This window comes from Leptodactylus fuscus, chromosome 9, assembly GCF_031893055.1.
Source record: "Leptodactylus fuscus isolate aLepFus1 chromosome 9, aLepFus1.hap2, whole genome shotgun sequence".
NCBI lineage: Eukaryota > Metazoa > Chordata > Amphibia > Anura > Leptodactylidae > Leptodactylus > Leptodactylus fuscus.
Window position 1 is genome coordinate 84584184 of NC_134273.1, and position 260404 is coordinate 84844587.

The following is a 260404-nucleotide window of genomic DNA, read 5'->3' on the forward strand; positions in this document are numbered from 1 at the left end:
GTCGAATGAGGTCGGGTCTCCCACTTTTGGCTAGTTTATCTGTATTTAAGCATGCACATAGTGATAAATGGTGTTTGTAGGTGCAGTGATGGCGATAGGATTGGCCAGAACACCTGACACAGTTTGTGAGGTCCTCCTCTGGGTATTATAAGAACTACACAGTCCGTTCCGCTTGTCTCATAATTTAAGGTTTTCGTTCTACAACTACAAGGGCACGTCCTTTTGGAATTCTTCACAATCTGGAGTTGATTTGTGAGAACCCTTAACCTGATTCAATATTTTATATGCAGGATCACTTTTTCTTTTGCAGTTTGACTAGTAAATGAAAACACAGGAATGATACAAAGATCTTAAAGCCTTTCTAATACAGTGTAAAGCAAAGTAACGAAGTGATTGCTGAGGGTACAAAAGTACTCAATAGCTATAGTTAGGAAACATGTTCAACCTATCACAACTACTAGCATTAATCTATATACTATACTATACTATAGGATAAAATCTGTATAAAGAGAGATCAGGATACAGCTGATGAATACAGAAATGTTGGCTGCAGCCTCTAGTAAGTGTTTTATCTCACTCCAGTGCTGGATTCACAACTACACATGCTAGTACTGCTTTACAGTGGCCTCTGATGGTGCTGCAGACAGATACGGGAGCAGGGTGTATGCCATGCATAGTGGACATCCTAACAGCTAGTCTACAACCCCCCCCCCCCCCAGCTCAGACCTAACAAACAGACAAAGCCTGCAGAAAAGGAAAACGATTAAGGCCAGGGACCTGCGTTGTGAATATGCAGCACTTTGGCTGTCAAAAAACGCTGCGTAATTACAGCACCTGCAAAGTGGATGAGATTTTGGCTATACCACATGGCAGAAAAAAATCTGCAGCTGAAATGGTTTCATGCCATCGCAATTTTGTAACTTGAATTATGTCAATTATATCTATGGTAACGCTGGTGGTTTCCATATAGGTATAATAGAGACAGAAAGTCCACAGAAGAAAACTGCGGAAATAAAAACACGATTTGTTTCTGACGCGGTCATTTCTGCAGCGATATGTGGGGCTTTAGTCTAAAAAACTGCAAGTCCTATAACAGTCTGAAATCGTGTTACTCCTCATGTACACTCACATGATAACCTATTCCGAAAAGTCATCCAAAAGTTTAGTTATGCTTTAAGGCTTTATTCACAGACTTCTTTTGTGCCATTTTTGGGCTTCTAAAAAAACACCATCATTTCAAAAGATTTTTGTAAAGGCAGTTTTAAAAATACATTTATGTCATACATTTCGTTACAAGATGACTTTGAACAAACTAGTAAAGTCTAGGTAAAATAGCTTAAAAACAGGGCCCCCCCAAAAAACACACAAAAAGGAAAGGGATCCAAACAACCAAACATTGTATGACACTTGTGGGACACTTACATATGGCGGCATTTGGTCAATATTTTGCTTTATAGTAGTATTTGTTAGCCCTAACTACAAGTGGGTCAAATACAAGGAGAAGGTACGAATCGTATGCCGGCTCCCATAGAAATGAATGGAACTGCTTTATACGCTGCTGATTCTGAACGTGTTTTACGTTCAGAATAAGCTGGCGTTTACTCCGTGTGAATGAGCCCTAAGGGTGGCTTACATAGTGCGGCATACAGAGCAGCCTGAATCAAACACTCCAAAGCTGCTGCTACAGAGATCCAGGTCTCAGACCCCCACAGATCAGACCCTGATGAACTATCATAAGGATAGATAATCAGTATGAAACATGTATTAGAGGCTGGACAATACATATTAAGTACGCCAATAAAATAAACTTAAAAAAACGTAACATTTCTGCTATGTCATCAGGACATCTCTGCCTTGTAAGTTATAGGTACAAAAGATCATGTGAACTTAAAAAAACTCCAATAAATGTAGAAAGTATCGGAGGCTTTACATAACTCTCTGCAATGTGAATGCCTGAACGCGATGAGCACTCAGTCCAAACAAAATCTCAAAGGGTTTGACCGACATGAAACACTATCTCCTGCAATTGGCTTGTTTTCTCTGTCGTCCTCTACAAATATTGGATAAATGACTCAAAACAAACAGAAAATTATCCCGGTAATCCACTCAGTATATTCTTTAGTTCTTCACTATATAAACAATATTATCTGTCGCTGTAACAAACCTCTAATGACTTGAATAAGTGCTCACGAAATACACTTTTCCATAACCGCACGGCCATTAAGGCCCCACATGGTTCTCCGTGTCGCAGAGCTGATGCCGTCTTTATTGAATTTACGGCCAGGGCTATGGTGGGAAATGTAAAGGACGGCTGACATTTATGATGAATCATCACTATTCCTTTCCCCAAGGTCCTTACAATGCGCGGCAGTGATTCCAGTCACTTCTCTGTAAGTTACACCCGTATAATTTTATCAATCAGTGTCAAGTTTCTGCGATGCCAAACAATTAGGTTTAAGTGGCAGAATTCACGAGACTTCCAAGTGGATAATGCAGTCGGGGTTATTTGTCACTGGTTAATGTAGAGTTAAATGCTTGTTCTGCTCACGAACAAGGTCAGGGGTGAGCGTGCTATTGACCTGTCGGGAGATACTTTGAACTCCCAATTGGTCCAGCCTTGGATGTGTGATGTCATAATAGTTTCCTGTCATTATCAGCGGACTATGCTGAGACTCGGCGTGATTTATGGATCGGGCACAATTCTTCCCATAGAACACCTGCAGAATACGAGGCCGCCCGTCACATCAGGGGTCAGGCTAAAGCTGTTTGATGCAATTGGCAAGTTTGTCTACAGCTTTTCCTGTAGTCTGAAAAGTTCTGTCTATAGAAGCGGATTGTGTCACCGGCAATTAGACTGAAAGCCGTTACTGATGGGCGGGCAATGCCGGACACTATTCTGTCATTTTATGCTCATATTCTGTAGCACTTTACCAATCAGAACAGATAATATTACACGTTACAATGTGACAAATGAATAGGAGTGAGGGGCCTGCTCATGAGATTACAATAGGGGGACATGAGAGGTCAGAGAGACTCCATACACTATGGAAATATACAGATACTGTACTATAGCACTATACTATTGGTGGTATCATCGCTGCCAGTATCCCATCCCTCACCTCCATCCTCCATGGGAAGACTTGTATTTGCAATTTGCCACTTCAGACCGTGAGATTTTCAGTGCAATAGATTTTCGGCACATTGGACAGTGAGGCAGGATTTTGGCAGATGGAAAAGCTATGACATGTCTGAATCTACTGATGGGATTTATAGTTTTAGACGGAATTGATGAATCTGTCGCTTTGTTCTCCTGATATCAGTGGAGAATGGTGACACCCCATATACATTAGGGGGTCACCCAAAGTGTATAGATGACCTAGGGTGGGTTCACATCTGCGCCCCGGTCTCTGCTTTCAGATTTCCGTCTTCTGGCGACAGGAGACGGAAACCCGGCAGAGAGTGTCCGCCTGTGAGCGTTTTGTGGTCTCCGCGGCTCTTTATTAACCGGACACAAAGTCCTGCATGTCCGATTTTGTGTCATGTTTCGCCGCGGAGAGCACAAAACGCTCACAGGTGGACACTATGCAAACCCATTCAAATGAATGGCTCTGGACGGTGACTGCCGCTTTCCGTCTCCTGTCCAGTTTCTCAGGCAGAAGACGGAAACCTGAAATCGGAGACTGGGCGCAGGTGTGAACCCCCCCTTAACCGCATGGATTATAATGGGGATTATTAGGTTCTGTCTAGAGTCTGTTCTTCATACTGGAAAAATAGCACAGCGTATATTTTTATGCCGAAAACAGTGACATGGCCTGCTAGAAGACCGATCAGTCCCATTCAAGTGAAAAGGGCTGAGCTGCGACACCAAGCACAGCCGCGGCAGCAACACGTACGAGGGAGGACCCCCAAACACTACAATCTCTTCAAACAGCTGATCCTTGGGGAGCCCGAGTGCAGGACCCCCACCAATTTTTAATCAATGACCCATCCTAAGGATAGGTCAGCAATTGGTAAGCCCAGAATAGCTCTCTAATATGGATGCTGGGATGTATCCTACTATAATAACAGGTACAGCCCCATACTATGATGGTGGTCAGTGCCCCAAATCTACACAAAAACAGTAATGTTTGGTGCAGTGTTGATGCTTGTGCAGATACAGACACACACAGCAGCAGATCTTTCTTGATCATCTGTTCTGTTACAATGGACAAGCCTGGAATATGTGTCTTGAGGAATGCTGCCCAGGGGAGAGCAAAGCCCTCCGGAGAAATTACCCATTTATTTTTGCAATGCAAAGTGCCCGTCCAGGAGAAGAGAGCAGTTTTGTTATCGCAGCGGTGCAGATAATCAGATTATTATCTATTGTATCAGCCATATTATCTGTGTGTCTGCAGAGATCCTAATACTCATTGATATTATTCATGTATTAATCTAACAGAGAAGGGAACGAGGGACCATGAGGGAAATGACACGACAGCGCCAAAGATTTCAGATTTATTCACCATTTAAATTTGACTTTTGTTCACACGTATCACACATATAAAATCTGAAATGGCCGTTTCTTTTCATAATCCATTTCCCCCATATAGTTCTGGCTTTGTCATAAATCTAGGCAGGGCAATTGTACAAAGCAAAGACTTCTTCTCCATAGGTTCTGAGCACAGCCTTGCAGGGTTTGTGCAGATTATAATACATACCGTAGGTGTTTTCTTCTGCAGGAAGTCTTACAGCTCAGTCCCTTTAAAATGATTGAGACTGAGCTGCAGCATGGCCATGTGACCACTAGACATGATGTCACTTCAGCCATGTTTCCTGACTCTGTAAGCTGACTGTATACACATAAGATAGCTATCAGTCGAAGGCTTGGTCCACCAATAGCTATCTCACCAGATCCCCAATAAACAGGCACACTGCCATCCTGTATGTATAACGGTCAATTTCACTAGCCACACCTTGCCTGAGCAAAAGTTCCTAGGTTGTGTAATGTCCTGCAAAGGTGTACTTGATGGCTGCTGCCTTATTTACCATGTATGACCTTAGATTGTGTTCCTGATCTGAATACCTACTGCTACTGACCATTGCTCTTGTGCTGCCAGTCCTGATATTGGTCTATAGCCATATTCTGAGGCATGCTGCACCATAGTCCTTGACATCAGCTGTTGCCAACGCCCTAAGCCAAACCAGTCCACAGCCCACTGTCCGATCATTATCTTCCCCAGCATCTGATATTGTGTGGGAGAGGGATGCCCCTATACTTATTGGTCCTGCTAATATTGGCCAGTTCACCCTGTGGCCACAAGAAAAATGGCCACTTACACAGTAAGTAAGTGGCCATTTTCTTGTGGCCTGTGGGCATGCGCAGTCGGTTCTGCCCGAGGCCTACAAGTTTCAAAGCCTAAGAAGACACAGGAAGATGATGTTCCTGAAGAAGATGGAGACGGCACTGGAGAGTTCTCTTGCAGCACTGGGGACGCCCCTGGTGCTGTTTGAGCGCAGAGGACCGCCCCCAGTGCTGCAAGAGAACTCATTTACATTCCAGCGAAAACTGTGATTTCTATGGAACGGCGGCGCGGAGAAGACATCTAAAGGTAGGAGAAGAATAGCCTTTCTTAAGGCTATTCCAACGTGTTAGGGACAAAAAATTGCTTCTGAATGATAGGATCCCTTTAAGGCTAGGTTCACATCTGCATTGGAGTCTCCATAAGAGACTCTGTCCTCCATGCAGGACCTTTCTCTCCGCTGGTTTCAGTATAAAACTGGCAGACACCGGACGGATCCCATTATAGTCTATGAGGTCCACCGGTGTACACTTTTTAAGCAGACAGGCTCTCTGCCCCCAAACGACTTAGACCCGATCACTAGTATGACCCTAGTATTAGACTTTGCCGGAATCTTCATCCTTACAGACACCTTTGGCAGCAGAATCAGTATTTACATCCCTAATAAGGGCTGTTGGTGGGCGCCTATATCCCAGAAAGGTCAGGCTTTACCCCCAGTAACAATCCAGTCCAGCAATTCTCTGACAGACTGGTGAGTTACACAGGATGAATACCGAGTCAAACACAAACTGCTAGAAAAGCATTATGTGATGCACAAGCCAAATAACACAACAATATTCCAATATAAGTGCTTTCCTGGCAGATACTCAAAGGAACCGAGAGTTCATATCATTATTCAGTCACATTTATAAGATAACACCAGCAAGAGCAAAATATACATAACATGCTCCAGGGATAAACATTACCCAGTGAATTAAAGGGGGTGTCTGACTTTGCAACCTCTCAGCACTGCTTCAAATTAACAAAGTGATCAAGGCGAAGCTTTGTTGTTTGTGCTGAAAATCACAACTGCTATGTAGGAAAAAAAAAAGAAGAAAGTACTAAAAACTTGGGTGGATGAAACTGGAATGTGATGACATCACGTAATGTGTAATATCTGTGCTCGAGCTGCCAAATAAATCACTGATCTCAGGGAAAGACCAGAGGAGGAGGAAGGCTCATTTCCTGTCAAAATGTTTCTGAACCTGCATCAGACCTTTGTAATATCACCAGAAAATACCTTCTAAATAGGTTACACATTTATTAATAAGAAAATAAAAAACCCTTGAAGAGATTCCAAGGCCCGCGCGCCATGAAAGCTGAGCTACAACAGTGTGCCTGCGACTCCGACCTATGAAGTCACCACTGCTGAAACGTAATGACATCACCGAAGCAGCCGGTGATGTCACGACACACGGGTGGACGCATGTATTCCCATGGACGTACACATGTAGAATTGGTGTTAGAGCTGAACGGAGGTGACTACAGGATTAGCAGCCAATCATAAAGGAATCATAGAGGAAAAATAGAGGAGTCGGAGTCAGTGATTTGGCCTACCCCAACCCTGTCAGGGGGGTGCAAACCTGCGCCTATTGTCCAGTTTGTGCAATGTGGCCAGTTTCCGTCTTCTGACTGCGAAACTGGACAGGAGACGGAAACCCGGCCGTCAGTTTTAAAACCCATTCACTTGAATAGGTTTGCAAAGGTAACTGCCTGTGTGCGTCTTCTGCCTGTGCGCGGGGAATCCGATTTTTTAAACGGACACAAAGTCCTGCATGTCCGACTTTGTGTCCAGCAAAGTGGTCAATGGACTGTCCAATACTTTACAGCATTGTCTGGGAATATAGGAATAGATAAGCAATGAATCAGAACCAGGAATGGAAAAGGAAGGTCAAGTCTTGCACCGGGCGCACACGGTCACATTGTGTAACTTATAAAGGACTGCAATAAAATGATGGCAATGAGTCATTGAGGGTCTCACAACTAAAACTTCCAGGGTCAGGCACAAATGTCTCATGAAGTTCCTCCATGTCATTTCTGGTTGCATCATGGGGTCCATCATAGAGGGGTGAAGCTCAGAACAGATCCTATACCTGTCCATTTTGCAGCCTGGGCTCACCAAAGGATAATAAATGAATCTGTGCAGGTAAAGGCGATATACAGATATCCTCCATGTGCGATGTGTGCTGTCCAACCACTGATCTAGCACCCGGCAGCGTTCATGTCACCTCAGAATATCGAGGTTGACCAGAGTTTCCATCTGGCACTGAGCAGAATACGATTACACTTCCAAATATTGTGAGATACTTACAGTATAGGAAGATACAACATATTTAGCAGTACCCCACTATTACACATTGCACACCACACGATGCATAAATCCTTACCTAATATTAATTGGTCGGGATTAATTAGATGCAAAGAAAACAAGAAGAACCAATACAGACTGTGTGTTACAAGAAGCTTACACTCTAGACATGCTTGCTGCAGATTAGCGGTAACACATGATAAATAGTGTAGACAGGTCTTACATGGTGCAGCCGCTCATTAGTTCTGTGTGATTAGTATTCTATCTGAATACTTAATGGGGATGGCTTTATTTTCAGAGTGTTTATCAGCGTGTAACAGATGCCAAGTTTTCTTTTGCACAAACAGAATGTTTTGAGGCATATGACCCTGTTTCGAGGGTCTTACTACGCACATACATACATACACAACGTTCTTCTAGTCTATACCCGGCACAAACAGTTGAATGTCAAGAAATTTACCTATGTGAAGTATGAAGATGTATTTAAAGTGGCCGAGCTGTATGGTACGGTATAGATCCATACGATGCCGTTTAATACAGTGAGACTCTGACCTCCTGACACCCTTTTGCCATATCTGGTACAGGATTAGAAACACATAGCTTTTTTTTTTTTTTTTTTTTCAAAAACAGCACCACACCAATCAACAGGTTGTGTGCGGTATTACAGCCAGGCTACATTTACTTTAATGCAACTAGAGATGAGCGAACACTATTTGAAACTGCCGTTTCGAATAGCACGCACCCATAGGAATGAATGGATGCAGCCGGCACGCAGAGGGTTAAGTGGCTGGCCGCCGGCAAAGTCTGCGTGCCGGCCGCTTCCATTCATTCCTATGGGAGCGTCCTATTCGAAATGGCAGTTTCGAATAGTGTTCACTCATCTCTAGACCCAACCCATAGACAGATGTGGTGATGTTTCTAGAAGAAAGCAGTCATTTTCCTAATACTGTACAACCCCGTTACATTTTTCCAGTCATGTGCAACACGACCAAGTGGTGCGAATTTAGCTAAAATGCAACAGAATCATTATATCACTAACGTACTACAAAGCAATGTACCAAAATAGATTCAATCCTGAATTCTCAAAGCTAAAGTCATAAGACTAGGCTTACCTCTGTTTTGTCTGAAGTATAGGGTATTGGAGAGGAGAACAGGGACTAGTGGGCTGGAACGATCAGGGATGATGGAAATGATTTAAAAAAAAATGTATTGAATAGCTTGGCCACATATTTCAACAAGGAACAATAATCTGGCTTGAGGAAGACAACGTTTCGGTGTCAGAATGTGTAGCTGAACTATTCGATAAAGTTTCTGAGCCTCTTCTCTGGCCTCAGCCATCCCTGACAGTCCCGGTAGTCCCTATAGTATATAGCCTATACTTACCTCTAGATGCCAGACAGGTGTCTCCAGCCTAGAGAAGGAGCAGCAGCAGCCGTGGACCTTCATCATCCTCCAAAGATCCCACCATCACCAGTGTTGTGTCTGTTTGCATAGTCTCCTAAGGGCTAGTTGGCAGCGGATTTTGACGTGGAATCAGCCTCAAAATCCGGTGACTTCAATGGGAGCGCTCGCTTCTTATGTCCGCTAGCTAGTAGTAGAAAAAAGAAGCGAGCTGCCCTATCTTGCCACGGATTCTGTGGCTGAATCAGCAGCGGCATCCGTGGTGCAAGGCTCCAGCCAATTTATTTGGAATGCCACGATGGGATGCCAGTGCACTGCACCGCGATGGAATGTGTACACGCGGAGCCCTAAGGTGAGCACACTTACCTACGACCTCCTGGGGTCTACGCACTTTACCCTAACCTGTTTTGGGCCTACTGCTCCATTGATTTTTTTTTTCTCTTTCTACAAATTTTGTGTCTAAAAAATTAGTGCTGCATGTTGCATTATTTTTTCCTGCAAAAATGACAGACAGCATAAGGGAAAATGGTGAGGAATTTGGTGTGGAACTTCAACGCTGAAATAAAGCCTCCCATTGACTTCAATGCTAGCAGAAAAAGGAACCCATTGAAGTCAATGGGAGGCTTTTTTTTCAGTGTTGAAATTCCACACCAAATTCCTCATCATTGACCCTTAGGTTCCAGACCAAAAACCGGGTATCCACGACTGAAAGCCAATGCAGTGCACCAACATCCAGTCACGCACTCTGCTCCGGATTAGGCAAAATTAATTGGCCTAGTCGGGAGTGTTTTCAGGCCGAATCGCGAGGAGACTTGACCTGAAGAATGAGCATCTCGTTTCTTTTTTCAGGAGCTGGAACAAACGGCTCCCGGAAAAAAGACCTGAGAGGCTCCCATTGATTTCAATGGGAGTTGTCTCTTTGGTCAGGATTTTGAGACCGCATCCACCTGAATCCCCGTCTGCACTTAACCTAAGGAAATCCAATGGACCCTGCTATAAGACACTGGTGTTAGTCGGGCTCTTGTGGTGATGCTTATGTAATGAATCCAGCACTGCCATCACTTTCACATTGGTGACCTCAGACTTGGCTGCACCACAACATACAGACCCCCTGCAGCGCTATATACTGTACCACGTGTCTCTCCAAGAAGCAACGCCATATGTAAACAGAAGACATAACCTTCAGATGATCTGGTTGGACAAACTCATTGTCGAGGTGACAGTTTTAGCCACCAAGTGGCAATCATCATGGCGAGAATAATTCCGCAACCAAGTATCAATTCTAACACTTGACCTTCTTTACTAAGGAGAAGTTTATATCGCGTGCGTTGCGTCTGGAGTTGCTTGCATCCCTTTGAAATCCTCTCTCTCCTATCTCCCGTACAGTCTGCTACGGCTTACACAATTCTCCTCCAGACTCCGAACCTACCCAATCCCTTTGACGCCCAAAGGGTTACTCTTCAAACTGATAATACCGAGCAGATAAACCCCGCAAATGAGGAAAAGGTAGCATAACATTAAATGCAAGTGACACATTACCACACTTGTCTTAAATTGATATTTAATTAAAAAGTTAATTATTAATTAAGTTTATCAATTTCGGAAATCAGTTGTTCAATAGAAAAGAGCTCATTCATTTAATTATCTGTGTGCGGCTGATAGGATATGCTTTTTAGCCAGGAAAGGTTATCCCTGAATCTCTGTCAATTTAAATCAGTTTAGCGTCTAATTTATCCGGAGTGCTTCCTCCGCCAGCCTTTTGATTTGATCTATAAATGTTTGCTTACAGAGCTGCTAAGTATTAAAGCCTGATCAAATAAAGAGATGGCCTGAATTACATTACATTTACTTAACAAGTCCTTGATGTTTATGTTTCTTCTCTGCGTTTCCTCCCTAATGTCTGAGCTTCGGATTTGCTAATTAAAGCAGCATTTCATGTTTAGCAGAGAGGAATAAATGCTCCTTTTTCATCCTCTTTACCATAGTTCAATATGGACGACATTTGTATGCTATGTATTTGCTATGGTGCAGGAATCACATCATGTGGACGTGGTTCAGAATCAGGACTCGTGAAGGCCTCCGAGCTGTAGAGAGCCATCATACGGCACCTATAAAAGTCTATGCATGCCTATTGTGCCTCTCTATCGGCACGACCCCTCTAATATACACTGGCACTCAGGAAGTATCCTACTAATCCTGGGTTTGGATGTTTGTTCCTCAATCACGCAAAAACGGCTGTACGGATTTGCATGAAATTTGCCACATACATAGATAGGAACCCCGATTAAAACATAGGCTACTTTTTATCCCGGTATATGATGTCACTACACAACCGCAGTGAAGGAATTTAGGTTCACACAACACTAAGGACCTGTGGTGACATCATCACAGGTCCTTGATCCATTCTAGGATAGGATCATGCTAGGCAGTGGGCGGAGCTACACGCTATATTGTGGGCAGAGCTATATAGGATGAAGCTGTACAGTGTGAAAGCTGAAGAAAATGGAGTCTTATGGAAGATCAGGAGACTACAGAACATGCAGGCTGTGTGTGGGCAAGAGGAGTATATCGGGTGTAGAGTTTCAGTGAGTACTACAGGGAATGTGTTGTTCTGCCTCTGATGGGGGAAGGGGGAGAACTTTGGCACATTTTAGAAACATCCATTCAGCCCTTTGTAACACAGAAGCTGCTCAGACAGTGACATAACCAAACCCCTGTAATCACAATTGCCCGATGTAGCAGAGCTTACGCAGTGCTGTAACACACCTCTATAGGCTCTCCATATGCAAACATGTACATACAGCTGGGTATCCTACACATATGCAGCGATGTAGCAGAGTCGAGACGTGGGAGCAGGCTGATCGAACTGTGGCAAATTTCTTCAACATCCATTCAGCATTTTGTAACACAGAAGCTGCTCAGACACTGACATAAGAACACCCCTATAATTCAAGTGGCCAGATGTAGCAGAGCTTAAGCAGCGCAGTAGCATAGCTGAGTACGCTCTGCATACACAGAGATGTACATACAACTGAGTATGCTGCGCATATGCTGCGATGTAGCAGAGCCGAGATGCGGGAGCAGGCGGATCATCCACAACAGCAATTGGCTAAATATAAGCGGCTCCGCGCCAGACGAAGTCGCGGGCAGATGCTAGTTCTGTATAAAAATACATGGCATGCCCCACTACAAGGAATGCCTACGACTCCTTACAGTGTGCCACCATGCAGGGCCTGGCAGGACTTGATGTCGTCCTTGTCAAGCACACATTTGCTCAGCCTTAATCTATCACTATCTAGAAGGTATCCCATTCTTTAGAAGAAAGTTTAGGTTCATCCCGTATAATAAAACTGTTGCATTGAGTCATTTGTGGGTGATTTGAAGGAAAACAGAGCATGTAATCAGGCGCGGGGAGGGGACCTATGATGCCAATAGACTCTTGTGCTGTCAGCTATAGAAATAATTACAATGTCATCCCCCTGGCAAAGAAAATGTAAATACATCTAAAATACGACATAATGACATTCTGTGTTGTGAGCCAGGAGGATCTGCTTCAAATAAAGGCAGCATTAGAGGAACAATTACATCTCAGGGACAGGTTGGGAGAGACACAGACCTCACTGGAGCCAGCAGGCTGAAGGAGGGGAGCGGCATAAATCTTCTTCCATCATAGGCAAGAATGTTATTAGCAGCTGCATTGTAAAGCCTCAGGCTGCCAGCGATATCTCTGCCATGGATCACAAGCACTTTCTTCCTACTTTCATTGACTAAGTAGACCGGCTAGAACATTTTAAGACGAGTCTAAAGAATGTATATCTATAGAAAGGTAGGTGTGATGGGGATCATCAATCCCTACCAATTGTGTCCACATACTAAGTGCTCACTCATGCCAATGGATATTAATGGACCAATTCACACCACACAGCCCATGTGACCAATGTGGGAAAAAACAGAACATGCTATTTCCTGAGACAATTTCCTTCAAGTCTATGAGGAATCAATGAAAATGGGTAACCCCGGGGTGCACACTTGGTAGTGAAGTAAGTACTTTTTCGCCACCAAACATGGCACGTTTGTCTGAAAATATACTAAGGCCTCGTTCACAGCCAAACTGTACGGTGTGACCAAGGACTGAAGGAAGGACTTTACAATTTTTTGGAACCAAACCTGGTTTTGGAGCAGGACAAGGCAAGAATCAAAGCTGTTCTATAAAAGATACAGGACTAATGCAAACCTGTTCACTGTACAATGTCTGCTGTAAAGGGCCTGAAAGGGATTGTCTTTTATAAGAGACAAAAAGAGTCCAATCGCCCCTGGTCATACTCCGGACATCCCGGTGTAAATGGGTGACATCACTGTCAGAAGCCGCACTTTCCATGCAGCAGGTGCAATATAACATTTCATGAATGTCTGCCCTCCTAGTGTGAGGAAAGAAGGCCTAGTGAGCAGGAGCAACTCATACAGATCAGGAGTCTGAGGAGGAGACCCCTCTATGTGGGCACTCACAAGACACATGGTCAGGGGCTGTCTTCATGAGATAATGCTTTAAAGGGATTCTACCATTAAAATCAAATTTTTTGTAGATCACACGTAGGAATAGACTTAAGAAAGGCTATTCTTCTCCTACCTTTAGATGGCTTCTCCGCGCCGCGTTTCGGTAGAAATCCCGGTTTTGATCTGTATGCAAATGAGTTCTCTCGCAGCACTGGGGGCGGTCCCCAGCGCTCAAACAGCATTGGGGGTGTCCCCAACGCTGAGAGAGAACTCTCCAGCACCGCCTCCATCTTCTTCAGGAACAGCCTCTTCATGCATCTTCTTCCAGAGCTGGGTTTAAACTTCTAGGCTTTGGGCAGAGCCGACTACACATGCCCACAGGCCACAAGAAAATGGCCGCTTATTTACTGTGTAAGCAGCCATTTTTCTTGTGGCTGTGGGCATGCGCAGTCGGCTCTGCCCCAGACCTACAAGTTTCACTGCCTGCACCGGAAGAAGACGCGTGAGCACCATGAACACCCCGTTAATGAAGAAGATGGAGGTGCGCTGGAGAGAGTTCTCTCGCAGCATTGGGGACACCCCCAGTGCTGTTTGAGCGCTGGGGACCGCCCCCAGTGCTGTGAGAGAACTCATTTGCATACAGATGAAAACCGGGATTTCTACCAAAAGGCGGCACGGAAAAGACATCTAAAGGTAGGAGAAGAACCTTTCTTAAGTCTATTCCTACATGTGATCTACAAAAAATTTGATTTTAATGGTAGAATCCCTTTAACATAGCACCTCTGTAGTCCATACTGTATCAGTAGTAGTCCATACTGTACCTCTGTAGTCCATACTGCACCTCTGTAGTCCATACTGTACCTCTAGTAGTCCATACTGTACCAGTAGTAGTCCATACTGTACCTCTGGTAGTCCATACTGTACCTCTGTAGTCCATATTGTACCTCTGTAGTCCATACTGTACCTCTAGTAGTCCATACTGTACCTCTAGTAGTCCATACTGTACCTCTGTAGTCCATACTGTACCTCTGTAGGCTTCCTCAAGGCTTTGTATCATACAGAATCCAAAATGTCACACATGACAGATTTCTGTTGCAGATATTTCTGATGCACAAATCTGTTCCCTCCGTCTGAATAATGTTTGTATTAAGTCATATAGTAGGAACAGCCCAATTGAAATGTATGGGACACATATAGGAAACCTATGACCATACCCGTATGGATAAATGAATAAAAATTACATTTTGCTTCCAGTTTCTGTCAACAAAAATAGCACAACACTTACCAGATGTAATGTAGAAGATCTAGTTGAGATATAGTTCTAAATATAAGACACAACTTTCCACACCTTGGGTGCTTACCCTGCTCATTTTATTTTCTTTCCAAAAACTCCGAAATCTTTGATATTTTTTTTTAATATTAATAATGATAATAATCATGTCCATTAGCTTGGAGACTGCGGTTCTGCTCTTTGTCATATCCTTCTGTTCACCGTTACTCCATTTCTCTAAACTTTTTACAGACTGGGAACGAAGATTGAAATATATCGCTTTTCAATAATCCCTCCTTCTACATCTATGATGGAGTTAAATTGGTATTTTCAGCAGTCAGTAAATCACCTGTTCACCTCTGTCAGTAATTTGATTACAATGTAACCTCTATAATGGAAAGAGGCTGACAAATGACAATTGAACAGTGCTAATCGGATTATAGAAAAGCCAGGATTCCCCCAGGTACAATGCATCACGACTTGTCACAGAACCCACAAACTCACTTGTTCTGCAACCAGTTCCAGAAAATTAAAATGTAATTTAGGCAACAGTTTCCACTACTAAGTATGTTAGTATGTAAAACCTGAGGCTGCTCCTCCATCGCTGCCCCCCTCATGTATTTACTGCAATCAATGTCAACCAGTCAGCAAAGAAGATACATAGAAACCATCTGCCAATGTGAAAAAGCCGAAAAAAGCCCCAAAACTACAGAACCCAGAGCACATTACAGCAGGGATACTGCAAGATAGAAAATACTGCACAATAAACAGGAATGGACCATGAAATATAAACCATAGACACCAAATGCAAAGTTTAAAATACACTACCGGACCATAGCTTGGCTCTTGAGATGCAGCGGGACATGTATCAGTCACGTTGTAGGATACAGGTATCAGTCACGTTGTAGGATACAGGTATCAGTCATGTTGTAGGATACAGGTATCAGTCACGTTGTAGGATACAGGTATCAGTCCTGTTGTAGGATACAGGTATCAGTCACGTTGTAGGATACAGGTATCAGTCACGTTGTAGGATACAGGTATCAGTCATGTTGTAGGATACAGGTATCAGTCACGTTGTAGGATACAGGTATCAGTCCTGTTGTAGGATACAGGTATCAGTCACGTTGTAGGATACAGGTATCAGTCACGTTGTAGGATACAGGTATCAGTCACGTTGTAGGATACAGGTATCAGTCACGTTGTAGGATACAGGTATCAGTCACGTTGTAGGATACAGGTATCAGTCATGTAGGATACAGGTATCAATAACGTTGTAGGATGCATGTATCAGTCACGTTGTAGGATACAGGTATCAGTCACGTTGTAGGATACAGGTATCATTCACGTTGTAGGATACAGGTATCAGTCATGTTGTAGGATACAGGTATCAGTCATGTTGTAGGATACATGCATCAGTCACGTTGTAGGATACAGGTATCAGTCATGTAGGATACAGGTATCAATAACGTTGTAGGATGCATGTATCAGTCACGTTGTAGGATACAGGTATCAGTCACGTTGTAGGATACATGTATCAGTCACGTTGTAGGATACAGGTATCAGTCATGTTGTAGGATACAGGTATCAGTCATGTTGTAGGATACAGGTATCAGTCATGTTGTAGGATACAGGTATCAATAACGTTGTAGGATGCATGTATCAGTCACGTTGTCGGATACAGGTATCAGTCACGTTGTAGGATACAAGTATCAGTCACGTTGTAGTATATAGGTATCAGTCATGTTGTAGGATACATGTATCAGTCACGTTGTAGGATACAGGTATCAGTCATGTTGTAGGATACAGGTATCAGTCATGTTGTAGGATACAGGTATCAGTCACGTTGTAGGATACAGGTATCAGTCCTGTTGTAGGATACAGGTATCAGTCACGTTGTAGGATACAGGTATCAGTCACGTTGTAGGATACAGGTATCAGTCATGTTGTAGGATACAGGTATCAGTCACGTTGTAGGATACAGGTATCAGTCACGTTGTAGGATACAGGTATCAGTCACGTTGTAGGATACAGGTATCAGTCATGTTGTAGGATACAGGTATCAGTCACGTTGTAGGATACAGGTATCAGTCACGTTGTAGGATACAGGTATCAGTTACGTTGTAGGATACAGGTATCAGTCACGTTGTAGGATACATGCATCAGTCACGTTGTAGGATACAGGTATCAGTCATGTTGTAGGATACAGGTATCAATAACGTTGTAGGATGCATGTATCAGTCACGTTGTAGGATACAGGTATCAGTCACGTTGTAGGATACATGTATCAGTCACGTTGTAGGATACAGGTATCAGTCACGTTGTAGGATACAGGTATCAGTCATGTTGTAGGATACAGGTATCAGTCATGTTGTAGGATACAGGTATCAATAACGTTGTAGGATGCATGTATCAGTCACGTTGTAGGATACAGGTATCAGTCACGTTGTAGGATACAAGTATCAGTCACGTTGTAGTATATAGGTATCAGTCATGTTGTAGGATACATGTATCAGTCACGTTGTAGGATACAGGTATCAGTCATGTTGTAGGATACAGGTATCAGTCACGTTGTAGGATACAGGTATCAGTCACATTGTAGGATACAGGTATCAGTCACATTGTAGGATACAGGTATCAGTCACGTTGTAGGATACAGGTATCAGTCATATTGTAGGATACAGGTATCAGTCATGTTGTAGGATACATGTATCAGTCATGTTGTAGGATACATGTATCAGTCACGTTGTAGGATACAGGTATCAGTCATGTTGTAGGATACAGGTATCAGTCATATTGTAGGATACAGGTATCAGTCACGTTGTAGGATACAGGTATCAGTCAATTCACATTATACTGTAAGGGCTGGTGACTACTCTATTTTCTCACAGGTCAACCTCTAATTCACAAAAAAGCCTAAGTTCTTATGAAAGTAAATACGTAACAAACTATACATCTCATTAATTAGACAACAATGATATTATATAATTAATTGATATAATTATTTTATTTTGATGCTTTTGATCATCCCAAATCCAGCCCTCCTTTCTGTACAGAACTTTGTCTTGTGTTCATCAGAGCTTAGAGGTCAGAAAAGTTCATATAGGGGCAAACTACAATAAATGTGAATGGTCCAGTGACCACGGGGCTTTCTGAGAGCTCAGGACAGGCGGCTCTCGTCCTTCATAGGTGTAATGGATGCAAATGAACTGTATGTACCTACTGGCAAGAAGTTGCCCAAATGCCCCAGACATGGCCATTATATCTGCTCATGGTCAGTCAGGCACAAATTCTAAATAACTTCACATTAGGATTAGAAAACCATTCCCTGCTGCAGCTTGTTTTATACTGGGCCAGACATTTCTTTATGTGCATAGAAAGAGCGGTCGCTTTAGGACTACACACTCAGTGATAATGGTGACCTCAGCAGTTGCGATCTCCAGGCTTCGGACAAGGATGGTACGAAGGTCAAGCACCTGGAAAACAAGCCGTTCCCTGCACAGTGAGATCAGACAAATCTTCAAAGGTTAACGCAGTAAACCGCAGCTATTTACATGAGCCTGAGAAGGTAAGTGGTGCTATACAGCAATGTATTTAACAAGCCATTTTTCAGAACTGTTTCACATAACAGTCAGGCCTTTCAGCAGAGGTCTGGCAGGGACCCAAAATGTTATTACGCTCCATATTATCACAATAAAGCACTCAGCCATGATTGATTGACACGCCGCAGATACGTCACCTCCCTCCCCGCGCTGGACAAACTGAAAACCTGCTGGCAGAAAACTTGTATTATGTCAGGAGACAAGTTCTTTATTACTTGTACATATATCAATACATATATATATATATATATATATATATATCAACAGCTCCAAGACTACAGGAAAACGTCATCATCAAAATACTTTGGTACATCAGACGACTGTGTTCACATTTATGGTTGGTAGCTACAAACTATCATATAGTATCTGTATTTCCAAGTCAAAATTTATTATCAAAAACTACAACTATATTAACCACATGACTTGTCAAGGCTCTGGATAAGCCGCAGCGTACATGGTGTAGTGGTCTTGAGCGGTTATTTACTTTAATATTGGTGGCCTATCCTTAGAATAGATCCTCATTATCAAGTCTGACTCCAAGATGCCCTCACCAATCCGCTAAAGTATTGTAAGGGGTTAAGATGCTCTGGAAGAAACCCACTTATTACACAAATTACATTGTGTAGCAGCCATGAACGATACGGCGGTTCTCACCTTTTGAATTAAAAGAGAGAAAGCTGCAATGCCACTGACTGACACTACACACTGGATGGCGCTCTGCCTGTTGTACTACGGCATCCCTTCAGTCAGTGGATTGGTGAGTTTTCTGGCACCCCCACAATCAGCTGACTTAAGGGTTCACAATTGTACAAACAGTGAAAGCGATTCAGTCTTGTCTGTCCATTGTGTAGTCGCCATGAAGGTCACTGTCCATGTGAATGGGAGGAAGCAGCGGCGCCATTCATGGCACCTACACAGTGATCAGCAGATCAATGGAGGTCGTAGGAGTCGGGACCCCTTCAATATAATATTTTTGCACTCTCCTAAGGATTCTGCACCTCATGTGCAACCAGTAAGTCATTATCTCCGTAAAATATCTCCGTCATATGGACCGTACATGGCAGAGGAGGATGAACCTCTTTGGATTTTATATATCACTGACTATATTTGGCCCCAGGTACGGTATAAGGTGATCCATCACACGCTCATTACTATACAAGGAGGCCAATAATAGAAAAGGTTCCCATGCGACTGACTTGGCCACGACAAGATTTCATTACTTTCCCTTTTCATTTTTCTCTGACCACCGGTAAAGTCCTTCGCTTGCTATTTCCCAGATATTTTCCCTTCTACATTAGCGAGCTCGGACGGACAGCCTACACTTTGCTTCCTGCCATTCTCAAAGTTTGTTTCACAGCTGAAAATACCTGAAGAAAAGCACAATGGCGTACCCCAGGGACTATGACCTACTGCATTAAGAATCCCACACAGCACTAAACAAATCCACGTCAATGTGACAGTAACAGCGCGGCCAGGGTTTTATACACAATTTTTTAACCCCGTCAAATTTAGGGATCATAGTTAACAATGCGGCATGCGGGCCCAATGGACGGATCTATACAATGGCAATACAGTATTGATGTGTATATATATATATATATATATATATATATATATATATATATATTTAAAATGGTAAATATTGGATTTGGCGTTCATTGTTGAGATATCACATCATTGCTTAGTCCCCATACATCACCCACATGGTAAACATTTAGTAACATATGAACTATAGGATTCCTACACTATGCGTGTTAGAAGAATCCCTTAATAAAGGATAATATATTTGCCCAAAAGACATTTTTTGCACCAAATGTGCACCGCCAACCCCCATTCTGCACCTCGCTCACTACATTGTCCACCATGGGTGGGCGAAGCAGGAGAGCGATTACTATAAAAACTAGATTTTTCTTACAATTTTGCACACTCCAGTGACATAGGTTGTTGGTGGCATCTTTACAACTATTTCCCTTTCCCCGACTCAGATCTAAAATTGATAATGAAAGGTAAAAAGGTCACAAAGGTCAGCTGCCCTATAAAACTTAAAGGAACCACTCAAGGAATCTACTGTCTCGGCTCAACCTTAGTCATTGGAGTAATTTCAGGTTTTGAAGGCAATCGTCAAAGCACGACGGCTCCTGGACCACAGTGAAGACGTCCATTATCTGTAATGAGAATCTGCTGGTGGCAAGCCCTGGGCTCGGCCACTCTAAAGCCCTTGTAGTCATTAAGATTAATTTCTGGGAATTCCTTTGATAAGGCAGGACGTGGGTGTCATCTCATCATAGTCTTCGCTGTCCCATGTATATAGGTAAACACAAAAAGGAAACCTCTTTATACAGTGGACAAAGGTTAGTCCTGTCATTAGACGGTCAACAGTCGTCTGCTGGTCATATGTGGTCCAAGGGTTAAGTCGGCCACACACATAAGATATCAGTGGGCCTCAATGCAGACGATCCATCATCTGTAGCGTCATTCGTGCAGACTCATCTCATCACCAACAAAACATAAAATACTACAATGGTGATCAGATCAAACTGTTCCAATTTGATAAAAAATAGTTGGTTATAATGGTAATTGACAAATGTCATTCACATAGGGTTGTACAAGAAAAAAAGAACTGACCGGCTCCCATTGATTTCAATGGCAGCCGTCTTTTTGGTCAGGATTTTGAAGCGGATACGGATTCAAAATCCTGACCAAAAACCCCCGCGTGAACTTACCCTACAGCCTACCATTGGCTGTAACAGTCACTCAGCACAAGCACATCGGGGCCTGGAAACAGAGGACCGGACCGGCCACTTCTAGAAACAGCGGAAAGAGGTAATAATTTTTTAATAAGTTAGACAACCCCTTTAAGGGATAGTCCCATCACAGGGCCTGCAGCTGCAACTGTTTCCCTTCCCAAGAACCAATTTTAGGAGATGCTTTTGGAAATGCAGAGAAAACCAGGCTAAACTGTCTTCTATAAAGAAAAAGCAGAGAACACGACCCGAGCTCAACCAATCCATGTCCACAAGGAGCAAGAACGGCCTAAATAATACAGACGCAGTCTCATGGATCTCCATCAGCCCCTGTGTACAAGACAGCACAGCAGAATGATAAAATTAGCCATGTGAGGAAACAACACACCCACGCACCAACTTTTGTTTAGTTGTGTTTTTTGGAGCAAAGAAACCACCTGTGTGACATGAAGTGGAAAATAGTCATGCGGCAAGGTAGTCATTTAGGAGGAAATTACAACCTTTTAAACTTTCATGGTGTGGTTCCAGGGCACATAACACACCTCACGCATCATTCCTGGAACTGATGGCCGTCCTATTTATTTCTCCCTGTCCCCTGGAGGAGACTGAACTAGGTCAGGAAGCAGCTAACACACTATAGAGACACATCAACCATCTCTAGCTTTAGGAAGTGTTCACTGTTGTGAGTGATGGGAGATGTGAGTCACTGTGCACACAGTAATACATCACCGTAATACAGGCTACTGCACACACTGAGAGCAAAATACAACCAAGGCCCAAAACTTTATGTAACGGGCTGTTTGTGGGTCCGGCTCCAATCATAACATGACCTAACTGCAGATTATCAGATATCAGGAGGATATTAATGTCACAACTGGATTTCCAGCTGGTTATTGGAGTCTAGTTTGTTATTGGGCTCGACCGAAGGGCTCAAGCACATGGGTGATTTATGTCTCTGTGCAGGGCCTAATATGTAGCACACTTGGGTTAATATCCTGACCCTGAGCTACAAAGCCTATCTTGTCTTTAATATGTCCATCTGCATGAAGCCCTGTGCGGTGACTTGTATGTACAACCTGCTGCATCACATCAGTATAGCAGTAAGTGTTGCATTGCAGCCATTAGTATAGCCAGGGGGCTAAACAAATTAGTTTTATGATATGTCAACCTTACATGCCATAAAAGTCCTGACCACTGCAGCCCTGTACAGTTGTCAAGAACAAATGGGCCCTACTTATAGGTTTCTGTAACCCCAATTGATTTAAATGGTTATTTCCATATTAATACATGTTATAGTAGCAGTTCAGGATCCGCAGGGGTCTGACCTCTAGGACTGCAATAAAGAAGCTGTGAGGTATCACTGTTTTCCCCTGCACAGTATTGCCTATTGTGGCCGCCGTGCAAGGAAACCTTAGAAGGAGATACAATATTCTTAGGATTAGTGGTTACTGAGAGGTCAGACCCCCACTAGTCATATCACAGGCAGATACCAGCCATATGTATTATCCTATAAGGCTAAAGCCCCGTGTAGTGAAACACAGCGAAAAAGAAAAAGCGGTGGAAACACATTGCGTTTTTTTCTGCAGTAATTTTCATTACGTTTTTCTCTATGGCTTTTTTGCCCCCGTCATACCTATAGGGAAAATACCTTTAAATGACATTGGAGATGGGGCACAAATAATTTATAGAAAGTGGGCTCAATGATAGTATTAATGGGTTTTGGATGGAGATGGAGCTCCTTATACTATACTGACTTCTCAGCGGATAAGTGACCATTACACAGGCCCATCCATGGTGATGGTGCCCACAATGTCGCTCTGTTTGGCAGGAGCGATAAATTGGGTGAATAATCCTCTTCAGTATTAATCCCCACGGACAGGGTCAGCTCTGGAATACCAAGTTGGCTGATCATATAGAAACCAGCCTTATAGTCACAGTATTGAAGGAACAACTTAGCTGTGATTGAGATATACAATCACTGGCACTGTTATAGGGGCGCTCTGGCTGCCATTTTTATTAGGATATTATTAGGGGGTACATTGACTGCCAATGCCAACCAGAGTCAAAATCAAACCACTGACTCTGACTTTTGTATTTTTCCACTGCCTGAATGTGAATCCTTAATAAATGGCGGACAGCTATGGTCAGCCAGAAGAAGTAAAGATCCTCTAATACACAGTAAGTAAGCGGCCATTTTCTTGTGGCCTGTGGGCATGCGCAGTTGGCTCTGCCCGAGGCCGACAAGTTTGACCCCCAGCGCCAGAAAAAGACACCTGAAGAGCCCATTCCTGAAGAAGATGGAGGCGGCGCTGGAGAGTTCTCTCGCAGCATTGGGGATGCCCCGAGTGCTGTTTGAGCGCTGAGGCCCGCCCCCAGTGCTGTGAGAGAACTCATTTGCATACTGACGAAAATCGGGATTTCTACTGAACGGCGGCGCGGAGAAGACCTCTAAAGGTAGGAGACGAATAGACTTTCTTAACGCTATTCCTACGTATGACCGACAAAAAATTCGATTTTAATGGTAGAATCTCTTTAAAACACTAGTGGTAGAATTTCTGTGAAAGTAAATGAGCAACAAACTATTCATCTAATTATACAATATTATTAATTGTATAATATGATTAAAATAATTAATTATTTTATTTTTGAGTTGGGGACTTTTTCCCGACTCCAACTTCACAGCCTGAATAACAACACTATGGCATCAAATCATGCACAGTCTGTTATGTCATGTGTGTATGTCATGTGTATATGTCACGTGCATATGTCACGTGTATACGTCATATGCATATGTCATGTGTTATGACACAGCTTGGACAGCCCAGAACAGGATATTCTACTCCAGTCCATAAAATAAAATGGACTTATCTGCGTTAAATGTCCGTGAATGTCCCCGACCCTGTAACAGTGACCTACCAAGCCTTTGCTGAAGGGATCTATAAACTCTAGGATCTACATTCCAGTTTTACAGATCAGATTCCTGTCACCCTACCTGACACATTACACAGGTTTTGACTTATTACTGTCCCCCTAAGGCTAGAACAGATTTTTGACCAAACCCAATGAAAACGTCTTGACAAAGACAAAAGCATTTCTTCTTTTCATATGGAGATTGAGGAGATTTCACCGGCTCCGCAAATTACCCAAAAAAAACCAAAAACAAAACAAAACAAACACTATTTTGTGCTTTGAAAATTAAGAACATAAGACAGAGGGTAAAAAGTCACGGCGTCCCCGTCAGCGCCGGACAGTCATCACCTTACAGCTCAATGCTTTTATTTGTAGTCTAATTTATTCGTTTGCAAACAATGATTAAATCCGAACATTATAATTGGAAAAATCTGAAAAAATTAGATTTTTTGTTTCACCTGTCAGAGAAGAAAAATGTGTAACACTAAATCCAACAGAATATTGTAAGGGAGAAATATACAGGTGATTATAGGAAGGAAGACAAAACCCGCAGATTTTTATAGGAAACATCTTTTTTACCTTAAAATGTAAATTTAAAAAAAATTGGCTTAGTAATATAAAGAAAAAAACATCTCATCTGACACTGGAGCCACTACTTTCTATATGGTCGTGTCATAGGGATTATTAGCTGATAGCCAACTCTATGTATAATTTATAAAATGCACAGATTTATTTTATCTGACAAATTATAGTGTCTCAGAGTGGTTATTTTTGTGCAGTATCTGATTTCAGACGTAATATAAAAATATAATATATGTAATATAATATGAAATATTAATAGGGTTATGCCATAAATAATATTAATCCTCTATCCATAGGAAAGAAAATATATTGCTGATCAGCGGGGGTCTGAGCATGGTGACTGCAGCTGCACTGGATGCAAGTGAACCCCTTATGGACCTAGATAGATAGATAGATAGATAGATAGATAGATAGATAGATAGATAGGAGATAGATAGATAGATAGATAGATAGATAGATAGATAGGAGATAGATAGATAGATAGGAGATAGATAGATAGATAGATAGATAGATAGATAGGAGATAGATAGATAGATAGATAGATAGGAGATAGATAAATAGATAGATAGATGATAGATAGATAGATAGATAGATAGATGATAGATAAATAGAAGATAGATAGATACATAGATAGATAGGAGATAGATAGATAGATAAATAGATAGATAGATGATAGATAGATAGATAGATAGATAGATGATAGATAAATAGAAGATAGATAGATACATAGATAGATAGGAGATAGATAGATAGATAAATAGATAGATAGATGATAGATAGATAGATAGATAGATAGATAGATAGAAGATAGATAAATAGAAGATAGATAGATACATAGATAGATAGGAGATAGATAGATAGATAGATAGATAGATAGGAGATAGATATGAGATAGTGAGATAGATAGATAGATAGATAGATAGATAGATAGATAGATAGGAGATAGATAGATAGATAGATAGATAGATAGATAGATAGATAGGAGATAGATAAATAGATAGATAGATGATAGATAGATAGATAGATAGATAGATAGATGATAGATAAATAGAAGATAGATAGATACATAGATAGATAGGAGATAGATAGATAGATAGATAGATAGATAGATAGATAGATAGGAGATAGATATGAGATGGTGAGATAGATAGATAGATAGATAGATAGATAGATAGGAGATAGATAGATAGATAGATAGATAGATAGATAGGAGATAGATAAATAGATAGATAGATGATAGATAGATAGATAGATAGATAGATAGATAGATAGATAGATAGGAGATAGATAGATAGATAGATAGATAGATGATAGATAAATAGAAGATAGATAGATACATAGATAGATAGGAGATAGATAGATAGATAGATAGATAGATAGATAGATAGATAGGAGATAGATATGAGATAGTGAGATAGATAGATAGATAGATAGATAGATAGATAGATAGATAGATAGGAGATAGATAGATAACTCTTCTGAACAGGTCTCTGCTATACTTGTCTGCACTATTCTGAGCTGCAGCCTTTATACACTTCAGCACTGACTGGATTAAAGGGTTAAAACATGCATTACTAGTAGAAGTATTAGTATGACAGGCCGCGGCCATCAGGCTGTACGTTGATCTTGGCTGAACCTCTCTATGTAAGGGCCTCACCTTGCTGACCGGACCTTCACAGAGAGGTCTTTGTTTCCTGGCCATTTTGGGTTGTCTCCTTGCTAAGTGCTGCTTTGTAGGTCCGGGGATCATGAGATAGGGGTATGACTAACCACAAAGCCGCCGCTGCTCGCAGCAGCTACACTCGGTATTCCTGGCATTAATGGATAAAACAACAGGCACCCTATACACTATAATACATCTATGACAACAATAGGACAGAATGCAGGGAACACAATGTCCACAATGTAGATGAATTCTGAGGGGGTTTATGTAAATCACTGACAGATTATACATGTGGATTATACATGTCAGTGAATCACGTATTGTCATATCTGTGCTCATATCCCTATAGATGCTTCATACATTAAATGGAAATCGGGATATGACTTCTTACTATAATATATCTTTATAGCTCCAAATCTCTCGCGCCCCTTCACTTAGCAATAAAGCAGCAAACTTTGAATTCGATCACTAGAACAAGAAGTCAAAAACTTTGTAATATATTTTACTCAAGAAAAATGTTTCTTTCCCCGTTTTCTTATTAAAGTGAAATTCTAAACTCTGTCACCCTGATACCCCATGCAGCGGGGAAAAGGCAGCGTTTTATAGTGGCAGCAAAGTAAATGAGTTTCTGGCTGATCCCATTCTCACATGGCAGGAAAAATAAAAGCTTTGACTTCAAGAACACACGCCTCTATGAAAAACGCAACACGTCAATTTTAGCTGCGGAAACGCGGCCATTTTCCCTATGGGTTTAATAAGGGAAGAAAATCAGCAGAGAAAAAACTGCAGGAAAAATGAGATGTTTCCACAACGTTTTTTAGCTGCGTTCCGTAACATGAGGCCTTAGTCACACTGAAGAACCCAGGGATGGACACTCACATAACTTGCAGCGTCAGGTCCCCGACTCCATTGCCTACCCACATTTCGGGCTGGAAGTGAAGCAGATCAGGAGACCACTGTGGCCAGTCACTGGTGTCAGCAGTCACATGTTGGGTATAGAGATGAGCAAACACTGTTCGGATCAGCCGATCCGAACAGCACGCACCCCTTAGAAATGAATGTAAGCACCTGCGACGCTGACTTTGCCGCCGGCTGGCGTCACAGGTGCTTCCATTAATTTCTATGGATGCATGCTGTTCGGATCGGCTGATCCGAACAGTGTTCGCTCATCTCTAGTTGGGTACTGATGATGTATTAGCAGTGATATCAGCGGTAACCAATATGTGACCACAGCTGTCACGGGAGCTGCTTCACTTCTGGCTCAGTCACTCTATGCCACAACCTCCCTGGATTTTCCTATTAAAACCCCATAAAATCCGTCTGACTCCCAAGATGGACTTTAGGGCATGGTAGTATGAGATTGCATGTGTTCATAGAAGTCTATGGGGAGGAAATGGGTGAAGGGACCGAGTGATCTAGAAGCCACCTAGAAACAGAGACTGCTGCAGCTAATAGTAAGTATTCTATGTCATATGTCATGCTTTTCTTACATCAGTGCTGGTTACTACTTCTCTATAATGTCCCGTATGGTGGTGGTGCTGCTACTTATTATTCATTTTTCATACTCGTATAGCACCAACATATTCCATAGCGTTTTTACAGATATTGTCAAGTGAGAGTTAAGGAGCAGACTCTTTTGTCATCAACCATGGACAGCACCTCATCCACACATGAGCAGGGTGAGCAGCGTGGACCTCACATGTCTGTGAATGAGGGTTTATATCTGATGTACACATGAAAAGTCATCTGAAATGTTAGGTATACTATAAATAATATAGTTTTGCAGGCCACAGACACCACTAGGGGGAGTTCAGATATGAATGTATACAGCTAGTGCCCCGAAGAGCTTGCAATCAAACCAGCAACAGTTACTACCACATACGTTTCTTTAAGCAACGCAGCCATCTTTTCTTCTCCGTCTTTATTACGGCATAAACCTCACTGAGATTAGAAGACGATTTACATTTCAGCCGCGCACATTTGATGATGAGGATCTAATTTGATTGTAAAATTCTGGCGGTATAATTTAAGGTTGCTGTAATGTTGGGGAGGATAGCTATTTAATCAACTAAAATCCAATCCTTCCAGCGACCATCTCTCACTAGCGCGGGAGAGAGAGGAAATTGATTTTTGTTTTTATGGTTGGAAACTTCTGTATTCAGCGTGCTGGCGCGGGCTCGCACCTCGCTCACAAATATACTTGCATATTGGTCAAAGAGTAAGAAAAAAATCTTCACATTGTTTAACAATAAGAATGTGACGGGTAAAAAGAGAAAGCACAAAATTTGCAAATTGTCTAGAAATGCTGCGCCTGGTTCAATAATGCAAGGGTTATAGAAGGCAACTCCTTTAGCAAAGCTTAAAGGAACCTTAAAGGGACTTTGGTTGCTAAACGTAGGGATTTCCTGTATATAGGTAATAAGTCGATGTAAAAAACTGTTGATCGGTTCTCGTCCTGCTCAAACATTGGCCTTTCTAATACGACCTTTACCCTCAGGCACATGTCCGAATGACAGAAAATGGATCCATAATACCAATGACAATTCTGATTTTATACAAATGCTCTAATGTGAGCCCTGTTTTGGATGTGTGTCTCCATTACAAGTGTTGCATTTGTCATATATATACTAGGACCAATGTCTCTGAATATCACTAAGAGCCAGAACCTTTAGTGATAAAAAATACGACCGCTTCATAGAAAATGGTTTTACAAAATGTGACTACACAACTAGGCAGCTGCAGGTACCCTGAGGATTAACACACACACTACAATAATGGCCACATACTCCGTAAAGCAGGGATTAAGATCTTATACAGATTCATTCCCAACAGAGTAATTTTCGATAAAGTGGATTGGACAACTGAGGCATTTTTGGCATATAGAATAGTGTAGCATGCGGCTCGCTTCTTTCATGTCCAAATGTGCATTTCCTATAAGTGTTAGCAAGATTTGTTAAAGGGGTTGTCCAGGATTAGTGACATCATGTACGTTGGTAACATGTCGATGTCCAGCATCACCATATGACCAAGTACATGATGTCACTGCCTAAGCGCCAAATCGAATTTTTATACAGATGACCTGTCCACATTCTGTAAATTGCTAATTCATTAACATGCAAATGAGGGGGAAAGTAGTTTTGGGGTGAGACTTAGATTGTCAGACCAAAATACATTTCTGCTAATTTGCATATGAATAAAACAGTAATTTACATGAAAATGGGGCCCCAAAGCCGAACGACACAGGTATATTTGGATACTGTAGAATCACCTTTACAAGGTACTGGGATTATATCCAATTCCTTGCTAACAGATTACCTTTAAGGCTAAGGTCCCATGTTTACAGTACCTACAAATCGGATGGGATTTTGGCTAAGCCCAGTCAAACACTGCAAAAAAATGTAAAAAATCTGCAGCAGAATTGCTGTGATATCAAAAAATGTCATATTTTCGTAAAACTGCAGCATGTCAATTATAATTATGGAAACGCTGCAGAAAAACAAAAAAAGAGATACGCTTCAGCGTTTGTTTTTTTACCACAGCGCGTTTTGGATGAGGCTTGCTACGTGGGGCCTTAGACTCAAGGGGTTGTCCGGGAACCCTGGACCCTGTCCTAATCATCTGCCAGAGGCCGTATACTATGTGTATATGGGTCAGAAACAACTCTACTCTTATTGAAGTGAATGAAAGGGAGCGGAACTGCAGTTTCTAAGCACCACCGCTGCAGTGTATACAGTGCACAGAGCTCCGTACACTGCAGTGATGGCGCCTGGAACTGCAGCCCCACTCCCATTCACTTGAGCTGCTTTCAGCTGTATACTCAGCTTCCTGCGGCTGAAACAGCTGATCAGGACAGGGTACGGGTGTCAGACTTTGACTGATCTGATATAGATGACCTATCCCGTGGATAAGACATCAGTATCAATTACCTTTAGGTCCTGGACAACCCCTTTAACCTCATAGTCCACTTTCAGGCATTACTGTGCACACCTTGATGGTAAATATCTAAAGTCTTGCAACAATAATTTGATGGTCTTTTCTCTTCCGGGAGATTTTCGCTGCACTCTTTGCTTCATTATGTGCCAAGCAGCATTTACATTTCTTCTGTTGCTGCCACAACTTGCTTCCTGTACATAGGAATGATAAATGAAGACTGCAGCTAGTTTTATCATTAAGGGCATGTTCACACTACTGTCTGTTTGTAGCATCCATCACTGGATATTAACGCTAGTAACAGACACAGATGGATCCCCTCCGCTGCTCCCACCCCATGTCGGACACTTTCTTCTGTCCTGCATGTGAGACTTCCACTTCTGTCAGAAAAGTTAAGAAAAAGTGACATAAGAAAGAAGATAGGAGATAACTTCCATCATGTTCTTTTTACATAGAGTGAATGCAGACGACACCTGACGAAGGGAGCTCCGCCTGCGTCTGTCATTTCATGTGATGGATTAGAGCAATGGCCATTCAATAACAATAGTGAGAACCCAACCTTATTTTTTTACTTTCATCTCTTTCCACGGCCATCCCTTGTTACAACTGTTTAGAGAATAATAAACTGCAGCGCAACGTCTGCCAGTGTAAACAAGCCTTAAGATCTGCCACATACATTTATTCTCCCCCAAAAACAAGTTGTTTTTTTACTAGCACTTTCCATGTTTGTTTAGATCCAACTCAAATCCCTGTAAATCATCTCAGGGCATCCTCACCAAACTTCACAGGCTAAAACTTAAGACTCCAGAATACTCTGCTTGTTTTATTTTCACGAACGTATCAATTAGAAATAAAGATGAATCTCCATCTAAGAGGCGTTTTGTATTTGCCTTCGGAGTTTAGCTCGCCGCAGATTTGAATACAAAATTGAGGTATGCATATCCTAAATTCAGCTGGCAGCAAGCAAAGGACCTGTCAGATTAAAATCTGAATGAATGAGATAACCAGCTTATCTTCATAAGAAAAGGCTCTCAGGGCAAAGTATTCAAGGCAAGTGTTTATGTTTGTTTTAACCTGGGGACTGCACAGTGCAATATTTCAGATGGCTGCTTTCTCATTATCCTTTGGAAGGAAACTGTGTGTCTATTTGCACTAGCAACAAAGGGAATAGCAGGAGAAATGTCAGCTTGGGTGAGCAGAGCTGGTTAGCACAAAATGAACAAGAGGGCGAGCCAGTCACCTCTCACCTTCCATGGGCTGCTCAGCTTGCAGCTGCAGCGAGTACACACACACATGGAGTAGGGAAAGAGTCAGGCCCATCCAGATTTATTCGTCCTGCACGTGAGCTGGGGAACGCAGACAGATCAGCTGTATTTGTACAGTGAAAAGAGAGCCCATCTGAAAAAAGGCAGCAGGTGCCTGTCACTGGCGAGAGGGCCCGGGTGTTAAGCAGTGCAGGGGGGGGGGGGGCAGTGTGTCTGATTAACATTCTACATTACTATAATTAGCATCTTTAGAACAGTGGATTTGGATGGTCTTAGATCACCCAACAAAGGGCTTTTATCAATGGCCCCTTTTATTACTTATAAGCAGGGTGGATACCGGGCGGACAGAACAGTTTGGAAATTGTCCTGCCATTAAACTTTACTAGAGTCGCCGGACGTCGCAGCAAAAACAGGATTCTTTTTCGAAAACCTTTTGAAGTTCATGTCCATTAGAAAAAGCTAGAGATATAAAAAAAATTATAGTTAAGTCGGTCAAGTGGCTGAAAGTGTAAGCGCAAAGTCAATGCAAAAAGTACAGACAACACAATAAGACTGCTGACAATGAAGCGGCAGCTCGAAGGGCTGATCCATCATGGAAAACCCAAAGCTTTATTGTATGGTTCCCCCAGGTCAGAATATAACCATAGAAAAATGTAGAAACAATTATAAAATGGTGCATAAAATGACTAAAGTTACACATATTTGCAAACATAAGCAATCAAAAATTTTGCAGATTTAAAAATTTTCCCTAAGGCTTTATTTACACATCTCTCGATCAATTCCGTTTTTGTCGGCCATGTCTTCCATTTTGCATCAATCTTTAAAGGGATCCTATGATTGAGAATTAATTTTTTGTCCCTAACATGTCGGAATAGCCTTAAGAAAGGCTATTCGTCTCTTACCTTTAGATGTCTTCTCTGCGCCGCCGTTCCGTAAAAATGAGTTCTCTCGCAGCACTGGAGGCGGTCCTCAGCGCTCAAACAGCACTGGGGCGATCCCAATGCTGCGAGAGAACTCTTCAGCGCTGCCTCCATCTTCGTCTCTTTCTGTGTCTTCATCTGGCGCAGGCTTTGAAACTTGTAGGCCTCGGGCAGAGCCGACTGCGCATGCCCACAGGCTACAAGAAAATGGCCGCTTACTTACTGTGTTTTCACACAAGTTCTAAACTGTAGAAAATTCCGGTACTGACGGTCGTCATTACTATGATGGTTACAGAACATCTTGAAAAATCCGAAAATCCTGTAATTATTTATATTTGGAAAAAGGTATAATTTTTAATTGTCGTCAAATGTAAATATGAAGCCGGAATTTTCTCTCCATATCTTTTGGGTATAAACCTAACAGACCCCATTATAGTCTATACAAACAGAGATTGGGTTTATGTTTTTTTGGATCCTCAAGCGGACCCGAAGAAGGTAAATCCGGGCACATGTGTGAACCTTGCATCTGGGGCTGTCCTTGTGAGCAGGTTCTATAAACCCATTACAAACCAAGAGACGGAATATGTAACATGATAAAGAAATGCAATACAATGAATTCGCTGACACAGAAAACATATAGAGTCGTGCAAAAGGCTTGGCTCTCTGACATTCATGGACATGGCCACTAACCTTTTTTGGTGAACACATTGACGAAAATGCAATGTTCAACCATCTGCAGAATTGTGGTCATACTGCGGAAAATTAAAACCTGAAAGTCCTACCAGATATTACTATGGAAACGTCTCCTTATGAACGTATATGTCTGTAGTTCCCTCCTAAATGACTGATTCATTTAGGGTCTTTCCTATAATGAATTTATCGAGCAGGCTATGAGAAACGTCCTCACTGTTATTGCATTCAGGAAGCCTAATTCTGAAATGCGTTTTCAGCCATAGTGGGACTGGTTGGAGCCGTCCTTATCAGATGTAATAAACAAAACAAAGCTGATACTACGGGGAATACATTTTTTTTTTGCACATTAATAAATGGTTTCCACTAAATTTAAACTGCGGGTCCTTGCTGTTATTGGAAAATTCCGCTTTGGAACAACAAATGAACTTATTCCAGTTAAATCTGCACGTTCAGTAGTTTAACAACTTTATAACCGGAGCTGCGGAGTCAGCCGGCCAAAAGACCGACTCCGATTCCTCTATTTCTCCACAGTCCGGCTCCGACTTCTTGATATATGGCTGACAGCCCTAGTCAATCAGAAGCAGTAAAGATCCTCTAATCCTCTAATTCCTATGAAACGAAATACGAAACAAACTACATCTCATTCATTGTAGAATATTAATATTTGTATAATATTGTATATATATATATATATATATATATATATATATATATATATATATATTTAACTTTTAAAGATGGAGTTGGTAACTTTTTTCTGACACCAACTCCAGCCATGACTCTGACTCCCATAATTCTGCTGGATTTACACTACCGGAGACCAATGCATTATGGAAACTCAGATTTGGAGTGGATGTCACCAAGAACAGGTCCTGTCCATATGCTCTTATTAGTGCACATGGACATCATAGAGGGGGTCACTTGCTTGGGACCCCCTCTATAAACCAGAACACCCAGCTCACTTGACATATCCATGCTTTGCATTGTTAGCTATTCATATGAATGTATAGTCTTCAATGTATGGATCATCTGATATCTGGATCAACTTATGAGAAGAGTCCCATGTAGTGTTGCAGGAAAAACGCGTTGGCCACTTTTCACAGGTTTCCTCTGCGGACTTTCTGCTTCAGTTACACCTATAGGGAAACCGCCAGCATTTCCGTAGGTATAATTGACATGTTGCAATTTCCAAAACCGTGACGGCTTTGGACATCGCGACATTTGCACTGCAGGTATTTTTCTGCAATGTGTGGATGGGATTTGTTAGAATCAGCTAACAGTCTCATGTCTATGGGAACATCTGTCCCTGTCATGGGTAAAAGGGACTGGATTTTCTCTGACATAAGTAGTGCTAGAGGTATCTGGCAGACATTTATCTTCCCCCATCCAAAGAATAACATCAACTACTGCTTGTTTTCAAAGGAAATAGGGACAATTGTGCATTTTTGTGTATAGAGAAAATATCTAGCTAGTTGCCATTATGGTGGCCATAGATCTTAGACAGCTATAAAACTGGTCCAGGGACCTACCAAGGACTGGTCCCAATTTATCTTGATGACTGTGAAGTGTTATCACTATCTGAGTGTAACAATAACAGGACAAGACACAAGTACACAGCACAAGAAAACCAAAGATACCAGAGCTGTGATCCTGTGGCTGGATTGTGTAGCCGTATCAGACTCCCAGTCTGTAAGCCAATTGAAGAGCACGGCAGGGGGCCTTTCACAGCCTGAAATATCAGATTATAGTTAGCAATAGCCTAGCAAGTTAAAAACATACTACAAATAATATCATCCCAAAAATGACATTTCTATCTGTCAATCTATCTAACTGGGATTATAATGGTGTCAACTAACAGAGAAATTTGGATAGTAAAAATATATAAAACCAGACGGCTTTCATAATCTAAAATATTTCAGATATGACATTCTGATTAAAGGGATCCTATCACTCAGACACAATTTTTTTCTAGCTACCACGTCGGAATAGCAAGAAAAAGAAAGGCTGTTCTTTTACCACCTTTCGTCGTCTTCTCCGTCCCGCCGTTCACCTACAATCCCGGTTCTTCTCGGTATGCAAATTAGCTCTCTCGCAGCACTGGGGATGGGCCCCAACGCTCAGACAGCCAGCACTGGGGGCGTCCCAATGCTGCGAGTGAGCTCTCTCCAGCGCCGCCTCCTCTTTGTCAGCAGCATCATCTTTAGCCTCTTCTTCCGGCAGTGGCTTGTTACTTCTAGACCTCGGACAGAGCAGACTGCGCATGCCCACAGGCCACGAGAAAATGGCCGCTTGCACAGTATTGTAAGCCGCCATTTTCTCGTGGCCTGTGGGCATGCACAGTCTGCTCTGCCCGAGGCCTAGAAGTTACAAGCCACTGCCGGAAGAAGAGGCTGAAGATGACGCTGCTGATGAAGATGGAGGCGGCGCTGGAGTGAGCTCTCTCACAGCATTGGGGACGTTCCCAGTGCTGTTTGAGCTCTGGGGCCTGCCCCCAGTGGTGCGAGAGAGCTAATTTGCATACCAAGAAGAACCGAGATTGTAGGTGAACGGTGGGACGGAGAAGACGACGAAAGGTGGGAGAAGAACAGCCTTTCTTAAGGCTATTCCGAAGTGGTAGCTAGAAAAAATTGTGTCTGAGTGATAGGATCCCTTTAACATAAACAACATTATGTAAAGTCCTCGGTTTGGCATCCTGATCACTCAGCCATAAAGAACAAACATTACAAAGAGCGCCTCTGACTTTGGAGGACTTGTCCTATCCTGCATCACATAGACAGCACATTGATTTGAATGGCTACTATGTAATACTTGTCATTTTCCCAGTGGTGGCGCTGTAGAGAACAGAAATCTTATTGTAAGGTTTCCACAAAGATTACATCTGATCTCTGAGGGGTCCCTGCAGGAGGACACTATATCATCAGATCATGTTAAAGGCCTACTCTAATAAGCAGACTTTTGTGCAAGCAGAGAAGCCATTTAAAGGAATTGTTTGGCCCTAAAAAGATGAATGATGAATGGATATGAGCAGTTACATGGGGACCCTGTTATCTTCTATAACCTCCGGCACCTGGCTGATCTGTCCATGGTCCTGTGTTGGACCCCACAGATCATATATTGATGACATCAGTATGAGAATCCTTTTGGGGCGGCACCACCCATGGAAACCAGCTTATACCTATTGAAATGTTGGCGTTTTAGGTGTAATAGTAGCAGAAAGTCCACAGAGGAAAACTCTGCAGACTTTCTGTGAAACATGCTGCTGAAAAAAACGCGCTGCAATCTTCTCTGAAGCATTTTTCAACTGTGTCTCGCTACATGGGGCCATAGCCTTATACCTAATTTCCTATGCATCTCCTAAGCTGTAGCCTCCATACTCTCCAAGCTACAATGGCACAAGTCTATTCTTGTCCATATTTGATCATGAAGAATTCCAAGCTAAAGTTCCAGACCTTAGGAATTTTACATATTCTGGGAGGACACCACATTTTTTTCCATTGTCTTCGCAGACTATGTGGATACGAGCCAGGTAGTTCATGTCACCTCAAGGTGTTTTAGGTATAGTAAAAAAAAAATAGCTCAATTTTTAGAGCCTGCTGCAAAGAATCAATGCAAAGAAAATCAGAAGATTTTGCAATTCGCTGCGGATTCTACCAAGTCTGTACATGCCCTAGAATTTATATGTGTTGTTGCACTGGAATATTTCCAAAATGGTATTCTTCTCCATTGTGGCCTCTTCTCTGTGCCGATGACATTACATTTATCACTATTTAGCGGTGGCGTTGCCCGGCGTTAACACAGCGCTATGTGCAAAAAGCACACAAAAAACGGCTGGCGTTACTCTGTGTGAATACAGCCTAACATGGTACTACAGCAGCTCAGTTACATACAAGTGAATGGGGCTGAGCTATAATACCAAGAACAGCTCCTAGATATGTACGGAATAGTGCATGGCATGCAATGAAGAGGACGAAGCGCTCAACTGAATGCTGCAGTCTCTTCAACCTGCTGGTTTGTGGGGTCGCAAGTGATGTCTGACCCACCAATCACATACTGATGATTGATCCTAAAGATAGGCCATTAATAAGTAAGTCCCAGCAAATCCCTTTAAAAACAGGTTGATCTTTAAAGGCGAGATACTTTAGTCGATATGACTCGTCTTATACACTGAGCTCTGATACATGAACATGACACATTCGTGTTTTCACACACTCAACCACATAACTGGTAAGAAGGTTTTCTTTGCCACAAGTGTCATCATTTATAGACATCACCAGAAGTATGTTGAACTTCGCTACGTTCACATTTGCGCTAAAAAGTTTGTTCTTCTGGTCCGTCCGGGGACGGAAGCCCACCAGAAGAACGAAAAAATAGACTACGAAAATAGCAGACAGGAACGGAGCCTGAGACACACCACTGACCATAATGGGGTCCACTTTATGTCTGTTTTTCTAACCAAAATCGCCAATGACAAGGCCGCACTTGCAGACTTTCTTCCAGTGATTTATGACGGACGCTGCAATGGAAACTCTGCACGGAGGTGAACATAGCCTGACATTTTGCTTCTTTCTGCATGAATTTTGCCATTCTGTCTCTCTAATCAATGTCTCCATCTTACATTGGGGACAGACATAATTGTAGTAGTCTGCGCCCTCACCCTAGGAGCCATTAGGGTCTTGGGGCATCATGAAACAGAATTAATTAGAAGTAAATGGTCAGCAAATAACAAACCCAGGGCAGTTTGCCGGTGTGAATAGGAGAGACTAACTGTCCTTTCTTTCAAGTAAAAACAAAGCAGCGTGTTATAGAGCGTAATTACACGGAATTATCTCAGGTAAGACCCCGCTGGTGTCTGGGCCGCCGGAATACCAGAGCTGGTCAGCAAAGAGAGATGGCTCGAGCAGGAGCCGGGTGGGATCAAGTCAGACCGGCCTTAGGCTCAGCCAGGGGTCAGAGTGGCCAAAGAAGGATAAACGCACAGGTCAGAAGGACAAGTGGCAACGTCCCAGAATTCCAGACCTTATTAATGTAAATCCAGGAAAATGTCCGCTCAGCTGCCCAGAAGGTGAAAAGATGAATACTGTTTGCAACTAAGAATAGTCAGACCTATACGATCCTATTAGGGAATTGCATATATGGCAAATTTGTACTTCTATCTCTCATTGGAATCAGTACATGTATGATAATAAAGCTGTAATCCCCTGCAGAGTCCTCGCAGCAAATCCGCAGACATAGGCAATATACAAAGATGTCTGTATAGCTTCACCAAACACATTGTATATTCCTTAATGGGGAAACCAAGCATAAAATAACCTCCTTACCTGCCAATGTGACAGGCCAGGCCATTGTATAGGTGGGAGTCAGTCAGCTTGCATCTTCAGCGTTTCTATAACTATATAACAGTTCTGAGCTATTGTACATGGTAAAACTGTGTTAGAAGTTTACACTCCTAAACATCTTCATGGCTGCCATGTATAACTGAGCTGTGACCACTATACTGGGTCCATTTAAAGCAAATCCCAGATGGACCCCATTGCCTTATATTCCCAGTATTTAGGCTAGACAGTACCCTTGCAGAATGAGCTCAAGCATAAAAGACCCCCTTTACAGACAGATGTGAATGCAGATGTGAAAAGAACCTAATGGAACGCATTTTATATGTATACAAAGAAAACAGTCTTCTTATTAGGGATACTCAGGTATTTCAATCTTACACATTTATAGCATTATCACAGGACCTGTCTTCTGATCTTTCTTATTTGTTTCCTATGGAAGAGAGCTGGGTACATGCAAGCCCACCACTCATTCCACGCCAGGATGGGACGGGAGACTGGGGCCGGAGTTGGGTACAAATCCCAGACGTAGAACCCGCACATTTCAGACATTTATGGCATATCCTGTGTCTAAAGGTGCCCATACATTGTCAATGGCTATTTGCACAACACTCAAGTGTATGGAATGGGTAGAGAATAGTAAGCAATGAGCAAACAACTCTGGTGGTGGCTTATCTCCTCTGAGAACAAAAGGAACAGCACACAACCATTCCTTCCCTTTTACATAATCTCTATGGGAGCCCCCTATAAGGCTCCAAAAAATGCCTCCCATTGACTTCAATGGGAGCCGTTCACTTCTTTTTTCCACTAGCGTTTTTTTGCCGCTCGCAGAAAAAAGGAGCGCACTGCCCTATATGGCCGCGGATTCTGCGGCTAAATCCACCACGGCGTCCATGGTGCGAGACTCCCTCCTGACTAGGCCCACTCATTTGGGCTTAATCTGGTGCGGAATGCCGCAACTGGATACCGATGCACTGCACCAAGATCCAGTCGCGGCCTCCTTGTCAAAATCCGGTCCAAAAACCTGGTTTTGCTGCAATTGGAAGGCTTAGACAACTTTCCCCATATCTAGGAGCTCCTTAAAGGGGTTGTCCAACAATACAAAATTATATAATCAGTGCGGGACTTCAAAAGTAAAGACCAAACAACTTCAGGACGAGTATGGTGGGGGGATTGATATGGGAGCGTATGCTTATGTTTTATTTTCCTATCTGTAATCACAATTTTACTTTGCTGGACAACCCCTTTAAGATCCCTTTAAGTCTGGTAGCAGATTACCCTTTGCAGACTACAGTATCAATCGCTGCAGGAACCTTCAGTAGCAAATAAATTCAATATGTTTTTTTTTTTTTCCCAAAGTCTTTTCCTACTTCTGCTCTTCCTACAGATCGACTGGGGTGTATTTATAAGGAAAGGAACTGATTTGTGGCAGGGGTATTACAACATGGCACATCTGGATGTTTCATTTGTATATCGCTGGCTCCATTAAGTAGGAATCAATGCCCTGGAGATAAGAGAGGCATAGATAAGCACAACAAGGTAACAAGCCCTCATGTCATGACTGAGCCAGAAAGGAATTAGTCTGCGCACACATTCTGAACAGAGGAGGTTCAGCTTCTGCTGTGATGCGGTCAATATATTTTAGAACTGGCTTCACGTCTAATCCATGTCCCTGATAAACACCTTATCAAACTACAAGCGTGATAAGAAAAGTATGTTCCTCAGTGCAGTCCCACTTGCATTAATGGCATCCTCATGATTAAGACCGCACTGGACCTCGCTATAACATGGGCATAACATGTTCTGAACCACTAGGCATTCTGGGTAACGGCATGCAAATGTGCTCTCTAAGCTGGCTAATTCATAGTCAATCACCCTTGGTGCTTTGTTTGGCAAATGACTCCGGTTTAATTAGTCTGGCAGATTACAGGGCACAACAAGAGCCTTAACATTATAGAGAATTTCACAAAGTCGCAAGAACAGATATTAGGACTATAATAAACACGGCTGTAAGGCATGTAGCGGGATGGCCGCTGCGGACTGTCTGGCGGAGGTTTGTATAGATCTCATCCATACATTGTATCAATCTCTCCATACAAGTTCTCAGGCCAAAGCCTCAGCCCGACGTATTTTCTTTTTTACGTTTCTGGCATGAGTTTGTGTTTTTTTTTTCTAACAAACTAAGTTTTTATTAAATTTTCAAAGTGAATAAGACATTACAAGTGGAAGTAAAAACTATCACCATACAAGGCGCTGATGAAACCGGGCATAAACAGGAGGAGGATACCAGGAAAATACATATCAGATCACAAATGTACAGTGAATGGTTGCACAAAGAATGTTCCAAGTTATAATGGAAATCTATGCCAGCTCCTAACTGGTGTAGATCTCCCTACTGATGGCAGAACGTGCACCTGATTTATGACAAGGCTGGATCTTCTTTATAAATCACTCACTTCCTATGTCAGTCGGGTCTCTTATAAGTCCGGTGATACACCAGTCTTAATAAATCTGCTCCATTGCCACTAAAATCCACAGTGTACTGCAGGTATTAAACCCACAGAGTGTGAATTATTGTTGTGGGATCCATGTGCGGCTTTCAACCTTTTCATTGCACAGCTGTGGAGATGGCAAGGTGCTCAGGGTAACCTGCAAAATAAAGGTTACACCTCCATTTAAGGTGTTTTTTGCTCAGGATAACACACCGCAGAGATTTGGTCTTGTGTGGTCCCGACCTTACACAAGTTAGCTGCAAAGTCACAGGTTGGCATGTAATGTATTGTGCTATGTACCAACTTAAAGGGATATTTATTAGATGGCCAAGCAGGGAACTGCTGCAAATGCCCAACTCTCAGTAGCCTGGACAGAACAACAAATATGCACCAATGGTAGAGTACAAGGGCAACTTTGACAACATGAAAAATATGCCAATCAGGTCACAGGGTGCACAGAAGGCAAGGTCAGGATGTAAATGTATTTGACACAATTCTTATATATTCATCATACTAGCTGCCATTTCTCAGTTGCAACTAGCTACCAGATATGGCTATTGCCTCAAAATGAAATGTTACCGAACAACACCTGTGTTAAGTCTGTATGTCCTCCGCAGCCTCCAACCACCCTCCAAAATACATACTGGAAGGTTCACTGGCTTCATATAAAACTGACAATACTGTTTGCGTTCGAGAGAGTTTGAGCCCAATTTGGGACAGGTAATAATGTTAACTCTTATTCACCAAGACGGAGATTGGCAATATATAATAATATAATACAGTAATGTAACAAATTCACCAATGGACCATATGCATAAAAAATATAATCACACAGCACACCCAGGATCAATGAGCAGACATCACACAATTTCTAGAATTAATGAATGCATTATTACACACATATATATATATATATATATATATATATATATATATATATATATATATATATATGCACAAACACAGTAAGAATATAAACGCATGTAAATAAATAAAAAAAATCCCTCCATCTTTATGTTCTTAGCTACACTAGCTTTTATCGCAGTATATTGCACAATACTGAAGTCATACACTATATTAATATACAAGTTTCATGTATTTATCCTTTGCATGTTGTAAAACAGTTCCCCGAGCTGTAACTTATCTTTCTTTTTCCTGGGGTAAAAGGTCTGAGTTACTTTTTGGGACCCCCTGGTACTGGGCACATGTCCAGATTGTTGAACTATTCCTGCTACCCCCTTTATTGTCCTATATCATCCTGTTCATTAAAAACATTACAACTCCCGTAGATAAAGTGTTAAATTCACAATTGGCTGCCGCAGATACGACATTTTTTTAATGATACGAGATTTTTAAAGTCTATTTTTTTTCTTTTATGGAGAACAGATTATTAGGAGTCCTTTTACTTCAGAAACAAACCTGGAGAGAGTGCTTAGTGGAGATTATAAATAAATATGAGTGGTAGTGAATTGTAACCCAGTGTCTTATCCCACTATACTTCCGTCTGTGCGAATACAGTCAGGGGATTATACAACAGCTTCTCTGGGAGTTCTGTCTGAAATCCTGCAGCAGGAAATCAGCAGATATTTTCTAACGCAAAAGAAACTTCTTATAATGCAAAACGCAGACCATTCTATAGACTGTAGAATTTCTCATGTTATTATGCAAGGCCTGGATGTGGATTTTCAGTCTGATGGAATTGGGATCATTTGATGTGTAACAAGATTTATTATGGTTTGGTAACTTGTATCAGACTGGGCTGCTGTGGAATTAGAGTCGGGCGTTGGGGCCTGGTTTGGGTGAAAAAAGTTATCGACTCCGACTTCAAGATAAAATAATTAATTATTGTAAATTATTTTATACGATTATCAATACGGTATAATTAATTAGATGCATAGTTTGCTGTATATTTACATTTATATGAAGCTAATCCCTAGATTTTTTCGTGAATTTGTGTTTTACTGCAGCTGTCAGCCATTTATGAAGGAGTTAGGCCGGGTTCACACGGAGTTACGTGCCGCGAGATTTGGCACGTAGACGCCGCGTGACCCTTTGCGTGCCGTACACGCTCCCATTCATTTCAATGGGAGCGGGGAGCGTATGCGCCGCGCTAGTTTGCGGCCGTGAATAAATGCACGGCCGCAAACTAGCGCGGCGCATACGCTCCCCGCTCCCATTGAAATGAATGGGAGCGTGTACGGCACGCAAAGGGTCACGCGGCGTCTACGTGCCAAATCTCGCGGCACGTAACTCCGTGTGAACCCGGCCTTACAGTCAGGATAGGGCTCTGGGAAAATAGAGGAGTCACAGTCGGTGCTTTGGCCTACCGACTAGAGATAAGCGAACACTATTCGAAACAGCCGTTTCGAATAGCACACACCCATAGGAATGAATGGAAACGGCCGGCACGCAGACTTTGCCGGCGGCCGGCCGCTTAACCCCCTGTGGGTCGGCTGCGTCCATTCATTCCTATGGGTGCGTGCTATTCGAAATGGGACTTTCGAATAGTGTTTGCTCATCTCTACGACTCCACAGCCCAGGTATCAATATTGAGACTGTGAACCCTACTTGGGACAGTGAGTGGTGACAATATCAGTAATGCGCTGCGGTACATGTTGCCGCCATATAAGCAAACAAATAAATAAAAATAAATATATCTGTTGGATTTACACCATGTCTGTATTGCACACAATGAGAATATTTTCCTAGAGAGTCCCATAATATATATGCCACGTGCCCATTGACGTGAATGACCAAATATATGTCAATGTAGTGTCATTTTGTATATGCCGTGAACTCACAGCCCCAACTATGCAGAACAACCATGTATAAAAAAACTTTGCATCAGTGGATATATACAACCGTATATGGTATATAGCCACAATGGGTGTATGAACACATTCACAGAAAACAGATATATATTTACTAACCTTACTACTTCAAGCCTATTTTGTAGCTTCACCTTCTTTCCATAAATTTTCATATGTTCTGCAAGAAAGAAAGAAAAAACACCTAATAAATATGTCAACCAATATATGGTTATATACGTGATGTCACTTTATAGGTTACGGTTCTTTAGTAATTCTGTATTTCCAGGTCTACAACAAATCTCGTTAAACTGCGGCGGCGGAAGAGTTAACCCGTAGAAAACATCTCTTGGTCAGGATGACATCACTGATTATTAACTCGGCCTTTTTCACTGTCGGTCTAGGGGTTAAAAAGATATTTGCGTCCTGATTATTCAGCTGCTCAATAAAAAGTGAGCATGTGTTAAATATTATTTCAGGGGGGAAAACAAAAGATTATCATCAGCTCCTATGTAATATGATCATACTTGTAATGTTTGAAGTGAAAGACATTAGTCGGGCAAGGGGAAGTGAACACCAGTATTGTCTAAGCGGTAATGCTAGGGGTACATATGGGGTTAATGTGATTATTAACCCAATCATGACCAGATGATTTGTGAACATTGCAGCATGTAATCGTACAAAACTATGCACCGGTGGCAATTGGTCTTAGATTTATGCCCATGTGTGCTTATATATCTACCTATTTCAATAGTGACTCCCTTTACAAAATCCTGTTACAAGCGAGGGCTCACGTGTATGCAGTCACAAGGCCGAGGCCACGCTGTAGTGCTAATGTCTGACCTCTCTATAGGGCGGCTGCACAACTCAGCAAATAGAAGCTGTCCTTCTTCTTCATCACTCTCTTTTCTAATGTGTAGTTTTACACCTGACTAGTTATGCTATGTAGTATAGGGTAGATCATCACAATCTTTAAAGCCAGTTCTGCCGAAGATTGCATTTCCATAATTTGCACCAAATTTATAAAATTTTGGCATTTTCTAAAGCTAACACTTCTGCACTCCACTTCTACTAAAGTAAGATTGTAACAACTTTATAAATTTATTTATTAATAAATCTGGTGACCTTGAGTGGGCCAGTCTCACAATGCCCACCTTCTTACCCACTGTGCAAAAGTGGAGTGAGCAGAATAAATAATGCAATTTCAATTAGCACGCTCCCATAGAAATAAATGGAAGCGGCTGGCACGCAGACTTTGCCGCTTAACTCCCCCCCCACATGCCGGTTACGTCCATTCATTTATATGGTAGCGTGCTATTCCAAACGGCTGTTTCGAATAGTGTTCGCTCATCTCTAGTCACAACTTTTCCCACAAACCCTATTTCAGAGTGCAAACCTTGATCATTTTTTTCCCCTGTGCTCGGTGTTGTTTTTCTGTCTACATCTACTTATTAGTATTAGGCCTTATGTTTGCATTTCCGTATTTCCGTTTGCAAATCCGGTTGGACCCCGATGGCTACTAATGGGGTGCATCAGGGATCTAATGTTTTTGACCCCAACAATAGCGCTATTGCAGAATTCGGCGTGAACAGAGCTTCAGGCTAAAGCCACATTTGCCTTCCCCATCCCAAACCAATCTGTGGGGAAAACACAACAAAAAAGATAAATTTAACATGCTGAATTTTTTTTAAAAAAATCCAGCATTTCTGTAAAGTTTTTTTCGGCAATGTGTGGATGAGATTAAACAAAATCAGATTCACTTTTCTGCTACTGTACAAGCCAGTATATTTTCCGCTGCCTTTCCTCAACCTGTGGCCTTAGCTTCAGAGTGTGTGTATATATGTATGATATACCAGACAGATTATATTATTGTCTTGTATCATCCAAGACTTCTTTTTTACCAACTTTTAACTTTGGCTGAAAGAATTACAAAACACCCACGTTAGATGATTATCTCATCCGTAACCTGAGGTCGCTCGACATTGCTGGAATAAATTAGGTTATGATTCAATTCTTGAATTATATTTATAAAGAACCATTATAACAAAAAACATAAGAGAACAAAGGATTATAGAGAAAAAAAGTTACCATGAAAAGAAAATATTGTTTTTGTAACCGATTTACATTCTAGTTTAACATTTTAATGTCAAAATATATAAAGAAAAATAAATATTACTACATATAGTCACAAACCAAGAAAGGGTAAGGGTATTTAGGTTGGTATATGCGTCCATATATAAAGAGTCATAAGACTGATGGGTATCCTGATACATGCTGTCAGTATAAAACAATCCACTCAATATCGATAAAATGATTCTCTCCTTCCTACCGGGCAAGATGGTCGCACCTAATGATGTCTTCTGCTCAATTTAACCAATTCAGGCTCCAAGGAAGACTCACAAAGGCTTGGTTAACACTATCGGCTGACTAACAAAAACAAAGCAGGCCATTGTTGTCTGACTATAAAGGGAGTAGTCACCAAAAATAGAAAGGTTAAGCAAATAAAAACAGCGACTTACATGCAGATGGTAACATTACCCAAAAAATAAAGACCAATTCTCCTATAAAACATCCGTGGTTAGTCGCTCTACACAAAGCGACCAGCTGTGGACACACAGCATTGTAAAATATGGTGAAGCGCACAGATGCCATCATACAGTGTGTACATTGTACGACCTGGTCATCTGACAAGTCAGCACAATGACTAACAAATAGGTTGCAGATATGGAAAGTCAGGGGCACATCTTCTTGGCTGGAGACATCTACAACATAGAGGTCCGAGCAGTATCCTCAAGCTTTAGCTTTTTAATAAATCTGTTCTTGGAAAGATAACCCAACTCTTGGGGCACCCTACTTGCTGACCTGACTACAATGAGGGTGAGCGAACAGGTGGATCGAATGTTGCAGTACACTATTCACAGAGGTAATGGGATGCACACATTATACAGACCTGTGGGAAAACAGAGAGATCACTAAAGCAAACTATACATGACAAACTGGAGTCAACAAGTCTATAAATTCATTCGGAAACTATATGGAGATCCTGTCTCTTGTGACATGTCATATTTGTGTACGGTGACAACAACAGAGAATGGGAAATATGAGATTTAGAATATTTAAGGTTGCTCAGATTCAGAAAAGGAAACAGGGACAGTGCAACAACCTGAATAGGAACTGGTACAGTAACATGTTGGGGTCATATGTAATATTGTCTGATCCTGAAGACCTATGCTATGTTGTAGGAACAAGTCAGCTAATATAAGCACAGCACACACCCTGCAAGCAGAAACAATCTGGACACAGAAACCACCATGGGACAAGGATCACTTTGACACGATCCTATTCAAATGCCGCTGAAATATGGACTGTAAATATATAAGCATTTACCCATGACATAATGTATTAAAGTCTATGTCAGCGTCAATGTTTACTTGGGAGGGGGGTTTCTTGCTTGTTTGTTTTCACCCAGAATAGGGGCACAAATAGAGAATTATAATATAATGCTGCAGATTATTTTTTCACATTGATTTCTATATGCAAAATAAAATCACAAATATAGAAAAATAAAGAATCGGAGTATTTGACACTCAGAACTAAAAATACATCCATGTACGTTGTACAATAACAAAACAGATCATTATGAGTGAATATTACTTACGACTTATGAATGAATATTACTTATGACTTATATCCCATCCTGAAGTGTCATGTGGTCTGTTATGTCATGCAGTATATTAGAGAATGCGTTATATTATCAAATTGACCGCTGAAACCCCACGTTGCGGAAACGCTGCTTTTTTGCTGCAGATTTTGCAGTGTTTTTTTTCAAGCCAAACCTAGGAGTGGATTGAGCAAAAGGTAAAAGTATGAGAGCTTCGTATGTATTTCCCATTCCTTTTATACATGGGTTTGGCTAAAAAAAAAAAACGCATCAAAATCTGCAACAAAAAAAAGCTGTGTTTCTGCAACGTGGAGCCTCAGCCTTACTTATTTGCAATGTAAATTTAAAAAAAAAAAAAAAAGCAAATTACAATTTTTACTAATTTATATATTTTTTCTACTTATTAGACAATGGATATTAAATTGCAGGCTAGTGGTTTTTACCTGGGAATCTGTGAATGTAAAGCTATAAATAGACAGAGTAGGGAAAAAAGGAAATAAAAAAGGTCCCTCTATTTCAGTCTTAGTATTTCAGTCTTAGTATTTCAGTCTTAGTATTTCAGTCTTAGTATTTCAGTCTTAGTATTTCAGTCTTAGTATTTCAGTCTTAGTATTTCAGTCTTAGTATTTCAGTCTTAGTATTTCAGTCTCAGTGCCTGCACTCTCCTTTGCTTTTTGTTACGTCTTCAGATATCCCTTTTTTTGTGCCTACAATATTTTCTAGTTTAAAAAATGTAGTCAGAGCTTATCTGCCGCGGCATCTCACTATAACGTCCTTGTTTGTTTCTCCTCCTTTGATGGAAGTTTATGGATTCTTGGAATTCTAATGCTTGTTTACATATAACCCTCATATAATAACACGAGTTCGCCACCGTAGTCACGGAATAAAAGAAGAAAAAAAAATGTAAAAAAAATTTCTAAATATATATGTCTAGACTGTTCTAGAAACTCCTCAGTTTATTGATAAAGAAGATTCATTCTCAATCAATAATCTACATTTATTAACCCTAATTGCATTTGTGCAAATCCTTAATTATTCAATTAACGAGCAACTAAATATACCAAGACTGACAAAGAAAAAAAATACCGTCCAATAGTTTTAAGAAAATGCATAATTTTTTATTTTTTTTCCCCCCTCCATATTTTAGCAGATGGCCAGGAAGCTTTTTGGGATCGCGTTTTGATTTGCCCACCTATCGCATTTCTGGCAGTAAAAGTGAAATCGTGGTCACTTTGTAGAATCATCATTCAGTCACAAAAGGAATTAGATCATAAAAGTGCACAGCTTTGTGGCGCTCATATTTATTCGCCTTGTTTAAATAGATGAATGCAGAGTTCTTGAGGAAAGTTTGTTATTCTGCCGGCTGAAAATTAGTATCTTTTATATTCCATTATAAATATCCAAACACAATTATTATAATATATGTCCAAAATTGATTTTCCAGTTATGTTGGGAACATTAAAATACCAAGAAGTGTTGTTACTCCATTAACTGCTTATATATCTGAAGCTGGCAAAAACGGACTATCCATATTGCTCCTGACACATTGTATCATCATTTTCAGCAGCACAATGCCATTTACTGTACAATCACAGCCTATAAAAAACTGTTTTCAGTTCTCTACTGCCCTCTATTGGGCAATGAAAGCAAATGGCAAAGGATATTTACAGAGGCCAGGTTAGACTGAGTTCACACTAGTGTTGTTTTAGACCGTAGGACTCTCCAAATACCTTTAAAACTACAACTTTCAGCACTTCAGGCTATCTGGACACGTTGGGAGTTGTAGTTTTGCAATATCTGAAGAGAGGAAGGTTTGACACAAATATACTGATATGACATTAGACAATTAATGGTCGCCAGAGCTGACCAATCAAAAGGCTGCTTATAAAGAACATAAGGACAGGTGGGTTAGAGAACAACTTACCAGGGTCTAAAAGAACGCCAGCGATATTCTTACATAAGTGATTTTATTAATGCAGAAAGTAATAGTAAAGAAAACATTGCTAGACATGACAAGATCCCTTAATACCACCTGATGGTTTTGAGAAGGGCAACAAAGCATCACCTGATAATTAATATTAAGTATTTATCATTTATTCTCCAATATTTTGGCTTGAATATGGATTGTGTATATCCCTTACACTAACCAAAGCCCTATTATTATACTACCGTATATGTAATGTGCACTGATGCAATGAGTTGTTACTATGAATATAATTCTATAAGTAAACACTGGAAGACAACTACCTTAGTACAACCAAAGTGACTTCAATCTAACTGGCATTTGGATACATGAGCTAGTTGTTTGTCAAACGCTTGGGAAAAATGCAGTGAGAAAAGGTTGCATTTTTTTTCTACAGCACTTGTCATTGAGTGTTTGCTGCATTTGTCTCTGCTTTGATTTTTTTTTCATCTCCTATTAAATATATTGAGAAAATGCTCACAATTCCACAGCGAAAATGAACCTGCTGCTTTTTCCACAATGTGTGGCTGAGATTACTTACTTTGCTGGTACTGCAAAATGCTGTGTTTTTTCCATTGCATTTCAACAGCAGCCAATACACTGTGTAGAGCCTTAGCCTTATTGGAAAGAGTAGAAAAAATACACAATAAAACTATGTCCTACAGACAATCCATTTGAGAGGACTTGTGTTATCAAGAGAGAAGTAATAACATATATATATATATATATATATATATATATATATATATATATATATATATATTTGTGTGTGTGTGTTCTTATATATATGTGTGTGTGTGTGTGTGTTCTTACACACACACATATATATATATATATATATATATATATAAATACAGTACAGCATGTTACATATATATATATATATATATATATATATATATATGTGTAATAAAAGCAAACAATTGTGTATTACACTACATTCATCCCATTGTCCACCTAAATCACTGAATATCCTGCACGCATCACTTTTTTGGCACTTTCAGTTAAAAAAAGTTATAAAGTTATAGGGATCCATCGTTCTCTATATGTGTCCATGTATCCGTTTTTCTGGTCCACCAATGGACCAGAACAACGGACGCCCCTATGAAGATATGCCCTATCTGTTATTCTTGTTATGCAGTAAATCCAAAGATGGTTACACCGAAAAAAGGAAGAGAGGAATCAGAGGCACCCAGGAAGTCCATTGGATTACAATGCTAAATTGATAGCTATCTTTTCCATCTAATCTATAAATATTGGGGACAGATAAGTGGCTTTCACTGCTGTCGCTGCTTAATCTGGGTGGGGACAACAGGATCGCGTGGCTCCAAATCTTACATGTCTGACAGGACAGTTAAAGTTGTATTCCAGGACCAGCGAATCACAAAATATCCATCTAGTTTGAGACAACAAGTACAAAAACAAGCTCAAACCTCACAATAAAGGTTGTTTTGAGACAACCCGGACTCTCAGAATACCAATCTAATAATCTGATAGATGCTTTACGCATTTGTGGTCCGTCGGAGGACTAGAAGAACAGACAAACAGACCACTAAAATAGCTCACACCAAAGAAACCCGAGGGACCCCATTACAGGCAATGCGTGTCTGTTCTTTTTAACTAAAACAGCTGGAGAAAAAAGTTGGGCTTGTAGGACAGACACCTTGTATAGATATGAACCCAACCTTAAAGGGGTGGCCTGAGATTCTCTAGGTTGTAAAAGAAAAGGTGCGTGATAGTGAAGAATAAAACTCTTTCCAATATATTATATAACACCCCTGAAGGACTATCAGACTTTATGTCAATAGGATTATTATTGTTTATAACAACATGGGCAAAATATTTTAGTGACTCCTTTTCTATTAGAATTTACAAGAAGTATTAGATGTAACTATTATTTGCATGTGCTGTTTTTCTACAAGAATTTCAATAACATCACATCATCAGTTATCTGACCTACTGGTGAGTGATCCTGAAAGAGAATAATGTATTACCACTGTAACATACGTATTACACAACTGTTGTGGTTTTGCCTCTTTCCAAGACATATGTAAACCAGTTTGTGATCCAATGCTCCAATCTGCTTGTAAATACACACACACACATCTATCTATCTATCTATCTATCTATCTATCTATCTATCTATCTATCTATCTGTATTTATGTGTGACATTCCCATCTCAGAGCTTTATGGCATGTCCACAGTATATCCATAAGATCAGGACACACATCACCATTCCCACAATTCACAGACAGCTAATCCAAAGAAACAGACATCTGCAGCATAGTGGATGGGAGATAAACAAATTCTATCCAAATTATATGTAGTACCACTAGAGATCAGCAAAGCAGATCAGATTGAACCAGATTTGGTTAGAATTTTCCAAAACTTTTGGGCTCAACCTGAACACAAAACTTTGAGGGCTTTGTCACCCGCGAACCAGAAGTGAAATTATTATACTCTGGTTTTCGGACTCTGGTGGAGGCCCTGGAGAGGTCTAATAAAATACAGATATATATTCACCTTCCCTCACCCCTTCTGAGCATCCAGCATACCCTCTGACCCTGCATGACATCAAGGACAAGACCAGCAAAGGGCCCAGAAGGAACACCGGACGCTGCAAGGATGTCCAGAAGAGATGAGGGAAGGTGAGTAGAATTGTTTCTTCTTTTTCCACACCTCCCGGGGTCTCCACCTATTATCCTCTGAAGAGACCCCGGAGTATAATCATTTCAGTGTCCGTTTGGGACAAACTTATAAAACCTGAAACCATTGGGCCAAACCATCTCAAAACAAAACAAATCTTCAGAAGTTTACTCATCTCTAATCACTACTGGATAAAAAATGACAAATTCTATTAACATAATATCACATTTTTACGTGCAGTTTTATATGTTGCATTTCTTTCTACTTGCTTTAATCAAAAGGGAGAACAGAAATGCTGACTAGTGACTCTGAAATAAAGACTGTCCTTTCCCCAGTCTTGCACTGTTTCCTGAACATCAAATATACAGTATATAAAATGCATTAGTATGTCTCTTTTATTTTTTTCTCCAAACAATATTTTTCGAACATTACAAGGCCAGACATTAAAGGACACTTAGTACTAAGTAAATAGGCCTGAAATAAACAGCTTTTATGTATATAAATGCTGGATGACTTTACACAGAGAGTAAGTGTACAATGCACACTTGGGGCTAGTTTATAGTAATAATGGCTGTTTGTTCCTGAATGTCTTTTTCAAGTACATAGTCAGTAAACTTTTCATTATGTGAACTGTTAAACTCTGTCTGCATGAATGGATCTTTGTGTTTATCTTTATGTAAAATATAAAAAGGGAGAGATAAATTCTGCATCGTCTGTTCAGTGTCAGAGTCAGACACATGGAAATTTGCCTGGGTAGATCCAGTGCGAACAGATCCCCTTCTTATCGTGAAGCTTCACATTTGATTAATATTGGCTTTAGAGTTAATACATAGTAAGCTCTTGTCATCTCTTCCGTAAACCGACATTACATATAGTGTTGGTTTCTTATATATTTTTTAGTTAGTTTTCACTTTGTGTAGAACAAAATCTTACTGTTGCTTCATGGAAAATGTTAATGAAGTGCTGTTGATGGATCCGTTATTCTGTGTGTTTCTGCTTAATACAGTGTCCTGCTCTGAATGAGCTGTGTGTCCGATATGCTCATTAACAACAGGCAGAACAAATGTGCAGCAAATCCTAAATGTATTGAAGCAGATTGGCCAATTTGATATGCTGCCCTGTGTAAGTGGCCCCCTGCCTGTGCCTGCACAGTAGCCTGTCTGAGGGGCAGAGAGATGGGAAAGCACTCCCCTTATGAATGCACCAGACTCCTAACTATGGGTCCCCTGTATTGGATATCAAGAGTACAGACCTGAAGCTGTAATAAGTTGCTCCTATAATAAAGGGGGTTTCCTGGAGTTAAATATTGATGACCTATTCCTAGGATAGGTCATAATAATAATAATAATAATAATAATAATAATAGTTTTTATTTCTACAATGCCAACAGATTCTGCAGGACTTTACAAATCATTGGGTACTTGTACAGACAAAATTAGACATTACAGAGTCTAAAATTCTGATTGTTGAGGTGTAATAACTGGGAACACCACAGATCAGCTGCTCAAGTCAGTACCAATTGTTCTTAATGGGCCAGTGACATCACAAGGGGTGTTTACAACTTAGTCCCATTCAAGTGAGTGCGCATGTACGGTGCTGTGTTTAGTATTTAGAAAAAATAAAACCGCAGCAATCACCTGCTGTCTCATCAATCAACTGAATAGTGGGGACCCGAGTGTCATCAGTACTACAATTCTGGAAAACCCCTTAAGGCTAAGGGCCCCAGGTAGTGTCCTGCAGAAAAAAAGCGTTGCGGCAAAAACCATGGCAGCAAGGCATGGCTTACCACAGATGTTTCCATTATACCTATAGTCAAACTGTCGGCGTTACCATAGGTATAATTGACATGCTGAGATTTCCAAAACCACAACAGTTTTGGAAATCACAGCATGTTTGCTGCACATATACTGCTGTAAAGTGGGGATGGGATTTGCCAGAAACTTTACTGTGACAGTAAAACGCTGCGTTTTTTTCAGTTTTTTTGTTGTGGATTTTGCTGCGTTTTTTTTGAGCCAAAGTCAGGAGTGGCTGTAACAGAAGGGAAACCTCTAAGTACTTTCTTTATATATCCCGTTCCTTTTCAAGCCACTCCTGACTTGGGCTATAAAAACTGCAGCAAAATCTGCAACAACAAAAAAGCTGTCGAAGGCTAAGGGGCACAGGACGACCCGCAGTTATAAAGCACTGCAGGAAAAACCACTGTAGGAACGCATCGCGTCTCTTCCCGCAACGCTTTAAGCAGAAAGTTTGCAGAGTTTTTCTCTCTTTCTGTTACAATTATATCTACAGGGAAGCCGCTGGCGTTTCCGTAGATATAATTGACATGCTGCAATTTTCAAAACTGCGCCGGTTTTGGAAATTGCAGCATGTCCGCGCTGCGGTTTTTACCACATAGTGGGCATGGGATTTGCAAGAATCCCATCCACTTTGCAGTTACTGTAAAACGCTGCAGTTTTTCCCACAGCGATTCCGCCGCTGAAAAATCGTTTCCGACCCGTGGGTCCCCGACCTAACGGTAACTGATCTGCTTTCACTCTATATTACAGAAAGAGCATTGCTGCAAATTTTAAAGGAAATCTTCACCTATTTTATGTCATGTCACTATGACATCATTTTCTGTCATTCCATTAAAATATAACTTTTTAGGGAGGGGGAGGGGTGTTATATTACTCTCAAATCTGTACACATGCATCAGATTGTCCAGACTCTGTGGGGCAAAACCTACATCCAGGCATAATTTTTGTTATAGGGCAGCATCAGGTATGTAAAATCCTCAGTGAAAACAAATATGCATCACACAGAATTTTGGAAACCTCTTCTGGATAACTTCAATTTCATATTATAGAACCTGACAACACAGAACTGGTACAGATATGTATTAGGGAGTGTTCACACTACCGTCTGTATCCGACAGGTAGTGTCCGCTCCTAGTGTCCGTTCAAAATCTCTCACAGACATTAGGAGCGGACACTACCTGTCGGACACAGACGGTAGTGTGAACGCCCCCTTAGGCTATGGCTACACAGCAACTTTGGCCCCCTTTGTGCGACTACATATTACATTGTTGCCCTGTGACTACTTCACTAATGTAACTGAATGGAGTTGCATTGCGACCCCAATGGTGCTGTGACGGCGACTTCTAGCCGCAAAAAGATCAAGCAATTCTGGGTTTCTTGCAACTAAAAGTCACAGTCTCAATATCCTCAGGATCATATCGCAACACCAGTTAGATTCATTAATGAAGGAGTCGTCGTGTGACATGACAATCTTTAGTCACACGACAGGAGTTGGATGCATCAGATTCCTACAATTCCATGTCTCACCTGATTTTGGATATCAATTGTTTACCACAAGTATCACAGAATGTTTTGTACACCATATGAAATTTCAGCAGATACATACCATTTGTAAACGCCTGGGATAGATGCAATTTGTGCATAGACACCAGATTTTCTTTTCTTTCAGGAATGTATCCTAAACAAATGAAAAGAAGCAAAAGAGAACAATTACACTGAAGTTAATGCAAATAATGCCATCATAACGTAACCGCCACAAATGTGAGATCTAAACTACTGAGGATGATGACACTCCTATACACAAACAACATCTGGATTAAAATTCTGTGCACACCTTGTACTGCGTGACAGATAAGGACGCAGTGTACGGAGAGGATTAACCAGAGACGCAGCAGTGTCTCATTAACCCACGAGAACCAATACAAATAAAACAATATTGTGCTAACACTCACTCCTACATTTACATGGACCTGATATGTAATGGTGACCGGGAATGTCGGCCACTCTGCAATTTTTAATGGTCGTCTGAGGTCCCTGGAGCACATGTGATATTGGTATATGAGTGAAAGCAAAAACGTTTCGAAATTGAGGACGACCCACCCAGATACCAAGAGGTTTTATGGAAACGCCAGGTATTATTTATCTATAGAGATCAGTAGAATGGGAGGAAATCGACGCAAACATGAGGAGAATATATAAACTCCTTGCAGATGTTGTTCCTGGCGGGATTCAAACCCAGGACTCCAGCGCTGCAAGGCTGCAGTGCTAACCACTGAGCCACCATGTTGCCCCCCTAAAATAACATATAGCAGCCCTCGTCTCCTCGCCGCTTCTTAGGAACCGTGGCAAGATCCAGAAAGATTATTTATTTCTGTGTCCTGCTGCGATCTCTGCCTCCTATTGAAAAACAATGGTAGAGAGAATCAGGGTGGAATCTGCCGCTGATTTGGAGTAAAAATCCGTCCCAATTTAACATCAATTCCTACATGTGAGCACTTCTTAGGCTAAGTTCAGATGGAGTTTTTTGGTCAGGATTTTGAGGCCGTATCCACCTCAAAATCTTGACCAAAAAAAACGCCTCCCATTGACATCAATGGGAGTTGGTCATTTCTTTTTTTCCGTGAGCGGTTTGTTCCTGCTCGCGGAAAAAAGAAGCGACATCCGCCTGAAAACACTCCCTCCCGACTAGGCCCATTCATTTGGGCCTAATTCGGAGCGGAGGGCCGCGACTGGATGCTGGTACACTACACCAGCATCCAGTGGCAGCTACCTGTTTTTTGGTCCGGAATCTGAGGTGGCTTCCGCGTCAAATTCCGGACCAGGAAACCCCGTCTGAACTGAGCCTAAGGCTAAGGCCCCATTGGCACTAAAGCGCTGTGGGAAGAACCGCTGCGTGAATGCATTGTGGTTCTTTCCGCAGCGCTTTTAAGAGAAAGTTCACAGAGTTTTCCTCTGCGGACTTTCTCTTAACATTATATCACCGGGAAAGCCGCCGGCGTTTCTGTAGATACAATTGACATGCTGCGATTTGCAAAGCCGTAACGGCTTTGCAAATCGCAGCGTGTCCGCGCTGCGATCTTTTCCGCAAAGTGGGGATGGGATTCACATGAATCCCATCCACTTTACCTGCACTGTACAACGCCATGATTTTTCCTGGCCTTAACACGGTTTACTTGTGGGTTAAACCCAGTGACGTGAATGGAGGCAGATGTGACCGCAGCGGCCATGACCGATCTGCAAGGAAAGGTGCACCTTGTAGAAAATTTCCTTTAAGATTCCAAACTATAATGAAATTATATAAATAATTATAAAAATAATAAATGAAAAATATAATAATTAAAAAAAAAAAGTATCACAAAATAGTAAAAAACCACAATGGAAACGCAACAAAGGTCACAAGTAAATGTAATACCTCATACTGTACATACCCGACATGGTGAGAAAAAATATTCCTTAGAAAATAATCAGAAGCGTTTCTCTATATGGGATTACGGCTGTAGTTTTCTGCAGCGATGTGTGAACACGGCCTAACGCTTACAATCTGTTGGTAATAAATATAATATTGCGTATATATATATATATATTATATTACACTGTGTGTATATATATATATATATATATATACACACATATATATATATACACATATATATATACACACAACCTTCTGTGTATCAGTAAATGTCGCTGGTCTGACTATACACAGCGTTACGGCTGAATCATACAATAATGGCACCTATAGACATGTCTATCACTCACTAAGGTCACTCACTGGCTCTTATGTACAGTAAATACAATCTTATTCTATCATACAACAAGATTACTGACTAAAATAGATAAAAATAAAAACCAACCATAACTGGCCCCATAAAGGTTTCCAGTCAGCCATGTCTGCTCTATGAGTTCACCTCAGCACAGCAAAAAAGGCGGGAAGTTGCAAGTCTGTCACACAGGTCTAGTGAGACCAAGCGCCAACTGCATCATGGGAAGTATAGTCCTACAGCCATAGGCAGCAGTGTAAGAGATGGAGACCGGAACTACAACTCCCAGAAGGCTGTGCTCTGGCACTTCATACACCCCGGAGGTTCGGTCTCTGTGTGGAGATGTAGTGTGTGGTAAAGTATACGGTCTATAATATATAGGTCTGTGAGGTAAAGCCAAGGACTAGGAGTGTGAGGTAAGGCTGCAGGCCGGGGTCTGACTGGATTCAGATGTTGTATTTCTGTCAAAGTCAGAAGATGGCGGCTTCATCCGCACCTCCATAGGGATGAAGAAGATTCTCAATGTCATCTCTGCTCCAGGGATATAGACACATATGTTTTGTGTGTGTGTGTATGTATATATATATATATATATATATATATATATATATATACAGACACACGATTGAGAGGTATATACACACACACAAGCATATATATATATATATATATATATATATATATATATACATACACGCACATATATACTGTATATATATTTTATACATATATTGGGACACTTCCCTCAACTTTTTAATATACCATATAGATTACTGACTAATAATATATAATTTATCTATAAATATATTGGCTAATATTTAGATAATATAATAATATGACTATAATAATATAATATAATCTTCTATAAAATAAAACTATCCCCACAAACCTGAACTTGGCCTTAGATCATGTTCACACTGAGTGTTATTCACATAGATTTTTGCCATTTTTTCACATTACACCCCCATCCATGGTAATGTGACGTGTTTCGGTATCAGCATCGAAAGAAAGAACATGGCGACCATAGAAAGACGAAGCCAAGCCGTTATAGGTGGCCATATCCATAAACCATGTTCAGACGAGGAGGATTTGCTGTAGATTTGTGGTGTACATTAAATTTCAAGTCCGCAGTATGCAAAAAAAATTTGCAGATTTTACCCAAAGGAGTCGTTCACCTGTAGGAGGTTGGCGCTGATTCTGGCACGATAACGCACGGCAGAGTCAGCGCTGAAAAAAAGACTTCCATTTTCCGCACGGAAGCCATTGAAATCAACGGGAGGCTTTTTTTCAGCGCCGACTCTGCCGCGTGTTATCGTGCCAGAATCAGCGCCAACCTCCTACATGTGTCCGTAAGCAGCCTCTCCACCATGAAAACTGGGGGTTTTTTTCTGTAGATTGTGAGCCCCATATAGAGATCACAATGTACATTTTTTCCCTATCAGTATGTCTTTGTAGAATGGGAGGAAATCCACACAAACACGGGGAGAACATACAAACTTCTTGCAGATGTTGTTTCTGGCAGGATTCGAACCCAGGACTCCAGCGCTGCAAGGCTGCAGTGCTAACCACTGAGCCATCGTGAAACTATTTTTCTTGTGCAAGGACGGAAGCATCATATGTGTAGTACGTTGGATCGACCATGGGTAAGTAGCTTCCACGCTAAGTTCACACTAGCATTCAGGTTTCCATTCTGCGCCCCGTGGATAGACTATAATGGGGTCCTCCAGGTTTCCGCTTGAAATTGGCAGGGAGAAAAGTCCTGCTTGCAGCCCCTCAACACTAGTATGACTGCAGCCTTAATCTAAAATTTACAATAATCTGGTTTTGCTGAAAGTCCGGAATACTTACTATACAGACATTATTTGCAGACACACTTCTTTAAAGGGATTTTCTGGAACTAAAATATTGATGACTTACCTGTAGGTTATGATTATCAGATTGGTGAAGGTCAGACATCCAACACCTTTACCAGTTAGCCGTTGGCATGCACACTGCAGCTTCTTCACCAATTACAAGTACAGCGACATACACTGTGTAGTGGTTGTGTTTGGTATTGCAACTTTGTCCCAGTCACCTGCTGTCTACGTACAACACACATTTCTGACTCTGCACTTGGATCCGTCATATTTCCATGCCTGCACAGATCAGTCTGTGTAAGGCCGGTTGCAGACCACCACGTGCATGGATGTGCACCGGCCGTGCTTCCCTGACTCCATTCATTGAATGAATGGGAGCCGTGGACACATGGCCTCAAAACTGGACCTGTCCTGAGTTTTGCAGCCCCAACTGTCGGCCTGTACACGCGACATGGTTGTGTATGTAGGCTTAAAAAAATGAATGGGTCAGTGTGCTATCTGGGAAATACCCAGCTAGCACACTGACCCACGCCACAGTCCTCTACAAGGACCCTAAGGGCTATAGGGTGACTTTGGACAGAACTCCCGTTGTGAGATCAACGATTATCGTGTCCCCCTGTGACTCCTTTGCTCATGTAAGTTCTGTGGTTGCAACATAGCAAAAAAAATACAATTGAGCTATGTTCCATGATTTTACAACTAGAAGTGACAGTGACTGCACCCTCGTGGTTGCAGTGTAACTGCATTCACTTACATTAGTGAAGTCGCAGGGCAATATTGTAAGCTTAGGTCAAGCGACATTGCTGTGTTTCCTAAGGCTGAGGCTTTTTTTGATGCAAGTTTTGCTGCAGGTTTTTTGAGCTAAAGTCAGGACTGGCTACAAAAGGAATGGGAAATCTATAGAAAGTTCTTATACTTCTCCTGTCTGCTCAATCCTCTCCTTTCTTTGGCACAAAAAACCCGCCAAAAAACAGCAAAAACTTCAACAAAAGAAGCAGCGCTTCCACCACGTAGGGCCTCAGCCATGAAGAGCTTTTAGCTTTGTGCACTTTTTTGTTTATAATGCAAGATAAACTTTACATTTTATTTCTCCATGAAAGGGTTAAACCACCCAGCAAATAATTTGAGATAAATTAGCAAATGTTACTGTAACTGAATGACCATAAGTCAAATAACATCTTACATTGCTTTCCCAAACACTCAAAGCCAAGAAAAACAGTTGTGAGCCATTAAGAAGATATAAAATAGACCGGCAATAAATGGCGTTTCTCAAAAAGAGTTTATTTTACAAAATGTATTAGTAGGGTGGCCTGTTCACCCCGGGGCCGGCACATCCGCCATAGTGTTGGTTTCCAAACTCTGCAGACGGCAGATAATTTGATGTTACACTGTTCTGCTTCTTTGAATGGCTCATGTTACATGTCACCTTTCCTTATAGCTTTGGGCAGAAGAACAGCAAATTACATAGGACTATAGTGATCATTTGTTTAACTAAACTACAGCCAAAGGCACATTTGCTAAGTGATACAAAATTCTGTATTAGTGAAGATAAAGTAGCGTCACACGGCTTCTAGTACGAGAAATATTGGAATTTTTTTTTTGTAAGTTTTTTTTTTGTCTGATTCCCATCTTGGGTGGAAGGAGAAGTTGTGGCATCACTTCTGGCCTCTGGGACACTTACGGATTCTGAGAATGAAAGGTCTAGCGCAGGGGTAGGGAACCTTGGCTCTCCAGCTGCTGTGAAACTACAACTCCCAGCATGCTCCATTCACTTTCATGGGAGTGCCCAAGAACAGCAGAGTAAGTATGCATGCTGGGAGTTGTAGTTTTGCCACAGCTGGAGAGCCGTACGTTCCCTACCCCTGGTCTAGCGAATTCCTTCCACACATTGCAGAAAAATACGCGCAGTGGAAATGCTTCCAAAACTGTCATGTATTTGGAAATCACAGCATGTCAATTATACCTATGGAAACACCATTGGTTTCCCTAGAAGATTAATTGAATCAGAAAGTCCCCTTTTCCGCTGCAGTTTTTCCCACAGTGCTTTTTTCGGTGGGGCCTTAACCTAAAGGTTTTCCTACGCCTGGGACCCCCACCAATCGGCTTGTTGTAAAGGCTGCAGCGTTTGGGTGAGTATTGCGGCCTCTTCACTGAATACCAAGCACATTGTTGTACACTGCAGGTCAGATGAATGGGGATGAACGGCTCTTATACCACGTGATTGAGGAATACAATGTCATTGGCTCAAGGAAGAAGCCATGGCTCTCACATGTGAGAGATACTTACCTGACGTGCTTTCAGCTACCTCCACACCAAGCTCCAGAATTTCTCCAAACATCTATAGATGTTCAATGAAAAAGGTCACAGGCCGAAATGTTCCGATATAAGACTTATATACGGTAACTTATATTATCTTGCTACATCCTCTTTGAGTAGCTGTTGTTACATATCAATAAAGTTATATTAATTGAATATGCAATACTGTGGCCTTAGCCTAAGAGTATCCACAACTTAGAGGTTATTAGTTTACCTGCTCCCGTATCTTTATGTTACAATTGCTGGATGCAGCGGTCTTAACATATCACTAAAAAGACCATACTTACTTGATAGAAGGATAAAATTAGTTCATTGCAAGATGCAGCAGGAATAGGACGGAGCTAGCACAGGTGCAAAAGTCTAATGAACATCCACTCACAGTCTTCTCGTCTGTGATGGGGAAGGTCGCTTAGTTTTCCAAATACAAGGGGTCCTGGCAGCAGTTATATTGTATCAAGTAAGTGTGGCCGTCTGCAATGATAACTTATATTGATTATGTAAACTTACCCTTAGGGTGTATTTACGCAACTAAAACTGAGAGGTTTATGAAAAGAAAAGTAGTCTCATATCTATCTGTTCTGTTAATTTCTCTTCTATGATCCACATCAGATTTTGGCTTCAAAGACCTCATCAAAAACCTGTGTGAATATACCCATGAGTATGTTGCTATAAGATTTGTGCGGTGAAGAGACCTGTGGTTGTCATACAGGTTAGAGATGAGCGAGTACTGTTCGGATCAGCCGATCCGAACAGCACGCTCGCATAGAAATGAATGGACGTAGCCGGCACGCGGGGGGTTAAGCGGCCGGCCGCCGTCAAAGCGGAAGTACCAGGTGCATCCATTCATTTCTATGGTGCGTGCTGTTCGGATCGGCTGATCCGAACAGTACTCGCTCATCTCTAATACAGATCATATAATAGTGACATCTGTCTGTTGTGCCTTTAATAATACTGACGTTGTCTTGTGTGGCAGAGGAAGCTTTAGATCCTCACAAGCACCAGGGTCCAGTTACAACTTATGCACTCCCTTAAAGCATGAAAAGTTTAATGATAGTAGTAACTGTACATCTTATTCACACATCAGTGTTTCTAAACCAAAAGTAGTGGTTAAAATTACACAGAGAGAGGGTTAATGCATCAAAAAAGAGTCAGGAAAAAAAAACTCAGGCAATTTCTTAAGTGTACAGGAGAAACGTCTTTAAGGTTTCTCTGGTAAAATTAAGAAACTACACCAAAAAGTGCATCAAAATTGTATGCTGTATTAACATCACCAAGCTGCACCATGTGCATGCACCCTTAAGGTATGTATTGGTTCACACTAGCATTTGTATTCCATCTGGAAGGAGTCTGCATGGACAACCCTTGGATGGAATACAATCGCAATTGTAAGCGATGTGCTGTCAAAGCACACTGACCCCATAGACTATAATGGACTCCGTGTGCCACCCGTGCACATCCCGTGTTTCCGAAGCTTCTTTCATTAGATGAATAGGAGCCACAGAAGCATGGCCTGCAAAATAGGACAGGAATAAGACCTGCCCTATGTGATGCGGCATGAACTGAAAATCACGGTTGTGTGTTCAGGCCCGTAGAAAAAAATTAGAAATACACGGATAGCACACTGACCCACACCGCGGTTGTCTGCAAGAGGCCCAAGGCTGGTTTCGCGTTGCTGTAGCTGAGACTAGGAAAAGAGTCCATGCAGTGACCAGATTTTCTGGGCCAAACGTGACTTGGGTGAATGTACAGACGGTCTTTTCCATCTCAGACCTGGCAATCTGAAACTACCTTTACATCAACCGTCTGAACCTAAACTTTACTGCAAACGTCATTGAACTTTCTGAGAGCCACATTGACTCTCCGTAGAGTAGTGCAGGAGACGGCTTGTCGTCTGTAGAAAACCTGAGAGCTGGCACCTCCACAAGCCTTGTGCCCATCGCTCATCTACACTGGAACCCCCATTCATGACTGTGACAGCCATAACCTCAGTCCGGGAGGGATAAAAGCTGCTCAGCCTAATGGAATGTACTAAACACAAGTTTATTTTCCAGCAACTTAATAGTAGCTCTCAACATACAGAGCCATGCAAAACCTGTCAGAAAGCAGGGACCACACGCTAAGCATGCTGCAGGCACAGTTTGTGAGTACATGAAATATAGGAGCAATGAGACATGACAGCCAGTGGGTCGATCGCAAGTAATGAAATGCCCTGGGTGACAAAACCGCAAATAGCAGCTTTTCTGTAACCCTCTCACTACTAGTGAAACAAACTCTAGTGATTGCTTTCAGATGTGTTGTGTCAGTGATAATACTGATAAAGTTGCTGCTGCTTTGAAGCTGACAGTAAAGTGAAGATTTCATCCTTCAAATCCTAATCTTTAAGCCGTGTCTCATGTGCAAACACGATGTCATCTACCATTTATGAGTGACAGATGTATCCGGTACTACACACTTTGACATCATCCTCTGGTCTTGGGTTTTAGCTTCTGTATTTGTTGTTTAATAAATGCAATGGATAAACAATATCAGCCGGGGAACTGTGGGGATTTATTAGTTCTGATGACTTCTATTTGCAGCCTATCTCTCTGCTTCATGGTCTCTGCACCATACAATAATGGATGCACGGTAATCTGTATACAGTATAACAACTCCCTGTTCCTGTTCAACCATATTACCTGAATATACAGAGGGGAATCTATAAAGACTGGAGGTCTGTACCGGCTGGAGCAAGAGACGCATGAATTATTAAGAGGCTCGTAAAAATTCGGGCAAACTCATCCGCGTCAGAATTGAAATCTATGCCAGTCATTAACTTTACACCAATCAGGAAATTTACCATGTGTCAGTCAGAAAACAATATAATTCACGCCAGTTTTCTGATGTGAGTTATAGTAAATCTATTGGATCTGCTCCAGGCCGCCTCGGCCTCTGCCCACTGTGATCAAAATGGGAGGATGGGACACAGAAGGAAAAATGTGGGGCATCTTTATGGCAAGAAAGTTCCATGTGCCACACTACTGAAAGAAAAACTGGCATTGATGGGATGGCAAATTCACCCCCCCCCCCCCTGTATACTAGGGAATTGCTATTAATATATTTCCATATATTCGTGTTTACTTAAACTTTTAGGGTTTGGCCACATGTTTGTTTTTTTTTCCAAAAGTTTTCTGGAAACAGTATTATAAGTTTATTTAAAGAGGACCTTTTACCGATTTGGGCACAGGCAGTTCTATATACTGCTTGAAAGCTGACAGTGTGCTGAATTCAGCGTATTGTCGGCTTTCCCGATCTGTGCCCCGGTTAAAGACCTTTCAGTCCCGGTACCGTACCGCTTTACAGTCAGAAGGGCGTTCGTGACAGTCAGTCAGGTACGTCCCTCTCCACAGCAGCGCCTATCGTGCTGTACAGTGTGAGCGGGGAGGAACGCCCCCTCCTCTCCTGATAATACTCGTCTATGGACGAGCACTGTGAGCAGAGGGAGGGGACGTTCCTCCCCGCTCACACTGTACAGCATGATAGGCGCTGCTGTGGAGAGGGACGTACCTGACTGACTGTCAGGACCGCCCTACTGACTGTAAAGCGCTACGGTATCGGGACCGATGGCTCTTTACCCAGGGTACAGATCGAGAAAGCCAACAATACGCTGAATTCAGTGCACTGTCGCTTTCCAGCAGTATATAGAACTGCCTGTGCCCAAATCGGTGAAAGGTCCTCTTTAAAGCGAAGGCCTCATGTAGTCAAAATGTGAATAACTACCACAGAAACACATCACGGATTTTCCACAGCGCTTTTCATGGAAAGTCTAAGGAATCTTTTTTCCGGGAGCTGTTTCTTCTGGGTCCCGGAAAAAAGAAGCGAGGTGCTAAAATATCCGCAACTGGGATAGTTTTCTCCAAGTAAGAAGACATGAAAGAGGAGATACAATAGCTGCAATATAGTCGGATAGAGCGATCAATAGGTGAGATATTCTGTGTACAAGATTAGTAGTTAAAACTAAATGGCACATTAGATTTTCACCTTGAAATTCCCTATTTGGCACCATAAATTCCTTCTCTTCTCGAGACGTGTTCTGTGTCTGAGGGGTTAATGTCAAGTTGTCTGCTTTATTCAGTAGCCTGAAGTTTGACTGAAACTGTATCCCACACTTAGCCGGCATGTCTCTCACACCTTGTCATTCCTTCCCGGGGTAGGAAACCTTCCCTGTGACCCATTTGCTGTTTGCTGCTCTGTGGCAATGTCATTCAAACCCTGAAAAAGCCTTTGTGTCTTTCACATTACAGGACCTTGTACTGCTACTAGTTGTAAGGTCTATGTGATGAGAGGCCGCTTGTTCTGATAGGTGACACGGAAAAGTTATCTGGATAGAAGATACAAAGTCTTAGCCGAGTATAAGGCTATTTATTGACCTGCTGGTTTGAGATTTTGGCTATATATATTTTTTATGCCATGATCGCACCATGGACTGACGTGAGCTCTCCCAGATTTATTTTTTGGTAGTGTTCATCCTGCAGACTCTAGTACTGTTATGTTGCTTGCCCAGCACTTGTTATTTGCTAAACCACCTCTGTCCGGGTCCTGGCTGCTGATCATGCCATATACTCTATTTTCCAAAAGTTGCAATGTGACGGATCAGTTCTTGGTCAGACAGAAGTTTGTTTTTAGCCGTCGTTTTTTGCAGTAATTTTTTTTTTTATCTGCAAGTAATTTATCTTGTGCATGCACTCTCTGATTTGAAGGATTTCATGAGGGGTATGCTTTAGGAGACTGACTGGATGTTGCTGAGAGTGAGGTATTGCAATAAGGCTGTATATACAGTATATTGCAATCCATGTGATCTTCTCTGATTCATACATTCATATGAACTGACCTATAATAAGTCTTTGTTTTTATTACTATAACCAAGAAATGTTATTATTCTGTGTTTTCTCTTATTATACTAGCGTTAGATTTATGTTTTGTCATTTATTAGAAAAGAATACAGGAGAAGAAAACTCCACATGTCGCAGTCAGAAGCAGCGAGCAGTGACGTAACCTCTGGAAGGAATCCATTAGATATAGGCACTATACCCGAACCCATTCCAGCGGCCGCACACGTCCCTTATCAGGATGTTTGTCACATTAGAGTGTAAGCTCTTGTGAGCCGGACACAGCCGGGCCCCTGTTGTTCCCCAGCCCAGCTGGTTTAATGTAAGAATGTCAGCGCCTTATCACTGATGCCACACTCCTGCACAATTCCAGTGGTAGCATTACATGAAACAGACATGCCGCAGGAAAAATCTTCTCATTAGAAGCGAGCTTCAAAAATGAAAATAATTACATCCTTTTTATGATGGCATTTGTGTGTAAAGTGCCGGCTTGGGAAGTAGGTGAAGAGTGTTAGCTTTCAGAAGGAGGCCGCCTGCTACCCGCAGCTAATTACAGACCTTTTGATCCGAAAATTCTTACCTTGGGCACATTTTACAATTGGAAGCACGACAGAGAGGTCTGGGTGTGAAGGAGGGACATTAATACCAAGCAGTCTGAGAGTTACTTGTCATTCCTGGCTTATTCCAGGTTTTCAGTACTAATGCCAAATGTAAAGGGGGAAAAAAAAAAGAATATCTGCATGTTTGTATGGCAGGCTGGTATAGTCAGAGCGACCGTGGGCTATTCTCAGCCGCCTTGCTCTGCCACTGCCAAGAGTTGTTGGCTTCTTCCCTTGGATTGTTGGATTATTCATTGTATGATGATAGTAGTAAAGTAAGTTTACAGGGACTGTCTTTACGGCTAAGGCCTCACATTGCAGAAAAGCAGCTTTTTTGTTGTTGTCGCTTCCTACATATTTCCCATTACTTTTGTAGACATTTTTTAAATTGGCTAAAAATAAATGCAAACTCTGCAACTAAAAAAACAAAATCTGCTTTTCCGCCTCATGAGGCCTGAATGGGAAATCTGGGATGAGAAAACATGGCTGCTTTCTTCCAAAAGTGTGAACAGGTTGGTGTGATATTACAGCTTATCCCTTTAAAGAAGACAAGCAGTGAACAGGTGTGGCAGCCATACTGTATCCATACTCTTGTAATATCAGAAAACCCCTTTATAGCATACCTGTCCTTTCATGTAACTGTGCATAAATCAATAGTACAGTGTGTGAGGAATAATACGATTTCTGCATTTTTGTTAAAGCAGATTTTCCCTTTGAGGCTTCATCTCTAATTCTCAGCTCTTTATAATCTTCTAGGATGTCTTCCATGTGTTTGATGCCAGAAAGTTAAGGAGTGCTGATCTGTATGGTCAGGTCTTTAGTTCTAGCAGCCTACATCTGTGTCTCGTTCCCTCCACTTTCACTTAGATCCTGATCGCTGCTTTCAACTCTCCATAGACTTCTATGTAATCTGACTCCATGTTGCCCTACAGTTTCATCAGAGAATTCAGAGTGAATGTCAGTTTAGCAGAGAAGAGGGAAGAGAAAAAGAGCCGGGTGAGTGTGGAAGTAAATTATTCGGATATATTAAATTGCTAAAATGTGTCTGATAATTTAGGACTGTCATCATTTTTTGGCAGTTCTTACACTCTAGGTGTCGCCCAAATACAGTTATGTCTTCCAACCTGCCTTTATCCAAGGGTGCTGTCCATTACCAGCTATGCATGTATGAGTAGAGAGGAGGAATCCATTTCCAGATATGAAAGGTTGAAATCCAAAAGACATTTGTCATCAGGGGGAGGATCCCATACACATTAGATTATCAGCTAGTCCCACCATCATCTTTGGATTCGTCTGACATTCGTCTGATGTGTATGGTCACACCTATAATCCAACATCTCTACCACTTTATTTCTACAACATGCTTTCAGATGAGTGACCGAAATCCAGTAAAGGTCTGCGCTTGAGTAGTATAAAGCCGGCCGTACGTATAAGGCTGGGTTCACATCTGTGTTGGTGTTTCCGCACACAATCTCATGATCTGAAAGATCATAAAAACAGATCAGAACGGGTCATTTAAAAAAACAAACATTGATTTCAATAGGTTTAAACCTATCTGCCAATGTGCGTTTGGAGCATTTCCATCGTGTATCCGCTGTTTTGGACAGAGACAAATGTCAGACTTGCAGCACTGTAGATCCATCCAAAAATAAGGCTACACGACAGACAGTAACATATCCATCTTTTCTAATATTAAAGTCTCTACAAGGCAGACACAAACAAATGACCATTACATAGTAATCCATTGGCATCTGTTTTGCAATCCATTTTTCCCTCTTCATTTTTCTCTGCACATGTTCAGAATGAAGACTGGAGAGGGGGAAAAACAAATCTGGGAAAAATGGACACGTTATTGACATCATAAACAACTTATTATGGTTTGCATTGTTTAACCTTATGCTTTTTTACAGATTTGTTTTGGAGACTGATATGCAGTCGGTGGACAATGTGCCAATGTGAACATAACGTAATGTGGCTATTAGAGGTTAGTACATTTACCAAAATTTGCTTTAGGTCCTATTTGATTGAATTGGCTTTTGATTTGTTTCAGTCCAGACAAATTTGATCGGAATCAAAAGTGCAACAATTGCCCTGAAAAGTTTATGACGTTCCGCCATCTTCTAGGACTGTATCCAACCCCTTAGTGCTAAGACTGCATCAGTAATGTCAAAGGACAGCAATGCCCACAGTCCCTTGTGATTGGTTGTGCTAGAAGGAGGCTGCTTGCAAGGCATTATGGGAAGTGTGCGGGGCTTCTGCCTGAGGTCACGTGTTCCTCCTTCTCGGTATTCTTCAGATCTGTAAAATGGCTGCTATTTTGAGCGATTTGTGTGGGACACCCAAATATTTCAGATTCATGAAAATCTGAATCTTTTGGTAAGTTTGTCACAAAATTAATTTGGTCATTTCCAATAGCCATCACCTCCGGATATACTATGAGAAATAGAATTTTTTCAAATATAATCAGAATAACGTAACAGTTAAAAATGTTAAATTTATTATTTTTAAAAAATAACTTTTTCACGTTAGATGAGTGAATTTTCAGTGTATGGAGAGATGTGCTTTGTACCGTCTTTCACTCCAGGCCTGCCTGACGTCCTCCTTGTCTTCTCGCTGGGCCCGGGCTCTGTACGTTCTCGATGTGCAGCTGCTTAGCCACAGGGATGAGATAATTTTAGAAAACAAAACTATCAGGCAATTAATAGTCAGTTGTCCTTCCTCAATTCAGGAGCAATTCAGCAGGTGACGCTTGTACTGGCCACATCCGCTGCGGTTTCTCCCCATTGCCATCATTGTCATTTTGTGTTCTTCTCCTTTTCTCGGTATGGTGTGAGTTACTATATTGTTTAACCCTTTGCTGCTGGGGACACTTTGGAATTTAGAAGCTGAATCAGTGGTGTGTCTGGACGTAACCTCTCCGGTAGATTAATAAAGTTATTTTAAAATAGAGCAGAAATGGAACCATTTGACTTTGATGTTGGAGACCACATTAGGTTATGGAGACTCCTTGTTGGGTAGACTGGAATGCCAAGGGGGGATAGTATTAAAAAAAAAAATCACTTTGGAAAATAAAGTTGCAGTCAATGGAAGGGATGAGGAAGAGCAAAAAGGGCCTCGCACTGAAGATTGTTGAGGGAGTCTAGGAGAGGAGATGTTTCTTCTTTGTCTATTTCTTTATTTTTTATTTTTTGTATCTGAGATGGAGAATTTTGTTTTCCTGTGTACTTCTCTTCTCTTCATGTAGGAGCTATGTTTTATTTTCCCTGAGCACTAAATCTGAAACGCCCATTACTGCTGTTAGGGTAAGTTCACATGGGGTTTTTTTGGACTGGAACCTGAGGCAGAGGCCACCTCAGGTTCCGAACCAAAATACGGGTAGCCCTGAATGGATACTGGTGCAGTGCATCGGCATCCAGTCGCGCACTCCGCTCTGGATTAGGCCCAAATGAATGGGCTAAGTCGGGAGGAGGAAGTGTCTTTAGGCGGATGTTACAAGGTGACAGCCTGAAGAATCAACATGTCCGTTCTTTTTTCTAGGAGCCGAAACAAATGGCTCCTGAAAAAAAGAATTGACCGATTCCCATTGATTTCAATCGAGCCGTGTTTTTGGTCAGGATTTTGAGGCGGATACCAATAAACCCCGTGTGAACTTACCCTTATTGTGGCAGTTTAGGAGGGGTCCAGACTACACATCTTCTGACCAAACTTATACTAAACTTTCCATAAACATTACATACCGTATTTTTCGGACTATAAGACGCACTTTTTTCCCCCAAATTTGGGGGGAAAAGAAGGGTGCGTCTTATAGTCTGAATGTGGCACCTGGCACCCGCCGTAATAGAGAGGCGGATGTCGGCAAGGGATAGACGCCGGGGCCTGAGACATCGCTGCGTTCCTCTGCCCTGCATGAAGCCAGCAGCGGCAGGGGCGATGCTATTCCGCTCCTCCGTCCCCCCTGCCGCTGGCTTCAGGCAGTGGAGCGCAGCGATGTCTCAGGCCCCGGCGTCTATCCCTCGCCGGCATCCGCCTCTCTAGTACAGCGGATGCCGGGTCAGTATCAGCGGCCTTTCTCCCCCGGGGCCGGTCCCCACCGGCCCCGTACCTGTAGAGTTGCAGGCCGGTCCCCACCGGCCCCGTACCTGTAGAGTTGCAGGCCGGCTCCTGCGCGGCGATATCGCAGGAGCCGACCTGTTCGGGTGACAGCCGGGAGCCTAATGAGGCTCCCAGGCCTGTCACTGCTGTATTAGTATTGCGGCTGGTCTCTATGACCAGCCGTAATACTAATAGACAGAATGTCCCATAGACGGCAATACAGTTGTATTGCCGTCTATGGGACTTGCAATCAAGTGACCGCAGGTTCAAGCCCCCGGGGGGGGGAATAAAATAGTAAAAAAAAAAAAAAAACTTTAAAAATATGAAATAAATAAAAGTTCTAAATCACCTCCTGTCCCTAGAATATATATATATAAAAGTAGAAAATCATATATCATAAACCACCGGTTTTTTTTTTCAATAAAAGGTGATCTAAGAAATATATAGTCCCCAAAATGGTATAACTAAAAAGTACTTCTGGCCCCGCAAAAAAAAAAACACTCTATGCGTCCCCGTACAGCTGCAGGGTCACCTGTCAATGTGGCCTTGCAGCTGTTGCAAAACTACAACTCCCATATATTAAATATTTTACCATTTTTGCTTCCAAATTTTTTTTCCCTATTTTCCTCCTCCTTTTAAACCTGGGTGCGTCTTATAGTCCAGTGCGTCTTATAGTCCGAAAAATACGGTAAATCCATACACAAGCACATGTAAAAAAAAACCCTTTGTATTAAAAATCCATTGGGAGTTGTTCCTTTTCCATATTTTTTTAAAATTTTTGCCCAAAATTTAGACCGGCCTAAAATAAACTGAATAATACTCACTTTACAGAGGCCCACTACTGCTATGCTTATACTTCTCCGGTTTGCCCCCGCTCCCTGATGATGATGATGATGTTTCCGCATTGCCATGTGACTGCTGCAGCAGACATCGCTGCGCTCACCAGGCTGGGCAGTGATGGGAGATCAGCAAGGTGGAAGATATTAAAAAGAGACAACCCTACAAGGGCGCCCATGTATTCTGATTCATAAAACAGAATATATCCTATCCTATCCTATCCTATCCTATCCTACTAATATTATAAATGTGAAAGTTTGGATGTTTGTTCCTCAATCACGCAAAAAAAGCTTAACGGATTTGCTGAAATTGGCACATGGATAGATAGGAACCCCGAATTAAACATAGGCTACTTTTTATCCCGGTAGATGACGTCACTTCACGACCGCTATGAACAAATTTATGCTCAGACTAGACTAGACTAAAGGACCCTTGATGACATAATCACAGGTCCTTGAGCCATTTTTGGATAGGATCACACTATTGTGTGGGCGGAGCTATATAGGATGAAACCGGACAGTGTGGAAGCAGCAGAAAATTAAGTCTCATGGAAGGTCAGGAGACTACAGAACATGCAAGCTATTGCCTAAATATAAGCGGATCATCGCCAACAACGATGTAAAGTATAATATCAATCTGCTCATATTGCAAAGCCGTAATGTGCTAAGGTGACCCCAAAAGTGGTGCTTTAACTGAAGGGAATACATAAAATATTATATGAAGAGTCTTGGTTGGAGCCCAGAGCTTATAAAGGACACGCTGTATCTATTCCTTCTGGGGAATGTTGTCGGAGTCTTTCCTCTGCGACAGTATCTATGCTAATGTAAATCTATGGCAAAATGCATTTACAAGATTATGATCACCTAGCTGCAGAGTTAGCCGTTCCGCCGCTGTTAGATGTAAAAGGGGTTAAAATATATATTTTTTCCCTCTCTCCCAGCTGCTGACTTTACATTCTCATAAGACAGATTTTACATTATCATAACGCAAAAAGATTGCCATATAAATTACCTTTTTACAGGAGCCAAGTGACGTGAGAAAAAATGAAAGGTGTCTCGGAGGAGCCGGCTGTGATTAGCTGCGTGTGAAACCTGGAATTTATTGCCAGCCATTACCCATATAATTTCAGCGTGGAGAATTAACGTTTTTCTTCACCCCAAGATGGAAATAAAGATTAATTTTTAATTTCCTTGCATGGTGAACATTTAAGAGTGGCGGAGTGCATCGAAAATACAGGTCAAAATAGTTTTATGGAAGCCCGAGAATGTTCCCAATGCAAAATAAATTAATTTTCTTTGTCTCCGCCGCCTTTAAAAAATATATTTTATGATCGTGCTGAGAGGAGGGAAAAAAAAGCGGAGAGATAAACAGAGAAGCTGCTTAGGTCAAAATGACTTTGATGAGTCAAAACGTTAGCGCTACAAGGCTGTCGTTCTGTATTCCGAACGCACGTGTGACGATGGCGGTATTGGGGAATGTTTCATATGATAAACTATAGGCATAAGCTTCCATCCCCTTCCTCTAGCCTCTGTCTATTAGCAATGTACTTGGAAGGATGGCAAAAATTATATTGTTTTCCAAAATCTCAAGTTAAATGCTATATATCTGGCTGGTGGTAGAGACCTCTGGAGGGAGCACAGTTGTTTAATGCTGAGGATTTATTGGGTTAAAGGGATTCTTCCATTAAAATCACATTTTTTCTCACTAACACGTAGGAATAGACTTAAGAAAGGCTATTCTTCTCCTATCTTTAGATGTCTTCTCCGCACTGCCATTCGGTAGAAGTCCCGGTTTTCATCTGTATGCAAATGAGTTCTCTCGCAGCACTTGGGGCGGTCCTCAGCGCTCAAACAGCACTGGGGGCGTCCCCAATGCTGCGAGAGAACTCTCCAGGGCCGCCTCCATCTTCTTCAGGAGTGGCCTCTCTGCGTGTCTTCTTCCAGAGCTGGATTCAAACCTCTAGGCCTTGGACCTTGGGCAGAGCCTACTGTGCATGCCCGGGCCACAAGAAAATGGCCACTTACACAGTAAGCGGCCATTTTCTTGTGGCCGCTTACACAGTAAGCTGATGCAAGCGGCCATTTTCTTGTGGCCTTTGGGCATGCGCAGTCGGCTCTGCCCAAGGTCTAGAAGATTGAAACCAAGCTCCTGCATGCAGAAGACGGAAACCTGAAAACGGAGATCAAACGCTGGTGTGAACCCAGCCTAAGTGGTACAAGGTAGGTGGGGAAGTGAACTGATCTGACTGCTAGAAGACATATGCCTTGTATACAGATACATCTACCATGAAGTGAATGGACACAGAGCTGTACACTGTGGAGCTGGCATCGGGCTCTGCTCCCATTTATGTAAACTGCAGCCGCATCAGCTGATTGGTGCAGGGTCCGGGGTTCAGACTCTCACCCATCAGGTACCGATAACCTATCCTGTGAGGAGGTCATCCGTATCCTTTACCTTTGGGTCCTCAGCAACCTCTTTGCAGTTTTTTTTTCCCGAGATTAGCAGTACTTGTGGTACCTTGACTAACCCATTGTATGTTGCCAGAAGTACAGATTTATATACCGTACTCCATCCTTGGTTACTGCACCTCAGTTTGCACTCAAGTCAATGGGAGCTGAGCTGCAGGAACCTGACATTGCCACTACACAGTGTACTGAGCTGTATGCTTTTGGCTCCATGCACTGTGCTAGTTCTGCTGGCTCCTGTTATCATCTGGTTGGTTGTGGGTGCCGGATGTCAGACCCCCACTGATCTGATATCATTAACCAGTGACTTAGCACAAAACTCTGGACCTATTTTGGAAATAAAAATTGGTATTCAATGAGAAATTTTCATCTTAAGCCTGTGCTGAACCTTTTCAGACTGGTAAGAATGTCTTCATTTTTGCCCACAAGGGACCCGTTTGCAAGATTTTTATGAATGTGAATTTTATTTTACCAGCTCTCTATGTGTTCTGGTCAGTGCTCATTTTTATTGTTGGGAAGCGAAGCTTTACGGCCGCAGTTTGCTTGTGGAAGAAGGTAATTACGTTACGTGTAAGTCGCCACTTATCCTATTAATTGAACAACAGTTGCATGTGCCTCTAGGCTTATGGCCAGAATTAGGCAGGGAAGCTTGGCTCTGCCCTTGGGGGAGATAGAGTAACATAGTGCAGTGTAGCCGGCTAGTGTCAGTGTCATGGAGAATAATCTCACTATGTCTGAGGCTGGGATAAGACACTAATCCAGCAGAACAGGTGAGTCTCAGCACCAGGTACCCGGCATCTGCCGGTGACTGCCTCAAGTCAACAGAAAGTAGTTACACTGTGTGTGTTTGTGTTATTGTTGTCATGTAGGATTTGGTGAATGATTGGGATGGTAATAAGAAGAAAATACGCTGACTACTGTCTACAGGCAAGGATTACATTATTGTAGAAGTCTAGGCAATATACAAAAACCATGGGGGCCTATAGCAGAACTTGTAATGGGGCCCCCGCTATACAATGAACACCTGAAGCAGCAAGTTAGAGCTCCAAAAGTATATAATTGTGGTCTATTTTACACAAAGGCAAAACGCACAAAGTGATTGTACACTGCAGATTATACACCCAGTGATGTCACAGTACAGGATAATACACACAGTGATGTCACAGTACAGGGATAATACACACAGTGATGTCACAGTACAGGATAATACACACAGTGATGTCACAGTACAGGATAATACACACAGTGATGTCACAGTACAGGATAATACACACAGTGATGTCACAGTACAGGATAATACACACAGTGATGTCACAGTACAGAGATAATACACACAGTGATGTCACAATACAGGATAATACACACAGTGATGTCACAATACAGGATAATACACACAGTGATGTCACAGTACACGGATAATACACACAGTGATGTCACAGTACAGGGATAATACACACAGTGATGTCACAGTACAGGGATAATACACACAGTGATGTCACAGTACAGAGATAATACACACAGTGATGTCACAGTACAGGATAATACACACAGTGATGTCACAGTACAGAGATAATACACACAGTGATGTCACAGTACAGGATAATACACACAGTGATGTCACAGTACAGGGATAATACACACAGTGATGTCACAGTACAGGATAATACACACAGTGATGTCACAGTACAGGATAATACACAGTGATGTCACAGTACAAGATAATACACACAGTGATGTCACAGTACAGTATAATACACACAGTGATGTCACAATACAGAGATAATACACACAGTGATGTCACAGTACATGGATAATACACACAGTGATGTCACAGTACAGTATAATACACACAGTGATGTCACAATACAGAGATAATACACACAGTGATGTCACAGTACAGGATAATACACACAGTGATGTCACAGTACAGGATAATACACACAGTGATGTCACAGTACAGTATAATACACACAGTGATGTCACAGTACAGAGATAATACACACAGTGATGTCACAGTACAGGGATAATACACACAGTGATGTCACAGTACAGAGATAATACACACAGTGATGTCACAGTACAGGATAATACACACAGTGATGTCACAGTACAGGGATAATACACACAGTGATGTCACAGTACAGGATAATACACACAGTGATGTCACAGTACAGGATAATACACAGTGATGTCACAGTACAAGATAATACACACAGTGATGTCACAGTACAGTATAATACACACAGTGATGTCACAATACAGAGATAATACACACAGTGATGTCACAGTACATGGATAATACACACAGTGATGTCACAGTACAGTATAATACACACAGTGATGTCACAATACAGAGATAATACACACAGTGATGTCACAGTACAGGATAATACACACAGTGATGTCACAGTACAGTATAATACACACAGTGATGTCACAATACAGAGATAATACACACAGTGATGTCACAGTACAGGATAATACACACAGTGATGTCACAGTACAGGGATAATACACACAGTGATGTCACAGTACAGTATAATACACACAGTGATGTCACAGTACAGTATAATACACACAGTGATGTCACAATACAGAGATAATACACACAGTGATGTCACAGTACAGAGATAATACACACAGTGATGTCACAGTACAGGGATAATACACACAGTGATGTCACAGTACAGAGATAATACACACAGTGATGTCACAGTACAGGGATAATACACACAGTGATGTCACAGTACAGGGATAATACACACAGTGATGTCACAGTACAGGATAATACACACAGTGATGTCACAGTACAGGGATAATACACACAGTGATGTCACAGTACAGGGATAATACACACAGTGATGTCACAGTACAGTATAATACACACAGTGATGTCACAATACAGAGATAATACACACAGTGATGTCACAGTACAGGATAATACACACAGTGATGTCACAGTACAGGGATAATACACACAGTGATGTCACAGTACAGGATAATACACACAGTGATGTCACAGTACAGAGGTAATACACACAGTGATGGCACAGTACAGGATAATACACAGTGATGTCACAGTACAGAGATAATACACACAGTGATGTCACAGTACAGGATAATACACACAGTGATGTCACAGTACAGGGATAATACACACAGTGATGTCACAGTACAGGATAATACACACAGTGATGTCACAGTACAGGGATAATACACACAGTGATGTCACAGTACAGGATAATACACACAGTGATGTCACAATACAGAGGTAATACACACAGTGATGGCACAGTACAGGATAATACACAGTGATGTCACAGTACAGAGATAATACACACAGTGATGTCACAGTACAGGATAATACACACAGTGATGTCACAGTACAGGGATAATACACACAGTGATGTCACAGTACAGAGGTAGTACACACAGTGATGTCACAGTACAGGGATAATACACACAGTGATGTCACAGTACAGGGATAATACACACAGTGATGTCACAGTACAGGATAATACACACAGTGATGTCACAGTACAGGATAATACACACAGTGATGTCACAGTACAGGATAATACACACAGTGATGTCACAGTACAGGGATAATACACACAGTGATGTCACAGTACAGGATAATACACACAGTGATGTCACAGTACAGGATAATACACAGTGATGTCACAGTACAAGATAATACACACAGTGATGTCACAGTACAGGGATAATACACACAGTGATGTCACAGTACAGTATAATACACACAGTGATGTCACAATACAGAGATAATACACACAGTGATGTCACAGTACAGGATAATACACACAGTGATGTCACAGTACAGGGATAATACACACAGTGATGTCACAGTACAGTATAATACACACAGTGATGTCACAGTACAGTATAATACACACAGTGATGTCACAATACAGAGATAATACACACAGTGATGTCACAGTACAGAGATAATACACACAGTGATGTCACAGTACAGGGATAATACACACAGTGATGTCACAGTACAGAGATAATACACACAGTGATGTCACAGTACAGGGATAATACACACAGTGATGTCACAGTACAGGGATAATACACACAGTGATGTCACAGTACAGGATAATACACACAGTGATGTCACAGTACAGGGATAATACACAAAGTGATGTCACAGTACAGAGGTAATACACACAGTGATGTCACAGTACAGGATAATACACACAGTGATGTCACAGTACAGAGATAATACACACAGTGATGTCACAGTACAGGATAATACACACAGTGATGTCACAGTACAGGGATAATACACACAGTGATGTCACAGTACAGGATAATACACACAGTGATGTCACAGTACAGAGGTAATACACACAGTGATGGCACAGTACAGGATAATACACAGTGATGTCACAGTACAGAGATAATACACACAGTGATGTCACAGTACAGGATAATACACACAGTGATGTCACAGTACAGGGATAATACACACAGTGATGTCACAGTACAGAGGTAGTACACACAGTGATGTCACAGTACAGGGATAATACACACAGTGATGTCACAGTACAGGGATAATACACACAGTGATGTCACAGTACAGGATAATACACACAGTGATGTCACAGTACAGGATAATACACACAGTGATGTCACAGTACAGAGATAATACACACAGTGATGTCACAGTACAGAGATAATACACACAGTGATGTCACAGTACAGAGATAATACACACAGTGATGTCACAGTACAGGATAATACACACAGTGATGTCACAGTACAGAGATAATACACACAGTGATGTCACAGTACAGAGATAATACACACAGTGATGTCACAGTACAGGATAATACACACAGTGATGTCACAGTGCAGAGATAATACACACAGTGATGTCACAGTACAGGATAATACACACAGTGATGTCACAGTACAGGGATAATACACACAGTGATGTCACAGTACAGGATAATACACACAGTGATGTCACAATACAGAGGTAATACACACAGTGATGGCACAGTACAGGATAATACACAGTGATGTCACAGTACAGAGATAATACACACAGTGATGTCACAGTACAGGATAATACACACAGTGATGTCACAGTACAGGGATAATACACACAGTGATGTCACAGTACAGAGGTAGTACACACAGTGATGTCACAGTACAGGGATAATACACACAGTGATGTCACAGTACAGGGATAATACACACAGTGATGTCACAGTACAGGATAATACACACAGTGATGTCACAGTACAGGATAATACACACAGTGATGTCACAGTACAGGGATAATACACACAGTGATGTCACAGTACAGGATAATACACACAGTGATGTCACAGTACAGGATAATACACACAGTGATGTCACAGTACAGGGATAATACACACAGTGATGTCACAGTACAGGATAATACACACAGTGATGTCACAGTACAGGGATAATACACACAGTGATGTCACAGTACAGGATAATACACACAGTGATGTCACAGTACAGAGATAATACACACAGTGATGTCACAGTACAGAGATAATACACACAGTGATGTCACAGTACAGAGATAATACACACAGTGATGTCACAGTACAGGATAATACACACAGTGATGTCACAGTACAGAGATAATACACACAGTGATGTCACAGTACAGGATAATTGACACAGTGATGTCACAGTACAGGATAATACACAAAGTGATGTCACAGTACAGGGATAATACACACAGTGATGTCACAGTACAGAGATAATACACACAGTGATGTCACAGTACAGAGATAATACACACAGTGATGTCACAGTACAGGATAATACACACAGTGATGTCACAGTACAGAGATAATACACACAGTGATGTCACAGTACAGAGATAATACACACAGTGATGTCACAGTACAGAGATAATACACACAGTGATGTCACAGTACAGGATAATACACACAGTGATGTCACAGTACAGAGATAATACACACAGTGATGTCACAGTACAGGATAATTGACACAGTGATGTCACAGTACAGGATAATACACAAAGTGATGTCACAGTACAGGGATAATACACACAGTGATGTCACAGTACAGAGATAATACACACAGTGATGTCACAGTACAGGATAATACACAAAGTGATGTCACAGTACAGGGATAATACACACAGTGATGTCACAGTACAGAGATAATACACACAGTGATGTCACAGTACAGGATAATACACACAGTGATGTCACAGTACAGAGATAATACACACAGTGATGTCACAGTACAGAGATAATACACACAGTGATGTCACAGTACAGAGATAATACACACAGTGATGTCACAGTACAGAGATAATACACAAAGTGATGTCACAGTACAGAGATAATACACACAGTGATGTCACAGTACAGTATAATACACACAGTGATGTCACAGTACAGGGATAATACACACAGTGATGTCACAGTACAGGGATAATACACACAGTGATGTCACAGTACAGGATAATACACACAGTGATGTCACAGTACAGAGGTAATACACACAGTGATGGCACAGTACAGGATAATACACAGTGATGTCACAGTACAGGATAATACACAAAGTGATGTCACAGTACAGGGATAATACACACAGTGATGTCACAGTACAGAGATAATACACACAGTGATGTCACAGTACAGGATAATACACACAGTGATGTCACAGTACAGAGATAATACACACAGTGATGTCACAGTACAGAGATAATACACACAGTGATGTCACAGTACAGAGATAATACACACAGTGATGTCACAGTACAGAGATAATACACAAAGTGATGTCACAGTACAGAGATAATACACACAGTGATGTCACAGTACAGGATAATACACACAGTGATGTCACAGTACAGAGATAATACACACAGTGATGTCACAGTACAGGATAATTGACACAGTGATGTCACAGTACAGGATAATACACAAAGTGATGTCACAGTACAGGGATAATACACACAGTGATGTCACAGTACAGAGATAATACACACAGTGATGTCACAGTACAGGATAATACACAAAGTGATGTCACAGTACAGGGATAATACACACAGTGATGTCACAGTACAGAGATAATACACACAGTGATGTCACAGTACAGGATAATACACAAAGTGATGTCACAGTACAGAGATAATACACACAGTGATGTCACAGTACAGTATAATACACACAGTGATGTCACAGTACAGGGATAATACACACAGTGATGTCACAGTACAGGGATAATACACACAGTGATGTCACAGTACAGGATAATACACACAGTGATGTCACAGTACAGAGGTAATACACACAGTGATGGCACAGTACAGGATAATACACAGTGATGTCACAGTACAGGATAATACACACAGTGATGTCACAGTACAGGATAATACACAAAGTGATGTCACAGTACAGAGATAATACACACAGTGATGTCACAGTACAGAGATAATACACAAAGTGATGTCACAGTACAGAGATAATACACACAGTGATGTCACAGTACAGAGATAATACACACAGTGATGTCACAGTACAGAGATAATACACACAGTGATGTCACAGTACAGAGATAATACACACAGTGATGTCACAGTACAGAGATAATACACAGTCATTGGCTTCAGCCTCATGGGGCCTTTTGTCTTTTTTGTGGCACAATTTGAAGTTCCTGGGTATCCAATGCAGAATCTGTACTGGGTCTCTTCCTACCTTGTACCATGTAAACTAATGGAATATTTTATATGATAGGGGGAGCTGGTCCAGGTCTCCGCATTGGCTGTTACGGCTGCCCCCCTATAGCTGTGCTCACTGTAGGATTCTACCTGTATCTCACTTGTATGAGCACTGTATGGAGGATGTATATCTGATGTATATCTGCCTGTAGCTTCCTCTGGTGACAACAGATAAGTGCGAGTGGTCAGAGGAGACAGACCTGCGGTAAGCGGCTGATTGTGAGGACTGATCTCTTAAGAGAAGCAGTTTCCAGTTTTGACAACTTTACAGATCTTCAGAGGACCTGTCACCGTTCCTGACTTGGCGGTTTTAGTAAATCATTGTGTTTTCTTATAACTCTGTCGTGCGGCTCCTCTTACTAGACATAGACAGACAGCTGGGTGTTACCCGTTACGGGCGAGTCCTTGACCTCTCGCACACTGGGGCAGATTTATCAATACTGCGGAACTTTTCACTTTCTATGGGATCATTCACATTACTGTTGTTGGTATCTGACACTAACTGGTCCATTAAAAATCCTGTTGATTTCGATGACATTTATTCCGTTGTCCATTTTTCCCGGGTGCAGAACTTTTGACTGCGCTGAGTGAAGTCTCCATTATTTCTTCCATTCCATTCCTGTCTATGGCTAATGGACATGTGATGGATGTAACAGACCATTGTCCTTTCTGTCATCTTTTATTTCCGTCTATTTTTTCAGAATCCAGAACAAAAGCAAAACAGACATATAATAACAGAAGTTAATAGATGAATTGTTGTCCATTTTTTTAATACATTTTTTTAAAAAAATTGATGTGATTTTAATGGATCTGATTTTAAAAACATCCATAGTAACACTGTCTGTTTACCATTTGTTATGATTGACATCCATTGTTTTGAGGGGGGGTTCTGGGGGGGAGGGGAACCAACGGACCCTGTTGTAACACATATCCAATAATGCTGAAACTCCACATCTGGCTCACATTCTGACCTTACCAAAAATCTGACTCTCTTTCCAATTCTCCAAAGTTCTGGCTGGTTTCTCTCCATTGCCATGTGCCAAAGTTTTGTTTCAATTTGAATTTTAGATTTGGTATATTATTTCAGGAGTGTCGAGCCAGTCGTATTCCTGTATTTCTGCCGTGCACCGTAAATGTAGACAGAATATACCCCACTGTCTAGTGACACACCCATTTGTCTATTTAGAAGTTTCTGGCAAAGGAAATGTGTAATAAAAGTTATAAGAAATCTTATTGTTTCGATCACAAGGGATGACCGCTTCTGCTTAGGCTACTATATGTGACCTCTGGTTAACCCATATAAGCTCAAGCCATCTTCAGAAATAGTCACGCCCTTAGACGTACAAGATATACGGCTTGGTATGAGAACTGACGGTTTTGGTGGGACTTTTACTGTTAGATAAGTCGGCTTCGTTTTCCCCATATTAGACGCTGGCACCATATCTGATGTCAGAAAACCCACAGCTGGCCGAGCTCTTATCTTGTGTCATGACTAAGAGATGTCAAGTTGTCACCCCCGATAGGTCACACTTACCCACCACATCTCTCCAGTTATGAACCACACGTCCGTCATTATTGCTTTACCTTCATCGCCTGGAGTGGAACTTTGTGATACAATCCTATAAAATCAGGTCACCCTCAACTGTTATAGACGTCTTTTTGGGGTGGCTCTTTATTAATTTAGCTGCCACATATGTGTGAGAATACTAAGGGTCTGTTTAATACAAAAATCTTACATTAAGGACCTCCGACCGCTACCACTGCATAGGCCGAGCGTGTCCTAAAGATGGACACTGTATGGAATAGCACAGACAATATAAAAGCATTGGGGGGAATTTGCTCATTTATATGCCAGCTTTCTGGAATATGCGAACAGTGCAAATTGAACAGCGCGCTTATTTTTTCAGCTTCCTGCTTCAGCCTCTTCCTTCAAGGGTGGAATTTTGCGCTGGTTACGAACGTGATCCATTACACCCCATGGTGGCCCCTACTGGTCTTGGTTTACTCTCCTGGAGCAATGAGGTGCATTACTGTCATGTGACTACTGCAGCCAATCTCGAGCCATTAAAACATGTCATTGCTCAAAGACAATACACAGACACTGACTTGGACCGCTGGATGGCCGATGAATTTAGCAGGTGATTGACGGGGGTTTTTTTAAATTTGATCATGTTTCTTTCTTTATCACTTTCACTGATTTTCGGTCTTCATCCCGCAGTAAGAAATCGCCATTCCTCCAGGCCTCTATGCCTCATTGTCCCGATGTTCAGTAGAACACCATGTCTGGCTGTATTTCTATCCCACAGTCTTAATACTCATTATGTTGGGCCAAAAAAGCTTGAATGGTAATGTGCTCCCTGCCAGTCACCTGAGATCTTTCACCATCCATGTCTCAGCCCATCCAGCAATAACATAACATCAGCCAAGAAACGTTCAACATGTGTGTTTCATAAAGCAGGAATACATAAATTAGCATTTTATTCGTTAATTACGGCAGCATGGTAAAATGGCTCGCATGCCACATGATTTTTACAGTTTTTTGGAGGGGGGGTTGTGCTACTGATAGTGATTATATTAAACAGTTCAGCCAACAAGTTTTGCAAAAAAAATCTGAGAAAAAAAATGCTATTGGTTTTCTTTCAACCTATCTTGAAATTCTGGCTGAAGATGGATCATGATGAGAAATCAGCTAAAGGAAAAAATCTGCTCATTAAAATCAATATCCATATACACAAGTGTGAATGTACCCTAAGGTCACGGCCCCATATTGCAAAAATATACAGAATTTTACAATACCTGCAAACTGGATGGGATTCTGGCAAATCTCATCCGCACATTGCAAAACAAAATCCACAGCGAAAATGCTCGCCTTATTGTAAATGGCAGCATGTCCATTGTAAATACCGGAACACGGACGTTTTCCATATAGTTATAATAGGGACAGAAAATCCACAAATTTTGCAGATTTTCTATGAAAACGCTGCAGACAAAAATGCAGTTTGTTTTTGCTGTGGTCTTTTCCACAGCATTTTTTTGGTTGCGGCTCACTATATGGGGCCTTAGCCTAAGGGGCACTCACACGGAGGAAGTTGGTGCTGATTCTGGCGCGATAACTCTCATGAGAATCCGCACGGAAATAAAGCCTCCCATTGATTTCAATGGGTTCCGTGTGGAAAACGCAACCCAATGAAGTCAATGGGAGGCTTTATTTCCCTGCGGGCTCTGATGTGAGTTATCGTGCAAGAATCAGTGCCAACTTCCTCTGTGTGAATGTCCCCTAAAGCAGATCTGTCCGCTCTATCAACATGTCTGTTTTAGGATATATTCATTTTGGAAAAGACTTCTTTGACCTCTGTGCCGTTCCTCTATCATTTCTTCTGACAACAAAACTTCCTGAATGCAGTGCAGGGAGTCTGTGCAGACTGGACGATGGTCAGCCAAAAGCAGCGGATCACGTCTAACGCTTTTATTTGCAGCAGGCCGAAAATTTCCAACCCAGACGATCTATTTTTGGTGAACATTGCAATCATTCCAGATCTTATTATAGCCAGCCATGGGTGCATTCATGTGGAGGAAAATGGCGCTGAATTTGGTGTGGAACCCGCGTCAGATTCAGCACTGAAAAAAATTCAACAAACTGTTTGTTTCCAATGTAATAGGTGTCTGGGGGTTTTTTGTTTGTTTGTTTTTTTCAATGGACACCTTCATACTGGAACCCAATAGTAGTGTGAACCCTTCCTAAAGCCATTTCACAGGGGCCATAGGAGCTTTCAGATATCAGTGGACGAAGGGGCAACATGGTGGCTCAGTGGTTAGCACTGCAACCTTGCAGCGCTGGAGTCCTGGGTTCGAATCCTGCTAGGAACAACATCGGCAAGGAGTTTGTATGTTCTCCCAATGTTTGCTTGGATTTTCTCCCATACTACAAAGACATAAAAAAATGTACATTGTGATCCCTATATGGGGCTCACCATCTACATTAAAAAATAAAAAGATATCAGTGAATGTTATTGCCCCAAAAAAACTTAAAATATCTCCACAGCTTATAAAGTCATTTTTGTTACAATTTATAGGCTAAAAATGCAAAGATAAAAGCCATTTGTGGGGTTGCCACGACACGCTGCCCTATAAGCTCCCGCCATTCATGTCGCATCTCTGTGAGATCTGCCTGTAGTCACTGATAAAGCAGATGTCACCAAATCCTCACTTTATGACTCCTAAGAAGACTTTGCAAATAATAATGTTTTGTTCCGTGATTAAAGTATTTTGCTTTTTTGCTTTTCGGGGCATGTTCCCCCCCCCCCCCCCTGCCCCTGAACACACGTCCAGAAAAGACCCCATACAATAACTCCCCGGTGCCTGGAGCAGTGATTAAGACACGGCTGAGGCTGCCTACAGTTTTTCCCTTGACTTACCAGGCAGCGTGGCCTGGAGAATATCAAAGCTGCTCTATTAGATAAGCAGATACCCCTTTCTTAGTTAGATAATCTCTGGCTTGATTCCTCATCTGAAAGAAAAAGAGATGGTCGTGCGTTCAGATAGAGACTAGAGCAGAGATAAAGAAAAAAATTACAACTATTATGGTAAGTTCTCCTCTATCAGATCCATGCCTGGAGAAGATGCTTTTTGTGCTGATAAAGAGCTCAGATCCTGAGGAGATAGGACCGGGCGGACAGCAAAGGCTTCACTGCTAATTATTATCCCTGTTTCTGCAGTCGGCCTCCTGCACCGGTTGGGCGTAGGATCCAGATACAGAAGACATTTGTGAACAGATTACAGACACTTGCGCAGAGGTGCGTTTCCTCTGGCGATGTTAGATAAGTTACTCTAAAGATTTTAATTTTGATAGATTTACTGCTATTTATATAGAGCCAACCTATTTTATAGTGTTGTACACAGAACGTGATATAGATAGTCTACATTAGCCTGGAGTAGCGTCACACTGGCCCACCAGAGCACCAAATGGCCAAAGGTCTAACCTAATAATAGTCCAATAGAAGACGCTGTAATGTGTAGGGTACTATGGTCTATTTGGTAGAGGTTTTGGAAGGTTCCAGAACTGGGGTCGAGCCGATCTTGAGATTTCAGGATCGATGTTAAAATACGATTTCCGATCATTTTCCAGCCGATCGCGATCACTGATCGGGATCCGATCTTTCCCAATCGCTCAACCCTTATTGTATATTATATATTCAGTAGGGTTGAGCCGATCTTGAGATTTCCAAATCTGATTTTCGATCATTTTCCAGCCGATCATGAAATTTGCTCGATCAGGATCCAAACTTTTCCGATCCCGACCCTGCCCAGAACCCTTTTATTCGGTGCACCAAGGAACCTCAGTCTGATCCTGCTCCGGAGTCTCATGTAGCTCTTGGCTCTATTTAGATGCCAAGATCATTAAAGGGACCCTTTCAGCTCCATGTGCTGATCTCTGAGAAGTTATCTTAGACCAAGATGCTTGTAGGCCTTTTGGTTTGTTTTTGGGTCTGAGCATCTATCTCAGGGGTCAGCAACCTTTAGCACTCCAGCTGCTGTGAAACTAAAGCTTCCAACGTGCTCCATTCACTTCCATGGAAGTTCCAAGTAGAGCAGAGCAAGTATGCATGCTGGGAGTTGTAGTTTTGCAACAGCTGGAGAGCCGAAGGTTGCCTATCCCTGGTTTATCACATACCGATGACCTAGCCCAGGGGTCCTCAAACTTTTCAAACAGTGGGCCAGAGGCAGAGCAGGTCACACAGACATCAGGAGCGGTGCCCTCCAATAGGTAAAGTGAAGTGCGCTCCATGGCCTGGCCCGAGCTCCCCAGGAGCTTCATTATAAATGCACGCCTGCCGGCGTTGTCGGCGGGGCCAGACAGAAGTGCTTGGCGGGCCGCATGTGGCCCGCGGGCCGCAGTTTGAGGACCCCTGACCTAGCCAGTCACCAGTATGAAAAAAACACCTAAAAGTTACCCCTTGTTCACATCAGCATTTGGATTCCATCTAGGGGAGTCCACATGAGAACCCCCTGAATGGAATACCAAATGCAAGCGCTGGTGCAGTAAAAACACATGGACCCCATAGATTATAATGGGGTCCGTGCGCTTGCCGCACATTCAGTACCTAATTTTTGCATTTCGTTATGATGCTGCTGCAGAGTAATGGTATATAAACAGCCGGCCGGACCCTTACCATTCATCACACAGAGAACATTCCTATGAATATATAACTAATATTACAAGGGAAATAATTATTACCAGCGGATATATTTATTTTCTCCAAAATCGCAGAACGCTGAAGCATGGTGACAGCCTCCTGTGTCTAGATCATAATTCACTCCATGCTTCTCTGGCTCACCATTAGATGGGATATTTTTCATAGGAGCTTATCTTTCCAGTAGGAGACATAATGGTGGTGGAGCCGCACAAGCCTTTACTAATTATTCCTAACACTTCTTCTAACTATTTGCCTTAAAGTAACTTTCCTTGTCTTCGGTGATGGATATGACACGATGCAGATGAGTCTGGAGCGCTGCTGCTCGGAGCCATCGTGCCTTGGATTTCCTGTCCATTAAGACATTTTGTTGACGCTGCCCTTGGCAAGGCAGGTGCTGTCTATTAGTATAGGACAGGTCTAATGCATCAACATCAGGACATCCAGGGCTATGGTGTGTGACGGCTGATGGCCATCATATCTTATAACACTATTAGGGCTACTTAAGTGTGTGTCTATATACTATAAATATACTGTACTTTGCAAAGCTTTGGCAGACGTGGAAGAAAGGTTGCACAGTAATGTTTTCAGAATTAGAAGGGTTAATAGTTTAGAGAAGGGGCCCACACGGTGGCTCAGTGGTTAGCACTGCAGCCTTGCAGCGCTGGAGTCCTGGTGTTCAAATCCCACCATGGGCAAAAAAAACCATCTGCAAGGAGTTTGTATGTTCTCCCCGTGTTTGCATGGATTTCCATCCCATATTCCAAAAAAGACATACTGATAGGGAAAAATGTACATTGTGAGTTCTATGTGGGGCTCACAATCTGCATTAAAAAAAAAAAAAAAAAAATAGTTTAGAGAAATGTGTATCCCATCAATATTCGGTGTGACCTTTGCCCTCCATCACTTCTTCTCTGTACTTGCAGACAGTTTTTGGCAGAATTTGGCAGGGAGGTTGTTCCCACCGCCATCATGGAGAACAACTAAGCACAGACCTTCTGTGGATGTAGGCTCGCTCCAATCTTTCTGCCTGTTCATGTCTTCTCAGACAGACAGGGTGATGATGAGATCAGGACTATATCTGTGGGGGTCATATCATCACTCTGACGACTCCTCCTCCAAAGGTCCAAATATTGATGGGAATTAAATTTCTCTTTTTTTCATTCACTTAATTTTGTTAATTGAGAAAGAAAAACTATTAACCCTTCTATTTCTGGAAGCTTTCTTACTGTGCAGCATTTTTCCACTCCTGTTTAAAACTTTTGCATAGTACCCTTATAAGTTCTTGATTCCTACTATGGGGGCCACTATACTGGTTCAAAGGAACATCAGAGAATATGACCAGATAGGAGTAAATATAGGCAGATTTATAAATAGTTTTAGACCGTTTAGGCTGGGTTCACACAGGGTTTTTTTTTTGTTTTTTTTGTATATAGGGATCACAATGTACTTTTTTTTTTTCATCTAAGTATGTCTTTGTAGAATGGGAGGAAATCCACGCAAACACGGGAAGAACATACAAACTCCTTGCACATGTTGTTCCTGGTGGGATTCGAACTCAGGACTCCAGCGCTGCATCCACCAGAAAATAGCACAGAACTGATCTATCGTGCAAACCGAGTCCTCTATAAAGCCTCTTTAGTACCCGGCTATAACTCATAGAAGTAAAGCCAAAGATAGGTCAATTACATGGACTACAATATTCTTGTTCTGCCTTCTAGTACATTTCTATGATATAATTCAGCACCAGCCAAGTCTCCTGTAACGTTTTATATCATTCAGCAACGTAACACACCTACTAATAAACAGTATAAGAGGAATGCTGCGACCCGTCCCCTCCCTGATCCTGCTTACAGTATATTACATTACACATTCAGTCCGTGTGGCCACTGAATCAACTTCACAAACGTGATTTTTAACAATGGAATAATTTTTCCTATTCTTTAACGTTTTGCGCACTTTGCGGTCTCTTCTCTCCCTCCAGATTCCAGTAACGGCCAAACTCCCGTCACTTTATTCAGAGCCCATTGATGGAAATTCCAGAGTTTTTAGTTTTGTTTATGCTAATGAAAAACCTCCTGATTCTTGACAACCTAAAGTGAAAAGACTTCTGCAAGAAAATCAGCTCCAGCTGTAAAAATGGATTTTACAAAAGCTTTAGCGGGACACAAAAATGCAAGAACTGGATTACGATATGCTCGGAAGTCGCTTGAGTGGGATGGTGACCTCCGCGAACAGGGTCAGTGATAGAGGTCAGAGTATAGTCACGTGACCCACATGAACAGGAGAAACTTTATTAATTTATTTTGGGGGTTTGGGGACTTCAATATTGATGACCTATCCTTAGGGTATTAGATTGTGGGGTCTGTCTCACAGCACCAACATGATCAGCTATTGGCAGAGGCTACAGCACCATGGCCTCTTTGCCGCTCAACCCCATACATTATATAGTGACAGCGACATTGCAGCTCAGCCCCATTCATTTGAAAGAGGCTGACATGCAAAAAGTGACCAATGAACATGTCCTCATATGGCTTGTGAAGTAGAACTCAGCCTGACTGGTGGGGAGTTCTTGATGTTGAACCCCCTCCATAATGACCCTATTCTATTAAAGGGATTTTATCATTAAAATCACATTTTTTTTCTCGATCACACTTAGGAAAGGCCTTAAGAAAGGCTATTCTTCTCCTTCCTTTAGATGTCTTCTCTGTGCCGCTGTTCGTTAGAAATCCTAGTTTTCATCTGAATGCACTGGGGGCGGGCCCAATGCTGCGAGAGAACTCTCCAGCGCCGCCTCCATCTTCTTCTGGAACAGCGTCTTCTTCAGGAGCTGGGTTCAAACTTCTAGGCCTCGGACAGCGCATGCTCACAGGCCACTAGAAAATGGCCGCTTACACAGTAAGCCATTCCCTATCTAATAATCACAGTGTATTAGTCACATAGGACCTAGTTCACTTATTCAGATGTTCATTTCTTCCTCAGCCGAGGATTACTTGGCACAGTCCTTGACAACCACATAGCTGCCATCATACACCGCATTGGTCTTTTTTTTCACTGTCAATTATACCGACGCTCAACAATGTTTCTCGCTGTCATCGGACTTGCTGAATTTGATGTTATTTTCACCACCCAAAGCCTCAACTAGTTCTGTGTGTATTGGTTCATCACAATTGGAATGCAGGAGGGCCGGGTGAGCTTAACATTGGTCAAGAGCCTCAGTAACTTCATGAGTGTCACACACTAAGCCATCATGTACTGTATACAGTAAGTGTCAGAATCCATGACACTTCCAGCAGGAGTTCTCTCCTCGGCCATACTTGCTGTCCAATCGATGTGGTAGGTTTTCCAGGCTAAAAATATTGACGTCCTTACTAAAGGATAGGTCATCAATATCAGATTGGTGGGGGACAGTTGGCACCTAGGTTTGAGGGATCGGGAAAGATCGGATCCTGATCGGAGATTGAGTAAATTTCACGATCGGGATCAGCTGGAAAATGATCGGAGATCGGATTTTGAAATCTCAAGTTTGGCTCAACCCTAAAAGTGACTTTTCGCATAGAGAAGCATTGACTAGGATGGAAAGATCGGATCCCGATCAGCGATCGAGCAAATTTCACGATCGGGATTGGCTGGAAAATGATCAGAAATTGGATTTTAAAATCGATCCTGAAATCTCAAGATCGGCTCAACCCAACCGGCACCCCATCGATCAGCAGTGAATGGAGCAGGAAGCCCTTGGCTCCATTTGCCATATAGTGGCCAAATGAGGTACTGCATTGTTGCTCCATTTACTTGACTAAGAGCTAAGCTGCATTCACTCTCTCTACAGAGAGCGCCACCGTCTGCTCCGCTCTCTGCGTATCAGCTCATTGATACAGACCCCATTTGATCTGATTTGGACGACTTTTCCTAAAAGGACAGGGCACCAATATTTCTTTTTCCCAGAAAACCTCTTTAACCCTTCCATTTCCTTCCAATACAGTCTTGATCTAGTTGTAACCACACCTTAAGCACTACATGTGAATATCCCCTCAGTTTATGTCCACAGGGAATATTATTTCTGGTGCAGATTTTGCAGTGATTCAGCAGAAACCAATCCACAAGGCGGACTTATCTTAGAAGTTGGTCCAATCTCGTCCCCTTTGCTGATACTGCAGCTCAATGTGGACGTACCCTTATACATTCCTCTTCCCTGCTGTTTGGGGGGGAGTGGAAGCACCAAAATATAGATTTGCATAGGGAAGGACATTGTGCCCATGACTAGCACAGAATCAGCGCCGTCCATCTCAGCAAAATATGTTGTCTGCAGCACCCAAAGTGTTAATCTCTTGTTTACATGCATCAATCGTCTTTTCGGAGGGATCTGATAAGGGGGAGATGCCACCCCCAATTCCACAAGTACCTTCCCAAACAAATAATTTAATTGCTTTAGCATTATCTGCCCCTAATCATTGCAGGCCTAATTACCATTCATCTTTACTTGGTGTATGCAATGATTCACTGGTTATTGTTTGTAATCTTTTAATTTCTCATTAAAAAAAAAAAAAAAATCGGTGCGCCGTACGTAGTGAGCTTTAATCCGCTGAACGAGCCAAAGTCGGACAACTAAATAGGAAATCCTTCAGACAATATTTTTTGGTTTCTATAATGCTGTCACTCAATGTGTAATTAAAAGTTGTGCGCTTGTTGTTTTATCTGTCAGCATTTTCATATGAATGCCGTCGAAATTAATTACTAAAAGTAAATACATTATATATCAAAACACTTTTCTTGGAACAAATAGAACGGGGAACAAAAGACTTAATAAACCTCCGGAAAGATGAACAATTAACTGTGTGTTTTGTGTGTATCTTAGGAGTTTTTGTTGTTTTTATATTTATTTATTTATTTTAGGTTTTTTTTTTGTTGAATTCTTACATTTGAATCTTTCTGTTGGCGAGCGTGAAATGGAGTGCAGAACAGAAAGACATCAAGGGAGGCGCGGAGGACCTGAAATCTGCTGTAATGGGTTTTCTTGAAAAATAAAAATGCGTCGGGTCTTCTAAGAACGGGTTTAAGAGAGAGGAGAGATTATTGTGGCCTTTGTGTCCTATTATTCCACTAGTGTTTGCTGTATTCTCTGCTTAGACTGGCTTTTGCTTGGTGTAGATCGGGGGGTCTAACTCATGGGGCCCGTGAGGGTGTCATCTGTGACCCATGGCTGGTGGTCGGATGCAGACGATTCTGCAGATCTGGTTGTTGAAGAGATTCTACCATTAAAATCACATTTTTTTTCTCGATCACACGTAGGAATAGCCTTAAGAAAGGCTATTCGTCTCCTACCTTTAGATGTCTTCTCCACGCTGCCGTTCTGTAGAAATCCCGGTTTTCTTCGGTATGCAAATGAGTTCTCTTGCAGCACTGGGGGCGGGCCCAATGCTGTGAGAGAAATCTCCAGCAATGCCTCCATCTTCTTCAGGAACGGCCTCTCTGCACGTCTTCTTCCAGATCTGGGTTCAAACTTCTAGGCCTCGGGCAGAGCCGACTGCGCATGCCCACAGGCCACAAGAAAATGGCCGCTTACTTACTGTGCAAGCAGCCATTTCTCTCGCAGCATTGGGGACGCCCCCAGTGCTGTTTGAGCCACAACCCAGTCCTGAAACTGGGATCCATAAGTCTCCTGCCCTACCACCACCTGACTTGTAGACCACTAGATGTCAGCAATATGGGTGCAGTACTTACCTCTCCGATCCCCGACCCCTGCTCCTGCCGCCACTTTGTGCTTTGGGTGTAGGTGATGGTGTGATTGAATTTATGTTGCTCTACATGGTTTTCTATTCCCCCTCAATGGCAAAAAAAACATTTGCTTTCGAATGAGCCTATGCATGTCTCCCCTTGGTATATAATGTAGAGAGGGCTATATACCTTCCCTAGCTGTCGGCTTCATTCAGTTGGCTGGAATACGTTTGCTTCTGAATTCTTTCCCATCTATTTCTCCCAATTTCCAGGTATGGCCGCTCTGCCCCATATAGGTAACTACTCACCGCTGCATATTATTGAACATTTCATTAATGTATGAACTTGCAGACCTGTAATAACCTCCGTCATCCATATCCTAAACTGTAAGAGGACAGATGGAGTGACCACAAAGTGATTGTTAGGAACTTGATATATTGACAGATTTGGAGACTTGTTGGTTCCAGGTTGTAGACGCCTACCTGTATCCCATGTAGGACACCCCATTGGTCCTGACCCAGTATGGCGACATTCAGCTCACAAACGAGAATCCAAAGAGAATTTCGTCTGCATGGAGATAATATGAGCCCCCTTCAGATTGTCGGACGCACTCCAACCATATGGGTAAGTAAATCTGATTTCTGTGAACCCATTTCCTTGTTTGCATTGTGAATCTAACTGTGGGTAAGGGACAGGTAAGTTGGCCATAAACATTCAGTAGTTGTTGGCAGATGTTCAGTGGAGTGACAGCTATCCCATCCACCCATATACACGTGCAACCCAGAAGTGGACGTAAAAAGCTGAAAGGGGGCAACACGGTGGCTCAGTGGTTAGCACTGCAGCCTTGTAGCGCTGGAGTCCTGGGTTCAAATCCTGCCAAGGACAAAACATCTGCAAGGAGTTTGTATGTTCTCTTTGTGTTTGCGTGGATTTCCTCCCAAAGACATACTGATAGGGGATCACTTTTGTGATCCCTATATCATATATCCCTATATGGGGCTCACAATCTACATTAAAAGAAATGTAAAAAGCTGAAAGCCCCTGTGCAAGAACATCTATGGGCCCTTTCTTTTTCAATATCTCAGGATAGTGTCCCCCCTTTTCCCCTCTCTAACAATCGGCCAGTAATTGTTAGCCATGTTATCTAGTTCTTTAGTTTAGGCATTTACCTGCAATCTTATAGACCAGGGCCACATGACCTACTGGGGCCCCTGTGCACAGGTTGCACCAATGGCATATCCACCCCTTATGCAACCCATACATATACACATGCACATTGCATGTAGTCTCAGAAAGGGATTCATTGCCAAACACCCCTAACTTTTATAAACTTTTGGTTCTGCAGAGCTTTTGCATGTAAAAATCCAATGGCAAATTCTTCCCTATAACATCTGTTGTTGGAGTAAATTGAGACGCCCCCATACACATTAAATGTTCATATTTGGCCAATATAAATCTAATCTGTGACCTTTAAGTTAGAAGAGTTTTTTAAATGGGCCAACTTATCAAGTCGCACCCCCTGCAAGATGAACACCTTAGCTGATCACTGTAGGTCTGACTGTCAGGATCGAAGATCAGCAAGAGGAAGCTGTAAGCCGTCCATGTGACGTATATCTGGTTACAGAGCCCTCCATAGTGAGCTAATCTCAAGCCTCCTATTAATAGAGGGACCTCCGCCATGATGTCCTTATGACCTAATAAAACATGTGGCAATGGACTATTTGCCATTTAAGTACATCGGAGCCATAAATCGAGTTACGGGCTGCACAGATTTGACTATTACTACATTTTATGTATGTGATTTTACTTCCCATAATATTCATTAAAGCATTAATCTTCTGCCCACCACTTGACTGTTTAATACACCCACTTCCAGAGCCGCTCCAGCGTGAGTTATGTGAAGGGTATGAACTCCCAATGTAGTCATAATAATATTTATTGCAATAAACTCGTCTTTAGTCGGAAAACGAAGTCTCTGAACATTTACCACCCAGGATATGATGAATTCCAGGGAATGTCCCACTCACTTCTATAAATTCCTTCCCCACTCAGCACCAGTAATTGCAGATTTTGTGCGGTCGATGGACTTCAAAGGGGTCACTTCACCAGTTCGACCTATTTTTAAACCCCATCTCCTATCCATGGTGTCCGTATATACAGACTAGTGTTATGAGGCAGCCCTTACAAGTCGTCTTCTAGGTTTCCCGGTATGTTGAAGATTTCTTCTTGCTTGTTGTTCACCAGACTAAAGACCCATCTACTTGCCCCTGTTTATAAGAATCCTTATTCCTTGCCATTGCAGTGTGTATACGGGGCAAAAATCATCCGACAGGGGATGAGGATATATGAGATGTGCTGTGGATGATCATACACGTCAGCAGTCATGTAAATGGATCAGAACACCATCATTGTTAGTGCAGCGATACCTTACAGATTATGTCCTTGTTTATACTACACATATCCATCTATCCATAGGATAGACGATAAATTCCTGATTAATGGGGGGGCCTTCACAAATCCCAAGACCAGGCAAGTGTTACACCTATTTAACGTGTGCAACTTTTTCTATCCTATGACTTTAGTGGTGTCCTATGCCGCTAGACAGCTGACAGGGTGCACTTTGTTGGTAGGTGCCCCAGTGACAGAGATATCGGTAGCGTTAGTTTTGGTACCAATATCTCTGCACTGTCAGAATGGCAGGACCTTATATCCCCCTCTGACAGTAGAAAGCTATGGAAAAGTATGTTGGGGTCGGGTCGGGGCACTGAGCAATAACTTCAGTGTAAGGCTGGCCCCTTTGACAATGCAGAGATATTGGTGCTGAACACTAACTGCACCAATATCTCTGACACCAGGGCGCGTACCGGCACTGAATTCAGCTTTCTAGTGGTATACAACACCACTAATATCAGAGGGCATGAAAGGTTCTCTTTAAATGAATGTTCACACTGTGGCACTGTGAATAACGGAAGGTAACTGGATAGCGGGAGATTTAGTTTAATCTTGTGCAAGATTTTCTAATGTGGTAAGAGTCCTAGCGGGTCCAAGCATGGGCAGATGTCTCCATGACAGTCCTGCTTACTTGGTGCCATCACCCCATGACCTATAGCTTGTCGTGTGCCAATTGTGCGCACCCCTGACTTGTGTCCATGAAGCTTTGGGAATCCTGGTGGAATTTGTTGCTTCTGCTGCGGGGCAGGTATAGCAGCGATTATGTATATGAATGGGCCTTACATGGCTATAAGATGAATTTATCCTATAGGATCCTGTACCGTCCTGACACGGAGTGCCTGTCACCAGCACTCTGTCTGTTTACAGTCATTTTTCATTCAGAAAATGGGTTTAACAACACCTGGGAGGGAGACATGTTATTTATGGCTTGGAGAGGACAGGATTTGGCTTGCTCAGGGCTGTGTACGCTATGTCGTTCTGTAATTAGTTTAGAATGTATTTACATCCAATGAACTAGGAGCAAAGGTGCACCTTGTATGCAATGCATGTACTTAATTAAGAGAATTACGCTTAATGGGCTTTCTGGCCTGTGCGGATACAGACAGTCTGCCTGGGACAGCAGCCTCCATGCCTTGCAGCTGGCTGGAACCGAGCCTTCATATACCGCAAGTCCTGACTAGACTTCTTTTACCCTGAAATAAAAAATAATTTAACTCCATCTGTGCAGAAATTACAAAAACATATTGGTTGGATTTGTCAAACAGCGGCCTATACGTGGTTGAGTTGTCCTATATGACCTATCAGTTACCTGTGCTATGAACGGACTATAGGTCTTTGGGCCCATTGTTGTAACCATCAGCAGTATATAGCCAACTATTCCTATAGGGTAGGGCCACACGGCGACCTGGCATCTGCTTCTATATTAACACCTTCATGTTCTGATGATTCCTCCTGCCCAGGGCTGTGATAATATTAGGCTGAATTCACACTTTGGTTGGTAAATGCACCAGAAAACTACACTCGTTCTCATACAACAATTAGTTGATATATATTAGTATTTTATTTTTGTCCCCAGCTCTATAGAATAACATAATATGCAGCTCTATTATAGGAGGAGGCATCCTGCAGTGAAAAAGTATATCACATATGGCTGAAATGAGAATATCTATTTTTCCTATTGGTTGGAAGTTCTGGAAGTGACCAAACGCGACTACAGTGTTTCTATAAGTTTATAGAGGTAAGTTATATAAACGTCAGAGGACGGTGAGACTCCAGGATTAAGCAAACAGGGGGGCTCGTTGTGCTGCGCGGTTTCGAAAACTCTCGGCCTTAAAGAGGACTTTTCACCACCTCCATCAATTCTAGTTCTTAGCATCTATTAACAGGTGCCCCTCCATTGATTCCAGTGCAGTTGGAATTTTCTCTCCAGCCTCCACCTTTCCTGAGTAACAAGTGCAGGTAGTTTTGATGCCTGATGTGATGTTTAAAGGGATTCTACCATTAAAATCGAATTTTTTTCTCAACACGAAGGAATAGCCTTAAGAAAGGCTATTCTTCTCCTACCTTTAGATGTCTTCTCCACACCGCCGTTCGGTATAAATCCCAGTTTTCGTCGGTATGCAAATGAGTTCTCTCGCAGCACTGGGGGCGGGTCCCAGTGCTCAAACAGAACTGAGTGCATTCCCAATGCTGCGAGAGACCTCTCCAGCGCCGCTTCCATCTTCTTCAGGAACGGCCTCTTCACGCGTGTTCTTCCAGTGCAGGTGGTCAAACCTCTAGGCTTAGGTCAGAACCGGCTGCGCATGACCAAAGGCCACAAGAAAAATGGCCACTTACTCAGTAAGTAAGCGGCCATTTTCTTGTGGCCTGTGGGCATGCGCAGTTGGCTCTGCCCTAGGCCCGAAGCCTAGAAGTTTGACCACCTGCGCTGGAAGAAGATGCGTGAAGAGGCCGTTCCTGAAGAAGATGGAGGCACCGCTGGAGATTTCTCTTGCAGCATTGGGAACGCCCCCAGTGCAGCGAGAGAACTCATTTGCATACCGACGAAAACCGGGATTTATACTGAACGGCGGCGCGGAGAAGACATCTAAAGGAAAGAGAAGAATAGCCTTTCTTCCTTGGTTTGGAGTATAACAGTCCGTGGAGTCTCATTTTCCTCTTATTTGGTGACAGCTGGACACGTATTGGGCAGCGATCTCCACAGTGGCCTCTTCTTCTCCCAGTAGGATGTAGAGTTTCCTCTTCTCGTCTGCAGATATGAAGTCTGGGATGTGGGCAGAGAGTCTTTGGTAGTAGACGGCCCTCACAGCTGAGTATTTGGTGCAGTGTAGCAGGAAGTGGGTCTCGTCTTCAAGGGCCCCCTGGTCACAGTGCTGGCACAGTCTATTCTCCCGTGGCTTGTACGTCTGCCTGTATCGCCCCGTCTCTATCTCTAGGTTGTGGGCGCTCAGTCTGTACCGGCTCAGGGTCTGTCTGTGTTTGTGTATATAAAGTTATCTATGATATCGTGGGTATGTCATTGGAGAAGCCTGAAGAAGACTGCTATAGGCTGAGATCTCTCTATCATCTATAGCTGTCTCAAATTGGTTCTGTTGGGAAGTTGAATGGACCTCCAAAGTTTTCACATTATAAGTTTTAGCTACTTCTATGCGGTGGACGAGAGGGTAAGTCACACGTCTTGGTTCCTGGTATAGATTCCAGTGGGAGAGCGCGTTTTATGTTGTAAAGCTCATCACTCCATTTAACATTCTGTGGCTGCAGGCGTTTACTTATTAACATGCACAAAAATTCCCATTTTGCATGCGAAAAAAAAAAGAAGAAAAAAAAATGCAGAAAACTTCAAAGGGAATGTGACATAGACTGAGGCATCCACGGCCCGTAAATGAAATGTTTAAAGAGCTCCTTCTAGTTTTAAAAGCATTTCAAATAGACATTCGCAAACAATAAAAGGCGGAATGAACACGGCCCAAATTGCCTGTTTTTGTTCCATTTTCAGCTGCTGATCATGTTTAATCTGAAATGTGAACGTCGGCTGGTTACGCAGAGACACCCCGGGGTCACCGGGATTTAAAACGCCCCTCGCCACCAGCTTATCAGTCACTCTGAAATTTTATATTACACAGTTTGTCAGCCGCTCTCTACAATTACACCTGTCACTGAGACTGACACATTTTGTAAGCTTATGGGCGCCAGAGGGACATTAACAAAGTTTCTTTGGAATTATCTTACTACTTAGCCTTGTGATTTCTGCTCTGAGGCTATTCCGTGTAGGCGGACGCTGCTGGAATATTAAATATTATAGGATGGTCGGCTACATTTGCATATATGGGAATCTCCTAAAACATGTATTTGGTTTTGCCAAGGACAGAATTAAATGGAATTAATAAATAATTGAGGACCCTCGGCATATTTTACCAATGAATGATAGGCCCCTAGACAATCGGATGTTTCAATAAGATGCAGAATTCAGTTTAGCACATTACGTAGTACATTATATAGTAGCTGTGCTTGGTATCGCAGCTTAGCCTATTCACTTAAATGGGGCTAAGCTATGATCAAGCCATAGGACCAATGAACTTGAAATTACATGGCCTGTGAGGTAGAAACTGCACTTTTGGAGCATTGGTGATGCTTGAAGTGACTGATCTGTAGGGGTCCTGGCTGGCAGACTGCACAGATCTTCAGTAGAAGACCCATCCTAAAGGTAGGTCATCAGTTAAAGCAGGGGTAGGGAACATACAGCTCTCCAGCTGTTGCAAAACTACAACTCCCAGCATGCATACTTGCTCCGCTGTTCTTGGAAGAAAATGGAGCACGTTGGGAGTTGTAGTTTCAGATGGAGAGCCGAAGGTTCAATACCCCTGAGTTAAAGTATCCTGGAAATCCATATAATCTATTGAGAGCCGTTCATAAATGGCCGTACTGATGTAACGCTTAGCGTTCCCACTCGTATCATATGTATGTATCAGAGGACCCTCGGTGGAGTCAGGCTCTTGCACAATAATGGTCTAGCAAAAGTCTCCAAATATATATGTACTTTTGGTCTGTTTCCTAAGGACTAGAGATGAGCGAGTATTATTTGAAACGGCCTTTTTCGAATAGCATGCACCCATAGGAATGAATGGAAGCGGCTGGCACGCAGACTTGCTGACCCCCTGCGTGCCGGTTGCGTCCATTCATTCCTATGGGTGCGTGCTAATCGAAACAGGAGTTTTGAATAGTACTCGCTCATCTCTACTAAGGATTGTTGTGAGGTGGGCTGTATGAACCCCATCCAACAATTTAGGTAGTGTGAGGAAGGTTGCTCGGTAGACACAACGAGTCAGAGACAGGGACACAAATCTTGCAGCAAGGCTGTTTATTTAAGAAAAACCTTTACGTCGGGCACAAAAACTAACAGAATAAAATACATCCTTAACTTCAAACAAGATAACGTCAAACAAAATCCTGCTCGACCGAGCACTAACTAAACAGAAAATACTATTTGTACGTTAGAGATCAGTACGCTAAAAACGTGCCACAACTATTCCATTTTTGGCGTAAAGGGCATAATAATCTCCTTCATAGTGTTATAGTCTAACATTCATCTAATGTGTATGACTCCATGTATAGTATAATCATACCAGGGTACATGACACAAGTTATCTGATTTATGAGATCTTGTAACAAAAGATTCTGTAGAGATGGAGGGTATGAGAAGTATCATACAGGACATGACATAGCCTGGATCTCCCTTCTTACTCAACATGCCCATCTATTTTTATGGTTTTGCTTTTATGTAATAGTTTACTATTAGAGATGAGCGAGTAGGTATTTGATCGAATACTACGGTATTCAAAATATTCGTACTAGATCGAATACTACTAGCTATTCGCAGTAAATATTCAATTCAGAACCAGTGTTGATTGGTCGAATGATATACAGTGTACAGCATTCGGCCAATCAACTCTGGTTCTGCAGCAGGCTCATCTGTGAGGAGGCGGAGTCTAAGATTGGATCACAGCAGTCTCCATTGTGGTCCGATTTTAGACTCCACCTCCTCACAGACGAGCCTCCGGCAGAACCAGCGTTGATTGGTCGAATGCTGTACACTGGCCAATCAACGCTGGTCTATTCATTTCTATGAGAAAAAGTAAGCTCCCTCCTAACAGCAAGCTGCCAGCTCTCCTGACTAGCAAGGACGAGCCTGCTGCAGAACCAGTGTTGATTTGCCGCAGACTCATCTTTGCTAGTCAGGAGAGCTGGCAGCTTGCTGTTATGAGGGAGCTTACTTTTTATCAGCGCAACCGCAAGCACTGTGCAGTTAAAGCGCACAGACCTCATAGACTATAATGGGTCCGTGCGCTTTAACTGTACAGCGCTCCTCCTAAACACTCCCCTCCTGTTACTCGTGGACTTGGTGACTCTTCTTTAGTCGAATAGTGGTTTCCCCTGAAGCGAGCATTTTTTTCCCCATAGACTATAATGGGATTTGATATTCGATCAAGTAGTCGAATATTGAGGCTCTACTCGAAACAAATATCGAATCTCGAATATTTCACTATTCGGCCCTCTCTATTTAGTATAAATTTGGATGTCCCGCAGTGTGACTGAATGGAGACGTCCATGGGTGGATATCTTGTTGTAATACAGTAGACTCTCCCATAAGAAAACCGTGGGGGGAAAATTCCTCTTAGGAGATTAAACGATTGCGGCCTTAAAACAAAAGTGGTATAAATAAAGGAGGCCTATTACATCGGGGGGCGCAATCATGGATTATAGCTCATCTGCATACGGTGAGTCGCCGCTACAAACAGCCAGCGCTTGGCTCGGATTGTTATGTTCTTCTTCTTAGGAGACAATGAGATTTATGTGACTTCTAGCAGCTGGCAGGACATCTATTCAGACTCTTAGGACACTAGACAGTTCGCTCCAGGGCAAAAGCGCTTTTAATACCACATGTAGCCGCTCATTGCGCTTCATTCAATTAAACTGCTTTCTCGCTTTTTTTTTTAAGCACATGACATAATCCGCAATTCTCTTAAAATTTACGTTACAAGCAAAGAGGAAATGTGATGAAGCCGTCTCCTTCCTGCAAATAGAGAGAAATGTTATTAGAATGGTAATGGACGCCGTGAATGAGATCTTCGCAGGGCTTTTATGGTGCAGGTTGTGTAGATGTGACTTTGAGTTTATGGATCAGAAGTTGTTCACTCGTCTCCTTAGTATCCTGGCGTCCGTTTTGAGTTAGGGTAACTATTCTAGAGTTTGATAGACAAATTCTGATGGACCCAAAGACGCCCGTCGGGGTCCCCAAGCCCACTTCATCTCTGGTGCAAGAAGTGGATCAGGAGTATTGAGTATCAGATAGTTGGGAGTTTGACCACTGGGATTCTCAGGATTAGTGGGGGCCCTAGGGGTCATAAAGAGATGGGATATCCTATCCATAGGATAAGATTTAAGATGTCAGTGCCCCTTTAATACGTTACATGTCCTTATCTGAGGGTGCTAAACTTATAATAACACCGCTATAGAGAGAAAAAAACAAAGATGGAAGCGTCCAGACGGAGGATATTCATGAGCTTCCCTATCTACGCATCACAAGAGGTAATTACACCTATCATCAAAAATCCAATCAAAGCCCCGTCCTCAAATTACAAAACCTCACATCATAAAAAAAAAGGAAAAAACTCTAATATGAAAAGATCAAAGTCCGAAAAATGGAATGAAATACAGGTTTGTGAGAGGACGGAGAAGAGCCACGAACAGAGGAGGAGGAAGGAAGACATTCCAGAATGAAGGATTGTCTTCACTTGGCAATGATCAAAGGCAGAGCCGGGTTTTCATCTTTTATGATGCTGGTGGGAGATAGCAAAGGAAAAAAATATATCACATTTTTTATTATTCAGATGAGTATCTTAAGGCTTTTACCTCTCTCTTTTCAGGGAGTGAGAGGAGGAAATGGCAGTAATACTGAGGGATGAGCCGATTCTGACAAACGCTTTAATATCTCGACTTTTCAGGTTTTGGAAAGAGGTAAAATGAAAACAAAAGAGGCAGTCATGTCGGAGGTGGGCCGGAGCGACAAGACGCTGTCAGGAGATGGTGCACGTAAAGCTAGGTGACCATTCCATCTGAAGGCCACGGACAAGAAGGGGAAGACCTGTAAGGCTCCTTGCAGACGACTGTGTCCTGGGTCAGTCTAGATTTTTTTGGATAGCGCCCTGACCGATTCATTTCTGTCAGCCCACACACATGACCATGCATTACACGGATTGGTGTCCGGGCCGCAAAATTCAGGATAGGTCCTAGTCTATTCCTGTCCGATTTTGCAGCCAAGCTTCCACAACTCCTATTGAATGAATGGGGCAATTCAATCACACCCAGCGGCCTATGTACGGGGTCAGTATATAGGAGAAGTCATACCGTGTGGGGCCAGTACAGAGGGCATTCTACCATGTTGTCTTAGTCAGAATCTTTGTATCGGGGCCCCATTGTTCCTAGTTACACCCCAGATAAGGTGGGAATATCCCTTTAATGTATAAAGCATCAGCACTGCTGAACCAGTCATACATCTTATCTAAATATGATATATGACTGCTAAAGATAAACCATTGTAACCCATTACAAGAATTCCCAAACACGACCCCCGATGTATATAAGAAGTGATCCGGACGTCTCCATACAAGCTGAATGAATTAATGGATGACCTGGATCTGGCCCCTGCAGTGCTAAGGTAGATTCATGCAATAGGAATCCAAGGGCATTTCCGGACAAAGTTCACATTCTGGTTTCTTTTTCAGTAAATGTACCGTACTTTCACACTGCTAAGAAAAATGTTCACTTGAGTCGACTCCTCGAATGAAAATTAAGTTTTCTTTTAAGGACTTGCCAAGTGCAGGTGTAGAAAGTGAGGGCTGGAAGTGCGAGGGGAAAAGTGAACGATGAGCGTGTGAGCCGGACGTAACCTTATAGAAGGTACGTTGCAAGCTGCAACATAAATGGATTGGATGTGAATCAGTGAGCTTTGGGCACCTGAGACCCTGTTGTCCTATATGGGTCCTCACCGCTTGTCCTTTCTTGGGTAGTTTGCGAACACCCCATGGGATCTGAATGAAGCATGACCGCGGCATGTAGCCATGTATTGTGGAGGAGACCTTATCTCACTTTTGGGATCATAGATCTGTTTTTGATTCTGGGCCCTCTCCCGGTTGTTGGGAGTTCTGTCCCGACATCAGCTAATAATCATGCCCCCTTTTGCTTCACATCCTCCTCCATAGAATCCCTCTTTGGCTGCTGACCAACTGATTATCTATTTTTGCCTTTAACTCTCCCTTTTGACAGTGGAAGGCTGTGTACCCTGAATCTTCCCCTGTCACTCCAGTACACCAGAGGGCAGAGCTCATAAATTTAGGATGCAAAGCCACAGCCATCAAAGGAAAAGAGACAGGAAGACAAAGAAGTATATCCAGCCCCCTAGTGGTGAGGACGACCTGTGGGCCCCCCTGGCTTCTGGGCCCAGTCACAGTGGTAACCCCTATAGGAACTCCGTGCATAGACACCACCACGATTCATCTGAATACAGAGCGATGTAAGGAGCTGGACTTAGGCTACCTGTATACACTTGAAGACAAGTAGTCCTGAGGTTTCTAAGTTATATTGGATCATTACATGGCCGGGCTCCCCTGTGTCTTACGTGCACTTTACAGGTGTAGTATATGTCTGACGAAGTCATTTATTATACACCAAATCTTCATTGATTTAGTCTGAGATCATAACACCCTGTGTAAATCTATATTGTCTTACAATCGGCCGGCAAATCTATCTTGTGATAGGAATCCCACGCGCATTCTCTCACCCTCTCAGTTTTATCTCTCAAAGCAGCAGTCCAGAAATGATAAGAAAACTGACAGTTTTTTATTATTATATTTTTTTTTCCCTGTTGTTGCCCTCTCGGCGGTCTCCATCTCTCCATCTCTGCCATCAGACGAGCTGAGCTTTAGTGATAAACATTATTTACTTCACACTCTGTGATCAGAAACAGTAACTCTCTGTTACGACCCCTGACCCCGCTATTGTGCGCTCACAACAATGCAAGGCTGAGCTGATCGATACATACTGAGTAATTTGTTATTGATGGCGTGATATAAATGCCACATAAGGTATCACATCACACATTACAGGGCATTGCTTGTGTGTGGATATAGAAAATGAATCATGGCAGCGGCTGAGGATGTTACTGACCTGTATATCCAGCACTAAGTCCTCTCTTACTTCTTCCCAGTATATACTAAGTAGAGGACTTTGTCACTTCACAATTTAATTAAGTGTTCTTTAATTATTCTGTATAATTAAGCTGGCATAGAAACAGTGACAGACATTACACGGTGACAGCCCATGTAGTGGATTTATTTTCTATAAGACAGTAATAGAGCAAACTGCACAGATGCAACAGGAGACGTTACATTAGGGATACAGATGGCCATGTAAAGTGAATCTCCATCTTTCTTATTCAACAGATTATATCTAAAGTTGGTCTACACAATAAATTGAGAGTATATGTAAAGATATATTGTTTGTACTGATACTGCGTTATATCCTGTATTATACTCCAGAGCTACGCTCACTATTCTGCTGGTGCAGTCACTGTGTACATACATTACATTACTTATCCTGTATTATACTCCAGAGCTGCGCTCACTATTCTGCTGGTGCAGTCACTGTGTACATACATTACATTACTTATCCTGTATTATACTCCAGAGCTGCGCTCACTATTCTGCTGGTGCAGTCACTGTGTACATACATTACATTACTTATCCTGTATTATACTCCAGAGCTGCGCTCACTATTCTGCTGGTGCAGTCACTGTGTACATACATTACATTACTTATCCTGTATTATACTCCAGAGCTGCGCTCACTATTCTGCTGGTGCAGTCACTGTGAACATACATTACATTACTTATCCTGTATTATACTCCATACTGCGCTCACTATTCTGCTGGTGCAGTCACTGTGTACATACATTACATTACCTATCCTGTATTACACTCCAGAGCTGCGCTCACTATTCTGCTGCTACAGTCGCTGTGTACATACATTACATTACTTATCCTGTATTATTCTCCAGAGCTGCGCTCACTATTCTGCTGGTGCAGTCACTGTGTACATACATTACATTACTTATCCTGTATTATACTCCAGAGCTGCGCTCACTATTCTGCTGGTGCAGTCACTGTGTACATACATTACATTACTTATCCTGTATTATACCCCAGAGCTGCGCTCACTATTCTGCTGGTGCAGTCACTGTGTACATACATTACATTACTTATCCTGTATTATACTCCAGAGCTGCGCTCACTATTCTGCTGGTGCAGTCACTGTGTACATACATTACATTACTTATCCTGTATTATACTCCAGAGCTGCGCTCACTATTCTGCTGGTGCAGTCACTGTGTACATACATTACAATACTTATCCTGTATTATACTCCAGAGCTGCGCTCACTATTCTGCTGGTACAGTCACTGTGTACATACATTACTTATCCTGTATTATACCCCAGAGCTGCGCTCACTATTCTGCTGGTGCAGTCACTGTGTACATACATTACATTACTTATCCTGTATTATACTCCAGAGCTGCGCTCACTATTCTGCTGGTGCAGTCACTGTGTACATACATTACAATACTTATCCTGTATTATACTCCAGAGCTGCGCTCACTATTCTGCTGGTGCAGTCACTGTGTACATACATTACATTACTTATCCTGTATTATACTCCAGAGCTGCGCTCACTATTCTGCTGGTACAGAAGTACGTTTCCTAGACTGTTTCCATAACTTCCATAGAGTTGTATGTATTGGTTGCACCAATGCTGTTATGGTGATGGTGAGAACCTATTGTGATATTTGGGGCCCCCCCATCATGTATTGCCTAGTCTATGGGTAGATGGTGCTAATGTCTGGGGTAACCACTTAATCCTCAAAGCATCTTAGGAGCCCTTGGTGGATACTAAGATCTGTTACAGATATGAGGTCGGAGTTGGACTTTTTTTTCTTTTTAATGGAAAGATCTGACATTTCAGCCCCAACAGCAAACAATCCTTCCTAGAATACTTTCCAGTTGAGGGGAGTTCCTCTAAGTGACGCCTTGACCTTTCTGCCACATAAGAATAAGTTTTCATGTCTCTTGTATTGCACATTTACACTTTGTTTCCTTCTCCTCCTCAGTCTGACATAAAATAACAGGACTTGTGAGTACAGACGACCATATATTATCTCATTACTTTGTCATCTCTCCTGTCAGCATTAATGGGCTGAAGGAGGGGGGCGAGGGGACGCCGGGTCATCTTCATGTTCTTAATGTTGCCCCCTGGTCGCTCGGTTGAATAGGGGCCACAGAGCGGAGCTGAGATAAGGGATTGTTTTCTTGCCCAGATGCTGCAGACAGTTTTCATATCACAAGATTGTGGCTTTGTAGATACCACTGATGTCCTAAGATAAAATAAATTCTCTTTTCTGCTTTTACATCTTGCTTTCTGTGTGGACAAGATAAAAGGGGTGTTATCCAATCCACCACCTGAGCTGCTCGGGAAACCACATACAGTCATGTGGAAATGCTGACCCACTAGGCCGATCTGGAGGCCGCTTGATAGGTCTGATATTGCAGGCTCTATCTGTGTACAACTTATTATATTGTAGCTACTTATTTTGGGTTCTGTCATATTGAATTCACATGTACTGTATGTATTCTTCATTGTCTGCATGTGTGTACGCCTCATTTATGGCAGATAAAAATTAAAGGGAGTTTTTTTTTTCTTTATGTTTTTTTACGCACCATCTACCAGGGTTTTTTGGGGGTTGTCCAACTGGTTCCGACCCCGTATTGCATGATCGCAGCCAGTATCTGGGCCCAGGTTGCCTCTTCTCCCTATTCACCACTAGTTACATATTCTATTGCGGCTAGCAAACAATACTTAAAGGGGTATTCCCATAACTCTTGTTCTGCAGCCTGAAGGCTCTGTACTCTCTTCACTTCCTGGATTTCTCGCACTTTGGTGGGCGGGGTTTCACTTGCTGTATCTGCTATGATCCACAGTATGACGCTGATGTGGAAACTGATGTAGCAGAGCTGGCTTTGAGTGCACTTGCATTACATACAAAGGTAACTGACTCCTTATCTCAGCCCTTATCAGCCAAATTCAATTAATCAGGCTGATAAGTGGAAAAACTGAAGATAGACAGCACAGTAATCCTGGAGCTCTCACCTCCCCCTCCCCTATATGAGGAGCTCCATTGCTTGTCCCTGAGAGCAGGCACCTACATCACTTTACAAATGAGTAGATAATCTTAAGAGCCAGTGTCAACAATGAAGTGAATAAATTAGGATAGCGGCCAAACAAAGCAGTTTTAATAAAGCAATGTATTTAGGAAAAGTCTTATATCCACATAAACTAGCAGTATAGATAGGATCCTTGTTATTGGACAACCCCTTTATGCCTCCCTACCTAGAAAGTGTAACGAGTGGTGAAAACAGGAGAGGAGGGTGGATCCAGATTGACCCAGGAGCCAAAAACTGGTTCTAATCAGTCGACTCGGGGTCAGATCCAGCCTGGAATCCATAGGTAAAAACCTCAGAGCAAGTGAGTAAAATAAAACTCCCCGGACTACCCCATTGATAGACAAGAACAGACTAAGGGTGGTCATACACTTTAGATCACTGTCTCCCCAAAGAGTATGTATACTTCCCAACGTACATGTATGGTTGGCTTGACTGAGCAGTGCGTGTCTATTAAACAGTGTATTATACAGCCTTCAGGATGACATGGGATACTGCTCAGACGCCCAAAAATTTTTGGGGATAGAGAGTTACATCCACAACTGTCTATTTGTATATAGATTGCTGCCATCCTGCCCAAAGTAGACATCCAGCAGTCCTATGGAGTGGTCGCCTATCGTCAAACATCTCATCCTCTAATGAAGACTAGATGGCTCTGCTGACCCTGCCTCAGCGTACACAGCAAATCTGCTAAATACAGGACACGTCAGCCTATTTTGTGTGCAGAATTTTTCTCCTACTAGTCACTTTAAAAGTTACAGTCAGATCACCCACACCATGTGTAAATTATCTTTTAATGTATCATAGAAATGCTCATACACATTAGATTTTAGTTGGCCAACCATGAAGAGGCCTCGCTCATACGAACCATCCCATCTATTGTGTACGACCTGCTTTAGGTTACCTGCCTATAATGCTCGTTGTGATCCATGAGCTATATGTTATTATGGATCCATAACACATATCGCATATGGACCCATTCATTACTGGGGCTCTATTGATTCCGATGTGGGGGGGCGCCATAAGACTGAACCTCAAAATATGGAGCGGGCCTTCTAGTCCCTGTCCATTTTTGCAGCTCAGACTGTCTATTCTATTGATAGGATCTGTGGAAAACACTGATGGCATCTGTATGTACATGGGGGCCTTAGACATGTCACCTTGTATTGAATACACCCCATAAGAGTCCAGTATAAAATAAGCAATAGTATTGTAGCTAGAATAATACGTGTATTTGACCTCCATGCTCTAGGGGCGCTGTTCCCTCCAACGCCGTACGATGATTTATATCGTCTCAGTCAAAACAAAGGAAATATTTGCTGCCACCGAAACAATCTGCAAATATTCAGACGAGTGAGCCTTAGGCAAAAAAAATAAAATCGCAGGCCGTGACGTTTCAGTAAACATTTAGAGAGAAAATCATGAAAAGTAAACACGGCTATAAATTGCATATATTTCTCTTAGAACGTCGGTCAACATTTGTAAAGATCCAGATTGAGTTCTTTAATGTTCTATCAAAAGAAGAAAAAGAAAAAATTCCCCAGAGTTGTTTTCCCCCTCTGTGTAAATTGGAACAAGAAAATACCTCTGCCTAGTATTGTTTTTTTGGCGTCCGGACAGATTGGTCAATGCGCGGAGGACAGCGTCCAATCACCCAGGGTAACATTCCCCACATTAAACCCGAACTGAAGACTCCGAGTGAAAATATGTTCCTAATAAAGTCTAACATTTTATGGTCATTATGCGATACACTCAACTTAAAAAGAGCAGAACTGCTGAGAAAGTCATTTCCAATAAAGCTCTCAGATTTCTATACTTGGGTCAAGAGCCCGGGGAGAAAAATTAAAGAAAACACGAACTCATGCACAAATTAATTAAAGATATTTCCACTAATATATCGGAGCAGTGTCCCGAGGCAAGGCCAGCCTCCCTGCGAAATATGGTAATATTCAATCTGTGGTCTCTCCATCAAAACCTTCCCCTCGCAAACGTTTAGAATCAAATTGGCAGCTCCGTGATAGGAAAAAAAAGAAACCCGGGCCTAGGTAGAATCTGCACAATGTGAAAGGACTTCAAATAAATCCGTGCAATGAGAAAAGAAAACCCTGGAGGAAAACGTAAGAAGGAGCACGCGCTGCATCCTAATGACAGATCGGGACGGGGCCGTATAGAATGAGGGATTATTTTATAGTCCTGGGCGCGGGTGGGAAATGAAGACGGTGTCGGGAAACATTAGTGGCATGAAAATGGTTGACAATGTAATTGGGCCACCTATTCTTCACTCCTCTCCGGCGTCACGCACCGAAACAGGTGGCGAGAGTTTAATACATTCACTTGTAAGACGTACCTTGATAGATAGGCCAGCGCCAGATGATAATGGAATATGACAAAGGCTGGTCAGAGCCAGAAGATGTGGACTGAATATCCATTACCGCTACTTAGTCTCTAGGATGAGGAGAGAAGCAGCTGCCTGACACCGCTTATCAAGAAGGAGAAAGGGTAAAGTCTGCAAATTGGCCATGTTTTCCCATGACACATGCTATCAAATACCTGGTAGTGGTCTGCTTAAAGGGGATTTGTGGTCTATGATAGTAATTGCTGTCTCCTCGTTGCTTACCTAGCACAGCACCCTACTTTGTATAGTGGCGGTGCTTGGTATTGCAGATCAGCCTCATTTATTTAAATGGGACTGAGCTTCAGTATTGTCATGTGACCGATGGATGTGATATCATTGGCCTGTGAAGAGGAAGCAGAGCTCAATATTATAGTCTTGGAATAGCCCCCTTTATAGAGGGATCCCCAACTTCATCATTGCTATGATAGGTTGTGGGGTGTGACTTCTCGGACCCCCTACCCAACTGATCCTGAGATCCCAGCACTGTATATCCATCCCTGCAGAGCAGAACTCCAGCCATTTAGCTTCATGTCATCCCAGATGATGAGATCAGGGCGATATCTGTGGGGGCCGGATCATCACTTCCAGGACTCCTCTTCCAAAGGTCACACCAAATATTGATGGCTTCTACATTTCTCTTTGCTTCATTTTGTTCATTGGCAAAAAAATAAACTGTTAAATCTTCTATTTCTGAAAACATTCTTTCCTTTTTTCCACACCTGCCTAAATTTTTTGCACGGATACTTTTATATGTGGAGGAAAAGTTGGCTTAGAGGATCAGGAAGCTGTGTGTTAGCTGATCATATGAAGCCCTCCTAAATGGCTCTTAATTTGCTACAAGGAGTGTTCTAGAAACTTAATACGGAGCTGGAATCTTCCATTTGTACCATTTTAGACAGTAATGGTATTTTTAGCTACACGAAGACTTGGAACAAAATTACAAGACCCCCCGGCTACAGAGCAGTGCGTCATCAAAGGGTTTATACAGAGGTGACCAGACATTCCCCCACAGTCTAGAACGCTTCTGAAAAAGACACGGGAAAGAGCTCAAAACAATCTGGAAGGGCCCGAAAAATGAAAACTGTAATTAGAAAAACATTAGAGGTCATTAGCTAAGGAGAAAATATGCCGATGTACAGATGGTTGTATTCTCTGGAAATGTACAAACCTGACCGCCGACCCGAACCCCTGCGTAAACACTCCGCAGCCAGGAATGTTGTGATGTTACATGGCTACAGCAAATACAGCGCAACGTTACAAAGCGTTCACATGAGCCCCTGGGACCTGAGGCCAAATCTGTACCAAGACCTCAACTATCTGGGGCCATTCACACAAACGAAGAAGGACTGGAGGTGGACATGTGCCCTCCCGCTTGTGCCTCAGCTGCAGCAGGATGGAGCAGGACACTTATTTTTTCAGGGTCCTGCTCCGATGTCTGACTCCCATAGGTGGCAGAAGCAGGACAGATTTTGCCCCTTATTTTGAGTTGAATCCCCCTTTAAAGTCGGCATTAGATTCTGCCATGTCAACATACCCCCCTGTTTTTTTGGTCTGGTCTCCTTATATTTGGCCTATTGGCAGAGGTGTAGCTATAGGGGGTGCAAAAGCAGCAATAGCTCCAAGACCCTGAAACCTTAGGATGCCCAAAGACCTCCATAGAACATAAGAATACACAGTATCATATGTAACCTATGGAAAGTGGGGGCCACGTTAATATCTTTTGCATTAGGGCCCAGAAACGAAGACTTAAGCCTTTGCGTATTGGGATGAGATACCTTACAGGCCCCCTAAGGCTCGAGGACCTGAGTGCAACTGTCTCCTATCCTCAAGATCTCTGCTTGCTGTTTCTCCAGCGTAAGCGGCCCTGGCCATAAGGATTATGTTCTTTACTGCTGTATTGGACGATGGGAGTGACAACTTTTGCTTTCCTTTTTTTAACCCCTTAGCCACGGGAGATATACAGCAGGTAACATTGGTTCGGCACACCATGCCGTATGATTTCCACATTTCGGGAGAATGCCATTGATTATTCTTCCAGGAAGCCTCGGCCTGCAGTGTAAGCCGAGCATAGGACGTGCATGTAAATACTACAACTCCAATTATCCAATAACAGATTTTACTGAATCTACTTGCAAACACGCATATACAATTACTGGGACTTCACCAAAAACATTCCCCCCTCCCAGATCTCTATATATTTTGGCAATGTGAGGATCAGACGGTGAAAACAAAGCACATAGCGAAACGAGATGGGGTAATATTAATGTATAGGATTCAGAGCCCCAGGCGCTGTATGTTTCATTAATTTCCTCTCCATTAAAGCAAAATGAGGATATCCTGTAGAGAATTGCAGTGAACTGTGCAGTCCAAGAAATTCCCCTGACCTGTGCTGAGAAAACATCACTAGTACTGTACTCACCCAGAGGAAATACTTAAGGAGAGAACGCATGGACTATGGGGAGGAATTCACTAAGCCGTCTTCTTGTTAGAAAAAAGTTGCCAATTTTGGTGCAAGTCAAATTTATATGAAAATGCAAATTTCGTCATTACAAAGTGACAAAAAGTGAGTAGGTTTTAGCGGGAGCGATGGCCTGTGCTGACCAACAGAGCCGCCATATTGTATGCTACAAATGAGGCCTTGGGCACACATGACCGAGTCAGCAGCCCGAGGCTCTCTTCTGTTCCTGTCCCATTCCATGACAACAGAAACACCCCCCATTGAACACAATGGGGGGGATGAAAGGTACTTGGATGATGCTTAGGCTAAGTTCTCATCTGCGCGGGACTCCATTGCAATATCCGCCTGGAATTGGTAGATTAAAAAATACTGCACAGAGGACTTGTTCCTCTGCCCGATGGCCACCTAATGGATAACGTTATAGCCAACAATGGGGTCCGTCAGACTCTGTCTATTGTTCAGGTCCATCACTAGTGTGAACCTAAGTCGTTTTACATTCCGCTAAAAAATAAGAAAATGAGTCCCCCCCCCCTTCCTCAGCCTGGATCGGGGATACGTATTTGATCGCTGGTATCCTTACTGATCATGTGTCCTATGTCCCTCATCAGACCGGTGCCGTGATTGGTGATATATTCATTTCTATGGCCCTATACACAGATACCGATCCATGTGAGGACCATAGGACACTTGCGGTTCATTCCATCTATTGTATTGATCGAGTCCATAGATCACAACCTACATCAGTTTTAAAACGATGACCACCTAATGGACACTGTGATAGCCAATGATGGGGATAGCCTTACTATACCTGTCCCTGCTGTCCACTCCATCTTGCATAGACCTACATACAACTACAGTCTTGTACCTGGGATCTTAGCCTCGTCTTCACTGTCCATGTACCTGGGATCTTAGCCTCGTCTTCACTGTCCATGTACCTGGGATCTTAGCCTCGTCTTCACTGTCCATGTACCTGGGATCTTAGCCTCGTCTTCACTGTTCATGTACCTGGGATCTTAGCCTCGTCTTCACTGTCCATGTACCTGGGATCTTAGACTTGTCTTCATTGTCCATGTACCTGGGATCTTAGCCTCGTCTTCATTGTCCATGTACCTGGGATCTTAGCCTAGTCTTCACTGTCCATGTACCTGGGATCTTAGCCTCGTCTTCACTGTCCATGTACCTGGGATCTTAGCCTCGTCTTCACTGTCCATGTACCTGGGATCTTAGACTTGTCTTCATTGTCCATGTACCTGGGATCTTAGCCTCGTCTTCACTGTCCATGTACCTGGGATCTTAGCCTCGTCTTCACTGTCCATGTACCTGGGATCTTAGCCTAGTCTTCACTGTCCATGTACCTGGGATCTTAGCCTCGTCTTCACTGTCCATGTACCTGGGATCTTAGACTCGCCTTCACTGTCCATGTACCTGGGATCTTAGACTTGTCTTCATTGTCCATGTACCTGGGATCTTAGACTCGCCTTCACTGTCCATGTACCTGGGATCTTAGACTTGTCTTCACTGTCCATGTACCTGGGATCTTAGCCTAGTCTTCACTGTCCATGTACCTGGGATCTTAGCCTCGTCTTCACTGTCCATGTACCTGGGATCTTAGCCTCGTCTTCACTGTCCATGTACCTGGGATCTTAGACTTGTCTTCATTGTCCATGTACCTGGGATCTTAGCCTCGTCTTCACTGTCCATGTACCTGGGATCTTAGCCTCGTCTTCACTGTCCATGTACCTGGGATCTTAGCCTCGTCTTCACTGTCCATGTACCTGGGATCTTAGACTCGCCTTCACTGTCCATGTACCTGGGATCTTAGCCTAGTCTTCACTGTCCATGTACCTGGGATCTTAGACTTGTCTTCACTGTCCATGTACCTGGGATCTTAGACTCGCCTTCACTGTCCATGTACCTGGGATCTTAGCCTAGTCTTCACTGTCCATGTACCTGGGATCTTAGACTCGCCTTCACTGTCCATGTACCTGGGATCTTAGCCTCGTCTTCACTGTCCATGTACCTGGGATCTTAGCCTCGTCTTCACTGTCCATGTACCTGGGATCTTAGCCTCGTCTTCCATGTTCATCCTTTGCATAGCTAGCAGTGTAAGACTCGAATCCTCATCTGCAGCCCTATTAATTCTGTCCTACCTAATATGCATCATTCATCCAGAACATCCAGGTTTACTGACACTGTTTGGACAACAGAGACATCCATCAGAAGAGCTTGCAATCTAAATATTGTAATATAATCTAGACAGCTCCAGGGACAGGAGAGGGATGAGGTGGAGACGTCTGATAGCAGATTTCAATGCTGGATGTGTAAGGGAATTGTCTTAATTAAAATTCTCCCTTTCATCGTTGTAATTATGCGCTAACAAGAATTTGCTTCCCGCTTTGTCATTACGCCAACTTAAAAGAGGAAGAAAAAAAAATGGATTTGACCGTCCAAACATCATGTTGTATTAAAAGAATGATGATTTTAATTAGTACTGAATCACTGAGGGAGAGCGGAGTTAACTCCTTGTTACCTGGCAATTAATACCGAGCTTTAGAAAAGCTGCAGAATAAGACAAGCTGCGAGGACTAGTGTAGGACTGCAGAAGATCTGGCGGATCTGGCAATCCCTGCACCACAGGAGCTTACAATCTAATTTGTATGGTGTGTGGGCTCACGCTAAGGCCCCACGTTGTGGAAACACAGCTTTTTTTTGTTTCCGATTTTGGCTCAAAAAACTGCAGTAAAGCCAAGAATGTCTACCAACCATGATGTCCTTATTGTGGTTGGGTTATCTTCTCATACATGTAGTGTCCTCCTGATAACCAGCCATGATAACCTGACCACAATAAGGACATCATGGCTGGTTATCAGGAGGACACTACATGTATGAGAAGATAACCTGACCACAATAAGGACATCATGGCTGGTTATCAGGAGGACACTACATGTATGAGAAGATAACACAACCACAATAAGGACATCATGGCTGGTTATCAGGAGGACACTACATGTATGAGAAGATAACACAACCACAATAAGGACATCATGGCTGGTTATCAGGAGGACACTACATGTATGAGAAGATAACCCGACCACAATAAGGACATCATGGCTGGTTATCAGGAGGACACTACATGTATGAGAAGATAACCCGACCACAATAAGGACATCATGGCTGGTTATCAGGAGGACACTACATGTATGAGAAGATAACCCGACCACAATAAGGACATCATGGCTGGTTATCAGGAGGACACTACATGTATGAGAAGATAACACAACCACAATAAGGACATCATGGCTGGTTATCAGGAGGACACTACATGTATGAGAAGATAACCGACCACAATAAGGACATCATGGCTGGTTATCAGGAGGACACTACATGTATGAGAAGATGTCCTTATTGTGGTCGGGTTATCGTCTCATACACATAGTGTCCTCCTGATAACCAGCCATGATGTCCTTATTGTGGTCGGGTTATCTTCTCATACATGTAGTGTCCTCCTGATAACCAGCCATGATGTCCTTATTGTGGTCAGGTTATCTTCTCATACATGTAGTGTCCTCCTGATAACCAGCCATGATGTCCTTATTGTGGTCAGGTTATCTTCTCATACATGTAGTGTCCTCTCCTGATAACCAGCCATGATGTCCTTATTGTGGTCGGGTTATCTTCTCATACATGTAGTGTCCTCCTGATAACCAGCTATGATGTCCTTATTGTGGTCAGGTTATCTTCTCATACATGTAGTGTCCTCCTGATAACCAGCCATGATGTCCTTATTGTGGTCAGGTTATCGTCTCATACATGTAGTTATCTTCTCATACATGTAGTGTATATTTTGCAACAAATGTTTCCTTTCTAATTGTCTACAATGTATATATAGTTATGTTCGCTCTTCATATGTAACAGATTTGTTGCAAAGATTTTTCTGGCAACCGGATAATCTTTTTAAAAGAAAAATTTGACTACTTGACATATTCCTAGCTAAGAACGTGTTAGTGACAGCCTGATATAAAGCCAGTGCCGGCCAGGCAGCGCTTCCGTAATAACCAGACTGTCTCGAGTGACGCATGACTCAGTTGTACATTGTGGTAGGAAGGCATCTTGGCAGCAGAGCCGTCTTGTCACTCATTTCAGGTTAAAGTATTAATAAGATTTTCCTTCAAAATAAATTTGGGTGAAGGACCTTCTTATAGAAAAAACATACAGATTCCAGGCCGAATCAAAACCATGACCCAACTCTTCCAGGCAGGAGCCAATGGAGAACCTGAGCGCCTCCTCCTCGTAGGTGATATCTTCAGGAGGTGTTAAAATTACCCTGACGCTCCCAGTCTGTACAAGCGGCAAGTTATCAGATCCCGGAAGATCCAGTAATAACTTTAGACGTCTTTGGGTTACTTTAGAGAGAAGAGAATGATGATATATATTTAGTTTTCAGTAGAATGTTTTTACTTCTTTATAGAACAGGCTTTTCATAGGGGAGATGTACAAATATAGCCGTAAGCCAGTCTATGCCCCACCCCCGCTATAAATAATGCTGACATTAGGAATAAAAATAAACTTGGCCTCTCTTTAGATAATTCCTCGGAGGACCATTGTGACGGGCAGAGAGTGCAGAACAATGCAGAGCTAAATGTGACAACACAACCAAAACGGCAAGTCTTGTACCGGGAGGAGTGAGTTATGGTTCCTGAGCTATTCAATCTTGGTTTTTGGGTTATTTCCCATTGAAAACCCAGAATCATCTTCTTTGTCATCCAAATGGCAAGAAGTTACTAACTTGGATGTAATATATTGCAAGAGTATTTGCTCTACCATCAGAGCCACTAAGTTATTCTAGAGCCTCTAAGACTTATAGACTGACACTAATTCTGTAGGAGTTTTCTTTGCAGCAGTTACCTCATTTACATCACAGATGGTGTTACAATAGAAGATAACACCTGTATAACTAACACCACTGAGATATCATTACATCACTACTGACTATTGATGATATCACAGCATGTCTAGAAAATTCTCTTATAGTCCTTAAAGAGTTGGCTCCAGACTATTGCTATCTAGGGCTTCCAAAACGTTTTTAGGTCTAACCATTCCATCTGTTGTGATGCCAGGGCATCAGCATTAAAGGGATCTTATCATTGGATACCCTTATTTTCTAACTAACACGTAGGAATAGCCTTAAGAAAGCCTTTTCTTCTCCTACCTTTAGATGTCTTCTCCACGCCACCGTTTGGTAGAAATCCGGGTTTTCTTTGGTATGCAAATGAGTTCTCTCGCAGCACTGAGGGCGTCCCCAATGCTACGAGAGAACTCTACAGCGCTACCTCCATCTTCTTCTGGATCGGCCTCTCCCTGTGTCTTCTTCCGTCCTGGGTTTCAATCTTCTAGGCATGCGCAGTCAGCTCTGCCATCGAGCCTCAAGCAGAGCCGACTGCACGTGCCCACAGCCATGAGAAAATGGCCGCTTACACAGTAAGCAGCAAATCTTATCCAATTCCATATCCCCCGCACTACCAGGATCATCCCTACAATATAGAGAGGTGATGACCAACCTCCAGTACCAGTCTACCATTCCTCTGCCTCCAGTTTAGACCATTCAGCCTGTAGACTGAGGCAGACCTGCTCCAAGATGAAGGACCTGTCTGCTCTATGTGGTGATGTCCTCCATGGGTCCTTCAGCCTTTCTAGAGTCTGGCATTATCAGTGCAGTCTCTGCTTTCCTTTCTTTGTGCCTAAGCTGATCCTGAGCCTCACCGGCCAATGAGCCGCACCTCACAGTGTGAGAAGTCCTGATCTAAAGCATATGGCTGACTGGTGTTAAAGGGGTTGTACAGGACTCCAAAAACATGGCTGCTTTATTCTCAGGAAGTCACTTCATGTCTGCTGATCACATGACATATCTCTGTCCTATTAAAATGAATGAGAATGGGGGGAATTCATCATTCCCCCTATCCCAGATATAATGCATCAAACATACGTCATAAACCGCGCTCCACATCTTGCCTGCCAATAGGGGAGAGCCGGGGCCTGACAGATTCATTATAGAGTACCCCAGTGTTGTAATAGAAATCTACGCCAGTTCCTACTGCTGGAGATCTCCATTCTGGCGCAGGGACGTCCGGCTCGGCCTCTTCATAATTCTCTCTTTATTAAGACTGACATACAATACACCCGTCTTCATAAATCTGCCCCGATGTGTTGACATGTGGATAATTTCGGCGCGTGGTGTTCAATGTGAACATGCAGAGTAAGTTAAAGGCTTTACCTACAATCCTAATAGTAAAACTAGTGGCAATAATATATCACAATGAAAGATACATATGATATGTGTTCCATAGGGGGCGCCCTACTCTGAGGCTTCCCGCCAGTGACCTTGATGAAGGAAACACCATGTAATCTTGGCTGCCTAAAGGAGTGATAACAGATGAAGGCGAGGACTTGCAATGGGGCAGATAAGGGGCCACGTAGTGTCATAGGACCACTAGATCTGTATACAGGACCGCAGCGGCCGTCGCAGTTTGTAGTTCACGAATGGGTTAATTCTATTCTAGCACTTTGCCGTATTCGTATAGCCTCAGCTGTGAGTACAAGGCAGATAATGTCTCCTCTCCGCAGGACGCTGTAGAAGTCGCGCGCAGGATGCCGGTTTTTCCAGTTAACAACCAGTTTGCTGCAAACATTTCTATACTTGATAATATTTAGCGCTATCTCTCCGAAGTACATGAAGACCAGACCATGTTCTCATCAAAGTCTCCACTCAGAACATTCACTGATAAGCCTTATCTTATTTCTGCTTCATTAGCAACCGAAATCTTGGGGAGCTGTCAATCACCGTCTTAGCTACGAGCCACAGAAGTTACATGGTGGTAAGGGAACGTTGGGCCGGGGTTCCGGTCTGCATGGAGACTGTTAGCAGTGTATGGCGGGGCTGTGCACGGGGCCTAGGGGGCAGCATGGCCGCAGGATTAACTCCTCTATTGTGGTGATGGATTATTGACGGGGAGAATATAAAGACCAAAGAGATTTGTAGGATGTGGCTGTATGAAAAGTGCGCAATGTGTCCATAAAAACGTAGGCTGAGGGGTTAAATATACAATACACTGAGTTATAGTGAGTTTGCAGGGTATATAGGTTTTTTCATAGGCTTTTTGGACATACAAAAAGGTTGGTGAAAGAAGCGGGATGTAGTGCTTGCTTATGCTGCAGCGTCAGGGAACATGCTGTGACCACAAGGGATCCCTCTGCCGCTGCATAGACATGACTAGAGCTGTGTGTCCAATGGACAGGGAAAGGGAGTAACGTGCAAGCAGCAGGTGGCGCTATACAGATGAAGACGTTATGCAGAAGGCTTTGAGGGGTTCTGAGGAGGGGCAACTAATGCATGAGAAAAAAATTAAAAAACATTAATTTTTTTTTACATTTTCCATGTTCCTACATGTAAGGCTACGTGCACACGGAGTTATGCCGGGCTTGTAAAAATACTCATTCACAGCCGTACACGCGAGCACTGCGGACGGCTCCTGATCACTTCCCATTCACTTCAATGGGAGCGCTCGTAACGCCGGCATTACAAGCGCTCCCATTGAAGAGAATGGGAAGTGTTTGGGAGCCGTCTGCAGCGCTCACGTGTACGGCTGTGAATGAGTATTTTAACAAGCCCGGCGTAACTCCGTGTGCATGTAGCCTTAAAAAAGTATTATATCCTGCAATCTGCACCACTAAGCCTAATAATAGTGACCACTGCCAGTTCTATAGGGGTTGTCATGGCAGGAGTCACCTCATTTACATCACAAACAGTATTACAATAGAAGATAACACCTTTATAGAGAACATCAGTAACCCATCATTACATCACTACTGAGCATAGATGATGTCACAGCTTGTCTCCTCCCCCTCCCTGCACTGAGCATGTCTCATTGTGTCGATTCCAGACTATTGCTGCCTATGACCACGACTGCTGTAAAGCAGATCACTAAATGCTGTTAACAGAGCGGAGAAGAAGCTCAGGCAAGATGGCCGCCCTATAATCATGTACAGGATATAGAATTTTAAAAAATCACAAAATAAAGGTTAGGGGAAAAAAAAAAGTGATAGATTTCGCAGTCTGGTTTTAATAAATAAATAAATAAAAATTGGTGATAAATTCCTTATAAAAAGTTTGATAAAACTGCACCGTGCGCTGCGTCAGAGAGGACAGGCGGAGACGGCACAACGCCCCGCCATACTGCGACAAACAGAATGAAATGTCAATAATAAAATCATGACAGCCTATAGTAGAATCCTCCGCCGCTGCCAAGACATCTTGTTTTCACAGGACAGACGCTTAACTAGAATAGGAGAAGCCAAGAATAATAGACTGTCTTTAAAGAGACTAAGGAAGAGAAAAAAGCTTCTTATAAACATGGCGAGGAGACTCATGCCAGCGCTTATAAATCCTGGATCTTTAAAGAAACCGAGAGTAGGAGTTGGAGGAGGTCACTTGTGGGGAGATGCAAAGCATAGCACAGAGGAGAAAAATCTCTGCTTCATCCAGCGAGAATTCCTCATCAGATCCCAGGACTGATAGGTCCGGGCGGACAATGCTGTGTAACCCCTTGTAGCCTGGAAAGTGCTTTACAGCATTGGAAGCCTTGGCAGAACGAAACAGGGCGCCATCCTATTACTACATGTGAACCGACAAGGCGCATTAAGGAAAAGGAATGTGGTGCAAAGTTTTTAATTTTATTTTGTTTATTGTATTTTCTGCACTGCACGGTGGCTCAGTGGTTAGCACTGCAGCCTTGCAGCGCTGGACTCCTGGGTTCGAATCCTGCCAAGGACAACATCTGCAAGGAGTTTGCGTGGGTTTCCTCCGGGTACTCCGGTTTCCTCCCACACGCCAAAGACATACTGATAGGGACTGTAGGTTGTGAGCCCTATATGGGACAGTGACTGCCAATGTCTGTAAAGCGCTGTGGAATATGATGGCGCTATACAAGTAAGCATAATAAATAATACATGATTATGGGGGCGGCCATCTTGCCTGAGCTTCTCCTCTGCTCTGTTAACAGCATTTAGTGATCTGCTTTACAGCATAGTCTTGGCCATACGTAGTAATAGTCTGGAGCCGACTCATTGAGGTCTATGGGAGATTTTCTAGGCATGCTCTGTGCAGGGAGGGGGAGGAGATAAGCGGTGACATCATCTATGGTCAGTAATGATAGGTCACTGGTGTTGTTATCTTCTATTGTAATTCTGCCTTTGATGCAAATGAGGTGACTGCTGCAAAGAAAACCACCCACAGAATTGGCCAATGTCAGTCTATTATTAGGCTTAGTGGTCAGAGTGAAAACAGCAGAGTATAGTTCTGTTTAAAAATAGAAATAGACGTAAAATAAATAAATTTAACATAAAACTTGGCTTAACAATTAGGTCATCTCTTGGTGATACATTCCCTTTTAAGCTTGAGGTTTTGTATACTGCCAGAGCCCTGCAGTGAGACCCCTCGGATATGAGGACCCACTGGGTTGCTGACAGATCGGGCTTTGGCTAAGAGACTGTGATTTCTTTATTTTCACCCCCAGAAGGAATTATGGACGTTCTGGCAAAGAATCCATCTCCATTAGCACAGGCTAGCGTGACGCGTAACCACATTGTGGTCCCAAGGCAGCGGCCAGAAATTGTAGTTGGGGCAAAGGTTAAGCCAGGCAGAGTTTGGTTATAGTCAGAAAACGGGCAGAGAGTATGTGAGTCAGGTCGGGGTCAGGACAACACACTTTGGCAAATCAACTTGGATTATTGTTCAATGAAAAAAATTAGATTGTAAGCTCTTATGAGACAGACGGGCTGAAGACGTCTCTGACCACCTCCTTAGTATATTGGGGCTTTAGTAGCTTCTTCATGTTACATCCGAGGACGGGATACTAATACAGGGTGGATATGAAGTCAGTGAAATGACGGCTTTACGTCGGCCTTTCCTGTCTAATTCTGAATCCTGACCCTTCCCCTCCCCAGGCCTCGAAGGGACCGAATGCAGTGGATTGTTTATAATCCCTGCACCTGCAAGACCGCTTCCCTTTTCAGGATTTCATATGGAAAGAACATTATAAAGTGTAACGTACAGAAAAGCCATAGCCGGGGACGAGCGCTGTGTCACCGATACTACGGGGCGTTAAATTACCGGCTTTAGTTACCCATTATGTAAACTCTGGTTATATTTCATCTTCACCGCTGGCTGCACTGGGAGGAAACAGACCTCATCCAGACGGGGGCTTCACCAAAATGGATTCAAACAATTTAAGAAGCAAAATTGCAGAAAATGTAGCGTAATTTGGCGTCTAAGATAATGCTCGCGGCCTCCGAAATTATCCACTTGTGTTAATGTGTCCAAGGAGGACAGAACATCTGTCACTGTGCACAAGGGGTTAAGTCATTTCTCCATTATGGGAATTAGATGCAGGAAATCTAAAAACTGCATTTATATGACCGCGCCGCTATATTGTAGGGCAAAGATGAGGGAATGTCATGTGACCCAGTGCGGGGTATTGTCACATGTGTCAGGCAGGGAACAGACCAGCACCAGAACAGGAACCAGGGGGCACTGCCCAATAGATATTCAAAGTGCCCTTTACTGGACGTCACCCCACATGGAGGTCAGGAACTGTAGCAATGGCTGCCAAGTGTGCACCAAGCTGGATATACCTATCTATCTCCTATCTATCTATCTATCTATCTATCTATCTATCTATCTATCTATCTATCTATCTATCTATCTATCTATCTATCCGCCTATATATCTATCTGTCTGTCTATCTATCTATCTATCTATCTATCTATCTATCTATCTATCTCCTATCTATCTATCTATCTATCTATCTATCTATCTCCTATCTATCTATCTATCTATCTCCTATCTATCTATCTATCTATCTATCTATCTATCTATCTATCTATCTCCTATCTATCTATCTCCTCTATCTATCTATCTATCTATCTATCTATCTATCTATCTATCTATCTATCTATCTATCTATCTATCTATCTCCTATCTATCTATCTATCTATCTCCATATCTATCTATCTCCTATCTATCTATCTATCTATCTATCTATCTATCTATCTATCTATCTCCTATCTATCTATCTATCTATCTATCTATCTATCTCCATATCTATCTATCTATCTCCTATCTATCTATCTATCTATCTATCTATCTATCTATCTATCTATCTATCTATCTATCTCATCTATCTATCTCCTATCTATCTATCTATCTATCTATCTATCTATCTATCTATCTCCTATCTATCTATTATATTCTCTTCTGTTTTTCTAATAACTCTCCTGCTTTTCCTTACCACGCCATAGCCACTTGCATTACAAAAATTTTGGCCGGCCGTATGCACCACCAGGGGAATGTACTGAAGTCTGATTTATTCCTGAGCTCCATGAGTGCTGTAGAAGCTTCCCCGGTGGTGGCTGCAGGCGGCCAAAATGTTCTCATGTAGATCTTAGTCTGTGCAAAGAGAAGCGGGGACTCTATTAACCCCTTGGTGCCCTGTGACATACATGTACGTCAAGCAATGCCTTAGGTTTAGGTGCCACATTACTTGCGTGGGCACAGTAGCTGGCCTTGTACATAGACGGCGGGATCCATTATTAGAAACGGCCTCATAGATGACCTGGCAGTATAGCAAAGTCTGTTACATTCATGAATACTGTGTATTCCAATGTGTTATGTAAGTAATCTTCTAGTCCTCTATGGATAGAAAAAATAAAATAAACTTTATGAAACTTAATTTTTCAGGTCCATTTCAAACATGGCAAAAAAAAAAATCCAGTATCAGGTATTTCCAGCTCTGCAACATGCTCGGTTTGCCATATGTGAACATCCCCTTAGAGACCCGTTGCATTTGCCCCCTGTGTTGTAAACATGAATTACAGGGTCAAGGGTAAATGTGTCACTAGTGTAAGGTCACGGTCGGTGTCACCATCGTCGCACAAATCTTGTAAAATCTCGCCCTGCAGATAGGAGAGAAGTGGCCTGTGGTGAAGTGCTCCGCGCGCCTTGTTTTTTGTGTGATATTTTGATACAGCGCCCTGCCTTATTCCTATAAAAGCTCCGATAATTCGCACCAGATAATGCGGCGCACACATGGCCGCCCTAACCCCGCTGCCTCATGCACGCTGCTCCATGGCTTTAGCGGATTTAACTTTTCTAACCTGCTCACATTTTACAAGACCTAGTAAAACAGCCTTTAACCAATTTTCAGTCAGGAGGAAGTAAAGCTTCATTGTACGGATTCCAAACTTTGCTCAGATAGGCATTTTTTTTTCTGTAAGGGAACTCCGTCCAAAAATAAGTTTGAAAGAAAACTAAACATAAAATACAAGGGGCTTAATGTGAACCAGCTCCGAATAACATTACAGATAGACATGTAAAGTGCTCAGAAACCATCTGCAACTGAAGAGATTTCTGGATTATTTTTTCCCGATGTATCGAATTTTCTTGTGTAACTGGTAAAAACAGGAAGCGAATGTAATGGCTGCCGACATGTGGCAATGCCAACAATACCCACCTCGTGGCACCTACGTCAGACCAACCACACGCTGGGTCATGACTGGTCACACAAATCTCTCCTGGCTACAATGTAGCTGTTTGCATTAGAATTTGCACCAATGTTTTGCACAAGTGACAGTAAATCTGGTCGTCCATGTTCTCGTCATTTGTCAAAGTAGCAAAAGATTTAATGAAAAAAAAAATCCCTAGAATTTCCCAATATATTTTTATATGTTTGATCATCAATTTGGTTCCAATGGTGTAGCTAAAGTAAGGGAGCCATGACATTATACAATGATTGCTATTGTATCAGCTGTAGAGCTTGCACGTTCACGTCCATAAGGGATATCATCACTATCTGTTGGATTTTTACTGTCAGTCCGAGTTGGTGTTTTTTTCCCTACCAAGTGCACAGACCTGAGAGCAGAGGACTGCAGGATCAGACTACATAGTGTGTGTGTAGTCTTTTACCATGGAAATAGTCTACACAAGCTTGTCCATGAGTTATGTGTGGCATTGTCTCAGTCATTTCAATGTAAGTGCAGTACCAGAAACAACCTGTGGACCTGCGGGGAGCTTTTTTTCTTATCCTGGTACAATCATTGGCGTAACTACCGGGGTAGCAGCGGTAGTGGCTGCCACAGGGCCCGGGACATTAAGGGCTTGGCGACAGCCGCTACCGCTGTTTTTTTTCTTAATTGGGAGTTACGGGCCCTATTTAACAAACACTATTATTATACTCGGGGTCTTTCCAGGGATAGGTAAGTGGCAGTGGTTCTTATATTGGTATCCCCTCTCGGTCTCCGGTTATTATACTCTGGGGTCTGAAAAACCCCAGAGTATAATAATTGTTCATGGCTGTCCACAGTGGGACATAATACTGTGTGCAGGGGCCACTATGGGACATAATACTGTGTGCAGGGGCCACTATGGGACATAATACTGTGTGCAGGGGCCACTATGGGACATAATACTGTGTGCAGGGGCCACTATGGGACATAATACTGTGTGCAGGGGCCACTATGGGACATAATACTGTGTGCAGGGGCCGCTATAAGATAAGATAATCCTTTATGCTATGGGGCATAAGTGTGTGAAGGGGCCACTATGGGGCATAATACTGTGTGCAGGGGCCACTATTGGACATAATACTGTGTGCAGGGGCTGCTATAAGATAAGATAAGATAATCCTTTATGCTATGGGGCATAAGTGTGTGAAGGGGCCACTATGGGGCATAATACTGTGTGCAGGGGCCACTATGGGGGATAATACTGTGTGCAGGGGCCACTATGGGGCATAATACTGTGTGCAGGGGCCACTATGGGACATAATACTGTGTGCAGGGGCCACTATTGGACATAATACTGTGTGCAGGGGCCACTATGGGGCATAATACTGTGTGCAGGGGCCACTATGGGGCATAATACTGTGTGCAGGGGCCACTATGGGACATAATACTGTGTGCAGGGGCCACTATGGGACATAATACTGTGTGCAGGGGCCACTATGGGGGATAATACTGTGTGCAGGGGCCGCTATTGGACATAATACTGTGTGCAGGGGCTGCTATGGGGCATAATACTGTGTGCAGGGGCTGCTATGGGGCATAATACTGTGTGCAGGGGCCACTATGAGGGATAATACTGTGTGCAGGGGCCGCTATTGGACATAATACTGTGTGCAGGGGCTGCTATGGGGCATAATACTGTGTGCAGGGGCCACTATGGGACATAATACTGTGTGCAGGGGCTGCTATTGGACATAATACTGTGTGCAGGGGCTGCTATGGGGCATAATACTGTGTGCAGGGGCCGCTATTGGACATAATACTGTGTGCAGGGGCTGCTATGGGACATAATACTGTGTGCAGGGGCCGCTATTGGACATAATACTGTGTGCAGGGGCTGCTATGGGGCATAATACTGTGTGCAGGGGCCACTATGGGACATAATACTGTGTGCAGGGGCCACTATGGGACATAATACTGTGTGCAGGGGCCGCTATTGGACATAATACTGTGTGCAGGGGCCACTATGGGGGATAATACTGTGTGCAGGGGCCGCTATTGGAGCATAATACTGTGTGCAGGGGCTGCTATGGGGGATAAGTGTGTGAAGGGGCCGCTATGGAGCATAATAGAGCACGCAAGAATGCGGGGGAGTCAGTTGGGGTCTTCGGCTTCGGTCATGGGGAAGCCTCCATGTCAAAAGTTCACCACGGGGCCCTGCCATTCCTAGTTGCGCCACTGGGTACGATCCCTGTGCACCATTCTTGGCAGGGCATTGAGATATAATAGACTTGCTCTCTCTCGTGCGGCCACATTTTGCAGTATCACAGTCACCAGTATGGCTGATCTCACATGCTTTGTGTGAATAGGTACATGGCTTACATGCCCCAGTTTTCTCGCAGAGGTTTGTGCCCGTCTCTAGATCTCCTGTATCATCTCTGAAATGTCACGTCTCACCAGCAGAGCAGATGCAGGATCTTCAAAGCGGTGGCGTGTGGGCTAGACCGCTCTCTTCAGAGGACATGTTGCTAGATGTCAGGTGTTTAGTCTGAAGGGGTTTGTGTTGTGCATAGCTGGAGATGTGACCCTGGATATTTAGGCTGCGCCCCGGCTACTGGGCAGATTCCTCATAACTACTGAGCATCAAAGCCCTGATACAGCAATGTGTGAACACCGCACAGGAGCGGGTATGGGGCTAAGGTACGAGAAGACGTCACTATTTATAGACAAAGTATCCAATGGTGCCAATATTGTATTCTAATATTACTAGAGCGGATACATTATAGTAACATAACCCATAGCTCACACCCCTCCCTCTGTGCATGATGCGGCTTCTTTTGTTGCAAATTGGTAATGTTCAGTGACGCAACGTTACTTTCATGGAATTACACAGCAATGTGCACGTGGCCTTAGACCAAGAAATAAAACTCCCAGAACTGCAATAAAAATTGTTTATTTAGGCAACCAGTGATCTTTGTATCATATTTAACGCATCATTTAGGGGTCAGTAGTTATAAGCTGGGAACAATGGTGGGGGTACAAGTCCTGAAATAGTAACTAACAAGCCATTGTATTTAAAGGGAATGTTCAAGGCTATAATAAGGATGGCTGCGGCCTCTTCACTTCTTACCAAGCACAGCGCCATACATTGCATAGTGGCAGTCGTTGGTATTACAACTGAATGAGACTGAGCAGCAGCATGGCCATGTGACTGATGGACGTGAGAACAGGAATATCTTTTGGTATAAGAGCACACCCCTGTTGGTCGTGTGTGGGGGACATACAGTCAGTGGGGGGCGCTGTTTGGGTTGCAGTTGTGTCTTTACTGGGCATAAGTTTTATTGCTGGTTTAGGAGACAAACTATTGGGGCAGATTCACAAGGAGCTTGCCTCATTATTTTGGCGTAAAAAAAAGTTGCCACCCTCTGTTTTCTAACAGCTAACCTAAAAGGAGGAGACCCCTCCCCTCCCCCAGTAGTGAGAGATACCTAAAGAGATAAGTTTGGCCGAAGTCATGTGACGTGACGACAAAGATGTCCAGGTGTTTCCTGCCGAGTCCGCGGCCTCACCCTGGTAATACGTTATACAGGTCAGCGTCTACAAATATAGAAGTGACCGCTGCAGACAGACGGGGCGCGGGCTCCTAATACAGCAGTCTATCGTCCTCACTTATGTCTTAAAGGAACCCTTCACTTCTGACCATACGACTTGTGTATCGATCTGCAGAAATCGCACCACCTTGAATCTCCAGATCCTGTTCCATCCTTTACTTTCCTGATTCTTCCCACGCCGTTACAATCTTCTATCCAGTAACCACATAGCAAGGACTTGTCACATGATCAATCATGGGAGGAGCTAAACCTGGCCGGGTGCACGGGAAAGTAACAAAAGTTACAAATTGGGAAAAAATTATATTAAAATGTTCTAATTTCTTTAAAAAATAAATCAGAATTGCTCTTTAAGGCAGAGAAGGAACATTCGCTCCAAAATCCTCAAACATGAAGTCTCTGACCAGCACAACGTCCTCTCTATTGTCATCGCGCCCATACAGAAACAATCACAGGTCACAAAATTCCTTTAATTTGGAATCCAATAAACTCCCCCAACTACATAAAGGTTTGGTCCAATCAGGTTTTGTGGACATACAGTTATTTCTATTCTGTTTCCTAACCCTACATGTATTTGGTCCTGTGGATGCCGGATTAAAGGAATTGTACTACACCCATAGATATGGCTATACAGGCAGTGACACCTATAGATCTATCAATGTAGCTTCATGTCCAGCCCTTCCACAACCAGCAGCGATGGATTATTGTAAGATCAGGAATCAGGACTGGATCATTTTCTTCTGTGGATCAAACACATATCTTTTGAAGGCCAAAGTGATGTGAACAGGTTGGCTTTCTGCTCGATTGTCTTCTTCTTTAGGGGCTTCTGAGTCTCCTTTACTTGCTTTGGTCTTCTTTTTCGAGGAGCCTCCAAGGACAGCCTTCGTTTCTGGCTTCAGACCATCTGAAAGAAGAAGAAAATAATAAATTACCTTCAAATATTGCAGCTGAGACTATATAGTGAAGACTATAGTGAGCGCAGCTCTGGAGTATAATACAGGGTAAGTAATGTAATGTATGTACACAGTGACTGCACCAGCAGAATAGTGAGCGCAGCTCTGGGGTATAATACAGGATAAGTAATGTAATGTATGTACACAGTGACTGCACCAGCAGAATAGTGAGCGCAGCTCTGGAGTATAATACAGGATAAGTAATGTAATGTATGTACACAGTGACTGTACCAGCAGAATAGTGAGCGCAGCTCTGGAGTATAATACAGGATAAGTAATGTAATGTATGTATACAGTGACTGCACCAGCAGAATAGTGAGCGCAGCTCTGGAGTATAATACAGGATAAGTAATGTAATGTATGTACACAGTGACTGTACCAGCAGAATAGTGAGCGCAGCTCTGGAGTATAATACAGGATAAGTAATGTAATGTATGTATACAGTGACTGCACCAGCAGAATAGTGAGCGCAGCTCTGGAGTATAATACAGGATAAGTAATGTAATGTATGTACACAGTGACTGCACCAGCAGAATAGTGAGCGCAGCTCTGGAGTATAATACAGGATAAGTAATGTAATGTATGTACACAGTGACTGTACCAGCAGAATAGTGAGCGCAGCTCTGGAGTATAATACAGGGTAAGTAATGTAATGTATGTACACAGTGACTGCACCAGCAGAATAGTGAGCGCAGCTCTGGGGTATAATACAGGATAAGTAATGTAATGTATATACACAGTGACTGTACCAGCAGAATAGTGAGCGCAGCTCTGGAGTATAATACAGGAGAAGTAATGTATGTACACAGTGACTGCACCAGCAGAATAGTGAGCGCAGCTCTGGAGTATAATACAGGATAAGTAATGTAATGTATGTACACAGTGACTGCACCAGCAGAATAGTGAGCGCAGCTCTGGAGTATAATATAGGACAGGTCCACTTTTTAGTGAAGTATACATTACCATGGGCTTGTAGTAAATGTTATCACAAAATACATTTATAGCACGACCAGTTAAGATTGTTAAGTGTTGCAAAACAAAAATAAGTGAATTTTTTTCTGTATAACTTAACCTTTTGTACGAATTTGTATATAAAATGTAACTTGAGCAGGTTCCTCGGCTTCGCCTTCTTAGTACACCAGCCCCTCTCCCTTTAGTATAATAATACCGTCTTTATGGCGATAACCTTATTTCAGATACTTGCATTAAATGCGACTATGACAGATAGACGTTGGCTATGAGGCCGGACACATTACAGGTCTCTTGGTCATTTTCTTAAGAGGGGTTTGGTTGTGCTTGGTTCTCATATTCCTTCCAATATCATTCATCTCCATTCTTCTCTGCTACTTTCTTGCTTTGCGCTATCACCAGACAGACGAGAAGACGCAGCTACTGTCTAGAATTGCAGAGCCGTTGGGTCAGGGAGCGAGCGTCTTGGACTCCAGCTCTTCTCTTTCCGATAGGAGAAGACAGAACCCAAGAAGTGTAGCTGGTGCCGCAGTCAGCTGAAACCTTTGGTGTCACATAACCTTATCTCATACACTTAATCTGCCTCGCCGCCCTCATACTGAAACCCTGATCGGCATTCCTATTCCAGAACATGACAAAAGATTGCGATGCTCACGATTTGCTGGAGACAGGAGGTCTACGAACCCAGGTGATTTGCTCAATTACAGAGACGTGAAGGGGGTATTGGTAACTGCGTGTAAGGGTAGAGGCTTCCTCTGTCCTTGCTGGTAGTGTTAGATGTGTATTGAAACAAACACCAATTAACCCTTCAGTGTCAACAGCGCGCTAAATGTTTTCGACTCGTCTCTAAAGGATGTTATGGCTTCGATAGATAAAAGTGTAGACCTCAATTTTAGGAGGTATGTGGAGAAAATAGACTCGAGATTGATGCAATCCCAAGATCTGTCCATTTCTGTATAATCATAACCCATAGACATACCTGGAATAATAGCTCTATACCCCGCCTATTACTGCAATGTTCACATCTGCGGGAGGCGCCAAGAAAATCACCAGACTAAAATAATGCCGCAAGTGCAACTTTGTGTCCAATGGATTCAGTTAGAAAGGCTGGACACCCAATGGATCCTATAGTAGTCAATGGGCTCCTCTTGTAACTGCAGTTTTAGTGGTCTGCCTGTCTGTTGTTCTGATTCTCTGACAGATACAATGACTCAAAAACTTTTTTCTTCAAGTTATCGTTTTGTATTAACTCATCCATTACAATCAAGTACTTGGAATCCCTGACAATAATATTTAGTTATTTTATCCCATATGCATTACTTTAGTGCGCCGATAGGACACGGCCTATTATCAGAAGCCAAGGTCGTAAATTTGGTGTGGACTGAAAACATGACTAAGAGTCTACAGCTCCAAGGTTGTCTTCTGTTCATACTGGTGTCATGGGGTCAGTATTTACAGTATCCTTAAGGGTTTGTTTTGTAGGAGATCCCATTGGCTTATAACTGGTCCATCAAGCCTGGAATGGGTGGAATAGTGCAGTGTACGTCAGAGGTATATACTGGGAGGATTTCTAGACGTATACCTCTAATGTATGCCGCTATATGATACAGAATAACATTACAGCAAAAAAAAAAAAAATGGTATAGTGACCAATGCAGCCCCGATAGAGGTCACATGGACCTAAAAAGTAACTTTTATCTAAATGACTAAAATATTTCAACTTTTCAAAACTCATAGAAGAAACCGCAATCGTACATTTAATACATAAAAGGTGTTTTGGGGGACTTAGTGACCTCTTCCTCTGATAGGTGATCAATATCAGATCTGGCACCCCCACCTATCAGCTGTTTGAAGAGACCACAACATTTAGACCAGGGATAGGGAACCTTTGGCTCTCCGGCTGCTGTGAAACTACAACTCCCAGCATGCTCCATTCACTTCCATGGGAGTTCCAAGAACAGCAGAGCAAGTATGCATGCTGGGAGTTGTAGTTTTGCAACAGCTGGAGAGCCGTACGTTCCCTACCCCTGATTTAGACTGTGCCCTTTAACCCCTTCAGTGCTAACCAAGTCTTGCACTGTATATTGTATAGTGGCTGTACTTGGTATTGCAGCTCGGCCCATTCACTTAAAGGAGACCAAGTTGCAATCAGTCCATGTGAGGTGTGAATGTGGCGCTCACCCGAACATGGCTATGAATAGCTGACTGGTGGGGTAGTCGGAGCCAATATCTGACTCCACAGCCCTGTACAGCTGGGCCATACACATGAGATATTTATCTGCCATTCTCTTACCATTGGGGCAGAGCTCTGTACATTGCCTATAAGAGGCGCTGCCTCCTGGGTACTTGTGATCATCATACCAGGGGCAGTAAAACATGGCTGCCTGACCATTGCCCCAGCTACGTCTCCGCCGCTCTCCCGGCCTCTGTATAGCACTGTCTGCACTTATAGGACACGGCGAGGCCTTTTACTCCGCTTCTACTTGTGTACGCGGATACACTGTGACCCATGTTTTTTTTCCAAAGCCGTCCATTCAATCCATGCACATTACCCGGTCCCACAGCTCCTGCTCTTCACCAGGTGAATGGCATCCCCTCCTGACAAAACGGTACTGAACGCTCTCTTTTCTCTATGGTGCCAGAAGGTCTGTGGGCTGCCATAGACCGAGCTCCTAAAAGCCAGTGCCCAAGAGCCAGACGCAGCCCAATCTGACTTCCATCTCTCTCCGTGGAATTCTTGCGTTACACGATACATGCCTGACGTTCCTTGAGAGCAAGGAAATGAAGGGAAATAGATCTGTCACTGAAGACGACATTGGCTACTTAATAGCTGGAGCTGACGGGTATTTTTAGATGGAAGTCTTGTTTAACTTACATTACGGTTTAATCTCTACTGAACAATGACTGCGCCGACTCGGGTACACAGCGAAGAAATCTCTGCCATTAATTAAGTCCTGGCCGCGCCGCTCCCTCACAGAAAACATTAATAGATTTTTTTTTTTTGTTTCCGCTGAACAATTACTTTATTTTGTTAGCGGATTAAATTCAGAGGGGTTTGTGTCACAAAAGAAGAAATGCAATATCCTGCCTATCTCTGTGTGTACAAACACGCAGCGGAGGAGCGCGCCTCCAGCTCCAGAGCAGCAATCACTCGCCCATAATAAGCATGTTACATGCTCGCCGGGACGCACAAAAGCTGCTTCATTAGGCCGCTGTTGATAGGAGCTATGACCGTGCAGACATACTAGATAATATATAGACTGGGCACCAGCAGTGGTCTCCATAGAAGAGGGGGCTCCCCGAATTATGGGGTTTCCCCTGTCACATCTTTTCTATGACCTGCGAGTTCAATGTCCCACCTAACAATGTAGTTCTAGAGCGGCCTCCTGCACAGGTTCTTGTCACCTAATAATAAGGGTAAATGTAAAGAGACAGAATTACTGAGGATTTTATTGGAGGATTTGCAGAAATCCACAGCAGATAACGGTAACGGCAAGGGGATGAGACTTTACAAACCTGCAGAATTTCACCACTTTCAATGCAGAACCTGCAAAATCGGCAGTGACTTTGCAGCATAATCTTTATGTAACATTCAGGTTTGCAGTGAATCTGGGACAGGAATTGTGGGAGCTCCACGTCATATGAACTACTGCAGTGAATGGAGGGTTGGTCTTGTATGTGCACTTGCCATCCATTCACACAGGGACCAACTAGTCGCCCCTCCTGTACAGAAGTGCTTTTTGTAGGGTAACCTTGGGCATGTTCTCTCCCATAGTATGGATTGCATATACAGTATTTATACCGTAAAACTAACAAGCTTGTGCCCACTGTGTTTCTCGGCCTCCCCACCGCTGTTGATGTATTGCTGGGTTCCTCTTTCTGGGGTGCACACGTAAACCCTGGACTTCTCGGACTATACCGGTGTGCAATGTACTCACTAGTTTCCTGCCTGACTTAATGTGTGATTAACAGTTTGGCTAGATATCAGACTCCATTCCTTCCGGTTTGACCTTGGCTTGTTCCTGACCTTTGCACCTGTATCATGTACCCTAACCACCCACTTTTGGTTTGTACTTGGACTACTCTCTTGCCGGACCCCTGGCGCTTTGCATGGGAGTCTCTTGGCCTGCGTGGCCACCACCAACACTAAGTAGTAGTGACCTGGTAGACTTACAACAGTCCAATCCCCATACTGGGGGCTAATAAGAGCCACCCTTAGGTCAAGAGCCAGGTGTAGGCTTATGACCTACACCAGTTTTGTGCCAGATTATCGGATCTTCTGTATTATTTTGGATCATTTGGCATCCATAGATATTCCCACGCCACTAGATACACCTGGAACCTAATAGTTGCCGGATTATGGAACGTTCTGGATTATCAGAGGGTTCTAGAAAAGTATCCAAAATGTATTTGTTATAAAACCCGGCTACAGATTTCACGAATCATTTAGGTTGTATTCTACTTCTCATAACTTCTGGCAAGCGGTGCGGTTGCAAAATCACTCCAAGAGTTAACCCTTGTCGAGCTGCCAGCGAGGATTCTGCTGCCGCCGCCGCGCACGCAGGTGAATGCTGCTAGTGTTGAGCGGAGAGAGGTCTTGTATGCACTTGGCTGGAGCTGAAGAAGGATGAGGGCTATTCACACACACCACACAATGGTCCCAGAGAGACGAGTCTTCAGATTTGGCTCTCGCTGCTAGCAATCACAGAAGAATGCGAGAAAACAAAACTGTTTCCCAAGCGCTGTTTGTTGGTGCCATAATTAATAGAATCATCAAACGCTTCTGCAAATTGCTTCCAATTGCCGGCGTCACTTTCATGTCAGATGCCAGACTAGAAAACACCAGCTTGTTCACTAGTGCCGGGCTAACCTCTGTGTCCTATACTGGGAACCAAGCGCTCTCTAAAGGGGTTTCGGATAATTTGCGCAGTAATGGGGTCCCGCTGGGTATACATTACACACCATTTAAAGTCATGTTGTTTTTTCCTTGTTTCAGGACATATTTAGTAGTGAGGAGATCATAATAAAATACAATGGGCTTTTCTTTCCTGTGTTCCCATAGATTTGTCTCTCGACTAAAACCCAAATAATAGAAATAAAGCGAGGCCTTATATAAGGAAGACTGAACTGCTGAATGGTGGGGACGGCGCAGGGATATCTACGGTAAAGTGTATGGAGACCAGGGGGATATAGATAGGAATACAGTATATGTAGCATTAGTAGATAGAAGTATATGGAGTGAAGGTACAGGGCAGTAAAGTATACGCAGTACAGACAGTAAGGGTCACAGTGGTTATGAGCAGCAAAGAAGGTGTAAAAACAGCAGTATACAGCATGTAGAACAGGTATATACCAGTGCCTGTAGTAAGGTTGTGAGTATTACAGTATATATAGCGCAGGCAGTACAGTACATGTTATGGTGATGTACAGCACAGAAAGCATAGGTAGACAGCACTGGATGCGACGGGAGAGAGAAAAACTGCATTTGGTGTATATAGCTAGGGGTGTATATAGCTAGGTGTGTATATAGCTAGGTGTGTATATAGCTAGGTGTGTATATAGCTAGGTGTGTATATAGCTAGGTGTGTATATAGCTAGGTGTGTATATAGCTAGGTGTGTATATAGCTAGGTGTGTATATAGCTAGGTGTGTATATAGCTAGGTGTGTATATAGCTAGGTGTGTATATAGCTAGGTGTGTATATAGCTAGGTGTGTATATAGCTAGGTGTGTATATAGCTAGGTGTGTATATAGCTAGGTGTGTATATAGCTAGGTGTGTATATAGCTAGGTGTGTATATAGCTAGGTGTGTATATAGCTAGGTGTGTATATAGCTAGGTGTGTATATAGCTAGGTGTGTATATAGCTAGGTGTGTATATAGCTAGGTGTGTATATAGCTAGGTGTGTATATAGCTAGTACGGTACATACTTTGCTACTAGAAAACCCATTAACGCTTGCACTTCAGTGGTCCAGCCCTCTATGATGGGACAAGCTGCCATACACGGTCTGGTTTTCTATTGCACACCCTGCAGCTCGGGCCATTACATGATGGCCATTACAAGCCCTGGTATCCCTGTAAGTCAATATTATTGGAGGGGGCTCCATCATGTATTTAACCTAAGTGTTTCTCCTGCCTGAGGTCTGGCTAGTCTCCGCCACGGTAAGACGGCAGCCCCTGCAGAGTGAACAGGTGGAAAGCATTTCTCGTGACCTTTGTCATGTAAGTCATTATATACAAAGTCTTGTTTGAACAGGCAAATGACTTGTGTAACTGATGTAGGTGCCCGAAAAATACACCGAACCCTGCAAGAAAACTCACAGGTCACACCAACCAAGTGTTCAGGAAAACAAACACAAGAGTCCGGAGAAACCAACATGGCTTCCATCATAGTCACAGCTTGTCACTACTGGAGGAGTCAATGGTCGCCCATAAATATTCATTACTTTTCCTTGAAGTTTATGGGACAGTCAGAAAAAATGATGAAAAAATGAATGACTGTATAAACCGGACCTGGTAAGAAGACTCAGAGAGGACCAAGCCCCAATCACAAGGAAAATAATAGGTCTTGGACGGTCATCGCCTCATGAAGTCCAGTAGTCCGCCATGAACCCCGGCCCACCCCAAACCCAATAGTTTACCGATGCTTATAGTCCACCGCTATTGGTTTTTGCAGCACAGAATTGTCTGTAAGACTGGAATAATAAAATAACTGAAGAGAGATCACCAGAAGGAGATAAACCGGGGGCATGCAAACAATCCACAACCGAGTCCTCTGCCTACCATACCTGGCCACACCGCCATATTGTACAGGAGCTCAAGGGACCTCTGATGACTCGAGTAGACTCCCCGTACTCATGAGCCCATGGACGCCATCAGTGCAGCCTCTAGTGAAGGCTCTTACAGACAATGTACTCCTTTATAGGTCTACATATCATAATATTTTACAATAGGCTATATGAGGAGTACTACACTGGTGGACCACACTCCGAACCTGGACCCCTGTGCCTCTTACCCTTGCATAATGACCACATTCAGGAGAAACAACGATCAATATACTGTGCGGACTCCAACAGGATCCTATACCACATGGAGTACCTTCATCAAGGAAGAAAAAGGAAGAATAGAGAAGAAATAAACAAAGATAGGCAAAAGAATAGAAAGTGAAAATAGAAAAGAGTGAAAAAATAAGAAATAAATAATAAAGATGAAAATGAAAAAATAAAAAAATGAAAATGAAAAAATAGTATTTATACCTCAACTTAACATCAGATTTCCTGACTAACATCTTATACAAGATCTAGACAACGACACCATCTTTTAAAAAGTTTATTGTATTCATCTCAAAACCTGTCATATGAGTTCTCTGATCATCTTCATGCTTCTACTATCATTGGAACTGCGCTTGTGGGAATTCACTATCGTACTTCCGGCCTCCATACAACTAGGCCTATTTTTGTATATATTTTTTGTATATATTTCCTGTATATTTTGTATTTATTGTGTAAATTACTGTGCACTTCATTGTATGAATTTTTTTCTTCTTTTTTGTATGTAGAGTCTGATGAAGGTACTTCACTGTACCGAAAAACGTTTCACCACTTTAACTCTACTTGAGTATTGAATAAAACACTGAGAATTTTTTGGCACATCCTACTGTGTGACGTTCCATTATTGATGACAAACAGGGTTGGGACCCTACGCTCACACTAAACCGCATCTCCTACTGCAACCCTCTTACCAACTATACCACATGGAGACACCAATGGGTTATTAAAGGAGCTTCATTGTATGTTACACAGAGGAATACATTGTGTCATACAAGGCATGGGCGGGGCTGGGCAGGGATAGAGGCGGGTCTTAACGTGTATAAATATTGGACATGTCCAGTTACTATTCAGTTTAGACCTTCACCCAATGGCAAAAACAGGTCAATGGACCTTTCTGCAAAGTAGTGAGCCCCCTGGATTATGCCATATGCTCTATAGGTCCTAGTAGTTATGTATTGATGTGTCTAATTACTATAGCTTTAATTAACCATTTTCTCGCCAGACCTAGTAATGCAATCCATGTACACGTAGCAGGCTGGCTACATTCCAGCACTAGGACACATCTATGTTGCGAGGGTATTCGGTGCAGCGGGCCGGTCCAGGAACGACTGGCTGTTATCTGGTGCACAGCACTCTCCATCTGAAGTGGGTGCACGGAGGTGCCAGCTGCGCTTCATTTTCCTAACTTCTCCCAGATATCTGCTACTTGAGACTGACCCCCGTTTCGGCATTGTTCGGTCCCGTGTCACGCTGGCCTGGAAGCACATCCCAATCAACAGGAGTGGGGAGAGAGAATGGAAGACAAGTGCTAATAAGACGGTGCAGGGGAGAATGGAGAGCTTCTTTATTGAAACTTTTATGCGGCAGACATTGTGCATAAACAAATGTGCGGCTTGCTTTCAAATGATAAGGAGATTACATTTTTCATTTCTCGAAATCAGGTTTGTTCTCCGTTGTCATCACAACAAAGCGAATTAGGACGAAGAAAACCAGGCATCTCCTTACTAGGACCCAGGTTCTTCACAGCACAGCTGCACAGATACTTAATATTCTCAAACAAGCCTTTGATTGCCTTTGATGCAACATGCTCGCTTTTACTGTGGCACAAAGAGAGGGAAATGCGGCGTGTTCTGATGTCTTAATGTTGCTTAATACCTTGTTTAACCTTCGCTAAGCTCCTTAAACGGTGGGAGACGAATTGGTGGAAAACAAATAGGCTGCGAGAGGAAAAGGATTTGCGCAAAAAGAAAATGCATGAGATACGCGCGCACAACTTTACGTCGCACTTAGGGAAGTTGCTAGGGAAATATTTAATCAGCCGAGATATTATCGCCACGTGTTGTGTACGACGGGCTTCATGCAAAATGTGTCCTGAGGAAGAGAATAGGCCAAGGCACTGGTCTATGGGCATGGAGTCCATTCTGGTCTATGGGCATGGTGGTTTATGTTCTGTCCATTATGGCGTTAAAGGGCTTATCAGGGGAATGAAACTTTTTCTGCAGTGCATACATCACAGCAGGAGGGTCAACGTATTAATATAGATGCCAGGCCCCTAACATGCCGATACTTAGCTTTTAACGACATTGACGGGGAACTAGAAGTCTTCTATTTCAGCCGGCTCCAACTCTGTCACATGACTGGCTCTGCTCTACCCAGAGTACAAGCAGTGAGGAGTAGAGCAGGGTTGGAGGGGGAGGGGAGAGCTCAATCCATCATTACTGAGTGCAAACATAGCAGATAGAGTAAGTGAAACCCTGCCCACCAATGTGCTGAGAAAACCAGGAAGTGGCACAGCCTGCAGGCTGGTGAACAAGCATGATGGGAATACCCCTTTAATATGTAGACCCTCATATGTCATTCGCACTGTTTTTACTGCCCCATATAATGTCCAAGGTCCTATGTATAAGGCCTAAGTCTTACCGGGCATAGTGGTATAGCGGGTAATAGTGTTATATGGCAGGACCATGGTCTTGGGTTTACATCTACATGGTGTGGGTCTCCTACAGAGTCTTTGGCTTCCTCTCACACCATAAAAACCTAGTGCTAGGTTAATTTGGAATTTACATTGCGAGTCACAGTGGGATAAGGAGAGTTGTAAGTGATGACCATCCGTCTACAGTGCTGTGGAAAAAATGCTGCCCAGTAAGAAGGCTTACAGAAATAGAAGGGTTAATAGTGAATTTTTGTGACTGAAGAGGAATGTAAACCCCATCTTTGCCTTCTTCTAGGTACAGACAGTATTTGGCAGGAGTGGGCAGGGAGGTTGTTGCCACCGCCATCTTGGAGAACTAACAACAGATCTTCTGTGGATGTTGCTCGCTCCAATCCGTCTGTCTCTTCACGTCATCCCAGACAGATTGGATGATGCTGAGATCAGGGCTATATCTGAAGGAGCCAGGTCATCGCTTCCAGGACTCCTCCTCCAAAGGGTAAAACTCACACCAAATATTGATGGCATTTACCTTTACTTTTCACCCTTCTATTTCTTACATTGTAGCATTTTTACCACACATACTGAAAACTTTTGCTTAGTACTGTATATAATAAAACTCTAACCCCGGACAGTCCCAGAACTCCCTGCAAGTCTTAGATCCCTCCTGGGGAACCTCCATACTGGTTCAAAGGGACACCCCAAGAAATAGGAGTAAAGATATTCTATGAAGAGATCAGTAAAACCAGACAATGACACGAGACGGATATATTGTACAAACCAAGTGCTGTAAATCTTCCGCTAAACCCGCCCAAATCATAGAAGTGCGTACGGCTAAAATTGAGCCAAGTGTAGACAGTGAGGACAGATTAGCGGACCTGTAAAATCCCAGATGTCTATTTGCCCAGACATGTAATTGTTCGGCTCACAATAAACAATTTTAGATCTATGTATATAGTCTATAAAGTAATAGAATAAACTTGTAATATAATCAGAGCCTCGTCCCGTCAGAGGTCTATAGGTAGATTAGAGACGCTTTATAAATCATTAAAAAAAATATTCATAAAACAATAACAAAAAAAAAAAATAATTAGTCAGCATTTCTTCTCCTTGGAACAGCTGGCGTTAACCCTTCCCTGGCTGGAAGCAGCACTGCAGGGGTTAATACCTACAGGATCAGCGGCCAGTGCTGGTTGGGATCCAGACTACCTGCAGAGCCCAAGTCTCAGTCTGATGTTTTCATTCCCTGAACAACCCCGTGCGTGGAAACCAATGTAAACACGAGCCATGGAACCTCTCTTTGTCTCCCGACGCTCCATGTTACTTCCTAGACTGCAGTGCCTAAAAAAACTACCAGTTTATATCCAAAAACACAAAGAAAGGGGGGAGGGGGGCGTCTTATAAACCGTCCATTTCTAGAAATATTGGCAGGCGGGGGAGAGCAGGACATGGAGTTAAATGCTGTTTTCCCAGTCTCTCATTTTGCCCATTGGCTCTCTGCCTTCCAGTCTTTTTCTACATCTCTGGGAAGCTGGCTTCCGATGGAGGCTTAAAGTAAAGCAATGGATGGCCTCCTCTCGAGGCCGCCTATGATCACAGGATACTGGACACCGCTACGGAGCACAGAGGTCCTTGCTATGCAACTGCTACTTTCCTCCTTGAATATTTTTGTAATCTTAAACGGAAGCCCCACAGACATAACCGGATTGAGTCCTCTTACAGCGTGAATTTGCAGAGAGGGTAACATGACACATTCTCAGCCCAGCTTGGGGACATTCAGAAAAATGTTACCTCTGTCTCACGGAAAGAAATGCTTACCAAAGGCCAAAAAATCATAGATGTACATGGAAATAAAAACTGGAGAGCAAAATAGATCATGCGGCCGGGGCTTGTAAAGACTGCCCCTAGCTGGCAAGAGGCTGTAGCTACATGGTGACCCTGTGTATTGGCACATTGTAATAAAAAAAAAACTGAGCAGACCCAGTTGGGTACAGAATTGTGCCTCTCCATTATTTACTATAGAGCAGAGGTTCCCAAACTCTTTTTTTTTCTCGTAGACCACTTAAAATTTTACTTGTTTCGGTGGACCCCCTGCTGCTACATTTCTACCATATTCCCAAACTCGTCAAAAATGTGAAGATTAGATCTAACGATGGTCCCGTCAAGTCCCACGTGGACCCACCTGAACCACTTTGGGATCACTGCTATAGAGGGAAACTCTTTGGGTGTGGGGTGAAGTGACCACCCTAAAAAAACCTCATGAAACTTTGTTTACAAAAATATTAGATAAAAGGTACATCATCAGGACGATGTGGTTGTCTCCAACACTCCACATACATCAATGCTTGGTTCTCAATGAGGAGAAGGAAACAAGTCACTGCCAAACATATCACATGGCACCCAGTCTTCATGGGAACAAACTGATTGAAGTTGAACATACTGTCTAGGGAGAGTTGGGACACCCCCATACACACTCCATAATTAGCCGGTACCACCAAAACAGTGTGTTCAGTCTCGAGGAAAAGTGGTCATTTGTAAGATCCGTAACAAGGTAGAATTGAGTTTATAGCCACTTGACCTATTTGGTCGATAACACCTCCAAACACTAAGATCTTCATTTGTATTGTAATGGGCAGCAGGTTGTGAAGCCTCCATGCCTTTCTCAAGGGCATTGTCTAAGTAATGAGGCAAGAGTTCTAGAGTCTGGGCCAAGGTCAAGGGCTTGCAGAATTGGTTCAGGGTTGTAACCAGGGAGAAGATCAGGGCGGCAGTGGGTTTGAAGGCCAGAAACAAGCCAGAGTCAGACAAGAGAGATGAGCAGAACAAGGTCATGATCAAAGAGAGTCAGAAACAAGCTAAGGTCAAAGTATGGAGAGACTAACAGAACACCCTCGTAGAGAAAGAGAATGCCAGAGGCCAAAGAACCTTGACTTCACAGACGGGCAAGGTGGTGGTGACTACAAACCCAGTGGTGGGGACCACCTGGAAAGAGCAGTACCACTACCAGTGCCTTCAACACAAGACAAGGGCTGCAGTCACAATCCTGACTAATAACCTGAATATAGAGAACAGGGTTGTCAGGATGAGAAAACTGCTTCAAGACGACGACCATTACCAATACTAAGCATTGGTCACATATATCCAACCCACTAGTCAACCATCGTGAGGACCACGTAATTACTAGGATGGGAAATTACATTTTTTAGTTGTTGAATCCACCAATTTTTGTGATCTTACCTGACCATCTATCACTTCGCCAAACCGAGCTATGGATGGTTCATGGTCTTATTTACCTAGGGCCTGCACCGCAATACAACTTTGCCAGTGTCTCGATAGCAATGTGAACAGCCACGCTTGCAATGTAAGATCTGGATATCGCCAGAGATGAAAGATGAGAAACAAAACAATGAAATTGCAATAAAAGCCAGAAATAAATGAAAACCAAAACAGCCTAAACCTATAAAATGATCTAAACCTACGAGATATCTTACATTGTATTTAGTACAGAGCTGAGCTCTTCTTCAGGAGGATCTTTTGCAAAGTTCACAACAAGGAAAAATGTTCAGTATAGGAACAATTTCTATCACCATGCTGTCAAGCCATCACGGTGGAGAAAAGGTGTTAACATTGTGTATTTTGGCACGTCGTGTTATTCATCTGAAAGGTAAGAAGTTACTGAATATTTTACATGGCTGGAAATTATGTAGAAGAGGGGGTGATGATTAATGGTCAGATCTGACAACTCACCCTGGGTTACTCCAAGCCCAGAACCAGGGAAAAGATTTGTAGCTGTCATAGGATCTGCCAGGAGGTATTACCATGATGAGTGGAGTAGTTGAGGTGATGCATTTCTCCCGACACGGCATTTTATTTCGGCTCTTGCTACAATATTTTATTTTATTCTGACGTAATGTGAGCAATGACAAGCCACTTAGTAGCCACAACGGAAGCCAAATTTAGTCCATAGGGCAAGTCTCAACCCTGTGGCTCATAAGCGGCTGCAAAACTACAACCCCCAGCATGCCCTGACCGCCGTAGGCTTCAGTATTCTATAAATATGATATTGTTTGAACCTTCAGCTCCTGCACATATGTTCCTTTATAGCATTTACACAACACCAGGTAAGAATTTTGTGGGTTGCAGATTTCCCCCAGTATAATAGGATTGTATGATGTTCCACTGCCATCAGATTTGACGAATCCCCTACAGAGCCTGAACGTGATTGAGTTGCACATAATCGGTTCGGCCTGTTTGCGGAAAAATATAAACCATATAGCTATAGCAGAAGTGGATGGAACGGGGGCCGAGCTTCTTAGGAAGTCAGGAAATTAAATTAGGCCAGTATAATGTAACCAGCCAAAAAAACATATAAACAAGTTAAAAAATAAATTAGCCTCTTTAACAAAACCACAAGGCGGACGTACGGCATAAGACAAAATAAAGCAATTGTCTTTTTTTTTTTTTTACCCCCAGAAAACTAGAGGTCAGATTCACTATATGGAGTCCCCAACTGGATAAAAAAAAAAAAAAAAAATTTAAGTTATGAAAAATTCAATAAGGTTTTCAGATGGATATATATATATTTTACCAAAAATATTGATTTTCTTTTTACCGTTTAATTTTTATTTAACTGCCAAGTTCATTTGGAGAAACAAAAAATAAAAAAATCCTGTTTTTTCCATTTGTAATTTTTTCATATACTTCTCTATTTATTTAAAATGCACGTGCATCCAGAAAAACGATGAATGAAACAAAATCTAAATTTCAAAATAAATAAAACATAAAATTATAAAATAGGAAAAAACACCGGATTGCTAAACAAGTAAAATATATCCTTAGACTAAACCGGTCCATCTTGAAATGCCGACATAGAGTAAAAGTGATTACTTCTTGATGATGAAGTCGCGGTTAGACAGAACCCACCTTGCAGCCATGATAAATTTCTCAATATTTTTTTAAAAATGATCTAAATTAATAGGAGTGGTAGAAAATGAGGAGAGAACCTGAGAGTGTAATTTAGCTCTGGCGGGTAAGAAAGCATTTATTTTACATAATGCCGCCTGCCGAATCTTCATTAATATAACGCTCGCATCAGAAGATTCCAGGTCCACTGAGCCTTAATGAAGAGGTTACTTCTAGTTATACCAACAAAAGGAAAAAATTAAAGTACAACTTCTACAATCCGGCCCTTTTATTAAGTCCCATTTTAATGCTTAGAATACACACCACCTAAATTTGTACAAACTCTTTAACAGTATTTAATCTTCAATTAAAATACTCCGAGCAGAAAACTCAGATAAGTGACTACAAGAAAAAGCTTATTGACCCAGAATATTTTTCTCCTTGTTACTATTTTATTTCTGCATATTAAAAATGTCATCTTTATGTCTTGCTGAAAAAAAAAAAATATCTCTAAAAAATAATGAAGGTTGAACAAAAGAATAGAAGGCAGCAATTTAACAGGCTGCGGCGTCTGCATCCTGATGACTGTGTCAGGCCGGTTCACAAAACATGAGTGACCCCGACCTGACAGGCCGGCAAGTTAATGGGAATAATGGCACAAAAATAAGTCTGTATTACACGCAGAATATCACGAGATGCATCATCTGCACAACCTCAATATCCTGCTGTTTACCAGTCATCGTACACTGCATGGCTACTTTTTTAAATTTTCATTTAGCTTTTGTAAATGCAGTTCCCTTGTTGACTTCCCCGTGTGAAATGCAGAGAAATCATTCATGTAACATTCTAGGGAATTTGTGACTTTAAAAGAGCGCCACTCTTGGCTGAGGGCTGTGCCTGGTATTGCAACTCCAATCCCTTGGTCCATTGGACCTGATGAAGGGAATTCCATCTTGAAAGCCTGTCCTGCAAATTTTTTGGCAGTCCAAATAAAGTCATATACATCTTGTCCATTATTCTTGTCTTTACGAGTAGTATTCGATCGAATATTATGCTATTCGAAATACTTGTACTCTGTCAAATACCACGCGGTAAACGTAAAAGGCGTTTACCACGTGGTATTAGACCGAGCATGAGTATTTTAAATGCTGTAGTACTTGATTGAATACTACTCATTCATCTCTAGCCTTTACACATATGTCTACAGTCAATTTGCTGAACCAGGAGCGTAAAGGAAACCAAAGAACCGGGCAGAAACCCACAGGGACAACATAAAGACTCCATGTGGAAGTGTGCTAACCACACATTTCCAACATTTTTTTCAGTTTTTCTATTCAGTCATAGGAGAAGAAAAACAGAATAAAAAACAAATTAGCAAGTCCATCAAATGATGGACACCAATGGCACCTGACAGACCCCACTGACTAATAATGGGGACCTTCAGGACTCCTACATGGCACACTGTGCAATTCTTCCCGTGAAAAGAGATGGAATCCCCTGACAGAGATGAACAGAACATTAGCAGAGTTTGTATATTACTAATAGGCCACAGACCGGGACAAGATCCAAAGTGGACCCAACTGTTACAAAAAAAAGAACCGAAAATGGTGGGTTCTTAATGTGGACTTTAGAAAACTGGCAACACAAGCCACTTTGCACTGATTTTTTTGTGGTTTTTTTTTTGCAGTGTGTGGACAGGATTTGGTTAAGTATCAACCAATAGACAAGAAACTTTTTTGTTTCCCTGAATTATAATTACAACTCCGATGCAATTTTTTGCAAAAATAAAATATAAAGAACTATAAGAATATAAAGAATCTAAACAAATTTGCTTCTGTTGGCCATCACCCTTAAAAGGAGAGAACAGGTTTACAAAATTACCGCCTGTACAACACACCCTCCTATGTTGCCGCTATCTAAGCCCCTGTTAGTGTATTTGCTGGGGAGACATGCCATCGGCTGTGAGTCATTTTTCTAGTCGTAAGGCGCAGATCCTGTTCTGGCTTTTAGAATAAAGCCCATCATTTCAATTATTCTATATCTATACAAGAACCCTTTTGAGCGCTATCTTACAGAGTAGGCCGCCTATCTCTAACGTTATAGATAAGAGCCCCACGAACGGCTCAGGACTGGAGCCCGGACTCTGTGTATATATGGAATTTAAACATGCATCATATGGAATATATTATCACATAACCAGGAAAGTTTCCCTGCAAAAACCTTGTCCCTTGATTACAAATTCCAACACTTGTGAGTCTACCGCACTACAAGAGCGGCCATGAGCTGCGGTGGTCTGTACACATGTACTCAATTTGGGATGGGGTTGAGTTCAAAAGTTTACAAGCGCTTCTTGACCTGCGGGGCCTAAAGGTTTCTGAGCTTATATGGAGAGAGATGAAGATGGCATTAATAGAAGCCCAAAAATGAGATGCAACCAGTTGTGTATTCAAGAGGAACGCGTCCATTCCAAAATGATTGGGATTTGCATTGGATTTTGGGCTTCTGGAAAGCTAATGATGCTACCCAACATTGTAATATTATAGAACCTGAAGGAATCCCCAAGATAGCTCATCTAAATGCTATACGGGTGGTGACATAAACCTTGTACTGCTAGACAAAGCTACAGGAGGTATAAGATTGGTCGTAGACATCTGATAGATGGCAGACAGCATTCCCCTCTGTCCATTCAGAAGACATGCACTTCTGGCTGAGTGTGCGTGTATACGGATGAAGCAGGAGGAGATGACGGCACCACCACTATTTACATATACAGTGAGCTTAGCCGAGCATGCAAGTAGAAGGGAAGGAAGAAGCTTCCAGATGACAGAGGGGGTTTATCTCCTGGAAAACTAAGGGATCAGACATGTTGGAATCCATTAACCTAATCCTGCTCTGGTATCAGGACACATTTACAGGCCCGAACACATGAGATGGTCAACCGGTTGTGATGAAATTGGGGGTTTGGCTGAAATGATCCTAATATGTATGACCATCTTAGACTCCATACTATACAACCTACAGAACCATTCTTATATAAACTATATACTGGAGTGCTTCCATATTATATACACCCCAGGTGCTGAGGAAGGATGGGAGATACAGGATATAAAAAAAAAAAAAAAAACTACAGTGAAATGTGCTCGGTATAAATCACAGCCGTTACATACACTTTGCATTGCAAAAAAAGGAAAAAAAATCCCTGCAAGAGCCCATTATACATGGAAACACAATGGCTTGTTGACAACTTGAGGACTCAACTCTTGCAGCTAAAAATATCACGGAGTGGAGAGATTGCGTGGACAGAGTCAGACACAATGCTGGAGAAAAGGGAAACGTTCCTTAACAGGCAGCTTATACATTTGCAATTGTGAATGTGAAGAGATCCTTGTGCCCCGGGGGACAGGCGACTACAAAGAGAGCACACAACGTACGTCTACTGAGAGATGGCTTGGCCGGGGTGAAAATACAGCTTCTGTGCAGATGAAAAGCCAAGCTTACTGATCACAAAGAGCATATTTTGCACCCACATAGACTGCATGAAATCTTGTGGGAACAAGACGTCGAGCTGGCACATTACAGGAACTCGTCCTACTGCCATGGTGGAAGTCGTGATGTGTGGAGATAAGTGCAGATGCTACTGGTCATGGGAGTCAGGCTCATAGACAAGCGGGGCAATGTCCAGACACATGCAGGTAGGTGGAGTGGAAAAACAACACACAACATCATCGTAACACAAAAAGTCAATATAAAGTGGATCAGCCAATGATCTAAGGGGCAGGTCTAATGGCAGACATTGGAGAAATAATTTAATACACCCAAGTCTTCTTTCTGGAATAGATGCCATCGGTCGCCAACATGACCATCTGCAATGTTGGAAATGCAACTTGATTTAATTCAAGGGGTTTTCCCACTAACAACATTTGACCCCATACACAGGATAATGGATAGTGATTGCTGAGGTTCCAACTGTTGGGACCCCCAAATATGAAAATGGTCTGTGGTCCCTTGGGTGAATGGGCACACATTCATGATCATTGCTCTATTCACTAATATGGGACTGATGGAGGGCTGTATTTGGTTCTTAATTCCATAAAAGTTCATGAACATGGCCACAAATGTAGACCACCACTCTATTCCACAGGGAACCCGGGACCTCCATTCTCTTCAGGGAGCTCAATGAGCAGACTGATCGGTGCCGATAGTGGGAACACACATTTAAAGGGTTTTTTTGGGACTAGTATATTGTCCTATTCTTTTGTTAGGCCATCAATACTGGATCAGTAAAGTACGATATCTGGGGCCATTGCTGATCAAGTACTGAAGAAGCCACAACAAGCAATATCATAGCCAGATATAAACTTGTGACCAATATTATGACAATGCGCTGTCTATATAATATTCCTATTTTTTACCCCTCATTTAGGGCACATAAAGCACAGAGAGTCTCGTAGTATCAGTAAGGTGATGGTTGGCTATTGAAAACTTCATAGAAAGCCATCCAGCTCCGGTCCCTCTGTACAGAGTCCATTTGTCTGCTGAGCAGTCCTTCCCTTGGCCTCCAGCCAAACATCCCCTTCTGTTCACTTCCGCCTCGAAGCCTAGGGCATGAACCCGGCTGCAAACCCTTCATTCCCAGCAGAAAGTGGCAATGACCAGTTCAACCAAAGCCTCTATAGTCGGACGTGGGCATGACACTTAAGACGAGCTGTCACTTAAGACCGGCTGGAGATAAAGGGAGGTCAAATGTCAAATGCTGGATAATTAACGTCTGGGACTTGGACAGTTTTTCCCACTAGCTACCATATTAGGAGTGACGTTCCCACATCGCGTCCTAAAGCTTATTATGGTGGCCAGAAAAAGCAAATATATGCAAACAAAAACCACTGTAAAACGGATGGAAACGTGGAAGTCGGAGATCTGCTTGTTTGCTCTCGGCAAGCATAATAGAGCCGGGATGTCCTTTCGCTGCCCTTGCAAAAGTAAACAGGCAGGTCTGCAGAAACTCTCCTACTGGAGCCTCCTAATATTAGACGTGGATCTGACGGGGGCTAAATACAGTCAGGACAATGTATTAGAAATGTACTATACATGCAGAATACATAGATGGGATGTTTGGGTGCGCGACGCTAGAAGGGGCTCAGAATAAACATTGGGGAAAGGTTAGTTTACTGTACTGAAGGAAAATAAACTGCACATGAGCGAGCGCCTCCGGCAGGGGAAAGTGTAATGCACAACAGAGACCGGGGGTTAATAGAGTGACCGGCAAGAAACGCGAGGCAGTCACTGCCATAAGGTTTGATTGACACATGCAAAATGATCGACAGAGGGGGCAACGCACGGCTACAACGTACTCCGAAATTCAGTATTCTACTGTTGATGGAGGGCCAAACACAATTTATGGATAGAGTCCAGATTGGAGACCCTCACCTACAAGCAGCCCCTGTCCCTCAATACAAAGCAGACAATTGAGTTCTGTACTAACTGAAATGAATGGGGAGATGGTACATATAATGTATATCTCTCCACTGAAGTCTATGGCCATTAAAGTGAACCTCCAATTATTAAACCACTTTTCATAAATGTATACCACAGGCAAATATAAGAAACTTTGTAATAGATCTTGTTAAAGAAATACGTTTCACTCTCCACTAATTGGGCGGAGTTGGTCTTTACATAGGAGTCTATGGAAAGGGGAGGAGCCTGCTGGAAAAGACATACAAACAACTACACTGTGAGCGAGAGAACTCTACTGACACCGCTGTATCTTTAAGATGTGACTCTACCACTGCACAGACTGAGACACTAAATCAATTAAATTCCAGGCTCCTCCCCTCTTCATAGACTTCTGTATGTGCAGCTAATAAGTGGCAGAGGACACACATTTCTTCAATAAGATATAGGGCTGGGCAATCAAAGAATAATCAAAAATTAACCAGGATGAAATCTCATTGGTTTGTCATACTGTAAAGGGGGCGTGACCTAAATAACAGCCACGCCCTATGATAGATGACAGCACTATTCAGTTATATAAAGTGGTTTTATAAGTGAACGTACACTATAAGGGCAGTACAGACTTCTGCTTGCTGCACCCATGCTGGGGGCAGATATTTCTCAGAACTGCCCCACTTGGGGCCACGTACTGTGCGGTGATTCTGCAATGGCTCTGAGGGTCGGGATATTTGCCTCAGACCTTCTGTATGTGCCCTGGATCAGATCCCATAAATCTGCAAGGCTTCCTCATACACAGCATGTGAACATGATCCATGGGGCCGTCGGGCAGGACGCAGGCTACGCGAGTTCACCATTCATCCGAAAACTGGGTTTCAGTTTAAGTTCCAAGAAAAACCTCCAAGAATAGCCGCGTCCTCAGAGAAAGTGTAAATCAGCTTTTTATTCTTCCCGCCCTCATTATTACATCAAGTTATCGGGAGAGTGCAGTATATAGGATATAGCAATATAGGATGTCAGCAGACCGCAGGGGAACCGGCCCGATACCGAGAGGGGAACGGGCCTAATCCAGGTCACCGGAGGGAGACCCCCAAACACTGACCATACAAATCTGGATACATTGTGACGTAGCATTAGAAAATTCTGGATACAATTGTGACAAACCCTCAGCTGACCTGTAGGCTATACAGCAAGAAGATCTTACAAATGGCGCCGGATCACAAAGTCTATCACAAAGTTGCAGAACTTCTCCGAATACAATAATTACGTCTATTTACAAAGAACTGGAAACCCCCTTGAAGTGATAACGTTAAATTGCTCTGGACTGAAGTCTCGCTCGCTCGCCGCCGCCTCCGCTAACAAAAGAAAGATTTCCGATTTTTTTCTTCTTCATTCCGCCATAAAATAAAAGTTTCTCCGCGTGAAATTGTTTTAATTTATTAAAAATAAAAACTTTCCATCCACTTTGTAGATGAATAAATACAACACGGAGCGGAAGAGAAAGGAAACTTTATTGCTATCAGCAATTACCCCGAGAACTTGGTTTTCTCCCATTTTTTCCCGGCTCTTTTCAGAAGTGCGGTTTAATATTCCGTTTTGTTTCACCAGATGATACAGTCAGATACAGCATTCATAGGAAACCGCAAACACCTCGAGAAAACCTCCCCCCCCCCACCTCAAGATAGGAAATATTTAGGAAATATAATATGTTCGCTCTACTGAGAACAACCTGCTCCTTTTGTTTCCATTTTATCAGTATTCACGCGATAGTGGGAACAAGGAGAGAAAAGGGAATAGGCAGCGTTATCTTTACGGATAAGTGATTGCATTAGCTTACAAATATAAGTTTCTATTAAGTACGAAGCGGCTTTGAAAGGTCGGAGGGGGGACTTTTAGGTTTTTTTTTTATCTTTCACTTTTACTTCTTTTATTTCTGTCAGATGTTTCTCCATTAAACACTCTAGAACTAGGTGTGAAGATATTATATATATACGCACTGTATATGGACTGTATATACACACAGAGCGGGACGCGCTACTGCTACATTCATTTCTATAGGATTGCAGGGGGGGGGGGGGAGCCCAAGCACAGCATTACCAGACAACCCCTTTAAGGATGGAAGTCTATGGAGATCTCATAGTAACTTCCTGCCGGTAACATCGGGGTATCTCAGACCATTCCCTAAGATCTCCCCCGTCCTGCTGACAACACAAGGGGCACTTTTTGGACTGGGGGCAAATAGAATTTGCTGGTGTTGTATTTATATTTGCAGTATACGGATACTATATGGATATTATTACTACACACGTTGTATTCCTGTATAGGTAATATAGCGGGCAGTATACGGATACTATATGGATATTATTATTACACACACGTATTTCTGTATAGGTGATGTATCGGGCAGTATACGGATACTATATGGATATTACTATTACCCACACATTGTATTTCTGTATAGGTAATGTAGCGGGCAGTATACGGATACTATATGGATATTACTATTAGCCGCATGTTAGCCGCTGTATAGGTAATATAGCGGGCAGTATACGGACACTATATGGATATTATTATTACACACACGTATTTCTGTATAGGTAATGTAGCGGGCAGTATACGGATACTATATGGATATTACTATTAGCCGCACATTGTATTTCTGTATAGGTGATGTATCGGGCAGTATACGGATACTATATGGATATTATTATTACACACACGTATTTCTGTATAGGTGATGTAGCGGGCAGTATACGGATACTATATGGATATTACTATTAGCCGCACATTGTATTTCTGTATAGGTGATGTATCGGGCAGTATACGGATACTATATGGATATTATTATTACACACACGTATTTCTGTATAGGTGATGTATCGGGCAGTATACGGATACTATATGGATATTATTACACACGTTGTATTTCTGTATAGGTGATGTAGTGGGCAGTATACGGATACTATATGGATATTATTATTACACACACATTGTATTTATGTATAGGTGATGTAGCGGGCAGTATACGGATACTATATGGATATTACTATTAGCCGCACGTTGTATTTCTGTATAGGTAATGTAGCGGGCAGTATACGGATACTATATGGATATTATTACACACACGTTGTATTTCTGTATAGGTAATGTAGTGGGCAGTATACGGATACTATATGGATATTATTACACACACATTGTATTTATGTATAGGTCATGTAGCGGGCAGTATACGGATACTATATGGATATTACTATTAGCCGCACGTTGTATTTCTGTATAGGTAATGTAGCGGGCAGTATACGGATACTATATGGATATTATTACACACACGTTGTATTTCTGTATAGGTAATATAGCGGGCAGTATACGGATACTATATGGATATTATTATTACACACACATTGTATTTATGTATAGGTCATGTAGCGGGCAGTATACGGATACTATATGGATATTACTATTAGCCTCACGTTGTATTTCTGTATAGGTCATGTAGCGGGCAGTATACGGATACTATATGGATATTACTATTAGCCGCACGTTGTATTTCTGTATAGGTAATGTAGCGGGCAGTATACGGATACTATATGGATATTACTATTAGCCGCACGTTGTATTTCTGTATAGGTAATGTAGCGGGCAGTATACGGATACTATATGGATATTATTACACACGTTGTATTTCTGTATAGGTGATGTAGTGGGCAGTATACGGATACTATATGGATATTATTATTACACACACATTGTATTTATGTATAGGTGATGTAGTGGGCAGTATACGGATACTATATGGATATTACTATTAGCCTCACGTTGTATTTCTGTATAGGTAATGTATCGGGCAGTATACGGATACTATATGGATATTATTACACACGTTGTATTTCTGTATAGGTGATGTAGTGGGCAGTATACGGATACTATATGGATATTATTATTACACACACATTGTATTTATGTATAGGTCATGTAGCGGGCAGTATACGGATACTATATGGATATTACTATTAGCCGCACGTTGTATTTCTGTATAGGTCATGTAGCGGGCAGTATACGGATACTATATGGATATTATTACACACGCATTGTATTTCTGTATAGGTGATGTAGCGGGCAGTGTACGGATACTATATGGATATTACTATTAGCCGCACGTTGTATTTCTGTATAGGTCATGTAGCGGGCAGTATACGGATACTATATGGATATTATTACTCACACATTGTATTTCTGTATAGATAGTGTAGCGGGCAGTATACGGATACTATATGGATATTATTACACACGCATTGTATTTCTGTATAGGTGATGTAGCGGGCAGTATACGGATACTATATGGATATTACTATTAGCCGCATGTTGTATTTCTATTTAGGTAATTTGTGGATCTCGTCTCTACATGGTTGTTGGTCTTAAGGATTGTGATCAGGGCTGGTTAAGCCTCCGGCTTACAATGACCAGCTCAGCTGGAATAATATTGAATCTAGATGTGAATGGATTTTGGAGGGGGGGGGGGTGGGTCCCTGGCTTCCTTATGGGACTATGGCACCATAGGACGGGTCTTCTGGACAGAAGAGGAAGGTTACAGCCTGGTCAAGGAGCCTCCCCAGAGATGTCAGAAAGGTTCTGCTAACTTTTTAGATCCATATAAATAAACAGCTGAACATGGAGAGCCTTGAACCAAAGCCCCCGTGTTTACCTAACCCCTGAACTGTGAAAGACATCAATCCCACACTTATTAAAGCAAGACCCCGCTATCCGGGATGGCTTTGACTGAGACCTCTCCCCTGCATATTTACAAGCGGCCAGGGGTCAGAGAAAGTTCTGATGGGCCTTGTCTTATACATAGGAGAAAGTCTCAGTGACTGGTAAGAGCGGCCGCTTTAGGGGGGGACTCAGACAGCTTCAATTAGAGGGACTCTCCAGACTGAAGTATCAATATACAGGTCATGTTATCCAGGCGGCCAAAGGAGACACTTATCTGCGGGCTGCTCACCATGAGAACGCTGCTGTTTAGGAGTTATTGTAACCTGTCATGTCTCCCGCTTTGCCCTGCACACTGATACTCCCCTGTAAGACCCTGATACAATGGGCCGACCATGCGGAAAGCCAGGGGAGCTGTTATCACCCTGGATATTGTACAGTAGTGCCATTGTCCGCGCCAAACCAAAGAGATACTGACAGTCAGTAACATAAAGGTAGAAAGTCTACAGGGGGAAGTAAAGGAAACCATTAGTGTCAATGGGCCCTGGAGCGTCGGCCATGGGTAGTGCCCGTGTGTGCGCCACATTACACCGCTATAGGGTCTATATCTGAACCTGCAGTTGGAAGACATGGATTCCCATATTATATATGATCTTCAATGCACCATTAGAATATTGACTTATGCTAAAGCGCTGCAGAATATGTGACTACCTGCAACATGTCTGAAGATCACAGTGTGCAAAGCAATAGGGACAATTGCAAAAACATGATGGCGTTCACTTTCATTACCCGTGATGTTGATCACCACCCCCAAAAAGAAAGGTGGACATTGCTGCAAAAAGATCCCCAGGGCACGGTCCTCAAAACATTCATGGATTAGTAGCAATGTGCTGAGAAAACAAAGGATCAGAAGACCAAGAACCAGAGGTACCAGCCAGGAAAAGGACAAGAGTGTAGTCAGGAACAAGGCCGAGGTCAGGGAAAGGTAACAGCAGAAACACAAAAAGAGCCAAGACATGTAACCTTGTATCAGGAGACCGGCAAGGAATCGGAGGAAAGAGGACATCAGGCAAAGAAGTAGGGACCAAGGAGACCGTGACCAATGGAAGAAGTGTCCCACAGATGCCATGTTAGAAATAGTAACACATTTATTGCACCAATATCACGTGGGATCTAACCAGATATTCTATATGTGAGTAATATCAAGAGAGAGAGAAGAAATCTGGAGTCTGACAATAGTAAATGATCCCCTCCCGGCCGCTCCACGTCCTCTGCATCGTCTCCTCCATATGAATGACAGGACTGGAGATTCTTATAGAATTAATCTAATAAAGGGAGACCCTTCCTGGTGTCACATTGCAGGATCTGCTAAGACACTAAGCTAAGAAACCTAAGAAATATGTGACCAGGCCGAGCGCTGCACGTAATAAGTGGAATATTCTCCCTGGGCTGCGGATACATCACACACAGCAATCACATTGAAACTGCTTAGACGTTTCTCTTTGCTTTTTAAATATATAATGTTAACCATAGACCTGAGCCTCGGACCAGCGGCCCACCATACCCGTGCAGGGATCCGAGTGCACCATGTGATGATTGTTCTATAGGCTCTCATACATGATCGGGGACTTTACAGCCCTTTGATTGCCATTTTGGGAAGTTGACTGACTGTATAAAAAAAAAAAACTTTCTTAATCCAGGGCTACAGGTTCTGCAAGTGCCCTAAGGGTGGTCCTGCACCCAGAAGTGCTCTCAACACCGAGATGCTTTGCAGTACTTGCCCCTCTTTTCTAAGTGAAAGCTCTAGGTTGGATATTACATTTGTCAGAGGGGAGGGGCTTGCACAACAGTTCACTGCAGAGAGCACTTCAGGATGAAGCTCCGCCCTCAGAGCACTTGTATGACCTGCAGCTCTGAATTTTGGACCTACAATTGTCCTGATGTTATAGGGTATCTTAGTGCCATATTGCATCCTGATATCTCTGCACACCGCAGGAGCGCAGTACTCCATCTGTCACAGTGATCTGATCCTCCGCACGTCACGACCTTCAGCGAATTGTTTTCCCTTAGCGTTACTGTCTGCTCTGTAGGACCTGGGAAACAGTCAGAGCGATCTCCGCCGAGAGATTCAGAGGAGCCATTTCCTAAAATTATCTCAATTGCTGCCATTAACACAAAGTCCAGAATCAAACGATTGTCTGAGTCAACAGCAAAGCTGGACAGGAAATGAGGGCGAGCGCGGAGGACGGGGGCGATCGGAGTCTGAAGATCGCAGGTGCAGGAAGACTAAACCGTTCCAATGTGTGTTAGGGGTCTTGGCATGACTAGGGGGGGGATTCCACCTGGCAGGAGCTGCCGTGCAGCCAAGGTCCTAACCCCAGCTGCTCCACAAGTGGCGATTCCCAGGGGCGCCCTCCTCTAATAGTTCTCTCCAGGTTCAGGGCTGTAATAGGAGCATTTGTCAGCGAGACGGATGAGATATTAAGTGTTGTTGTAAAGTGAAATAAATGTGACAGCTTACGAGCCCGCACCATTACCCTGTCTGATCTGTGAACACATTGCATGGGGACGATCCTTGGGGAATTATTGCAGATGATTAAAGGGGATTGTGAACTTGTGCATATCCTTCACTAACTTACCGAGTGCCCTTTAATGTAGACCAATGGTCAACAACTTGTAGCTGTTTGTTGCAAGACCACTACTCCCATCATGGCAGCCTTTGGTTTGGGAGTTGGGACCATTGCTAATAATTATCGCCCATGCACGGAGCTTGTGTTTGGCTATAGGATTTTATACTGTTGGAAAATTGTTATTGTTACCAGTCCCCAATATCTTATCTGTGACTGGGGCCCGATGGGTATTTGTAGGGAGCAGAGTCTAAAGGATGGAGTACGTCTCACCGGGGATACAGACATGAAATCCAGGTCACTAGCTTCAGAGAGCAATGGTCACAGAGTCAGGGTATCAGGGTTGTGGTCAGACGGTGCAGCGGTTGGGGCAGGCAGAGTCTGGTCGTGAGCAGTAGACACAAAGCGGCAGGAGACGAGAAGACATGGCCAAGAAAACCAGGGAAGTGTTAAAAACGTTGCGGATTTGTCTCTGCCGCGTATAGATGAGATTTCTTTCAATCCCATCCATTCTGGATTGTCCCGCGGTTTGGGACTAACCTGCGACGTGTCCCCGGTCGTAACATAGCGGGTTGAGCAGATGACTTACATAATGGGTCACCTCCGTCATTCCATGAGATCACATTCTATACTTTGTATCACTACTGTCCATACAGACAAGAAATGTAACAAGAAAAGAGAAACTTTTTGTGTCTTTAACAAGGTAATCAGAAGACGCCTGGCATAAGGTCGCAGGAGGGCGCAGGAATAAGACAAGGGAGTGGATTTCAGCGCCGCACTTATGCAAACAGTCACCCAATCTATTTTCTTAAAGGTAATATGATGTGTCCGTATTAAGCTGATAACCAAGGAGACCGCTGACAGTTCACTTGAAATTCCCCTCTTAAGTCGGGTGCAGGGGGAATATCTGTTTGGTCGGGCAATCAATATGGCTAAATGACTGCCGCCAGACTGTGCTTGTAGTGCGCTGAAGGATGATGTTCATGAGCTGGTTCAACAAGCCTCTAATGAACTTATCTCCTCTCATGTCATACTATCTTAACTCCGCCGCAAAGACAATTTGTACAACTGGATCGTGCCTGAGAAGAGTTTGATCCTTCTCCTGCAATATATCCATCTTACTTATCCGTCCACGCTCCACAATGAGGAACTTGTGAGCGCCCGGCCAAATCCATGATTCTGCTACAATGCGTATTATGGCGACATAATTTTATTCCATGCACATTTGCAATTTAATCATTCGGCTCCTTCACCGGAGGAAACTATTTTTAAACCTGGATTATAAGAGCGGCAGAAAACCCCTCCATTCAGCGGGACACAGAGCGCCTTACAAGGCTATTGTACGCGGCGTTGCATGATTAGTCTGACTAGTATCAGCCGGGCCCAGATAAAAAATGGGATCTCCACAAAAGACCGGGCCGACGGTGTGACACCGTAATTTCATCAAGTCACTCGGCTGCAATGGATTACTTCAAAAGGTAGAATTAGCGGCTGACATCATTATGTGGCATCGATGTGCGGCCCACCTAAACCGCGTATGACCGCCACATCTTCATACAGCAACGTCTCACAATGTGATCAGTGACAACACTGTATCCGGAAGGCACGCTCTGGGCATTGTGATACTGCAGGTTATATATACATCATGGGCGTATATGTATATAGATACACACACACATATATATATATATATATATATATATATATATATATATATATATATATCTGTATTCAATTCATCTCATAACATATCAGGGTTGATGCTCTCAGTTTCTGCTATGAGGCTCCGAATCCCCTTCATGAGTCACACGACAACATTCTAGTTTCCTGCTGTCACCACTAGGGGGAGCTCATTGTAAATGTATTTAAAGGGGTTTTCTATGAATTAAAGAAAACTCAGGGGTAGCCAGGGTGGGTGTAAAACAAACCAAAAAAAGTCATATTTCCCTATCCTCCATGCCCCATTGTGCAGTCCCCTTTCCATTACATGCCGGGGTTTACTGGGCCTGGCCAAGTGTGCATGTCTAGCTTATCTCATCTGCCAAATGGAAAAAGTTCACAGCACCTCAACCTACCCACCAAAAAAAAAAAAAAGTTGCTATCTCAGGGGTGGCTACAAATCTTACCTAAAGGGGGCGCACTGTACGACACGTATATCTGTACAAACAGGAGGCCACATAATAGATCGATGTCCGCCTGTAGCTGCTCATTCCCTCATAAAGCTGACTCGTCTGTCTCAGTAAGTAGTCACTAGGACACACCTGTTCTGGACCAACTTCTCTTACAACTCTGCATTGTGCAAATCCTCTGTTATTCCTCCTGGAAATGTATGAATCAATTGAAAACTGGACAGATCCGTGCTGACAGTCAGACCATGTAAGGACAGGTCTCTCTGACAAGGGGAAAGGTAACACCTAGTGGTCAATCTATGTATAACTGTTCAGGAGGAATAACAGAGGAACAACCAACAAAGAGTTGTGGATGGAGATGCTGCAGAATGGTCCTATTATGGGGTATACAAGAGTGTAGTAATATAGGCCTGTCTGGAGATGCCACGTACGCATCCGCCTCAGATATTTAATGTCTTAGAGGCGTCTTCTGGTATTTCTTCACTTTTGCACAATCTCTGCTTGCTGTCAATGAATAGTCACATCCAAAAACCGAGCCCTGACCTTGTCCTGTTCACATCTCTAAGATTCTGCTACAACTGTCCCCAGAACAGCCCGGACTCCAGACTGATACATTGTGGCAGACAGTAGAGGGCGCCCCGCTGCTCGGGGCGTGTTCACATCTGCGTTCTCGTCTCTGATCTGCTGCTTTATTGCAAGATCAGGAGAAAGGAAAAAGAGTCTGAGACCAGATCAGATCCCGAGGGCCTCGCTGGCGATATCGGGGTCTATCGGGCGCCCCTTGCTTTTGCAGGACATATTCCAGGATCTCTGACGGGTTCTGGGCCAAGTGTCCGTGTGAATGAAGACTTATCTGAGCTGATTGTAACAAACCCTCAGCTGTGACCGTACAATGAGATCCATGAGGGCCATGAGTATAGGGAATCGCTATGGGATCGGGGCCTGGGCCGTAGGGCGACGCTGCGCTGTGTCGCAATCCTCATGAAGGTCACGGAGCGGAGAGGAAGCAAGGAGGAAACGTTTAAGCCCTAATGTTGGGGGGAGAGCGCAGAGCGAGCAGCGGGCGCAGACGACGCCTTCTATGGTATATCAGCATCAGTCCTATATGGAAGTAATCTGCGGCACAGGGATCAATGGCTGCAAATGACAAAGCCACAAACAGGATGCAAAGCATTAACCGCAGCGCTGACCTGTGCAGGAATGTGCCGTATCATACCCCCCTCCCCCAACCTTGTGTGAACAGCGCCGGATCTCCCTATACTAAGAAAATCAGGATAGTCTGACTAAGGACTCGGGGCCGCAGGCTACACCCGGCAGCTCTCTCAGGCTTGTGCACCATTGTTGGTATTAAAAGGTTACATGAAGGGTCCCCTGATGAGGTGTAGACAATCCCTTTAAGATGTGTTAGTGGAGAGGTCAGCACCCACAGAGGGTATTTTTAAAGGGGTGCTCGTGCCTGTGTGCAGCTCTCTCCATACACTTAAAGGGGCGTATTTATTCACTTACCGGAATTATGCTATTGATGGACTCGAGGGTCCTGGTGATGGGACGATTCTCGGGTCATGTGATCGAAGGCTGAACTGTGGGGAGCCGAACTCTGCCTCCGATCAGATGAGCTGCGACATCGCCAAGATCCCTGGACCCATGAAAAGAATTTCAACGGAGAACCCCTTTAAGGGAATTGTAAAAGTACAATCATACCAGGGGCGGAGGTCCGGGGTGCTTGATCCTCAGCACAGGTTTGGGTTTCACAGGATAGAGAACGTGTCACAGATTAGAGGTGGTCCGACCTCTGGGACCCCCACCAGCCATGAGAGGACAGAGAGCGGAGCCCCTCAGTATTCAGACAAGGACTTACTTGGGATTCGGACTTTGAACTTTCCGCTCTGCCCGAAGCTTCCTTCGATGGCTCCTTCCTCTCCCGTCGACAGCTTCACCTTCAGTCCCACGAAGAGCTGGATATTCGTCTCCTTCTTGAACAGCGACCGTCCGATCACACTGTAGTCGTCATTGACCTGCAGGACAGAGAAGCGGCAGGAGATCAGCGGCGCCCGGAGCCAAAGTGCAGCCACTTATCTATATAGGAGAACATCATAGACACAAACAGCAGAGGGCGCCTGTACATGAGCTGTATACAGACCCCCTACTCTAAATAGCTCATCACAGCTCACGCCCATATCACATAGCGCCCCCTAGGTATAGCATTGTTTTTACACGCAATCCAAAAACGCTTTTACGCCGTGACCTCATCTATTGTCATCAGTGTAATAATGATGGGGCAGTGGTGTTATCTATAGAGGTGTTATCCTCTATTGTAATACTATGGGCCTATTAGGCTTAGTGGTCAGAGTGCAAATACAGGATTTTTCTTGTAATGTGAATAGGGATGAGCTGTAATACCATAACCCCACGTGAGGACCTTTCACCACCTCCGACTACTCCAACTTTTTCCACCCATTACTAGCCGCTCCTCCGCTGATTTCGGCACAGTTGGAATTTTTCCTATAGCCCCCTCTGTTCCTGAGCAATTGTCACTTTTAGTTTCAGCAGCTATTAGACTCTCTACTGTCAGGTGGGCGGTACTTGGGTGGATCCGATAGTCTTAGGACCGCCCACCCCACAGTAGCGAGTCTGGTTAACGTTATAGGTGCTGAAACTAACAGCGCCGATTACTCAGTAATGGCGGGGGCTAGAGAAAAAATTCCAACTGCACCGGAATCAGTGGAGGGACGGCTAGTAAAGGATGAAAAAAGATCGAGTTGGTGGAAGGAATGAAAGATCCCCTTTTACCACTCACCGTACAACTGTATTAGGTCGCCCTTAAAGGCCTATGACTGGACCGTACCATGAGTCCCTATAGAATTTATAGGTCCTGGTAAGTATATTGCAGCGTCCTCTCACACATTACACTATTAATAGACTGAAGAGTAGGCCCATTCCTATCCTGAAATACTCTGTGCTGCTTAGAGACCTTTCTACAGTCTCCCATTTCCCTCCTGTTGTCACCGCCCCTATAATGTACGGTGTCAGGTCACTGTCCCCACCCCTATGATCAGACTGCATACAGGGGCTCCCCGACCTCCTCTGTATACAACCCCTGTCTCTCTTGCTGGCCCAGCGCTGTGCACACCAGGCACCTCATCGCCGCGGTGCGGCCGCCAGCGAACCGGTCAGACGTGCACGCGGTGCCAAGACAAAGGTTGAAAGTTTAAGGATATTAACAAACGATTGTGCAACAGCGAGCAGAGCGATGTATATACAAATGTCCTGAGAGCTCATAAATATGTTAGGTCAACATCGCCCCGCTTTTATTTCCAGCCAGCGAGTCTTTATGAGCGACGTGAGCACAACGCGGCGACTTCCCCGACTTGACTCGCGCTGTCAAGACAGCACTTAGCATGCCTGCACCGCTCAGCCAGAACCAAACAAAGCCGGGCAGACATCAAAGCCGGGAACTATTTATACTGGCGTCTGCGAGAGTAAGCGCAGGTAACAGCGGGCACACCACGCACGCCGCATCATCCCGCCTCCTACGATTTTACAAGACGCACTGTATACCGACCCATTCATCTAGAACCCGGATGTGAAATATGGCAGCAATTATCCCATGGGGAAAACAAACACGAGCTGTCCGGCGTCGCGGAGGTAGCAGAGCCGAATGTATACGCTTGCATAACGCGGTAGGAGTGGATTTACATGGGACTGCAAGTAAATCTACGACGTTACCTGTAGAGAGATGCCAAAGAGTGCAATGGTAAACTCGGCTCTGCTACACCGGGGGACATTGGCGTAGCATCCAGGGCGGTGACGTGGTCGGTGACACCTGCTGCCTCTCTAGTGCAACCTGTAGTCCATGGGGAGAGGGCCAACGCTAGCCCAGACCTGTCATACTGGTCTATTGGGGATACCCCAAGGATGGAGAGGGCCACCGCTAGCCTCAGAGCTGTCATACTGGTCTATTGGGGATACCCCAAGGACGGAGAGGGCCAACGTTAGCCTCAGAGCTGTCATACTGGTCTATTGGGGATACCCCAAGGACGGAGAGGGCCAACGTTAGCCGCAGACCTGTCATACTGGTCTATTGGGGATACCCCAAGGATGGAGAGGGCCACCGCTAGCCCAGAGCTGTCATACTGGTCTATTGGGGATACCCCAAGGACGGAGAGGGCCACCGCTAGCCCAGAGCTGTCATACTGGTCTATTGGGGATACCCCAAGGATGGAGAGGGCCACCGCTAGCCCAGAGCTGTCATACTGGTCTATTGGGGATACCCCAAGGATGGAGAGGGCCACCGCTAGCCCAGAGCTGTCATACTGGTCTATTGGGGATACCCCAAGGACGGAGAGGGCCAACGTTAGCCTCAGAGCTGTCATACTGGTCTATTGGGGATACCCCAAGGACGGAGAGGGCCAACGTTAGCCTCAGAGCTGTCATACTGGTCTATTGGGGATGCCCCAAGGATGGAGAGGGCCACCGCTAGCCCAGAGCTGTCATACTGGTCTATTGGGGATACCCCAAGGATGGAGAGGGCCAACGTTAGCCTCAGAGCTGTCATACTGGTCTATTGGGGATACCCCAAGGACGGAGAGGGCCAACGTTAGCCTCAGAGCTGTCATACTGGTCTATTGGGGATACCCCAAGGATGGAGAGGGCCACCGCTAGCCCAGAGCTGTCATACTGGTCTATTGGGGATACCCCAAGGACGGAGAGGGCCAACGTTAGCCTCAGAGCTGTCATACTGGTCTATTGGGGATACCCCAAGGACGGAGAGGGCCACCGCTAGCCCAGAGCTGTCATACTGCTCTATTGGGATACCCCAAGGACGGAGAGGGCCAACGTTAGCCCCAGAGCTGTCATACTGGTCTATTGGGGTACCCCAAGGACGGAGAGGGCCAACGTTAGCCTCAGAGCTGTCATACTGGTCTATTGGGGATGCCCCAAGGATGGAGAGGGCCAACGCTAGCCGCAGACCTGTCATAGTGCTCTATTGGGGTACCCCAAGGACGGAGAGGGCGACCGCTACACTGAGCTTGCACGATCTCATGCAGTATAATGGGGTCCACTGAGTGTTCGCCATGAAGGACTTTATATTGTCCACCAGTTTTTGGCAGTCTCTGTGATGGAGTCTCCAATGTCTGGCTCTTCATTCCAACCCATATGGCCAGGGGCACGTATATATGACCAGCAGTCAGCGCTCCGGCACAGTATATACTGATGTATATGGTGTTAATTCTCGCTATATACATCATAACCTATAGTAACCCTTTAACTGGCCCAATGCCGGGTGCCGCTATGGACAGTGGCTTATTGTAACTCCATTGTGGCTCGCTGCACCAGCTACATGTGGCCCCCGATCACCCGGTGGGGGTTCCATTATAAGACGTTGCGGCCGCTCTCCTCGCCTCTGGGCCTGCGCTGCCTCCTCTTCCTCTGTTGTATTCCGTGTCTCCGCGGCGTCTTCAGGTATCAGTTACTGTTTGTTCTTGCAGAAAGTGCCCAACGCTAAGGTGAGAAACCCAAATAAAGGAGAATTGTGGCACAGTGTGTGACGCCCCGCCAATATGACCACACGTAGCCCAAACCAGAGACGGTCACATCACCATAGGGAACAATAGGAACAAGACAGGCAGTGATATCGGCATCACCACTATGACAACTACTACTGTGCAGCCCCAGCGGGGAGACCCTGGACCACTGCAGAGGATTCATGTCCATACAATAAACCTAAGGGAATGGCCATACAGTGAATGATCGCTTTAGGAAAACAGCGCCACCTCTGTGCACAGGCTTTTTCTGGTATTGCAGGTCATTGGTTGGCTCCATTATGGGGGAACTGTATTATGGGGCGCGGTGACTGCTCTATAATACACAGGCAAGGGCTCTGCAGCCTAAAGAGGAACCGCACACGATCCTTGGCAGCCGCCATGTAAGACCAGGGGGCTCTTAAAGTGACAGAGCGCTCGTTTATCCCGACTGCCGATGTTTTACAATCTCTTCTTCTCTATGATAAGTTATCTGGAGGCGCCGAGGGACGGAACGTGATGGAACTACTAGTAACAGGCAAGACAGCGACGCAAACAGATTGGTCCTGGGGGGGAAGGCGGAGGTCAGGCCGGTGACCGGGGCATCAATCTTCATACTGTATACTGTGTATATATATATATATCTATGTATCATCCATCCTAATGTAATAAATAATGCAACACAATACGCACAATGATAAAAGATGTAAAAAAACCCAAAACACTGCAAATAATTTGGAAAAACAATTTCTTACTATTTTCGTTTTACAGATCCTATGCACCCCTGTGTAGTCTGGTCCTCCCCCTGTTGCTCCTTGGTTCCCCGGCGTCCCCGCTACCCCATGACGTACTATAATAAAACCAATGCTAAAAAGAAACTTTGTAAATCGTCAAATGTAACCATGTGCGACAGTTCTGTGCTGCTGTAATGTGTCTTCATGGTTACAGACAGTACCTGTGTAGTCGGAGCGTGACCTGACTGTAACGGGCTCCTCACTGCCCCCTCTAGTCTCTCTGTTGTTGCCCCCTCTGCCCTTACTCTGCTTCTAAGCCGTCCGTCTCTTAAAGGGACAGTACACAAAAAAAATCATTTGACTACGGCCAACGCCAATCTCAGTATCTCAGTATCCTCCTGTCTGGCACCTCTTCCTGACAACCACTTGTGATCAAACTCCTGTTACGTCCCTTTCACTGACCGACCACGAGCTCGCGCGCCTTAGTACTGGGGTCGGGGTGTCTCCGGTTCACCTAAGTACCAAGATGGGGATCCCTGTGCCAAGTAGTCCAAAAGGATTAGAGAGAAAAACTCCCACCCGTTACACTCTGCTCCCTCTATTAGCAAATCCATTAGAGACCCTGTGCGTAGCACTGCAATACCGCACACAACCAGTGGACAGGTGTGGCGCTGTTATGACCCACAGTCAGTCTCATCCTAATCCGAAGCAGTCCTCTCTATTATACGGTTTGTCCATAAACAGCGTCATACTTGGCGGCCGCTCCGACTAAAGTAAATGGGCTAAGTTGCAATACTAGAGACAACCAGTGGTCAGGGGTGGCGCTATTACTGCTACATGAAGATCTACCACGCTGGGGCCTTTTCTGGATCAGCCTGGCCAGGACGTCTTGTATCCTGAGGTCACATACCGCCCTGCGCCCCCCCCCAGGTATTTATTACACTCGTATCCCCTGTACTATACGTGTCTGCCCGGACAATACTTTCTCTCCAGATTATTTTTTATTTTATGGGATTGTCGGATTTCCCGGCCAACATAAACCAAAGTACGAGAAACAAATAAATAAAATCTTTCATCAGAAATGTTTTACGAGCGCAGGGCTTGTAAACCTCTGTGTGTCCTCCAGTGTCTGCCAGTTATAGACGGAGCCAACGTGTGCGGAGTCTTGTAAGTCGCCTCTACCGCCAACCCACACACTGTATGTGCTCCAACTACCCTGCCAAATGTAACAATACACAGGGGCGCCACTCCAAATAACAGAGGTGCTGGCCCTTTAAAGAGGGGTGTGGCTAAATGGAAGAGGTGGAGCTTAGAGAGTGAAAGGGGAAAGGGTCAGTTAGGATGTGATGGTATGTCCCAGACTCCTGTTGGGTGGTGCACTGTGCAACACCATAGAACGTTACCATACAGTGACTAAATAACAGCGCCATATAGATGCCTAAGTAACAATGCTATACAATGCCGGTGCAAACAATGTACAGCGCCTTACACTGGCTGAGAAGAGGGACTGACTAAGATGGCGGCTCAGTCCCTAGTCTCCGTATCTCTAGTCAGTAGGGTCTCCCCTTTAACTCCCACCTACAATCGGCACCCCCGCTACTCAGATATTAGCTATTCCTGATATGCTAATGAACTGTTTGGTGCAACGGGGGCGTCACCATTACCCCCCAGCTATCTGACTGTACTTATAGCCCAATAGGGACAGTTATGGTGACCCATCCCTTTAAGCCCCCCCCCCCCCCCAATATATAAACATTACACGATGACGGTGATCTGCATATCAGGACCGGCTCTCAGGTCTCTGCTTGTAAACACTTGTTCCTATAGACAGGCGAGCAGACTTGAGTCACCGGTGGGCGCTCTGCCGAGTCGGTTCGCTCTGGTGCCGTCTGCCAATAAATAAAATATCACCTTTCTCGCGGGCACGGGGGTGATGTGGATTTCCTTGGCACAGATTTTCCTGCATCAAAGGAGACATCCTGGGCACGGAGCAAACATCTATCGATGCAAGCCCATGAAAACTGAGCAATACGCTGCAAAACCAGAATCCGCCATCTAAACATGGCCGACACCGCCATTTAAAGGGACGCTAAACAGGGGAAAAAAGACATAAGGAGATCACATCTCTATGGGCAGGGACGTCTTCAAGACCCTCTCCCAACGTCTGGAAGTAACAGTGTTGTAGAAACACAATAGAGAAAACAGGGATCTGCTTTCACTGGTCGACTCCATTTTCATATTTAAAGAGTCCAGAGGGCGGAGCTTACTCTGTTTGGTCTCCACTGCAAGCGCGACAATGGGGCAGCAGAAGAGTGACAAGTCACAGTCTATCACAATTACATGAATATTGTCTTACCCTCTCAACTTGTCCTTCCTTGTGTTTCATCTTGAAGACTTTGAGCTTTGGAAGAAAGGTCTCGGAGTAGTTCTTATCCTCGGCCCCTTCGAGGAGGACGCCATGAAATGCTAATCGACAGGTGTTGGAATGGATGTCCGTGTCCAACTTAGACCCGATGACAAGGCTCAGTTTGGGACAAGTCACCGGCTTCTCAAACTCCAGTAAGGCCCACTGGTGCTTGGGAAGGAGCTCGTCCCCCTGAGGGCCGTCGGAGCCCTCCTTCGTGACATAGCCGTCCTGATATGAATATTCCTTCCCAAAATCAAAGTGATCCACAGACTCTTCTTGGCTGAGGTGAGGAGGAGGAAGGCTGAAGAACATGACCTTGCCCATGACGGTTTCATGGCCCACTGTTATATGGAACTTGGCTTTGGTCTGGAGTGACCCTTTAAAGTAGGGGATCTTCTTGACGGATATTATGGCGGCGTGGATTGTGTGCAGCGAGTCTGGGGTGCAGACCAGTCCTCGTTCTAGTAGCTTTGGGTCAAATTGGGTTACACAGATTCCCAGGCGATCGCCCTGTATGGCGCTGGTGACGGGCTGGTGGAACATCTGCATGCTCTTCACCTTCTTAGACACCTGAAAGTAGAAGAAAGTCAAAACTGAGGAGTAAAGATGGCTGCCCATAGACCGGGAAGTCTGTTAAAGAGATCAGCGAATACGCCCTAATACCATAAACCATTTTGATAATTTTTTTACTTCCATCTGTTCCCCTTGTGCGGGCTCTGGACAGAATCAGCCTCCTTCCCCCTCTGACAGCCGACAATTTAGTCTCACTTGCCCTGAAAAAGGAGTGTGCTTAGCTAGGTTTCCAATGCAGCGACACCTCCTGATCCCGCAGGCCTGGGACATCCTAACCCTAACCCCTCCATCTACCATACTGCCATATACTGCGCAGGTTCTGCTCCTGTCCTGACAAGCAGGGCAGGGAGACATGTCTATTGACTGCCCGGCAGTGTACAAAAAGCAACTAAGCTCCCCCTAGTGGTGACAGGAGGCAGCCACATATTATTACTGCACCTCAGTGGTGCAGGGGCGGATCCAGGGCCGGGCGAGCTGGGCAACCGCCCGGGGCCCCGCGCTTAGCGGGGCCCCGTGGCGCGGCCGGGACCTAACAAAATGGTCCCGGTCTGCATGTCCCGACTCCAACTGAGCTCAGACAGCGTTAAAGCAGAGCGGTAGGACGCCGATGAGCCGAATGCATAGGCGTTTAAAGCCAGAGCTGTCACAGCTCAGCTCCTGCTTTAACGCTGAGCTCCGGCCTCCGGCATTTGTAGCCGCGATGTGATGACGTCATCACATCGCGGCTACAATATGTGTATGAGAGAGGACAGAGCTGCGAGGGAACGAGGAATGGTGAGTGTGTGTGTGAGTGTGAGTGAGAACGGCATGACACTAGGGCAGATGAAGAGGGGAAGAGAACAGCATGACACTGGGGCAGATGGAGGGGGGAGAACGGCATGACACTGGGGCAGATGAAGGGGGGAGAACGGCATGACACTGGGGCAGATGGAGGGGGGAGAACGGCATGACACTGGGGCAGATGAAGGGGGGAGAAAGGCATGACACTGGGGCAGATGGAGGGGGGAGAACGGCATGACACTGGGGCAGATGAAGGGGGGAGAACGGCATGACACTGGGGCAGATGGAGGGGGGAGAACGGCATGACACTGGGGCAGATGGAGGGGGGGGAGAACGGCATGACACTGGGGCAAATGAAGGGGGGGAGAACGGCATGACACTGGGGCAGATGAAGGGGGGGATGGCATGACACTAGGGCAGAGACGGGGGGGAAATGAAACTATGGGCAGATAAAGGGGGAGAATGGCATGAAACTGGGGACAGAGATAGAGGGGGGGACATGAAACTAGAGGTAGATGAAGGGTGTATATGAAAATGGGGGGGGAGATATAATTTACGGGTAAAAGTGGGCGGGGCCTAATTTGTCGCGGCGCGCTGCGCGCGCCGCACGTTTTGTTCCCTCTTTCTAGTCTTCAACAGTTGGGAAGTACAGGTTAGACCCCCAGTAAGTAGGGCCCCGCCAAAGTCAATTGCCCAGGGCCCCGCAAACCCTGGATCCGCCACTGCAGTGGTGTTATATATGTGGAGGCATACTCCAGGTATAGGCCTAGGAGAATTATCTGCGCGTACTGGGACGGGCAGGTTAACCTGGCAAAGTCATCTGACTCTAACCTGCAGCCGCCATGGTGTCTGTAGTCCCTATGAAGACGCTATGAATGATTTAGTGCTCCGTTTATCACATCGAGACGTGTCCATGTCCAGGTTATAGTTACAGGAGGTTCCTCGTGTGTCTGACATGGAGCAGCAGATACACATCGGCAGGGAGCGCAGGCTGCAGACTCGGGAAACTGATGCAAGGACTTTGTGCCCTCAGATGCTCCGTCCATCGGGACAGAAGGAAGATCCGCTCACAAGCGTCTTACAGAGTCAATTTGTGGCTGGTAAGTATGTGGCGGTATCCCCGGGGGAGTCGTCCGGAGAAGCCACAATCGATAGCAGACGGTGTTCAGCCTTCACGTCCTGCGCTTGTCTCAGACATTAGAATAGTAATTTATCTACAATCGCTGAAACCTCATTGTACGGTATCATGTCGTGGTGGGGCGGGAGGGGGGCGCAGCAATACCGGAACGGACTACCTGTATGTGATGTCTATGTTCTGGAGAGACATGGTGGGGCGAGGACTAGAGCACAACCACCATAATAAAGATTCCAAAATTATACCATAAAGTTACATAATAGTGCCATACAGTGCCAATACACAACACCGCCAGGCGGCTCGCCTCTTAAAGGGATGATATACTGATGACTTGCCCTTAGATCAATATGTGATTTGTGGTGGTCTGACACCTGACACCCCCACCCCATTGATCAGTGGCTTGAAGAAGCCTTGGTGGTCACTTCCATGTGCCAGTGACATCACATTCATCGGTCACATGGGACATCAAAAGCTCAGTCCCATTCAAGTGAAGGGGGTTGAGCTGCCATACCAAGCACAGCCACTCGACCAAGTGCTGCAGCCTTTTCATCCAGCGGACCCCGACCTCGGCCTTGTTCCTGGATATCGTCATGTCTTGCCCTTTGGATAGTTTGTCTGGTACCTGTTGTTGTACCGCTAGCTCTGCCCCCGGCTGTCCCTGGACTATGCTCCTATCTTGTCCTCTGACCCATTACATCCTAACCACTCTACATGATGTCTCCCGACTCCATCACCTCTCTACTAGTGAAACTGCCAAATCTATAACAATTCCAAGAATCGGGACCAACCAGGCCAGTCCATATAGCGGGCAATTCCTTGGACTCTGCACCCCAGTCTAGCAGGTGAACCCTGTTCTCTGGTGCAATATATAACATTACACCCCGTGCACTGGCAGTGATCACTGACCAACATGTAGCAGATGTGTAAATCTTTAAAGGGATTGTCCAGGCTTACAAAAACATGGCTGCTTTCAAAACCAGCACCCCACCAGTCCACAGTTTATGTCTGGTATTACCACTATGTTCCCTTAAAGTGAAGGGAGTCAAGCTGCATTACCACTCACAACCTGTGCAAAGGTGTGGCGCTGCTTTTGAAAAAAAAATCAGCCATATATATATTTTTTTAATTCAGGTGCACCCCTTTAAGTGTCAAGTATTCTGCAATTATACCAATATTGCATACCAGGTGGCGCAATAACAGGACTGTATCCCTACAACAGCACCAAGTCTCACATTGGTTTCACTACACGTCCCAGCATGCCCCGAGCCGGCTGTAGTAGGGGGCATGCGGTGTAACGTACGTCTGTATGGTCGAGCTGGCGCCGGGTCCATCCCATCGCGTCACTATACTATGTACTCTATAGGGAAACCTGATCCGTTCATGTCCGTATTGCTGCAGCGGAGCTTACAATCTAGCGGCGTGATTTACAGGCGAGGGGGGGGGGGGGGGCGCAGAGGTCGCTCCAGGCTGTAAAACTACATTGGGCTTAAACAGATTTGGCATTTCAGAATTCTTTTCATAAATTGTGATGTAAAACACAAATAAACGCTGAGACTTCCTTCCCGCACTGCGCCGCGCCGTGTTATACTGGCATTTATTAGGGCGGATCGTATGACTGATCGCCGCCGCGTTCTGATCCAAACCACAATTAATAATGTTAATTGCAAATGCCTGTAAGCTTCATCGGCGTTAATGTAGCGCACTAATAGGATGGCGGACGGCGACAGAATATCGGATTCAGGGGAAACAACATTAATTCAGAGGATCACCTTTCAAGGTCACGGAAAAATGAAAGAGTCAGCGAAAAGAAAGAAAGGAAGCAGAATACGAGCGAGGACATTCCAAAGGAAATTCCACAAATGCAGAATAGTGGGACAGAAAAAGGGGACGTAATATTAACCGGATACGCACTCCTCGTCTGAGGCGCTGATTAACCCCCCGCATACCAGAGGTTACTGCAATCTGTTTTGTTGCCGAGGAGACAAAAACCCTAAATAATCATCCCGAGTTACATCCTGTATTATACTCCAGAGCTGCGCTCACTATTCTGCTGGTACAGTCACTGTGTACATACATTACATTACTTATCCTGTATTATACTCCAGAGCTGCGCTCACTATTCTGCTGGTGCAGTCACTGTGTACATACATTACATTACTTATCCTGTATTATACCCCAGAGCTGCGCTCACTATTCTGCTGGTGCAGTCACTGTGTACATACATTACATTACTTATCCTGTATTATACTCCAGAGCTGCACTCACTATTGTGCTGGTACAGTCACTGTGTACATACATTACATTACTTATCCTGTATTATACTCCAGAGCTGCACTCACTATTCTGCTGGTACAGTCACTGTGTACATACATTACATTACTTATCCTGTATTATGCTCCAGAGCTGCGTTCACTATTCTGCTGGTGCAGTCACTGTGTACATACATTACATTACTTATCCTGTATTATACTCCAGAGCTGCACTCACTATTCTGCTGGTACAGTCACTGTGTACATACATTACATTACTTATCCTGTATTATGCTCCAGAGCTGCGTTCACTATTCTGCTGGTGCAGTCACTGTGTACATACATTACATTACTTATCCTGTATTATACTCCAGAGCTGCGCTCACTATTCTACTGGTGCAGTCACTGTGTACATACATTACATTACTTATCCTGTATTATACTCCAGAGCTGCACTCACTATTCTGCTGGTACAGTCACTGTGTACATACATTACATTACTTATCCTGTATTATACTCCAGAGCTGCACTCACTATTCTGCTGGTACAGTCACTGTGTACATACATTACATTACTTATCCTGTATTATACTCCAGAGCTGCACTCACTATTGTGCTGGTACAGTCACTGTGTACATACATTACATTACTTATCCTGTATTATACTCCAGAGCTGCACTCACTATTCTGCTGGTACAGTCACTGTGTACATACATTACATTACTTATCCTGTATTATGCTCCAGAGCTGCGTTCACTATTCTGCTGGTGCAGTCACTGTGTACATACATTACATTACTTATCCTGTATTATACTCCAGAGCTGCACTCACTATTGTGCTGGTACAGTCACTGTGTACATACATTACATTACTTATCCTGTATTATACTCCAGAGCTGCGCTCACTATTCTGCTGGTGCAGTCACTGTGTACATACATTACATTACTTATCCTGTATTATACTCCAGAGCTGCACTCACTATTCTGCTGGTGCAGTCACTGTGTACATACATTACATTACTTATCCTGTATTATACTCCAGAGCTGCGCTCACTATTCTACTGGTGCAGTCACTGTGTACATACATTACATTACTTATCCTGTATTATACTCCAGAGCTGCACTCACTATTCTGCTGGTACAGTCACTGTGTACATACATTACATTACTTATCCTGTATTATACTCCAGAGCTGCACTCACTATTCTGCTGGTACAGTCACTGTGTACATACATTACATTACTTATCCTGTATTATACTCCAGAGCTGCACTCACTATTGTGCTGGTACAGTCACTGTGTACATACATTACATTACTTATCCTGTATTATACTCCAGAGCTGCACTCACTATTCTGCTGGTACAGTCACTGTGTACATACATTACATTACTTATCCTGTATTATGCTCCAGAGCTGCGTTCACTATTCTGCTGGTGCAGTCACTGTGTACATACATTACATTACTTATCCTGTATTATACTCCAGAGCTGCACTCACTATTGTGCTGGTACAGTCACTGTGTACATACATTACATTACTTATCCTGTATTATACTCCAGAGCTGCGCTCACTATTCTGCTGGTGCAGTCACTGTGTACATACATTACATTACTTATCCTGTATTATACTCCAGAGCTGCACTCACTATTGTGCTGGTACAGTCACTGTGTACATACATTACATTACTTATCCTGTATTATACTCCAGAGCTGCGCTCACTATTCTGCTGGTGCAGTCACTGTGTACATACATTACATTACTTATCCTGTATTATACTCCAGAGCTGCGCTCACTATTCTGCTGGTGCAGTCACTGTGTACATACATTACATTACTTATCCTGTATTATGCTCCAGAGCTGCGCTCACTATTCTGCTGGTACAGTCACTGTGTACATACATTACATTACTTATCCTGAATTATACTCCAGAGCTGCGCTCACTATTCTGCTGGTACAGTCACTGTGTACATACATTACATTACTTATCCTGTATTATACTCCAGAGCTGCGCTCACTATTCTGCTGGTACAGTCACTGTGTACATACATTACATTACTTATCCTGTATTATGCTCCAGAGCTGCGCTCACTATTCTGCCGGTGCAGTCACTGTGTACATACATTACATTACTTATCCTGTATTATACTCCAGAGCTGCGCTCACTATTCTGCTGGTGCAGTCACTGTGTACATACATTACATTACTTATCCTGTATTATACTCCAGAGCTGCACTCACTATTGTGCTGGTACAGTCACTGTGTACATACATTACATTACTTATCCTGTATTATACTCCAGAGCTGCGCTCACTATTCTGCTGGTGCAGTCACTGTGTACATACATTACATTACTTATCCTGTATTATACTCCAGAGCTGCGCTCACTATTCTGCTGGTGCAGTCACTGTGTACATACATTACATTACTTATCCTGTATTATGCTCCAGAGCTGCGCTCACTATTCTGCTGGTACAGTCACTGTGTACATACATTACATTACTTATCCTGAATTATACTCCAGAGCTGCGCTCACTATTCTGCTGGTACAGTCACTGTGTACATACATTACATTACTTATCCTGTATTATACTCCAGAGCTGCGCTCACTATTCTGCTGGTACAGTCACTGTGTACATACATTACATTACTTATCCTGAATTATACTCCAGAGCTGCGCTCACTATTCTGCTGGTACAGTCACTGTGTACATACATTACATTACTTATCCTGAATTATACTCCAGAGCTGCGCTCACTATTCTGCTGGTACAGTCACTGTGTACATACATTACATTACTTATCCTGAATTATACTCCAGAGCTGCGCTCACTATTCTGCTGGTACAGTCACTGTGTACATACATTACATTACTTATCCTGAATTATACTCCAGAGCTGCGCTCACTATTCTGCTGGTACAGTCACTGTGTACATACATTACATTACTTATCCTGTATTATGCTCCAGAGCTGCGCTCACTATTCTGCTGGTGCAGTCACTGTGTACATACATTACATTACTTATCCTGTATTATACTCCTGAGCTGCGCTCACTATTCTGCTGGTGCAGTCACTGTGTACATACATTACATTACTTATCCTGTATTATACTCCAGAGCTGCGCTCACTATTCTGCTGGTGCAGTCACTGTGTACATACATTACATTACTTATCCTGTATTATACTCCAGAGCTGCACTCACTATTCTGCTGGTGCAGTCACTGTGTACATACATTACATTACTTATCCTGTATTATACCCCAGAGCTGCGCTCACTATTCTGCTGGTACAGTCACTGTGTACATACATTACATTACTTATCCTGAATTATACTCCAGAGCTGCGCTCACTATTCTGCTGGTACAGTCACTGTGTACATACATTACATTACTTATCCTGTATTATACTCCAGAGCTGCGCTCACTACTATCCCTTGCTCGCTCATGTATAATCTGCACTGTGTACAAGTATTTGATACGGGATCACGAACATCTTTCCTACATTAAAGGAGCTGAACTCTTTGCGGATTGTAAGGACCTGCAGCAGAATTATGAGTGCAGCTCTGGCTCAGTACATATTAGACGTGTAACATGTAGATTCTTTATATTTGGAGCGCTGTATACATTGCTGGTGCTCACAGATAGATGCGCCCTTCACTATACCTTGCACGCTGACATCGCACAGTCCTATCTATTAGTAAGATGCAGCCTCATGAATAACGGTCCGGGCGCAGAATAAAAATGGCTGCAAAGGTAATGGATACAATTCAATATCCTCTGCACATGGAGCTGATGGCACACGCTGATAGCCGCATCATCTCAGAGAAGACGTCCTGCCGTGACAGCTTTAATATAAAGTGCCGGAGCAGCCGGTGAGAACCCCGACCCCTCCTATGGCGTCTCTGGTGTCGCCCCTGGCAACAGAATCGGGGTGATTAATAACATTGTAACAAGACCGTTACCCTTCGCAACCACCTCAGGGCTCTACCTAGCAGCTGATTGGTTGCTCCATTGCATTTGCTACATTGTATCTGCAGACATTGGTTTCCTAGGACAATGCACAGTCCCCGTCGCGGCTCCCGGTGATGGATCTTCCCCTCGGGTACAGGAGAACGGTTCTAAAAATATATTCCTGTTTGCCTAGTGCCACGTAAAGGAGTGTGAGCCTCGGCCTATCTCAAATGGGAATCAGCCTGAGAGTCTGCGCCGGCCCGGCAAGGTAATTCTCGCAATCGCAGAAATGAAATGGAGACATGTTAGATCAGCGGTGCATGAATATTTACTCAGCCCGGCTTTACTGCTCTCAACCTGGCTTCAATTTTGCAAATTAAAATGAGCGCTGTGTGGATGGAGAGATTAAAGGAGAGCGTCCTGGAGGCTGCCGCGCGCCCGCTCAGGTATTAAGTGATCTGCTCGCCCGTATGCCGGGCTATTTTGGGCATGTTATTGAGGAAGGTCAAGAAGGACTTTAGAATGGAAGCTGCAGGTCAAGGAAAGGTCACAGCTTCGCATCCCCCGACCGGGGGTAATGAATATATGCAAATCAGGCTAATTATTACAGGGGGTCATCGATACCCACAGCAGAACATACTGAGATGTATCTTAGCTATGAGCTTACAGGGAAAATGCAGAAACAGCGCCACTCTCGTCCAATGGCTGGGGCTGGTATTGTAGTTTAGCTGCGTTACATAATGTTATGGGTCCTTACTACACCTCATATTGTTAAGGATTTACAAGTGGTGACGTCTACATAGGACTTGAAGATTGGCCGGGGTCTGACCCGCACAGCATTCAGGCGAGTGCTGCGGCCTCTTCACTACTTACCAAGCACAGCGCCATACATTGTACAGTGGCAGTGCTTGGTATTGCACTTGTGCTGTGCTTCACTGTACTGTATGCAATAGGCACCCCCTAGGGGTGGCTGCTGGAGGACAGAATGTAAAATAATATTTTAGAAGAATATAAAATGTTATATTTGCACCTTACAAGAGTCGGCCAATTGTTTCCAAAAAATTTGGAAATTGCTGCCATCAGAGATTCAGTCGTGCCCCATTCATGGACATAGCTGGGCTTTGTGATGAGACTACAATTCCCAGCATGCACTGCATGGACTCTCCACTCGCCCGAGTCCCGCAGCTGAATGTCACATCAATAGTATATACTGGACACAGACATAACTGGACCCTATGGGGCTCCCATGCAAAATCTGTAATGGGACCCTACCTACCATGGGCCATAAATATATACTTTACATTGGAGGGGGACCCTTAGGGCCCTCTCAGGGTCAGGGGCCGCTACACCCCAGGTCAGGGTCCAGTAATGTAGCTCAGCTTCAATAAAGTGAATGTGGCTAAGTTGCAGTACCACAAACAACCTGTGGGAAAAAGAGGTGCTGTTAATACAGGAGCCATGTTTTAGGGAAATCCGTCTGATTCAGGTGACCCTATCTTATCTATCTGCAGGGCTGGGGTGATACGCCGACTGCTGACACTCCCTTTAAGGGACCCCCCGCCATTGCCGAAGTGACTCGCCTCCAGAGCATTTGTTAGATCAGTAAATCCCGGCGCTGAGAATCGTCTTCAGCCCCAATAATCTGCACAAAGAAGTTTCTGGAGGAATCTTCACCACCTGGGACTAGAAGGAGAAGCGGGCTGGAGCTGCCAAGTCTGCCCACACCTGGTTTCCATAGTCGCTGACCCCCGAGCAGTTAATTAATATGACAGCCGCCGTTTCCTCGCTGCGGAGCATTTATCAGTACGGTGCAGAACGCTGACACGACAGACGGAAGAAATGGCGGAGGGGGGGGGGGGGGGGACGCCACAAGTTATTTAATGCTCCTTCCTGAAGTGCAAAATAACTTGTAATATACGGAGACACTCGATAGGCTGAAAACCAAGGTGGATTTAGACGTCGGGCAGAATTCGCACCACGATGGGTGAAAATTATTTCAGGCTGCAGCAAAATCCCGTAAATCCTGGAATCTGGATGATCGGGCAACTACGAGGACAGGCTGAAGAGGCATTACAGGCCGGAATCGCCTTAAAGGGGGACCTTCACAACCTCCCCCAACTCCTAGCCTATGTATTATCCTTATAGTCACCGCTTCACCGATTCTGGTGCAGTTGGAATTTTTTCTCTAGGCCGCACCGTTCCTGAGTAATTTCGGTTATTTTCAGCACCCAATATGCTAATGAGGCTCTCTACAGTCAGGTAGGCGGTCCTGGGTTGGAGCACATAGGCTAGGACCGCCCACCTGACAGTAACCATGGAGCACCGAACACTAAATATAAAAAAATTCCATATTCAACTGTCCCGTTCCGCTGTTGGGTCCTGCAGCGCTTTGGTGACTTCCAGAAAAGCCCCCGGGCGATGCAGGATCGGACAGCAGACAGCACAGGAGAGTATGGTGGTTGTTTCTGACTACGGCTGCAGCAGGAGCCTCTCCCCATGGCTGAGCTCTAGAGCTTGCTGTATGTCGTGCTGCAGATATTTGGCACAGGACTCCATGGGTTATCCTACACCCTCCGAGCCATCCGTGTACAGCCCCATGGTATATGTCAGCCCCATGGACGTATTGGATATGAAGGCATTAGTGATCCCTTTCATCTGGTGACTCCCCATTGTCTCTTGGTGGATTGATCACGTCCCGGCCCCCCCCATCCGGTCCCATCTTAAGGTCTGCTGCTCTCTGCGGCTCACGTCTAGTCGCTGAGGGTCTCCTCTGAAGACGATAATGTACTAAGAGAGTTAATAAATCAGATTTGCGCGGCTCGCTTCTCTCCGCCGTGTCTGCATTTTTCTTGATGCTTTTCCCAAAGATCCCAGATGTGTTCAGATTGATCAAAAAGAGCTGAAAAGGAGCGAGCGCGGCGGCGTTTGTTCTGGAGCATCGGGGCTGAACTAATTATTACTGTATGCCGCTTAATGAAATAGTCCTAATAAATATTCTCTATGGTGGGGGGGAGGGGAGGACGCACAGGGACTTAACCCTAAAGGGGGCTGCAGATGTTTATGGGAGGCCTATCAGATCATGGACAATGGACTGACCCAAAGACCAACAACAACCGGTATCTGACTCTCAGGTCCATTGGTTGGGGTCTCACTAAGTATCAGCCAACACCTACAATCCCTTCAGACTGCATACACCCAGTCTGATATTGTTGGCCTATGCAATAGGTTTGCAGCTCAGTCCTATTCAAGTGAGCTGCAATACCAATCCTAGCCACTACAACATGTACAGCGCTGTGCTTGGCTGTGATCTTATCAAACAGCTGACTGTCGGGGGTCTCATGAGACGGACCCTCCAATCTTCATAGATCATCAATTCATACCGACATAAAAGCCCTTTAAGTTAAGAATTTCTCTCCCCATTGAAGTCAAAGAGGGGAGAATTGGGACAAAGCCATGAAAAGCGCAGGCAGTTTACGTCTACACTGTGTGTACAGGGCCATAGCCAGGGCTATAGGAGGTTCTCCTAGTCCCAGTGTGACAGACCTGGCACTATACAGGTTAATAAACTGCAGCGAGTGCGGGAACACGGCCTGCGGATAATCGCTTCCATACCGATCCAATAAACACGTCATTCCACCTTGTTATTGTCTTCTCTTTGCAGAAATTTTATGGACTAACATGCATTGACCTTGCACTTAACACCTTATTAAGGCTGGGGGGTCTCTTGTTGATCACGACGTCAGGGATTAACCTGATTAAAGGGAGCTCTGGTGGGGCGGGGGTCTTGGCTGGGCTTCAGCTGTCTAGTAAAAGCCTCTCCGCCATCCTTCACCGGGCTTTTATTGTGTTTGCAAACAAGGAGAGACCCGGCCGTCCGTGCAGGCGGTGACGCAGCGCCAAGATGGTGCCAGGGAAGAGATGGGGGCGCTGTGACGGAGGATGGAATATAACATACCTGTACTGTACATGCTGGACACCCAGCACTAGTGAGACTGAAGGCGGCCATACACGGTATGTGTAGGCAGGATGGCGAACGGTTAATTCGGCATGAAGGTGTCCCTGACTTCATCCCCGATGTAAAATACCGCGCGCGGGAAAAAAAGCGACCTTCACCATCTTGATGCAGATTCCGCGGCGTCACCCACGGGCCTAATACGGAGAGGAAAGCCATGACTGTCGGAAGCCGCAACAGTCGCGGCAAGCGCATTTTGGTCCGGATTCTGACACGGCTTCCCGCGTCAAAATCCAGACCAAAAAACTACATGTGCACTAACCCTTAGTGTCCGGCCCTTGAGCTAATAAAGGCTGGGCACTTGCTCAGGGCCGGCGGGGATGCCATGTCCTGGTGTCTTAGTAGATCATGCAATAGAGATAGACAATGCTCGGCCTTGCTTCAAAGATTACAGGGACGGGCTGAATAAGACACAAGGAATAATCTCAGATCTCAGGAAAGAAGAAACAACACAGCGAGTATCACCAGAACGACGACACCGTCCAGCGCCAGGGGATCACATCCGGGGATATGGCCACAATATCTCGGCGAGGACACAGAGCCCGGTGGCCCCGCTGCAGCCCGGGCGTCTCTCAACTGCTCTTCATTATCTAGGGCCGCGGATTCCCGAACAGGAACGTCCCTGCACCAGAGAAGGAAAAGGACTGACAAGAGGCAAAACCGGACTGCTCAGGTTACGACAGGAACGGTCGGACCGTGACAAGTACAATCACTGCTGGGTCCTGAAGATACAAGGAGGGCGGGGGGCCGCCATGGGGGGGGGGTCAGACAGGACCCTGCACCATGTATGACCTTTACCATTATCTAATACACTGTAACAATATATAAAGCAGAAAAATCTTGGTGGAAGCAAAAACGATGTCACGAAGATGTCACCCGGCTCTTACTGGTTGTCCTGGGCTAGAATACGGTATAATATAATACCGCCACATCCGTATGTCTGATCTTGTAACAAGGTCACTGCAAAACATACAAAGTCCATACAGATGATGCTCAGGCTGGACTGGGGGGCACCATGAGGACCCCGATGAAGCTCTTAAAGGGGAGTCACCCATCCAAAATCCTAAATAACAGACCTGTCCAGATAGGCAGTAATACCCGTAACCCCGCCATAGGATATTCTAGCACTTCCTCCTTATATGCTAATTCCATCCCCTGTACATTACAATATGGAAACTTTCCTGGAGACGGATGTCACGGCGGCACAGACTGCGGTACCAAATCCCCTACGGACTGACACATGAATCAGGCGAGCGCGGGGATCTTGTCATTGATTAACATACACCTAAGAAAAAAAAATGAAGTGGTAAATTTAATTTCTCATTATTTTCCTCCGTATTTTTCTAACAGTATAAACAGTATTGTGCCGAAGCAATAAAGCGTGAAGCACATGATTAATACGGCAAAGAGATTTTCCCCTCCCGGGCCGTGTGTCATGGAGCTTGACAGCTCCAATCTACAGCCAGGTCTTTGGCGCCATCTGCTGGAGGAGAACATAATGGCCGCCCCATGACCTGCACTGGACACGGCCTTGGCCTGTGACCATCAATGCACTGACAATGCAGACAATACAAGGGATACTGATGGTCGCATCTGTGACAACAAAGTGCAAAGGGTGTCAGCAAATTCCCAAATTCATCAAGGTCTATAATCAAGACTAGAGGGAATATCCAGGGGACCTGGGCATGCAGATCAGAGCTGCTTCCAAATCTGGGCCTCTAGTGCCACCTGTTGGAAGACAGGCATCCTATTAGTCAATGTCCGACCCTTTATCAGGCCTTGCAACCTGGTACACATCTGCAGGCAGCGGTTTCGGGGGTTCGACCTTCCTCAGTGCAGAACAGAGCCCCGGATGGTTGAGATACAGGATTCTGCTTGGGCAGAGGCAGGAAACCTTCAGCACTCCAGCCGCTGGTAAACTACAACTCCCAGCATGCACAATTGCTTTGCTGTTCTGGGATCTCCCATATTAGTGAATGGAGAATGCTCGGAGTTGTAGCTTTAGGGGTAGCCGGCATAATGAAGGTTTCGGACCCCTGATGTAGGCTCTCAGCTTTGACAAGTGATGTCCCATCAGAGCGGCCATGTTGGCAGTAAGCTGGGGTCCTTCAGAAGAATGGGCATCCGTGTAATCCAAGGACGGTTCAGGTCCTCCAACGCTCTGGCTTATAGCAGGGGGGACATGATCTTGGGACCCCTTTAAGGACACCTGATACATGATCAGTGCTACAGTCAGCACCCACCGGCGAGCGGGACTGGGGTCTATAATGAAAACCATTAACGCTGCTTCATAATAACCGGCCGTGCATATTAACGTCCCCGAATTAGACAATACACGTAGTAACTTGTGGCTTTGAACGCTGAGGGCTGAGTTTTTTGGCTTATTTAAAACAGCAGTGACCAAGTCCGAGTCCCTGGAAGTTCATATCCCATCAATACCACACGGGATGAAGAGAGCGAGCGTATGGTTTGTATTAGTGTTTGACTTTTTCGCCTCTGGCTCTCTTCCCTTATCCCCCCTCCTTTCCCTTTAACTAAAGTCTCCTGGTTACCTTTCATCCCGGGCTCCTACAACCACCCAAATTCTTAGTCGTCCTCGCCCTGGTCATAGAGCTTGTAGAACGTGTGACCTTACTAGCAGTGCTAATACAAAAACATGTGAACACGTAGACATGGAAGTGACTGACTATGAGAGATGTGAGCTACAGCTGCTGGGGACAAGATGAGAGCACGGGACAAAATATGGCCGACACTGACCCGTCCTCAGATCCTGAACACGTGCAGAACCAGCCAACAGTACTTAAAGGAGAACCCATCTATATATTCCGTATTCACACACAGAGTAGATGTCCATAAATAAACTAGATTTAATACTGATCCTGCGTTATATTCAGTATTATACTCCAGAGCTGCGCTCACTATTCTGCTGGTACAGTCACTGTGTACATACATTACATTACTTATCCTGTATTATACTCCAGAGCTGCGCTCACTATTCTGCTGGTGCAGTCACTGTGTACATACATTACATTACTTATCCTGTATTATACTCCAGAGCTGCGCTCACTATTCTGCCGGTGCAGTCACTGTGTACATACATTACATTACTTATCCTATATTATACCCCAGAGCTGTGCTCACTATTCTGCTGGTGCAGTCACTGTGTACATACATTACATTACTTATCCTGTATTATACTGCAGAGCTGCGCTCACTATTCTGCTGGTACAGTCACTGTGTACATACATTACATTACTTATCCTGTATTATACCCCAGAGCTGCGCTCACTATTCTGCTGGTACAGTCACTGTGTACATACATTACATTACTTATCCTGTATTATACTGCAGAGCTGCGCTCACTATTCTGCTGGTGCAGTCACTGTGTACATACATTATATTACTTATCCTGTATTATACTCCAGAGCTGCGCTCACTATTCTGCTGGTACAGTCACTGTGTACATACATTACATTACTTATCCTATATTATACCCCAGAGCTGTGCTCACTATTCTGCTGGTGCAGTCACTGTGTACATACATTACATTACTTATCCTGTATTATACTGCAGAGCTGCGCTCACTATTCTGCTGGTACAGTCACTATTTACATACATTACATTACTTATCCTGTATTATACTCCAGAGCTGTGCTCACTATTCTGCTGGTACAGTCACTGTGTACATACATTACATTACTTATCCTGTATTATACCCCAGAGCTGCGCTCACTATTCTGCTGGTACAGTCACTGTGTACATACATTACATTACTTATCCTGTATTATACTGCAGAGCTGCGCTCACTATTCTGCTGGTACAGTCACTGTGTACATACATTATATTACTTATCCTGTATTATACTCCAGAGCTGCGCTCACTATTCTGCTGGTACAGTCACTGTGTACATACATTACATTACTTATCCTGTATTATACTCCAGAGCTGCGCTCACTATTCTGCTGGTACAGTCACTGTGTACATACATTACATTACTTATCCTGTATTATACTCCAGAGCTGCGCTCACTATTCTGTTGGTACAGTCACTGTGTACATACATTACATTACTTATCCTGTATTATACTCCAGAGCTGTGCTCACTATTCTGCTGGTACAGTCACTGTGTACATACATTACATTACTTATCCTGTATTATACTCCAGAGCTGTGCTCACTATTCTGCTGGTACAGTCACTGTGTACATACATTACATTACTTATCCTGTATTACACTCCAGAGCTGCGCTCACTATTCTGCTGGTGCAGTCACTGTGTACATACATTACATTACTTATCCTGTATTATACTCCAGAGCTGCGCTCACGATTCTGCTGGTGCAGTCACTGTGTACATACATTACATTACTTATCCTGTATTATACTCCAGAGCTGCGCTCACTATTAGGCTGGTGCAGTCACTGTGTACATACATTACATTACTTATCCTGTATTATACTCCAGAGCTGCGCTCACTATTCTGCTGGTACGGTCACTGTGTACATACATTACATTACTTATCCTGTATTATACTCCAGAGCTGCGCTCACTATTAGGCTGGTGCAGTCACTGTGTACATACATTACATTACTTATCCTGTATTATACTCCAGAGCTGCGCTCACTACTCTGCTGGTGCAGTCACTGTGTACATACATTACATTACTTATCCTGTATTATACTCCAGAGCTGCGCTCACTATTCTGCTGGTACAGTCACTGTGTACATACATTACTTATCCTGTATTATACTCCAGAGCTGCGCTCACTATTCTGCTGGTGCAGTCACTGTGTACATACATTACATTACTTATCCTGTATTATACTCCAGAGCTGTGCTCACTATTCTGCTGGTACAGTCACTGTGTACATACATTACATTACTTATCCTGTATTATACTCCAGAGCTGCGCTCACTATTCTGCTGGTACAGTCACTGTGTACATACATTACTTATCCTGTATTATACTCCAGAGCTGCGCTCACTATTCTGCTGGTGCAGTCACTGTGTACATACATTACATTACTTATCCTGTATTATACTCCAGAGCTGCGCTCACTATTCTGCTGGTACAATCACTGTGTAGTGTACATACATTACATTACTTATCCTGTATTATACTCCAGAGCTGCGCTCACTATTCTGCTGGTACAATCACTGTGTAGTGTACATACATTACATTACTTATCCTGTATTATACTCCAGAGCTGCGCTCACTATTCTGCTGGTACAGTCACTGTGTACATACATTACATTACTTATCCTGTATTATACCCCAGAGCTGCGCTCACTATTCTGCTGGTACAGTCACTGTGTACATACATTACATTACTTATCCTGTATTATACTCCAGAGCTGCGCTCACTATTCTGCTGGTGCAGTCACTGTGTACATACATTACATTACTTATCCTGTATAATACTCCAGAGCTGCGCTCACTATTCTGCTGGTACAATCACTGTGTACATACATTACATTACTTATCCTGTATTATACTCCAGAGCTGCGCTCACTATTCTGCTGGTACAGTCACTGTGTACATACATTACATTACTTATCCTGTATTATACTCCAGAGCTGCGCTCACTATTCTGCTGGTACAATCACTGTGTACATACATTACATTACTTATCCTGTATTATACTCCAGAGCTGCGCTCACTATTCTGCTGGTGCAGTCAAGGTGTACATACATTACATTACTTATCCTGTATTATACTCCAGAGCTGCGCTCACTATTCTGCTGGTGCAGTCACTGTGTACATACATTACATTACTTATCCTGTATTATACTCCAGAGCTGCGCTCACTATTCTGCTGGTGCAGTCACTGTGTACATACATTACATTACTTATCCTGTATTATACTCCAGAGCTGCGCTCACTATTCTGCTGGTACAGTCACTGTGTAGAATATAATATATACCTTATACCTTATAACACTCCAGGCTGGAGGACGACACGAGGGATGAGATGGCGCCGTGAGCTGACAAGCAGCGTCTCACTTTCTATAATAACAGATTATTGTACTTTCCATCAGCAGCTGGACAACCTTTAACCCTACAATTGTACGGCGGGTTGTCTAGTGCTCTGGGTCAACGGCTGCCCAGGGGCAACAGGGAGCTGTGAGGGCAACCCCTGTATAACCCCTCTCTCCTTCATATAACATCCCTCCACTTTTCACAAATTGTTTAGGTTTCCCTCACATTCTTAGAATATTCAGTAAGAGGTGGTGGGTTCATCCAAAGAGGTTACGAGAAGCCCCTGGGGGAGTTCACAGCCGGCCGCACTGGAACCAACAGAGAGGTGCAAGGGGCCGAAAATAGAAGGAACGTACACAGAGGTGACAACTACAAGCAACAAACCACCAAGTACATAATGGGGTGGCAGCCCTGTACCCCAAGTATCAGCCTGTCATTATCCGGTACCCCGAGTATCAGCCTGTCATTATCCCGTACCCCAAGTATCAGCCTGTCATTATCCCGTACCCCAAGTATCAGCCTGTCATTATCCTGTACCCCAAGTATCAGCCTGTCATTACCCTGTACCCCAAGTATCAGCCTGTCATTATCCCGTACCCCAAGTATCAGCCTGTCATTATCCTGTACCCCAAGTATCAGCCTGTCATTATCCTGTACCCCAAGTATCAGCCTGTCATTATCCCGTACCCCAAGTATCAGCCTGTCATTATCCTGTACCCCAAGTATCAGCCTGTCATTATCCTGTACCCCAAGTATCAGCCTGTCATTATCCCGTACCCCAAGTATCAGCCTGTCATTATCCCGTACCCCAAGTATCAGCCTGTCATTATCCTGTACCCCAAGTATCAGCCTGTCATTATCCCGTACCCCAAGTATCAGCCTGTCATTATCCCGTACCCCAAGTATCAGCCTGTCATTATCCTGTACCCCAAGTATCAGCCTGTCATTATCCCGTACCCCAAGTATCAGCCCGTCATTATCCTGTACCCCAAGTGTCAGCCTGTCATTATCCTGTACCCCAAGTGTCAGCCTGTCATTATCCTGTACCCCAAGTATCAGCCTGTCATTATCCCGTACCCCGAGTATCAGCCTGTCATTATCCTGTACCCCAAGTATCAGCCTGTCATTATCCCGTACCCCGAGTATCAGCCTGTCATTATCCTGTACCCCGAGTATCAGCCTGTCATTATCCTGTACCCCAAGTGTCAGCCTGTCATTATCCTGTACCCCAAGTGTCAGCCTGTCATTATCCTGTACCCCGAGTATCAGCCTGTCATTATCCTGTACCCCAAGTATCAGCCCGTCATTATCCTGTACCCCAAGTATCAGCCTGTCATTATCCTGTACCCCAAGTATCAGCCTGTCATTATCCCGTACCCCAAGTATCAGCCTGTCATTATCCCGTACCCCAAGTATCAGCCTGTCATTATCCCGTACCCCAAGTGTCAGCCTGTCATTATCCTGTACCCCAAGTATCAGCCTGTCATTATCCTGTACCCGAAGTATCAGCCTGTCATTATCCTGTACCCCAAGTATCAGCCTGTCATTATCCTGTACCCCAAGTATCAGCCTGTCATTATCCCGTACCCCAAGTATCAGCCTGTCGTTATCCTGTACCCCGAGTATCAGTATCGCACATTACAGATACAGACCATGCTCTTACTACACCCCAATACCATCCAATAAACCTCGGGCCTGTGTCATCTGGCAGGGTAACCTATAGACATATACTGTATACACACACACATATATATATATTATATATATATATTATATGTATACACACACGTCGCTTCCTCAGGGAGGGAAATAATTCAATAGGACGATAAGCCGGAGAGGAAATACTTGACAGTGATGGGAGTCTCGGAGAAGGCGCAGTATGAGGAGCAGCCACCGGCCGTCTTTGAAGTCGTCTTCTTTGTGCTTTGTATAACTTAATGGATCTTAAAATGTAACAAAAACCTGAGGCAGATGAGTAAATAACCTGATGGGGGACGAGAGCGGCCATTACCGGCCGGCAGCTGCTTCATGTCACCAGAGGACGCGGCCTGTCTGCGCTGCCCGCCGCGGCTGCCGGAGGCTTCCCTCAATTTTCGGTTTTAGTAGAAATATTAAAATTGACGTAAAATGATTAAACAAGAAAAATCCAGACGTTCCAAAAATATCCCAAAACTTATTCCAAGAGTCTGATACATTTCTCAGGTTTTGACCCAACAATATAAGTGAATTCAGTGAATGTAACAAAAATGTATCAAGTCAATAAAAAACAGGACACAATACACACTGGCGGCGGGGGGGGGGGGGGGAATATTCTTCTATAAATTCCAATGATTCTGAATTGTTGGAACAGCAATTAGTTTTACCCCCCAGACTCAAAACTGTGAGAAACATCAGCGCCACCCCTGTCCACAGGCCGTGTCTGGTATTGCATCTTTGATAACCTCCTTATCAAAGGGGTGTGGCCCACCCAGTAACACCAGCAGCTCTGATTGGACAGTGTAGGAGTATTCCGCTGACAATGTAATCCTACCTTTCTAAGAGGAATAACAGAGGAACGCCGTAACTTAGAGTTATAAGGAAACATGTTCCAGAGTTGTGGTTGGATGAAGAATAGAAGTCTATAGTAGAACAGACATTTCAGGAGAGGTAAGAGATCCCCTTTAAAGAAAAAAAGAAAAATCTGAGCAAAACGAATTGCATTGGTTGGGTAAAGATAAGCGGCGTTGGTGTCGTAGCGGAATATCGGAACAGCTCAGAAAACCGCTAAACCCTAAAGACCATTCCATGAGAATTCATCTCAATGCCACAAGCTCACCCATAAAGCCTGCGGTCTGATCTCCCGGCCAGGACACACAAGGGGCTGTGAGAACGAGCGGCCTCCTCCGTATCCTCTCCCATAGACGGACAATCAATCTTTCAGAAGCTTCCTATCATTGGTGATTGTATCTGATGGTATCTGCCTTTCATGTCCGGACCCTCGTACAATACCCCATTCTGTGCACAGCTTTATTTCCATTTCTGGAGAGCGTCGCAACAACCGCCCGCTTATGTGTGAACGCTATGACGGTCTAATGGTCTGCGTGAGCTCATCCCTCAGACTAATCCCAAAACTGGGGGCAGACGGAGATGAGGAGGGGGCGGCCATTGTTCTAGCTAATGGCTGCAATTAGCAGGTCACCCGGCTTTTATCTCGTCACTCAGAGGTTGTTCCCAAGATTCTGGAAACTTATAACTCCATGTGCGAAAGTCTTCTTCAAAGGCGGAAAACTCACAGTATGTCAGAAGGGTCCCGAATCTTACACCCCGGAGCCTTCCGGCCGGGTCAGTGGTCACCGGAGAATGGTCAAGTGTATCCAATGTATCCTGTACCCCAAATATACTGGATGCAAAGTGCAATGTGCTGCATGTCCGATTTACAAGGAGCCCCCTGAATCTCCCAAGAGCCCCCAAAAACGTGACCAAAGTGCGGAGTTATAATAGTGCACAGCTGAGCATTGGCCAAGCGCAGGATCGGATTCTACAAGGAGGAAGCAGATTTATTAATTTCAATTTAAGAAGCCGCAGAAGAAAGGAGGAAACTCCTGCAGAATATTCCACCTGGGCTGATGTTTATTGCACAGGGGTCTGTTCACACTATGGCTGTAATGCACATTGGAACAGAAGGTATATTAACGAAAGTGTATGTGCAAGGGAGGTATATGTAAGGAGATAGATAGATAGATAGATAGATAGATAGATAGATAGAAGATAGATAGATAGGAGAGAGATAGATAGATAGATAGATAGATAGATAGAAGATAGATAGATAGATAGATAGGAGAGAGATAGATAGATAGATAGATAGATAGATAGATAGATAGAAGATAGATAGATAGATAGGAGATAGATAGATAGATAGATAGATAGATAGATAGATAGATAGATAGGAGAGAGATAGATAGATAGATAGGAGATAGATAGATAGAGAGATAGATAAATAGATAGATAGGAGATAGATAGACAGAGAGATAGATAGATAGATAGATAGATAGATAGGAGATAGATAGATAGATAGATAGATAGGAGATAGATAGATAGATAGATAGATAGATAGGAGATAGATAGATAGAGAGATAGATAAATAGATAGATAGGAGATAGATAGACAGATAGACAGAGAGATAGATAGATAGATAGATAGGAGATAGACAGATAGATAGATAGGAAATAGATCTATGTCCTATCTCCTATCTATCTATCTATCTATCTATCTATCTATCTATCTATCTATCTATCTATCTATCCTCGATAGATAGATAGATAGATAGATAGATAGATAGATAGATAGATAGGAGACCCGGCCGCACACGGTCACCCCTATATCTACACGGGGTCTGTACATACAGTCCTGCTTGGCCTCCCTAGCCTTAGTATATATGACACAGTAGGTGGTGGTCCGGGGGTGGGGGGCTTTGGAGTGACCCCGTGTTACACAGTTCATTCGGTCACCGGTGTCACAATCTATTAGAGGATCTTGGAGCGGCGCAGACACTTTCCTCGGTGAAGTCGCTGATTTGTTTTCCTTTTCGGAATGGTTTCTTTTTTTAAACACGGCGTCCCAGTCCCCTGCGGACATCGCCTGTCAGTCATGGCCTGGGGGATGTGGTAAATACTGGGGTCAGAGCGGAGTCTCAGACCGCTGCCAAGAAGCCTCCCAAGATGTGCAGTCATGAACTTCATCCTATGGTCTCCCTCCATATTAGCGAAACGTCGCAGCCGCCATTATAACCCCATAACCCGCCAATGGAACCGTTATGTGATTTGTACATTAAAATAAACTTGAATAAAATAATTTGCATATCCCAGACAATATTAAACAAAATAGTAACAAAAAATATAAATAAGAAATTGAAATTTTCCAAATAATATGCAAAAAATAAATTTAATTTAAATTTTAATTAACCCCGTCCTTCCTATTTATTCGGTCATATTAATATTTCCTAATCTACCTGGTATCATACTAATTATTTTAGTATTTCGCTACATTAGAATATAGTTTTTTTATTTCTTATTTTTTAATATTTAAAATTTCTACAATTTTGTAATTTTATTGCATAATTGCATTTATAAAAAAACAAAGATAAAATTTAAAAAAAATAATTTTTTTTTCTTGTTCTAGAAATTTGTGTTTTAAATTAAAGTGATATGAAAGAAAAATAAAATTTTAAATTTTAAAAATACAATAAAATGATAAAAAAAAATTAATTTGTTTAAAAATGAGATATATATATATATATATATATATATATATATATATATATATAAAAAGAATTTATTTTTTTTTATCCAGCATCAAAAAAAAATCTAAAATGCCAAAGTAAAAAAAATACTCAAAAACCAATAAATAGAAAAAAATAGCAATTTATATTTTTTTATTTTTTTTCATTTTTGTTGTAATCTGTACAAATTTTACACCATTAAAGGGAATTTCTACTAAAATGTGAAAATTTCTAAAAAAAAAATCAGCTAAAAGCAGAACAACGTGTGATATAAAGTCACTTCCAATACTTGGACTCGATATCCTTTAAATCTCCCCCATATTCTAGTGGTATCAGTGGCAGCCATATCCCGCTACAGCCGGTACAACGCTGCCCACTAGTGGTCGATGAGTTCTTACCTTCAGAGCTGGAATCTCCACGTTGTCATTGAGACTGACGGATCCAGAGAGGATGGTGCCTGTCATCACCGTGCCCTGACCCTTGATGGAGAAACAGTGGTCAACGGCCATGAGGAAGGGCCCGGAGGGATCTCTGCGAGGCAAGTAGGCCTGAGACTTCAAGAGCTGGATGGAGGTGGGGAGGGGGTGAAAAAAAAAAAAAAAAAGACGAAAAACACAAAGGTTCATTGAAATTGCTAAGAGGAGTAAATACGGTGTCGCCAGAAGCCGCAGGCGATCGTCTTTGTAGTAAGTTAATATCACTAACACCATTACCCCGAGTCATAGAACAAAAACTAACATCAAAATCACACAACAGATTATTAAAACATTTATAAAAAAAAAAAAAAAAAAAAAAAGAATACTTGAACAAACAGAACTTTCTAAAAAAAATTCTTTAAAAATTACATAAATTTGTCATTTTGTTTCAATTTTGAAAATTTGATGTTTGAAATAATTCTAATATTACCAATGTGTGGGGGGGATAGAAATAATAATTACATTTTTAAAAAATTTTTGGAAGGTCCAAATTGATGAATTTCCAAAAAGTTTATCCCAACAGATCTGCAATATTGAACTGAATTCTGATATCTGTGTCCAGGAAACACAATCCGTTCGATGGTCACGTTTCTACCGCCAATCACGGAATCATGGAATTAATCTCGCAACATCACAGATTCCCGTAACGGCGAGCTGAGCGCAAATGTGGCCGGAACATTCATACCCCACCACCGTGATAATAACAGAAATATATTGAGCATCATGATCCAAAAACTTATTAAAAAAAAATTAAAAAAAATTTAAATTTGCAATTAAAATTAATTTTTTTTTTTTTTTCCGAATTCCAAGTGTGTACTATTTAATATACCAAACAAAATTTACAAAATTGAATTGGCCCTGACACTAACATAATAGAAATCAAAAAACTAGAAGACCGAGGAATATTTCGGCTTACAAGATGCTCATTTTGGGGGCAAAACCCCCCCAAAAAAGCCAAAAACATAAACCCCATACAAGAGTTCTGCGCTATATCCCCTACATGTGAATAAACCCTAAAAGCAGCAGAACCTGAGAAGTGACATCACCACATTTTATTCTTTTGCAGAAACATTTTTGGATTTTTTTTTTCTCAGAGTTCTGTCCAGGAATTTCAGAGAAAGACGCCCGCGGGGAAACGCAATCAGATTGTGAGATCAGAAATCCTTAACGGAAAACAAAACAGGGAAGTAAATATCAGAGACGCGTCTGAAGGATGTGGCCATCGGCCTCCCCACAGCATGAGCTGACTGCACAGGATCCACACGGCCGCTGCCCACAAACTACTCGCAACATAATGACTTCCTGTAGCAGCGGAGAGAGTGACTGTAATCGTAGAAGAAGAAGGCCCCCGAAAAAAGGAGACAATTTTAAAGAAAAAAATGTATTTTCAAAAATTAAATTTTAAAAAGTTCAGAAGATTACAGTAGGCTAAACCCCAAGCACAGTCACATCACCCCACCCCTGTGGTGACATCCTCTGCTTTGACAAATACATTTTTGGCTACCTGGAGCCAGCACTAGAGAGAGAGCACAGGAGCCACTGTCTACCTATAGCTCCCCCTAGTGGTGACTGCAGGTAGACAGAACTTCTATCATATTAACATGAGCAATATACACACCTCCATTAATTCGGAGATTCCCTGAGCACTTTCAGTTTCCGGGGCTTCTGGTCCTCCAGGTTTGGCAGCCACAGAAATAATAGGACAACCACTAAATCTACAGGGGAAAAGCAAATATTACAGAAGAGGCAAAAGCAGAACATGCATAGAACCCTGTTCAGACCAAAGTCTTACATATAGGGGCAGTATTATAGTAGTTATATTCTTGTACATAGGAGTAGTATTATAGTAGTTATATTCTTGTACATAGGAGGTAGTATTATAGTAGTTATATTCTTGTATATAGGAGGTAGTATTATAGTAGTTATATTATTGTACATAGGAGTAGTATTATAGTAGTTATATTCTTGTACATAGGGGTAGTATTATAGTAGTTATATTCTTGTACATAGGGGCAGTATTATAATAGTTATATTATTGTACATAGGAGTAGTATTATAGTAGTTATATTCTAGTACATAGGAGTAGTATTATAGTAGTTATATTCTAGTACATAGGAGTAGTATTATAGTAGTTATATTCTTGTACATAGGAGGTAGTATTATAGTAGTTATATTCTTGTACATAGGAGTAGTATTATAGTAGTTATATTCTTGTACATAGGAGCAGTATTATAGTAGTTATATTCTTGTACATAGGAGTAGTATTATAGTAGTTATATTCTTGTACATAGGAGTAGTATTATAGTAGTTATATTCTTGTACATAGGGGCAGTATTATAATAGTTATATTATTGTACATAGGAGGTAGTATTATAGAAGTTATATTCTAGTACATAGGAGTAGTATTATAGTAGTTATATTCTTGTACATAGGAGCAGTATTACAGTAGTTATATTCTTGTACATAGGAGCAGTATTATAGTAGTTATATTCTTGTACATAGGAGCAGTATTATAGTAGTTATATTCTTGTATATAGGAGGTAGTATTATAGTAGTTATATTCTAGTACATAGGGGGCAGTATTATAGTAGTTATATTCTTGTACATAGGAGGTAGTATTATAGTAGTTATATTCTAGTACATAGGGGGCAGTATTATAGTAGTTATATTCTTGTACATAGGAGTAGTATTATAGTAGTTATATTCTTGTACATAGGAGTAGTATTATAGTAGTTATATTCTAGTACATAGGGGGCAGTATTATAGTAGTTATATTCTTGTACATAGGAGTAGTATTATAGTAGTTATATTCTTGTACATAGGAGCAGTATTATAGTAGTTATATTCTTGTACATAGGAGGTAGTATTATAGTAGTTATATTCTTGTACATAGGAGTAGTATTATAGTAGTTATATTCTTGTACATAGGAGCAGTATTATAGTAGTTATATTCTTGTACATAGGAGCAGTATTATAGTAGTTATATTCTTGTACATAGGAGTAGTATTATAGTAGTTATATTCTTGTACATAGGAGTAGTATTATAGTAGTTATATTCTTGTACATAGGAGTAGTATTATAGTAGTTATATTCCTGTACATAGGAGTAGTATTATAGTAGTTATATTCTTGTACATAGGAGCAGTATTATAGTAGTTATATTCTTGTACATAGGAGGTAGTATTATAGTAGTTATATTCTTGTACATAGGAGTAGTATTATAGTAGTTATATTCTAGTACATAGGAGCAGTATTATAGTAGTTATATTCTTGTACATAGGAGTAGTATTATAGTAGTTATATTCTAGTACATAGGGGGCAGTATTATATTCTAGTAAATAGGGGTCAGTATTATATTCTAGTACATAGTACTCCTAAGCCACTCAACAGATCCTTAAATTTTTGGCAAACTTTTTGGCAATACAGTGCTGGTGATGTGTTCCCTCTCAGCTATCCATCTATACACAGTGCAGTCTCTCTGTGTGTGGAGCAGTTCCGCCTTGGCCTCCAGTATTTACTACTGACATGTCCATTAAATAAAGAGTGAATAGAGGTCAACGGTGACAGATTAGCTTTACTGCGATGCAATATAATTTCATGTCCAGGTTATATTACGACATACTGTAACATATATTTGCTCTTCGGGGGACATTGCAGTGGTGGCTCCTTGTCCTCATCTCCTGTGGTATGAGGTCAGGTCTCCCCTGCTCCAGAAGAAGCAGAACATAGATGGATTACTGAAGAATCTCACCGGGCTTCAGCCTCTCTGATACATATTGAATTTTACAGAGAGCCAACAACAGTGACTTCCAATGACTGTAATCCGCTTGCCCGCGGCTCTGATTGGGAACATTCGTAGTGAGAGTCAAAGAGATTAACAACAAAGCTTGGGGAAATTCAATTACACTTAATCCAAACACCAGAAAAATGAACATTGCGTGGAACAGGAACAAATGTTGAAACAGGTGTATTCATTTTAACAAAATAATAATAAACCGGTCTGTAGACTTAAGAGAGCGCGACTACCGCTAAGCACGGTCCCCGAGATCCTTCATAGACTATCGATTGTCCCGCAAGATGGCGAGTGACAAATTCTAGACAGTCGTCAACAAACTGAGAAAAGATTCATAGCATACTGTGCCATGTGCCACGCTCCGTCATACATGGCGCCCCAATGAAGGGGATAAGGACAAGCAAGCAAAGTGGGCACCAACTACCAACAAGGCAGTATCCTCCAATTGGTGTAGTCATCCAAATTCATCGACTATCGCCCATGAGGACTCTTCTGGACAGATTGATGGTACTTGGAGCCATAGACATCTCTTCGAGACCACCACACAAAATTGCATGAAAAAGTGGTGGAAAACTGAAAATGGGCCTGATGAAGGAGGTGGTCTTCTGGAGAGGTCTCACTGCATCTTCTAACACATTAAGGGAGATGCCAGAATGTAGTCCAACATTAAACACCTTATACAAAGTACATGAAGCGATTTTTCATTCCCAATGTAAACCCATTTGTGCCCTTCTTCAGACTCCTCTCATGTTCCTCTTGTGCCTTCTTCAGACTCCTCATGTGTCCATCTTCAGATTCCTCAGGTCCATCATGTCCCCTACTCCAGACTCCTCTTGAACCTTCTTTAGACTATTCATATCCTTATTGTGCCCGTCTTCAGACTCCAGACTCTTGAGCCCCTTTTGTAGCCTTCTTCGGACTACTTGTGTCCTTCTCTACCTTTCCTGCCCTTCTTCAGACTCTTCTGGCAACTGCTTATCTCACACATATCCAAAAAATCAGGCAAGTTGACCATGCCCAGTCCATCCTTGCCCCCAACATCTGCTCTATGGGAGAGTCAGGACATCCCAATATACATTAAATGGTTCTGGTACTGCTACAGTCAGCGGACGTGGTCAACTTTTACGGCATGTTGCTTTACGACATAGAAGAGTAACAGCTGGTATCCTTCATGTCATCAGGCTACAGATATACTTAAAAGGGCAACATAAAACAAAAACTTGTTCCATCATCGTGTGTAAATTTCTGATGTCAGCCTCAGTTGTATTGACCTCCACTTTAGTCCTGGAAGTAAGTGGGTCACAGCAGCCATATTGAGCTATCATTTAGTCACACAGTCCCTGCCGCGATGCTAAAATTCACAGTCCCTGGTCTTCCCTCACCTATAGGAGACCCCTCCTCTCCTAAAACACGTGTCATTTTTCTAACATTTAGTAGACAGCCTAAAACAGTGACCACAAAGACACCGCCATGTGCGGGTTCTTGGGAGCACAAACACTACTTACTTAGTATTCTCTAAAGTCTTCTGCATCTTCTTGGTCATCCTGTCGATAGCAGTCTGTCTCTTGTTTTCTGGCAGCAAATCGATTTTGTTTAAGACGACCACCATCTTGTTGCAGGCAATCTGTCCAATAACCAGGCACTCGGCAGACTGGGTCTGCATGCCCTTGGTGACGTCGATGACCAGCATCATGAGATCTATGATCTGTGCACCTGTCCAGACAGACAGCAACATGTTAACAGGGTGCAAAATTACATATAGGAGAGCTAAGTCCAGTAAGAGAAGAATGGACCCGGAAAGAAAATCAGGTAACTGGGACTTGGGTGAATTTACATGTGTATTGCAAAGCTCCATTAATTTATCAACATGGACCTGGACCCCGTGATCACTTCCTAGTCTAGAGCATGGATTACTCCATGGTACATGAATAAAACTCCACAACTACAGTATAGACACAAGGGACAGAGAAGGAACTAATGGAGGGACGTTAGTGCCAAACAACCCGGAACCATCTGGTTCAGAGTCATAGAGAATAAATTGAGAGTCTTCTTTGAGGTCTTGTGACATCCCGTATTTTTCGAGTGGTACTTGGGTAACAAAAAACGCAGCTTCTCAGTTTTTATTATTATTTTATGCAAAAATTTAAACATGGATGTGAATAGAAACCGAGTCACTGTCGCCTGTGCGGGCGCACACTTCCATTTTGCCTCATTTAGTGCGGGCGCGCTTCTCGAGTGTCTACGCTCAACAGCAGATTTACCGTTTGTGTAGAATCTTAGAAACGGGTCAATAAAAGTAAAAAGTAATGATAAAGGAAATCAGCATTTAGTGAATGGCCTCTGCTCTCTCCATTCAATGATCTTCTGCCAAATTTCTAGAGATAGATCATAAAGAATAAAGGAGGAAGACCTGAGTCATGAGGAGATAAGGCTGCGGCAGCCTCGGCTTAAGGTTAGCCATTTACTGCTGACCACAGAGATAACCGCCAATACCCGGCCGCCATTCTCCTGACCTGCTTACAAGCGAATGAAACTACTTCTCTGAGCTGACAACAGCACTTCAAGGATTACAAGGAAATGAAACCTTCTCGCAAATACAGAAAAATACCAGGATGGACAAAGGCGCCGAGCGCTCCGCTTTGTTTCACGAGGGGCAGGGTTAAAAAATATAGACAAAAATAGAGAATAGACTGAAGTATAAATTATAACATTGGGACTGGGGCGGAATATACAGGAATATTGTATATCCAACACTGAAGAAAAGCTCCGCGACCAACATCAAAGTCTTCCCATGGCCACCACTAATGCTACGCTCCTCTGCAAGGTCCCGGAATTTAGGTTCAGTCATTGGGTTCACATCTGTGCCAGAGTTTGCTTTTGGAGGCCGCGTCGCAGTGACTACCGAAAATCCATGGACGAAAAAGTCCAACTAATTTGAAAGAACGGACACTCAATGGATCCCATTATTATCCATTGTTTTAGCAGTCAGTGTCCGTTGTACTGGTCCTCCAACGGACACACGGGTGCATATGTGAATATAGCAAGGCATATGTTAAATGGGTTGTGCCATTATGGCATATGGATGTCATATGACCCCATTATGGCCCCAGATAAATCTCTAGCTCTGGAGGTCTCATGTACTACATAATCACCTATCAAACTGAATGGATACCATGTAATACCGCTTTTCTCCTGTAGTGGCGGCTATAATAATACAGGATCACCTATGGTGCAGAGACGATCCTACAGCGATCAGTCCTATAATTTAGAACATTTCGTGGAATAACTGAGTAAATGTGATAATGTCTTTTCTACCGAGAGTTATAACAAAGAAACTAAACAAGGTCAGCTAATCCGGCCTGAGACTAATTTTTGTATTCCATATTATCAGAATTTGTGAACCATTAGGAGGCAAATCATACAGCAATATATATTAATCGAGTACTAAAATTCAGCAGCAAGACAACAAGTTCCTAACTATCAGTCCGTTTGGTATACCCAATGACCCTATGATAAATCATATACTCCAGTGTCTCCTCCTCTTCACTTATCTAAAAGGTATTTTGGTTCTATAATGGAGGTTGTCCCATGAAGGCTCCATAAAAGGGATGTCCCTACTCTATTATCAAGAGCAAAGAGTGGCTCCCGCTTTGGAGGACTCAATGTGACTGCGCGTTATAGGATTACTGAATGAGCACCGTGCAATACCACAAGTCTCCAGCAGTGGCCGCTATGTTGATAACTGATCGACGGAGGATTAATCAGCTGATGCCACTGAAATCTGAGAGCAGGATCACAATTTAAAGGGTTTTTTGCGACTTCCATATTGATGGCTTAGCCTTGGGGGTCCAACAACTGGTTTCCCTGCTGACTACCTGCCTGAAGAGGCCTTGGCACCGATGTGGTCATGTTCATTTATCACGTTATAGCGCTCACTGGACAGTCGTGGCCTCTTTAACCAGCAGATGTCCCGAGTGTCGGACCCCAGTGATTATATATTAACGACCTAAGGATATCCTAATAATACATCATCAATATACCAGTCCTAGGTGCCCAATTCTAGGTTGCCCATAGGTCAGGTAAAAGTGCTTACGACTGGCCTAGATGGGCTCTTTACTCTAATTCACTGCCAGCTTTGGGCTACAATCCAATGTGAACCGTATTACGTTCCTGGTGGACGTCCCTCTCCCGAATATTGGTCCAGTCCGTGATCGTCTACGAACCCTTGAAATGCTATCAGATACAGATCCGCCTCCCATGGTCTACAGAAATCCATGAGCCTATTGGAGATAATCCCGCTTATTCCCTACGGTTTTGGCGTGGTGTCATGTGACCGGCGCTGGCGCACTTTTATTAGCGGTACGCTGCCGTTAATTTGAGCAGCAAAACAAATTCCAAAACAGAGAAACCACGGCTGATTGAAAGCAGAGGGCTCGGGAAATCCAGCCGAGGAGCTGTTATTGCTTCCCAACTATCCATGACTACCAGCCTTGAAATAAGATAATCCTCTTGATCGGAGAGGGAATTGGGAACAGACCGTGCTCTGCTAGCGACGTCCTGGCGCAGATGCTGGGTGTAATACTTCTGTATTATCTGAGGATTTGACTTGACGGGTTTTTTTTCTTTCCTTTTTCTTCCATTTTTCTAATGTTCTTGGAGTTATTGTGGCGACTCCTCGACAAGACACAACGCGGGAAATCAATGCGGTTTATGAGACTTAGTTATGGTTCATTGGACACAAGCATTGTGTTAGGATGAGCGCAGGCCGTCGCCTCCACGCTAGGAGGAGATAGACAAGAGAAAACAAACAGAGAGCGAGGATTTCGAGGGAAGACCTAGTGTGAGTCACGGCTGGTCTGTCGGAATTAAAACTTAAAGGGGGAGTCCATCTAAGGGGTCCTGATGATCACCGGATAGATCAGGGACAGCTGCACATGACCCCGGTAGTGTAATGAGGAATTCTGTGGTCACATTGAGTCCCGGTAGTGTAATGTGGTCACATTGAGTCCTCCAGAGCAGCACTCTCTGCAGTGGATACGAATCTATCCAATAGAGACCCTTCTCTATGATGTATATAGTCTAGTATGGACAACCCCTATACCACCACTGAAGGGAGCGCGATTTCGAGGGTAAATACTTAGCAGAATATTTCACAATGCAGCTTTTTGGCGCGTGGCATCGCAGGGTGCCGTATAGCGCTGGGCTGCACCCCAGGGTAAGCTGGTACAGGACAGAATTTTAGTGGATTTTGCTTAAGTCTCTGAAAATTCTGCAATGGATTATAGGAACAGCGAACGAGATCTTAAAATGAAACGCCAATTTGTTTTGCGGATTTTGTTGCAAATTTGCTGCAGATGTTATGCAATGCACAAGATTCTGTCGGGTCCTACCTATAGGGACCGACAGAATCTGCAATGGCCTACAGGTCCCTGGAGCGGGAGCAACACAAAAACAGGGCCATGGAGGAAGCAAATTCCCAGTGGTGCGGCCATCAGACATCTATCTGTGACAATTCCAATAATTCCGGATTCCCTGCTGGTCTCTACTTCCTGCTGCAGCAATGCGAGCCCAGAACACGGACACGTGACCACTGCGGCAGTTAGTGATGGTAAGGGACGTCGCTGCTGCAGCAAGAAACAGAGACCAGCAGGGGGAGCAATGAAGCAGAAGAAACAAGAGCGTTGGGGCGAGTATGACTTCTTATTTGTGAACTTACATCCTAGTAGGAGCCATCATGGCGGCCGTCGTGGTTGTCACCCAGATGTTTCCGAAGCAGATAGATGTAAGACCAGTGCGAGCAGCAGAGGATGAGGTTTTATGTCTTCGGGGGGTTTTGGAGGGCACGGCTCCGGATGATTAGGTAGAAGATCCTGTAATCAATGTGCGGCTGATTTTATACGTTACTGAATTGATGCAATTAAGTCGCAGCAGACAGGACGCCAAACCGCAGCGCTGATCTGCACGCGGGAATACACGGCGAGGGGCGATGACCTTTCCACCCCATCGATGTAATTAGATTTTATGCTTTGGGAAGGAATTAAAGACACATCCCTGGGTTATTCTGTGGTGAGCCCTGTTTATTTACTGCAGCGCTCCATCTACCTGGGGTAATTACAGAGGAAAATAAGCTGTTTAACCCTCGACAGGCTAGACAAGCCGCCGTATATACAAGTCTGAAAGAAATCCATTTACAGAGGTCACGGCACCGGGCAGGATAGGGACGGGGGTTGGGGATGGTCCCAGGGGTGTCCGGTGAATATGCCATCAACGTCTTATATGAGGTTGTGGAACTTCAATATTGATGAACTGGTCGTAGGAGACTTTGGTGGGGGGGCAGACTGACGTCACAGTCGTCGGTCACATGACCCATTTGCATCTCAGTCCCCTTTAAAAGGAATAGGAGCTGCAATACCACGCCCAGCCACGATATAATGAGAGGCGCTGTGCTTGGCAAGCAGTGAAGATGAAACAGCTCTAGTTTGAACGCCGTGGCCTCTTCAAACAGCTGATCCCTATAATAGTTCCGGAAAACCCCTTTAAAAGGGCGCTCCAGGCTTAATTGATGAGCGATGGGGGATCTCACACCTGGGACCACCGCCGATCAGCTGTGGGCGACATACATTGTATAGTGGCTGTGCTTGGTATTGCTGAACCTCAGCAGGGATAGACTTGCTCTGGTGACAATCTCTGCGGAGCAGATAACAGGGAACAATAGCTTGCAGGTAACCACACAAAATTAGGTTGGATCCCCTTTTCCATATCTCTTACTACGTAGATTGTTACTAGCACAATGGCTTCATTTCAGATAGGACTGAAAACACTAAATTTCCAGCAACCCCCAGGACAAAAACCGGAACCCCCCCCCCCCCCAAAATGAATTAAAGGACCCGCCATTACCGCCCGGCTCCATATCACGACATCACATTCAGCTTTTAGACTGAAATCCAATGTGATAAAACCTTTACTGCTCAGGGGTGGGGGGCAGTGACAGGGTTAAGCTCGCTGTGCCCCCCGATAACACTTTTTTGGATCACTTTTCAGAACTTTCACCAAACAACAGAATTTAGAATAAAAAAAAAGGGGGGGGGGGGTGAGCGGCATCTGATCCGTGATACAGACTCCCAAAGATTAAAGTCACGAGCAGAGACAGGCGACTGTTTTCTTAATAACTGAAAACACAAGCCGGAGTCTGAATGTGCCCATTGTTAGGTGGGGAGGGGTCTGCGGGGAGACAGGACAAGCTGGCGACATGGCTGCCGCCCCATTTACACACACAGATCTGCAGCGACCTGGGGGATACAAGAGAACAATAGAGCGGGGTCACCGGGGCGGCCACATGTGCCCATTATTCTGCCCTCCCCCCCATTGTGTCTCCTTTTTTGTAACTTATCACTTTGTGTCTTTTTTTAGTGTTTGATACAATTTGTCTTCTCTCCCAATTTATTTTGCTTCTTTTTTTTTTTAAATTTAACTTTTTAATATTTTTATAACTTTTTGATTGCTTGGGTGCATCGATGGGCCAGAAACCTCGACGGCTGCCGGTCCATTGCTCTCTGCAGATCGCAAGACAGATCAAGTTTTTGGCAATAGGACGACATGGTAGTGTTCCGACGCAGATGTGAAATGAGCCCAATCCAACAAGACGTGACCCAGAAAGTCCAATAATCCGGGACCTGATTAAGAACCGCAGAACGGGACAAAAAGTTCTTGACATTAGATTTTATTTTTGGGATTCCTGATAAGTTTCCTGATGTTACTTCGCTATGGCAGCCCAATAATCCAGGATATTTGATAATCCAATACCTATCATTCCCATTGATCAGGATTAACCCTGTCCTGAAACTTGATGTCAAAGCAAATAGGATTTAGGTGGTTGGTGCAGTTCAATATTTAGGTAACAATATGGACACTGCAAAAAATTAAGACCCCCCACCACCACCACCACCCCATTGCTGCAAAAATAAAATAAAATGCAAAACTACTGTGCGGTCCTCAAGGGGTAAAAGAAATTTTGCTGCACCCAAATGCAAACTAGTAGCATCTTATCAAACACCATAAGATGTGTGCATGCTGAGAGCGGTAGTGCGACGGACAAGGCGCACGGTGAAATCCAGTACGTGAGCTCGCGGCTGTCCATCATCCTGACCCCTGTGTCGCCGCCTGGGAATTCCTCGCTGCCACAAGGTCTTTGATGATCGGCCTGATGTACATGAAGGGAGGAAACAATTACTGTCGCTGACATTTCAGCAGCTTCTGATATTTCATCTGCGGCCCATGTAAGGCCGGAGGGGGGGGGGGGGGGGTCAGGTTTAGGGTAAAATGTTGCCTCTGATGACACAGACCTGGCTACAATGCACCAGGGCAGGAGTCCAGCCACTGCTGACAGGTCGGAGGCCCCGGGCGATGGGCACCGATCCCGCTATTTCCACCCTATTAATGTAATTAGCCATTATTTGTACAGTGTGCGCTCACAGCATAGGCCCCGGGGAGAGGTCAAAGTCATAACTAGGTAAATATGCCATTCAGGATTCAGAAAAGTTGTATGAGCGCTATAAATACAGCCATGTGTCACCCAGCTTTCCCCGGCACAAATGCACTAAGATGTGGCTGAATAGAACTGCGGAGGTCACTAAGGAACGGCTATGACCTGGTCAAGGGGTGATGGATTGGGAAGAGCCATCATCACCCGCCAGCTGCTTGGCCAGATCAGGGCGCACAGGTCCAAGTGATGTCAGATGAGAGAGGTGTCCCTGCACAAAGGACCATGGACAAGAGGGTCAAATATTTGTCCCTGACCTTCTGACCTATGGCATTCCAGGTAGGAGATAAATTGCTGGGTCCACAACGCCCCCTTGTGCTACAAACCAAGCAATGCAAGTAAGCAGAAAATACTAGAACTAGGAACAATAAATCTGCCCAACGTGTTACATAGTTATATCCGGCACCTTGGAAAGCTGGGTCACAACTTACACGGCTACCATTATGACCACTGCCATCCAGTTCTCACCTAAGCCGTCTTAGTGTCTCTATGGTCAGACATGGCAGGAGCGAGGTGTGTACCAAACCAGCCGGGGCGGCGAGAAGCGGCAAAGAAACCGACACCGGGATATGGCGCTGCCCCAAGTTATAGGCCTGACGCGACTATGACATGGAGGACGATTGTGAGGTTTATCCTTATGATATATATGTAGCTATGTCACACCATTCACAAGCAAAAGAAAAAATCCCTCCCCTATAAACCTGGTCTATTTTCGGGTGGAAAAAAAAATTGCAACCCAGCAGAGGATCTAAAAGCAGGTAAAACCATCAGATCGCCGTTTTCCCCCCTAAAACCTGGATACAGATCGCCCGCTGCCCTGATTTTCCGTGCGCCTTGGCCTCAGACATGTGGCCCGCTGTGTATTTTTCAATAACACGGCCCTTATCCAGGATCTGCGCAGCTTTGTCTTTTTCCTGATCCCACAACATTAAGGAATTAGGAAACGTCTTGAATAATCCCCTTCCAATAGTGGCCGGGGCCTGAACCCGACTAATGAGGTCACTCATCCCTTGATCTGGAGGCTCCGTCTGTTTTCCTCCATCATTGCGTCACCTGGTTGAATACCTCCGCGCACATGCCTCGGATACACCCGCTGCCCCTAATCTTGTCTCCCTCGGGCATTTACAAGAGTTCAAGATAAAAAAACCAAAAACGTAACATTGACGATATCAGAGAAGAAAGTGGAAACATACGAGCCGTGAACTCTGCACGCAGAAATCATACGGGGACAGGAATATGGAGGAGAGCGGACGATTCATTGTGGAATTCAATCTGGAAATGTAGAGATTTGACCCTTTACATGCTGGAATGGGGTTTTACTATCAGGGACCCACCAATCCTGAAAATAAAGGGGACCCCAAACTGCTGCCCATTCACTTGCATTACTTTATAACACCCCTTTAGGCCATGCTCTCTTATGAATATCTGGAAAAGCTGGGTGACAGCCAACGTGGCTACCATTGCAGCTCCTGATAGTCTAATAATATTACGTTATCGTCTATCCTCTAGATAGCACATGGAAAGTGGGGGTTCCATTACATATTTTGTAGCATATGGTGGGGGGTTGGTGTCCCCCATTCCCCCAGCAGCCACTCCCAAAGAAAGTTGAATGGAGAGAACGGCCATGACTACAACCCTCAGTAACCCTATAGCTGTGCAGGCACCACTCCATTTGACTCCTATAGATCACAGCCTTGTTGCCGGGGGGCCATGGGGCATGACACCCCATTCTTGAAACCTATAGGGATCGCAGCAGTCTGACCCACATCGATCTCACAGTGGACAGGTGATCTCTTGATATATCCCTTTAGCTTTTCAAGAATCCCAAATGACAAATTTGCTATAGGATCGGCTGGACTAAGCATCATTGCCATTCAGGGTTATAGGAAAGCTGGATAAACACCATGGTGGGGCTGTTAGCCCACACATAAGTCATCCTGTGTTCTAATAAACCATACATTTACATTGTTGCAGGAGGTTTGGATGATTCCACCCCACCCAGCTGGTCTCTGTCCTGTTTGCTATAATGTATCAGTGCGGATTCCATGACATGACCAGGATACAATTAGAGCAAATCCTTATTGTCCCGACTTCTAGATCTGTATAGGAGATGGCGGACTCAGGATGTGGAGGGGAACGATGCGGAGTCACCAGGTGTGCAGGGAGCTACCATGTAAGGGACACCTTCCAGTCCTTGCACTGCTATGTTCCCGGGAAAGTGAAGAATGGCACCCGGCGCTGCAGCCCCATCATTCTCAGGATTAGTCGGGGGTCTTACCTGCACCGATCATAAAGTGATGGTGTATCCTAGAAATATGGCGTCACTTAAAGGGGTGGTAATAACCCTGTGAAGAGTAACCGCACTCATATGTCAGAAGTGATGACCAGCGGGAGTCTGGGTGAGGCGAGGAGACGCCCCTCTGGCTACCATCACGTCTCCTTCATAGAATCGATTGGCTGATCACTGCTGCCCCATCTTTCCAGCGATTGTGGGGTCTCAGCCCACAGACCCCCACCTATGGCCACTTTCTGAACATGCTGTCACTCTAAGTACAATATGCAATAAACTACATTTTTTTTTGGCAAAAATACCTGCACATTCCAACCCCATGAGGCTCAGTACCGGCGCACCTTGTATATATAACATATGTGATAGCGCAGAGACATCCGGCCTGCAGGAAGTACAGACAACAAAACTCCGATAAATTAAGTTACCTGAAGACATTCGTCCTAATCAAGGGACTTCTCTGATCCGCAGCCAAAAAGTAGCTGTGCCGGTGACGAGGCAGGAGCAGGAGATAGGAGAGATTACATCGCAGCCGCCGCCATTGATTCCGTCCTCCTTTATTCCCTTTAATTCTTAATTTGTTGCAGGCAGCAGCTAAAGAGACAAGTCTAAGAGGAGAGAGCGCTGGAGAGCCCAGCACAGGGCCCCGGGGGGTGGTGGGAGCAATGGCGGCCGCTGGCATCCACTGTCTTGGCAGTGATTGGAACCATTCTGATTTAGGATACAGGTTGCAACAAGCCTTTAACCAGGGGTAAATAATGAGGTTTCCATCCAGTGACAGCAAATACAGTCAAGTGAATGGGAATGGCTTCCATGTCCTAGACTGCTTGGTGACTGGTGGGGTTGCAGAGCTCGGACCCCCAATATTCATAGAGTGATGCCATTACCTATCCTTTCTATATACATTCCCATACATAGTATTCTGTATATTAGGTCAGCGCTCACGTTTCGGTATGTTTATATTTGACATTGTTGGTGGAGAGTCTTTACCCCACAGATCCGGAAGGTTCCGCCGTCGCCGCCTTCATCATAATTGGAATAAATTAAGAGAGCCTGGGCCTGACAATGGGCGACACATGAGGACACATTCCCGGCACGGACGGTTCACATCTCCTTCTGCGGCCATTAGACTGTCGTTGGCAGAAAGAACAAACCGAGAAGAGAAAGAAATACTGGAGAAACACGATGGCGGAAACTGATAAAATTCATGACATGCAGGAAAAACAAAGGAGGGAACGGGCCTGCGAGAAGGATTCATTGACATGTCACCGTGACCCGCTCCCACTCAGGAGAGACTCGCCGCTTCACAGAATGGCCCATTGTCTCCTCAATTTCTTTCCGTGGGAAAATGTGAAAAAAAACCCCGAAGGCGACACGAACGCCGGCGGCCATATTGCCGTTTAATCATTTAGAAAATTAAATTTAAAAAAAATATATTTATCACATGATACAGGTCCACGCTTGTGCAGTGCGATCTTGTCACGCTGACACCTGGTGGCGATGTATCTGCGTCGCACTGCGTCATGTTCACTGGGAGCATTTATTACTGAGGATGTGATCAAAACATGATTGGATACCCCAGACCCCCACAGATCAGCTGCTTGATCACGGTCATTGGTCACAAGGTACAGCAGCAGCAGTAAAGTGACTAGGGGTGAGCTGCAATACCAAGCATGGCCACTACAATATGTACGGCGCTGTGCTTGGCAGTGAAGAGGCCACTGAGCTCACCCCAACACTGCAGCTTCTTGCACCAGGTGACCATTAGGGGTCGTGGGTGTTGGACCCTCAGCGATCAGATACTGATGACCTACCGTAAGGATGTGATTGCCAGCAAACCCCTTTAAGTGTACGCAATGTATAACGCAACGTTCCACAACATTTTAAAGCTCTCTGCTTGCTGTCAGTGATTGGAAATGTTATTGCTGACAGTCAGAGGAGAATGTTCTGCCAAACCCGGGCCAAAACGGGTCACATGGCTATGCTGCAGCATTTGTTATGGGTCTGAACATGAGGAAATCTCAGACAATGGGTGTGGCCAGTGTCATGCTGAGAGTTGTAGTACTACAACAGCCAAGAGCCGTGTCCACCAATCACTAGAATTAATGCAGAGTGTGAATGGAGCAGTGGTCACATGGACATCCTGCGCCTCCATTAAAGGGACGTTCTGGGCTTTGGTAATTGATGACCTACCCTTAGAATAAGTCATACATTGAAGGTCAGCCGGGGCCGCTGCAGATTAGCTGTTTGAAGCGCGTTCCACTTCCTAGGTCATCTGACGACAGATTCATCGATCACATGGTCTGTTTGTAGCTCAGTCCCATTCCAGTGAACGAGCTGTGCACAGACAGTATATAATGTACAGCCCTGGGCCTGGTTTTCGGTAAAGAGACCACAGAGCTGACCTGAACACTGCCGTCTCCTGATCAGTAGGGTGGGACAAGGGTCGGGCCCCCCTGATACTAGAGGAGACTATAGGGCTACATTTACTGGTATGCACAATTGCTCTCGGTTATCAACCAACTCTAAGTAGAGAGACCTCCCTGCCCCCCCCCCCCCCCCCCCCCGTGAGCGCCCCCTAGAGATATCCACTGTGTCGTACCTTCTCATACACCACATTTGTATTTTGCAAGAATAATTGGCGGCTTGTCAGAAGCCGAGCTCTCCGGGGCGATGACAGCGATGGCTTCTCCTTAGGACAGGTCATCAGGGAAGAGTTCTTATTTGTTGCAGATTTTGCTGCATTTTTTTGAGCCGAAATATATAGGACGTTCTTTTACCTTCTTGTATAGTTACTCTTGGCTTTGGCTCATAAAAACTTCAGCAAAATCTGCAACAAAAAAAAGAAAAAAAACACTTTTCTGCAAAGTGGAGCATCAACATTAAGGTGCATTCACACATGGCAGATTTATGACAGAGATTTCTACAGCCTGGACAACCACTTTAGGAGCCCAGCTGAAGCTGTGACACTGAGCTGAGGGTTTGTTGCATTGTATCCAGTCCTGCCAGGTTAATACTGCACTGATACATTGTAGCAAACTATCAGCACAAGATAGACATTGATGTGTTTGCATTGCCTCACTAGATACAATTGTACCGGACCCTCAGCTGTGTTTAGCCCCCAGTGACAGGACCACACTCACCCCCTATGATGGTCCTGATGAGGGACGCATGGCCCGGGCAGTCTACCAGCGTGAACTGCAGCCTCTTGTAGCCGGTGTGGCTGAGGTGCTGGGGCAGCGGCACGGTGAAGGAGGAGAAGCCCAGGTCCAGGGTGATGCCCCGCTCCCGGCTCTGCGGGTTCTTGTCGAAGGCGGCGGTGGAGGCCGTGGTGCTGAGGGCCTTGGCCAGGGACGTCTTCCCGCTGTCAATGTGGCCCAGCACCCCGACATTGAAGTTCAGAGTCTCCCCAGCTGCTGTCATGGGGGCGGCCATGCCTGCGTTCCAGCGTGAGACGCTCTGCTTCCGCGTAGTGCGCCGAGAAACCCTTCCGACCGGGAACAAAAGACACAACGCATTAGTTCCTCCTCTGAAACAATCTGGCCATTCCTATTGCAGTATTCATTACTATTTTATTTTTATTTATTTTTTTCTGCCATTTCTGATATTTCCCTATTAAGCCTTTTATAGGCATGTCCAATGTTCATTGCATCTAATTCTTAATATACAAACCTCATTCCTCAGATTACTGCCAGCAATGGGTGTCACTAGAGATCTGCAGTATAAATCATCCATTGCTGACCTATAGTCATCTCATGTACTCACCAGCTTATACAGGTCTAGTAAGAATATATAACTGTGTGCTCAAAATCAACTTTATCATATAATATAATCATGTGTCCACCATATTGGTTGCCTGTGCTGGATGACATCATCATACAGTGATGACATCATCATACAGTGATGACATCAAGAAGCAGCAGAGTCCGCAGTGACCCAACAGTGCAGAAAATACACAGAATCTTGAAAATAAGAATATCAGTATTATTGACCACTTAGAATTGTATGAATATATTCTTAGGGGCTGGAGAAACCCTATAAGGCTGAGGCCCGCGTTGCAGAAATGCTGCTTTTTTGTTGCAGATTTTGCTACGTTTTTCTGAGCCAAAGCCAAGAGAGGATTGAGCAGAAAGTAGACGTATAAGAACTTCCTATAGGTTTCCCATGCCTTTTGGCTTTGGCTCAAAAAATCACAGCAAAATCTGCAACAACAACAAAAAAAAGCATTTCCGCAACGGGGGGCTTTAGGATGAATTTCATTCTTTTCTTTTTTTTTTTTTGTAATGAACATAACTCGCACATCAATCTCTTGTACCTTTTTTTTCCAAAGAAGATAAACAGCTTCATATCTCATGAGAGACGCATATCATAGACAGAATGAGTGGTCGTTGAAGAAGGAGAGATGGCAACCATCAGATAGACCGGATCACGGAAAGATCACGTCCCCCTGACTCTGTCGTCCCCCCGTGACATCATCTTCACCAGATCCTCATTTCATTGCTAGTTATATCACTCATTAATAAACATAAGCCTAATTCTTCACTGGGTCGGTCAGGGGAGATGATATTTGGTTGACTCCATCAAACTTTCTATAACCTTCTCATCCTTCCCTGCTGCTCAATAGTGAGCCCAGCACCGGGGTGCAAGAAACTTCCCAAACTATGTTTTCTCTGTGTGCCCCCTCTGACTGTCCTCCCTAGGCATGTGCCCTCCTATTATAAATATGGCCCTGGTCACATCTATGGTAACATTACTTGTTTCATAGCCTAAAAGGAGTCCTATTTGTCATGTAAGCTATGTGTAGAGCTGTGATACACCTGGGATCTGACATGTAACCGTATTCCTGTCTGCAGACGCCTTCCAATCCTTCAGCGATTAACAATTCCACATTATCATATTAACCCTGAGCTGTTTAGAATCCTAATAATATCTCCATCAACTCCCATAAATAGGATTATTATGCTCTGGGAAGGGGCACATCATTTCCTCCGATTCTAATGCGTGTGCGCGTCTACTTAATCTAAAGCAAAAAAAAAAAAGTGTAAGCCGTGTCCAAACTAAATAAATTTCCCTCAAATAAATAAGCCATTCATTACTCAGGAGTCTCGTGTAAGACCTTGGTTCGTGTCCATAGATTGTACCTTTCCCTTTGTCGAAATCCGATACACGACCGCAAATAAATTCTAAATGTTTAGCGCATGAAGCACTTACCCGAGAGAAACCCAACACCCACCCGCAGAATATATTTCCTTTATCATGGAGACTTTGTTTTCATTCCTATAGCAATCCTAGAGTAAGCGCAGGAAGTGATATTGCCAGAAAAGATCGGGGTTAAATGTTCAGGTCTCACACATATTCTTCCATATTTATAGTGGAGGGGACGAATTCCAAAAATAACAATGTTCCTGACAGTCCAAATCCATCAAACTTCAAGGATATTTCAATGGTTGAAGGAATATGAGCGCGTTCTGCAAATCTGGCGATCCCCATTTTATAAACACATTGGCCCCTGAGCCCTCCTTGGATATCACATGACAGGCGGACTAGCTGTAGTGCTGGGATATAGGGTATAATAATGTCAGGTTCTCCTCACATACACAGAACTGGCTGTCTGAGAGCGCTTAGGAACAACTAAAGCTTTCAAGTCGTTCACTAGGGCCGTGTTCAGCGGGGTTTTATATCGGACATTATACACTATATACAAAGCAAATGGGGCCCCGAAGGAAACCTGTGGGAGCATTTGTCCATAGACCGGTTACACTAGGATCACACCTGTATTTGGGGGTCCGCCTACAAACCTAATCCGCCTGAAAAAGTGGATACCCACAGAAATCTGCGCACGCCATCCACTATAATGCCAGGAAAAGGGCGAAAAATGCGGAGAAAAAAGCACCACTTGCAGCGGAAATCATGCAGACCCCATTATAGTCTATGGGGTCCGTGCGGTTTCTTAGCTAACTGCTTGACCAGCACAAAGCACCCCCTATGTCACCTGTATGGAATAAACTGACACACTGCAGATTCAGGCTGGAAACTCGCTGACGCCTAACCCACCAGGATGTCCAGTAGCGCCATATTGGATGTGATTTCTACAAATCTCATTCACGTGCTGTGGTTATAACATGTAGTAACCTGCTACAAGGGGAGCATAATACTATGTGGGGCCCACAAGGGGGGCATTATACTATGTGGGGTTCACAAGGGGAGCATTATACTATGTGGGGCCCACAAGGGGGGCATTATACTATGTGGGGTCCACAAGGGGAGCATTATACTATGTGGGGCCCATAACGAGGGCATTATACTATGTGGGGGGCGCTGAGATGGCCACAAGGGGAGCATTATACTATGTGAGGGGCGCTGAGATGGCCACAAGGGGAGCATTATACTATGTGGGGCCCACAAGGAGGGCATTATACTATGTGGGCCCACAAGGGGAGCATTATACTATGTGGGGCCCACAAGGAGGGCATTATACTATGTGGGGCCCACAAGGAGGGAATTATACTATGTGGGGCCCACAAGGGGAGCATTATACTATGTGGGGCCCACAAGGAGGGCATTATACTATGTGGGGCCCACAAGGAGGGCATTATACTATGTGGAGCCCACAAGGGGGGCATTATACTATGTGGGGTCCACAAGGGGAGCATTATACTATGTGAGGGGCGCTGAGATGGCCACAAGGGGAGCATTATACTATGTGGGGCCCACAAGGAGGGCATTATACTATGTGAGGGGCGCTGAGAGGGCCACAAGGAGGGCATTATACTATGTGGGGCCCACAAGGAGGGCATTATACTACGTGGCGCCCACAAGGGGAGCATTATACTATGTGAGGGGCGCTGAGATGGCCACAAGGGGAGCATTATACAATGTGGGACCCACAAGAAGGGCATTATACTATTTGAGGGGTGCTGAGAGGGCCACAAGGAGGGCTTTATACTATGTGCGGCCCACAAGGAGGGCATTATACTATGTGGGGCCCACAGGGAGGGCATTATACTATGTGGGGCCCACAGGGAGGGCATTATACTATGTGGGGTCCACAAGGAGGGCATTATACTATGTGAGGGGCGCTGAGAGGGCCACAAGGGGAGCATTATACTATGTGGGGCCCATAAGGAGGGCATTATACTATGTGCGGCCCACAAGGAGGGCATTATACTATGTGGGGCCCACAAGGGGAGCATTATACTATGTGGGGTCCACAAGGGGAGCATTATACTATGTGGGGCCCACAAGGGGAGCATTATACTATGCGGGGTCCACAAGGGGAGCATTCTACTATGTGGGGCCCACAAGGGGAGCATTATACTATGTGGGGCCCAGAAGGAGGGCATTATACTATGTGAGGGGTGCTGAGATGGCCACAAGGGGAGTGTTATACTGTATTGTGGCACTAAGGTTACATTATACTCTGTTCAGACTACCTAAGGGGCTTTATACAGTGCGGGCTTTGGGTCGGGCCTAGCAGTGTACGGCGGATTATTAGACATAGATTCGCCGCAGTGCGCTGCAGATTTTGTCCGTATTTTCCACCACAGATTTTTTCTGCTTTCCCTGGATGAGATATTGTTAAATCTAATGTAATGTGCTGCAACTGTAACACACAGCACATGGCCCTAATACCGCAGCATATCTGCCACATGTGAACATGTCCATATAAGTGAACGCCATTACTCTTTTTATTCATCACTACAATTCCTCTCACTTTCCCTTGTGTAAGTGACACTATGCTGTATATAATACTGTCTATACTGTATATAACACTGTATATAAACCTGTATATAACACTGTATATAATCCTGTATATAATCCTGTATATAACACTGTATATAATCCTGTATATAACCCTGTATATAATCCTGTATATAACCCTGTATATAATCCTGTATATAATCCTGTATATAATCCTGTATATAACACTGTATATAATCCTGTATATAACACTGTATATAATCCTGTATATAATCCTGTATATAATCCTGTATATAACACTGTATATAATCCTGTATATAACACTGTATATAATCCTGTATATAATCCTGTATATAACACTGTATATAATCCTGTATATAATCCTGTATATAACACTGTATATAATCCTGTATATAATACTGTATATAACACTGTATATAATCCTGTATATAATCCTGTATATAACACTGTATATAATCCTGTATATAATCCTGTATATAATCCTGTATATAATCCTGTATATAATACTGTATATAACACTGTATATAATCCTGTATATAATCCTGTATATAACACTGTATATAATCCTGTATATAACACTGTATATAATCATGTATATAACACTGTATATAATCCTGTATATAATCCTGTATATAACACTGTATATAATCCTGTATATAATCCTGTATATAACACTGTATATAATCCTGTATATAATCCTGTATATAACACTGTATATAATCCTGTATATAATCCTGTATATAATCCTGTATATAACACTGTATATAATCCTGTATATAACACTGTATATAATCCTGTATATAATCCTGTATATAATCCTGTATATAACACTGTATATAATCCTGTATATAACACTGTATATAATCCTGTATATAACACTGTATATAACCCTGTATATAACACTGTATATAATCCTGTATATAACACTGTATATAATCCTGTATATAATCCTGTATATAACACTGTATATAACACTGTATATAACACTGTATATAATCCTGTATATAATCCTGTATATAATCCTGTATATAACACTGTATATAATCCTGTATATAACACTGTATATAATCCTGTATATAACACTGTATATAATCCTGTATATAACACTGTATATAATCCTGTATATAATCCTGTATATAACACTGTATATAACACTGTATATAATCCTGTATATAACACTGTATATAATCCTGTATATAATCCTGTATATAACACTGTATATAATCCTGTATATAACACTGTATATAATCCTGTATATAACACTGTATATAATCCTGTATATAACACTGTATATAACACTGTATATAATCCTGTATATAACACTGTATATAATCCTGTATATAATCCTGTATATAATCCTGTATATAACACTGTATATAATCCTGTATATAACACTGTATATAACACTGTATATAATCCTGTATATAACACTGTATATAATCCTGTATATAATCCTGTATATAATCCTGTATATAACACTGTATATAATCCTGTATATAATCCTGTATATAACACTGTATATAATCCTGTATATAACACTGTATATAATCCTGTATATAATCCTGTATATAACACTGTATATAATCCTGTATATAACACTGTATATAACACTGTATATAATCCTGTATATAACACTGTATATAATCCTGTATATAATCCTGTATATAACACTGTATATAATACTGTATATAACACTGTATATAACACTGTATATAATCCTGTATATAACACTGTATATAATCCTGTATATAATCCTGTATATAATCCTGTATATAACACTGTATATAATCCTGTATATAACACTGTATATAATCCTGTATATAACACTGTATATAACACTGTATATAATCCTGTATATAATCCTGTATATAACACTGTATATAATCCTGTATATAATCCTGTATATAACACTGTATATAATCCTGTATATAATCCTGTATATAATCCTGTATATAACACTGTATATAATCCTGTATATAATCCTGTATATAACACTGTATATAATCCTGTATATAATCCTGTATATAACACTGTATATAATCCTGTATATAACACTGTATATAATCCTGTATATAATCCTGTATATAACACTGTATATAATCCTGTATATAACACTGTATATAATCCTGTATATAATCCTGTATATAACACTGTATATAATCCTGTATATAACACTGTATATAATCCTGTATATAATCCTGTATATAACACTGTATATAATCCTGTATATAACACTGTATATAATCCTGTATATAATCCTGTATATAACACTGTATATAATCCTGTATATAATCCTGTATATAATCCTGTATATAACACTGTATATAATCCTGTATATAACACTGTATATAATCCTGTATATAATCCTGTACATAACACTGTATATAATACTGTATATAATCCTGTATATAATCCTGTACATAACACTGTATATAATCCTGTATATAATCCTGTATATAACACTGTATATAATCCTGTATATAACACTGTATATAATCCTGTATATAACACTGTATATAATCCTGTATATAATCCTGTATATAATCCTGTATATAACACTGTATATAATCCTGTATATAATCCTGTATATAACACTGTATATAATCCTGTATATAATCCTGTATATAACACTGTATATAATCCTGTATATAACACTGTATATAATCCTGTATATAACACTGTATATAATCCTGTATATAATCCTGTATATAATCCTGTATATAACACTGTATATAATCCTGTATATAACACTGTATATAATCCTGTATATAACACTGTATATAATCCTGTATATAATCCTGTATATAACACTGTATATAATCCTGTATATAACACTGTATATAATCCTGTATATAATCCTGTATATAATCCTGTATATAATCCTGTATATAACACTGTATATAATCCTGTATATAATCCTGTATATAACACTGTGTATAATCCTGTATATAACACTGTATATAACACTGTATATAATCCTGTATATAATCCTGTATATAACACTGTATATAATCCTGTATATAACACTGTATATAATCCTGTATATAATCCTGTATATAACACTGTATATAATCCTGTATATAATCCTGTATATAACACTGTATATAATCCTGTATATAATCCTGTATATAATCCTGTATATAACACTGTATATAATCCTGTATATAACACTGTATATAATCCTGTATATAACACTGTATATAATCCTGTATATAACACTGTATATAATCCTGTATATAATCCTGTATATAACACTGTATATAATCCTGTATATAATCCTGTATATAACACTGTATATAATCCTGTATATAATCCTGTATATAATCCTGTATATAACACTGTATATAATCCTGTATATAATCCTGTATATAATCCTGTATATAATCCTGTATATAACACTGTATATAATCCTGTATATAATCCTGTATATAACACTGTATATAATCCTGTATATAATCCTGTATATAATCCTGTATATAACACTGTATATAATCCTGTATATAACACTGTATATAATCCTGTATATAACACTGTATATAATCCTGTATATAACACTGTATATAATCCTGTATATAACACTGTATATAATCCTGTATATAACCCTGTATATAATCCTGTATATAACACTGTATATAATCCTGTATATAATACTGTATATAACACTGTATATAATCCTGTATATAATCCTGTATATAACACTGTATATAATCCTGTATATAACACTGTATATAATCCTGTATATAACACTGTATATAATCCTGTATATAATCCTGTATATAACACTGTATATAATCCTGTATATAATCCTGTATATAATCCTGTATATAACACTGTATATAATCCTGTATATAATACTGTATATAACACTGTATATAATCCTGTATATAATCCTGTATATAATCCTGTATATAACACTGTATATAATCCTGTATATAATCCTGTATATAACACTGTATATAATCCTGTATATAATACTGTATATAATCCTGTATATAATCCTGTATATAATCCTGTATATAACACTGTATATAATCCTGTATATAATCCTGTATATAACACTGTATATAATCCTGTATATAACACTGTATATAATCCTGTATATAATCCTGTATATAACACTGTATATAATCCTGTATATAACCCTGTATATAATCCTGTATATAATCCTGTATATAACACTGTATATAACACTGTATATAACCCTGTATATAATCCTGTATATAATCCTGTATATAACACTGTATATAATCCTGTATATAACACTGTATATAATCCTGTATATAATCCTGTATATAATCCTGTATATAACACTGTATATAATCCTGTATATAACACTGTATATAATCCTGTATATAATCCTGTATATAATCCTGTATATAACACTGTATATAATCCTGTATATAATCCTGTATATAACACTGTATATAATCCTGTATATAATCCTGTATATAATCCTGTATATAACACTGTATATAATCCTGTATATAACACTGTATATAATCCTGTATATAACACTGTATATAATCCTGTATATAACCCTGTATATAATCCTGTATATAATCCTGTATATAACACTGTATATAACACTGTATATAACCCTGTATATAATCCTGTATATAATCCTGTATATAACACTGTATATAATCCTGTATATAACACTGTATATAATCCTGTATATAATCCTGTATATAATCCTGTATATAACACTGTATATAATCCTGTATATAACACTGTATATAATCCTGTATATAATCCTGTATATAACACTGTATATAATCCTGTATATAATCCTGTATATAACACTGTATATAATCCTGTATATAATCCTGTATATAACACTGTATATAATCCTGTATATAACACTGTATATAATCCTGTATATAACACTGTATATAATCCTGTATATAATCCTGTATATAACACTGTATATAATCCTGTATATAACCCTGTATATAATCCTGTATATAACACTGTATATAACCCTGTATATAATCCTGTATATAATCCTGTATATAACACTGTATATAACCCTGTATATAATCCTGTATATAATCCTGTATATAACACTGTATATAATCCTGTATATAACACTGTATATAATCCTGTATATAACACTGTATATAATCCTGTATATAATCCTGTATATAACACTGTATATAATCCTGTATATAACACTGTATATAATCCTGTATATAACACTGTATATAATCCTGTATATAACACTGTATATAATCCTGTATATAATCCTGTATATAATCCTGTATATAACACTGTATATAACCCTGTATATAATCCTGTATATAACACTGTATATAATCCTGTATATAACACTGTATATAATCCTGTATATAATCCTGTATATAATCCTGTATATAACACTGTATATAATCCTGTATATAATCCTGTATATAACACTGTATATAATCCTGTATATAACACTGTATATAATCCTGTATATAATCCTGTATATAATCCTGTATATAACACTGTATATAATCCTGTATATAATCCTGTATATAACACTGTATATAATCCTGTATATAACACTGTATATAATCCTGTATATAACACTGTATATAATCCTGTATATAACACTGTATATAATCCTGTATATAATCCTGTATATAACACTGTATATAATCCTGTATATAACCCTGTATATAATCCTGTATATAACACTGTATATAATCCTGTATATAATCCTGTATATAACACTGTATATAACCCTGTATATAATCCTGTATATAATCCTGTATATAACACTGTATATAATCCTGTATATAACACTGTATATAATCCTGTATATAACACTGTATATAATCCTGTATATAACACTGTATATAATCCTGTATATAACACTGTATATAATCCTGTATATAACACTGTATATAATCCTGTATATAACACTGTATATAATCCTGTATATGAGACATGAGAGGAGGCCGCCATGACACTAGTGGATTAGACCGTTGTATCCCGCAGGCCTCGTTGCTAAGGCCCCTCTGGCAACGCAAGCGGAAGCCGCCGCCTACGCGTAGAGTGACTCTTCGGTCGTCCAATCCGTGCGCAGGGCTGGACTCCCGCCACCAATCAGGAAGTAGTCTCTCAGTTCAGCGGGTGGAGCTTCCTGCGGCCTTGGTAACCGCATGGTAAGCCGCTGTAGTGACTGAGATTCCCGCTCACGTTGGGAGGAAGCCGGCAGAGAGTGACTGGACGCGCCGCTCTAAGCAGCACCATGAAGATCGAAGAGGTGAAAAGCACCACCAAGACCCAGCGCATCGCCGCCCACAGCCATGTCAAGGGCCTCGGCCTGGATGAGAACGGCATGGCCAAGCAGGCGGCAGCCGGGCTGGTGGGCCAGGAGAATGCCCGTGAGGTGAGACCGAGGGCTGGGGCTGACAATGTACAGGGACTACAAGGCCCAGCATGCTCCGCAGCCAGGCTCTGCTGTGTAATGGCTGGGGACATTGGTCTGAGCTCTGCCTGGTGAATGGGGATGAGATTGTGGCCGTCCTTACACAGCTGAGGGTTTGTTACACTTGTCTGCAGTCTTGTTCTGTTACAATGTGTCAGCGCAGGGATGTTCTATCCGACTTCAGGATCCTGTAGGCTGGGTGCAATGGTAAGGCTGCGTTCACACCTGTTCCAGGATCTGCTTGAAAACTGCAGAGAGAAAAGTCCTGTAAGGAGGAAACCTGGCGGCTCCATTAGGGTATGTTCACACACAGAGGTTTTCACAGGCTGATTTTGAGGGAGGAATCCACCTATAAAGTCTCGCATTCATTTCAGTGGGAGTCGGAAGCAGTTTTTTGTTTTTTTTTCTAGAGGAATATAAGTGACACGACTTAGTCCAAAGGCAAAAACACAGTGCAGGTTTCTGATGTGGTTTTTGATGCAGTTTTTAAAGAGAAGTTTCCAGGTACATCCAGCGTGCTGGAGCAAAAAACTCAACAAAAACCACATCATGTTAAAAAAGAAAAAAACTACAGCGAAGAACAGTATCCCAATTTCTGGAGCAGAATTCTCAGCCTGCAAATACCTGTGTGAACATTCCCTTATAGTCTATGAAGTGACTACTTGTTAAAGGGATTCTACCATTAAAAGATGTTTTTTTTCTACTGACGACGTCGGAATAGCCTTAAGTTAGGCTATTCGTCTCCTACCTTTTGATGTGGTCTCCGCTGCGCCGGTCATCCGAAATACCGTTTTTTCCCGGTATGCTAATGAGTGTCCAGCAGCAATGAGGGCGGGCCCCAGTGCTAACACATGACACATGCGCAGTCGGCTCTGGCTGCGAGACCCTGTTACTGCGCATGCGTCATCCATGACGACCAAAGAAGAGGACACAGAAGGGGAGGACGTAGATCACGAAGAAGGCGGTGCAGGATTTGGCAGTTCCGGCAGCAATGGGGACGTCTCCATCGGTGTGTTAGCGCTGGGGCCTGCCCTCATTGCTGCCGGACACTCATTAGCATACCGGGGAAAAAAACGGTATTTTGGATGACCGGCGTGGCGGAGACCACAGCAAAAGGTAGGAGACGAATAGCCTAACTTAAGGCTATTCCGACGTCGTCAGTAGAAAAAAAACATCTTTTAATGGTAGAATCCCTTTAAAGAGGACCTTTCACTGATTTGGGCACAGGCAGTTCTATATACTGCTGGAAAGCTGACAGTGCACTGAATTCAGCGTATTGCCGACTTTCCCGATCTGTGTCCGGTGTAAAGCGCTATCAGTCCCGGTACCGTAGCGCTTTACAGTCAGTAGGGCATTCCTGACAGTCTGTCCGCTACGTCCTTCTCCACAGCAGCACCAATAGCACTGTACAGTGTGAGCGGGGAGGAACATAAAGAGCTACGGTACCAAGACGGCTAGCACTTTACCCGGGGCCCAGATCGGGAAAGTCGGCAATACGCTGAATTCAGTGCACTGTCGGCTTTCCAGCAGTATATAGAACTGCCTGTGTCCCAATAGGTGAAAGGTCCTCTTTAAGTGGGTTGGGTTTCCATTTTTTGGATCAAGCGGACTCACAGAACGGACACCCAAGTGCAGGTTTGAACTCCAGCTGCTGTGAAACTACAACTCCCAGCATGCTCCATTCACTTCCATAGGAGTTCCAAGAACATCAGAACAAGTATGCATGCTGGGAGTTGTAGTCTTGGAACATCTGGAGAGCCATTCGTTCCCTGACCTAGAGTAACAATCAGTCAGCAGTTTTCAGCCCATTTAGGGTACATGCACATGATCAGGTTTACGCGCAGGTTTTCCTCGCAGATATGAATGCAGGCGATCGGCAGCGTGAGCTATTTGCATTAACGTCAAACAGAAATTTATACAGCGCAGGTTTTTTTTCTGTGTGATAAAATGAATGGACTTATTTATTTTTCTGGCACGGATTAGACCTGCAGTTTGTAACTGGCGTTGACTTCCGTTCTGGAGCTGGGACATGCGGTCGATCACCCGCTCCCGTCGCCAGTTGTGGTCTTGGTGTACGAAACCCCAGTGTGTTATATAAAGGGAAATGCAAAAAAAAAAAAAAGGAGAAAAATATTCCTAAAACATGCAGGTCCACTACAGAAGAGCCAGGAGACGTGTGTAGGTGCAAAGGATGGAGATATAAGGGGGAGACACTGGGCAAGAACCACAAGAAAAAGGGGGGAGGAGGAATAATGTCACATAATAGGGAAAGAAAGAGGCGTCAGGAGACATTACCTCCAAAACCTAAATATCACGGAGTATCCAAAACGTATCCCAGGGTTGTCAGACTTTATCAGCCGCCTCCTCCTCCTTCAGGCCATCAGACTGCCAAGTGTTGTAGTCTCCTGTATTCTAGAATGTGGCTCCTTTAAGGAAGGAGGAGAAGAACCCCCAACATCCACTCCACTAGAGTCTCCAATAGGGGTGGGGGATGGGGCATCATCAAAATAAATAAAGATGGCGGCCGGGCAGGTACCACACCTCCAGCATTGGAGTGAAGGAACACTTGGGGTTCGGTACCAATGCATTGGTCCACGACAGGTCTGTTAGGGTCCCTCTAGGTAATTCTCCCACTTGCACATTTTGGGATGGGTGGGCAGATCAATATCCGATATAAGACCTGCAGTGGAGCAATCAGACTTACACAGTCTCTGAAAGCGAGTAGGAGAACTCACGTACCCTTAAAAACCGTTAGCTAAATGGGAAATCTGGATATAGGGGAACTCACTAGAAGGGGGAAGAAACATTAAGATTGTAGATCAGCAAACAGGACCAAGTGCCATGACCCACAATGTCTGCCAAGAGGAACAAGCCTGCACTGAGCCATGGGCCCGAAACTGCTGCTGTAAGACGTAACGGGTAATAGAGGAGGGGGGGGGGGGGGGACAGAGGGGCGCCAGCTGCAGAAGTATAAATCTGCCCCAATAATGATTCCAGGTATTTGGGGGAGAGGTAGTATTGTAACCTGGGTGTATCAGATAAGTTAAGATAGTTGGAACCCCCCTTTAATGTGTGTGAGGCTTTTTGTTACCGGCCCTTAAATCTGGCAGTGTTTGTGTCCGTCGCTGACTAGAGTGGTGCTGCCAATAGCGACTACTCGGGGTACTATATTAAGGGGATTTTTCAGGCCTTTTTAATCGATGATAAATTTTTAGGATTGGTCATCAATTGAAGACCCTCAGGGGTCCAATACACAGGGCCCCCTTGGATCACCTGTTCAGTGGTGCACTCTGAGCGCACAGGCCACGTGATGTCACATTTATCAGCCACGTGGCCTGATCACAGCTCAGTCCCATTCAAGTGACTGGTTTGAGCTGTAATACCAGGCACAGCCACTATACAATGTACAGCGCTGTGCTTGGTAAGTACTGAAGATATTGCAGTGGTCACCCAGACACATCTGACTGTCCAAGGCCTGGGTGCGCACCCCTGCCCATCTCTAACTGATGTTTTAAGTCCTCAGCTAATAAGTTTCCAAGGGTTTGCTGAGGTCCGCTGCGTTCTCTTGCATAGGCCTCCCCCGCTGTCCTTGCACAATCCTGCGGTCACTATAGCGTGCGACTCTTTGGAATCTTTGCCAAAGATGTTTATTGGATTGCAACTGGAAAAAAAAAAAAGGTGAAAACCTTGTTTGGTTTAAGCCATAGAAGGTCCTGTGCGTCGGCCTCGCCTGACCCAGCGCTTACAATATCCCTTCCCATGTTGCACTTTTTTCCCCTTCTCTGTCACCGAACAGGTTAATCTCTCCCTGAAACGCCACATTTTGCAGATTTCGCCGCACGTATCGGATGGATTTTCCTGCACTTGCCGAGCCAGTCTATAAGCGGCCTGGTTTTCATTTGCTGTGCCGTTTCTCAGATGTGTGCGAACACTGGCAGTGAAGCAGCGCACAACTTGGAAAGTCCTCTGACAAGTCTGGTCCGTGTGGGCCGAGCCGCGAGGTTATCTGATGGCAGCAGAAAACGCGCCGTGAACCAGTGATTGGGGGCTTTTATTTATAGCCGAAGAAATTGCAGGATCAAAGCCGTACAAGCCGGTCCCGCTCTTACCCAGCGCACGCAACTGAACCGTATTCTTGTCACTGCGTGTAAATCTGCGGCCGGTCAGATGGGGGGCAGACTGCGGAGGCGCTCCAAGGTTATCACATCCATTTACTGTAAAGCAGCCAGAACAATAAAGATCTCCGTTTTAAGCTGATTCCAGTAATGGAGTCTGGAGAAAGGATTGCATGGTTCTGAATTCTTCTTCTTCTGATATTTTCTGCTTTATTTTTAAGGGGAAACCTGTAACTTGTGTCTGAAGCCGATGCGGTTTGTGCTGCATATTAAGATATCTGCAGGATTTTCCTTGTGTGTTGCATTGCAATAATGTACGTATGTATTGGCGACTAGATCTGCACGATCTGCTGTAGTCACCGAGGTCCTGGATGATCGTCTATCAGAAAGCGCCGCGCATATACATTAATCCATAGGCATCATTTATTGTGACGGAGGACAAAAGCGCGTCCATCTTGTCACAATCGGTGCAACCATTGGATAGAATTGTACAGAAACTACAACTCCCAGCATGCTCCATTCACTTCCATGGTGATTCCAAGAACAGCAGAGCAAGTTTGCATGCTGGGAGTTGTAGTTTTGCAGCAGCTGGAGAGCCGAAGGTTGCCTATCCCTGCTATAGTTGGTAATGTAGTTGTATTGTCCTGGCCAGAGGTTGGGATACAGTAGTCAGACCTGTTTGTATAGAGGGGTGGGGGTTGTGTCATGCCGGGGGATAAGTTTGGAGATGTTGGAATAAATGTGATCCCAGCCTCTTACTCCATGTTCCCATTTTTAGTTAATCGCTTCTCCTCCGTCAGTGCGTCTTACCGCTCTTCTTTCTGTAATTGCAGGCATGCGGTGTAATCGTAGAGTTAATTAAAAGCAAGAAAATGGCTGGAAGAGCGGTGCTGCTCGCCGGACCTCCCGGAACTGGCAAGGTAACTTGGATTTCACCTGCATCCTATTTAGCCATGGAAAATGTTAAGCATGAAAATCGGAGCGTTCCCGACAAGGACATCAGCTGGCAGTGCCCCCACGTGCTGAAATGTGCCGCCTTTCACCCATATCTAAATGAATTCCGTACTGAGGGGAGGCATGGAACGTATTCTCCGTAATGCGGAGGGAGCGGGGATATGGCAGTGCTATTAAAGGGGATGCAGGGGCATTTTATATAGATAGGCCGTGATTATCGGGGTGGTGGGGGTCCCATACTTGTCATTCCTACAATCTGCTGTTGGAACATTATAGTGGATGGAGCCCAAAGCAGAAGGCTTCGTCCGCAGTGTGGTGACAGCACCAAAGTACTCTCATATACTTGACTAGGAGCTGCAGTACTCCAGCCTGGCCACTAGACTATGGTCTGAGCCTCTGCATAGGGTTTGACAGTGGAGGCCGCCTCAAACAGCTGATCTGCTCTGGACCCCCACCTATCTGGTTAGCAGTATCAAAATGGCACCTGGTGGTCAAAAGCTTTGATTTCAGTGTGACCACTTGGTGGCGCTATACTGTTGCCTTTTGCATTGTAAGATGAGTTAAAAGGGGAAATGAGAGAATCACATGACGGCCATTCTGCTGATACAATTGGGATGATCTAGAATTGCGTATTACAATATTTCTGGGATTCCTTGACATTCTGTTACTTTATATTACAATGCACAAGACAAACTTACAGCACCACCTGGTGGTCATGAATCTTGTCATAGTCTTGTACTGAATCAATGGTCAGACACCCCCCTCCCCCCATCAAACCTTTATATTATGTCCGATTGATGGCGCTGTAGGTCACTTGTCTTGAAGCCTCCTGTTAAAGTCTTATGGGGCTGTTTTTGTCTTGCAGACGGCTTTGGCCCTCGCCATCGCTCAGGAGTTGGGCAGTAAAGTTCCCTTCTGCCCCATGGTTGGGAGTGAAGTCTATTCTACGGAAATTAAGAAAACTGAAGTGTTAATGGAGAACTTCCGAAGAGCAATTGGTAAGTGACAGGTATTCTCTAATCCGATAGAACATCCCCTCCCCCCATCTGCAAAGAAAGGGATTGTGCAGGACTATAAAAACATGGCTTGTTTCTCCTGCAGGCAGCGCCACACCTGTCCATGGATGGTACAGTCCTATGAAAAAGTTTGGGCACCCCTATTAATCTTTATCATTTTTAGTTCTAAATATTTTGGTGTTTGCAACAGCCATTTCAGATTGATATATCTAATAACTGATGGACACAGTAATATTTCAGGATTGAAATGAGGTTTATTGTACTAACAGAAAATGTGCAATATGCATTAAACCAAAATTTGACCGGTGCAAAAGTATGGGCACCCTTATCATTTTATTGATTTGAATACTCCTAACTACTTTTTACTGACTTACTGAAGCACAAAATTGGTTTTGTAACCTCAGTGAGCTTTGAACTTCATAGCCAGGTGTATCCAATCATAAGAAAAGGTATTTAAGGTGGCCAATTGCAAGTTGTTCTCCTATTTGAATCTCCTCTGAAGAGTGGCATCATGGGCTACTCAAAACAACTCTCAAATGATCTGAAAACAAAGATTGTTCAACATAGTCATTCAGGGGAAGGATACAAAATGTTGTCTCAGAGATTTAACCTGTCAGTTTCCACTGTGAGGAACATAGTAAGGAAATGGAAGACCACAGGGACAGTTCTTGTTAAGCCCAGAAGTGGCAGGCCAAGAAAAATATCAGAAAGGCAGAGAAGAAGAAGAATGGTGAGAACAGTCAAGGACAATCCACAGACCACCTCCAAAGAGCTGCAGCATCATCTTGCTGCAGATGGTGTCACTGTGCATCGGTCAAAAATACAGCGCACTTTGCACAAGGAGAAGCTGTATGGGAGAGTGATGAGAAAGAAGCCGTTTCTGCACGTACGCCACAAATAGAGTTGCCTGAGGTATGAAAAAGCACATTTGGACAAGGCAGCTTCATTTTGGAAACAAAAATTGAGTTGTTTGGTTATAAAAAAAAGGCGTTATGCATGGCGTCCAAAAAGAAACAGCATTCCAAGAAAAACACATGCTACCCACTGTAAAATTTGGTGGAGGTTCCATCATGCTTTGGGGCTGTGTGGCCAATGCCGGCATCGGGAATCTTGTTAAAGTTGAGGGTCGCATGGATTCCACTCAGTATCAGCAGATTCTTGAGAATAATGTTCAAGAATCAGTGACGAAGTTGAAGTTACGCCGGGGATGGATATTTCAGCAAGACAATGATCCAAAACACCGCTCCAAATCGACTCAGGAATTCATGCAGAGGAACAATTACAATGTTCTGGAATGGCCATCCCAGTCCCCAGACCTGAATATCATTGAACATCTGTGGGATGATTTGAAGCGGGCTGTCCATGCTCGGCGACCATCTAACTTAACTGAACTTGAATTGTTTGTCCAAAATACCTTTATCCAGGATCCAGGAACTGATTAAAAGCTACAGGAAGCGACTAGAGGCTGTTATCTTTGCAAAAGGAGGATGTACTAAATATTAATGTCACTTTTCTGTTGAGGTGCCCATATTTTTGCATCGGTCAAATTTTGGTTTAATGCATATTGCACATTTTCTGTTAGTATAATAAACCTCATTTCAATCCTGAAATATTACTGTGTCCATCAGTTATTAGATATATCAAACTGAAATGGCTGCTGCAAACACCAAAATATTTAGAACTAAAAATGATTAAGATTAATAGGGGGGCCCAAACTTTTTCATAGGACTGTATCTGCAGTGTAATACCAGCACAATCCATGGACAGGTGTGGCGCTATTTCTTGAAGGAGGCAGCCATCTTCCTTCCTGTGCCATTCCTTTAAAGACAGTCTATTTGAACTCGGCACGTTCCGAGGAATATTAGGAAGGAAATGGAGGGATCGCTGCTTTTCAGGAGTGTTATTTGTTTAGTAAATGTTGTTTCTTGCTAAACGAAGACTGAACTGTGACCTATTACTTTATAAAGGGGGGGGGGGTCGCAGAGAGTCCTGGTGTCAAAGGTCACTGTGATGCAGGGAGTCCGGGTCTCTGAACTGAATATGGGAAATCTGGCTGAGGTACAGGCCACATAATCCGGTCCTGAATTCTCTGTATCTATGGGTCCTTAGGGTTATTACATGAAGACGGTCCCATAGGGCAGAGGTACACAATAGAGAGCGGAGTCATCCATTGTGGGGGTCCTCCGTGACAAGCTCTGTACAAAGCAGATCCTTATCTGGCAGATTCAAGCTGTCCTTGTATTACACAATGGTCATGCCTTCTCTAGTGAAATTAGCTTAATACAGGGGGCGCTGCTGAGTGCATGGGCTGCATTTTCAAAGGTGCTGTCTGACCCCCAAATATTTCTGGGTGTCAGAAGCTTCTAGTAGACAGATGGCGCTTGCAGCACCGACCATATCCTAACAGGGGCAGAATTCCAGCTACGCAGTGGACAGGGCTCCTGCACTGCCCCTATTACTTTAATTGGTCTGCACGCGCTCCCTTAGCTGATCTGTGCAGGGGCTGGCAGACCCCTCTAAGCATCAGCCACAGTAATGCATTACAGTCTATGGGCTACTACAGATAATTGAATCCACTAGTATAACATCTCGTCTCTATCGGATGTAAGCGGCAGCTCAGGATGTCGCAGATTTAAAAGAAGAAAAATGCAACGAGGTGCGAAAAAAGGCGTCAGGTGGACATTGCGATCGAAGGAGATCACCAGGCGGCCTGTGTTATTGAAATGGCGGGCGATGGTTTCCGGAGCACAAGAGCCGCCGAGGAGACAAATCTCCTTCTTTTAATCCCGGAGTCAAATAAAGCTTGACCCTTTTATTGATTTTTTTTTTTTTTTTTCCTATATATTTATTTATTTTTTTGGGTAAGACGGGACAAGCCAACATTATCTAGTCTTTAAATTCCTGTCAAGTCAGGGGCCGAGCGGGAGGGGACGCGGGAGAAACCTCTCGAGCAGAAATGAAAAGAGAAGCGTCTGCAATATTTCCTTGATGTGATGAAGTTGCCTGTCAGGGATTTGGAAATTTGAACCAACAGATGAAACCTGTGTCATCCCCGTTGTCATCCCCCCCAGATAACCGTCTGAGAGGTAAATCATGGCTAACAGCCGCAGCTTTTGTTACCGCGGAACATTCTTTAAATGTCAGCACACGGGAAGGCTCTAAACAAATATTGGATTTACTGAAAGACTGGGGGCCGCAGGGGGGGAGGGGGCGTCCTTTGTGGAATTTTCAATTTCATCCATGGATTGGGATTAGGAGCGAGATCCTAATAGGATTCTTTCACTCCTCGTAAATTAAACGTCTAATTCGAGCAGCACCTTCAGCGTCGCGGGATCTGGAACGTATTTCATGGCAGATGTTTCTGCTCCTCCAGTCATTGCAAATCCGCCAAAGGCTCCCCCGTTTAGGTTGTGAATAGGATTGGCGCTACCCCGGCCTATAAAGAGGTTTCCTAAACTAATATTGTGGATTATGGACGGATTACATCCTACGAACAATGACACGAGGACGCTGTGACAGGTTATCAACTACGGGAGCCTCCGCGACAAAGCGTCACATTTACATTGTGCCGGGCTCAGAACGTCAAAGGCTTGAAGCCCAGAATATACGCGGTATATACAGAGGGTGGCCTCCATTATAATAAGCTGCTGGGTCTAAAAAGAAAGCAGTGCTGAACTGTAAATCAGGGGGGCCAGTGCAGAAGGCTGAGCATTGGATGAAGTGGATTGGTACTCGAGTAGGCAGTGACCTGGATGAAGATGAATAGTAGATAAGGGAGACCTCTAAGTTTCCTTTCCTTAGACCTCAGCAGTCACGTGCGGTGGAGACTACATCGGACCAGACGGGGACATCGGAGCACAGGGGACAGGTGAGTATTATGGATCTAAAATATCCTGGGCAAGCCCTGTAATGTATGCAAACATCATATGTTATGGCAATTCTGATTGGCAGCAACACCCTAATGGCACCATTCCCATTGGATGGAACCTTGTTATTAATGGTACGGCCTGTTGCGGTAACATAACGGATTGTTGTGAGGTCATCCCGAAGATTTCACCTACGCCACAAGTCTTGGGAGTCTCTCCGGCTGTTTTTTCCCTTCTTTTTCGCCATGAAGAATTGCAAACTACAATAAGATGAGGTTTGTGGATTGTAACCAAATACTGTACCCCACCACTCCTGATCGGGGGATCCTATCATAGATCAGATTCTTCTCACGATCTCTTCGCTACATTTGCAAAAAAATGAAGTGAACCAGTCTGGATTTACTTGTGTTTTTGCGTTTTTTGATCTTCTGAATTTGAACCAAAATTTTGAATCCAATTCATGATAGAAAAAGGTGATTTGTGTTTTGAAATGTCCAATTACCAATCCCGACCTTACGCTTATGGCCCTGGAGAGGGCGCTGTACACACGGCATCCCAGATATATGAATGAGCTGAATCGTATTTGGGTGGAGGAATGGCACAAAATCCATCTGAAGGAAATGTCAGGAGGTGACTGCGAAGGGAGACTGATGGACTACTAAGTCCAAGGGCTCGGTTACTTGCTTTTTCTCCCTGTCCTGTGGATGTTTATTCATCTATCTATCTATCTATCTATCTATCTATCTATCTATCTCCTATCTATCTATCTATCTATCTATCTATCTATCTATCTATCTATCTATCTAATCTCCTATCTATCTTCTATCTATCTATCTATCTATCTATCTATCTCCTATCTATCTATCTATCTATCTATCTCCTATCTATCTATCTATCTATCTATCTATCTATCTATCTATCTCCTATCTATCTATCTATCTCCTATCTATCTATCTATCTATCTATCTATCTCCTATCTATCTATCTATCTATCTATCTATCTATCTCCTATCTATCTATCTATCTCCTATCTATCTATCTATCTATCTATCTCCTATCTATCTATCTATCTATCTATCTATCTATCTATCTCCTATCTATCTATCTATCTATCTATCTATCTCCTATCTATCTATCTATCTATCTCCTATCTATCTATCTATCTATCTATCTATCTCCTATCTATCTATCTATCTATCTCCTATCTATCTATCTATCTATCTATCTCCTATCTATCTATCTATCTATCTATCTATCTATCTATCTATCTATCTATCTCCTATCTATCTATCTATCATCTATCTATCTATCTATCTCCTATCTATCTATCTATCTATCTATCTATCTATCTCCTATCTATCTATCTATCTATCTATCTATCTATCTATCTATCTATCTATCTATCTATCTTCTATCTATCTCCTATCTATCTATCTATCTTCTATCTATCTATCTATCTATCTCCTATCTATCTATCTATCTATCTTCTATCTATCTATCTCCTATCTATCTTCTATCTATCTATCTATCTATCTATCTATCTCCTATCTATCTATCTATCTATCTATCTATCTCCTATCTATCTATCTTCTATCTATCTATCTCCTATCTATCTCCTATCTATCTCCTATCTATCTCTACCTCACATTCTTCCGTCTTCCCGCTATCCCTCGCTCCGTTCTCTCCTCCTCCTCGTCTCCTGTACATTTTCTCCATCTCTTCTCCTTTATGACCGTCCATTAATGCTTATATTCATTATTGGGAGTTTTTCCCTAATCTGATCTCTCTGCGCAGTTACTTGGCGCCTGTGCCCCGGAGGATGCATAATAAAAGTGAAAAACGGAACGGCGGCGGCGATGTGTAAACCGTGCAGAGGAGGAATTCATGTCCTTCCTAATGTTGAACAAATCTAAATTTCTATACTTCATGCATGGATTATTCTTTACTTATTTTTTCCCATCTCCTCCACAAGGACAACAGAATATTGTCCCCCCCAATGATTTACGTCGCTCTCAAGTGCCAGTAATGAATTGTCTATTGGAGGGCGGCCGCCATCTTATTCAGCCTCAGAAATTTTACGGCAGTCGTAACTCAGGCGGCGTTCTGGTCTGCGCTTGTTATCGGGTTTGTCTAAACTCATCGAATAAGGCGGTGTTCAGATTAAGGCATAAAAATGGGCATATTAACTCCGTGAATGGCTCGGGTGTAAACTGAGGGTCATTATGAGGCCTGGAGCGTCTGATAGGTGAATTTGCTGCAGAATCTTCCGTGACCGGCGTTGTTTCTGCAGCATGTCCATGGATTTCTGCGACCAACCGAATACGAGTGAGAATCCCCCAATGAAGTCTAATATCTATATCTACCTCATATATCATGTGAGACCTAGACTTGTGCTTTACCCTGCAGCTTTGCTCTATTAGCTTCATATGTGTACAAGTATCTGAATACCATATATTATATAAATATGTTACTTTCTAAATCTTTCAATGTTTATATTGTTTTCTTCAGGTCTAAGAATCCGTGAAACCAAAGAAGTGTATGAAGGTGAAGTGACGGAATTAACCCCTTGTGAGACTGAGAATCCAATGGGAGGTTACGGCAAAACCATCAGCCATGTTATTATAGGTCTGAAGACTGCCAAGGGAACCAAACAGTTAAAGGTGCGTTCTCTTCATCCAGCGTGACTAGCCTCAGGGGTCGTCATGTGACGATTGGGGGTTCGGACACCTGATGAAGTCATCAGTTACATGGTACAGCAGGGGCTCAGGCCCATTTAGAGATGGGCGACTACTATTCGAAATGGCTCTTTCAAATAGCACACTGCCATAGGAATGAATGGGAGTGGTCGGCGTGCAGGGGGTTAAGTGGCCGGCGCCGGCTGCGTACCGGCCGCTTCTATTCATTCCTATCGGAGCGTTCTATTTGAAACGGCCATTTCGAATAGTATTCGCCCATCTCTAGTCCCATTCAGGTGAATGGGGCTGAGCATCAATCCCAAGCCCAGCCTGATCCATGGTGGTCTTAGGTGTCGGACAGGATATTATATCATCTAGAGGGGATCATCTATAATGCCTATAGGGGAACACCTTTCCTAATTTACCTTTGTCCTCTTTAGCTGGATCCGAGCATCTATGAAAGTTTACAAAAGGAGCGAGTGGAAGTCGGAGACGTCATCTACATCGAAGCAAACAGCGGCGCGGTAAAGGTAAGTCTCTTGTGTCCCGTGTACAACGTCTTGGACTGTCTACATGTGTCTGAAGAGAAAAGGAAAAAAAAAAGCTTTCAGCAAAACTAAAATTGGGAAGTGAGTTCTCTTTCCTGCTGTCAGCGGCCTGTCAGCCGGGGATTTGGCAGCCGCCCCTGCAGCGCACCTGCTTTCCTTTCACTAACCCGGATTGTGTCCCCACCACACAGAGACAGGGCAGGTGCGACACCTATGCCACCGAGTTCGACCTTGAAGCGGAGGAGTACGTGCCCTTACCGAAGGGCGATGTCCACAAGAAGAAAGAGGTCATTCAGGACGTGACGTTACATGACCTGGACGTGGCCAATGCGCGGCCTCAGGTGAGTGAAGGTTATGAGGACGGCTGAATACTACATGGTAACTGTACAGGGGGTGAAGGACGTGCGTCATGGGGGGGGGGGGGGGGGGGGTATAGCTGTGGTGTCTGCTGGCGGTGATATATTATCATTAATAATAATACACAAAATAAACGCAAAGGGAAAAAAATATATCTATATTATTATTATATTTTTTCCTTTTTATTTGTTTGTATTTGTTTTATTTTATTGCCTAAATTGTATCCCAGAGAAGGTCGTGAGAGTCATTTCGGGGAACATCGTAGCATGGCAGCAGCTCTTGTAGTCACTCAGTGATCACAAGGACCGTGGCATTGCCTCTTCCTGATCTGTGTAAGCCGCCATTGTTTAGTGCTCAGGGATGGTGATGATATGTCTGACATCTCTATGGGAGGTCGAGCCGTCTCTGACAACTCTGCATCACTAAAGCAGTCGTACCACAGACAGGTCTGTTCCCTTTCTATAGGATAGGGGATAAGTGTCTGGTCGGGCTCCATTTGCTGGGATCTCCACCTGTGCCGAATACGAGGGTCCTGAGTCCCCCTGTTTGAAGAAGGTGGCAATCATGATTGTACACTGCTGCTCCATTAAAGGGATTGTGCATCAGTATCAGATCACTCAGGGTCCAGCACATGAACCCCATCCTGAGTAAGGAGTTTCGGTTGCCAAAACCCATATTCTAGGTATATGGTCGGAAGCAGCATTGCTACTATTCAAGTGGATGGATGGGATTGGCGCCACTGCTACAGTGTATTGCCCAGGAGTTGTATACAGTGTAGAGCACTCAGTACCTAGAACTGCAGCCCTGCTCCCATTCACTTGTATACGTAGTACATAGCATCCAGCAGCCGAAACACCTGATCGGGACGTGGTCCAGGTGTTGGACTAATCTGATACTGATGACTTATGATGTGGATAGGTCAGTATCCATTATCTATAGGTCAGTATCCATTATCTATAGGTCAGCTGCTGTGACACTACTCCTATACAGTGCCAGAATCAGATAGCCTAGTGGTCAGATGTTGTTACTGCAGCTCCCATCGGCTCCTGCACAATCAGATACCTAAGCCCTAAGGATAAGGTAAATTGCATAATTGTTAACGCTGGGTGACAAGTATTTTGCCACTAGATGGCGCCATAAAGCTTCGAACTATGCTTTAAAGGGAGACTAAACCTAAAGTGCGTCGTCCTCTGGCTGTGCTGGTAATTGTGATCCGCTGTTCGCTGTTATCAGACAATTTACAGATCATTGGCCATTTTATAATTTAAGCAGCTCTTTACAATAATCTTTTAAGAACAAGACACATATACACTGCAGATACCGCAGGTGACTGGATACGAACTTATATTTTATGTTCATCATTTTAAAGGGAGGACAAGACATCCTGTCTATGATGGGTCAGCTGATGAAGCCGAAGAAAACTGAAATCACAGGTAGGTGGCATTGCTGTAGGGGTGACCTTCCTATTTGTGCAGTGTATGACTAGTTGGGGTTGGTCGCTTTTGGACCGTGACAGTAAATATCCGACTTTTGTAGTATTGGGATAGAATTTTCTTTTTCGTTTTTTCCAGATAAACTGAGAGGTGAGATCAACAAAGTGGTGAACAAATACATTGACCAGGGCATTGCGGAGCTGGTGCCCGGCGTGCTGTTCATCGATGAAGTTCACATGCTGGACATCGAATGTTTTACGTATCTCCACCGAGCCCTGGAATCATCGCTCGCCCCCATTGTCATCTTTGCTACTAATCGAGGCAACTGCGTCATCAGGTACGGACCATAGAAGATTCTGTCTGTTGTTCCTTTGCTGTCTGGTTTATCCTAAGATGTCTGTATAACACTATTACTACTTACAGGGGCACTGAAGATGTGGTATCGCCTCATGGGATCCCTCTGGATCTCCTGGACAGAGTGATGATCATCCGCACCATGCTCTACACCCCACAGGAGATGAAGCAGGTGAGATATCTATCATGATGTATGCTTTAAGGCAGGGTTAGGGAACCTTCGGCTCTCCAGCTGCTGTGAAACTACAACTCCCAGCATGCTCCATTCACTTCCATGGGAGTTCCAAGAACAGCAGAGCCAGTATGCATGCTGGGAGTTGTAGTCTTGCAACAGCTGGAGAGCCGTACGTTCCCTACCCCTGCTTTAAGGGGTTGTACCGTGTAGTAAGCTAGGAGGATAAGGAGATAAGCATCTTATTGATAGGGATCTGACTACTGGGATCCTAATAAGCACAGCACATATGGGCGGGATACTGCATAGCATCATGGGCAATTCCATAAAATTGAATGTAGTGGCAGCAAGTATGTGCAACCACCCTGGGAGAGCCTGGACTGCCCTTCTCATGGTCCTAGTGGTTGGGTCCCAAGTGATCAGACACGTAGACATTGTGCTGTAGACAGGTGATACGTTTGTTCTGGGGCACAACCCTTTTATATTCTATTATAGGACATAGTTTCCTCTGTAGGTTCAGCCAGTTGTATAACATTATATGTACATGAGACAGATTCAATGCACAAATGTTTGCAACTGGAATATTCATTACATACATGTGAATGGGGATTTCAGATTGCAGGACAGTTGCAGGAATTTTTGCAATAAACCTGCTATACGCGGTGACATCGCCATCACTAGAATATCCGCAGAGAACGCAACGTTCTGTCTGACCTCACAAGCTGCAGATTCAGGGACCGGTCCTGAACCCCTCAATGGGTCTTGCAGAAATCATGCGAATGCTGCAGAACGAATCACATTTGTATCTCTGGATGGGATTTTTCAGGTGATGTCTCCCTTACAGACCGCAATTCCGGTATTCACATATTAGGGAGCCATTTATTCTAGTTTTTGGAGCGACCCATGAAATGGTTAAGCCGGGAGGATTGAGATCTGTACATGAATAACAATGGCTGGTATTTCTTTGCCATCCCTCACCTAGCTGTCTGTAAAGTTTCCGGAGCGTTCTCGCAGCGTCTACTTGTTGTGCGTTCCCAGGTTTAATTTAGGCAGGCGCCTCCTGCTATCTTGTTTACAGAGCTGCCAAAGTGAAAAATACCTGTATTATATGAGACTTGCTATCTCAGCAGTACAACACACAATACCATTATCCCGACTCTAGCCCTTATCACTCAGCAGTGAGAACTCCGCTGCCGGCGCCATGCTTATTATGTGCAGCACCTTGTCACACCGCCTCACAATATTGGGGGGATCATCGGCCAGTGCGAGACCCGACATCCTTGGTAATAGAGAGGCAATACAAATTACAGTGTCCCATGTTAATTAAAGCTTTGTAATAAAAAAAAAAAAGTACATCTTGAGGTGACCCCTCAGTCCGTCTTGTAAAATCCTGAACCAAAGCAGAGCTTGTAGGTGTCATTATCTAATGGAGTGGCTGAGATTTATAAGGTGGTGATGTAATATCCTTTCTGTAACGTGCAAATGGTGACGCCAGCCATACAGGGAACATCACATGGACCCTCCCAGCTTTATTATAAGAATAGCCCAGCATGCATAAAATTCTATAGATATTCTGTAGGAGTGGACATGCAATACATTGTTTCTCCTGAAGAGGCCACTGCAGGGAAAGTGCCTGGCTTGCAGCTGTTTCCCTGCAAAATTGCCACTGCCGGGGGTGCCAGTACCGTGGTAGCATCTGCAATAACACAAGTAGGATATTTTTGGTGTTGGGTCTGACAAAAAGAATAAGTGGTTGGCCATGATCTCTGTAGCTTTGGAGGATGACTATTTGGCCAGTGATCCTTTGCCAGACCCCCAACCAATTCCCATCTAGATGAAAGGAATTGTCCAAGCTTCTGTCTGGCAGACCCAGCTGATCCAAGTGTGGTCCAGGTGTCAGACCCCCCACCATTCAGATACTGGTGACCTATTGATATACATGAGGTCTTGGACAACCGCCTCTAATGCAATGCATATGGCTGCCCTGTCACATAATCTCCACTGCTGAATAACCCGGCTTCTATAACTTGGCCTCTTGTTTCTTGATTCAGATTATAAAGATCCGTGCACAGACCGAAGGGATTAACATCAGCGAGGAAGCCTTAAATCACTTGGGAGAGATCGGCACCAAGACAACATTAAGGTAAATGATGTGCAGGCTCTGGCGGTCATCCTTCTCCTCTCAGAGCGGGCACTAAAGGACGGGCCAGCTGAGAAACATCCAGGCCGGACCTCACCGCTCAGGTAGATAGATGTCAGCTGTCAGGTATCTCAGCAGCACAGGTGCATTACCCTCCACATCTGATGGTGATGAGGCCGCCGAGCGATTCTTTACCTCTAGGAGAGGACCGGCGACATCTCGGCTCCCTGTGCGACGGCGTTATTCTCTTTCCCGTCTACCTTTATACACTACATATGTTTTCTGCTGCCGCCTCCTAGAAGCAGCCCTGTGCAATTCATTATTTCGTCTCGAAGAAATCCTCCAGATGCCAAGATCTCTTAAAGGTCTTGTCTTAGAAGGACAGCACCTAGGTATAGGCCCTAGGAGGGTATATGGACATATAGAGGGGTCCCCTGCTTACACCACCAGTCTCTGCAGTCATCGGCTGGCTAACTATGAGTTAATGAGACCTTCTTCTGTACTGCCCCTCTGACAGGGTACTGAGAAGCCAAAGGTAAGGGATGCCAGAACTGATCCATTGTCTTCTGTGGAATATTTCCTGGCACGTCGGTCACGACGCTGTGTCGCATTTTACGTTTTACTGTCTGGCTATGACAAAAATGTCATTATTTGTGTCTGGCTCGGACAATAAGCAGGTGTGGACACAACTGATATGTGTGAACCCAGCTTTATATGAGTGGGCCAGGTGACATGGAGCAGATGTTGGCCGTATTTCCTAAACTCGCAGCCTTATCATGGTCTATAATGCTCGGAGTCCCCATAATGTAATTGTTATCCGTACAGGACAGTAGAGATGCGAGGAACAGCCTAGATCGCTACAATACTGTCTCGGTTTCCAGCTCAGATTTTGATAAATCAGTTTGTGCGACAGTGGCCTTACATAGGAAGTAAATGGATTTACTAAAACTGAGCCCAGTTATCACATGTACATGCTGAAATCTCACCGACCATCTCTGCACCCCACCAGGTACTCCGTACAGCTGCTGACCCCGGCCAACCTCCTCGCCAAAATCAACGGCAAAGACAGCATCGAGAAAGAGCACGTGGAGGAGATCAATGAACTGTTCTATGACGCCAAATCCTCTGCTAAAATATTGGCTGAGCAACAGGAGAAGTACATGAAATAATGGGGCGGGAGACCCCCACATATCTTCTGGTTTTAGTTTTTACCTCTGACTTCTGTGATCAATTGAACTGTGACCCCCCACCCCCACCCCGGGTGTGACTGATGTGACCGCCTCTGCCCCCCCCCCCCCCGGGTATGACCGATGTGACCACCTCTGCCCCGGGTGTGACTGATGTGACCGCCTCTGCCTACCCCGGGTATGACCGATGTGATGGCCTCTGCCCCCTACCCCTAGACTGGAGAATTGATCTACATGGATTGTATTTAATTTGCAATTTTTCTGCTGTAAATGTTTTATATTGAAACATAAAAACAAAAAAATTTTTTTGGGTTTTCTGTTCCCTTTTTCTGGTTTCTAAAGGCAATAGGGAGGTAAATAGTTGTGTAGTGAAACATACAAAGTATCCGCGCCGGGCACGTGAGTATAACGGATGGCAGGCGGCGCGGGAGCAATGCTTTCCAGAGTTTGTTATTCGCCGGCACCTGTGCTATTATCTAATCCATCTCCACTGTGAAGTTTTTACAACCAAATGGCCGGGGCTGCTAAGAAGCTTCCCGATTCATTATGTGCGAGAAGCAGGGCCCTGCCGAAAAAGGACGTATTAGTTACATCTTATCAGCCTGACACCTAATCTAGCAACAATTACAGCAGACACATAGATTCTGAAATTTCAATTTCACCGAAGGGAAAAATAATGTTAAGATGGTGGCGGAGGAGCGGCCGCCGGGTTTTGCATACAGTAAGTGAGAGCCAGGCTATAGGAGGCGCAGCGGGAGAGTAAATGGGCTCTATACATTACCCTGCATGTTACTGCCTGTGGGAGATGTATGGGGGGGGGGGGTCACATTATCTGTTCTTATAAGAACAAGCGGAGGGCTAAAGGATTACTGCAGCCGTCTCCTCCTGCCATATACCTTTGTCGCCATCCATGATCTGTTTACGGACGAAATGAGGAGCTTTTAACCCCTTGAGGGGCCAGTCTGGGGGGTAGGTTATCCATATTACATGGAGGGTCCAAGACTCCGCACCTGCTGCTGTTTGGACAAGTGCTGCGACCTCCGAATTGTTTCCTGCACGGCTTTATCCTTTCCCTAGTGGTTGTGCTTAGCATTGCAGGTTTGCTCCATTCATTTGAACAGTGCAACTCCTTAGGTGTCACAGTTCCTATTGACCGTGGCCTGTATAGGGTTAAACTCCCAGGGTCCGCTTTTCCGATCTCAGCCATTACAGCAGAGTTAAACTAATTGGGACCCCTGCGCCAGACTTATTATCCAGCACCTTAAGGACCCTCTAACCTCTGCAGGGACAAAGGGGTATTGGTGGTCATGATGGAGTAACAATGTAACATGCTATATAATCTCCATAGCTGGTGTGTGTTATGGATTATATAATACTTGGGGGACTCCGCCTGGCCGCTGCCGCTCTGCTCGGGTGACACTCAGTGACTTGTATGGCTTCGGTCTCACACTTGGTTATGGAGATTTGGCTCAAGGACTCGAGTCTCATCACTAAAATTTTGAGTATATTTAGGTAACAGTCCTTTAGCCATTGTCCCTTGTGGCAGCCATATAGCCTTCCTCCAATTACAATGTATACACCGTGTCTGTAGTCTGTTACAATGGATACGCATTATTCCTATAAAGCCGTCAATAGCGGCCTGATGTTACAAACTGCTCACATAAAAGGGGAGATTGCAGAAGTGCAAACAACCATGCGGTGAGTATATGGGCGGGGGGTTGTGTGATCGGCATACCCCTACCCCCCAACACCCTGATGGGCACGAGTGACCTGACTGCTGGAGCCTTCGGTCATTCCCAGGGGTCTCCTTTCAGTTTATTAGGTCACCATGTAATAAATGGTCCTAGTTTTATTGGCGCGCCCCACACTGGTGGGTAATGGGGGGTGTCCTGAGATGTGGACCCCCTCTAATAGGCTGTAGGTGTATATAGAATAGATGGGGTTACATCATGTGCCCCTCCATCAGTGTACGTGTTCAGGACAGGAGTTCTGGGGTGGGGGCAAACTTGGATTGCAAAGGATTGTGGGCCCAAAAGGAGCTGAAGGATGTGGTAAGTGCCCAGTCGCCTGTATCCCTCTACTCACTGTGCTGACTGTATATTGTATACTGCTCTATATAGGGGCTAGGTATTATATCCAGTCATATATTAGAGATTTATTATCAGACCCAGCGATACAATGATATCCTTCCAATCCACGACCCCAATAGACCAAAAAGTCTGATCATGTGACCCTGGTGGGGGTATAAAGTGGAAAAGACCCCACGGTGAGAGAATCGATTAGAAACATTCCTCTTCATGTCCTTTAAGACCCTTTCTAGGACCGCTCGATAATCCAGAATATTGATGATGGATTTCAGTATATGGACACCGAGGTGAGCAGATGATGGGCCCCGGGCGGGATTCTGGCGCTCCCTACAATTTAGGAATTCACGACCAGCCAAACACTTCGCCTCTATGACATCCGTATACTCTTACCGTATCTTCTTGATCTTACCCCGTTATGTATAAGGAATGATAAGATAATTCCTCCAATTTCTCATGGAGACACGACCCCTCTTCCAATTTCACATTGCCACCCACACAATACCATTAAAAACACGTAAACCCCCCGCGACGACCAAACCCGCCACCGCCGCCTATATATATATATATATATATATATATATATATATATATTTATTTACAGGAATAACTAACCCTTCGCTGTGACATACAAGTATCCGCCATCTCTCTTCCCCCCCCCACGTTCCGCCCGCGTCCAGGTTCACACTTTGGTCCGTGATGAAATGAACACATAAATAAGTATAATAAAGCGCCTTTCCGGAGCCGTCACGCTCAGCCCGCGCGGTGGGTGAAGGGAGAACTGGGCTATTGATGGTGCTGTCACTTGGCCGGTCTCAACTTTTTGATTAATGGTCTTCAAAAACTTTTCCCCGGTTCCCATCGGCTTCCTTATTACCTATGTATCTTTTCATCAGCAGGAATGGAGGGGGAGAAGCAGAAAAAAAAAAAAAAAAAAGGTTGGCGTAGGGGGCGTTGTGCCTGACAGAAGCGGATTATAAAAGGTAATAATTGCAGGTGGCGGCGGAGACGGCGGGGGCTTCTGCCTTTAACATGTTGGTCGCCTGGCGGGGAGCGGGCTTCTTATCTGGACGGGCGCCTGGGCCTTGTCCGCTCCCCGATGGGGTTAATCATATCTGCCTTGACTTGAACTTGAAGCCCTGAGTGGGTACAATTTCTCACGGCTAGACAGCACGATTAATTCCTGTTGCCCTCCAAGGGTCCTGCTGGAGCACGAAACGTCCAGCTGGCCCGCAGCTGATAAGATGTACCTTTTGATTCAGTCCTCCTTTGATTGGTCTTACTGTCACCCACAATAGCTTTCACCGTTTGGGACCTCTCTGCCTGACTGACTGATCTATCTATCTGCAGCCTTCTGCAGGCACCCCACCTCCATCCTTCTCCCGCTTGTCTGCTGGCCCTTGGCATTCTACCTTCAGCGCCGCCGCCGCACCTTGTCCATTTAAATCCCACTCTCTGTACCGCAACCCTCCTCGATCCCGCGGCCGCCCCCCCCCCTTTCCTTATTTTCCCTCCGCACCACATCTAATGGAAATCCACTGAAGTCTCGTCTTTAATAAAATCCATCTGCCAGCGCTTCTCCCGCCAGATAAAGGCCTGTCACTGTTACGTTGCAATCCTTGGGCAGTTTGATTAATGGTGAAAAGCTAAAGCAAGATCGACTCCTGTTTTTTTTCTATTTTTTTTCTTCCCTTTTTACAAGGGCTGTCAGCGTGGCCGAGGCTTCACAAAACACCCCAGCGAGACAACAATACAGCGCCAGGGAAAGGTTGGTGGGGGGCAGAGAGACGCAGGGGGGAGGGGGGCTTTCCGACTACCCAAATCATATTAGCCTCATGACTAAATATAAATGACTCCCGGGGCTATCGAGCCACTGTCAGGGGTGGCGGGGGTGGGGGAGCGACGAAGCCGAGCGCTGGCACATTGTAATAACTAAATGCTAATAATAAATCATTGTTGAAGGGGACAAGGCTGATAATATTTGGGTTGCACTGGGCTGCTGCCACGCTTCTTGGAGAGGGGTGCATGGTTTTTCGGTGGAAGGGAGAAATGCATTTGAAGCAAGTTATTAATCTGTCAGTCACCTCCTCCAGTCTGTCTGTTCCTTAGAAGACCCCCTCCCTCCCTCCGCGGAGACTCAGTCCATCACTCCATTCTACATGACTGCCTGCGATCCGCAATGGATGAGACTTAAAGGGGTATTCCAATACTAATATTAGGATAGGGTCTGACGCCAGGTACCCTTGCTGATCAGCGGTGCAGAAGTCATGATGGACTAGCTGTAGCCTAGTGGCAAGGAGTGGTATTGCAGCTTTAGGCCCATTCACTTAAACAAGATACAGCCTGCAGTACCATTTCTGGCCACAACCCAGTGTAGGGAGCTGTACTAGATCTCATAGTAATGACTTAGCCTAAGGATGGGCAATCAGTATTAAAGGCGTATTCCAATACTAATATTAGGATAAGGTCTGACTTGTACCCCTGCTGATCAGCTGTGCAAGATCCAAGATGAACTAGCACTAGACTAGGGGCCAGGAGTGGTATTGCAGCGTTAGGCCCATTCACTTAAACAAGATAAAAGCCTGCAGTACCATTTCTGGCCACAACCCAGTGTATGGAGCTGTACTAGATCTAATGCATTGCAGCCCCCTTCTGATCTGATAGTGATGACTTATGGACATACAGGGGTATTCCAGCACTTGGCTGAGTGCCACTTCCTCTTCTCAAGCCAGTGATGTCATGTTCATAAGTCACATGACATGCTGCAAAGTCTCATTCAAATAAATGGGGCTGAGCTGCAATACCAAGCACAGCCACTACACAATATATGGCGCTGTGCATGGTGAAGAGGGGGCATCAATCAGTGTCATTGTCCTGAACGGCTCTATTAAAATGTTGGAATACCCCTTTAACTTGATGCTTGTGGGCCCCTCATGCAATCTGGACCAGGGACCCGCATTATGCAGCGTTTATTGTGGAATCAGACAGGGTACAACTGCAACATCTGCCCCGATAAAGTGACCTCCAACCTGTGACACTACAACAGCCATCATACTAACAGGCCATATTGTTAAGAGGAACATGAAGCTCAGCCCCAATCACTCGAAACGGTCTGGGCTGCAGTACCAAGCATGACCACTACCAAATACATGGCGCTGTGTCTGGTAAACAGGAGTAGGCCCCACCCCATCCTTATAATAGGCCATTAATGTCAAAGTGAGGATACATTGTAACAAACCCTCAGAAGGAGAACAATCTGATACACAGAATATATTAGAAAGCTGTAAGACGTTCTTTGGTCATGCTGTCCGTCTTGCTGCCGGGGTCCTGGCCCGGGTTTCTGACAAGTGCCAGACCATAGAAAGTTCCTGGGTCGTATCCACTGCCATCCGATTGAGACAGAGGACTGAGAAAATATAATTATTTCAATTTGCAACAATGTTTCACTTGTAACAATCTATAAATGTATCCATAGTTATGTTCATGGAGAATCCCTTTAATTCTCGTTGCGGCCTCTCCGACGCTCACATTCGGAGCACTTGTGTACAGAGTCGTCTTCTATGACCTCCATTCATCTTCGGCAGGTGGCCTATAACGTCCAACACAACAACCTTTAACTGGACGATAACATTAAAAATGATTTAGGAGGTGCGGGGAGGGGGCCGCCTGTCACCGCCACGGATTCAATCCAGCCTGTAAATATATTCCGTAATAGAAAACTTCAACACAAACTGTGGAGGTCACTGGGAGCCGGAGCGGCAGCGCGGTATATCACCACATACTCTTTATGAGAGATCTCAATTCAGCATTGACTGCCCTTGTAGCAGACACCGGCCATGGCTGAAGATGGGGCTCGCAACGTCTTAAAGGGACACTAAACTGTATAGAATGTATACGATAGCATAGTATGATGTGGTCATAGGGGAGGAGGGGTCCCCGGGGGTCTCTCATTCATTCCCTTCTCCTTCCAATATTTCATTAAAAATGTAATTACTATATTGTGCGGGAAATAAGGGGAAGAGGAGGCGATAACATCGGAATATACATCTCATATGGCCAAAGACACGGAACGGATTCCATGTTGTAGAAATGTATCCGGTGTAATGATGAATGTGACGTATATATCATGTAAGTGTCTGGGGGCGCAGGCAGGAAATTGGATTTCCAAATTTTGTGATATCTTAAATGTTTCTGAAGAGAATTCTTGTAAGAGCAGTATTATAGTAGTTATATTCTTGTACATAGGAGGTAGTATTATAGTAGTTATATTCTTGTACATAGGAGTAGTATTATAGTAGTTATATTCTTGTACATAGGGAGCAGTATTATAGTAGTTATATTCTTGTACATAGGAGTAGTATTATAGTAGTTATATTCTTGTACATAGGAGTAGTATTACAGTAGTTATATTCTTGTACATAGGAGTAGTATTATAGTAGTTATATTCTTGTACATAGGAGGTAGTATTATAGTAGTTATATTCTTGTACATAGGAGTAGTATTATAGTAGTTATATTCTTGTACATAGGGAGCAGTATTATAGTAGTTATATTCTTGTACATAGGAGCAGTATTATTGTAGTTATATTCTTGTACATAGGAGGTAGTATTATAGTAGTTATATTCTTGTACATAGGAGTAGTATTATAGTAGTTATATTCTTAGATAAGAAAAATAAGCATATAGCTCACCACCTCCAGTTAGCTTGATAAGTCCTTATAATTCCTGGGTGCACGATCCTGGCCTCTGACTAAGGCACTTTGTAGTTGAAGCATATAGAAAAGGATAGTAGGATCCGCTCGACCAGGTAAGTTAAAAAATAACTTTTAATCCGACATGGTTAAAAAACACACAAAAGAAAATAGATGTGAAATGACAAAAAAGAAGAAAAATGGTGATTAAAACCACATTCTGATAGCTCTAGCTAGAGCTATCAGAATGTGGTTTTAATCACCATTTTTCTTCTTTTTTGTCATTTCACATCTATTTTCTTTTGTGTGTTTTTTAACCATGTCGGATTAAAAGTTATTTTTTAACTTACCTGGTCGAGCGGATCCTACTATCCTTTTCTATATAGTTATATTCTTGTACATAGGAGTAGTATTATAGTAGTTATATTCTTGTACATAGGAGTAGTATTATAGTAGTTATATTCTTGTACATAGGAGGTAGTATTATAGTAGTTATATTCTTGTACATAGGAGTAGTATTATAGTAGTTATATTCTTGTACATAGGAGCAGTATTATAGTAGTTATATTCTTGTACATAGGGAGCAGTATTATAGTAGTTATATTCTTGTACATAGGAGCAGTATTATAGTAGTTATATTCTTGTACATAGGAGGTAGTATTATAGTAGTTATATTCTTGTACATAGGGAGCAGTATTATAGTAGTTATATTCTTGTACATAGGAGCAGTATTATAGTAGTTATATTCTTGTACATAGGAGGTAGTATTATAGTAGTTATATTCTTGTACATAGGAGGTAGTATTATAGTAGTTATATTCTTGTACATAGGGAGCAGTATTATAGTAGTTATATTCTTGTACATAGGAGCAGTATTATAGTAGTTATATTCTTGTACATAGGGAGCAGTATTATAGTAGTTATATTCTTGTACATAGGAGCAGTATTATAGTAGTTATATTCTTGTACATAGGAGGTAGTATTATAGTAGTTATATTCTTGTACATAGGAGGTAGTATTATAGTAGTTATATTCTTGTACATAGGGAGCAGTATTATAGTAGTTATATTCTTGTACATAGGAGCAGTATTATAGTAGTTATATTCTTGTACATAGGAGTAGTATTATAGTAGTTATATTCTTGTACATAGGAGTAGTATTATAGTAGTTATATTCTTGTACATAGGAGGTAGTATTATAGTAGTTATATTCTTGTATATAGGAGTAGTATTATAGTAGTTATATTCTTGTACATAGGAGCAGTATTATAGTAGTTATATTCTTGTACATAGGAGGTAGTATTATAGTAGTTATATTCTTGTACATAGGAGGTAGTATTATAGTAGTTATATTCTTGTACATAGGAGGTAGTATTATAGTAGTTATATTCTTGTACATAGGAGTAGTATTATAGTAGTTATATTCTTGTACATAGGAGTAGTATTATAGTAGTTATATTCTTGTACATAGGAGGTAGTATTATAGTAGTTATATTCTTGTACATAGGAGTAGTATTATAGTAGTTATATTCTTGTACATAGGAGGCAGTATTATAGTAGTTATATTCTTGTACATAGGAGGCAGTATTATAGTAGTTATACTCTTGTACATAGGAGTAGTATTATAGTAGTTATATTCTTGTACATAGGAGTAGTATTATAGTAGTTATATTCTTGTACATAGGAGTAGTATTATAGTAGTTATATTCTTGTACATAGGAGTAGTATTATAGTAGTTATATTCTTGTACATAGGAGTAGTATTATAGTAGTTATATTCTTGTACATAGGATGTAGTATTATAGTAGTTATATTCTTGTACATAGGGAGCAGTATTATAGTAGTTATATTCTTGTACATAGGAGCAGTATTATAGTAGTTATATTCTTGTACATAGGAGGTAGTATTATAGTAGTTATATTCTTGTATATAGGAGTAGTATTATAGTAGTTATATTCTTGTACATAGGAGCAGTATTATAGTAGTTATATTCTTGTACATAGGAGTAGTATTATAGTAGTTATATTCTTGTACATAGGAGTAGTATTATAGTAGTTATATTCTTGTACATAGGAGTAGTATTATAGTAGTTATATTCTTGTACATAGGAGTAGTATTATAGTAGTTATATTCTTGTACATAGGATGTAGTATTATAGTAGTTATATTCTTGTACATAGGGAGCAGTATTATAGTAGTTATATTCTTGTACATAGGAGCAGTATTATAGTAGTTATATTCTTGTACATAGGAGGTAGTATTATAGTAGTTATATTCTTGTATATAGGAGTAGTATTATAGTAGTTATATTCTTGTACATAGGAGCAGTATTATAGTAGTTATATTCTTGTACATAGGAGTAGTATTATAGTAGTTATATTCTTGTACATAGGAGTAGTATTATAGTAGATATATTCTTGTACATAGGAGCAGTATTATAGTAGTTATATTCTTGTACATAGGAGTAGTATTATAGTAGTTATATTCTTGTACATAGGAGGTAGTATTATAGTAGTTATATTCTTGTACATAGGAGGTAGTATTATAGTAGTTATATTCTTGTACATAGGAGTAGTGTTATAGTAGTTATATTCCTGTACATAGGAGCAGTATTATAGTAGTTATATTCTTGTACATAGGAGCAGTATTATAGTAGTTATATTCTTGTACATAGGAGCAGTATTATAGTAGTTATATTCTTGTACATAGGAGCAGTATTATATTAGTTATATTCTTGTACATAGGAGGTAGTATTATAGTAGTTATATTCTTGTACATAGGAGTAGTATTATAGTAGTTATATTCTTGTACATAGGAGGCAGTATTATAGTAGTTATATTCTTGTACATAGGAGGTAGTATTATAGTAGTTATACTCTTGTACATAGGAGTAGTATTATAGTAGTTATATTCTTGTACATAGGAGTAGTATTATAGTAGTTATATTCTTGTACATAGGAATAGTATTATAGTAGTTATATTCTTGTACATAGGAGTAGTATTATAGTAGTTATATTCTTGTACATAGGATGTAGTATTATAGTAGTTATATTCTTGTACATAGGGAGCAGTATTATAGTAGTTATATTCTTGTACATAGGAGCAGTATTATAGTAGTTATATTCTTGTACATAGGAGTAGTATTATAGTAGTTATATTCTTGTACATAGGAGGTAGTATTATAGTAGTTATATTCTTGTATATAGGAGTAGTATTATAGTAGTTATATTCTTGTACATAGGAGCAGTATTATAGTAGTTATATTCTTGTACATAGGAGTAGTATTATAGTAGTTATATTCTTGTACATAGGAGTAGTATTATAGTAGATATATTCTTGTACATAGGAGCAGTATTATAGTAGTTATATTCTTGTACATAGGAGTAGTATTATAGTAGTTATATTCTTGTACATAGGAGGTAGTATTATAGTAGTTATATTCTTGTACATAGGAGGTAGTATTATAGTAGTTATATTCTTGTACATAGGAGTAGTGTTATAGTAGTTATATTCTTGTACATAGGAGTAGTGTTATAGTAGTTATATTCCTGTACATAGGAGCAGTATTACAGTAGTTATATTCTTGTACATAGGAGCAGTATTATAGTATATTCTTGTACATAGGAGGTAGTATTACAGTAGTTATATTCTTGTACATAGGGGCAGTATTATATTAGTTATATTCTTGTACATAGGAGTAGTATTATAGTAGTTATATTCTTGTACATAGGAGTAGTATTATAGTAGTTATATTCCTGTACATAGGAGGTAGTATTACAGTAGTTATATTCTTGTACATAGGGGTTGTTACTTTAGCAGTAATTTAGCTTTATGTTGTGTTCTCATATATTAGTAGCCACAACATAAAGTGACTTTCCTTTGGGGTCTTTACCAATGTTCTTGCGCCCTCTAGTGGTCTATATGTAACAGAACTTTGTGTTATTAATGACAAAGGTTAAACTTTGATTACAAAATACATCGTTATAGATTTTACTATGGAGACACAAGTAATCCCTATATAAGTAGTGCACTGTTTTTTTTTTGTTTTTTTTTTATCTACATATAAACCTTAAATACAGGGACTCAGAGAACAATATCCCCATTAATACTGGGGTCAGCTTCGGGGGTGGGGGTGCAGCGATTCTCACTTAGGGCATGTAATAATCATTGAACAATTTTCACAGAATAAAACATGACTATGATTTTCTGTAACTGGTAACCGTGCACTTCTACTAACTGCAGTGAGTTACAGAATTACACCCGGGGTCTTTCATTTCCCTCCTAATTTATTTCTTTGACCCCCCCCCCCAGCGCTCCTGGAAATATCGCTGCCCTAATAGTCGAGGAGTGATGTTCCAGGGGAGTCTATATAATGGTTTGCAGCATTCATATATTACTATCTGTGTGCACAATCTCCAGTGTATTCTACGCGATGCTGCTTCCTATCAGGACTGTCGGCAAATTTTGAGTAAAATCATTAAAAAAAAAGTTACCTACTCCAAGTGCAAAATAACATAATTCCTCCAGATTAATATTGTATCATTAGATGCGCAGATTGATTTTTATGAAAGTAAATCTGTGAAATTCACTGGGTTTTTAATGAATTAGAGGATTTTTACTGCTGGCTGTCAGCCATTTATGAAGGAGTCGGCCGGAGTATGGAAAAATTGAGTGCGAGGTTTGCCCCTCAGCCACCCCCTCCTCGTCTCCGCAGCCCTGTCTATATTTTGTGCACAATCTCCGGTGTAGTCTATGAGATACATGTTCATGTTATGTGACTGCAGACTCTTCTTCTATTGCTATGAGATGCAGCTTCACATTGCTCTCTCCTGTCTCCTGCTTGTAAGAGCTGACTGGGAGAACGCCATCGCAAGCAGGAGGCAGGCTGAAGCTGTATGACATGGCGTACACCATTGTGAGTCAGATATAGGACACACAACTTCTGCATCATCATAAGAAATGTAAGCTGCATAAGGAGAACCACATCAGTGACGGAGGAGACAAGATGGCAGATAACCTAAGTGCTCTCAGAACCGTGCAGTACCCTAATAGCAAGTTGTGGGGCCCCTATGGGCTGAAAGCAGGGAGAGGGGAGGGACGGGCGTTGCTCTGTCGGCCTCCTCTGATCCCATCATAACCTTTGTTTCCTCCATACTGTCACGCAACGCTGGTCCTCTCATTACACCGCTACATGCAGCATTCAGGAATCCTAACATTACACAAATCACACATAGTACTCCACGACTTCCTTGTATAATAAAAACTTAGGACAACTTGTTTTCAAAGGTTTTATTGAAAAAAAAAATGATAATACCCATCGAGTTCAGCTCCAACTGTACAGACGACGCGTTAACCGACTGATGACTTAAGTCTATGAGAGGCGACTTAAATAGATGCCCTGTTTGTACTCATGCTCAGAGTTGTGTGAAAATTAAAAATATAGTTTTCCTGGGGAAAATAAAGAGGGGGAAAAAAAAAAAAAAAAAAAGTTCTTGCACATTGTCCACAATTTTATAAAGAAAAAAAAAAACAAACAAAAAAACAGGCCGAAACTGGTAAAAAGAAAAATTCTAACAGGGTGTTGTGTTAGGACGTCACTGGTGAACTGACCAACGCAGCGATGTGCCCGATCCCCTCTGGAGTCCACGGAACGCACACTCGGAACAGAGGTTTCCAAGTCACATGATCAGCGCACATCATGGGTCTGCAGAATGACCGCTTAAAAATTAAAGGTGATGGTTTTAGAAGAGAAGCGCGCCCATGCTGCCGACCTCGCTCTGCTCCTTGACGAAGATCTCAAAGTATTGATAGATGATGGTGACGGCCAATAGGATACCAGTTCCAGAGCCAATGGCACCCAGGAAGTCAGCGAGGACTGAGAGCGCTCCGATGCAAAGACCACCAAAGGCAGCGGCTGTAGGGATGTACCTGAAGGGGGGGCGGAAATATTACAGGTCAGTACAACCCATTACCTGTCATGTCCTAACACAACTGTATGAGGGCTACATGGCTGTGCTTAGGTTAGTAGCGGTCACCCTGCTAGATAATACTGCCACCCTGCTACACGGAGCACCCACATCCTTCACATAGTACTGCCACCCTGCTACACGGAGCACCCACATCCTTCACATAGTACTGCCACCCTGCTACACGGAGCACCCACATCCTTCACATAGTACTGCCACCCTGCTACACGGAGCACCCACATCCTTCACATAGTACTGCCACCCTGCTACACGGAGCACCCACATCCTTCACATAGTACTGCCACCCTGCTACAGGGAGCACCCACATCCTTCAGATAGTACTGCCACCCTGCTACAGGGAGCACCCATATCCTTCAGATAGTACTGCCACCCTGCTACAGGGAGCACCCACATCCTTCACATAGTACTGCCACCCTGCTACAGGGAGCACCCATATCCTTCAGATAGTACTGCCACCCTGCTACAGGGAGCACCCACATCCTTCACATAGTACTGCCACCCTGCTACACGGAGCACCCACATCCTTCACATAGTACTGCCACCCTGCTACACGGAGCACCCACATCCTTCATAGTACTGCCACACTGCTACAGGGAGCACCCACATCCTTCACATAGTACTGCCACCCTGCTACACGGAGCACCCACATCCTTCACATAGTACTGCCACCCTGCTACAGGGAGCACCCACATCCTTCACATAGTACTGCCACCCTGCTACAGGGAGCACCCACATCCTTCAGATAGTACTGCCACCCTGCTACAGGGAGCAACCACATCCTTCAGATAGTACTGCCACCCTGCTACAGGGAGCACCCACATCCTTCACATAGTACTGCCACCCTGCTACAGGGAGCACCCACATCCTTCAGATAGTACTGCCACCCTGCTACAGGGAGCACCCACATCCTTCAGATAGTACCGCCACCCTGCTACAGAGAGCACCCATATCCTTCATATAGTACTGCCACCCTGCTACAAGGAGCACCCATATCCTTCAGATAGTACTGCCACCCTGCCTCTACTTTATTCAGGGTGCATTCCCATTGCATGTTTAGGATCTGCTCCGGATAACTCCTGGTTTATATGTTACACCTAACCACAGGCCCCTATTGAGCCCTTATACTTTACTGCATAGATTAGATTTCATTACGGAGGCATCTAGTGGAGGAAAATACCCAAAACAAACCGCACACCACATGATATACCCTTACCAACGCCTGCCGCTGTATGCCATCCATACTGTCCTCACTGCAGCAGCCAAGTATACATCAGCACAGACCACAGGCAAACAAGGAGCAATGTCCATTAGAGATGAGCGAGTACTGTTGGGATCAGCTGATCCGAACAGCACGCACGCATTAAAATGAATGGATGCACCTGGTACTTCCGCTTTGACGCCGGCCGCTTAACCTCCCACGTGCCGGCTACGTCCATTCATTTCAATGCGCGCGTGCTGTTCGGATCGGCTGATCCGAACAGTACTCGCTCATCTCTAATGTCCATCATCCCCCTTTTTTCTGGGACTATGATACTGACCTCTACAAACTCTTTTCAGGTATTGCCATCACATCCTTTGGCCATGTGACTAGGCTGCTGCTCAGTCCCATTCAAATCAATGGGGCTAAGTGGCAATGCCAAGTCCAGGGCTGTGCTTAGCAAACAGCGAAAAGGCTAAAGCAAAGAATAAGAGTCCCAGATAAACTCTAAGGGGCTCAGACGTAACAAACGCTCTCACAGAACACGGATAACCCAGTAGTAAGCGCTCACCTGTTCAGCTCGTGCACCATGGATGTCTCTCTGTGTCCTCTCATCACCATCTGCTGCTCTTTCAGCTGCTTTGCAACCTGCAGACAACACCGGTGTGAATACAGAGTGCATAAAAGACATTAGACGCCAGCGTGTTACATCACAGGGCGACACTTACATCCTTTGCTGAAGAGCCAGATACTTCAATCCAGGTCTTGGAGAAGAAAGCGCAGGAGCCCAGCATGAACACTATGTAGACTACAGCATGCACCGGATCATCTAGCACAGAACCAAACGACTCCGGCGGAGATAGGTAATAACACAGTCCACCCACGGGATAGGCTCGTGCAGGTCCACCGGAGGAGGTGTCCTAGAGACAGAGAGGTGAGGATACAGGACATTGGTCTCTTGTAATATAGGAACACCTGGCCTGTTTAGTCTGTGCTGGGTTGGTATAGTCCTTGCCAGTTTTTATCTGCTTTTTGGCAAGAGGTATACTGACCCAACACGGACTGAGCAGAGCGAGAAGTCCTAAGTAATAACCAAAACAGTAGAGATTTCTAGTCAGGTGTATGGATACTTACAGACCACGTGCCCAGGAGGTTGACTAGCAGGTTGCCACTGAAACGGGCAGACAGCATCTGAGAGATGACGTACAAGTTGGAGACCAGGGCAGACTGCAGGATGATGGGAATGTTGGAGGTGTAGAACAGCTTAATGGGGTAAGTGTTGTACTGTCCACGGTAACGCGCAGACTTGATGGGGAGGTCGACTCTGAAGCCCTGGAATACACAAATAGGACAGAATAAATACAAGAAAGATGAAACGCACCTAGATACTCTTACTGTTTGTACATCATAAGGAGCAGAACTTACCTGGAAGTATATTACTACAGCGAAGACAAAGATGGTGGCTATCAGGTTCATAAGGTTGGGCAGGTTTTGGCGGTAGAAGGCTTCCCGGAGAGCACGGACCTTATCAGTACGAGTGGCGAGCAGGTGGAATAGGGCAATGATGGCTCCCTCAAACTCTGTGCCTGGAAAAGGAGACACAAACCACAGATCAGAAGAAGGAGATATGGAGCTATGCATTTACCATTATCCACTAGAACATTGTTCTATAACCTGCAAAAACTACAACTCCCCTCATGCTGGGAGACCGGTGTTAGAATCACTTCAATCTTATTCATACGCGCTGTCATTTAGGGACGACGCTCCTCTCCACTTTCTTACCTCTGCCGGTGTTCACAGTGGTTGGGCTGAAGGCTTTCCATACAATTGTCTCGCAGATATTGGTAGCAATGAAGAGAGAGATACCAGATCCCAAACCGTAGCCCTTCTGCAGCAGCTCATCCAGAAGTAAGACAATAAGACCGGCAACAAACAGCTGGGAGCAAGAAAGAAGGTCTGGTTACCTCAAAGAACAGGGAACAAAGCACTAAGTATAAGAGAGGAGCCAGGACACGCAGGGTTACCTGAATGGTGATAAGCAGACAGATGCCAGCACCCATCTCAGAGGGATCTCCATACATGCCAGTCATGACGTAGACAATAGCCTGGCCGATTGTGATGATCATACCGAACACTGGAGGAAGAGAAGGCATAGCGTATCAGTATAAATCCAAGTATCAGCAACGGCTGCAGATACTACTTCTCACTGACATGTTCCCCTGGACTTACACTTCTGTGCTCCGTTGAACAAGGCTCTGTCCTTTGGTGTGTCTCCAACCTCAATGATCTTGGCACCAGCCAGAAGCTGCATGATGAGACCAGAGGTGACGATGGGAGAGATACCCAGCTCCATCAAGGTACCTGTCACACAAGGATGTTAGTAAGGGTCTCCTGTATGACGCCCTGTCAGGGAGGGCATTACATCCCATCAGCAAGGACAGATCCACCCAAAATCCATGAGACAATCTGGTACTTACCTCTGTTGGAAGCCAAGATAACTCTCATCCAGTAAAAGGGATCTGCGGAGTCTGAAGACATGATACCAAAGAGGGGGATCTAAAACACAAAAAAAACAAAATGTCAAATTCATAAAAAGAAGAAATCACCTATAAGACAGCGCCCTCACGACAGTACTCATCACTGGTCCCTCTTACCCATGTGCTGGGTATGTTAATGTGATGGAGCTAAAATACCAGGCAAAGGTCACATGACCATCGCTGCAGTGAAGACAGTAACCCCCAAACCTGGGCCGAACCCATCACCTGTGGAAGGAAACCCTGCACATGTCACAGCAATAAGCGGCCGGACTTACCTGGCAGCATACTAAGAAGATGAACAGGGTGATCGCCGTCCATAATACTTTTTCTTTAAATTGGATCTGCAAAGAAGAAAAAAAATCAATCAGTAAATCCCAAGTAAAGAGACCCAGGGCTGAGAGGTGGCGCCTTGTACTGCTTAGCACACAGCCCCATACACTTTAGTGGATCTAGTCAATGATGGGACTTGTAGTCCACATGACACGTGATGGCGTGTGTAATGTAGAGAATCGCTGCTGGTCACATGACACTCACCTTTCTTTCTGGCTTTTGGATCTCTGGCAATATCGCACAGAAGGGCTTTATTACTTCAAGAAATTTGACTGATGGGAGAGAAGAAAAAATAAAGTTAATATTTCACAATAATTTGATTTTTAATCTCATTTGCAAATCTGTTTCAGGGAGTATTAAAATTTGGGGGTAAAACCCAATGCAAATAGTAACCGGTCATGACGGCCCCTGCATAAGGTCATTGCTCCCGCATAAACCTCCTCTCTGCACTGTATTACATGTGCCCGATAAGCCGACATCATATCAACAAAGAAACGGCCGTCAGTGATCAAATATTAGTCTAAGCGCCGGCTGTGGACTGACGTGTGCCTGGCGACAGCGGATTAATCTGGTGGATGAACATATCCCATAATCCCGGGGGAAGATTAACCAATATGGCGTCTCTGCTCAGTGCCCATACACAGCACTGACCATCTAATGTGTATGGAGCATCCCAATGGGTGAATGATGAATTTCAACATGGCGGACTCATCATTCTAACGGAATATAAGACACTGCCAGACATCGCTGGTATCCATCTATTCCCTTCTCCCCACTGAGAACACATGCACCCTCAGTCAAGCCTGGAAGGAATAAACAGCTAGATTTTGCCAAATCCTATCTAATACCTCCAATTCACTAACATGTGGTAATTTACACAAACAGCAAAGTGAACGGGATAGAAACAAAAACTGGAAAGTGTGAACTAGAAAGCAAAAGGCTGGAGGCCGCCCAACTAGTCTACGCACAGGATAGAGGCAGAATTTCGGAAGTATCAGTGCATATTACACTAGACATCCCTGGATGACGTCCCATGGCCTGGGGGTAAGTGTGTGCTTACTGCATGTAAGGGCAATGTAGAAATATGTGCAGCTCTGACATCTCACCACGCAATAGTCTGTGCACTGTATAGATTCAGGAAATCTGATCCAAATGCAAAAAAAAACTGCTGCAGAAGAG

The 260404-nt window shown here is 43.2% G+C and overlaps 3 protein-coding genes across 3 annotated transcripts in view; 1 reads left to right on the plus strand and 2 right to left on the minus strand.

Annotated features, from left to right (window-relative positions):
* Window positions 1-129899: 129899 nt before the first annotated feature.
* EEFSEC (eukaryotic elongation factor, selenocysteine-tRNA specific) lies at window positions 129900-212892 on the minus strand. The gene is made up of 7 exons (XM_075286624.1): window positions 212594-212892; window positions 200130-200337; window positions 196451-196547; window positions 194755-194919; window positions 170379-170999; window positions 163625-163781; window positions 129900-131455 (listed from the first exon to the last, which is right to left on the minus strand). The coding sequence occupies exons 1-7, from the start codon at window positions 212883-212885 to the stop codon at window positions 131271-131273; spliced, it is 1725 nt and encodes a 574-aa protein (XP_075142725.1). The 5' UTR covers window positions 212886-212892; the 3' UTR covers window positions 129900-131270.
* A 10420-nt stretch (window positions 212893-223312) lies between these two features.
* RUVBL1 (RuvB like AAA ATPase 1) lies at window positions 223313-242662 on the plus strand. Its single transcript, XM_075286625.1, has 11 exons — window positions 223313-223548; window positions 228536-228622; window positions 229522-229654; window positions 236047-236198; window positions 236654-236743; window positions 236953-237102; window positions 238488-238551; window positions 238690-238888; window positions 238975-239077; window positions 241129-241220; window positions 242227-242662. Exons 1-11 carry the CDS (start codon window positions 223408-223410, stop codon window positions 242384-242386), a joined length of 1371 nt encoding a protein of 456 aa, XP_075142726.1. The 5' UTR covers window positions 223313-223407; the 3' UTR covers window positions 242387-242662.
* An 11785-nt stretch (window positions 242663-254447) lies between these two features.
* The window catches only part of SEC61A1 (SEC61 translocon subunit alpha 1), an 8199-nt gene continuing 2242 nt past the window's right edge, over window positions 254448-260404 (minus strand). The window contains exons 2-12 of the mRNA XM_075287236.1: window positions 259430-259497; window positions 259171-259236; window positions 258836-258914; window positions 258588-258719; window positions 258383-258492; window positions 258141-258294; window positions 257784-257944; window positions 257493-257690; window positions 257087-257278; window positions 256930-257006; window positions 254448-255101 (exon numbers count right to left, since the gene is read on the minus strand). Of these exons, the coding sequence (XP_075143337.1) occupies window positions 254915-255101; window positions 256930-257006; window positions 257087-257278; window positions 257493-257690; window positions 257784-257944; window positions 258141-258294; window positions 258383-258492; window positions 258588-258719; window positions 258836-258914; window positions 259171-259236; window positions 259430-259497 (1424 nt within the window). The 3' untranslated portion in view covers window positions 254448-254914. The remainder of the gene's footprint in view (window positions 255102-256929; window positions 257007-257086; window positions 257279-257492; window positions 257691-257783; window positions 257945-258140; window positions 258295-258382; window positions 258493-258587; window positions 258720-258835; window positions 258915-259170; window positions 259237-259429; window positions 259498-260404) is intronic.

Excerpts from the sequence above, each read along its gene's own strand:
- EEFSEC (XM_075286624.1), bottom strand. The coding sequence starts at position 212,885 with ATGGCCGCCCCCATGACAGCAGCTGGGGAGACTCTGAACTTCAATGTC. Across the intron at positions 194,920-196,450 it reads GAATCTCCGAATTAATGGAG|CTCTTGAAGTCTCAGGCCTA; the intron begins GTGTGTATATTG and ends ACCTCCATCCAG. Across the intron at positions 163,782-170,378 it reads AGGAAGGACAAGTTGAGAGG|GTCAATGACGACTACAGTGT; the intron begins GTAAGACAATAT and ends TCTGTCCTGCAG.
- RUVBL1 (XM_075286625.1), top strand. The coding sequence starts at position 223,408 with ATGAAGATCGAAGAGGTGAAAAGCACCACCAAGACCCAGCGCATCGCC. Across the intron at positions 236,199-236,653 it reads AGGGAACCAAACAGTTAAAG|CTGGATCCGAGCATCTATGA; the intron begins GTGCGTTCTCTT and ends TGTCCTCTTTAG. Across the intron at positions 239,078-241,128 it reads CCCCACAGGAGATGAAGCAG|ATTATAAAGATCCGTGCACA; the intron begins GTGAGATATCTA and ends TTCTTGATTCAG.